Genomic DNA, 285976 nt, shown 5'->3' with positions numbered 1-285976 from the left:
AGGGGAGTGAGTCAATATTCACCAAGGGCTTCTACTGAGAAGGAGCCAGGGTACTTCCTCCCCAGAGTGAGGAACGGGAGCCCGGTGACAGCTCGTTCAGTAAATGAACAAGTAAATGATTCAGAAAAAAAAAAAAGTGAAGACCAAAGGAAGAATCTGAATCCAATTAGTGAGAAGGATGACTCATAGGTAGGGTGACCATACGTTCCAGTTTGCCGGGGACAGTCCCAGAGCGTGCCTGCTGTCCCTGTGTAATGATGAATCACACCCCCTTTCACTCTCAAAACATTTTGGTTGCATGCTCTAGCATTCGGCCACCCGTTTGCTACAGAGATGCTGCTCTGCTGTTCTTCAGACGGTGACCGTGGATACCGGCGACCACCACCCACTACAGGTGAGCTGGAGAGAGAGGTCTGCCGATGGCATCTCACGTTGAAGGTCTGGCGTAGGCACCCAAATCTGATCTTTGACTATGAACTCTGAAATATCCTGGGAGGATTCAGGCAAAATACTCACAAAATACTCATTCACAATGAATGGATCAAAACCCCAAGTCCTCCAATTATGTATTTTCGACAATGGGCATTACGTCTCACAAAACTCAAATGACTCACTCGATTTACTATTTTTTTGAGCTTCATATTCATTGTCTTTAAAATGCGGGTGACCTGGGGCACCTGGGTGGTTCAGTCGGTTAGGCGTCTGCCTTCAGCTCAAGTCATGATCCCAGGGTCCCAGGATCGAGCCCCGCCTGCTTCTCCCTCTCCCTCTGACTGCAGCTCCCTCTGCTTGTTCTCACTCTCTCTCTCTCTCCCTGTCAAATAAATACATAAAATATTTTTTAAAACATTTTAAAATTAAAATAAATAAATAAAATATGGGTAACCATACCTGTTTGACCTCCTTGCAGAACTGCTGGGGGGCTCACCCACGAATTAATGCATATGCTTTCTTAAGTGTGATGCGCTGAACCAATGCAAGGCGTTACTCGTTGGTATTAGTTAGACATCCTCACAGAGCCTGACCTATTCCGTGGTGTCAGGCCCGGCGAACACAGCTCACCCCTGCTGACATGCCCTCCGCCGTCCGTGCTCCTGCGGCAGACCCGAGAACTAGATCACATTCTTTCTCTGAACCTTCCTGGGCCCTGTTCCACTGTGACCTCCTTCAAGACAGGGACCTGTTCATGCTCCCTCCTTTCCCACAGGCAGAGCCTACCGCCTGGCACCTTATAGACACTCCATAATTTCTGCTGACAAATAAATAAAAGACACCCCAGCTCCCAAGCCACCTCTGAGAAGCCTGCCTCTGAGCCATCCTAGCTCTTTCTCTGTGTCCCTTGTCAAGCTGGACTCCAGGGTGGCTACTGTTGAACATTTCCTGAATCCTGCCCCTCCAGGGCTAGCTTCTCACCCAGGCCTCCGCCACTCCCCAGGCCTGACATTCCAAACAAGGCGCTTGGTAGTGGTTGTTGGGTGAATGCTTTTCATCTCTTCAGTGTGATGTGTTTTTGCACATGTTGCTCCCTCTCGGGGCAAACTCTTTGTCTCTCTCCTTCACCTGCTAACCTCCTATTATCCTTCAGATCCCAGGGATCACTTCCCCCAGGAGCCCTCTCTGCTCCCCAAGACTTAGGAAGCTTTCTCTTAACCCCTCTCAGAGCATCACGGACCCCCCCCCCGCCCCGTTCCTAGCACTGACCTCGGTAGGAGTGTTGCAGGGTGGGATTCATTTTTCTAAATGTGTGGCTCCTACATTGGGACTGTGAGCCAGAGTGGATCCAGAGCCCTTGCCTGCCTCGTGCACTGCTCTATTCCCAGAGCCTCACGCAGTCCCTAAAGGACAGTAAATAGTGATCAAACGAATGCATTCTAGTGACAGGAGGACACTCAAGTGGAAATGTCTGGGAGCTACGTGGAAGATCAGGGTGGGCATTCTGCTGAATTCTACAAAAATCATCATTGAGACCACGTCTTATCAAGCACTTCCAGTGACTCTGGCCCTGAGGCTAGTGCATGTATATAATATATATATATATATATACACTCATTTAATCCTCCCAACAACATACTGAGGAAAGATTCCGACATTACGGATGAGAACTACGAAGCCCAGCTTTCACATCTGAATTATATCCGGGAGACACTCAACTGGACAGTTTGACCAATCACATCACCCACAAGTCTCAGAAATCTATGAAGGAAGGTGTTTATTTGAGATTGTCCTGGAGGCCCTTATAGAAATTCCAAAAAATACAATTTATGACAACTTTCACTTTTGTGTGTCCTAGTTTTGGGTCTGAGTCCATGACGGTGTAGGAGGAGGGAATGCAAAGAGAGACCTAATTTTATTTTCCCACTTTCTCCTGGAACTGCAGTCTGGCAATGCGTGGGCAATCTGGAGCCCGGGCGGGTGGCACCTGCCGAGCACTTCCCCGAGCAAGTCACCTCTTCTCCCTAAGTCTTCTCACCTACTAAAGGCGGATAAATAATACTTAACACCATGAGAGGTTGGAGATTGAATTAACACTTGCAAAGCACTCTGAGGTGCAAGCGCCAGTAGAGGAGCTACCCCACCTGGGCCATCCTTTCCCCCATAGAAGCCACATCACCTTTCCTTGTCCCCTACACCTGGCCAAGAAGGACCACATTGCTCCCCATTCACTGCCCCATCTACAACACCCCTGTTCCTCTTCTCCACATAGTAAAGCCCTCCAGGAGCACTTTGGATCCCATCTGCTCTGTAGTCTTCCCTCATCATTTATTCATTCATTCGTTCGTTCGTTCGTTCATTCAACATGGCTTTGTGAAGTGCCAACAACCCAGGCTCTGTGCTAAGCACTGGTGACACCGAGTTGAATATTCTTGTCCCCATATAACATAAAAAGAGACTGAGGTTCAGACAGGTCATACAACTCATCCAAGGTCATACAGTGAATCAGCAGCTGAATCAGGACAGAATTGGGATGGAAAAGCACATTTCCCAGGCATCCAACCCCCCCCCCACAGTGTTGCCTCTGCTTGCACCACCTTCCACCCAAAGCACATCATCCAACAGGGAAAGAGTTCCAAGTCACTGATCATAATTCACAAGCTCGGTACGCCAGGTGACTCAATCTCACATATATGGGTTGTCCTTGAAATTCCTTTCCTCACTAGTTCCCTGTCCATACCGTCACCAAGTGGATGACTTGTGGCCGCAGTGAAAGGAAGGAAGAGCACTTCATTCTTTTTTTTTTCTGGAGTGTTTTCTTTTTTTTTTTTAATAATAAATTTATTTTTTATTGGTGTTCAATTTGCCAACATACAGAATAACACCCAGTGTTCACCCCATCAAGTGAGCACTTCATTCTAAAAAAGAAAAGCCTATGCTCACCCCCCTGGCCCACCTCCTTCCAGTCACATTGTCACTACCAAGGTCCTCTCAAACAAAAACTTACAGACCTCTCTTTTTTGATGCCAGGGAGGAAAATTCAGGAGAGCAAATAGTAAAGCGGGCTTTGAACAGACCCAGAAGAGATTCCTGCCCTGCCATTTACTGCCTGCAAGACCTTGGGCAAAACAGAAAAACTCCTTGGGACTCCGTTTACTCCTCTGTAAAATGGGCACAGTGGTGGCACCAATCTCCTCGGGCTGCTGTAAAAAACGAGCTCCCATTTGTACGACCTCATGCCTGACCCTTAAGGGCTGGATACACTCACTGGCTCTTCTTTCTAGGGTGTAGACACTTCCAGGCTACATAACAGTATATCAAAAAAGCCTACTAAATAGCCAGCTGTGGAGCCCACCTCTCAGCTTTGTGCTTCAGAAACACACACAAGGCTCCCTGTCCATGGTATTTCGCTACCTTGTGTTCTGTAATTTTGCCTCAACACCTCACCATAAGAGTATTAGCCTCAGACGGCTTTGCTGAGGTGCTCTGGAATTCTGCACATGGATTAGCACTGGCTTCCTCTTCTCCCACTGGAGCTCAGCGCAGCTAAGGTGTTGTTGGCCACCAGTTAGAAAACCATCAACACAGTTAATCATTGCACCAGTCCCACTGGACTCAGGCTAAGCAAGGGGCAAAGGACAAAGGTTTATGATCAGGCCTCAAGAGAAGCCAGGTTTCCCCCAGACTCACAAGGCGTTCTTGAACAAGAGGCTACAAATGAGGGATATTTGGCCACTGATAGGTTTGGGTTGGCTGCTTTTAAAAATGAGACTTTATATTAAAGTACAATTTCTGACTTCTCTTGACACATTGGAAGATCTGGCAAATTGGGACCTATAGTCTGGCCTGGATCTGCTTCCCCCCTGTGCATTACTTGCCAAGGCCTGGTAGGCATTTGAGTCTTCCATCCCTAATTGAGCAGGATCCAGGGAACTGTTCCCTTTACCTGGAAAGCCCTTACCACCCAACATCCCTTGTCTACCATGGACTCCTCATCCTTCAAGACCAGCTCAATGATCACCTCCTCCAGGAAGCCTTTCATGATTACTATCCCCTCCCTTCCCAGACTAGATTCTTGAGTGTTTCAGTTGTCTACTGCTGCATAACAAACACCTTGAAACAGCAATAAACACAGATCAGCCCTATTGGTATGAGAGAGAACTAACTAGATGGGGCATAAAATACAAGGACGTGAGGACCATTGGGGGGCCATCATGGAGCCTGGCTACCTCACACTTTCCTCCAGCCTATCAGGGCATTTTCCATGCTGTATTGAAGTTACTGCCTTTTATATCTCTCCCCATACTATTAGGACTTAATATGGGATCATCTTTGTAATCCTGGTATCTCCAAGGCTGACAAATAGTTCCTGTGAGCTTCCTGAGAGAAGTCTGTCTGTCCTGTTCTCGGATAAAGCTCTAGCACCTAGCACACAGGAGGTGCTCAAAAAAATAAATGTTATTATAAACAAATCAATGAGCCAACTCACTGATTGCTACTCCCTGGGCTGGATGTCAGGAAAGTTGTCGTATTATTTCAAATTGTGGATTTTAAAAACTCAAGATTCTCTTTGAAGGGAAAGTTCTAGAGATGCTCAGAGATATATCCTCCCATGAGCAATTGTTCAGGATGCAAAATGAGATCACATAAGCAAAGGGCTTTTCTCTGTGCTCAGCACACCGTGGGTGCCTGGCCAGGATTAGCTCCTGTCTCTTCCTGAACAGGGACTTCCCACCAGCTGCAGGGATCTCATTCAGTATAGTGTGGTGGCCAAGTGCACGGACTCACAAAGGACAACCTGGGGTCAATCCTAAGCTTTCCTGCTAATTAGCTGAAGGAACTTCAGCAAAATATTGAGCCTCTCTACTCCTGGAGGAGTAGAGAGGCTCAATATTAAAGAGGCTCAATATTACAGAGGCTCATCTGTAAAATGGGAGCTGACACAGGTGCCTTTTCACACTCTTGTGGTGAGGACTGAATAAGATCATGTGTGTCACTCAGACCAGGGCCTGCCTGGTACAAGTACAGGAAACAATGAATAAATGCTAAATATTATCACTATTCAGCACTTCCACTGCCAGGCTGCAACGGGATATATTTAAAATGTCAAAAAGATAATTTAATAAACAGCATTTTTAATGTCTCCATTAGTATGGATTAGAGGATTAAATCTATTCTAATTCCTGCTGTCTGGGTAATATGCCAGCTAGGACTCTCCAAATAGAAAACCACCTCACCTGCCTTCATTTAAGGAGGAGAAAAAAAAATCAATGCATTTTTGTTTTCCTCTCTTATCCTTTGCTTATTGGTATGACCATATAAGGTCACTGCGCAAAACACAATTGTGTGATCCATAAATAATGAACAGCCTCTCCATGTATATTCAGCAGCAGCACAGCAAGGTCTAAAGAGGTTTTTTTGCCTGAATATTTCCCTGCCCCAGATCTGGCCCTACATGTAAATATAGGCAGCCTGGCTGGCATATAAAAGCCCGATTGACCCGTTGACCCAGTTTACAGAGACAGCACCACGCAGAACCACTTTAGCAGCAGCTGTCGAGAAACCTTTGGCCACACAAGCCAAAAGCTGCTCACTGACTCACTGCAATTAAGTCCTTGAGCCCCTGCTGCATGCGAGCCCTGGACTCCAAGCCCCTTGGAAGCTGTGCCGACGCCCACGTTTGTCAAGGGCTGCCCAGAGCCCTTTATCTATTACGAGCAAGGAACAGCAAAGGCTTTTCTGATGTTCCTAGAAGTGGCCCGCGGTCATGGGGCCAGATGGCGTGGGCAAGCCCTCCTGAGCCTGCTCCTGGATGCAGCGCTTCCCAGGGCCACGGCACACGCTCCCTCTGCAGCCCGGTCGGTCTCCTCATCTGCCTGTTGCCCTGTCTGCCTCCCTCTCCTTGCCCCATAAGACAGAAAGGCAGAGCAATCCACCAGCCATGGTTCTCCTCCACAGGGCTAGGGGACTGAACATGGCCTGCCGCCTGAGGATCACCCCCAAAATAACATTTTACACAGACAGCCCCTTCTTTTGGAAGCTGGCCATCAGGTAATCCTAGTGCCTCTGTCTACCACTCCTGTTGGAACTCAGAGTCCCGTGGTCACTAAATACCACCCATTGGTCTTGCAGTGCCTGTGTGGCGCTGTTGATTGAACATCTGGCCCTTGGGTTTCTGCTCAGGTCATGATCTCAGGGTCTTGAGATCAAGTCCTGCATCAAGCTCTGTGCTCAGTGCAGAGCCTGCTTGAGATTCTCTCTCCCTTTTCTTCTGCCCTGTGCACAGGCTCACTCTCTCTTTCTTAAAAATAAATTTTATTTATTTATTTTTTGAGACAGAGAAGCAGATACCCCCGACCAGGGAGCCGGACACAGGGCTGGATCCCAGGACTCTGGGATCATGACCTGAGCCAAAGGCAGATGCTTAACTGACTGAGTCACTAGGTTGCCCCTAAATAAATAAATCTTAAAAAAAAAAAAATCAGTCTTCTTTGAAGCACTTTCCAATTGATACAGAGCTATCCGTGTATTTGGATATCCATGTATTTGTATGTATTTCATTTGATCATACAATCAGTCAAGTACCCATGTCCCATTTTACAAATAGGAACATTGAAACCTCTGGAAACAAAGTAGCTTGCCAAGGCCATGTGTTAGTACATAGCAAATCCATGAGTTTGAACCGGTTTCTCTACTCTGGACCCTGCAACACAGCAGAGTGGTTATGTGTGTGGTCCCTAGGGCTTGCCTGCCTGGGATCAAATCCGAGTTCCACCCTTGAGCCAACTCCTCTGTTCAATGGGCATGTCTCTCGTGGTGATTGTGAAAATAAAGATAATGAATACACGAGGCCAACACCTAGTGAGTGCTCATGAAGACTTCCTGGCTGGGACCACCACTGAAACCCCAGACTATCCACAGAGATGGGAACTGCTACTTTCCCTCCTTCTCCCAATAATAAAATCCCAGGTTTCTAGTCTCTCAGGCAAAAGTATGGATATACTCTAAGCTCTGCTCAAAGAGATAGGAGTGGAAGCAGATGTCTTCCAGGAACTGTCCTTACGGAGACAGGAGGACCATCTCTGAGCCCCTTCTCTTGGTTCCCAGGCAGGTCTCTTGGACCTTACAGGAGAAACCACATGTTGAGGATCACAGAGCATCAGGAGCCCCCAAATCAGGCCTGGGCAGCTACATTTTGAGAAGAAAAAAGTAAACCAAAGAACAAAAGAAGCTTAATCATGAAAGTTGCTTCTGCCTCAAAACCAAAGCTCATGCCTCCGCTCACCAATGCTCTTGTCACACCAATACTGAGGACCAGCCTCTCTGCACCTCCTGTCAGATTGGCCTCATGTAGGGAAGGAGCCACATGAATTCACCACCTGCTGAATGCCAGGCACAAGGGTAAATAATGCCCATTCTCATAAAACACTCGTGATAACACCACAAAGCAGCTGTGGTCCTATTTTGCAGGTGAAACATCTGAGAGCCGGGTAGAGGCCATCACACTGCCTCTAGGCATAGACTCGAGCCTAAAATCAGGCTTCCTGACTCCCACCCTGACTATTCCCACCAAGGTCACTGACTCGGAACCCAGGAGCGCCCCTGTCCTACACCCACACTCAGGGCACGCAGCTCTTGGAGCTGGGGAGAGGGGTACAGGGAGAGGGAAATGCAGACTCCCCCCAAGGAGTAGGGAGCCCGCTGCAGGGCTCGATCTCAGAATCCCGAGATCATGACCTAAACCAAAGGCAGACGCCTAACTAACTGAGCCACTCAGGTGCCCCAAGGGTTTTATAAGAATTAAATGAGCGATCACATGCAAAACTTGTAAGATCAAGTTCCTAGTAGCGGTACTGTGGTTGTTGCTATTGTTCTTTTGTCTCAAGACTGAATCCCTGGAAGCAGAGTCTAAGATGGGGGCTCCTACGTCAGTGGTTTCCTGGGGAAATGCTCTCGACCAACCTGCAGGGAGAAGGGAAGAGGAAGAGGCAGAAGAAAAGCAAGGCGATGACGTCAGCTGAAACCCAGTCTCCGCCCGATCCCACGGGGAGCCCTAGATGGTGGATGGCACCTCAGACCTGCCTCACCTTGAGACAAGGCACAGATCCCCCACTGGCCCTGAGACCCCCAGAGGTAGCCACCTGCAGGGAGGGGGCCTAACCTCCATGGGGAAGGGGGGTAGCCACCTGCAGGGAGGGAGCCTAACCTCCATGGGGAAGGGGGGTAGCCACCTGCAGGGAGGGAGCCTAACTTCCATGGAGAAGGGAGGTAGCCACCTGCAGGGAAGCAGCCTAACCTCCATGGGGAAGGGGGTAGCCACCTGCAAGGAGGGAGCCTAACCTCCCAAGCATCTCAGAGAGCATGGCTCTTACTGGCAGAAGGCAATTCTCCAGAAAAGGTGCGACTCTTGACCTTAGCAGCCAACCACTCCAGCAACCGGGAATTGGAGTGAAGTACACCAAAATATCGACAACTTTAGTGTGAATAATCAACTGTCATTTCCTTCCCTGGGTCTGCCATCCTCCCAGCTACTCCATCCTCCCCAGGTCTAGTCCTTCATCTCCAAGTCCCCATAGCACCTGTCTTCCCCTGTCTCACAGAATTTAACTCCCAATAGCCTCGTGTTACAGCCATTTAAGTACAATACTATATGTGTACCCTCCACCCCGTCCTCATCCCTACAAGAGTTCCATAAGAGTTACAATGAGGCTGAAGGTGAAGGTTATCCACAGTGCCCACCACTGTATCCCCAGGAGCTAGCACAGAGTTTGGCACATAACAGGCACTCAGCAAACTGCAGTGTTAGCACAGATATGTCAAGATGCTAATAATACCAGTGCTAGCCCCTGGAAATATGTGAAGGAAAGAATTAAAATTGAAGTCCAAGGGGCACCTGGGTGGCTCAGTGGTTGAGCATCTGCTTTTGGCTCAGGTCATGATCCCGGAGTCCTGGGATTGAGCCCCACATTAGGCTCCCCATAGGGAGCCTCCTTCTCCCTCTGCCTATGTCTCTGCCTCTCTGTCTGTGTCTCTCATGAATAAATAAATTAAATATTTTAAAAATAAAATAAAATAAAATTGAAGTCCAAGAGTTTAAAAGAAGTCAATAAATCTATCTTGCGCAATGAACTTAAATGGATATTTTCAATAACTCCAAGTGTCCAATAGAAGTGCCCTGGGAGGTAGCGCCTGCTTCAGGCTGAGACTGGCTGTGGGAGATTTTGCACCCTGTGTACATTGCTCGCTCACCCTAGTCCCAACCTTAATTCCTCCAATCATAAGGTTGGTAGCTGGTATGTGTACCAAGGGCAGCATTAAAAACACTTATTCGCCACCTCCTAACGAGAGGCAAGAATCAGGCACTAAAATCACCAGTACAAAAATCACAGTCATTTTCTCTCCTGGAAAATTTGGAAACACAGACATGAATACAGACAATTTCAGCACAAGGCTAGTAGGTGCCAAGATGGCAGGGTGTGCGGGTGACAGCCCTGCACTCTGCCATAGGTAGAAGTGATCACGGTGGGCTTCACAGAGGAGGTGATGCTCAGGTTACATCTTGAAGGTTGAAGAGAAATTTGACACAGAAGGAAAATCATTGTGCGTAGAAGATGGGAGAAGGGAAACATGGGTGGGAAGGGCGGAGTGATTCAGAATGGTGGAATCTTCTGCCATCGAAAATGGTTCTTCTCAGACTCCTGAAAGAAATGTTCATTGAAAAAAAAAAAAAGAAATGTTCATTGAGAAACGTCCAAGTTGGTGAACACGTGCAGTTACTGGAAGGATGGCATGCCTGGAGGGGACGTGGAAGCTCCACGCCACCAGTCCATACCTTACCCTAGGCATCTCTTTCATTTGGCTGTTCCCAAGTTGTATTCTTTATAATAAATCAGTAGATGCAAAAAAGGAGGAGGAAGAGAAAGAAAAATGTGTTCATTTAATAAATGAAGAGAGGAAGGAAGGAAGGAAGGAAGGAAGGAAAGAAGGGAGGAAGAGTCACAGAAAGAGAGAGAGGGAAAAAAGGAAGGGAAATTATTGCTAAGGTAAATAGTAACATTATAATATTATAAAATCATAATAATTTATTGCTAATCAGCCCTATTTCAAAACTTTTACACCCATTCATTATTTCATTTAATTTGTACTATGATCCCGTAAGATAAGAATTCGAACCCTCCATTTGACAGATGTAAATCACCACAAGTCAAGCAACAGCTGGAACCCTCTACTTAGCTGGAGACATTGCATGCGTGCTCACGTGGGTCTTTCTAACCCTTTTCAAAGAAAGATAGCAGCTACCCCTAGGTATTGACTTGGGTGTTTGAAATCCTGTCAATCTGTGCTTCAGACGGTTCATAAAAGTTCGGTTGAGCCCATCAAATTTCTGAACAGACTTCTTCCCAGTTGATTGTTAATTCCTTAAATGTTTCCCCTACTTTAAAAGGATGACAGGTCCGTTAAGCTGTGAGACAGTATCCACTCATTAGTGCGTGCTAAATTGCCATGGAATTTCTATAGAATTAAATTACATATTCACTGAATAAGCAAATAATTCATCAAGACTAATGTTACTTCCATGAATGCCAAAGTACGATTTGGGCCATTTACTTATCAAATGCTGATTTAAAAAAAAAAACTCACAATGAAATAATAAATAAATCATCAACTCAGGAGTTTAATTTGGTATTCTGGTTCAATCAGGAAAATATGCAGAGTACCAGGTACCCTTCTTGGTTTCCAAATAAGGCGGCACTCGGAAATATGAACCCACCCATTTTCATTCAGCTGTGTGATTACCTGCTAAGGCTAGGGGCTAAACCACACACGGCACCCTAACTCACACATGCATAGCCAAGCGTGGATTTCTATGCTACTCGATGGGGACCATATGCAAGCTCAGTAAAAAGAATTAAAGCAAAGTTAGTATTTTATAGGATCTGCCTAACTCTGAGCACCAGCAGACTGAGATAAGATAAAGGATCACTTTCCTGCTCGAGAGTTCCCAAAGTGTGGTTCCCTAAACCAGCAGCATCAGCATCACCTGGGAACTTGCTAGAAATATAAATCTCAGGTCCCACCCCAGACCTGCTGACTCAGAAACTCTGGGGGTGGGGTGATTCCTCTAGGTGTTTCTGATGCAGCTAAAGTCTGAACCACTCGTTTAGACGTATGAAATGCCAAAGGAACTTGAGATTTTGCCCTTTTATAGACCCACGTTTGAATCCTGATGGCTCAATATCTGTTGTTTGATCCTAGACCTCTGAACTTAACGTTTTTTCCCTTATTTTTAAATAAGGGTGAGGAAGGTAGAGGATGAATGTTAGCTCCTTCCTTCCTGGAGTTGCTGCTGGGTTCGCGGAGATGGTGAGGGTAGGGAACTGCACACACTGGGGAGTATCCTATGGTTAATTGGCTTCCCTCTTGTACCAGATGGTCTCTTTGGAAACCACATCATCCCCCCTTCCTTCTAAGTTCTGCTGCACATTGCACAAAAGAAGTAGGACTCCTTTCCCCCAAATACCCCTCCCTGAGTGGTTCCCAGGGGCAGCTGGCCAATGAGAGGGCCAGGCTAGATCTGAGGGGCCCCGGAGAGGAGGGGGGGGTCCTTTGCTTTGGAAGCATTAGCAGCCAGGCCTGGGACATTCACAGCAGCTTCCCAGAGGGTTCCTGAGAACCACCGCTTTCCTGCCATCATCTGAGGACTTGGGTGGGAGCTTCCCAGACATTCTTGAGCAGCGGAGTTCATGAGAACCCGTTTGGGTGCTTCGGGCTGAGACTGGCTGTGGTGGTGTCCCTGATGGTCTGTCCCCCAGCCATTCCAACAATCCTATATACCCCTCATTCCTTTCAGGGAAATGCTCTCCCTGGAATCTACAGAGCTTGTGTTCTACTAACCAAAACTCCACTCATTCACATCTATTCACCTCCCTCCCCCCGGAGAAAGCGCTAACCAGCAGGATCCCGCTACCTACAGAGTTGGGAGGATCTCCTAGTTACCTAAGGGCACCCAACCTAAATGTGCAGCTCCCCATGCATGGACCTCTCTTCAAAGAATCCAGCATGTTTACTGTCATGAGACATTCGTACTCCTGACCTCTATTTCATATCTTAAAACAACTGCTGAGGGATTTTCGACACTTCTCGGTGTGATTCTGCTTTGTTGCAAGCCCCCTGCCCCCATGGAAACCAATCATCATTCTTTATGCAAATCGAGGGGGAAATATGATTCAATTAACAGAAACTTGCTTAACAGTCATCATGCACTGGCTTGTTTCTTATTTGACTTTTAATGTTTTTATAATGTCATCTAAGCCATTTTTCTGCCCTCTTCCAGAAAACGGTTCTAAATATGAGACAAAATAATAATGAAACCTCAGAGAGGTAAAGCATTTACAGCACTTCAAAGCCCTATGATATTTTATCTCTGGTCAACAGATTTTTTCAGATTCACAGAGAGAAAAAGGCTGCGGCATGAGAGGTCATGTGTGTTACTCTGGGTCACACAGATTGTTAGAAGTATGATAACTGCTACTTTGGTTCCCTGACACCCTATCTTGGGTCCTCATTGTGTGGAAATAAGTTTGTGATTAGATGCTAAATAAATTATCTGGTCCTAGAACATGAGAGACTCCTAACTCTGGGAAATGAACAAGGGGTACTGGAAGGGGAGGTGGGCAAGGGAATGGGGTGACTGGGTGACAGGCACTGAGGGGGGCACTTGATGGGATGAGCACTGGCTGTTATACTATATGTTGGCAAATCGAACTCCAATAAAAAAAAATTTTAAAAATTATCTGGTCCTTAGTATTAAATTCCTTATTAGCAGGATGAGGTCAGAATTGCAGAAGTGACTCTCTCGCGCTCTCTCTTTCTCTCTCCGAGAAGAGGCTCTCTGGGAATTTTACTCATGCAAATCTGAACACAAGTTTGAGTTCTTTGGCTAAGAGATTTTTCCCAGAACATGGGCAGGTTTCCAGACTTCTGTTGTATAATGAATATTCCTACTGTTTTCGACTCTGGTTTTCCAAGGCCATGGCTACCCAATCTGACTGTGGTAGGGATAGCGTTACACGAAATCAATTAAGTTCTGTAAGGCAGAACTTTTCCCAAAACCAACTCAGGGAGATGGTATCCTTGAAGATAGGAAGGAGGAGAATATTCTAACCAAGACATTGGTCTCATTGATTTTCAAGTTGAGTACAGAAAATATAGCTGGAGGTTTAAAAGGGGGGTGGGCGGGGATTGAGGCATATTCTAGAATGAGATCTTTGAACAAGATGCAAAAAAAAATCAGAATAAGTGGCAAAGATTGCATATAAATTGTTTAAATCTCGGGATGCCTGGGTGGCTCAGTGGTTGAGTGTCTGCCTTCAGCTCAGGGCATGATCCCGGGGTCCTGGGATCGAGTCCCACATCAGGCTCCCCTCAGGGAGCCTGCTTCTCCCTCTGCCTATGTCCCTGCCTCTCTCTCTATGTTTTTCAGGAATAAATAAAGTCTTTAGAAAATAATAATAAATCTCTCATATGAAATTGAGTATATAAAAATGATAAGTGCCACCAGAAACTAGAGCTTTTCTGTTCTGTAAGGAGTTGGTACCTCCAGGTCACCCTACTGATCCAGATGTAAAATAATCCCACAGTCTCTCCAGAGAGAGCTATTCCCACACCAAACGGGAAGTTTGCTTTACTGCAGGAGTTACCCTTTGCTGCACTTCCTGCCACCCCAAAGTTTAGTGGCTCAAAATAGCAACAATGATTGGTGACTTCTCATGGTTCTGTGCATGAGGAATTCCGGAGAGCCTGGCAGGCCAGCCTGACCTGGGCTCTCAGACCCTGTAGTCAAATGTCATCCAGGGCTGCATCATCTGAGGTTTGGACTGGAGCCGGAGGGTCCCTTGCAAGTTGACTCCCTCACATGGCTGACAAGTTGATGCTGGCTTCCAAGCAATTCTTTTCTATGATGTCATCTCCAAAGGGCTCCTTGAGTCCCAGAGAGAGGAAATCAAAGGACCAAAGCCAAAGCTATAAAGTCCTTTATGACCTACTGTCAGAAGTCACAAACTGTCATTTCTGGGGTATTCTATTGGTCACAAGGGTCAATCCTAATTCTGTATGGGAGAGCATCAAAATCGAGAGGCTCAGATCATCAAGAGCCATCTTGAAGGCTGGTAGTATCATTTATTCAGCACACTGCATGTGACTTATGCTGAGAAATCTAAAGGGGAAAAGGCTTACTGAACCAGCAGAGTCAGCAAATGTGGGGCAAAGGATGTGGGTTTCCCATGGACCAGATGTGGCCTCTCTGTGAAAGAACCCTGCTGTGGAGTCATCTCAGATTGGAAGCATGGCAAATATAACAGGCCTGAGGCAGAGTCAGCTTCATGCAGTCAGGCAGGGTCTTGCTTCCTGAAGGGTACTACACTTGGGTTTAATGCTCTGCTACAGTCATCTTGAAATTCTTACTAGTTGTTGCACAAGGCGTCCCATGCTTTTATTTTGTACTAGGTCCTATGCAGCCAGTCCTGGCTACAGGCAAGGGAAGAAGATAGTCATCCATGGAAATGAAGATGCAGTTGTCCTGTCCAGAGGCAAAGGAAGAAGATAGTCACCATGGAAATAAAGTGTGGATGAGACATTCCCAGTGACAGGGCTCCCTGAAGAACCCAGAAAGCACCAGCAAAAGGGTCAGCTTTAAACCTCTGAGAAACCTGAAAAGGTATCTAATTGCTAGATTTCTATTTTAGCCTGCCTTCCTCCAAAAAGCATAGCTTAAGCAAAGGTCTTCAATGAAAGCAGTCTATTTTGGGGAATGGCCACTGCCTTTGGGGAAGAGGACAGCGCATCCAGGAATTGTCCAGGAGGGCAGGGGGGAAAGCTAGCCCCTGATGCACTATTGAGCTTGTTTTTCTGTGGGTGACCAAGGTTCCATCTCATTGGGGACCTTCTAGGAGCTTTGTAGCATGCTCCCCAGGATCAACCTTCTAAGACATGGGAAAAAGGAGCATTCGGCCTCCAATTTCCACCCTCCAATGATCAACTGTTACCCAAGGGGTTATCCTCCCCTAGGCATTCACCAGAAAGGCTAAGGGATTCCTCTAGCACTCTGCAGAATGACAGCAAGGAAGCTCTGGGGCAAAAAGCAAAGAATAAGAAGTTGCTCCTGCTTGAACTGCTCCTGCCTAAACTCTGCTGAAGCAAGAGATAGAGGGGGAAGTTGGGCTCATATGGCCGTGCAGTGTCCAGGCCAGTGTCACCTCTCTCCCCCCTTCCCTGAATATGCACTAGAGGCTCAGAAGCCTGGAGATGGGGGGCAAGATGGGATAGGAAGAACCAACAAAGGACAGAAGGAGCCAACTCTACCGCTTCCCATCTGCAGGCTTCCCTCCTGTGCCAGAGGAAGACAAAAACCTCAACCGTAATCAATTTAGAGTGATATTGGGTAAGACATTTTAATTCCTCCATTGAGACACTGCTCATAAAATGAAGAAGGACCAGAACAATCCTGGGGCTGCCCCCACGCTTTCTTTTAGGGCCAGGGGGATTAATAGGCCCTTGGAGAAGACTTAACAGGAAGGGGTGGCAGGCCAAATACAGCTCCTATATGATTACCTCCCACAGGTCTTTCTTCCTCACCCTAACAGAATATGTTAGAAATATCCAGAATGCACTTGGGTAGAACAAAAAGACCATATGAAGAGGGAAGCAATGTGTTGTTATATAAACCCCCTTCATACCACTGAAATGGAGCAAGAACCCATGTCCATTTTACAACTTTCTGCTTTCTCATGTATGGTTCATCTTGCTTGAAACCCTCTCCTCCGCCATCCTCTATCACCTATCAGCTCAGGGTTCCCTCCTCAGCTTGGGGGCAGTTTATTATAATCATCACATCAATCTTTTTTTTCTGCCTTATACCAGAAGGATCCATAGAAATTTAAAAATTAGAGCAAAAAATGACATAAATTAATTAGCATTAAGGAAGAAAGATGGAAATTTTAAAATGGATAGGAAATTACAAGACTCCAGAATCTAGGGATGCCTGGGTGGCTCAGCGGTTGAGCAGCTGCCTTCAGCTCAGGGCGTGATCCTGGAATCCCAGGATCGAGCCCCACATCGGGCTCCCTGCATGGAGCCTGCTTCTCCCTCTGCCTCTCTCTCTCTGTGTCTGTCATGAATAAATAAAGAAAATCTTAAAAAAAAAAAAAAAGACTCCAGAATCTGTATACTCTGCATACGTTGAGTCACTGACAGGCACTACGGTGAGTCCAACTTTGGTTCCCAAATTAGCAGCCATTGATAGGGAAAGGGGCCCCTGATCCCATCCCAGTCAAGGTGACAATGAACCACTTCTCAGGAAAAAGCAGACTTATCCCTGGTTCTGAAGCCAGATGAACACTTGTTCCAAGGGCATTCCTGAGGGGACACACCGTGTCCCCACATTGAGTAACATTTTCCAGATCCTTTCATTGGCATTTTTGTGATGCCCCTCCACTCTTGACAAAAGCATCATGACCAGAAAGAATCGTCAAGGCCCCAATTGGTCACAGACACCCTGAACCCTGGTTCTAAGCCCCCTTCCTAACACTTAGCATTTTATGTTATGATAGTTTCTACCTGTGTCTTTCTCCCCTGTTAGTTTCTGAGGGTATAGAGGGCTAAAAACTGTCTCTCACATGCCTGTGACATCACTGCCACACATTTTCCTCGGTGTATATCCCAGGAGCACACATTTTCTGCATCCATGAGATGCTTACAGATGAATGCTACTGTACTATGGGAGGCAACGTACAGGGCAGGAGACCAACGGATGGGTGTCAGCCTGGAGCTCTTGAGAAACACAAATCACACAGGAACCAGATTGGCCTCTGAGGTGCGAGGAGCCAGGTAGGACTAACTACTCTGTGTGAAGGAATCCGAACACATAGTGAGCGATCAAGTCTGCTGAATGTCTCAAAAATGTGTCAACACCCATGTTGGTTATTTCTCCTGCCCATTTCCCCATTGGGATGATTGATAAAATTCTTTCAAAATAAAAATATCCTTTGTGTTCATCTTGAGGCAACAGAGAAGGAAAAACTATCCCACAGTCTGCATCCCTCTTTATGTTGAGTGGATCTGTCTAACACGGCGTTTAGGATAGATGGTATCTGACCTCCTTTTCTTCAATGGTCATTAACTGAACGCTGCTGTGCTTGGTACAGAAGATGAAATGGTGAACAAGACCTAGTTTTTGTCCCCAAAGAACTTATTGTCTATTTGAATCTTTTCAGCAGTGAGCTGGGTTTCTTCAAATCCTAGTTATTTCCTTTATTAAAAAAAAAAAAAAAGAATACTATTTACTACATACATTTACTCCACACCAAGACTTATCACACCACTTTCTTACCAAAGGGACCTGTCTGAGTGAAAACCAGAGATGATATGAATTCTCATGAAGGGGACAAGCCCACCTGTAGCTTTGTTAACCCTGTGCAACCCTTGTATTTTCCGGAAACTCTGTGGGATAAGCCTGGAGTGCCACTCTTGGGTAATCATGTTCTGGGGACTCTTGAGATATGGAATGATAATGAGACCAGCAATAAGTGATAACAGATTCCTCATACTTGCCTTGAAATAGAGAAAAAACAAAGCCCTTGCTCTCTTTACTCAGAGGGACAGAATTCTTTTCCATGATGCCACGATGTGATTTCCTTACTCATCATCAGTCCAAAGGTGACATGCACACTTTTCACAGGGAAAGCTGGCAAATGTGCCCATTTCAACACAAATGTGTTTTATTAAATACACACTATGCAGAACCCCAAAACAAAGCTGAATGTTCTTTGAAAAAATTGCTGGACTGGTTTAAAATATTCTGAGAACCAAAGCAACTACGCCGTTCCAGAACACTGGAGAAAAGGCTGTTGGACAAGGTCTCATTTCTCACCAGTGGTATCCGAACAATATATCTTCTAGGAAAATAATTTGAGAAGAGTGGCTCCCTTCTAAACCACTATTTTTGGTTCGCTCAAAAAAAAATATTTCTTTCAGCCTTAAATTTCTCGGCCGTGGTCCCTAGTCTGAGGACCATATCCCTTCTGAAGATTTGGGCACTTCTCTGGAGCCATATTTAAATTGAGTGAATGAAAAAGTAACTCCCTTTAATAAAAGTGGCATTGTTTCTGCTGTCAGGTAATTCCAAGTGGGCTCACTTTTTACTTTCCATGGGAATAGTCCTTGAGGAAGAAAGAGGCTTTGTTGAGTTTTGTTTTGTTTTGAGAACAGTCAGTTGGTTCTTTCTACCCTTCTTTCTGGGCGCCAATCTCTCCAAGGAAAACCACAAAGTTCAAGCAGAAGTAATGAAAAAGTTAAGAAAAGAAAGAATCTGCACATAAACTCAATTTATCATCATATGGGGTCATTTTGTGTCATTCTTGTCTCCCCACTACCCCTTCCCATGGAGGACCCCCGCCCAAAACTCTTTCTTCTGTACCTGGCCCACTTCTGCATTGGAGGAGGGGCATGGTGAGACCTTGATATAAATGCCCTGTTCTCAAGGGATCCTGCCCTCTGCGTTTCTGCTTAAGTGACTTCTCACCTTCAAACCCACTGAAGTTGTCCTTGTTTGGCTTTTGATAAGTGACGGAGATTTTAATTGTTCTCAATTGGTCTGTTTATCAGTGTGACTGTTTCAGTTTTCTTCAAGACAAATGATTAGGTCCTCCAGGCTTTATCAGTGTATTTAAGTATGTTCTTCAGGTGTGGACTCAACTTTGCCCTCTGCTTCCAGCCGCCATTTCCTTTCCAGACTGGGGTGTAAATAATGTGAAAACACCATATACACACACAAATCTGCTCCACATTATTTCAGAAAGTTGATCCTTTCTCAGCAACACCAGATTGACCACAAAGGAGTCCAAGTTCTCTTCAAAAAGGAAGCAATATTCTATATCTGAGTAAGGATTGAGAAAGCAGGAGAAAAGAAATAAATGAATAAAGCAGAGTGATAGGGAAAAGTAAGGGATGTCAATGGATAAGAAATTAAAATACGAGAAGTGCTTTTGCTGGGCTTTTATATTTTCCACTGCACTCCTTAGGACAACTTTGGCAGACCTGGAACACTATTATCTCCTTCCTACAGAGAGGACATTGAAGCTGGGAAAGAGAAGTAGCCTGCTGCAAGTTATATAGGCAGTAAGTGATGGGCCTCCCAAAAGCCCAATCATTTTCAATTTTTTATTACTGAAGTAGATGAGGTTCAGAGAGGTAAGGCAACTTGCCCAGGGTCACCAGTAAATCAGTAGCAGAGCTGGGTTTCAAGTCAAGCCTGTTGCTTCAAAGTAATTTCAAGGCAAACCCTAAACATCAGGAATTGGAAAGTGGGTCAATATATACGACAAGACGGTCTTATTTCAATATATCTCAGGCAGCAACCATCCTACAAGTCTACTAGAGGAGAAATGCAGTCTTTTATTAGTTATAATAGGCTAACTTGTGCTGCAGTAATAAATAAACCCTGACATCTCAGCAGCTTAACATAAGAAACATTTGATTCTTTCTCAACGACCACTGCATATCAAGCAAGTCTTTGTAGCCTGCTTTGATGACTCCAGGATCCAAGCTTCTTCCATCCTGTGATTTCACTAACTTGATAAAGAGTTCATGATCACTCCCACAAGGAAGAGAAAGAAAGGAGGAAGGATAATGCTCCTATGCACACAAATCACTGTCTCTCACAGTCCATTAGCCAGACTCAATCACTGGCCCCAACCTTCCTGCAAGGGAAGAAGGGAGGCTGGGACACAATGGAAGCCCCTGGATATCATGAGCACTAATGATCTCTGCAACACATCACACCTTTCCTTTGCACCATATGTGAATGTTGTGTATTTCTGTAAAAAATGAACACAATTGAATTCCCTGACAAGTCTATTGAAATCATAATGGCAAAGTACTTTGTACAACAAAGTAGAGCATCTACAAGCTGAGCGATGATGGTGATCTCTAGAAGCTCTAGCTATTCTGAGAAATCTAGAGATCACATCACAGCCCTTATTGCATATGGTCAACGAAAGGCAGTGGGCCCCACCGCCTCTGCTTTTGAGAAGAGTTGATGTCACCTACCTTTTCAACCCCATTATGACTTGTTATTCTCAGACCAAAGGGATGTTCTAAAGTCAGCAGCTTTAAAACAAACTGTTTAACATGTAAGTAACTAATAACATTCCCTAATAAATAACCCTGAAATCTAAGTGGCTTAATGTAAGAGACATTTGATTCCCACAGAATCTTGATTCCCACAGGAAGAACTTTCAGGTGACCTTACACTGTTCAGCGAGCTCTCATTAGAAAGTCTGAACTGAACCGGAGCTCCCTGGGAAGCCATCAGTGAGAGGGACCCAAGGTACTAGGAGACTCAAATTCTTCATCCTCAGGATTTCTTTCTTTGTTCATCCTATGTATCTACACTATGCCATGCTCCAAAGAAGTAAAAGAGTATGAGTCAGCATCTTTTCTTTTTTGAAAGTGACAGTAACCCAGCTCAAACTGGCTTAAGGAAAAGAAGGAGATGTTTGGCTCATGTAACCAAAAACTGCCACATGGGGAGAGTCTGCCCAAGAATGAAGCCAACAGCAAAAAAAAAAACTGATCTAAGAGGAGATGTCAAGACACCTGGGTGGCTCAGTCAGTTAAGTGTTTGACTCTTGATTTTGCCTCAGGTTGTGATCTTAGTTGTGAGATCAAACCCCACACTGGGCTCTACACTCAGTGGTGAGTCTGCTTGAGACTCTCTCTCTCCCTCTCCCTCTGCCTCCCTCCACTCCTGCTCCCACTGGTGCTTTCTCCTTCTTTCTCAAAAAAATAAATAAATCTTTAAAACAACAATAATAAGAGGAGATACCAGTTTTGATGAGTCAACCAAAAACTCTTTGATCCAATTGCACCTTTAAAAAAAATATGTAGTTGGGTAAGCAATAAATATGTTGTATATTGTTTTGTTTGATTAGGCTTCTCCAATGTCAGTTTCTATTGTTTACAAGTGAAAGAGCTCCAGCCAATAAATCTTGAAGTATTGGGCTTGTTTTATAGGCCATGAGGAGTCATAGAAGGATAAGATTTTGGACAAGAGAAGAACACAGTCAAGTTTTCTTATGAAAAAAATCACTGACCTTGGTCTCATGGTCCTTCATGAACCAGTATTCACTCAGTTGTTCCATAGATATTTGTTAAATGCCTACCAAATATTAGGCTCTGGTTTATGTGTTTAATAAAGAAGTAAAAAGGACAAATGAGTCTCTGCCATTTTGAAGTTTATATTCTAATAGGGGAGGCAGACAACAAACGCATGGATAAGATGACTGATCTTCAGTCAAAGGGGAAAGTTTGATGAGGACTGCTTTAATTCTAGGGCAGTCACAATTCTGGAGAGATGAATTGGTCTCATATTCTGACCCTGGAGGAAGATCAGTTTCTAGTTAAATGACATTTCAATCTCCTGTCCCCAACCCTGAAATAGTGAATTTACTTTCACCTCTGGGATCTGCCAGCCATTCCTTTTCAATAGCCAAGAGAGCAATGGGACACAATGGAAAGATGCCAGAACTTCATGGACCTGGCTGGACAGGAGCCCCAGCTCTGCCCCAGTAAGCCATCCTTCTGTTGCCCTCATTTCATAGTTTAATGATAGAATGAATTAAGATTCCCTGGCCAGCTCAATCAGTGGAGCATGGGACTTGATTTAAGGGTCATGAATCTGAGCTCCCATGTGTGGCATAGAGTTTATGAAAACTTTTAAAAAATGATTTTTTAAAAAGTTAAATAAAATAAAAAAAATGGAATGAACTGGATGTGACAACATCTGCATTCTGTGACTCCAGTAGCAATGTGAGAGATTCCATTGTAGACGTCTATCACAATTCCTGGTTCATGGTATATGTACACTAAATATTTACTAAATTAGTTCTTGACTGACTGATTAAGATGCATAGGAAGATTACAATTTAATACCTCCAACATGAGAACATGGATATCAGAGAAAAACCAAAGTTATATACTTCTCTTTAAATTATTTGACTGCTGGGTTAATTGTGTATCTCCCTCCTGGCGAGTTCCCAGAGAGGTGTCTGTTTTGTAGGCCCAAAGCCTGAAAGACACTCTGGTATGCAGACAGTGCTCCATAAAATGAACAAATGAGTGAATTAATATGATAAGTGTTTACAGAGTGAGCCAGAGAAGGTTTTCAAAGGCAGCAGCATTTGACCAGAAACTTGAAAGAGTCATAGAATTTCAAAGGCGAAATTAGAACTTTGCTTAGGCAGATCAATGTCCGGTGCAACATTACAATAGATTGTCGACCACCAGACTAAAGTTGGAAAACAGTCCAGGAAATTACTTGGAAAAGCCAAATTCAGGGAGGCGTGAATGCAATGAGGAAGTAGTATATAACAGCTATCTACTGGGCAAACCACTCCAAAATGCAGTGTCTTTAAAAAAAAAAAAAAAAGTAATTTTACAATGGAGAAAACTGGAAAACACTGTTCTAACCAAGTGTCGAAGTTAACATCACCAAATGATGTCAAGTGGATCTCACATACCCCCTGGTATGATGTGATAAGAAGGACACTTCACTTCACATTTGCGGTATTTTTGTCCCAGATGTGAAAAATTCAGTCTAATCATGAAAAAAGTCAGACAAACCCAAATTGAAGGACATGCTACAAAATACCTAGCCAGTGATCCTAAAGCTGTCAAAGTCATGAAAACAAGGAAGACTGAGAGGCCCTCACAGATCAGAGGACACTAAGGAAAGACAATTGCTAAATGCATTGTGGCATCTTGGACTGGATCCTGGAATAGAAAAAGGGCATTATTCCAAATAATACCTTCAGGTTAGCTCAGAGTAATATACCAATGTTGGTTTATTAGTTTTGACAAAGAAACTTGTACCACAATCATATAAGATGATGACATTGAAGAAAATTGAAACTGGGTAGTGGACATACTGTCTTTCCAACTCTTTTACAAACTTTAAATTCTTCCCCCCAAATGGAGTGCCATACATTTAGCTCATAGCCATGTGGGGTAGGAGGTATGGGCTTGATTTTGCTAGGTGGTTCTAGTCTGGGCTGGACTCTTGCATGCATCCATTATCAACTGTAGTTCTGCCTCTAGGATATTGCTAGCTCTGGGCTGGGGCACATTGACTCTACTCCACCTCATATCTCATGCTCCAGCATTTCAGCCTGTTTGTCTTCATGGCAGCTGGGCAGGTTTCTAAGAAAGAGCAAAAAAAAAAGTACACAAAGCTTTTTGAGACCTAGTCTTGGAACGGGGATACCATTAACTCTGCCTCATTTTAATGGCCAAAGCAGGTCACCAAACCAGCCCAGACTCATGGGAGAAGAAACAGGCATCACCTCCGATGGAAGGGCTGCAGAGGCATGTTGTGGGAAGGTATGAATTCCTGCCATTTCTGCAGTCTTTCATTAATGAAGTGCTGTCATTAATCCTATTCTTCCTGAATCTTCCAACCATTTTGAATGGCCCAGAGCAGTTCAGTGAAACAGATTCTTGTCATTTGTTGGCAGCCACTGGCAGGTAGAGCTTGGGTGGGGAGATCGAGCCTCAGTAACTCTCATGAGTATTCCCAGGATCAGAAAAAGGTCACAGATATAAGTCTGAATCCCAGTTCCTCCACTCATTAGCTCAGTTGTCTTTGCCAAATTTTACCTCTCTGCACCTCAGTGTCTTCCTTTATAAATGGAGAGGACCAATAACATTAGAGCATTGTTATAAGGATAGGACATATGTAAGGCAGTGCCTGGGCTCCCCTTTCCAATGCCCAGCCTACACTTCACTGCAGGAGAATGAAAACACTAAGGTGCAACTCACACCCAAGAGTTTCAAGCTCGGTGAGACATCACAACTGTATTAGAAAAAGCAACCCGAGCAGCTTCCAGTCCCTTGCCAGACCATCTTCTGCAGAGTCTGAATTGGATGACGGCTAACTAAGCACCAGACTTCAGGCTGAACCTCTCTTTTCTTTCTTTTTTTTAAACTATTTATTTGGCAGGATGCAAGAAGGGACAGATGGGGAAGGAAAGGGACAAGCAGACTCACTGTGAGTGCAGACCTAGACACAGGGTTCCATCTCAGGACCCTGAGATCATGACCTGACCTGAAATAGAGTCGGATGCTTAACCAACTGCACCACCCCGGTACCCCTCTTTTCTTCCTTAAGACATCATTTTGGAGGGTGTTATCATTCTTGCTTTATGGAGAGCCAGGCACGGAGAGCTTGGTGTCACATAGCTATGGTGTGAGAGAAGAGAGATTAGAGCCAAACCCATGCTGGCAACTGCAGTGTATTGTCCCCACCACTGGCCTTTACCACCCAGCCCCCACTTAATAACGGGCTCAACTCCAAACACTTGATTGAGACCAGGGGGCCCCAGGGACAAACTGTGAGCAGCACTTGGTCACCAAGATTCTAAATTAAAAACTCCGAATACCCTTCACTCTCCCCAGTGGAACCATTTCCAACACGGTTGGTCCAAGCCTGTTTTCCCAAGAACTATAGCTGTTTAGAAGGAAAACATTAGGGAGTAAGATAATGAGACTTTAAAATTGCCAACATTATTCAACCCCAAAGTTCAAATAGAAGCATTTGCAGCTTCCCATCCTTCCCCCCAGTAGTCCATGTCTCCAATTCACCGCTGAGGAACCCAGAGAGATGTGAAGATGCAAAATCGCACACTTCCAGAAATGGAAAAGAATCCAAAGCTTTTAATTGCACAGATGTGACATGTGAAGCCCAGAAACACGGTAACTTGTCCACAGTGCTAACCGGAAATGTGAGAAATCCAAAGTGGTTTTCTGGCCAGGATTGCATTTGACAAGGAATGGTGAAGCAGGAAAATGCATATTAACCGTTTTACAGAAGAGAGGCTGAGGTAGCAGATCAAGAGCATCCAAAGTGTCTGGAAAAAACTGAGAATAAGACCGCCTTCTGACTCCTAGTTCATCACATCAGCAACAAAGACTGTCTTGTCTAGTCTGACTTTGATTCTTAATTGTGTGTCTTTAGGTAAATCATGACATTCTGAACCTCAGCTTTCTCATCTGTGAAATGTGGATAAGGATGATCATACCACAAAGCTGCTGAAAAACTTCAAATCAAATCATGGCCGTGGTGCTCCTTGATATGTAGCCAAAACAACTGAAAATGTATAAATCCATACAAAAGCCTACACAAAGAGGGACGCCTGGGTGGCTCAGTTATTCAATGTCTGTCTTTGGCTCAGGGCGTGATTCCAGGGTCAGGGATTGAGTCCCGCATGGGCTCCCTGTGAGGAGCCCGCTTCTCCCTCTGACTATGTCTTTGCCTCTCTTTCTGTGTGTCTCTCATGAATAAATAAAATCTTAAAAAAAAAAAAACCCTACACAAAGATTTTTATAGCAGGCTCTCTTCATAATTACCAAAAATGGGAAGCAACCAAAATGCCCTGTAGGTAAATGGACAAAGAGACTGCGCTCCATCCAAACAACGGAAATTACTTAGGGCTAAAACATAAATGAGCCAGCAAGCCATGAAAAGACACAGAGGAATCTTACATGCATGCCACCAAGTGAAGGACACTAATCGGAAAAGGCTACATGCTGTATGACTCCAACTATATGTATGACATTTTGGGTAAAGCAAATCTATGAAGACAGTAAAAATATCAATGTTTCTGGATAAGGATCAGGGGTAAGGAAAGGATGAATAGATGAAACAATTTCTAGAGCATTGGAAAAACTGGATAATACCATAATGATGGACACATGTCATTATACATTTGTCCAAACCTTAAAAACTAAATGCCAACAGTGAACTCTCAGGTAAATTGTGAACGTTGGGGGATCATGATGTGTCAATGTAGGTTCATCCTTCTGGAAAATGTACTCTGGTGAGTGTCGTAGATCCCGAGGGAGGCTGTGCGTGTGTGGGACAGGGGATATATGCGAAATACCATCCTCCCAGTGATGCTGTGAACATAAAATTGCCAAACTAAAAAATAAAGTCTTGGGGATCCCTGGGCGGCTCAGCGGTTTGGCGCCTGCCTTTGGCCCAGGGCGCGATCCTGGAGTCCCAGGATCGAGTCCCGCGTCGGGCTCCCGGCATGGAGCCTGCTTCTCCCTCCTCCTGTGTCTCTGCCTCTCTCTCTCTATGTCTATCATAAAATAAATAAATAAATAAATAAAATAAAATAAAATAAAATAAAAAATAAAGTCTTTAAAAATATTTCTTAATTAAAAAATGTTAATAAAATGAAATCGTGACACATCAAGCTTTTGATGTAGAATTTAGAATGTGGCCAGTGCTGCGGGAATTATTGTCACTTATGTGATGATTTCAGTTCCAAAGCCCAGGTTTTAAAAAATGCTACTTCATCAAATGCCTTACTTGGAGTTTCAAAGGACTGTGATTGTCTCCCTGGTCCCCATTCTACTCTTTTCCTTTTTTTTTTTTTTTTTTTAAATAAGAAAAGTGATTCAAAGTGTCAATGTAGAGACACAGAACTTTCTCTGGTTTGAGCTCTGATGTAATATTTAGATGATCTATTCGCAGCAGGTAATCTATGAATTCAGGCACCTTATCTTATGGCCTGAATTCTTTCCAACTCATTCAACTCAGCTTTAGCTGATTTTCCAGAGACAAGGTCTAAACATTGCTTTCTATGACAGAGATCTCTATTTTGGTTTTGGGTTTTGTTTTTTTAAGTAATCTCTACCAACGTGGGGCTTGAATTTACAACCCCAAAATCAAGAGTTGCAGGCTCTACCAAACACCCTACAGATGCTTTTTTTAATATAAATTTATTTTTTATTGTGTTCAATTTGTCAACATATAGAATAACACCCAGTGCTCATCCCATGCTTATTCTGACCCTAAGTAATGGAGGAGCTCTAATTTTTCCCCTTTGTTTTATTTTGCTCATCCTAGGCAGCTAAAAGGAGCACAGCCCACATCCCATGTCCAGAAGGCCTCACTTCTGGGTGCCTGGATGGTCAGGTGGTTAAGAAGCTGTCTTGGGTTATGTCTCAGGTTATGATCCCAGGGTCCTGGGATCCTTGCTCAGCTGGGAGTCACCTTCTCCCTCTACCTCTGCCCCTCCCCCTCCTTGTGTGTGTGGGCTCTCTCTCTCTCAAATAAGTAAATAAGATCTTAAAAGAAAAAAAAAGAAGGCCTCACTTCTGGGTGCTTCTCAGTCTGTTTTCTTGGTGGACCATGTGTCCACTCTCTTTGTCCTGATCCATCTCTATGCTTGGATCAGTTATGAAGTCCTGTCGTTCAACCATTCTTACTCATCAACAAACTTCAAGGGAAGGGACTTTTGTAGCTAAAACCTTTGGCCTCAGGACTTTGTCTTATCCCCTTCCTGCGTCATCCAAGACATTTCCACTAACCCAATCGAGTACAAGTGAGGCTAAGCAAACACTTGCTGAAAGAGAGAATAACCGCACATTAACAGTGAGCATTTATTGAGCACTTGTGATGTGCCAGGCAAAAGAAGCAGATTGTATGCATGGTCTCGTTTCTTCTCTCCAAGAACCTGGTGAAGTTGGTGTCATTACTGCCCATTTTAAAGATGAGAGGACTGAGGGTCAAAGAGCTATCTGGATTTATGGAGCATGGACAGCAGGATCTGAACCTAAGGGACTCTGTTCTCCATCGACTTTCTGCTTCAATTACAAATGTGGGAACAAACAAGTCAACGGACCATTAATAGGAATGTTACATTTATTTCTTCAGGTTCTGACCCTCAGATATCCACGTGAGGTTCTACTGACCTTCCCTGACATCCATGTCTTCTGCTTTCTTCAACTGCTCGACTTCATGTCCGGAAGCCAAGGTTGGCTAATCACATTTTCAATGAAAATTCAAGGTTTTTTTTAAAAGTCAGAATATCGGGGCACCTGGGTGGCTCAATCAGCTAAGCATCTGCCTTTGTCTCTGGTCATGGTCCCAGGTCCTGGGATTGAGCCCCCACATTAGGCAGGCTCCCCTCTGACTGAGGAACCCAATGCTCAGCAGGGAGCCTGATTCTTCCTCTCCCTCTGCCTGCCAATCTCCCTACTTATGCTCTCTCTCTCTGTCAAATAAATAAATAAAATCTTTAAAATGCATATAAAGGGCAGTCCGGGTGGCTCAGTGGTTTAGCGCCGCCTTTAGCCCAGGGCATGATCCTGGAGACCCAGGATCGAGTCCCACGTCAGGTTCCCTGTATGGAACCTGCTTCTCCCTCTGCCTGTGTCTCTGCCACTCTCTCTCTCTCTCTCTCTCTCTCTCTCATGAATAAATACAATCTTTAAAAAATGCATATATAAAAAGTCAAGGTATCTACCCCCTGGGGCACCTGCATGGCTCAGTGGGTTAAGTGTCTACCTTCAGCTCAGGTTGTGATCCTAGGGCCCTGGGATCAAGCTCCACATCAGGCTCTGTGGTCAGCAGGGAATCTGCTTGAGATTCTCTCTCTCTCTCTCTCTCTCTCTCTCTCTCTCTCTCTCTTTCTGCAGCTCCCACTCATGCTGTCTCTCTTTCTCACACAAATAAATGAGTAAATCTTTTTTAAAAAATCTGGATATCTCCCCCAATGGACAACATTTTCCCAGTGCCTATCCACTTAATCATAGGTTTGTACCCTCCAAATTCAGAGTCTCTATCCTGCCCTCTTCAGACTGCCTGGGTTTGAATCTCTTCTCTACCACTTAACTCACTCTTTGATTGTAGACAGATTATTTAACTTCCTTGTGCTGTGCTTACCTCCTCTGCAGGATGTAAACAAGAATGGTAACCGTCTGATTGGGTGCAGGGAGGACTCAGTGATTAGTAGGTGTTAAGTGCTTGTCGGAAAGACAAAAGACAGAAATCTCTCCATCCTGTAGCATTTGCACCTCACCTGGAGGCAAGGGCCAACATCTCAAGTCCCTTTATGAATGACAGGGTGAACCAAATGGTCCTCGTTCTTCCCTTTGCCACTCTCTCCCAGCTGGCTTCCATGTTGAGATGTCACACAGAAATGAAATATTCCACCGGACAATTAAACTAAAATAAAATGCTTGACAACGTTTCACCTCCTGGCGTTGGCTAAGCCTCCTCCAATCACTACATTCTGCAGCTTTAGTTCTATCCTCCATGCCAGGAGCTGTCTCGGGCAGCTCTTACTGTCCACCTGCAGTGAGCAAATCTTTTTATTGCGCTGCCAGGTGTAGCTCATTTGCAGGAGAGCAGGCCTCTACGCTGATAAGGCAAAAAAAAAAAAAAAAAAAAAAGAGCCACAGAGTAATAGTCCGGCCATATGTCCTTCTGTCTTATCTGCAAATCCCATTATCAGCAGTTTTATTGAGGCTGTTCGGACCACTTCATTCTCTTATCCTCACCAGCAAATGCTCTTGTTCACTCTTTTTTCGGGTCTCCTTCAGGAAACCACACCAATAATCTAGTATCTATTTTTTTTTAATTGACATATCAATTAAGATGTGCTTCCACTGTTTATGTAATTATTAGATTTGTCCCCACTGTTAATCAAAGAAATGCAGATTAAAGCAAAGTTGTCTTTTTTTTTTTTTTTTTTTTAGGAAGGTAATAAACCCAGTGCTAACACTGTTATACGTATTTGGGGAAGCCTAAATCACTGTAACATCTTTCTGCAAGGCCTTTAGCCATATATACATATATATATATCAAGGGCCTTACAAATGTTTCTGATTTAATAATCCCATCATTGAGACTCAACCCTAAGGAAACAATCCTATAGATAAAGGCTTAATGCCCCAAGATGTTCATATCAGTGTTCTTTACCATAGCAAAACAATGCTAAGAATTTAAACATTGTTAAAGGAAATGATCAAATGACTTATTTTCTAATCACTTAAGAGAATATTTTATAGCCACTTAAAATTATGCTTTCAATTATGCTGTTGATTTTGGTAATACAGAATTACATCTTTTAGGAGGGGGATACAAATGAACACAGACAACATAATTAGAAATGTGTAAAAACAAAAACCCTTTATTTTTTTTAAAGATTTTATTTATTTATTCATGAGAGAGAGAGGCAGAGACATAGGCAGAAGGAGAAGCAGGCTCCATGCAGGGAACCCGATGTGGGACTCAATCCCGGGACTCCAAAGTCACGCCCTGGGTCGAAGGCAGGCACTAAACCACTGAGCCACTCAGGAGTCCCCAAAAACCCTTTATTTAAGAGAAAGACAAGAAAATAGAGAGACGCTAATGAATGGATATGATCATGGTCAGTCCAGAGTACTGTGAGGGTAAACAAATGCCCAGAGTTGGACTGGAGGGTCAGGGAAGCCTCTCAGAGAATGTAGAAGATGAACAAAACAGCCAGGGAAAGACTGCTCAAGGCAGAGGAACAGCATGTGCAAAGGTCCTGAGAGAGAAATGCATGATAAATAGGAATTACTGAATTACAGACGGTCTTCTTTTGAGATTTACACTCCTATCCAGAACCAGGAATTAAAAGTCCCTTGTATATAATAAGGTTTAATTTCATCCTCTGAAAATAAAGCTTGCAACTGAACGGCAGAGCTTTGCACATGTTAGGGAGGCATGGTAATAATCACACTTATCTGTCAAGGTTGTTGCAGCACAAAGAATTAGTGCATGTAACCACTCACCCCAGGGCTGGCAAATGGCCAACATGCACATGAAAAGATCCTTGATATGATTAGCCATCAGGAAAACACAAAACAAAACCACAATAAGATACTTCTTCACACCCCTAGCAGGACTATAATAAAAAAAATATGGATAAGAACAGGTGTTGGTGAGACTGTGGGGAAACTGGAAACTCATGCACAACTGACGGGGATATAACATGGTGCTGCCACTTTGGAAGTTCCTTGGATGGTTAAACATAGAGTCATCATGTGATCCAGCGTTCCCATTCTCACATATACATTCTCACACGTGTACACCTGTGTGTATATATACACCTACCCAAAAGAAATTAAAACATACATCCACACAAAAAAATTGCACAGGAAGGGTCATAACAGCCTTAGTTATAATGGTAGAATGTGGAAACAACCTAAATGTCCCTCCACAAATAAAGATATAAATAAAATGTGATAGAGTCATACACTGGCATGTTACCCAGCAATAAAAAAATAAGGTACTGCTACATGCTGCATAAATGACCCTTGAACACAATATGCTAAGTGAAAGGGGCTGTCACACAGGGCCAGATATTGTGTGATTCCACTGATATGAGGTGGCCAAAATAAACAAATCCAGAGAGGCGGAAAGTAGAGTAGTGGTTGCCTAGGGCTGGGTGCTGAGGGGAGATAACGAGTAACTGCCAAGAGGTACAGGGTTTCTTCCGAAGTAATGGAAATGCTCCAAACGCTGGGGCACCTGGGTGGCTCAGTCAGTGAAGCATCCAACTTTTGGTTTCAGCTAAGGTCATGATCCCAGGGTCCTGAGATCGAGCCCCATGTCAGGCTCCGAGCTCAGCAGGGAGTCCGCTTGGCAATTCTCTCCCCCCTTGCTTCTCTTCCGTGCTTGCACGTCCTCCCTGCTTGCATGTGCTCTCTCTGTCTCAAATAAACAAATATCTCTTTTGTAAAAATTGTTCTTGGGGCACCTGGGTGGCTCAGTAGTTTGGGCATCTGCCCTCAGCCCAAGTCATGGTCCCTGGGTCCTGGGATCAAGCTCCATGTTTGGGCTCCCTACTCAGCAGGGAGTCTGCTTCTCCCTCTCCCTCTGCTGCTCCCCCTCCTCCAACGTGTGCATGCTCTCTGTCAAATAAATAAAATCTTTTTAAAATAATTAGTTGTTCTTAAGTGATTTACAGTGATAGTTGCACAACAACAGTGCACATATCTGAAAAGCCACTGGACAGTGTACTTTAAATAGTATGGTATGTGAGAGTTCCTGAGTGGCTCCATCAGTTAAGCAACTGACTCTTGGTTTTGGCTCAGGTCATGATCTCAGGGTCGTGAGACTGAGCCCCATGTTGGGCTCTGTGCTGGGCGTGGAGCCTGCTTGAGATTCTCTCTCTCCGTCTCCCTCTGTCACTCCCCACCCACATGCCCCCCCTCTCAAAAAATAAATAAATAGGGGCACCTGGGTGGCTCAGTGGTTGAGCATCTGCCTCAGGCTCAGGTCAAGATCCCAGAACCTGGGATCAAGTCCCGCATCGGGCCCCCCCACAAGGAGCCTGCTTCTCCCTCTGCCTATGTCTTTGCCCCTCTCTGTGTGTCTCTCATGAATAAACAAATAAAATCTTTAAAAAATAAATAAATAGTAGGGTATGTGAATTTTATTTCAATCAAAAAATAGGGACAAGGCACATGGGCACATAGTGTGTGTGCTTCCTATCAGCTAGTATCCTTATTATTCACTAAATGTTCCTTACATACCTCCTTTTTAAAGATGAATTATTTCCCTGTAATCAGAGCTATAGATAGACCAGGAAACTTTCTAAATCAGAGGTGACACACTCAAAGGCTGACGAGGCCCAGCAGGAGCCAGAGAGGGGCTGTGAGTAAACTGAATGCGCTCAGCCTCAGGAGTGGGAGAAACTGAAGCTGCAAAGCACAAGGCTCTTCTGAAGCAGTGACTGTTCCACGTGAGAAGGCAAGCTCAAGATTAGCAAGGCCGGCTTCTCAAGGGAAGCAGAAATTCAGACTTTTATGTGAAATCTATTGACTTTTGAGTGTTGGCACCTATTTTAAAATGTCATAAATGTGGAGAAGGTCAAAATCTGCATCTGAGCCAACATATCAGCAGGCACGTGTTGGTCCTCAAGCCGGTTTGGTCTCTCTGCTCGAAGCACGTTAGCATGATTCCCAAAATGATCCCTGAGCCTCCACCTCACCGCCTCCACCAGAATTCACTCATGTTGCAAAGAGAGACAGAGAATTCATACATACATCAGAGTTCCAAAACATTCTCGAAGATGCCAGAGTGAGGGTAGGATGGCATGGAGAGGGCTTGGGGCACACCGGTTTTGATTCCTAATCTAATTAGGGAACCCTATAACAGAGTCTTTGTTCCAAGACCAAATTTAATTTACCATTGAATGTCTCCAGTGAAGCCAGTTTTTATTAATTTCCAGCGCAACATTCAGATATACTGGCCAGAACTTCAATATGTTCTTATGTAGTGTTTAATCCCCTAATGCATTAAAATTAATTATTTCAGTTTTATGGCAAACTGTCTATAGACAGCATCCAAGCTGGGCACCCCATGCCTCTCCTCCCACCCAGTCAGCTGGAGAGGTGTCAATATGATTATTTAAGGGGTTGAAAGGTAAAGGGCATGGAAGGGAAGGGAAATGAGCCTGTGATTATGCACTAATGCTTTAACAGGGAAGCAGATGGCATTCCTTGCATAAATTATTATTTATTCACGGAATTCCCCTCTGTCTCTTACCAAATCAACCCTTTTAAGAAATTCTTTGTTGGGCCTGTGAAGTTCCCTGGCCAGTATCCAACGTCTGCTCCCTTCCCCCCACCCCTCCCTGCAGAGACAGAGTGAGGGTGATAATTCCAAGATGGGCCACGGACAGCAGGCAAGGATTGCCAAAGGCACGGAGGTTCCTGGTACGTATGGACCCAGGGGCACAGGGAGGAGCCCTGTAGACTGGCTTTACATCGCTTCACATCGTAGACTGGCAGCTGGGTGCAGCGACCACCTGGTTACAGGAGCAGAGGCACCAGCCTGGGCTTCACCCACACTCATAAGGCCTACCACACCTACATGCCCGCCAAGACGCCAGCTAAGGCACACAGCTTGGAACTTCACACGTGTTCCCTCACCCAATCCTTGAACAAGGCCCTGAGGTAGTCCATAGCATCGCAATCTGAGAAAATAAAGAAATGGGAAGCTCTGAGAAAAAATACTGCTCATCTTAACAACAGAGCAGCTATCATTTCTGAGAGTGCCCGATCCCATCGAACCTTCAGGATAATCCTAAGGGGCGGTTATCACCACTTTCTACACAAACTGGAGAAACTTAGGCTCATTTCGGTGAAGCAATTGTCCCAAGGCCCCGCATCCAAAGTCAGTGACAGAGTTTGAACCTAAACTAACAGGGACGCATAGGCCTTCCAGGGCTTAGAGGATTGCCAGGGTGCGTTCTCTCTCCTGTGCATCACCACTGCCCTTCCTCTGCCCTCATCCCCTCACCAACGCAAAAGTCTGCTGCACAAGCAAAAATGTTGCTAACCTGCCTTACAGAATTTTTGAGGCAGAGAGAGAAAGTGTGTGTGTGTGTGTGTGTGTGTGTGCACTTTACCAAGCTCTTTGGAGGGCAAGGACTCGTCCATTTATATGCCTTCATTGTCCTGACACTCATGTTCTCTCTGACCCTCAAATGTCTTTGCCATTATGCGCCAGGGAAGGGGTAGCAGTAAGAGGTAAAGTGCTCTATTTGACTCCTCCAGCATTTCCCACAGGAAACCTGCCCTGGTCAGCAGCAGCCGCCGAGAAATAACAAGTGCCTGGTCCCAGTGTCTCCTGAACCTGAAAGCAAAGCAGATTCGGCTGATGCTGTGGAATCAGAAGGACTTGGCGCTGGATCCCATCTCTACCACTTTCTGTGTGAATCTGAGCAAGTCTTTGTAACACCTCCCTTTTCCCATCTATAAAACGGAATACCAATCTACACCTCATAGTGTTACTGCGGAGATTTAAGGAGCGCTCACAGTGGCTGGCTAACGTTGTTAACTCACAGCTAGAGATGATGCAGCGTGCAGCGTGACCAAGTTCATAGACAGAGACACAGAGAAACTGAAGGAGAGAGAGGATTCGTGAAGCCACACTTAGTAATATTCTTCAGTGGCCTTGCTATTTTCTGTGCCGGCCCACCTCTGTGAAAAATGTTGATCACTGCCGGTTACGTTGATGTTATGACCCTGTAAAGGATCATCACTTTCCATAGGGACGCTCTGACACCGTGGGCTTCTCCTGGCCTGGCACTTATAGCCATGTTTCCATACCTCCCTCCTTTCTTCAATTCTGGTAGGATTTTCCTCTGGGTGGGTTTGTAAAATTGGGAGGAAAGAGAACTTACAAGGGGTGGTATTTAAAGCTGTTGTGAACATTGGTTTGGTTTTTATTGTATTGCTTTTGTGTTCTGGTTAGTGAGTCCAATCTACTTATCTGGGCTGGCTCCTGTCCTCATTTCCCTCCCTCCAACCATCTCGGGATCTCACAGGTCACATGCATACAAGGTGTGTCTGTCAGCAGAAATGAAGAGAGGAGGAATTCTCAAAGCTTTTCTCTCTCTTTGGAATAAAACTGGGTTGGACTGGGTAGGCTTCTCCTTGGAAGCTCCTTCTGTTTGCGGAGGGCCTATCACGCAACAGGCACTATGCTAGATAGACCCTGTAGACCACATGCTCTGTGAATGGCAGCCCCACAGTAGTGCAACATATTGGCTTTCTTAGCAGATACAAATGTGAACAAGGCACAATCTGCCCTGACCCCAGAAGGTTCTGGTCAAGGAGTCAGACATGAAAACCCACCAAAGCAGCAAACTGTTAATTCCCTATCACGAAAGAACAAGATGGTTAAGATCATCAAGGGAAGGGGGAAATCATCAGAAAAAAAAAAAAAAAAACCTCCTAGAAGAGGACACATCAGCTGGATTATCAGCTGGATTACTAAAACTTAAAAGCAAAGATCTCAGACTGGCAGCCAGAGGGCTGAATCTAGCTCACAGGCATGTTTTGTTTCTATGTATGATTCTTAAAATTAGTTGCCAACATTTTAAAACCTGCATTTCCACCTTCCCTGAGAAAGTAGAAGACCCATATTGATGGGGTTGACCAGAAGGTTGTTGAAAAGCAGCTGCCAGCCTCACACAGGCAGATGTTGTGCAGTTTGGCACAGTCCCCACCACTCCCTATTGTGTTCCTAATTTACATTCCCCGCTCGGCCCCTGTAAGCATTGGAGTTAGCAACCCTTAAACTAAAATCTGATAGGGAGAAACATGGGCTAGAAGTCAGAATTTCTAAATCTGGATGCTGCTCTATGCTTTGAAGGAAAAGTTTTTCCAGTGTTCAGTCCAGCTCACCAGGGTATGAAAGCAGATGCAGATCTCAGCACAAGCCTTAGTGAGCCAGGGACCCAGATACTCCTTTGTGCTCTGGGTCTCCCAGGACTAGTCCCTGGTGGTCAGCCCCTGGACTGTAGAGGAATTCAGTCGAAGGAGGGAACTGCTAACACAATGCCTTGGTTTGTATTAAATAGGAACAATGCATAATTCTGCCTTCCAGAGCTTCCAGAATTTTGCTCTTTCCGGATGAACAGGTCCATAAAATGGCACACGCTTGGACTAGCAGTCCTGTAGGAGCTGGAGACGGGAGACAGGTGGGCTAGGAATTAGTCACCAAACATCATAATCTCTTTGTGATGCCAGACCTCACTTTCTCCTCCGTCCAAAGATAAACTGATATTAGTCTGCCATTTTTCATGCCTGATGAAGCCATAGAGGATATAGATGTTATGCAGTCTGTGGAGCACCATGAAATAGTGATGCATTAAACTTAAAATGGCTCAATAAATAATTCTCTGCTAAGACAAGGATCCATACTAACAACTGTTAAAATTCACCAAGTACAGACCAGTCACAAGGCTCTGTACTCCATGCACTAGCTCGTTCAGTTCTTACAGCATTTCTAATAAGATAGGTGCTACGGTTAGGGTAGTCCCATTTTACAGATGAGCAGAATGAGGTTTGGGGAGGTCATGTGACTTGTCAGATTCAGCAAGGGCACAGAATAGGTCCCCAGGCAAGCTGATTCCCCAGCCTCTGCTCAGATACTAGATTCTTGTATAGCAAAAAAGTAATTGAAAAAGTCTACTTGGTAGATTTCTTACCCAGTGACACGTGAGTGTGCATCCATTCTCTCTAAAAGGATTAACTGGAAAAATAAAATAAATAGATAAATAAATAAATAAATAAATAAAATAAAAGGATTAACTGGGATGCCTGGGTGGCTCAGTGGTTGAGCGTCTCCCTCTGGCTCAGGTCATCATCCCGGGGTCTGGGATCAAGTCCCTCATCAGGCTCCCCGCGAGGAGCCTGCTTCTTCCTGTGCCTTTGCCTCTGCCTCAATCTCTGTGTCTCTCATGAACAAATAAAAATTTAAAAAAAAAATAAAATGAAAGGATTAACTGATCACTCACTTTGGGCCAGATTTGATTCCCAACTGGTGACATTTGTACCCTCATAGAGGAGAAAAAAATGGCCTTTCTCTGATTCTAGAAAAGGCCACATTGAGCCCCTTTTAGCCAGGCATCCCCTTCATCCCACTCTGAGAACAAACTTCCGCCTTTCCAAACAACTTAACTAGATGTTCTCCAAAACTGCTTCCAGCTCCAAACTTTGATGATTCTGTAAGGTGGTCATAGGCTGAGGTAATAAGAGGAGACGCCACAGAGAATACAGAGTTTTCTCTGGGTCCTCAAGGAAAGGTCATTCTTAGAAAAATCAAGAAGAGGCAGCAAGGCTGGAAAAACTGTCTGAACAAAGGTGTTGAGGTGGGCCCTTGCCTGTCATTCAGAATGACTATAAATAACCTGTTTCTCTGCGGTGCAGGGTTGGTGGGAAGAAGGGTAAGAGAAGGTGGGAGCAAGTGCAGGAGAGCCTGGAATGCCGAGCCCACGATGTGGAGCCCCGTTTGGGGCCATGGAAAGCCACTGAAGACTTTCAAATGCAGAAAAGAATAAGTCGGTGAGCAAGGATAAATAGAGTGTTAGGCTAGGAACTATTAGGAGTCCAGGCAAGATGATTCCAGCAGCTACATGTAGCTACATGTAGGAGGAAGAGCACCAGCAAGGGCAAAGGGAAGAACCAGGTGGCAAGGTGGAAATGACCTCAGCACAATGTGGAGTCATGCCAGGGATCCTCAACCTGACACACCGGCCCCCACACCTTTCTGTAATGGGCATCAGAAGACATTCAGAAGTGAGCCCCATCCCCTTGTTGAGCTGTAACAACTCAAAATGTCTCCAGACCTTGCCAAATATCCCCTCTGGGGGGCAAAATCACCTCCAGTGAAGAATCATCATTTTCTGAGAATCGAAAGAGTAATCATTTCCAAAAGTCATCAGTTTCCCTTTAGAGCAGCAAAGGTGAGAAGGAAAATGGGCGAGATCAGAGATTTGGTGATTAGAGGTTACTAGGTACCTTCAAGAAAGTTCCTTCAAATGGATGACAAATCAAAGGTGAGCTACCCACAGAAAGCCAGAAGCCTTGGTTTGGGACCTCTACGAGCCCATAAAAGGAACAGGTTCCTATTCCCTACTGACTTCCAAAGGAAGGTCAGAGATGAAAAACCCAAAATCTCCCCTGGGGTGAGTGTCCTTTGCAATCGCCTTCACCTCCAACCCAGTTACGGTCCATCCTGGGGCCAGATGTCGCCCAAAAGGACCACAGCAAAGGGGGGCCAAGTGAGCGACAAAGTGTAGAGACTTCTGAGATTGGCTCGGGGTTGGCACTTACGGAACAATAAACCGAGCCTTTGAAGAGGCTAAACAAAGGAACCATTTGTCTACTCCAGCAGCCTGACAAAGGGAGGCAAGTTCTCCGAGGACCAGGAATAAAAGAAAGCCAAGCTGGAGAGGAGACTCAGGTTTACTGGGTCCAGCCCAAGACCCTCCGCCAGGATCTGAAGTCTGTAGGTAAGAGAGCAACCAAATACACTCAATGTGACACAGGGAATGTAGCCTCTAGGGTTTTGAGTTAAAATCATCTGTTTTCTTTTTCCTCTTCTCGGTCGCTTTAAGTCCTGCAGCATAGGGGTGGGGCGAGGGAGACAACATTTTAAAAACATGCATTTTTAAAAATGCACCAAGATTTTCTTCACTGCCTTTTTTGTTATCATTCCTACGAATGAATGATTGGCCAGATTTCATCTGCTCGTCTGCTGAAGAGCTTCCCAGTGTTCCTCTCACTGGGACACATGGTTGGCACAGGAAATACTGGTGAGGCTTTCCCATCCTTTAACATTCTCTGGCCGCCGTGGGTTTGAATCTCATGGCCCTTCTTTCAAAATGATCTTTCTGCAGGAGATACAGATTGATCATTTCCCCCCCTCTCTGCTCCCTCCTTGACAGGTCCCACAAGACTTTGAGGGGTTTTGAAATTACAACCCAGCCTTCCTGGGGGGTTTTCTGTCTCACCCCCGAGTTGGAGCTGGTTGGATCACCGGGGTCCAGTTTCTATCTGTATTAGTCACTGCTCTTAACTGTCAAAGATCAACTCACTTGGTAGGAAACTTTTTGACGGGTAGGGGAAGATATATTCAAAGAAGAGGAGAGGTGGGCACTGGTGTTTTGTAAGTCACACATTCTGTATCTCTTGAAAGAGGGGAGAAAGTTGGATCAAATTGCTCATTCTTTCTGCACACCTTCCTTTTTTCCCTAAGCCTTAAAGTGGCACTGACAAAGTCATCGTGAGAATATGTGTTTGTGAGAATTAATGATTCTTATGTGTACCCTCCTGGAGGGAAGAATGTTCCCTGCAGTGACACAGTGTTCTCTCCCAGGAGGTAATCTCACTGGACTGTTTACCTGGAGTCCCAACCCGGGGCGGGGCGGCGGGGGGCGGGGTGGGGGGGCAGACAACAGAGCTGCCCTTCTGGAGACCTGCCTCTTCTTGAAACCCCAACAACACCCTAAAAAAGGAGAGACACAGCCTTAGAGTGTCCCTAGACCAGCATACCAGGGGTGCCTGGTCAACAGACACCTTCAACCGACTTCCAAAAGGAAGTAGAAAGACCAAAGTTGTCCCTTAAACAAGTGCCCTTAAAAATATAAATCCCAACAGCTATCTCTGGGTGACCAGGATTACAAACTCGTTCTGTTCTCTTACTCCCTTATTTTTATTTTTTGTTTTATTTATTTTCTTTTTATATTTATTTTCTCTCTTGCGATTTTTCTTTCACAATGAGCACGCACCCCTTTGGTCATCTGCAAAGATAGCATTCTTTTTAATCTCCCCAGCCATGTTCCACCCAGCAAATGTCTACTCTAGGTCAAGTGATTCTTAAGAATTACTAAAAGACGATGAAGTCCCTTAACCTGGTGGAGATTCGATTTTCTGTTTCCTTGGCCATAAAACGGGATGGCCCCTACTCGGTTTGGAGGCACAAAACAACTCCAAGCTGTTACTTGAAAGTAACACCCCAGGTGATGTCACCAGCCTGGGGGAGAGTGATGTTGAGTCCTGAACCCACAAACAGCCTATCTGCCTGGGGTTCACACATCCTCAACAGTCCCACAGCAGGCTGGCATAATTCAGTAGTCAGACAGTAAGACAGGGCATATCTGCCATCTTCCATAGCTTTCAAAAACTATCCTGTAGGTCAAGCTAAACCTACTTTTGCTGTTGTTGTTTGATTAGGTTGGGTGGTTTGGGGTTTTGTTGTTTTTGTTTTTGTGTGTCCTGGGGAGTGGAGTCAGTTAGCCTCCAGCAGAGCAAAGCCCAAAGTGCCAGATTCCTGGGAAACCACCCTAAGAGGCCTCTTGCAGGAAGGATCTCCTGTTGCCAAATTTCCTGAGGATACACTAGGTGATCAGACACTGCCAAGCATCCTTCTCAATGTAAAGAGACTACCTGAAATATTCACTCCCGCTAAACATGCAGTGTAAATCCCCTTCCCATTTACTTACCAGTTGCTTCAGTATGAAAACTTCTGAACACTGTTTTCCAGTGGAATCTCAAATGCCCTACGCCCCCCACCACCACCCTGTCACTATCAGAATATCTAGCTATTGTTCACCAGCCCTTTTTTCAGGGGTGGAGGGGGAGAATCTTTTTAATAATAACAAAACACAAATACCCCTCCCCTTCGACTGTGCCTCGCCTCCTCTCCTCCCCCCATCCCCACACACCCCCCCCCCCCCTATGAATCCAACGTCCTGCTCTACAACTTGGTGGTTAGGAGATGATGGGTTTCTAAGACGTGCGGACTAAAGCTTGTTTTGCTCCTTCACAGTGTTCGTGTCTTTGCTTGTTAATTATTCCGTGTTTTCTATAAATAGCATCAGTTCTCCATAGGGGGATATTCATTGTTAATAAGTGGTGATGGAATGGTTTTCACCCCTGCCTATGCGGTCCAATAGCCGCCTCCCAGCCACTTTTCTTTCCAGCAATTTCTCTTCCTTCCTCTCCTTTGCAGCCTGCCCGAAGGAGTCGGTAAAGGAGGGAGCTGGAAACTCGCTTTAAGGACCCGCCCCATCCTTCGCCCTGCAGGAAACCCTGCGCTCCGGACGCCCCAGCCCCCACCAACCTCCCTCCTTCCTTGGCATCCGGACGCGGCGACCTCGGCTGCCAGTAGAGGGCACACTTACTTTACTTTCGCAAACACCAGAGCGGGTGCAGCCCGGGGAGGGGGCGGGAGGGAAAGACGCTTTGCAGCAAAACCTTGACTAGGGATTGGCCGCTCTCCGCATTTGCGGCAGAGGCCTTGGAGGCCGGAGTAATTTGCAGCCCTTAGAGCCGAACTGCGCTGTGCGCTTGATTTGGAGGAAGTTACTACTCATTTAACAATTGAACGCTGAGCTGCAAACTCAACGGGTAATAATTTATCTCAAACACGCTATGCAAGCCCTCCTACCCACCCCTCTCCCCGAATTTTCTTCTGTTTGGGATTAGGGGGTTGGGGGGGGGGAGGCGTGCGGAGAGGAAAAGTTTACTTAAAATGCGTTGGGGTGAGGGACCAAGGTTGGGAAGATTGCCTTTGTTTTTAATGCCCCAGTGTAATGCTTAAGAGCAAATCCCGAGGGAATATGCATTCTACATTAAATATAGATTCAGTTAGGGAGCGAATAAATCCTACGTCGTGTTGAGCAACATTTTGGGTTGATGTGTACAAGAAATGTATGTAGATGTACGCGGATTATACATAAGCACTTTCACTATGGTGTTCAGGGAAAAAAAAATAGTGAACGGAGGAATTAGTGCTTGAAATTTGGCCAATGTTTAATGGGTAACAAGACCCCGCCAGGAAAAAAAAAGGGGGGGGGGCACGGAAGTCACATTTGGCTCCTCTAGTTTGATCAGAATCGATGCAATTCTTTTTGTGTGCATGATCTGGATTCCAATGATAAAGTGGAAAGAAGACCCGGAGAGGAAGTAAATGTCCCGGTTTGCCAGAGAAGGAAAGAGTTAACGGTCTCTTCTTCCCCGGGATCTCTGCAAACTCCCAGGGCCGGGTCCTCAAGCTCTCCTCTTCCTCCCACCCTTCCTGGAGACTCCAGCCCCGAGGCTTGCACCCCCTCCCCAAAATTCTCTCGTCTAGCGCCTCTGATTTCCCCTAAACCTGGGAACCCCAGACTGGTGCAAACCGGCGCCACGGGGCGCAAAGAGGATTTGTGTCTTTTCTGAAACCTGGCTGCGGAATTGGGAACTCCGAGGGAGAGGCGTGGGGGTGGGATGCGGGTGCAGAAAGTGGGCGGGGGAGGGTCCCCTGCCGCGCGCACCAGCCAACGCGCTCCTCCCCAACTCCAGTTCCGGAACACGCAGGAACGATCCCGGGGATTAGCGCGTCTTGGTGGGGTGGGGTGCGGTGGGGGGGTCGGGGTGGGGAGCAGCAGGCTCCAGCTGACCCCACTGTAGGTCTGCGTGGGAGGGGCGGGAGCGAGGGCGTCTGCGGCTTAGGCAGCAAATTGAGGCATTCATGGGGTGGAAGGTACCCAATCGCAATAGGTCGCGGTACGCAAATAAGGCATAACGCCGCCAACAAATGCAATGCGTGTTTATTCACAACGCGCTCTCCAAGCATACGTGGCAGTGGGTTGCTGAGTTATTTTAATATTCCCGGCGTCGGCTTCCTCCTAATGCCTCTTATCATGTATCCCCATCGCCACTAACACCCCACCCCGCACGCTCAGGGCGCGCGCCCACAAATACCCCCGGCTTCCCTCCCGTCTTCACTGGACTGATTTTTCCAAACGCCGCCCAGAGGTCCCCCAGCCCCGGGGAGGCGCGCGTCCGCCCGGGCCGTGCGGGGCGCGGGGCGCGTGGGTACACGGCGTGTCCCGCGGTGCCAGGCTCAGCTGTCCCGCCTGCGATGGTTTAAGCCCGCAGGGCGAGCGCCGCGCCCGAGGGGCCGCGGGGAGAGGGAGAGGGTTGGGGAGGGAGCAAAAAGGAACATGGGAGGCGCGCGCAGTTAATTCATGCCGCTGCGCTCTGACTGTTTACATGCGAGGGCTCGGCGCGCCCCAGTGCCAAGCAGCCAGGGCCGAGGCTCCTCCCCGCACCCCCTCCCCACTCCGCCCCCGGCCCCGGCCCCGGCCCCGGCCCTCCCTCCGCACGGCAGCCCCTCCTCGGTTCCCAAAGCGGAGGGCGGGCGCGGGGGGCGGGGGGCGGGGGGCGGGGGGCGGGTGGAGGGGCCGAGAAAAGAGATCCCCTCCGCGAATCCCCGCCCACCGGCCCTTTATAGGCGAGGGTCCGCGGGGCCGAGGACCCCCGAGCCGCGCGTCTCCGAGCTGCAGCCGCCGCGCCCCGGCCGCCGCCTGGCTCCCCGCCGGCCTCGGGAAGGGCAGGGCTATTCAGAGGCTTGGCGGGAAAAAAGAGAACAGAGGGGGAGGGATCGTGCTCAGCAATATAAACGCTGGTTTTCTGGGCTTCTCCGACTCGCTGTAATAATCCCTGCGAGAGACAGAGGGAGCGAGCGGGCGCGTCCGCCCGGGTGGAAGAGCAGAGCGAGCGGAGAGCGAGGCGAGGGGCGCTCCGGGCGCCCCGGGGAAGGGAGACCCGGAGCCACAGGGGGGCCTCTCCGCCTCCGAGCCCCCGCCCGCGGGGCGCGCGACCCCCCGCCGCTCCCACGGAACTTTGCCCGCCGCCGCGGGCGCACGCTGGGCTCCCCGCGGTCCTCCCCTTTTTGGAACTTACAACCACCCGAGAGCGAGGGGAACGCGACTCTCCGGACGCGCAGAGGCTCTACCCCTTCGCCTATTTGGGAAGACACTTCTCCCCGCCGCCGCCCGCGCCCGGCTGCCCTGAAAGGCGCTCCCCGCCGCGTTTTGGACGCTGGATCTCCTCCGGAGAGTGGAAAACCCGGTAAGCACCCCATCTGCCTTTTTCCTTTTTTTTTAATTTTTTTTTAATTTTTTTTATTTATTTTTTTTATTTTTATTTTTTTACCCTCCTCCCCTGCCCAGGCTTCATGCCATGCCGCGACGAGTCGAGGTCGACTGCCCCAACCGGGGTGTCGTGCCTGCCATTCCTGCGCTATTGACACTCTCCTCCTCTCGGAGTAGTTGGTGGGCGGCTCGGGGTGGGGTGAGGACGAAGCAGAACGGGATGGGGTGGTAGGGTGGCTTGTCAAGAGCGGAGGGGAGGAGGACGACGGGTGCGTTTTTAAAACTCGCCTTTTTTTTTTTTTTTTTTTTTTTTTGCTTATGGATTATTGAGGCTGCCCCCGGACCAGTTGGACATTCCTGCTTTATTGCACTAATTGCTTTTGCTGTGACTGGGGGGGGGGGGGGGGGGTGGCCGCGCTCCGCGGTGGGCAGACAGCCCTGTGCATCCTGAGCTCCTGGGAGTAAGAATTACAAATCGCTTGTGCGAGCCCGAGAGCTCCGCAGCCGCGGACTTTTCCGCGTCTCCGAAAGGGCATTTAAATTTCATCTTTACCGCATTTCTGACAGCCGGAGGCAGACACTGCGGCGCGTCCCGCCCGCCGGTCCCCGCGGCGTTTCCCATTCACCCCCTGCTCCTTTTAAAGAAGTTGGCATTTGGCTTTTTTTTTTTTTTCTCTCTCTAAAGAATCCTAAAATTAGGGATCTTGGGCTTCCGAGGCGCTGGTCGGGACTGGGTGTTGGGGAGGCGCAGGGACCCGGGAAGGGGACGCTGGGCGGGGATGTGTCCGATTCTCCTGGAATCAGGGGCTGGGGCGGGGAAGGGGAGGGGGGGACGGGGGCAAATCTCCGCACCCAGCCTTGGCTCCCCCGCCGCCCGCGGTGTCCCGGTGCCCCCCTGAGATGCGGAGTGACGGCGAGGAGCGGGGCTCAGGGCTTTTCCAGAACAGCTGCTACCCTCGGCGGGTGTAGGGAAGACGCCCGGCTCCGGGCGCGGATCGCAGCAGGGGCCCTGGCGCAGTTGCGTCGCCGGATTGGGTGCTGGAGGGAGGTGCCCCCGGTATTATCCAACACCCCCCTTTTATTTATGGGGGGAAGTGTTACGGCCGGCGGCTGGGCTCGCCCCACCAGCCGGCGAGAGACACCCAGGAGAGCCGGCAGAGGCGGGGAGGGGGGGCGCCGGCGAGGGCAGGGCAGGGGAGGGGCGGCGGCGCCCGCGGGGGGAAGGAGCGCGGCGAGGGCGCGAGTGGGAACGGGCGCGGCGCGGAGGGGCCCCGCACGGGAGGGGGCCGAGCGCAGCCGCTCCCGCCGCGGCGCCTCTCGCCTTCTCCTTCAGGTGGCGCAAAACTTTGCGCCTTTGGCTTTGGAGGATGGTGAGCCCCGGCGCCAGCCTCTCCGGGCCAAGCGCTTAGGGAGGCCGGAGCGGATCGCGAGGGCTCTGCAGCGGGGCGGGCTCCCGGGCAAGCGCTCCGGAGCCGCTGCACCGAGGGTGCGTCTTGGATAGTAGGGGGGGCCCCTGGGGGTGGGCGCGAGGGCCCCCCTCTGGAGCGGAGCGCCTGGGCAGCGGGGCGCGCGCCGCGCGGGGCTGCAGCCACCCCCCCCGGAGCCCCGTAACTCAAGATCGCCCCCTCCCTTTGTGTGCCCCCTCCTCCCCCCACCTCCGCAGGCTGCCGCGATGCCTCTCAACGTCAGCTTCGCCAATAGGAACTATGACCTCGACTACGACTCGGTGCAGCCCTATTTCTACTGCGACGAGGAGGAGAACTTCTACCAGCAGCAGCAGCAGAGCGAGCTGCAGCCGCCGGCGCCCAGCGAGGATATCTGGAAGAAATTCGAGCTGCTGCCCACCCCGCCGCTGTCCCCGAGCCGCCGCTCCGGGCTCTGCTCGCCCTCCTACGTTGCAGTCGCGTCCTTCTCCCCCCGGGGGGACGATGACGGCGGCGGCGGCAGCTTCTCCACCGCCGACCAGTTGGAGATGGTGACCGAGCTGCTGGGAGGAGACATGGTGAACCAGAGCTTCATCTGCGACCCGGACGACGAGACCTTCATCAAAAACATCATCATCCAGGACTGCATGTGGAGCGGCTTCTCGGCCGCCGCCAAGCTCGTCTCGGAGAAGCTGGCCTCCTACCAGGCTGCGCGCAAAGACAGCGGCAGCCCGAGCCCCGCCCGCGGGCCCGGCGGCTGCTCCACCTCCAGCCTGTACCTGCAGGACCTGAGCGCCGCCGCCTCCGAGTGCATCGACCCCTCCGTGGTCTTCCCCTACCCGCTCAATGACAGCAGCTCGCCCAAGCCCTGCGCCTCCCCCGACTCGGCCGCCTTCTCCCCGTCCTCGGACTCTCTGCTCTCCTCGGCCGAGTCCTCCCCGCGGGCCAGCCCCGAGCCCCTGGCGCTGCACGAGGAGACACCGCCCACCACCAGCAGCGACTCGGGTGAGCCGGACCCCTCGGGGCCTGTCAAAGGGGGCGGCTGGCTGGGTCTCTCTCCTGCAGCTGCTCAACGGGCCACCTCAGTTGACCCCAGCCTTTTCTCCCTTCTCAGCTTTAGGAAGGGAAACGTTAGGTCTGGAAGGGTCTAGGGAGCTCCTCGTCCCGGAACACTGGGCTTTTTTTAGGGTTCCCCTCTGCATCCCCTTCTAAGACAGCCGGCCCCCTCCTCTCCCTCCCTCCCCTTAGGAATTTCATTTGGTTTTTTTTTTTGTTTTTTTTTTGTTTTTTTTTTTTTGAATCTGCTGGCTTATCTTGCAACTCAATCCACTCCCTCTTACTTTTCTTAAAGCATTTTAATTGCCCCGGGGTGGGTGGTGAGGGTGTGTGTGTGTGAAGGAGGGCAGTGGGGAGGAGGCTAAGACAGGATTGATCTCTGGGAGAGTGAATCAATTGCCTCCCTCCTCCCTTCTGAGGAGCTGCTGTGATTTTGAGGAGTAGAGATCCCCAAAAGAATGAAACCGGGCAGTGGCCAGAGGCAGAGTAGTAGTCTCCCCTCCGGCTGCTGTGAACTAGTGAAAGTGTCCTAAGGGCGGATGGGCTGAGGAGCTGGGATCTGTTCAGCCTGTTTTGAACTCTTAAAAGTAAATCCTTGCCAAAATTGGACTTATTTCCTTCCCCCACCCCTAGAACTTTTGGCAAAACCACAAGAGTTTTTTTTTTTTCTTTTTGCACTTCCAGTAAAAGAGGGAGTTGCTAAAGTCATACCAAGAGATTTGGAGCTATCATTTGCAACACCTGAAGGGTTCTTGGTAAAGTCCCTTAAAAAATAGGAGGTGCTTGGGAATGTGCTTTACCTTGGGTGTGTCCAAAGCCTTATTAAGTCTTAGGTAAGAATTGGCATCAATGTCTTATCCTGGTGAATGGTAATTTTCTTGTCTGTGCCATAACCCAGCTGTCATTCTCCCTCTCTGGACTCTGCCTTCATGGCAAGAAGAAGAGCAGGGTCGATTGGCTAGCTTGTTCTCCAGGGGTAACTGTTCCCCGGGCTCTTTCGGGTGCAGCATTAATTTCATCTGGTCACTGGTGGCTTGAAGGACACTGTTGCTAACCGGGTGGCTTCTATTTTTTTCCTTTCTTAAAGAGGAAGAACAAGAGGACGAAGAAGAAATTGATGTTGTTTCTGTGGAAAAAAGGCAGCCCCCTGCCAAAAGGTCCGAATCGGGGTCCCCCTCTGCTGGAGGCCACAGCAAACCTCCTCACAGCCCGCTGGTCCTTAAGAGATGCCATGTGTCCACCCATCAGCACAACTACGCGGCACCCCCCTCCACCAGGAAGGACTATCCCGCCGCCAAGAGGGCGAGGTTGGACAGTGGTAGAGTCCTGAAACAGATCAGCAACAACCGCAAATGTGCCAGCCCCAGGTCTTCGGACACGGAGGAGAATGACAAGAGGCGAACACACAACGTCTTGGAGCGCCAGAGGAGGAACGAGCTGAAACGGAGCTTCTTTGCCCTGCGTGATCAGATCCCGGAGTTGGAAAACAATGAAAAGGCCCCCAAGGTAGTGATCCTTAAAAAAGCCACCGCGTACATCCTGTCCGTCCAAGCCGAGGAGCAAAAGCTCCTTTCCGAAAAGGACTTGTTGAGGAAGCGGCGAGAACAGTTGAAACACAAACTGGAACAGCTAAGGAACTCTGGTGCCTAAGTCCACCTATAGGAGGGAGGAACTGGAATCGGTCATGAATTCTCACTTGTTACTAAGGGAAAGTAAGGAAAAAGGTTCCTTCTGCCAGAACTGTAGGGGATCCTCATATCTGAACTTGTTTCAAATGCATGTTTAAGTGCAACCTCACAACCTTGGCTGAGCCTTAGGATTGAAAAGGTTTAGCCGCGATGTAAACTGCCTCAAATGGGACTTTGGGCATAAAAAGAACTTTTTTTTTATGCTTGCCATCTTTTTTTTTTTTTCTTTCTTTTAACAGATTTGTATTTAAGAATTGTTTTTAAAAAATCGTAAAGTTTACCCCATTTTCCTGTGTAAATATGGTCATGAAATGTAAATAACTTTAATAAAACGTTTATAGCAGTTATACAAAAAATTCAAACCATGTATTATAAACCATAATTTTTTTTATTTAAGTACATGTTCCTTTTTAAAGTTGATTTTTTCTATTGTTTTTAGAAAAAATAAAATACTTGGCAAATATATAATTGAGCCAAATCTGAAGTGGTGAGTGTTTTCTTTCCCTTTTTTTCTTTTTTTTTTTTTTCTCTTTTTTTATTATTATTCCCTTTTCATCAATTCCGATTCACAGAATTTGGCCCTCGAGGGAATGAGTTTACAAAGATGGGAAAAGAAGTTATTTAGGAAAGGGCAAGGGCTTTTCTTTGTTAAAATGGGTCTGGGGCCCATGAGGTCTTTATTTTCTCAGGGTTATAAGATGCTTCCTGGAGATTTGTGATAGGGCCAGAGTCACTACTTGAAAGAATGAACAGGCAGTAGACTGGTGAGAAGGCAAAGGGATGCCAGAGGTTAAAGATAAGTTAAGTATACAAAGGGGGTGAGGGCTGGGGGTGGGAGGAAGATGAAGAAACTCCACTTTTGTTAACCCATGCAACTCCCCTTGCTGCTTGCCTACAACCACCAGGTGCCAGGTCCTTTACGTGGGTTATCTCCTCTTAGGTCTCAAAGGTGCTTCAGGAGGCAAGTTACTAACCCTGGTTTGCAAACAATGAAATATGGAGGCTCAGAGGGGTTTTGTAACTTCTCTGGAGCCACAGAGTAAAAGGCTGAACCCAAGGTCCCCATTCCATTGAAAAACACTAACACTTCACTCTCATGCTTTGGTGGTTCATCCTGGGTCTAAAGTGCTTGAGGTCAAGACCGCTTTGGGCTTGGGGTCTGATGGGCTGACTCAAGTAATTTAAGCATATTAACTTATTTATGTGCCAGGCATTCTTACAAGCATTTTCCTTCTAATCATTCCACAACAGCCCTATGAAGGAAATGAGTGAGCCCAATGTTGATTTCACCAAAAGACTCAGCCATGTGCCCAAAGTCCACTGATCATGAACAGTAGTAGAGCTAGGATTCGAACCCAGGCAGTCCACCCGTAGCTCACCAACAAGCCAGTGGGAATAAACTGGCTGCTCCCAAGAACAGGAGTCACCGATCTAGCAGATTGTATGCCATAAATCTCAACATTTAGGCCCTGCAGGACATCAGTTCCCCATTTGTTTGTCTCATTTCATTTTGTTACTTTGTTATTCATTCTTCCATGTTTTCTTTATCTGAGAAAAACCCACAAGCCATTCACTCCTACCTTAGCCATTTGTTAAATAAGATTCACCCCTTGCTCCTGGGAGGCAGCCAGTTTGGAATGCTACTGCTCCAATCATAAAATAAAACATACTTACTCTTTGGCACATGAGTCATTATTTTGGAAACTACAAATTCCCCCTTCCTTCCAACCTCTTTGACACACAGACACTCATGACACATGGTCATCATTAGAACATGAAAAGGCATTTTTGAATGTAGACATTATTAATTATAAGCCTTTGCAAACCCGGGGCCTGAACGGCAAACTAGAACATTGCCTACATAGGCAAATGGAAGCTACTATCTCTGTTCTAATTATCTCATTGTTCCAGCCTCAGAGTGGCTCTTCAGATCCTGTACTCTTTTTTTTAGAACTTTAATCCACCACCAGGAGCACCAACCACCACCCACACATCAATAAGTAATTACTGTCTTTGGTTCTGAACTCTAGAATAGTTTACTCAAGTCCTCCATGTCTTTTTCTGGATCCTTTATTTTGGGTCCCAAGTCCCACCCTAATAGTTTCATGTAGTCACACCCTATACCCTAAATTCAAAGGGAGATACAATCCACAGAAGTTGAATAGTTCAAAGTGTTAAAAAGCGGGGGCGATCTTAAAAGATTCACTCTTTGCCCCTTTGTGGCTGGAGTGCAGCTCTGAGTGACTCACTTGAGAACAAGGAAGGTGTTAATTTGATCACTAAGTCCAGGCAAGCCAGCAGAAAAGGAGAGAGTGTTCTTCTCTGGGAAAACAACTCCCCATTCCAAATAATCAGGAAACAATATAGGGATCCAGAGCTTGGCTGTGGGGATGGAAGGGAGCCATTCCAACTACCCATTAGCCGTCCCCACCCCCACCCCCACCCCAGGTTTCTGAAGCAAGAGTAAGGTCGGAAAACAGCAGATGCCAACTTCTTTCCAGAAAGACAGGCTGATCTTGACCCCAACACAAATTGGCTCTCAGAGCTAACCCAGGGAGTCCCTCCCCAGTGTCTGTGCCATTGTTCGATCTACTTTGTAGATAACAGTAATCAAGAACCAGAGATGGAGGGAGGAGCTTGCAATTTGGTCAAGAATCTACAGGAAGGAATGAGCTCCTACTGACTATGCCTCTCAGCCGGGATGATGTCCAGGAATTAATGACTACTACTCCAGGGGATTCTGGGGGTGATTTTGTTTAAGGATGGAATGTATAAAGAGGAAGGAAGTGTTATTTCAATGCTGCCATTTGGAAGCAACAAAGGAGATCCACATTATAAAAACAACCAAATTTTTAAATGAACAAAGTTTTCAAAATCCCAGCCTGATACTCACAGCTAGGATGTGTAAGTAGAGTTCTCTGCTGGTCTTTAAGACAAACCCTGGCACAGAGCTTGGGAAAGAGGACAACAAGTGTTAGGGGGTTTTCTGTGGTTTATTTTAATAGCTTACGATTGGCTCAGTCAGTAATAATTTTTCAGCATACATGCTAGGGGCCCCTGAAGCATTTCTTCCCAACAATAAATAATCCTTAGGCTAGAAAATGTTGAAGGGTATCCCACAACACAATCTATAAATGCACTGGTAGCTTCACAAAAGGCTCCTCGTTTAAGGTTATAGACCATTACAGGCCTATTTCAAAGGAGAAGGAGGGTGAAAACAAGCTAATAGGATGGGAACAGAGACACATTAAAAAAAAAAAAAAAAAACTAAAAAGACTCTACGCCCACCACTAAGACCGTAGCAATAATCTTTCTCTCATCTAGCTCTTCCAGGAGAGAATTTAGACTAGTTCCAAATTTAGAAGAAACCCCCAAGAATGTTTGCTTTGCCTAATTGGCTGGAGGTGACTCTAAATGACTCTTAAGTTGATTTTGCATTTTGTTTTTAATTGTATTTCTTTCAATATTAGTCTACCTAAGAAGACACTGTTGAGGGGAACCAATGTTAATGGGATTGTAGATCCTCCGAGGTTGAAAGGAATGTTCTTTGTTCTTAAACAATGCCTGGGAGCTCAGCCACAAACCCCAACACTTTCTTCCCATTGTCACCCCATCAGCTGATCAAGAGATAAAACAACTCAGTACAGTCAGGGGTCTCTGGGGGTAGGGAAAGGGGGAGCTTGAAGAGAGAGAATTAACCTTTATTACACACCTACTATCTGCCAAACCCTCTATCTCAGACCCTCACAGCAACCCAGCTGGAGAGCGATTGTTGAATGTGACAATACTGAAGTTTAGACAAGTTCAATAGCTCTCCCAGAGTCACACAAGTACCAACAATAAATACAACAATAGTAAGTTAATGTTTACTACGTGTCAAACACTTCACATTCATTATCTTATGTCATCCCCAAAGCAACTCTTAGGAGATTAAATCTATTCCTAATCCCCATTTTATGTGTAAGAGATTGAAATTTTGAGAGATTAAATAATTTGTCTTCACTCACAGAACTGGCTAAATGGTGACAGCACGAATTGTTCATTTGTTCATAAATATTTATTAAGCACCTACTGTGTGCCCACACTGTGCTGCCTGGTGAGAAGAGATGCATAGATAAGGTCCTGGCCCTGAGTCACCTATGGACTAGTGGAGAACAAAGAAAACTGGTAATCTAGTAGACCAAATTATTTTACAAACACTTTTAGAATGGGATGGAGTTGAAGCTCTCTGCCCAAGACCCCACCCTGTGCCCCCAGGGAAAATGGAATCAAGGATGGAGCTCAAGAAATGCTGAAGGAGGGATGCTTAGAAGGCTTAGTGGTTGAGCATCTATGCTTTTGGCTCAGGGTGTGATCCCACAGTCCCAGGGTTGAGTTCCACATCGGGCTCCCTGCATGGAGCCTGCTTCTCCCTCTGCCTATTGTCTCTGCCTCTCTCTCTCTCCCTCTCTCTCTCTCTCTCTCTCTGTGTGTGACTCTCGTGAATAAATAAGTAAAATCAAGAAATGCTGGAAGAGGAACAAAGAGTCATTAGAGTCATTAGAGGGGTGGAGGGAAGGTAGAGGACATGGTGTCACTGAAGCCAGGAGGAAGCCCTTCTACAAAAGCAGAAAGAGGGGGATCCCTGGGTGGCTCAGCGGTTTAGGGTCTGCCTTCGGCCCAGGGCGTGATCCTGGAGTCCAGGGATCTAGTCCCGCATGGAGCCTGCTTCTCCCTCTGCCTGTGTCTCTGTCTCTCTCTCTCTCTCTCTCTCTCATGAGTAAATAAATTGAATCTTAAAAAAAAGGGGGGGGGGCAGAAAGAGATACAGCAGGATGTGCAGAGAATGGTCCATTAGACCTAGGATCTAGGATCCTCCCTAGGATCCTCCCTCTTCTTCATGCCCTTTGTTTAATCCATCACTTCCAACATCTGCCCACTCATTTCCCCTACATCCTGCCCTCCTGCAATGCCCTCTCCAGGAGTTCCCACAGTGTGATGCCTACACCATCAGGCATCATCACCACCCATGGATTTGTTAGAAATGGAAACACATAGTCTCCTGAATTAGCACCCCAGGAGATGGGCCCCAGGAAATTGTGTTCCAACAAGCCCTCTGGGGCTTGAGAAAGTTGGGAGAGCCACTGTCTTCTCCATCACTGCCACCCCAGTGATCTTTCCAAATCACAAATAGGAATATGCCCCTCCCATGCTTAAAACCCTTCAGAGGGTTTCTGCTACCGTTCAGAGAAAGTCTGAAGCTATTCTACACCAACAAGGTCCTCCACACCCTGCCTCCTGTCCACTTACAGATCTCGTCGTCGTCACTCTAGTGTCCCTGTGTCCTGTGAGATTTTTCAGACACTTTGCCCCCTCTGCTCAAAACACCGTTGACCCACCACCCATCCAATCCACCAAAATGGGGCCTATGGGTCTGACGAGTTTTTACTCACCTTCTAGTATCCTCTAAACCACTGAGACAAGGATACTTAGGAGACTAGGATTACGTATCCAAACACTTCTCACTCTTTTTGGACGTCATTCATCCTACATTGAGAAATGGAACCACATGGGTCCTGTTCACCAACAAATCCTCACTCATCACCAACATAGATGCCTGGCATCAAACAGGGACTTAACAATAACTTCACAAATGGCTGAAATGAAAAGCAATGTGGATTTGAAAAGGCAAAAAAAAAAATTAAAAATAAAGCAAAGTGGAAACATTTCTCACTGACCTTTTCAAGAAGGGTAGCTGTGAGGATAAGGAAAGAGATGGCTTTTTATTTTCATCTGATTGGCTTGAGAAAAATTTGATTTTATCTTATTAAGGATGGAAGAGATCATTCGTTTTTATGCTAACAGGGCAGAGCTGAAAGGGGAGAATTGAAGATGCAGCAGGAAAGGGGGATGAAGCAGGATGTGGCCACCCTGAAGGGCAGCTTCCCTCTTTTCCTGCCCGCTGCCAATCAGGCCGCCTGGAATTCCAAAGGCCCTCAGCTGTGTGTGGAATGCGTGTGAGCTAAGGTGAGGGCGATGCACTCCACACGTGACCACTCCTGCAGACAGGGACTCCTCCAGGTAGTGACGGCAGAGGCCAGCCCAGGCCTCCTCCGCCAGGCTCCCAGGGCTCCCTGCTCTTGTTCTATCATAGGCCATGCTCACCTGGGTGAGAAACCACCTGTTTCGTTCCCTTTCTTTCTTGCTAGACTCTGAACTCCGGGAGATCAAGGTCTCTGGTATTCTCCTTCACCATTGTACCCCGTAGGGCAGACACATGTCTAATGTATAAAATTGTGTTGAATGGGGATCCCTGGGTGGCTCAGTGGTTTGGCAACTGCCTTTGGCCCAGGCCGTGATCCTGGAGTCCCGGGATCGAGTCCCACATCGGGCTCCCTGTATGGAGCCTGCTTCTCCCTCTGCCTGTGTCTCTGCCTCTCTCTGTGTCTCTCACAGAATAAAAAATAAATAAATACGAATAAATATTCAATAAAATGAATAAATAAATAAAATCTTTTAAAAAAATAAAAATAAAAAATAAAATTGTGTTGAGTGAATGAATGAGCGTATCAACACATGAATGAATAAATGCACATATGTTTGCCATATATTTTACGTTTCTAGTGGGGCCGTCAGTCTTTCTCACTCTGTACAACCCTATGTTTTGTGTTTAGCTCGTACTAAATCTCTTCCCCCCTCTGGACAGCAGGAGCCTCAACGATAGCTTCTCTATCAGTCTACCTTACCAGCAACAGGAACTCAGCTTAAATTGACAAACGCAAAAAAAAAAAAAAAAAAAGCAAAGAAGAGGTACACATTAGCTTATGCAACTGAAAAGGCCCAGGGGTGCCTGGATCTAGGGGCTCACACTATAGCTTTAGGATTCTTTCCATACTCTCATCTAGGTCAGGAGCCCCCTACCCCACCTGGGGCAAAGATGGCATATAGTAGCTCTGGGCTGACACAGGCTCCTGGAAGGGATTCTGATTGGTCTCCTGGGATCGCATGCCCACCTGAGGCTGGTGGATCCTCCTGGTTCCCAGCCCCCTTCCTGTGCTAGAGCTTTGATTGACACCCCCATCCAGCAGGAGGAAAGGCGATCCCTAAAAGGTAAAGATGGGCCCACAAAAAGAGCTAGTTGACTCACGCGATGATTGTGGTGCTAAGCTCCTCAGAGCTGCATGGAAGAGCCCAGGTGTTTTAAAAGACCCTGACTGACTCTCAGAATTGCCTGAGGATCTTCTTTTTAAAATAAAGATTCCCGAATCCGCCTCAGAGCTACTAAACCAGAATGTCCAGAGAGTAGGGCCTCGGATCCTGTATTTTTTTCAAAGTTCCACAAGTGACGGGAAGGAACAAGCAGGTTTGGGAACTGAGGTCAGAGCTGAAGGCCCCTGGCTTCTGACCTGAGTTTCAGTCTGGCTGTACCACCGGCTGGCTGTGTGACCCAGGCCAAATGACTCTGCCTCTCTCAGCCTGTCTTTCCCAATTGGCAGGGGGGGAAGAAAAGAAAGGGGTGGCCAGGGCTCTGTGGAAATCACACCTCTCTGCCAGGGCTTCTGAGAGAATTAAATGAGGTACCATATGAGAAATGCTGTAGCACAGATTCATTAAAGGAGAATTTCCTCTCCCTCTTCCCCCTTCCCACTTCTCCATTTCAATGCATCACCAAGTCCTTCAGATTCTACTTCAGAAATACCTCTTGGCTTCCTGCCACTGCTACCACCTTTTTTTCACCCCCTATCATCTTTTGTCTGGGTGCCTAGTAGCTTCTCGCTGCCCCTACAAGTCTGGTCTCCTCAAAGGCCCAGGAATGGTCTTCAAAAGATGGCAGATTGGATCATTCTCCAACCCACAAGAATTTAGACGCTCTTCTTACTCAGACTATAAAGTACAAGTATCTTGATACCCGTTCCTCATCTGCCCCCCAGCTTACCTGTCTGGTCTCGAGCCACATCACTCCCTCCGGTATAGACTACAGCTTCCTTTAAGGCAATTGCATTTCTTCTGACTGCCAAGCATGTTCTCTCTTCCGGACCTCTGCTCTCCTTCCTCCCTTGGTCTGAATGATGTTCATCTCCACCATGTCTCATTTTGAACGTCACCTCTTCGGGGAAGCCCTCCCTGGTCTCTGCTCCCTTGGTTCCCTTTCCCATGCTTATCCTGTTCCCAGGAGCTACTAGCGGTTAAGCACAGTGACTCTCTTCTCGTTCACAGTGCTGTTCGCCTGTTCTATGTTATCTCACAACATCCCGAGGAGATGAAAACACTCACTTCCTCATCATACATATTAGCATACTGAGATTTAGTCATCAGGTAACTTCCTCAAGGCCAGTATAGCAAAGCGGTGTTACAGTAGCAGCTCAACCGTAGGTCATCTGATTCCATGTCACCAGGTTTGTCCACTTCCCACTGCTTCTAGTCTACCACACTACATTGAAATTGCCTATGTCCTTCTCTTGCCTCCCCCTTGGAATTGGAGCTGCTTACATATGTGTCTTGATATTACCAACGCTTAGCACTAACTAAGCCATAGAAGGGACTCGATTAATGTTGCCAAATAGTCAATGTACTCATGTGCTAAGATCTGTGGCCAGACAGAGACTGGTGACAAGTTTATATCCAAAGGAATCTGTTCCTGCCACGCTATTTGAGAGTCAGGTTAGGATCCAGGACACTGGTAGAGAGCTGGAGGCAATGTTAGCCTTTGCTCTCTAGATGAAGCTCCCAGAGAAGATGAAGTCTTCCCAAGGGCCTTCGACTACTTTTTGGCTGATTTGGTTCGAGATTTCGGGTCTTCTGAGCTAGAGGATTTGTTTCCTTGCTTTACCTGAATCCAGGATACCCTCCTAAGTTAGGGGCAACTTACCACGAGCCCAGTTCTCAAGCCCATGCCAGGTCTTAATTCCACCCCCAGACTTTCCCAGTCAACAAATACTTATTGGGTACTTCCTACATACAAAGCAGGCACCAGTGTGGAAGAAATCAATTTAACAAGGTAGTAAAGAAGCATGACATTGAACAAGTATTTATGCGAGTAATTAAATAAATAAATCCAAGTACCCAAAACAGTGAGAAGAACAGAGTGTTATGGGAGTGTCTAACAGCCTAAGGGTTCAGGGAACGTGTTCAGCTAAGACATAGAGGATGGAATGGATTAGTCAGGCTAAATATTCTGGGACCCTACTATGGGAGCGAAGAAGACATACTCAGGGAACCCAGAGCAAACTAGAATGGAAGGAGCAGATAGCACAAAGAGAAGAATATCGCTGGATGAAGCCCAAGGGGTTGGGCCCAAGCCAGATCACCCAGGAACCTGATAAAGATATTTGGATGGACTATTGTCTGAGGACAGACTGCAGTGGAGGCATGCATACCATTCCCACCATGTTTGTTGGATCCAACGGTCATGGCGACACCATTCCTACAGCCTTGGGTTGTGGTCAAGTCAAAAGTCATAGTGTTGACTTTCTGCACTGCCATTGTCTGTACCCATCATATTTTGTTCCTTTGTCTGTAATGTAGATCAGTAAGCCTAGACCAGGTAACCATAAATATTAAGTTCTTTCCAACAGAGACATAGCAATAATGATAACACCAACATATATCAGGTACTTTCTATGAGCCCAGTACTGTGCAAACACACAGTGCATGACTTTTCTCCTTGAATCTTTACAACAGCCATGTGAATAGGAACCTATGATTATTTCCATTTTACAAATGAGGGAAAATACTCCAAGAAAAACTAAATAAATCATTCAAGAGTCCCCAGGGACGAGGTGGAAGAGAAAGCACGTCAGCCCAGGTCAACTCTGCTCCCCAGCCCGATTCCTTACCTGCCATATCACACTGTCACAATCCTTCAGAAAGTCCTGAAGCCTCAAAAACCAGGATGGCCTGGGCCAGTCCATTTTTAGGGCTGTTTCGGGTGCTTTGAACTTTTAACAAAGTATGCCATATGGTGCTGGAAGACTCCCAGATGACTACTGTAGGAGCCTTCCCATGAGGTGTGGGAGCATCCCAAAGTCTGTGGCACCACAGTTGGACATGAACCACATCTTGGCACCTCAGCCCCTGACTGTCACCACATTAACACAGGCCAGATAGGCATCCTGAGGCTGTTTGTCCAGAAGTCCGCCACACCCCTCTCTCTCTTCTCAACATCACAAATCTCCCTCCCAAGCACCAAGACTGCTACCTCTTCCTAAGGAAATTTGAAAAATTGCTATGGAGTGCATCCCAGGCTATAGGCTTTAGCCCAATGTCCTCCTACCCGCAGTCAGCTCTTCGGAAACTGGTCTCTGACTTGAAGTCAGCCACTCGTGACCATCAGGGTAGGAGGTTTAAACATGAGAAGAAAGATGATCAGAGCAGTGGGAGCTGCTGTGGGTCAGAAAACATCCTGGAAGGATAAGCCCCCACATGTCACATGAGCTGATCATCTCATTTCGCAGATGAGAAAGTTGAGGTCCAGCCAGGAGAAGAGCTGTGGATAGAGCATCCAGACATTCAGAAGCAGGTGGAACAGAAGCCTGATTTTCTTAGAGCTGCTTTTTTTTTTTTTTTTTTTTGAGATTTTATTTATTTATTCATGAGAGACACACAGAGAGGCAGAGACACAGGCAGAGGGAGAAGCAGGCTCCATGCAGGGAGCCCAATGTGGGACTCAATCCCAGGACCCCAGGATCATGACTTGAGCCAAGCCAGACAGTGGCACCACTGAGCCACCCAGATGCCCCTCTCAGGCCCACTTTTAAAAGCCCCTGCGGCAATGGGGTTCCAGACATCTTTTCTTCTTCGAGTGATGCACCCCCACCTCTTTTTGGAATCTCCTCTTACCCAATGTGGGTCATCTTTGGAGTCCCAACGGAGAGCCACAGAGATATCCAGGGAGACCAACCACACTTTTTCTCCCTGGGCCCTGCCAGTCTTAGAGTCTTAAATGGAGTGACCCAGGAACAGAATTTAGAAGCGTGAGCCCATTCTTTCTGGTTGCTGTCCCTGGAGAGAACAAATTGTCTGGCTGTTTAGACGTTTGGCATTCCTTGGGACCAAGGCTGTGTCAACCCTGTAGTTCCAGGTCCCCAGCAGTCCTGGGAACTCTCCAACGTCCTTCTGGGAAATTTTGTTTAGGATTCAGTTCATCGTTAGAATTTTTTTTGTTTCTTGTAATTAAAAAGCTCTGAGTGATGGAGCATTCCTCAAATTTTCCCCACAATATCATGCTGCCTTGATCTGGGACAACACAACAACTTTCCAAAAAGAGAAAAAAAGAAAAAAAAAAAAAGGCAGCAAGCTGAAAACCATAATAAGGTAGAAATACAATCAAATCCTGAGCAGTAACATCTTCTATGTCGCGTCTCATTGTCTCATCGGCTGCATATTTTGTTCTCCGGTTATCTACAATTAGGGATAATTTGTACCGGACTTCAGGTCTACCAACATAGCTGATAGCAGGCCGTCTGGATATTGTGGCGTCTCCACTCTGACCGTCTAGAAGTTCTTCCTCCCATCAAACCCAAATAAACTGCTCAACTTAAGCACAATTCTTTGATTTAAGAAAAAAAAAAAAACCTCTCATTGAAAAAGAAAGAAAAAACAAAACAAAACAAAACCTCCCACTTAAGAAATCATTGTTTTGTGACAAGTATTGTGCTAAGGGTTTTACATGCACCATTTAATCAAACCAGCAATTCTATGGAGTATTGAGATTTATCGCACTATTATCAGTGCCTATTATTACTAATATGTGCAATCATTAATTAGGGCAAAATATTATTAATGTTTCTAATATTACACTATAATTAGCTCCATTGCATTAAGGAAAAAACTGGCCATCAGAGATGCGGGGTGTGGAGGTGTGGTGAATGCATTGCCAAGGTCACATAGCTAGCGGGTCAGAGGCCTGAGATATAAGCCCATGTTGATCTGGCTCCAGAGGTCTCGCTCTAAAACCATAGGTTGAATCATCTGGAAAGACTCAAAGACACTCACTCAAGTGGTTCTCAATCAGAGAACCCCCCCTGCATAAGCAAAGGTGAGTATCAGAATCTCCAGGGAAATTGTTGCTTGAAAAGCATATATAATGATATAATTTCATATTTTTTTAAAATTTTATTTATTTATTTATTTATGATAGTCACAGAGAGAGAGAGAGAGAGGCAGAGACACAGGCAGAGGGAGAAGCAGGCTCCATGCACTGGAAGCCCGATGTGGGATTCAATCCCGGGTCACCAGGATCGCGCCCTGGGCCAAAGGCAGGCGCCGAACCGCTGCGCCACCCAGGGATCCCTATAATTTCATATTTGAAAAATAGAAAATAAAACCTATCTCAGGGCCCCTTCTTTCTTTCTTTCTTTCTTTCTTTCTTTCTTTCTTTCTTCCTTCCTTCCTTCCTTCCTTCCTTCCTTCCTTCCTTCCTTCCTTCTTTCTTTCTTTCTAATACAAACCAGGACACATTTGAGAGTGGAAGGGGCTGGTGTGAATGATACAGTCTGGTGTCACAGGTACAGTGGGGGTGTAGGATCACAGGTGAGAAAACAGAGTCTCAGGGAGACTAAGACTTCAGAGCAAATAAGTGGTCCAGATGGAATTGGAACCCTGGAAGAAAGAACAGGGGCACCCATCATACCCCCCCTGTGACATTTCTGAGGGCTCATGTTCCTCCAATCCTTCAAAACTGTAGTGAACACGTGCTCATGCTGAGCAGCCCTTCCTAATTCCCTTCCTAATTAACCACAGTGGGTTCTGCAGCCTTGACGTCTTTTTTTCTTTTTTTAAGATTTTATTTATTTATTTATTCATGAGAGACACATGGAAAGAGAGGCAGAGACATAGACAGAGGGAGAAGCAGACTCTCTGCAGGGAGCCCGATGCAGGACTCCATCCCAGGACCTGGGATCATGCCCTGAGCCAAAGGCAGATGCTCAACCACTGAGCCACCCAGGTGTCCCAGCCTCGACGTCTTCTTTTACTCACTGGGTACTACGCTTTATTCATTTTCTCTTCGTTGTGAACTGCTTGTGCTTCTTGGGGTGTGTGTGTGTGCACGCAAGCATGCACCCATGCACCTGTATTTTGGGCAGTTCCATGTCAATTATAACTAAAGGTCGGTTATCACTGAACTGAAATGACACATGAGCTAGCACTGAACATACAAAATGAAGGCACAATCCTGATGTGCCCAAGTTTCTGTTAATATGGTGCTTTGATAATGCAGAGCACCTGCATTCTGATTTTCTCTTCCATGGTATATTATTTCCCAAGCTGCCATGGCCCCAAAGGGGTGGCTTACGACCACGGGAATTTTTTCTCACAGGTATCCACAGGGCCATGCTCCCTCTGAGGCTCTGTGGAGGATGCTTCTTACCTCTTCCTAGCTCCGCTGGACACCACCATTCCTTGGCATTCTTTGGCTCGTAGATTCATCACTCATCTCTGTCTCTGCATATGGGCTTCTTCCTTGTATTTATTTGTATGTATTTCTGGGTCTCTCCTCCTCTTACTATAAAGACACCAGTCATTAGATTTAGGGTCCACCCTAAACCAGTATGACTTCATCTCAACCAAGCCCATCTGCAAAGACATTATTCCCCTGAGCAAGGTCATGTCTGAAGTTCCCAGTGGATGTGAATTCCAGGGGGACTCTCTTCAGCCCCGTGCAGATGGGTAGGTCCCTCCAGGCCTGGGTTTGGGGCAAAGATCCACACTGCTGTCAGTGCCTAAACTGGGTAGTACACATCATAGGCCCTCATAACCCTGGTGGGTCGCAGGGCAGCCCCGAGCTCAGCCCAAAAGTGGTGATTTTTTCTCATCACTCCTGCCCTCTAAACAAAAAACCACTCCCTAGCTCCCTTCCTTCCCTTTTTCAGTGCTGTCTTCTCTGGTTCCCCACCCACCCTAGCCTCCCTTTCTCTTTCCTTCCTCCTGCCAGCCAGGAAGGGCTGATGGTGGGGGGTTGAGGAGGGGTTCGTATGCGTGTGTATATGTGTGTGTGCGTGCATAAGCATGTGTATTCCAGAGGGGAGGATCTCCAAGCCTCCTCACCCCACCCAAGCATTTCTGTACTCTGGCATTTAGGGTGCAACGCCATTAGCAGCTCCCAGAGAGCCAAACTATATTTTCAGCCTTTAGTCAAATAGCCTGTCTTGGCCACACACGCTTCTAATTTTTTTTCTCCAGAAGTTCCAAGTGAAAAGTTTCCCCATTGCAAGCTCAGCCTGTGTCTTCCTCTTTCTTTAGTTTCTGGATGCTAGTTCACTTTTTCTAATTAAAAATTAACAGCATGTTGTCATTCACTGAGCTTTTACTGTGTGCCAGGCAGTGTGTCACACACGGCACACACTTCAAGTCACTCATTCTTGACATGATACCCCTCAGAAAGAGGAGGATATTGAGGTCTTTGAGCAACCATGTTGTTTCCCCAGGGTGACACCGCCAGCTCAAAGGGGGGTCAGAATTTGAACCTATGTTCATCCAATTCCACGGCACTTTCTCTTCATCCACGAGGGTTATGAAAGTGACCCTTAGATATTTTATTCCTTCACACGGCCTCCCAGCCAAGCTTCCTGAAAATGTATGAGAGCACTGAGTATGATCTGTTGTTTTCTGGAAGGAGTTAAGCAGATTCTTCACATTTTCTGGCTCCTCTGAAATCACCAGGGGGGTGGGGTTGCTGTTAAAAGGGAACTATGTAGACAAAGTGACAGACTTAAAATTATTACCGAAGATTGTCTTAGAATCCATTTTTCTCATAGCAGCTGCTTTGGGCTTCTGAGTGCAATATCTTAAGCCCTAAAATGCAAACTTCTCACAGTTTCTAAAAGCTCCTTGTTGGCAGATTTCCACTGAACTTGATTCAGCATGCTCTGTGGGCTGGGGACAAGAAGGCGCAGTGCGTCTTCAAGTAAGAGTCAGCCAACAGCCTCACATTCTGGAGACTCCAATTCTACTCAGCTCCTTGCAGCTTCTTGGGTGAACTTGCTTTCTCTTGCCCCTGTGCACCTGCTGTCCCTCTGCTGAACACCTCGCCCTGAACACAACTGCTTCCCAGTGAATTTGTCCTTCAAGGCGCCATAGCACCCAGGAAGGCATTTCCCCACCCCACTCATCCTAGAAGGAGTCCTTGCCTGAACCCTAAAGCAGCTCCCAATGCTTTGCTCTCAGGGCTGCAGATAGAGGGGGTTTAACACCTGAGCTTTGCCTCAAATCTACTAAGTTGGGGTCTCTAAAGTGGAACCTGGGAAGTATGCATCTTAACAAGTTCTCCAGGCACTTGGGAAGATGTCCCAGGCCTAGCTTTCCAGCATTGAGTCATTACTTCATCTTCAAAATTTTTATCCTGTATTTTTAAAAAAAATTTAACAGTTACACATGGCCTATCATGGTCTACGCACTGTGTGCATGTCACTCTGTCAGTTCACGTGAGGGTCAGAACAATATTAGTGAGGAGGATACAATTTTTATCCCTATTTTTCAGATAAAGAAACTAAGGTACAGAAAGATTAAGGAACTGGTCTGAGGTTACTTACCCACTAAGTGGCAAAGCCGGCTTATCTATGGATTTCTTTCTTTAAACCTTCTCATTTGTTAAATTCAAATAATTTATTTGAATTTTATGCAAAATCTATGAAGGCAGGGATTTTTAGCTGTTTGTTCATTTCTGGACACTCAGAGGCTAGAAGAATGCCAGGTGAAGAATTACCATACCACACATTTGTTGAATGAATTAATGAAAACAGAAACACTTAATGTGGGGTTGAGGTGTTCTTTATATCTCCTTCTCATACAAAAAAAGTACATAGATATATTATCCCTGTTAAAAAGTGTGCCCTGCAAAAAAAAAAAAAAAAAAAAAAAGTGTGCTCTGCCTAAAACCATACTGTATTTCTGTCCTGGTATCTCTGCCCCAGGTAGGGAAGCCCTGGTCTGAGTGGACCTTTCTCTTTGCACTGACCACAGTCAATTAGAGTTTTTGCTTCCAGATTTCAAGCTCCTGCTAACAGGGACCGGATTTATTCATCTTTGCATCCCTACGCCTGGGGTAAAAGTCAACTCCCGCATTCCTCATTCCCGCCAGAGCACTGATTTTAGAGCTGTTGAAATCTAAACCCTTGGAAAATGCTTGGAGATCTGGCAGGAGGCAATAGTATTAAATGCATGGCGAAGAATAAAGAAGCTAGGGAGGCCTGGACTATTGGCCACCAAAGGAGTGTCAGAGCTATTAGGCATAAGGAAGTCTGAACTCTCCTTCTGGCTGATTCTTCATACCCCAGAAACAGTCTGCTTCTTTGAGATGGTGTCCTTTGTCAGGCTGCAAGCTCCTTGCAGATAAGAATCATGTCCTTTAAAAAAAAAAAAAAAAAAAAAAAGTATTTATTTATTTATTTATTTATTTATTTATTTATTTATTTAAGAGAGAGAGAGAGAGAGAGAGAGAGAAGAGGAGGAGCAGAAGGAGAAAGACAAGCAGAAGCTGTTGGGCTCTGTCTCAAAACTCTGAGATCACGATCTGAGCCAAAACCAAGAGTCAGATGCCCAACCAACTGAGCCACCCAGATGCCCCAAAGATCATGTCCTTGTTCTTCCTCACCATATCTTCAGAACCTGCTTAGTACCTGGCATATAGAAGAAGCTCAATAAAAGCCACGGGATGAATGAATGAAAGAGATTTTTTAACATGTCCTAATAAAAAAAGTATAACAGGCTTACCCACACATTTTCCTGTTTCCGCAGTCTCCTGTGGCTCTAATATTTCCATATAAAATGTGTCTGTGGGAGGTAGTTTGGTTGGAAAGGCTTACTGAGAAGAGTATTTTACATAAGCTGGAAAAATAATAATTAGCCACGTAAAAGGAAGGGCACGATGAGGACTGCCAAGGAGCAGATTCTATATCCATCCCCATCCTAAACCCTAGTAGGTACCTGAATTCCAGTCTCTCAGCTGTCAAGTTCTGGGGTTGGAGCAGTGACCTCACCAGCTGGCAGGAGCTCCAGCTCATTATTCAAGATATCGGTTCTGCTTCGGATGAAATGCCAACAAGAATATCGCGAGCTAATGGCAGGGAGGCAGGCAGGCAGGAAGTCAGTGGTAATTAAACTTTGCTTGGTACGCAGCAGCCAAGCCCAAAGCACACAGGAAAGATACGGGCAGAAGCTGCCAAGAGCTGAATAGGGAGCAAGGCATAAAGAAGCAAACTCAAGAAAGTTTGGGGGTCCTATTTTTGCCTGAAATACCTACTTTCAGAGACTATCCCAGTTGGTTGGTGAGAGAACCATATCAGTGGGACAGTGAAAAGGAAGCTGATGGTCACACATCAGAGCAGCAGATGAATATGATGATATGTTAAGTACTCCCCAGCCCAGGGATTCTCCATAAAATGGCAAGTGTCCCCAACAGCTTTATCTAATAGCTTGTCGATGTATTTGCATGAAAAAAAGAGAGTCATCCTCTCCTAATATAACAAAAGGCCTTCACAGGTCAAGGGAGGGGGAAGGAGTGGGCAGAGACAGCAAACAAGAAATGGAAGCTTAGGGGCACCTGGGTGGCTCAGTCGGTTAAGCATCTGCCTTCCACTCAGGTCATGATATTGGGGTCTTGGGATCAAGCCCTGAGTCAGGCTCCCTGCTTCTCGCTCTCCCTACTTGTCTCAAATAAATAAAATCTTTTTCTTTTTAAAGAAAGAAACAAAGAAAAGAAATGGAAGCTTAGAGAGTGTTTACGACCAGCCCAGCCAGAGATGTTCACATCTATGATGAAATATTAAATTGTATCCGCCCATTGGGGTATGTTCTCTTGCAATCAGCCTCTTTTATACGAAGACGTCCGGGCACATTGAATTGCATGTCCAAGGTCACCCAATAACTGGGTGGTAAACTTCTAGGATTTTAGAGTTGTTTGTGCCACAGCATTACCTACTCTGCTTTGACTGATACAACCCCTATTGTGTTCTTGACAAATGTAATTTAACTCCAGTTGTAACTCAACCTTCAGTTCATCGACAGGCCATGTGACCATTTTGTGCCCACCTGACTTATTAACAGCATTTACACCTAAACTAAAATTTGCCCCTGGCCAGGGTATGCCATAAAGGAGGGCTGTCAGTAAGATCACTGATTCACCGTAGTTGCCTTTGTAAGAACCCACAGGAGAAATTTCTGTCTCCATGCCGACAGCTCTTCCTTTTGGGGACTTAGTGATAACATTAATTTTAATATATTTCTTTTATTTTCAGCTCTGGGGGCACTAGGAAAAACTACCTGGTGCTATCCCTTTCCTTGCCTTGGCCACCAGGAAGCTCAGTGCCAAATGAATTTCAATCTGCAGCAGGTCTCTAGGATGTAAAGCACTTCTTTTCAGAACTAACCCTGTCCTTGGCTTCATTTTATTTTTCCTTTTTTTTCCTTATATTTCTTTTTAAAGATTTTATTTATTTTTTCATGAGAGACACAGAGAGAGAGGCAGAGACATAGGTAGAGAGAGAACCAAGCTCCATGCAGGGAGCCTGATGCGGGACTGGATCCTGGGAATCACGCCCTGGGTCGAAGGCAGGAGCTCAACTACCGAGCCACCCAGGCGTCCCTCTTTCTTATTTTTCCTAACCTGATTTCTTACTCACTCTTTCCCTTGGTGTAATATATACCCAGAAGGTACTTCACACCCACTGTGAAATGAAGGAGGAAAATCATGAAAACACACACAGGGTAATTTGTGAACGTCAGCAACAGAACAAGCTTCTGCTCTGGCATCAGAACAAAAACTCTGGGTTGCAGACCCAGTTTGACCACTTAATTGCTGTGTGACCTTACAAGACTTACTGTGCCCCATTTATTCTTTTTTTAGAAAGTTGGGGATGGGGGGCCCTAATTATATCTCCCTTGAAACTCTGTGTTGAGGATTATATTGAGAAAAGCACTTGACCTCTAATAAGTGCTCTTACCAAATTTTTGTTCCTTCCTTCCTCAACTCAAAACGCCTTCAGCAACTATGTGCTCTTGGACTTGCTCAATCATGTTCCTGGGTGACCTGGTGAGCTCTGAAATATCTGCTGCTGAGGAAATGCATTTTAGCTGCATCAGGAGAATGTTAGGTCAGAAGGAAGCTGGGGAGGAAATCATGTCCAGTGCTTGCTGAGGAACTCAACTCATGAGCTCATGGAATCACAGTGGGAAAGAGAGGTTGGAAATTCAGGGCTGGGAGACATCTCTGGACACATTGCAGTGACTAAGGGGATGTTCTGGTGGAGCCTTGACCTGAAACCAATGACCACGTCCCCACCTGGCCTCCAGCACCCCACCCCTGCCATTGTGATTCCTTTCATCAGCATTATTTCCTTCACAGCAATGAGTACAATTTGTGATATATTTTTTTGTTTCCTTGTGACTTTGTTTGTCTACCTCCTTCATCAGACTACAAACGCCATGAGAACAAGAACTGCTTCTGTCTTGACTACCCTGGAACTCCTGGTCCCTGGCACCAGATGGAGCGCCAGGCAGGGACACCGTAACTGTTTACAGGAGGAAAAAAAACCCAAAAAAACTAGAAAGCAAGGAAAGGAAGAGGAGAGAAAAACTAGAGATTGCCCGGGGCAGGAGGCAGTAGGGCAGGGGCAGATGGGGGGAGCATTCCAAGCAGGGAATAGTACGTGCAAAGGCCTAAAGGGGTCCAAAGGACTGGCTGCATAGTTCAGAGGACCCAGTACAAAATGAAAATGCGGGGCCCCTTGTTCAAACTTTGTTACACATTTCAGGACAGAGAGCGGATCATTAAACCCAATGTGGGCTCTTCTGTGTGCAGAGCCCTGTGTGGATGCACAAGCCCCTTGCCCACGAAGCGCATGCTAGGAGACAAACATCCTGAGCCATCGGTGTGCGGTGGGTAGGCCTTGTCTCCCTCAGCCCCCACGGTGGTCTGATAAGGGATCGGCTGGGGTCCAGCCACACCGGGTTTTCTAACAGCTGGAGCTGCTTTCCCAGGGGAGCAGGACAGAGCCTGTCTAAGTGTGTCCTCCAAACCCGGTGTTGATACTAAGAACTACTACAGAATGAGGTGGCTCAGCCCAGGTCCTGCAAAGCATAGCTTGGCAGAAAGCTCCCGAAAATCCTCAGCGAGCCCCAAACAAAGCAGCAGTGTGTAGAGTTTTGGACCGAAGCCTGCTGGCTGAGGGCGGAAGGTGGACTGTTTCTACTTAACGAGATCCATTCAGAGTCTAGTCTAGTCCTCCTCGACGCCGTGCCTGGTCAACGTGACAATTTGTCATCAGCCCACAGCGCAGGCAGCGAATAGATACTCTCCCATCCTGTTTTTGGGAAAACTTGTAATTTACAGGTTATCTTTGGGGTAACTTTAATTGAGACTTCCGTGTTATGTCTTACTTCCAGTTGTGATTACCTAAGTTGTTTGCTAGGATCCGCCTAACGGGCACTGGGCCCGGGACAGGTTATTGAGGGAAATCCTGGTGGGTGACTACTGTGTGTGTGGTGTGAGTGGGTATGAGTGCATGTGAGTGTGAGTGTGCATGTATGTGTGCATGCACACGCCCACCCTCTCACAACATGTACAAAAGTGAAAAGGCTAATTGTTTACTTTGTCTCTTCTTAGCTTAGAGAAAGCTAGTAATCCGAGAACCCTTGGAAACTACCTTTTCTCAGGGAATATAGATTATCACAAAGATCTCCCTCAGAAAGGGAAAGAAAGAGGAAATGAAAGTCTCTTTGACTAGGCACTTGTCCACCACGTGTCAGGCTCTTTCACATACATGATGTCATGGATTCTTCACCAGAATCTGAGAGATAGGAACTAACATACCCATTTTACAGATGAGCAAACTAAACTCAAGGGTTTCGCTGACATCCTCAATTGTGACACCGCATCAGGATTATAACCTGGGACTCTAAACACTGTGTTTGTTCTACGAAACCACACTGCCTCTCGCAAGAGGTGAAAAGGGATGGAAGAGAAGTAAAGAGTTAATTTCTTTTCCTTGAGGATGCAAAAAAAAAAAAAAAAAAAAAAAAAGCAGGTTTTAATATTGTCCCATGACTGAGGTCTTAGCCTAAACTCGACTCCCTACCTTGCCGGCACTAAATGCCCCATCTTTTTCTGCCTCTTCAACCTCAGAGAGTCGGTAAACACCATGGCTGATATGATCCAGAATAACGGGAAATCCAAAAGAATAACAATTTGGACTGTGTATGATTTCAGAAGGCATCTTTCACTACTTCCTGACATTAGAATTCCAGTTATTTCCACTATTTCCAGGCAACCATTGATTCCACGCTATCCTCCAATTCTTGAAACTCTAATAGCTCTGCTCCCTTCTGCTCTTTGATTTGCAAGGGATAAGAAGAAATGCCAGGTCCCTTGGCCCACAGCTCAGAGCAAGGAGTGAAGACACGAGGGATTCAGCTTGAGAGAATGGGAGAGTCATTTATTCCTCTTTGAGGCTCTTCTTATTTTTAAAGATTTATTTTAGAGAAAGATAGAGCATGAGCAGAGGGAGGGGCAGAAAGAGAGAGAGAGAGAGAGAAAATCTCAAGCAGACCCCCTGCTGAGCATAGAGCCCAACGTGGGGCTGATCCCAGGATCCTGAGATCATGACCTGAGTCGATATCAAGAGTCAGACACTCAACTGACTGAGCTCCCCAGACACCCCTTGAGGCTCTTCTTCTTATGAATATCCTGCATCCTACCCTGAGACTTTTACCAGAGCAGAGGAAGTAAAGAGATCTCAAGTCCTTGAAATATGGGTTGGAGTGTCCACTCTGTCATGCACCTGCAGTGAGTCTTGGGATAAGTCACTTAAAAACTTTCCAATCCTCAGTTTCCTGATCTATAAAATGAAGACGATAGTACCCAACATCACTCACAATACTGTTGCCGGAGGAATTTTAAAATGCATATACTGGGCAGCCCAGGTGGCTCAGCGGTTTAGTGCTGCCTTCAGCCCAGCGTGTGATCCTGGGATGTTGGGATCAAGTCCCACATCAGGCTCCCTGCATGGAGCCTGCTTCTCCCTCTACCTGTGTCTCTGCCTCTCTCTCTGTGTGTGTCTCTCATGAATAAATTAATAAAATCTTAAAAAAAATAAAATAAAATGCATATATCTTGGACCAGCTATTCCACCTATAGAAATTTATCCAAAGGAAATACCCTGACAAGTGCACAAAATGAGATATGTATAGAGATATTCCCTGAGATATTGTTTGCAATATATTGAAGGCTTTGAAGTAATCTAATGTCTGTCCACATGGAATTTGTTAAGTAATTATGACATATCCATATGTTGCAATGAGCGTAGGTATTTAAAGTGATACAGTAGACCTCTATTTGTTGAGTTAACAATTTATGCTATGGTTGATACTATTATATGTGGGAAGACTTGTAGACTATCCAAGAGCCTGAACATAGTGGTTGATTCTAAGGAGTGGAACTGAGGTTTTGTGAGAGATTATTGTTTCAGTGGATATTTTTCTTTGTATTGTTTGAGGTTCTTGCCTGTGCATGGTCTGCTTAAGAACTGCTTAATTAATTAAAATAAATAAAATGTCAAAAGTGTGTTTCTTTGGCAGCCCAGGTGGCTCAGCGGTTTAGCGCCGCCTTCAGTCCAGGGTGTGATCCTGGAGACCCGGGATCGAGTCCCATGTCAGGCTCCCTGCATGGAGCCTGCCTCTCCTTCTGCCTGTTTCTCTGCTTCTCTCTCTCTCTCTCTGTGTCTCTTATGAATAAGTAAATAAAATCTTTTTTTTAAAGTGTGTTTCTATGTACATTAAAATTATAAGGATATGTGTGTTGCCAATAACTGTCTCTGATTACAAGAAATTGTTTTTCCCCTCTGCTATACTTTTCTGAATTTTCCAAATTATTTGCAACCAGCAGGCATAAACTTACAATAATGAGAGAAGACCAAAATGAAACAATAAAATACTGTCTGTTTTAGAAAAGAAAAAGCCACCTACTAGTTCTGAATTCTTTAGCTTTTAGAAAGCTCAAAATAGTTACAAGATTATTGTATTAGTTAGCTATTGCTGTATAACAAATTACCCACATACTTAGTGGCTTAAAACATCAATAAATACTTACTACTTCAAAAAGTGTCCATGGGTCAAGAGTTCAGGGACAACTTAACTGAATGGTTTGGGCTCAGAATTTTTCAAGAATTCACTATTGTGGGTCACAGCTGAAAACATCTGAAGGCTTCACTACTACTGGCTATTAACAATGGCCTCTGTTCTCCATCATGCAGACCTCTCCACAGGGCTGCTTGAGTGTCCTCCAACATAATATCTGACTTCCCCCAGAGCAAGTATTCCAAGAGGGAGCAAGGCACAAACCACAATGTCTTTTCTGTCCTAGCCTCAGAAATCACATGCATCCTTTCTGAATATCCTAGGAGTTACAGAGGTCAACCCTATTCATTATGGAAGGGACCACGTAAAGGTGTGCATACAAGAAGGCAAAGATCACTATGGGGGCCATTCTGGAGGCTGGTTACCTTAATTATATACATAAAGAGTTCCAAAAACTGTTGAGCACTATCTAAATGAGAGGGAGTCTCTCATTTTGTCCTCACTCTTCCCCAGGGAGCATCCTGACAGTAATGTCTATGTTTTCCCTTATTTAATCACTCATTGTTTTAGCCCTGGATCTTTAAAGAACCCTTTCTCTGAAGAATTGTAAGTCACACGTAGGGCAAAGCAAGGAGAAGGGCCCTAAGAACGTACTGTCCGCTTCTTTGTGAACCATCCATTTTGCAAATGGTGTCAGAATATTGTTTACAATCACTGGTCTCCTCTCCCCCACATGTCCACCTGCCCATAGGTGTCCTGAGTGTCCCCAGAAATAAAGAATGGAGCCTGTGCCAGCCTCAGTTAGTCAGGGATTCCTTCAGGTTAGAATCAGTGTTGAATTTGTCTCTGTCCCCAAGGGCTTGGCTCAGTGTTGGCTCTGAAGCTGCTAAATAGTTCCTTGCTGATTTTAATGGATTTAAAACTATAATCTGAAAGCTAAGTCTTCTTCTACTGAAAGAAGGGAATGCAACCAATTGCAAAAAATAATCATTTGACCTCACCGAATCTCATTCCCGATGCTCTATCTGCTCTCATCTCCTCTGCCCTACCTTTGCTTATATATAATTTCCCATCCTCTGTTCTTTGGTCTGATCCCTGGCTCAGCCATGTAGTAGCTATTTGATTTTGTGCAAGTTACTTAAACTCTCTGAACTTCAGTTCTCAGATCTGTGAGACAAGGATAATACTTCCTCACAGAGTTCTTAGAAAGCTGAAATTAAAGAACAATATATACGGTGCCAGAAACTTAGGAGAATTTAAATGCATATGATTTTCCTCTCTGTTCTTTGTGTTGACATGAGCATAGTGTGCACATTTCACTTTATGTTTTGCTTTTGTTGTTTAATATGATTCGGTGATCATTTTTATAAGTTGCTGCCTCATGCTCATAGTGATAGATTTTTTTGGCTGCATATTTTATCAATCATTTCTGATTGTAAGATACTCAAAGCCTTGCAAAAATTTTTGTGGTTACCAAAAATGTCCTCTTAGATTCTTTTTTTTTGTCACAGGATAACATACCAAGATTGATTTTTATCTGTCCACAGGCAATTTGAGTTTGAATTTTTTTTTATTAATTCATAAAGTTTAGGTCCCATTTCCTCAACTGGAGTTTATATTGCTTGGTAGCAGGGATTATGTCTCATTCTCAATGGGCAGTAGTGTGTGGTAATTAAGGGCACAAGTGTTTGAAACAGACAGATCTGAGGCTGTATTCTGGTTTTACTGCTCTTTGAAATTCAGCATTCCCAACTTTGAAATAAAGATATCTAAACCTACACTTTGGCATAAGTATCAGTTATATGTTGCTGCATTACAAACCATCCTAAAGCTAAATGCCTTAAAACAGCAACAATCATTTATTTGGTTGATGTATCTACAATTGGGCAGCACTGAGCAAGAACAGTTCATTTCTCCTCTATGCAGTGTGAGTTGAAGTACTTTGGGGGATTCACAGTTTGGAATGGTTGGTTGGAGGATCCATCTATTTCAAGACAACACACTCACAGGGCTGGTATGTTGGTGCCTGCTGGGAACTCAGCTGGGGCTTTAGCCTGAGCTTCTTGGTTCTCCTTCACACGGATTTTGTTGTGGGTTTCTTGGGTTTCTTCAATATATGGTGGTTCGGTTCTAAGAGTGAGAGTCTCAAGAGCTCCAAGAGGAAGCTGTACTGCCTTTTGTGTCCTAGCCCCAGAGTCATATAGTGTCACTTCCATTGTAGTTACAAGCCCTCCTCAGTTCAAGCAAGCAGAGGGAACCTCGCAATAAAAGAACGCCAAATTGTACTGTAAGAAAAGCTGATGAGACGAGAGATCTTGCTGAAGCCATTTTTGGAAAGCAAATTTTGCCACCAACTAGTAAGATTTAAAAATTAGATAAATATCATATGTTTTTTTAAAATATTTTATTTATTTATTCATGAGACACACACAGAGAGAGAGAGAGAGAGAGAGAGAGAGAGAGGCAGGTAGAGGGAGAAGCAGGCTCCATGCAGGGAGCCTGACGTGGGACTTGATCCCAGGTCTCCAGGATCACACCCTGGGCTGAAGTCGGGGCTAAACCGCTGAGCCACCCAGCCTGCCCAATACTATATGTTTAAATGCTCAGTAGAGTACATGGCTCATAGCAGGTACTCAATTCATAGCGGCTAGTTGACATGGAACCACGGGCAGTTGTGATCTCCAGGTAGACCTTCAGCAGATATTCAGGGTTAAGTGATTTTCAGATTGTCTGGGTCACCTTTTCTCCCTTCATAAGAATAAGTGAAGTGTGTGTCTGTCCTGATATTTGGCTTTCCCCCATTGTTCTTCTCTTTTATAAGTTCATAACCCACTTATTTGGTCAATCATAAGACTCAATAGAAATAAGCAACACTATGTGGCATTGTTTAGCCACAGCCCATTTGTCTTGTGGTTGGGTCTTTCCAAACTGTCCTGTATGGGTTGGCCCCAAAATAGTTTGTCTGCAATGTGTGAAAGAGGATGTTAGTGATAAAGAGAGGATGTGAACCTGACCTACTGTCAGTCAAACAGGAGGCTTTGGCATGGAATATTCTTGAGCCATTCAGTCTCAGCTGTAGAGATGCCAGTAGTAAAGTAGAACTTGCCTCTGTCTAACAGGGTTGGGTGGGGCCAGAAAGAACCATCAAAAGGGGCCCAGAGACAGGATGGCACTTGCCCAAGGTCATAGAGCAAGTTGACGTCAGATTCATAGATTAGAGCAGGGTTTCTTAACCTCAGTAATATTGGCATTTTGAACTAAACAATTTTTTGTTGTGAGAGCCTCTCCTGTTCAATGTGATAAGTCTAGAAGCATCCCTGGCCTCCTCTCCCCAGATGCCAGTAGCATCCTCTTCCTCTAGACATTGCCAAATGTCTCCAAAGGGGCAAAATTGCTCCGAATAGAGAACCATTGGCCTAGAATCCAGGTCTCCCAGTAGCCTGTGAATCTACCTAACTAAATTATCATTTTGATAGGTAGTGAGTTGATTTACAAAGAATAAATTCAGGGCATTTGAATTAGTCTTTGTAGACTAGCACGGCTTTTGCTAAAGAAAGAACACCTTTTACAAATAAAGGCAAATCTAGAATATACGATATTCTGTGAGACAACTGGCCTGATCCCTTCAAGAAGCCAGAGTCATGAAAGAAGAAAAGAAGTGAGGATGATTGTTACAGATGAAGAGACTCATGACCTTATCTTTGATTGGATCTATTTTTTTTTAAGATTCTATCTATCTATCCATCCATGAAAGACACACAGAGAGAGAGAGAGACAGAGACACAGGCAGAGGGAGAAGCAGGCTCAGTGCAGGGAGATCGATGTGAGACTCGATCCCGGGACCCCAGGACCACATCCCCGGTGGAAGGCAGATGCCCACCGCTGAGCCACCCAGGCATCCCTCATTGGATCTATTAAACGCACACACACATACACAGAGTTGTAAAAGATCTTTTAGGGGCAGTTGGGAAAACCTGAATATGCAATTATTATTTATTTAGGTGTGGATATGGATATGGAGTGGATTAAGAAAATGTCCTTGTTTGGGGGAGATGCATGCTGAAACATTTAGCATTGGGGAAATTGGTCAACCATCAAAAGTAGGCAAATATGTCAAAATGTCAATAATTGATAACTCTATGATAGATCTTATGACTCTTTTTCATTTTTCTGTATGTTGGAACATTTTCTTAATTTAAAAATGGGGAAAATAAGTAAGCATAAAGGTGAAAAAGCAAAATAATTAAAAACTTTCCTAAAGAAACATTCACCCAAGTGCACAGAGACATTCACTGCCACATTGTATATAACGTGGGAAAAAAGGAAGCAACCTTCCTTTCATCCCTAAGCAGTAGTCAAACAAGTTGTGACATTCTAGTTGATATAGAATACCATGCAACAGTTACAAAGAGCAAAGTACAACCTCAAGTCTGCCCACAAAAGTGAAAACATTCTGAGTCAGTAATGACTGCCAAGAGTCCTGTATTCTGGGACATTAAGTCTCACAGTCGCGACCATGACTCATTGGCATGAACTCTTAGGTTGGTAATCAGGAGCCAAAGTGCAGCAACCATGCGGATGCTGGGCAATGCAGGATAGGACTCTATGCAGATATAAGTTTTAGTCCAATAATGATTCACTGCACAAAAAATACAATTTTCTTTATTTTTCTAAAAGTTACCTTGCAGGACAGCCCTGGTGGCCCAGAGGTTTAGCTCTGCCTTCAGCCCAGGGTGTGATCCTGGAGACCCAAGATCGAGTCCCACGTCAGTCTCCCGCGTGGAGCCTGCTTCTCCCTCTGCCTGTGTCTCTGCCTCTCTCTCTCTCTCTCTGTGTGTGTCTCTCATGAATAAATAAATAATAAAAATAAATAAATAAAAATTACCTTGCATTTTAAGCTCACGTTCCACTGGGATGTTGAGAATTCCACCTGGAGCAATTGAGCATTCTCCTGTTTTCTGGAATTGTGACTAACTCTTGGAGAAGGTTTGGGGTTGAATCATCTGAAATGGCTAATATTTTCAACCTTAAAAATATCAGCTTTGTGTAGTTCAACCTGAAGCACAAGACCACCTGTATTTGAATGGAATTAGGAAAGGGACCAGGAAGAGGGAAGAATGACACAGAGTTAGAAGTCCTTGTATGAATGGCTGAATGGCTTTCCAAGACCCATTTTGTGTGTGTGTGTGTGTGTGTGTGTGTGTGTGTGTGTGTGTGTGTTTTCTGCCTATGGAAAGTACTTCTAAGTACTTCTCACCACCTCCACCTGCACCCATCATGGTCCAAACTGCGTAATTCCTTCCACTTTTGGCCTCTGACATCCATTTATACAGCAACCAGAGGCATCTTTTTAAAAGCTAAGTCATAGCATATTACTCCTTACTCACAATTATGTAATGGTTTGTATCTTGTATCTTACAGAATATTGTCTTGTGTCTTACTCACCTTTGGCTGGGCCCCACACAATGAGGTGCTCCCTAACAACCCTGATTTCAGCTCCTGCTCTTCTCTTCTTGATTGTCTCTACCACTCACTCTAATATCTTTGTTGTTCCGCAAACACGCTAGGCAAGCTCTTATCTCAGGGCCTTTGCACTTGCTCTTCCTTCTGCCTGAATCATTCTTACCCCAGATAGTCACAGGACTCACTCCCTCACCACCTTCAAGACTTTAAATAATGTTACCTTCTCTGTGAGGTCTTCTTCTATCATCCTATTTAAACTTGCCATATCTCTGTGTTACTTTGCTAGGATCACTGTAACAAAGCACCATAAACTGAGTGGCTTACACAACAGAAATTTATTGTATCGCAGTTCTGGAGGCTAGAAGTCTGAGCTCAGGGTGTGGGCAGGGCCATGCTCTCTAGAAGGCTCTACAAGATACTGTGTTCCATGCCATTCTCTTTTCAGTTTCTGGCGTCACTGGTAATCCTTTGTGTTCCTTGGCTTGTAGATGCATCGCCCTGATCTCTTTGTGTACACATGACCTTCTCTGCTTCTATGTGTCTGTGGCCAAACTCCCCCTTTTGATAAGAATGCTAGTTATATTGAATTAAAGCATATCCTACTCCAGCATGAATTCCTCTTAGTTAATCACCTCTGCAATTACTCTATTTCTAAGTAAGGTCACATTTTAAGGTGTGAAAGATTAGGACTTGAACATGTGATTGGGGGGGGGGGCACAATTCAACCTATAACCTCTAGTTTGCTTTATTTTTTTCTCTGGTATTCATCACTTTCTAATGTACTCATTTACCATCTTTAGTGTCTGCCTCCCTCTATAGAATGTAAGCACCTTGAAGGCAGGTGTGTTTTCTTCACTTATGTATCCAGAGAACTGAGAGCCATGCTCTATACGTATTTGCTGAATGACTTCAAAGAAAGAAAGAAATGTCAACTTCTCATTTCTTTCCTTTTTTTTTAAAATTTTGTAATTGGAGTTGAATTTGCCAACATATAGCATAACACCCAGTGCTCATCCGACCAAGTGCCCCCCTCAGTGCCCATCACCCAGTCACCCCAATCCCCCGCCTGCCTCCCCTTCCTCTCATTTCTTTCTTTGCAGCTTTTGACATGCCGCTGAAGCTTGGTGCTAAATAAATCCACATATTCATGGGCTATTAAAACTTTTTAAATGTCTGATGATCACCGTGTGCGGTTCTCCCATTTCACTGGTAAGAAACAGACCTATAGGCAGCAAGTGTCTATACCAGTAACACAGCCAGAACAGGTTCCAGGTGTCCTCTTTCCTGGCACTTTCTAACCACAATTGCTGTCTTTATCATATGTAATTTTCCCAGTAGTCAGGAAATCTGTGATGATAATTGAAAAGCTATCACCTCTTTGTGTTTGACCAATGACAGATGGGCACATGGCTCTGTTTGCACTAGATAAACTGAGCTGATCAAGACATCAAAGACTCCACACCTTGATGGTCCAGTCCAACCAGCCTATAATATTTAAGGCTAATGCCAATTCATTAAAGAGGATGATAAACCAACCCCATTAATCTTGGCCATTTATCAGGAAATGTTTCTATTTAAGAGAATCTGTGCTCTGGTTCTAGACAAGACTTGCTCAATCGGGACCTCACAGTGAAACAAAAGCTCACAAAATCTTCCATCCGGCTTGGATTACCTACGACTCCAGAGGAAAGGGGTCATCAATCTCTAGTTGGAGCTAGAAACACCTAGCATGAGGCTTGGCACCTGGTAGGCCCTTCAAAGATATCAGCTGAATCTAAGTTAAAAAAAAGAAAAGACAACTAAAATATTCTAAAATGTTTTGCTTTGTTTTCTTGTAATCTGGCGGTTACCTTTTTGGACTCAAACTAGCTGAGTGATTCTGAACAAACCACTGAAGTTCTTGGTGTCTGAATTTCCTCTTCTATAAAAATGAGAGTAATAATAGTGTTTACCTTATACATTGTGAGACTTCATTGTGGTAACTCAGAAAAATCACTTAGAACAGTGTCTGGCACATACTAAGCTCTGGCACATAAGTTTGCTCTAGTTTCTCCCTTACTGCACCCACCCATTTATTCAATCACTTATTCACATGTATTAAGGACCTACTTGGAGTTCTAGGATCTATGCGAAGTGTCAGGGATAGCAAAGACATGGTCCCTATGCTCCTGTAGCCCACAGCCCATGGCAGAGATCTCTCACTGAGAATCCACAGACCCATGAGATTGTGAGCACCTGTTGCTGCATGTGTGCACAGGTGCATTTTTCCGAAGTGGAGGACTTGTGGGTCCCCATTATTTGCTCAGAGGGATGCCTGGCCACCCGCCCCCCCGTCCTGCCAAAAAAAAAAAGTTTAAAAAAAAACAGTTAAGGACTATTGTTGTTATAAATGGAAACAGAAAATTCACTAGACAAATCTGACGTAACGTGGTAGTTGCTAACTCGGAGATCTGTATGAGGCATAAGACAACTCAGAGGACCAAAGCCTGGCTTTGAATACCTGGCCCGGCTTCACATAGGAGGTGTTTATCTTAAACGTATGATGGCATCTTGGTGCATTCATTAAGGACTGGAGAATTGGGGCAGCCCGGGTGGCCCAGCGGTTTAGCGCCGCCTTCAGCCCAGGGCGTGATCCTGGAGGATCGAGTCCCACGTCAGGCTCCCTGCATAGAGCCAGCTTCTCCCTCTGCCTGTCTCTGCCTCTCTCTCTCTCTGTGTCTCCCATGAATAAATAAATAAAATCTTTAAAAAAAAAAAAAAAGGACTGGAGAATTGTAAACACACATAGGAAAGGTAGAAGAAGTGAGAGCAAGAATATAATGACTTGCAGGCATATTTTTGCTCTGGTTCCTAGGGGAAGAAATAATCTCACAAAGAAACTGAGCAAATCTTGGAATTCATCTCTATTAAGACAGCATTAAGGAAGAGGATATGTGTTTTGGAGTGAAACAGACTTTAAGTTAAGTTTTGACTGTTATTTATCATCTGTAGAGAAGTTGGGCAAATATGCACCTCTCTGAGGCCTAGTTTCTCAAATGCAAAATTGAGATTGTGAAATGCTGTTTATTATATCTTTGGTGCAGAGCATCTGGCTGTGATAGATTAATAGATTGTATTGTTTGCTCACCATTATTCACTTTCTCCCCATTCTTGCCCTGCTTCCTCCTGTATAGGTGGAATATAGTTTTGTGCCCATTGACTTTGGGCTTAGCCATGTTAATTGGACCAATGGACTGTGAGTGAGCGTGATGTATGTGAAATCGGAGCAGAATCTTAAACATACATACCAAGTTTGGAAATGCCTTCCCTCTGGTCATCCTTAGCTGTAAGAACAACTTGTCCTCTGCTTGAGCTTGTCTCTCAGCTCAGATGCAGGAATGAGCAGACACACGGAACCCAGGGGAGCACAGCCACAGTTAAACTGCACATCAGCAAGAAAATAAATAGTCAACCATGACATTGCGGGGGACATCTGTTGCTGCAGCAAGCTGACTAACACACTGTCTAAAAGATGAGCATGAATCTTTGTTATTCCCTCACTTGGGTTTGTTCCATTTGCAAATGAAACCCAAGAGATACTAATATAGCTGGGGTACAGGTGAAGGGTTTAAGTACTGATATTCTTAAAAAAAAAAAAAAGATTTTATTTATTTATCCATGAGAGACACACACACAGAGAGGTAGAGATGTAGGCAGAAGCAGGCTCCCTATGGGGAGCCCGATGTGGGACTCGATCCCACAATCCCAGGATCACGCCCTGAGCCAAAGGCAGACACTCAACCACTGAGCCACCCAGGTGCCCAAGTAACCATAATTCTTAACAAATATTTATTAAGAGCTTATGATGTGCCAATCACTATACCACAACCTATGCCAGTTAAGCCTCATCCAGCCCACTGTATAACTCTGTGAAATAGATATTATCACTCTCTTTTCTCAAATAAATAAATAAAGCAAGTTGAAGATCTACATGGTCAATAACTTATTTTTGATCATGCGCCTGGAGAGTGGCAGGAGCAGATTGAGTCCAGATCACTTTGGTGCCAAATTCAGTGTCATGACCACACAGCATTGATTTCTTGTGCTCAGTGAGTTTGGAAAGACATGGGTGCCACGTAACCCTTTTTGAGCTGAGACCCAAGTACAAGGACCTAGGCCACTGTAAAGAAAAGATTCTATTTCTTTAGGAATCTTTGGGCCTGAGAGACCATGTGTCTAGACATAGGGGTGGATAACATATGGAAGAGCCAGGAAAGACAGGAAGATAGTGTCCCCAAGAATCAGGGCTGGACAGACGGCCAACGAAGCTTGGTGGAAAGTGACAACATGTACCAAGAAGGGATTGGTTAATATTTAATCATGAATCAAGCAATAAGAGTTCACATGAAACCATTCATCTAATTGCCCTTAACTGTACACATTGGAGTACCACAAATTTCTCCCCAGAGAAATGATATCTATGCATTTAAATGGGTTGAGAGCCAGTGGACAGATAAAAGGCAGGGACCAGAAAAGTGAAGGATTCTGGAGACATAGACAGTAGAGAAAAGAAACATCGAGAGTTAAAAAAAAAAAAAAAAATCTAGTTCTACTCCTGGCTGCTCTTGTAGCCAGGGACATGAACGTGGGCAGGTCAGTCTCACCTCTCAGAGCCCATGCACAAACAAAAGGGTTGGGCTGGAAAATTTCTGAAGTCTCTCTCAGCCATGACTGTCTGCTCATTGGCTGTCGTTCATCTAGGTCAGGTTCCACAGAAGCAGATCTTTCTATTAGGTGTCCTCTCTCCTGTGTCAGGAAAAATAAGATAGTCGGTGTGGTCTTCCTTATGTAGAGAGGCTGCAACTCATTCAGAATCACAAAGCTGTTGACTGAGACAGCTAGAAGTGACCATCTCCTTCCCTCTCTCATCATACAGAAAAGAGAGGGCAAGTCATTTTACTAAAGTCACACAGTTAAAAAAAAATAAAAAATAAATAAAAAGTCACACAGTTATACACTGTCAAAGCTGAAACTGGAACCCTGCCTTTGAAGCTGAGTATGGGGGTTATTCCAGAACAGCCCATTGCATAGGGTATTGGAGAACGAGTAAAAGGGAACAAGCATATACTAGGCAGTTACTATGTGTGAGAAACTCACTTAGGCTCTGTACTCAGTCTACAAATGTTCAGCAAGTTGTACTGAGTACCCGCTGTGTGCTACATTCTGGGAATACAGAGATGAACAAGACAGACAAGGTCATATTCCAGTGAAGGGGAATGGGGATAGCCAATAAACATAAATAAACAAGTAAGAAAATATCAAACAGTACTATCAAGAAAATATCCTGATGTGCTATTAAGAAAATAAAAATGTGGGCAGCCCGGGTGGCTCAGCGGTTTAGTGCCGCCTTCAGCTCAGGGCCTGATCCTAGAAACCCAGGATCGAGTCCCACATCGGGCTCCCTGCGTGGAGCCTGCTTGTGTCTCTGCCTCTCTCTCTCTCTGTCTCTCATGAATAAATAAATAAAATTTAAAAAAAAGAAAAGAAAATGAAAATGCTACATACAGGCTGGACACCCATATTACATGAGGTGAATAGAGCCTACCTTCCAGAATTTATCTTATGTATCCCCACAAGTGTGCTGTGAAATTAGTATTTTCATTGTTCAAATGAGGAAACTGAGCCTCAGACTCACATAACTGGTGAAAGCTCATTGCAGATTCCAATTCAGCTTTCTCTGGCACAAAGCTTGTGCCTTGCACTGAAGGTCCTTTTTTTTTAATGAAAATATAGAAATAAAGTATATACATATATACTGTAGTTAATTGTGACTAGGTGCCTGATAAGTGGTAGCTGAATTCCAGTTCCTCAAACTCAGTGTCTTCTTTGAAAACCCTCTCCAGTGTGGAAGGCATCTGATTTGGTCCATGGGTAGAGGGCTGCAGCTTTAAAACAGAATTATCCCTATGCTTGGAATTTGCTAACTTGGGTGTGAGGGATTAGACCTTATAATTTAAGACTCAGAAACATTACACTCTGATCTAGGATGCCAAATCACCCAGTCCAGGGCAAAAATCAGCAACAGATCTCTCTGAGTTCTTTTGACCTGCTGGGTGAGACCAGGGACAGTTTTTCAGCAGACCTCTGGACAACAACATCCAGACTATCTTGTAAGATTTACGGTGTCTATGTATGTTTTCATATTCCAGGGTACTAGTGTGTTTCCTCTTCTCTCCTGCAAGGAACATCTCAGAATTCTAGAACCTAATCCAGTGAAATTTCAGATGAATTAAGGAGTGCAGGAATCAAAGGGAAACTGTTAAAGATTATTTATTTATTTCACAGAGAGAGAGACAGAAAGCACAAGCAGGGGGAACAGCAGAGGGAGAAGCAGGCTCCTCGCTGAGCAGGGAATTCGACATGAGGCTCAATCCCAGAACCAGGGGATCATGACCAAAGTTGAAGGCACGGGCTTAACCGACTGAGCCACCCAGCCCCCCCACCCCCCACCCCCGGGAAACTGTTAAAACAACTGGAAGGAAAAAAAAAATGTCAGGTGCTCTATTTAAGATGCTTTCCAAACAACAGAAACCTCAACTCAAACTGGCCGAGGCAAACACTGCTAGTTGGTTAACGCGACCCAATTCCTAATTCCTTCCTACTTGGCTGCCTTTGCTACAGAGGTTGGAAAAAACCAAATGATTGCTTTCACAACTTTACTTGCAGTTAGCAGAAGCCATGTGATAGTTCCAGCCAATGAGACTGCATGCCGAGCAGCAGCAGCTGGAAAGACATTTGCTTTTTCTGGTAAAAGGGCCAGATACAGCTGATGTTGCTCAGTTCACTTTGCTCTGCTTGAACCACGCATGTGATGCCAAAGGCTGCAACAGCCACCTGATAGCCACAAATGAGCCACTGCACCAATACCGAGTAGCCCCCAGACTACTGGTTAGTAGGAAGTATAAACCCTTATTTGTTTTAGCTACTTTTAGTGGATTTTCTGTTACCTGCAGCTGAAAGCACTTTTGCGGGTAACCACTGTCTCAAACCACAAAGAAATGCATCCTCTTTTTTTTTTTTCCCTAAGAAGAGAAATGGTATCTTCTTTCACCTCTTCAGATTCCTTCTTCCCTGCAGTTACTCAAAGCTTGCCTTTCACATGCTATTGTCTGGACTGAATCAGCCAATCCATTCCTGAATTGATCACCAGGAAAGGAAACAGAACGATGAGCTAGACTCCAGCCGGAATATCGGAGAGAACACATATTGAGGCCCTCAACTAAAACACACGCTCCAGTGAGAGATCACTGAGATAAGTAATGACTTTCTGAACATAAAAACAATAGGAACACACCACAAATTCAAGGACCAGTAGATATGAGCTTATTGAAACTAGAGACTATTTATAAAAAGAACCTGTTAGAAACCAAAAGAAAAGGCAAATAAGAGATCACAGAGAAATCTTTGTGGCAAATGAAGTGTTAATATCCCACAAATCACTTCTAAGAGTTGACCCTAAGGAAATCATTAAGGACACATGCAAAGATTTAGTCACAAGGATGTTTGTAGCATTACTGTGTTTAATAATGAAAAGTTGCAAGTGAGACGAATTTCCAACAATAAGGTACCAGTTAAGTAAAATATGATACAAACGTACAATGGAATGCTCCAGGATTATTAAAAAATAATGTTGCTGATGTGCTTGTACTATTGTGGAAAGTCAATTGTGATATGTTATTGAGCGACAAAAGTAGAATGCAAATAAGTTGTCCTTTGAGTCTATTTTCCTGAAGGAGAATGCAGATGTGTGTGAGTGTGTAGTGTGTGTGTGTACCTAAAAGGGTATGTACCCCAGAATTAGCCATGGGTACTTCTGTTGGGTGATATATTTTTTTATTTTATTTTTTTAATAGCGAGCTGCTTTTAGAAGAAAGGAAGGGAGGGAAGAAGGAAAGTAGGAGGGAGGGAGAAAAAGAACTTAATTTTGAAAACAAATCCCAAAAAGTAACAGAACACCTCAACAAAAACACGGGCAATGGATCTGAGTGAAATATGTTCTCAAAGACGTGCAATGAGCCAGCGAACATGTGTGAGTATTCATTCTGGGTAGTTATCCAATATGCAGTGAAGACGAAAATGTGACACAACTCTTTCTTTCCATTTCTTTCTGTTTATTTGTTTATTTTTCATTAAACTGGAATGTTTCTCCCCCAGGAAAGGAGGACGCCTTGGTTGGGAGTGCAAGGAAGGATGTGTGCAAGCTCAGAGGTAAAGCTTTTTGAAGAACAATTTCCCAGGGGGCAGAGTTTCCAAAACCCTCCTTCTCCCTGAACCTCACAAGTCCACATCAGTACACAGAACACAGCGAAGGGACTAGAGAGTCCTATCAAGACTCATGTTTCAGGATTTCAACATTTGTTCTCTACATAATGAAGAATGACTGGCTGGGAGTCTCACCATTCGGGGAGAGAGAAGCGGCGATACTTGTTATGCTGGTATAGGCACCTAGTCCCTTATGAAGCAAGGATTTAAATCATATTTAATAAAAAATATTGACTACCATAGGGAGATGTGCAGGATATGAAGGTGAGGTTTGGTTTTTTTTTTTTAAGATTTTATTTATTTATCTGACAGAGAGAGAGAGAGAGAGCACAAGAAGGGGGAGCCACAGGTAGAGAGGTAGGGAGAAGCAGTCTCCCCGCTGAGCAGGGAAGCTAGATGTGGGGTCCCATTCCAGGACCCCAGGATCATGACTCCAGCTGAGAGCAGATGCTTAATGGACTGAGCCACCCAGGTGCTCCTGAAGATGAGTTTAAGCAGGTTACAAAGAAGCATATATGACATAATAAATTTTGAAGAAATGAAACAAATTTGTATTTATCTGCTCAAATTTAGCATGTATTTAAGAAAGATTGAAATAATGTAAGTCAAAATGTTAGTAGGTACCTCAGGTAGTGAGATTACGGACAACTTTGATGTTGTTCTTCACATTTTTCTGTGCTTTCAAATTTTTTATAGTACATATTCATTTGTGCATTACTAACCAGAAAAAATTCATACACTATAATGATATTCAGTGAGCCCTATGTGACAACCCTTGTTGAGATCACAAGCACTAATATGTTTTAGGTACCTACAAAGTGGCTAATATGTTTTAGGTACCCACAAAGTGGCAGGCAGGCCGGTAGACCTACAAATTCATAGTGTACTGTATGTGAATTGCTTCATCCCATTTTCAAGCATTCTGTGATGTAGTACCCTTATTGGACCCATTTTACAGATGAGGAAATTGAAGTACTGAGAGATGAAGGGATTTTCTCAGCATCATCCAGCTAATAGGTCTAATCCCAGATTCATCTGACTCCAGAGCTTTTATTTTCTCTCTCTCTCTCTCTCTCTCTCTCTCTCTCTCCAGTTTTAAAATTTAAATTCAATTTGCCAACATATAGTATAACACCCAATGCTCATCCCATCAAGTGCCCTCCTCAGTGCCAGAGCTCTTATTCTCAACCCACTCCTAAGTATACTACTTTTCCAGAAGGAAAACAAAAGCCCATATTTCCTCTTCACTTTCATTGATTAGCTATTATCTCAAAATACAAAGAGTCTTCTGAGTGATTCAGTTCCTATAAAAACAAATCCTCCAGTGAAATTTAGGAAAGAGGAAATTTTTTCCCATTGTATATCTTAAATTGAGTTATAGTTTACATAAAACATGATGTAAGTGTAAGGTGTACAATGCATTGATTTGGTACTATATTGCAATATGGTTACCACCCTAGTGTTGCCTAACACCTCCATCAGGTCCAATAATTATCATTTCTTTTTTTGTGGTGAGAAAGTTTAAGACCTAGTCTCTTAGCAACTTTCAAGTATATAATACACTGTATTGTTAATTATAATCATAATGCTGTGCCTCAGAGCCTCAGAACTTATTCAGCTTCTAATCAGAAGTTTGTACCTTTTGGCCCAAATCCCCTCAATTCTTCCACTCCCAGCTCCTGGTAACCCCCATTCTACTCTTGGTTTCTGTGAGTTCAGCTTTTCCAATGCTACATGTAAGTGATATTATTCAGTATTTGTCTTTCTCTAACTTATCTCACTTAGAGTAATGCCCTCACAGTTCATCCATTATTGTTGCACATGGCAGGATTTCTTACTTCTCATGACTCAATAGTATTCCTGTGTGTGTGTGTGTGTGTGTGTGTGTGTGTGTGTGTGTGTGTGTGACATCTTTATCCATTTATCTATGGATAGACACTTGGGTTGTCTCTACATCTTGGCCATTGTAAATAATGCTGCAATGAACATGAGGGTACAGATATCTCTTCGGTATCCTGTTTTCATTTCCTTTGGATAGACACCCAAAAGTGGAATTACTGAATCATAGAGTGATTCTATTTTTAATTTTTCAAGAAACCTTTATACTGTTTTCCATAGAACCAATTTACATCCCTGCCAACAATGCACAAAGTCTCCCTATTCTCCACATCCTCACCAGCGTGTGTTATCTCACCTTTTGATGATAGCTATCCTGAGATCTCATTGCAGCATTGATTTGCATTTTTCTGATAAGAAGGGTTTTAAACTACTGAATTGAAAGGCAGTTAGGTGGGCTGTTTAATCAAAGTTCATAAGCTTCTTAAAAAATGGCTGGGTTTAGTGTAGCAGGAGATCCAGAGATCAATGTTGATGTGACATAGTCTTTAACTGCGATGGCTCTTTTCATTGCATATAACCTGTGGAGTTGTATGCTAGCCCTCATTTTACTGATGAAAAAAAAATGGAGACTTTGTTAATTATTAGGAAAACATCAGATAAATCAAAACAAAATTCTGGACCAATCAGAATTGCCAATCAACACTGGCAACGTCATGAATAACAAGACGCATCTAAGAAACTGTCATAGACAAAGACAAAAGAACAAATGCAGTGTGGCATTGTGGATGGGATACTTAAACTGGAAAAACATAGTAAAGGAAAAACTGTTGAAATTCACCAAAAATCTAGAGTTTGGTTAATAGGAAGGTCCCAATGTTGTTTTCTATTTTTTAAAGATTTATTTATTTATTTATTTATTTATTTATTTATTTATTTATTCATGGGAGACACAGAGAGAGAGAGAGGCAGAGACACAGGCAGAGGAAGAAGCAGGCTCCATGGCAGGGAGCCCGACATGGGACTCGATCCCTGGTCCCCAGGGTTACACCCTGGACTGAAGGCTGCGCTAAACTGCTGACCCACCCAGGCTGCCCCCCAATGTTGTTTTCTTACTTATCACAAATATACCATGGTAATGTAAAATGTTAATAATAATAGGGCATAGATGAGGGATAGACAAAAACGCTCTGTACTGTCTTATGACTTTTCTGAAAATCTAGAATTATTCCAAAATAACATTTTATTGAAAACATCTGAAAAGTATGGTGGCTCCTTAAAAAAAAAAAAAAAAAAAAAAAAAAAAAAAAAAAAAATCAGAACTACCATATGATCCAGAGCTTTTGGGGAGATACCTAAAGAATTGAAAGTGGGGTCTTAAGGAGCTATTTCCACACTCATGTTCATAGCTGCATTGTATGATTTCACTTATATGAGATACTTAGAGTCACCAAATTCACAGAGACAGAAAGTAGATGGGTGGTTGCCAGGGATGGAGGGAGCAGAGGATGGGGAATTAGCATTTAATGGCTACAGAGTTCCAGTTTTTCAAGAGTGAAAGAGTTCTGGAGATGCTGATGGTCTTACCACAATGTGAACATACTTAATGCCACCGAACTGTACACTTAAAAAATGATTAAAGGGTAAATATTATCTCATGTCTATTGTCTCACAATTTAAAAGATAAATTTAGGGGTGCCTAGGTGACTCAGTCAGTTGAGTATCCTACTCTTGATATTGGTTCAAGCCATGATCTCAGGGTCCTGGGATCAAGCCCTGTACGGACTCCGTGCTCAGTGCAGTCTGCTTGACCTTCCCCCCCCTCCTCTACTCCCTCCCTCAAGCATGTGCACTCTCGCTCTCTCAAATAAATAAGTAAATCCTAAAAAATTTTTTTTTTAATCTGAGACTTTATTAAATAAGTCATCCAGAGTCTCATAGAAGCTACTGGATTTAAACCAAGGTTTGTCTGACCTCAAATCACACATTCTTTCTAGTGCTCTACAAAGAGATGATCTGTTTAATAATGAAACATTATGTGGTTCTGGAGGTGTTCATTCACTGAGAGTCTACATCCTTTGTCTCTGCTGCCTAAAATACAATCAATCCTGGCCTCATTTTCCCCAGGGGGGCAAGTGAGCTGTAAGAGACCCAGGTAAGTCCATTCCATGTCAAGTCCTGGCTCTGCCACTCGCTGATTGTCTGAACTTAGGCAGGACGATGAGCTTTCTGGGTCTCAGCTTGCAGGTCTGACTTGATGAATAGGGTTATAACGATGGCTCTGCCTGAGGGCTGTTCAGAATCTGAAGAGGGAGGTGAGGCCTCCTCCCTAACTACTGGAGGTTGCCAGTCAGGGCTCGTGCCAACGTAAGCATGAGTCGTACAAGAAGATACAGCCTGGTGTATTCAGTGAACTGCCTCACAGAAGAGGATAGACAGGGGCTGAGCCACAAAAAGACTGTGCAGAGCTGAGCTTTAAAGGTGGATATTCTAGGAGGAAAGAAAAAGCTAAAGAGATGGAACAGTTAGATAGTAGGTGGCTGAGGCAGGGAAGGAGAAAACTGGTCTTCATAAGGTAAATCTGGAGACACTATTTTGAGCCTATCAGCACACAGAGATGTGAAGTCAGAAGGACCAGTCTGGTTGTTGTAGAATCCAGAAGGGAGGGAGAAAAGCCTGTTCCAGAGTGAAGGCTGTGAGCAAGAAGGATGATGGATGGATGAACCTATAGACCCTGATCACTGGACAGACGCTGAGAAGATAACTCAGAGGTCTGGCACCTCAATAAAGAGATGTGTTGGGATCCCTGGGTGGCGCAGCGGTTTGGCGCCTGCCTTTGGCCCAGGGCGCGATCCTGGAGACCCGGGATCGAATCCCACGTCGGGCTCCCGGTGCATGGAGCCTGCTTCTCCCTCTGCCTGTGTCTCTGCCTCTCTCTCTCTCTGTGACTATCATAAATAAATAAAAAATTAAAAAAAAAAAAAAAAAAAAAAAGAGATGTGTCTGTCCTAAGCACTGTTAGGGCAGAAAACAGGACTAAGCCTCATATCATAGATTTACAGAGAACCATCCGAAAAAAAGCAGCCTCTGCCTCTTTCTACCCCATAAATATTCATTCCTCAGAGTTTAGTTTGATCCCTCCCCCCACCCCACCACGTAAAATACACTTCCTGCCTGGGTGAGCTCGTTCCTGCCCACTACCTATATGTTGGTAACTGCTCGGTTTACATCTCCTACCGAGACTCCATGAACATGGGACACCTAGAGCCCCCTGCCTCCTGGACTCCACTTGGAAGGCCTGAAGTTTTGTTCAGCTAGTCCACAATCAGGGGCATCCCGTTCCCCACTCACATCAGCACCCTCTCTGTGTATGACCCATCTGAATCAAGAGTACCACCAATACCCTAGAACTAAACCCAGAAACCTTGCCCTCACCCTTGATTCTTCCTTCCCTCCATGCCCCACTCCTCAACTGATTGCCTTCTCTAGTGGGTTTATCTTCTTCCCAAACATTCTTTGTATTTATCTCTTTCTCTCCATTCCCAAGGCAACTGCTCCAATCTAGGATTTGCTTTGTCTCACCAGTATTTCTGCTGCCACCTCCTAATCGGTCTCTTGGTTTCTTGTCAGGTCCCCCTAAAATCCTCTCTCAGCATGACCACCAGTGTGGTATTTCCCGCCAGCAAGACAGCTTGTGCCTCAGCCCTGGTCACAAGTCCAGGTCCTCCGGGGCTTCCTCCTTTCTTCAGGGCACAGGCCAAACTGCTTGGAACACAAGGCCCTTCAGAATCTTGTCTACTGTTCTCTGTCCTCACTGCGTTTTCACAGTTTTCTAGCAATGATTTTTTTTTTTTTTTTTTTGAGAGAGAGAGAGAGAAGCCCAAGCAGACTTTGCCCTGGGCTCAGGGCCTACTGTAGGGCTCTATCTCATGACCCTGAGATCATGACCTGAGCCAAAATCAAGACCCTGGGCACTTAACTGACTGAGCCACCCAGGTGCCCCCTCCAACAGTGATTTTTTACTCCATCCAGAGCCAACCACTCACTGTCAAATCCGCAATTGTACATGTCGCTCCCTTTGCTCAAATACCCCCATTCTCTTCCTCATGGGACTGGCAAACTCTAAATCTGTTTTTCAAGCTTTGGCTCACTCTCCACTTCCCCTGGGGAGCCTTCTCAGCCTGTGGCAAATAGATGCCCTCTCTTGTGCTCCTGCTGCACCTGGCACTTTCCCCTCTAATACTATCAGGAGATCCAGGATGTTTGCTCATTCATTCACTCATCAACTGTCCATGTATTTACTGAGCCGGTGCTGGGGAGAGAACGGGGAGCTGAAGACACGTGATTCCTGACCCACTAGAAAAGGACGACGGCCACAGTTTGCCTGTCTGCCCTTGCGGAATGATTGATGATCCTGTTTCCCTGCGGCTCCAGGCCTTTGCTCTTGCTATTCCCTAGGCCAGGAGCATGCTCTCCAGTCGGCACATCTGGCTTCTCGGTCAGATTAGTATCTAGACTCAATTCCCCTCCTCTCCCTCCCTCTCTACCCTTCACCTAGATTTTCCATCTCAGCAGCATGTATCACTTGCTTATTCGCTTCTTTGCCCATCTCTTCTTACTGGAACCTAAGCCATTGGAGAACAGGGACCTTGCCATAGTCCTATTGCCCACAGAGCCTTAGGGACTCGTATGTGCCATTAGGGGCTCCCTAATGTGTGATGAATGAGTGGATGATTTTGTAGACAAGGAAGCTGACGTGGAAAGTGAAGGGCTGGATGTGAGCATGAAATTCTTTAACTATAACCCTTCACGGAATCACCGTTATAGAATGGAGGGTGGCAACTGGAAAACAGTGACACAGCCTCCAGATACAGGAGGCAAGTAAGGGGAGGTGAGAGGAAGTGTGCCGGTGTCCTGGCAAGGACATTCCTGCTCTATAAAATGGAGAGACTTCTATTCACTCTCTTCTTTTTCACCATCGCTTTTCTGAACCTTTGTAGAATTATTCAGGAAACAACATCTCTCATGGGGTAAAGAAACATTTAAAATTTATTACCAATCAGCTTCATGTCAGCTTCCCTTTCTTCTATTATAAGAGAAAGTAAAATACCATACATTTGAAAACAGCGACTTTAAGGTGTTAATATTTCAAAATACATTTATTGTTTGTCTATTCTTCTGTCAATCCCGCTTTTATCCATGTACACGGATATACACATACAAAAGATGAATGTCTGGGATTTATCTAATATTCATGAAAGTTATTTCTAGCTGAAAAAACTTTGGTTTCCCTTTATTTTCTGTATTTTTCTGCATTACTTTAAAATTTTTACTGTGTACATTTTTTGTATCACTTTTGCAAAAAAACAAATGATTTGTTTTTAAAAAAAAAACAATTGGGAGCAAATATACCAAAATGTAAAAGACAGCTAATTTTGTGGGTGTTATATGCAACTGATGAATCACTAAATTCTACCTCTGAAGCTAATAATACAGAATATGTGAATTCAATTTAATTTACATAATTTTTAAAAAAAGATAGTTGATTTTGCAAGGTAGAGGCCATTATGATATTTTGTATTTTTCAGGATTTTTTTTTTTTTTAATTTTAAAAAAGGAAAATTGTGAATCTAAGATTAGCGCAGTAGGGATCCAGAGAGGGCAAGCAGAGTCAAGGTCAAGGTTGAAGGAGTCCTAGGGCAGAGTGTCTTTTCAGCCAGGAGAGGCCCCAGTGCGGGCAGCTAACAGGAAGCATCTGGTAGCCAGGGTCACGACCCTGGAGAGGGAATTGAGGTTGGATTTGGAAGCAGGGCCTCCAGTGGCCTGAGGGCACCCCGCAGACAGATACCGGCTTTCCCCCAGGTGATAACCTTGGTTCCTGGGAGCGCGTTTGAGCAACCAGATCGCACAGCTCCTACAGCCTGCTGGATGGGCTGGATGGATGCAGGCGGTTGGCTACCAAAGCGCAGACGCGTCCAGCCCCGCCAAGGAGCCAGGCACCGAATAACCGTTCTGGAATTATGAAAAAAGCATCAGTTGAAGATTTTTTTTTTTTTTTCTTTTTCAAGAGAGGGGAACGATTCACCTCGGGAAGAGGCTGTGGCAATGGGAGAAACTGAATATGACCCAAGAGGGAGGGAGGAGTGGGAGGGTAGAAATGATAGGGGTGGGGGAGACGGGGGATGGGGGGAAGCCTCTGCTTCCGTAATACTGAAATCATCCACTTGCGTGTCCATCTTTTCACCAGACTGTGCCCTCCTTCCATGGTCTGTGCCCAGCTCGTCCTTGAGACCCTCCCCATCGCCTCGCAGGGCATCGGCTCCCCGTCGGTGCTCAATAAATGCTCAAGTGCGTCGGTCCAGTGCAGGGCTTACGGGGAGAAAGCAAGGAGGCCGGCGCTCCGGAGTTGCTTCCGAGGGGCTCTCGGGCGTTCAAGGAGGGGGTGCGGTGGGGGTGGGGGGACGGCCCTACTTTACAGCAGAGGGAGCGGTGCAGACAGCCGGTTGTCTACACGGGGCTTGCCATCCTCAGCCCTCGGGGACCCACAGGGATGCCAGAGGAGGTGGGGAGCTGCGTGCGCCCTTGTCACCAGGCCCGCGGATGCTGGGTGGTACCCACGGAGGCGCTCGGGTCACTAGGGACGGAGCTAAGCCTGGGGTCTTCCCTCCCATCTCGGGGCACCTCGCTCCTTCGGTTTCACCGACCTCGCCTTCCCCATCGGGCCGGCGGGAAGGCTCCCTGCCTCCAGGGCGCCGGGATGGGGGGAGGGCTGGGCTGGGCGAGGCAGCGCGCACAGCCCGGCGCTCGGCGTGCGGGCATCCCCGCAGGGTTCGCGGCGGCGGCACGCGGTGGGGCTGAGCTCCCGCCCGGTGCGCAGCGCTCCCCTCCCCTCCCCTCACCCCTGCTCCATCGGAGCCTCCGGGTCGCGGCGCCCCAGGCCCGCCCCGCCTCCCCCTGCAGCCCTGGGCGCCCCGCGCTGCCCCCGGCGGCGGGCGGAGGGGCGCGCGGGGCCCGAGGACGCACGCGGCCGGCCGGGCGGTGCGCTCCCCCCTCCCCTCCCCTCCCTCCCTCCCTCCCTCCCTCCCCTCCCCCGCCCTGACGTCACGGGCCGCCCGCCAGCCCCGCGCTCGGGCGGGCAGAGCGCGTGCGGCCGCCGAGCACATGGGCCCGCGGGCCGGGCGCGCTCGGGGCGGGCGGGGGGCCACGCGCAGCCTCGGGCCCCCGCGCCCCCCGCGCCCCCGGGCGCATTTCCACGCCGAGAGCGCGCCGGCAGCCCCGGCGACCTGCACACGCACGGCGGGACCCACCTTCCAGTAAGTTATAGGATTTTGCCCTCCGCGTTTCTGGGAACTCGCGAGCCCCGGCCTGGCGGGCTGGGCTGGGATGCGCCAGGAGCGGGGGGCACCTGGGCACCGGGGGGGACCCGGGGGCGGGGGTCGGATCCCCGCGTGTGCGCCTTCACCGTGCACCGGCCTCATCCCCAGATTCGAGAGTGGCAGTGAGTTTGGGCGTCGGTGGGGGCGGAGGGGGGGAGGCATCCCATGGCCCGTGCATGCCTAGAGAGAATTCGGGGTCCGTGCACTTGATGGAAGGCATGTTGCGCCCCAGCAGAGCTAAAAATAGCCCCTCCTCCGATCAGTACCGACTTGGGGTCGCAGCTGCGGTTGGGAGGACCCTCGGTAAGAAGCGGGAGGTCCGTGCGCCCCTGTGATGCTGCCTCCATCCCCGACCACCGGGGGATTTTCACAAGCCCACCGACTTGGTTTTGGAAACTTTCTCCGCCTTTGCATTGCATTCCCAGATTGCTGGTTGCCCCCCACACCCCACCCTTACCATGGCAGGCCTTTCTGGATGGCTTGTCGGCTTAACTGTTTCACCCTCCCTGGACTACCGAGCTCTTAGTTTTGCCAGTGTTGGGGGTGGGTATTGACTTTCAGGAAGGGCAGCCATGAGGCTGCATGTGTCCGGTGCCCGGATACACTGTGAATTTTTCCTGATACTTTGTAAGCGTGGAATATTCTTCTGCTCCCTGGAGCCCCTGACTTCAGGCTCTTCTAGGAGATGAGAGGCGAGGTGGGGGGGGGGGGGGGGGAGGGCGCGGGAAATCACTTGTGGGGGTTTTTAGGGAGAGGAGGGTGAAGTTTTGGTTTTCCTTTCTGGTCTTGTGTTTTCCAAAGAAAGGCTGGCAACCCCCTCTGGCCCACTTCACCACCGTGAGTCCTGCCTCCTGGAGCTGTTTCGCTGCCGGGAGGAAGCAAACCCTGGAGAAACGTGTGTTTGTGTGTGGTGGGTGGGCGGGGGCCCCAGGACGTAGGGGCTGTATCTGCTCTGCTCTTAGTCATAGGATGTTGCAGACCTATTTTGCATACTGGCGTTGACAAGTTGAGGCTTGTTCATTTGACACAGTCCTGTGGTCACAGCAAATCTCTCTAAAACTCCAGCCAGTGGAAAAGGTGGTTATATGGATCCCCTGAACCCTGAGCGTGGAACTTCCTGAAAGGTTTATTAGGAGAAAAACCTTCCTGGAGGCAGCAGAAGGACAAACAGAACGGCTGGCCCGGCCGAGCCTCGTGGCCTGGTCTCCACGACTTGAGGGGACTTACATCTGAGAGGTGAGGACAGCCTCGTGGCTGAGGCCACCGTGGGCAGACAGCCTGGCCCGAATTCCTCGTGTGGGTCTGGCGATGGAAAGGCTGGGTGGGTCCGGTGCCCACCCTACTGCTGTACCCGCTGAACTCCCAGAGGGGATTTATTATGTGGTCACGTTGCTGTTTGGCCTGCTCAAGTGTGCTGCTTATTGTTGTTGCTGCTTCACCTACTTTGTGGGCAGAGAGCTGCATAAACCGGGCTTCTCTTGAAAAGTAGACGGAATCAGCTTCTTTTTCGGATTTTCCTCTCTCTTCCTGCCCTTCCCATGCTGTCCGGTGTGCTCTTTCTGTCCGTGGCTGGAGCATTTTTTAGGCCTGGAAGGAGGGAGTTCTTTTTTCTCACTTCTGAGCTATCTGACCCGCACTGGTGGTGTCTGTGATTGCTGGTCTGAAAACCCGGATGAATTCTCACCGGCCACATCCAGTCTGTCCCTTGTTCCTCAGCTTTTTTTTTTTTTTTTTTTTTTTTTCTTTTCTTTCTTGGATGGCAGGCAGGCAGGCTGGCCGGGCTCGGGGCCTTCTGCCGGCTTGCGATGGACACTTTTCTGGGACAGCTCAGCTCAAGAGGCTCCTGGAGGATGAGACACCCCTACTTTCGTCTTTATCTTCTTTGTGCCCCTGGATTTGGTCAGCTCAATGACAAATCAGCCCTCTCCTGAAGAAGCCAAGGACCCTGGATGGTTGCCCGGTCCATATTGCCTGGCGAGGTGGCCATGGGTCTGCTGCAGGCTGCTTCCACGGTGCTTGTGTGAAGTCACATGCCCTCCTGGATGGATGCTTGGGCTTTTTATTTTGTGTTCCTTTTCACCATTGGCCGTAGACACATCACTCTCCTTGTTTTTGTTTTTCTCCTTCCCTCCTATCGCTTGGTTTATAATGTCTTTAAGAGACTAGGACTCCCTTGTTCTACATCTCGCCTTTGTAGGGAGACCCGGGTCCAAGGTGGGACCAGAGCATCACTTGATGAGCCCTGTTGATGGGGTGACTTCCATACTCTGCTTAGGAAACCTCAGAAATTCTGGGCTTTACTGGAGGATGCTGCTCAAGATGGTCCTTTGGTAGGTGACTCCTTGGTCTCTTCTGTTTTTCTAAGTAATCTAAGCAACTAATAACTGTAGTAATAATAATTGTAATAATAAAATGATAGTGGTTCCTGTAATAACAGGAAGTTGTATATCATGCCAAGTATGTTCTTTGCATTTTTTATGCCCCTTACAACCTCACCAAGCAATTATTATAAAATGTCTAGCAATGATGAGGTTCTTACCATGGGCCAGTGTCAGTTTTAAATGCTTTAAATGCATTATCTTATTTAATCTCCCAATAATCATATAAAATAGGATTATTATTATTATTATTACTAATATTATCTTATTTAATCTCCCAATAATCATATAAAATAGGATTATTATTATTATTATTATTATTATTACTACCAGTATTTTGCAGATGAAGAACCCACAGCTCAGAGGGTTTGAAAATATCCCCTCAGGTCACACAGTTGGGGAGCAACACAACCATCACGATTTGGCCCAGGGCCTGCCCTCAGAAGTCAGAGGGCAGTGAAATTAAAAATAAGCAAGGGATGCTTGTTGGCCTGGAACAGGAGGACTCAGGCAGGATAGAAACCCTAACATCATGTACAAAGGCACCACTTGCTCGGGCTGCCTGCCTCTTCCGCCCTGGGGAAGCAGGCTGTACCTAGTGGGGCCAAGGAGTCTCAGAAAGACCTTCAGTGTCTGGAAAGCTCCGGCCCCAGGGTCCGGGGAACAAAGCCCCTGGGGTCCGGGCAGGAGCCTCAGACATGGTTCAGAAACTCTCAGCATTTGTTAGGTGCCACATCCAGGCACCCTGCCTGACTTTGTGACCAGCATTTAATTACTATCAACTCCACAGCAGATGGGAGATGGAGCTCTTTTAGCAAATGATCACATCTTCCCTTCCCTCACATTATTGCAACTACTCAGAGTCCCTGCCTTTATCCTGAGTGCGTGTAGCTCCTGTAGCTACTGAACCTACCCATAGAAGATTGTGGTGGCCCCTCTCTGAACCCCACCAGTAAAAACAGTAACAGTATGGGTCATAGAACACAAGCCTTACATTCACGAGGCCAAAATGGTCTCAGTCATTTTTATTGGACGAATTCTGAGTTGTCTTTCCCTTGTTTTCTCTTCCTCTTTTTGGGGGAGTAAAGGTAGAGTGTGTTGTTTTGCTGGCGTCTGGCGGGTCATCTGAGCCCCAGGATTACTTGTTTACCTGCCTCTTTTTCCCTTGCTGACCATGGGCTGCTTGAGAGCAGTGGAGAGCGGGGTGGGGAGGGGCAGGTGGGCATCTTCACCTGTCTGCTGGCTAACACAGCCCTGGTGCTTAGTTGAATCAGGCGGCTATTCAAGGAAACAAGCAGCCCCCAGTCTACAGTCGCTGTCCTAGAGGTGATACACTCCAACGTGGTGGGAAGTGGAGGGTTTGCCCTGCTGGACACTGAAGAAAGAGAAGGAAACCAGCTAGCAGCAGGAGGCATCTGGGGACAGTTAAGACGTAGTACAGATCAGGGTTATTTTGGGGCAAGTTACTTCACCTCTGTAAGCCTCAGTTTTGTTATCTATAAAATGGGGATGATACAGCACCAGCTTCACAAGTTGCTGTGAGGAGGAAGTAGGGGATGAAGAGCAGGCATTCAGCAGAGTGCCCGGGCTCATAGTAAACCCTCAAAAAAAGTTAGCTAATATTACTGCTACAATTACTGGGTTTTATTACTTCCTGTGGCTGCTTGGAGTAGTGGTTTCTGAATACATTTTAATGTATTTAATGTTACAAAGAGGATAAGATGGCAGTGACTTCACTAGAGGTCTTTGCAAGCCTCTGAGAGACAGGCTGGCTGTTACAAAAAAGAGATCAGCCATCAGGGAAGCTGCAGGCACAGGTCTGTGAAAGGACAGGGATGGGAGGTGCCCCTCAGGCCTCAGCCTGTCTTTGCAGGTTACTTAAACTCTCAGCTTGCTATGCAGGGAGAATGGTTTTTCCCTCTCAGGGATGGTGCAGAGCACTTAGCACAGAGGAAGTAAGCTCTTGAAGACAGAAGAGCAGTTGTCATTATTTATTATTCTTTAGGACACCCTTTTCCTGGTAGCTTTGCTACTCTGCGCAAGATTGATTGATCCCATCCATTCATTCATTTGCTGAGCAGTGTGCCAGGCACTGTTCTAGCTGCCAGAGATCCAGCAGGGAAAGAAAGAGACAAAAATCTCTGCCCTTCTGTAGTGTCCTTTCTAGTCCAAGCCATGCAGCGGGGGCAGGGTGGTCCTCAGAGGGCGATGTGGAATGGATGGAGGCAGTGCAGGCCGACACTGCACCCCCTCTGTGTGGAGTGGTCCTGGCCCCGCCGTGCCATTGGGCACAAGGTGCTTAGCACCAGGCCTGGCATGTGGTAGTTGTTATATAAGTCGTAGTTGCTATATTTGTATTATCCCATTTACCCTCCTGAGATTTTTCTCTGTGGCACTGGTTATGGGTTGAATGTGTCCTTCCAAAATTCATATGTTGAGATTCTGACCCCCAGTGTCATGGTGCTTGGAGGTAGGGCCTTTGGGAGGTGATTAGGGATAGATGAGGTAGGGTAGAGGGCCGGTCCTCATGATGGGGTTACTACATTCATAAGAAGCTACGCCAGAGAACTTTCTTCCTCTCTCTGTGTGAGGACACAGCAAGAGGGTGACTTTGTAAGCCAAGAAAAGAGCTCTCAGCAGAAGCCAGTTGTGTCAGAACCACGATCTTGGACTTCCTAGCTTCCAGAACTGTGAGAAATGAATTTCTATTGTTTAAGCTGCTCAGTCAGTGTTTTGTTATGGCAGACCAAGCAAACAAAGACAGTACCTCTCATTGCCGAATATACCCTATAGGTGTCCTCTCAATAAATCATAAATTCTGTAAGGTTGAGGGCTTGTAGCCATTCATTTTTGTTAATCGAGCAAATAGTGACTGCATGCCTACTCTGTGCCAAGCAACTAGGTGGCAGAGATGCAGAAAGGGACAAAAAGAGGATTTCTGTGCATATATGGTGCTTGCATTATGGCTGAGAGAGACAGAGAAAGAACAGTAGGTAGATGTAAGAACCAAGGATATTACTAGTGTTTTAGAGGGTAACACGTTCTATAGGAGCTGGTCGAGCAGCTGAGGGTCTGGAGGGCTGGGATGGGCTGCGGGGTTAAGTTGGCTGGTCAGGGCTGCTTCTGTTGAGAGGCAGACATTGGAGCAGCCTTGAAGGAAGTGAAGGAGGTTAGTCTAGAGGAGGCTGTTCCCGGCTTTGGGGAGAGCCAGGATAGAGGCTGGGAGCAGTGGTGAGTCTGTGAGATGGAGGAGCAGCATGAAGAATGAACTGGAGCAGTGGTGTGAGTGAGGCGGACAGAGGCAGGAGATGCCAGGGCAGCCTGCAGCGGATGTTTACATTCACAGGCCTTTCCGAAGACTGTGTGTGGGTTTTTTTTTTTAAATTATTATTTATTTATTTTTTAATTTAGGGGTAATTGACCTACAGCGTCCTTAGTTTCAGGTGTATATCACCCTGGGTTCTGTATTTGTAGGCACAGTGAGCTGAGCCCTGCAGCAAGTCGAGTTCACCTCTGTCACCTTACATAGTGATTTGTCTTCTACTCTGTAAAATGCGGAACTATTCGTTTTTTTTTTTTTTTTAAGATTTTATTTATTTATTCATGAGAGACACAGAGAGAAAGAGAGGCGGAGACACAGGCAGAGGGAGAAGCAGGCTCCATGCAGGGAGCCCGGTGTGGGACTTGATCCTGGGTCTCCAGGATCAGGCCCTGGGCTGAAGGCGGTGCTAAACCGCAGAGCCACCTATTCAGGGTTTTAGATAGAAAACTGATTGGGTGTGATTTAGCGTTTGAAACGATCCGTCTGGCTGCTGTGGTGAAAAGGGCCTAAATCAGAGTCAGAAGCCAGGGCACCAGGTGCAAATGAGCAAGTATCACAGGCCCTTGGTCCAGGCTGCTGGTGATGGACATGCGTACAAGTGATGAGCTTCTGGACTGTTCACTGCTCTGTCCCAAGCACCTAAAACTGTACTGGCCCACGTGGTGGCCACCAGCCCTTACTTATACGGCCACTGAACACTTGAAAGTGGGGAGTCTGAATGGAGATGTCATGCATGTGGAAAATACACATCGATTTTAAAGACTTAGTACAAAAAAAGAATGTAAAGTATCTCACTAAGGAATTCTTGAAAGTTGACTGTATATTGAAATGATATTTTGGATATATTGGCTTAAATACATTATCGAAGTTAATTCCCTCTGTTTCTTTAAACTTTTTAAAAACGTGGCTACTAGAAAATCTGAAAGTACACGTGGCTCGTGTTCTGTTCTGTTTGTGTGCAACAAGGCAGCTCTAAAACGGTGCCTGGGACGTGGTAGGCATTCAGGAATGGAATGAGCGAGTGGGTGAGTGAGCGAGCGCAGGCACAGGGGGTAGTGAATAAGAAACCACCCAGTCTGGAAGAAGCTCTCCGTGTAGGAGAGAGGCAGATTGCTGATGATCCTGCTAGGAGGTTGGGGGACACGTATTGAAATGGAGGCAGCTGGGTATGTGGCAGCTGGATCCTCCAGTCCCTACCTGAGCGGGAAGAGGGGTGAGGGGTCTCTGGTCTCAGCAAGGGCCTGGAAGACAGGGACCTGAGAGGGTAGGCTCCTGTGTGTCAGGAGGAATGATGGCAAGAAGCTGGGGCACTCTCAAAAGCCTTAAATGACCAGGCACAAGTGGATGTAAATGGGTCCTGCAAACTCTGGGTGCTTTCCAAGGATTGCAACCGAGGAGTAGTTTTCCAGACTCCACATTTAAAGTGGTGACAAATGCACTTGGAGGGGGCGGTCTTAGAACAGAAGTACCTGAGTTGGAGATTACAGGCCCTTGGTGGACGGAACTGTGATGGGAAATTTAGCTTTCTTCATGTGAAAGGAATGGGAGCTTATCTTTGAAAATCTGGGAAAAAATCCATAAAAGTTAAATATGATTTCTTGAGTTACATATGGTCACTGTTTTGTCTTTATTGCTGAGGTTGTCATTTGGTGTCTGTGGTCGCATCCTGACTTGTCTTGGTTACCATTAGGTAGTGGGCATTCCTGAATGTTCTTGTGTACTTTATTTTTATTGCATAGATAACATTTCTATTCAGTGACTGTTTCATTGCTCACTGAATCATTTGTCTCATTTGGATGCGCAGCTCTACAATAGACTTTTTTGTATATATCAAGTTTTTTATTTTTCAGTTAAAACTTTTTTTTTTTTTTTTTTTTTTTTGTAAATCCTCGGATTTAGGATTGTTACCTCATAGTGTCTCAATATTTAAAAATATTTGAGTAACTTTCAGGGCTCATGAATTGGCCCTGAAGCCACATTTGCCGTTTTCTGGTGAGAGGTGTGATGTGTGTTGCTGCCAGTGGTGCAGTGATACCTGATAGGTCATTAACATTTATGCATAATGTGTATTACATGCTAGACACATGTTTATATGCATCATAGACACTTTAAAAAAAAAGATTTTATTTATTTATTCATGAGAGACAGACAGAGATGCAGAGACACAGGCAGAGGGAGAAGCAGGCTCCCTGTAGGGAGCCCGATGCGGGACTCGATCCCAGGACTCCATCTCAGGATCATGACCTGAGCCAAAGGCAGACGCTCAACCACTGAGCCACCCAGATGCCCTTGCATCGTAGGCACTTGTATTAGATTTTTCTTTACTTTCATTTATTCAGCAGATGTTTGTGGAATGCCTTTTGTGTAGTGAGCATTGTTCTAGGCCTTGGGTATTCAGTAGTGATCAACAGATATGGTGCCAGTTTTCACAGAGTTTATTATGTCATGGGGAGACACAGAAAGAAGCAAACGTACAAAAAAAGCCCATTATTGTAAGGAATATGAAAGACTATGAATAGAATAATGGGAGAAGATAGTTTATGCAGGATGAAAGGGTCAATACTGAAATCCTGCATTGCAGTGAGACATGAACACCCCGGACAAGTTCACCAGAGAAGGAGCAGAGCACATGTGAAAAGGGAAAAATTGACAAATGTGACTAGATATTAAAGAAGAAAGCACATCTGAGCACAAGAAGCTGTTATAATGAGGATAGAGAGTTCCCCCAAGTCAATAGCTAAAAGCCAAACAACCTCATAGTAAAGTAGGTAAAGGATAGGAACAAGCAGCTCTTAAAGGAAGAAAGAGTGAAGAGGGGGATCCCTGAGTGGCTCAGTGGTTTAGCACCTGTCTTTGGCCCAGGGCGCAATCCTGTGGCCCTGGGATCAAGTCCCACATCGGGCACCCGGCACGGAGCCTATTTCTCCCTCTGCCTGTGTCTTTGCCTCTCTCTCTATTTATGTCTATCATAAATAAATAAAATATTAAAAAAAAAAAAGAAAGAAAGAGTGAAGAGAACGTGTGAAAGGTCCTGAAGCTCCCTGATAAGGTTGAGCCCTCCTCTCATTGAGGTCTGATGTCTATACAGCAGATTCCCTCTTTTTTCGGTGTACAACCCGAGGCATTTTCGTCAACACACAACAGCTGTGTAACACTGCTGTGTAAGCCTCACCATCAAGATACAGACCATTGCCATCGCCCCCAGACTTCCCTCCTGTCCCTTGTAGTCGGCCGGCTTCCCCAGGCCCCAGCTGCTGACAACCAGTCATTTGTTCCCTGACCTTACAGTTTTGCCTTTTTCATGTAAAGGGCATTATCTAGCATGTAGCCCTCGAGTCTGGTTTTTTTCTCACTTAGCCGAATGCATGGGAGATTGGTCCGTGATGCTTTGTGGATCAGCGGTTCGGTTGAGATTGCTGTTCTGTTCCACGGATATGCCACTGGTTCAGTTCACATCCTCCAGTTGAAGTGCATTTGTGTTGTGTCCAGGGGGTACATTTTTCATGTTTTTTTAAAAATATTCTATTTATTTATTCATGACAGACGCACAGAAAAAGAGGCAGAGACACAGGCAGAGGGAGAAGCAGGCCCTATGCAGGGAGCCCGATGTGGGACTCGATCCTGGGTCTCCAGGATCACGCGCTGGGCTGAATGCAGGCGCCAAACCGCTGAGCCACCCGGGGATCCCATTTTTCATGTTTTAAAATGTGCCCAAGATAGGAAGTCCGACTCAGATCTTGGCGGGACAGTGTGGCACAGGATCCCCCCGACTCGGCTAGCGACCGTGTGAGACCTGTTGGCAGCGTGCGGTAAAATCGAAAACGTGGGATCCCTGGGTGGCGCAGCGGTTTGGCGCCTGCCTTTGGCCCAGGGCGCGATCCTGGAGACCCGGGATCGAATCCCACATCAGGCTCCCGGTGCATGGAGCCTGCTTCTCCCTCCACCTGTGTCTCTGCCTCTCTCTCTCTCTGTGACTATCATAAATAAATAAAAAATTAAAAAAAAATAAATCTAGTTTTAAAAAAAAAAAAAAATCGAAAACGTGTGCAGCCCCACTCCTCCATCAGTCTGAGAATTCACAGCTCATGCTCTCTGTTACTCAAGGATACTTTTATTTTATTTTTTTAAGATTTTTATTTATTCATGAGACAGAGAGAGAGAGAGGTGGAGAGAGAGAGAGAGAGGCATAGAGACACAGGCAGAGGGAGAAGCAGGCCTCATGCAGGGAGCCTGACATGGGACTCTGATCCTGGGTCTCCAGGATCAGGCCCTGGGCTGAAGGCAGCTGCTGAGCCACCTGGGCTGCCCTCAAGGATACTTTTAGAGATGGATGCTGAGTGTCTAAAGAATGGGTTAGAAGGATTTAGATCAAAGTCACTATTGTCATCTTAGGAGGAAGGAGGGGAGGGGGCTTTTGGTGAGGGTCAAAAGGCTACCTTAACTATTTTTAGTGCTTTCTGAAAGCATAAATAATAATAGACTTGCAAAATGCTTCCTGGAGGAGGTGACCTCTAAAGCTGAGACATAAAGCGTTAAGTAGGAGTTAGTTCGGAGAGGAAGTGGGGAAAGGGAGTGATACCCGTCCCACGTCCCCAGCTGGCTGCTTCTCTCCCTGTTTGTGAGCTGTGACTGTTAGAAATGAATCTGCAGACGCCAATCCTCTGGAAGAATCCAATCATCGCTAACCCTTCGGGATCTCTCAAGCCCCGTATCTACTAGCTGCCTCTGACTGGACAAGCCATGCTTCTGACCCATACCCCTGGCGTCCTATGGAACAGATAGCATCAGCCTGTAGACTGGGGTTGGTGGGGGCTGCGTTCTGGCCCGGCCCCACCGTTCACGTCCTCTGGGCTGTTGAGCGGCTACTCACTGCAGGCCTTTTATGCAGCAGGTACTCCAACCAAAAATGAGAAGGCATTATTATGAACTTTCAGTCTTGGAGTTGCAGGATCTGGTTTGCCCGCTGAAATGCACGCTCTGGCCAGGGCAGGGAGGAAGCTCCCAGACAGGTAGGACAGGCTGCAGGCGGTGGGAGCTCCCAGGAGGCCGTTCTGGCGCTGTGATGTCAGCTGTTAGCGCTGGACCAGAGGCGAGATGGTTGCATAACCAGGGTCAAGGATTCAGGAATCCTTCGGGTATAAAACCTCATTGTACCGTCTGAGTTGTGTCTGCCCAGACACTCTCCGTGTGCTACAGTTACTGAAGGAGTGATTTCCCCTTTCCTTCGTCATCCCTTGCTTGTTTAAAAACCCTTTGCTTTTCCTTTTCAACAAATGACTATGCAGGGAATGCCCTTCTGATTGAGAAAGCATGTATGGAATGTCCAGAGAGATGATAGGGAGAGGATAGTGCCTTTGGCTCTGGGAGAATGGAGGCGGCTCAGGCCAGGGGGCAGCCTCCAAGCTGCTCCTCCCAGGTGCTCTGGGGGAGAAAGTGGCCCTGTAATGGGGCAGGGGCCGCGGGGACAACGGGAAACACAGCCTGTGGGGGTGAGGCCCCAGGTCCCCACGCTGCTGTCCTCTGAGTCCAAACCTGGCCAAGACAGACTGGCCTTTGCCTCGCGGGTTTTTTATGGACCAGATGCACTGATGTGTTTTATAAGAAGCGATGCTCCACAAGGATAGGAGATCTCTTTGTCTCTAAGTGGGAAGATCCGCTGAAGTGATCCCAAGACTGCCTCCAGCCCTGGTTGGATGAATCATTACTTAAGTGGGACTATGGAATCACCCCCATCAGAGTGAATGCCGCAAGGGGCCTCCATCTGCTCCAGCTGCTGTCCCATAAATTACTGGGGACTTTGCACACAGAGGACCTTTTGTTTTTTTCCTATTACCTTTTAAAAAATGGGAAAAGCCAATCATCCTGCAAGAGGGCACAGTCTCAGCTACATTAGCTGGAACGTTCTTCAGAGACTCTGCGCCCAGGACACCACGTGTGGACAGATCCCTCCGAAATGGCACTCTGATCTCATCCCTGCCCCTGTTCGAGACCGTCCATAGCTCCTTATCGCTGCGTGATAAAGTCCAAGTGCCTCAGCTTGTTTGGAAGGCCGCTGGCTGCCTCTTCAGTCCCACATGGAACCCTTCCAGCTCTGCTCTCCATGCAGAAGTCCTTTCTGTCTCCAAAATAAACACACACGTGGGGCAGATGTGGCCGGCAGTTTGCATTGGCCGCGGTGGCTCTCCCGTCGCACCAGCAGATGTGCTGTGCTTTCCTGTGCCCCTAGCGCCCAACGGGGACCTGGCTGTGCCACCGTGGGTGCTTCCTGCTTAAATCCTTATGGACTCAAATGCCATAAAGTGGGCCAGCCCTTTCCTGAAGATAAGGCATTCCCATTTCTTCCCTCAAACAGTTTGCCCGGGGTGTTCTGAATTGCTTCTTCAGACCCTTACGTACTTTTGTGATGGGCTGCGTGTGCCTGGAAAAGTAATTGCTCCTTAGATTCTAGACTGTGCCTTTCCTTTTCCTGTTCCCTCTCTGCCTCAACACATGTTGGCTTTGCTCCCCCCCCCCCCCCCCCCCCCCGAGGAAGCCAGTCCTTTTGTATCCTGTTGGATGGGAACTTGCGGTGGTGTTGTTGGGCTGTTCCTGGGCAGTGGTGTTGGTGGTTTCCCGGCAGCTCCCGTGGGTGAGTCACCGCTGGTGGCCGTCAGTGGAACACGCGTGATTTTTGGATTCCTCTGCATTTGCAGTGAGCAATCATAGCAGAGTTGCTCAGAGAAACAAACAGCCACCACGGGGAGAAAAGCCCACCCCACTTTGTACAGCTTTCCCTGTCTTACCTTCATGAGCTTGGTGCAGGAAAAATTCATTAAGGACCTGGTTGGAAACTACGCACACCTCCAGGAGGGGTCACAGAAGAAGAACCATGGATTTTACAGTGTGAAAGAGCCAGTCCTTGTCTTTGAGAGATCTCGACAGAGTGAGAGCAAAAGCACTGTCACTATGATGCAGCATTAATTCGTTACGATGCAGCATCATGGTATTTATTTAGTATTATCCATCGCTCTATGGAAATGCCACGCAGCACATAGCTCCTAAGCCCTGACTGGGTACCAGTGTTAACTTTTCAGGGCACCTGGGTGGCTCAGTCGGTTAAGCATCTGACTTTGGCTCAGGTCATGATCCCAGAGTCCTGGGATCGAGCCCCGTGTCCGGCTGGGCTCCCAGCTCAGCAGGCAGTCTGCTTCTCCCTCCCCCTCTGCCTCTCCCCCCTGCTCATTTGCTCTCACTCACTCTCTCTTGCTCACTCTCTGAAATAAATAATTGAAATCTTAAAAAAAGAAAAAGGCACTTTTCCCACATGAATTCGTGGGAATTCATGTAGTAAGTGTAGTAAGTGTGAACTAATTCCGCGTGTAAATTGTACTTGAACAGCTGCACTCAGGCCCCCAGCGTTTGCCACGTCTCACGTGCAGGTGCTGCGCTGGGTTTGCAGCTCTGCCATTGAGAAGGGCTTAGGGATCCCTCTGAGACCCTCCCCACGGAGTGAGTCCAGTGCAGGAAGACACACACATAGGATTTCGCACGTCGGCAGCACCGTGGTGAGATAGTGGTTCTCAGGGGTGAAAATGAGGATGCTGGAGTCCAGGAAGCCAGGCACCTGAGCACAAAGGAAGGCTTAGGAGAGCAGGTGATTGATGTAGGTGGGTCTCCAGGGATAGGATGGCCGAGATCTGGTTGGTTGGGAAGGCTGGGGTCAGGGACAGGGCTGGTGGGGTGGAGTGGAGTAGGTGGAGATGGGTTTGCCTGCGATAGGAGGGCCATGAAGAGTCTTTGTTTCTTATCTCTGAGTGGGAACACGAATTCCTTCCTCTGGCTGATGGTGAGGATCTGTAGTAATCATAGTATGTTACCCACAAGAGCCGAGCCCACTGTGTGAAGGGCACAGCGCCACCTACTTCACTTGCATGACCCCATGTATTATTCAGCATTACCTTGTATATGGTAACCATTATCAACCCATTTTCCGGATGGGACAAACTGAGGCTTAGAGGAGTTAGCTGACTTGCCCAGGTTCACACAACTCTTAAAAGGTGGAATGGAACCCAGGTCAGAGTGTGGACGCTGGGTTTGGAACCAACTCGATAACTCCAGATTGCCAGGAAATTAAAAGAAAAATGAATCTTTTTCTCTAGATGGAAGTGTCTCGTTATTCCCATCCTTGTTTTCTGATCCCCTGTCTTCTGCAGTATTGTAAAAGGGCAGGACAGTTTTGGTTTCGGCAACATATTTTAGTTATCAGGACCCCAGGTCTCTGGTTCTGAATGAGACAATCTCTAGATAAAGATTGAGAGAGAAAAGGGAAGAATTGAAGTTGTAGCTGTGCTAGGTGATGTGGATTGCGGGCACAGGGCTTCCAGGTATTGTTTTTTCTGTGTCATAAACCTGTTTTAATTATTTATAAATAAGACTTGGTGGCAGTGAGGGAGGGGGCTTGATGGGCACATTGATAAAGCACCAACGGTGAGGAAACACTTGAGTGTCTGGCTCAGCCCTCTCCTCCCTCCCTCTCCCTCTGATTTCTGAGCAAGAAAACAGGGTGCAACCTCCATTTGCCCTCCTGGTGACACTTGTAAGTGCCGCTCCGTACCCAGCTCGGCTTTGGGCAGCACGGGGCAGCAGTGACAACATCCAGTGGGCCTTCCGTTTATGTCCCTGGCCTCGTGTCTGCCTCTGTTTCCCCAGATCCTAACGCTAGACTGTCTGGTTTGAACCTCAGCTCTGCCTCGAAGTAGCTGCGTGACCTTCACATCTCTGGGCTGAGTTTCTTTCTCTGTAAAAGGTGACACAAGAGGAAACTGAGTTCTGTTGAACAGATTTAGGGCGTGCCTCTTACCTCCCAGGCACCACATCTGAAGCCCTGGGAACTCACAGGCTCTCCCAGAGGTGGTGGGGGACCTGCCCTCCAGCTGGCACATCTGGGGGGTGGAGGGGGGAGGCAGAGAGGAAGTGGATGCAGGCCTGCTGCATATCTTACTTCTCACTCCTTAAACCCAATGTGAACAGGATGGGGAACGGACAGCAGGATTCTGAGCCCTGCAAAGAGGAAATGATTTTTGCACTGTCTCTTCTCCTGCGTTGCTAGTTTTCCTGGTGGGAAGGGGACCTAGTAGTTGAGGGGAAGCTCTCTTGCTGATAAGGCCTCCATGCCACCCTCCCCCCCCCCCCCCCCAAAAAAAAAGAGTTTCTGGTGTTTGATTGAGTTTCTGCTCAGTCGGGGCTGAGCAGGTGAGGACGCCTGGGCCACCTCTGCACCTGTCTGGAATCCAGGAGCCTGCCCAGTTGTGTCAGCGGTGGTGGCGGCGGCTGTGGTGGTGGTGGGGTGTTTTCTGTGTCGAGGTCACAGTGAGTGAGCCATTCACGTCTCCCGTCTCTGTTTCTTCCCCTTTTTGTGAGGGGCTGGATTGAGTCTTGAACATCTTTTGCAATGTGCTGGGCCCTCACTCTACTGTTTTGAGCTCCTGCTGCATGATGTACTCTGCTCCACCTGTGAGCTTGGAGTTACTCAATCTTTGTAAGCAGACCCTCCGGGGAAGCTGGGGTGATCATCATCCTTGCTGACAAATGTGCGGGGGTATTGAGGCGTAGTTTAATTTTAGGCTTTTAATTATTAAATTAATTTTTTTTTTATTGAGGTGAAATACTCATGATGAAATTTACCATTTTAACCATTTTTAAGAGTCCAATTCGGTGGCATTAAGCACTTTTGCTTTGTTTTGCAGCCGTGAATCTCCGGAGCTGCTTCATCTTCCCAAACTGAAGCTCTGTCCCCATTAAACACTAACTCCCTGATTGCTCCTCCCTCCAGCCCCTGGCAACCACTTTCTATCTCTGCAAATTGGACTAGTCCAGGTACCTCCCATCAGTGGAATCAGACAGTAGTTGCCCTTCGGTGACTGGCTTATCTCACTTCACGTAATGTCCTCCGTGTCCATCCCTATTGGAGCACTGTTGGAATTCCCTTCTTTCTTTTTTTTTTTATTTTTTATTTTTTTATTTATTTTATTTTTATTTTTTGGAATTCCCTTCTTTCTGAAGGCTGAATGATTTTCTGTTTTACGTGTGCACTATGTTTTGTTTTTCTGTTCGTCTGTTGATGGACATTTGGGTTGCTTCCACTGTTTGGAATATTTTCCAATATTACAAATATTACAATATTTCCACTGTTTGGAATATTCCACTGTTTGGCTATTGTGAATTATGCTTCTGTGGACGTGGATGTAGAGGTATTGCTGGGTCATGTGATGATTTCTGTGTTTAATTTACGGGGGAGACTGCTATGCTGTTTTCCATAGCTGCTCCATATCCTCACCAACAGATATTATATAAATACATATATGTACATACATGTATATACCATGTATATGTATACATAGTAGCCATCCTAGTCAGTATGAAATGATAGCTCACAGTGAGTTTGATTTGCATTTCACTAAATGACTGGTGGTGTTGAGCATCTTCTCATGTGCTTATTGACCACTTCTAGATCTGAGGAGAAATGTTTGTTGTTGCTGTTGAATTGTAGGAGTTCTTTTTAAAAAAAAATATTTTATTTATTTATTCATGAGAGACAGAGAGAGAGAGAGAGAGAGAGGCAGAGACACAGGCAGAGGGAGAAGCAGGCTCCATGCAGGGAGCCCGACGTGGGACTCGATCCTGGGACTCCAGGATCATGCCCTGAGCTGAAGGCAGACGCTAAACTGCTGAGCCACCCAGGTGTCCCGAATTATAGGAGTTCTTTATATATTCTGGATATTAATCCCTTTTCAGGCATACCATTTACAAATATTTTCTCCCATTCTGTGAGTTGTTTCTTTACTCCCCTGAAAGCATCCTTGGATGCATAAGTGTTTTTAATTTTGACAAAGTCCAACTTAGCGAGTTTTTTTTTTTTTTTTTTTTTTTTGTTCTTTTGTTCCCTATGGTTTTGGCATGAAATACAGAAATTGCACGAAATTCAGCCATGGTCATCCAACCAGAAATGACAGAGTGCACATTTGCAGGTCAGGTCTTGTGCAGACAGGTCTTGCATATTTGCAGCACTGCCCTGAGTCTTCATCCTTTGGATTCCAGTGGTCAGTGTTTACCTCGTCGGGTGTCTCAGTTCAGCTTTCTTGTGCGTTATCTCGGTCATGCCCTCAGAGTTCTAGCAGGTGGATGTTCTTACTGCGCTTCCCAGAGTTGAGGGAAGCACCCAGATTTCTGGTGAAGATTGGGTGAGGGCAGGTGCTTGCTAATGTAGCAGTAATGGCCTAGCAGCGGTCACGGTGCATCTACCCTGGACATCCAGACATATCGAAGTCCTGTCCAAGAGTTGTCTTTCTTGCAGAATAAATGACTAGCAAATGTTTTTTGGTAACAAACAGTTTTGGTGACAGAGTGGGTGAGCAGATTTCATGTAGCTTCAATAGTCTGTTTTACTCTTTTGATGTCTCCAAAAGAAATGGGGGTCATTTATAGGCCAGTCATGGGACATGGAAGTAACTGGACACCTGTGAACCGGCACCTTGCTTAGGAGCAGAATATGACCAGTGAGCACTGACTCTACCCGTGTCTTATTTCTGGTCTCTTCTACCCCTACCCTTCAGTGTTCTCCTCTAGAAAGAACCATGATCTTGGATTTGGGAGTTTGTTATACCTTTCCTGAAGCTGTTTTCACCGAATACATGAGTATGCCTAAATACTATTTTCTTTCTTTTGAATTTAAATTCAATTAGCCAACATATAGTATATCCTTAGTTTCAGATGTAGAGTTGGGTGATTCATCAATTGCATATATCACACCCAGTGCTCATCACATCATGTGCCCTCCTTGATGCCCATCACCCAGTTAACCCATCTCCCACCTCCTCCCCTCCAGCAACCCTCAGTTCGTTTCCTATGACTAAGAGTCCTCGTGGTTTTTCTCCCTCTCTGATGACTTCCTACACTATTTTCTTTTCTTCCTTTTGAGCTTTACAGAAGTTCCATGCTCTAGGCAGTGTACTTGGCCACCCAGTTTCACAGTGATAAGTCCATGTTGGTGCATATCATCGTCGGGGACTATTTCTCACTGTGGTAATCTCCTCCACTCTGTGAACAGACCACAGTTTATCTATTCATTCTCCAAGGGCATGTGAATTGTTGACATTTGTTTTGTTTTGTTGCTTTTTCCCCACACACAAACTGTGCTGCTGGGTATCCTCTTGTATGCCTGCTTACGTAAGTCACAGGGTCAGAGTTTGTGTTTAGGGTGCTGGGACCCCAGAGCTGCTTTGGGATTGTCCCAGGATCATACACTCTCGAAGTTGGAAGGGACTTCTTTGGCCAAGTAGTTCACCTTCACTGGTAATCTAAAAGGAAGTGTTCTTGGTGTGGTGGTTAAAGAGTTCAGTTCCTGGAATTGGGTGGCCACCGCTCCTCCCCTGCCTTTGCCTCGTTCTGTTACTTCATCCATTGTGCAGTGGCCTTAACTTTTCCCTGCCTCAGTTTCCTTCGCTGTGAACCGAGGGTCAAAGTCTGGGTCATGGCGAGGTTGAAATGTGATAATGCGGGATCCCTGGGTGGCGTAGCAGTTTAGCGCCTGCCTTTGGCTCAGGGCGCGATCCTGGAGACCCGGGATCGAATCCCACGTCGGGCTCCCGGTGCATGGAGCCTGCTTCTCCCTCTGCCTATGTCTCTGCCTCTCTCTTTCTCTCTGTGTGACTATCATAAATAAATAAAAATTAAAAAAAAAAAAAAAAAGAAATGTGATAATGCACGACGAACTCGGGGCTAGAGTGATAATAAGCACCGAGCAAGTGCGCCCACGGTTGCCGTTGGCTTTCATTGGTGCGTAAAGATCCCTTGCAGCTGTCCCAGACTGACGTTGAGGCAGAAGCGGATGCCCAGAGAGAGATGGTGACTCAGACAAGGTCACACAGCGGTGGGATTGGCGTTCTGGAAACAGCCTCTGACCTGTATAATTTTGCTTCATCGTGGGTACGGGACTCCAGGCCCATCCACAGTGCTGCTGGACTGCTGCTCTCTGCCAGGTCATCTTGACCTGCCCACGTGGGACTTTCCCTCTTTCCAGACTTCCTGCGACCTCTGTGCATGGAATGCAGAAATGCAGCAATGCAGCGCGCCTCCTGCAGTGAAGCTGTGGTTCTGATGGCCCCAGGGGCTTCCATACCCCCAGCCAGGATAAGCCTTTCAGAAACTGATACACTGATTGCAGTCTAATAGAATGGGCTCCCCAGAGGCCCCACCCCACCCTGGATGCCTCCCTGAAGAACAAATAGCCTCCTAATTCCTCTGCTCCTCCCTGCCTCACATTCCAGCCTTGAGGCCCAAATCCGGGGTGGAGGGCAGGAAGATCCCTCTTCTAGGAGAAGGAACCCGGTTGATCAGCAAGATTGATTCATTCATTTATCCTGTCAGACCCAGAGCCTGGGCTTCTTACTACCGGGGATTGGCCTGGCATTTTGAATTATCCTGTTACCTGGTGGCAGAAAAGGAAAAGCCATAATTGTTTCTATGTATTAGGACCATGGAAAAGCGTACAAAGCATAATGGATCAGAATGAGGACTTCTGTTGGCTCAGTGGAGGTGTGAGCCCTGCCTCTGCCTTGGGAGGTCTCGGATCTCCTGGGGGAGGTTACCCTCTTGAGTCTGTTTTTTCATCTGTAAAATCGGAAAGTAAATAGTACCTACTAGATACATTGTTGTGAAGATTGAATGAGATTTTGTGCTTGAAGAGCTTCCCCCAGAGCCAGCGTGTAGTAGGTGCTCAATATGCGCTGGTTATTACTATCCAGCCAGCCTGCGAGCCCCACATATGCTGGAAGTTGGGGGTGGCTGTCTGGCACAATGGGTGGTCACTAAACACGTGATGAATGAGCGAGGGTGTTCAGTACTTCCATTTTGAAAAACCTTTCTAAGTGGTGTTTCATTTTTTAAATTCCTAGTTTTGGAGTCTTGGGATCCATGCTTAAGCCCTGTCTCTGCAAAATGACATTAATTGCTGCCCTCGTTTTGGGCCTTGATTTTTCTCAGCTGTGGGCTCATCTTAGCGAACATGTTAGTCCCTCCGACTGTACACCAGCCTCCGTTCTGAGCACTCTGCGTTTACATTTAATCTATATGTGCAGGCCTCACAAGAGTCTCTGTGGTCTGTCTTAATTTCAGGTTCACCATTGGGAAAACTGAGACAGTAAGTGACATTTCAGGGTCACCGTGAATAAGTCGTAGGGCCAGAGCTAAGATTTGAAGCCAAGCAGCCTAATTTTAGGATCTTTGTGTCTTAACTGATAGGCTTTCCTGTCTTGAACTTATCTCTACTTCGAGGGGTACAGGTAGTCGGTTGATGTTCAATGTGGAAGAACTTAGGGGCACTTGAGAGAAGTTTATATCAGTGGCACCCACTGCCCAGCTCTCAGGAGCACAGGGTGGGCCGGGACAGCTGACATGGGGGCAGGGGTGGGATCAGAACCCAAATGTCCCTTTGTTCTTGTACCACACACAGATCATCTTTCCCATCTGGCAGCTCCAAGGATCATCCACATTCTTTTGTTCTTCGGGAATGTCAGTGGATGGAGTTTGGTTCTAAGGGTTTGGCCAAGCATTGGGAGCTTAGAACCCTTTGCCTTTTTCAGAGATGATTGTGGGTGGTAGTTCCCTTGGATTTTGCCCCAGTGCTCCCAGTTCAACCCGTTTGGGGATGAATCCCAGTGTAGACAATAAATGCAGGTTTGAGGCCAGTTACTCACCCCCCCTGCAGACCTGATTCACGCTGGGACTTAATCAGTGAGAGTGGATTAGTGGCAGGCCGGCTCCTTCCATTTGTTCTAGTAGCTCATGGGGCTCAGGGCACACACCTCCCTTCTGGCAAGAAACTGAGAGCTGCCCCGTTGTTCCCCCTTCTCCCCAAATCGACAATGTGGTTTTCATTGTGGGAGTAACAAATGATGCTTTTTAAGGATATCTCCCAGCTGTTGAGTGGTTTAAACTTCCAGATGATCCTTTGCAGAGGAAGCAGAGAAGGGTGCATGATTGGATCTCTTTAAAAGTTGATGCAAAAATTTCAGTACACCCCCCACCCCCAGGGGCAGTGTAGTATTGCCTTCTAGGGAAAGGGGCACCCATTTGCTCGATTGGCCTGGGTGAAGCATTTAACAAGTTGTAAGTGAAGACAAATGACCTGGATTTGTAGGCAGGAGGCCTGAGGCATGGTTCATACTGGCTGTGTGACTCTGGCCTGGAACAGATGACCTCTCTAACCCACAGTTTCTGAAGCTTTCAGCTGGGGACACTTTTTAAGAACTACAGGAAGCATTGTCGGGTGTAAGACAAAAAATTCTGTGCAAATGTTAGCTCTTACAATCAAAGGTTGTATTGTACCTGACAGAAAGGAGACAAAGTCTGTCCCGACCTTTGGGGGTGGGGTGAGGTGGGGGGCCCCCGAGAGGCCCAGAGAAGTTGGGTTTTTTAAGCTGTAGCTGGATCTGTGCTGTCCAGTGTGGTGGTTAGTATGGGGCTACTGAGAACTTGAAAGGTAGAAAAAGTCTGGGTTGAAATGTGCTAGAAGTATAAAATGTCCACTGGATTTCTAAGTCTTAGTACAAAAAAGAGAATGTAAAATATCTTTAGTAGTTGTTCGTGCTGATGATGCGTTGAAATGATAAGATTTAGATAGTAATTTAAATAAAATACATATGGGAATGAATTTCGCTTGTTTCTTATTATTTTTAATGTGGCTGCTAGAAAATTTTATTTTAGTTTTTTTAAAAAGATTTTATTTATTTATTCATGATAGAGAGAGAGAGAGAGGCAGAGACACAGGCAGAGGGAGAAGCAGGCTCCATGCAGGGAACCCCACGTGGGACTCGATCCCGGGACTCCAGGATCACGCCCTGGGCCAAAGGCAGGCGCTAAACCGCTGAGCCACCCAGGAATCCCTAGAAAAATTTAAATCATATATGTGTCTGGCATCGTATTTTTGTTGGACTCTGCCGAGCTACACTGTGACAAGAACAGTGGGCTTCAGAGTTGTGTAGTGTGGCCTGGGCCAACCGCGGTGTGGTACCTAGCAAAGAGACCAGCTCCTGGAGATTCTCCAGGAAGAGCCAAGGAAGAATTTGGGGCCAAAGAGCGACTTGATGGGACTTGGGCATTAGACTGCTCCAGCTGCTCGGAGGAGGTGATATTGGAAGTGGGCATGGAGCCTGTGGGCAGAGACCAAGAGAAGGAAGTGTACTATCTCGAAAGCCCACGTAGTGTGCCTTTTTTGTTAAGTGTCTTTACATTCCAGGTGGCATGTATAATATGATCCCATGTGTGTCATCCCTTCCCAGTTCATCTGCAAGAGAGAGATATTTGGGGCGGTGCGCATCTAAAAGTGCCTTCAGCTTGTGGGGATTTGGGTTATTGTGCCAGGTTGTTGAGGGAGCTTATTACCAGGCTACTGGCCTGCCCCATGGACAGCTGCTTCATACAGATGCAGAGCTCTTTGACCACATGCAAGCAGGAAAGAGGGATGGGAGCATTTAGGCAGGAAGCTCCTGCTCATAGTATGTTTGAACTCAGAGTTAAACACCTTTTTAAAATAATTTTTTTTTAAAGGTTTTATTTGAGGGAGACAGTATGCATGAGTGGGGAGGTAGGGGCAGAGGGAGAGGGAGAGGTGAACTCCTAACTGAGCAGGGATCCTAGGACTCTGGGATCATGACCTGGGCTGAAGGCAGACACTTAACTGACTGAGCCACCCAGGCGCCCCAGGAGTTTTTTTTTTTTTTTTTTTTTTTAAGATTTATTTATTCATGAGAGACAGAGAGAGAGAGAGAGGCAGAGACACAGGCAGAGGGAGAAGCAAGCTCCATGCAGGGAGCTCGACGTGGAACTCGATCCCGGGTCTCCAGGATTACACCCTGGGCCGAAGGCAGGCGCCAAACCGCTGAGCCACCCAGGGATGCCCAAGAGTTGGGTTTTTAATCAAAATATTACATGCATGTATTTAAAGTCAAATGGGAAAGGCTGATGTGGAAAAGGACAGAATCCCTGTTTTCCTGTCTTCTTGTCTGCCCTTAGTCCTTTTCCTAAGTGAATGGAGTGAATGGGGGTGTGGGGTGGGGGTGGGTCAGTATCTCTAAATAATAGGCTTAAATTGCCTATCTCCACCACCTCCCACCCTCCCCACCCCCTACTTATACCTTCTTTCCTCAGCCTCCCTGCTATCCCATGACTCACACGTGCTGAGCCTGTGCTATCAGCAGGCCTTGCCCTTCCTTCTTCCACCTTCCTTCTTCTGACCTCTCTATTTCTTGTTAGCGAGGCAAGTAACATTCATATTCTCTCCCACATCCATAATTAAGACTTCTGTGTGTTATCCGCAGGATTAATTCTCAAAGTTGAAACGTTGGTAAACAGCGTTTATGAGATTATGCTCTAAATGATGTTCCCTGCATGTCCAAGCTGTGGATGCTGATCACGTGTCCTTTCTGGACGGCTCTCTGTTTGTCCTGGGATTTCTAGTCGCCCCTTCCTCTTTGAACTGTGTAGCTTTTTATCCTGAAAGTAGCTGCTTTTTGGACTCCGCTCCATCAGATCCTAGTTCTTAGATCACTCACCCGGGGAGGCCCCTGTTCCCCAGGGGACCTGCTGTGGTGTAGACTGTTCTTGGGGCTTCCCTTCTCTGGTCTCCATGGTCCTTCTGGGCCTGAGCCACTTTTTACTCGGTCTCTTTCTAAATCCATTCCCTTATTTTGCAGGATCATGTAGCTTGTTGGAAGCATACTCTGGAAACGAATTAAATTCTTCTCGGTCTCATATTACACCTGTTGCTCACTTGATCCAGGAACATGGGTCATAATATCTTTCAAATAATGTTTTTTCTTATTGTCCCTGTGGAAAACTTGGGAAACATTCAGAGCATAAACGAAGAAAATAGTGTTAATGTCTTTCTCGGCATATCCTTTCTTTTTTCTTTGCTTATTATTATTATTTTTTAATTTGAGTCACCTAATATCAATAATCTCATTGGATTTTGCTCTGAATGTAGTGGAAGTATTTCCACATGGAGTTAAAAGCTGGCTTTTAAGTATGATTTTTAATGCAACATAATGTTGTAATATCCCGTCAATGATAATTTTGTCATTTTCCCAATTTTGTCTGTAATTTTGAGTATTAAGAATATATTTTGTGTTTGTCTCTCATAACTCGTGCTTGGATAGATGACTGTCTGTGCATGCATATGTGCACAGTGTGCAAATAAACCTGTTTCTATCTTTCAAATTAGCCTTAGGTAAATTTTTGGTTGTAGAATGACCAAGTCAAAGGTTCTAGAGTTTTTTAAGGCTCTTGATGCATATTGTTAAGTGTCTTCCCCATTTGGTTTTGCCAGATTTGCAGCCACAAGATGCTGTCACACATTTGCCCTGCATGGAGTTGCTTTCATGTTCAGTTGAATTTCTGAGGCCAGGTTTTTCGGTGTTTGCCCCTGTTTCCCACAATGACTTGGGATTTCATTTATACACCACACTGGGGATAAATATCTGTGTCATATGGCTTGCAGTTCTTCCCTGTTACATTGTGTCACCCAAAATGATGAACATGAGAGAAATGCATTTGCATCCTAGTGACCTTCCACTTACCAGCTATGTGACCTCAGGCAGGTTGCTTGCTTCTGGGACCGTGGTTTCCTTTCCTATAAAATGGGGAGAATGAGACCAGGCCTTAGCTCCTTAGGTGTTTAGGAAGGTTGGACGAGTAGGTGCCTCTGACTTGCTTGGCCAGGAGCCTGGTCCTGGGGAGCGCTCAGCAAAGGTCAGCTGTTTAGCACTGGTACACTCCAGCAGACCCGACAGGTCCCCAGAGTGGAGTCAAACCAATGTGCAGGATAGCTTCTCAAGCTGCTTGCCTCTGGCTTTTGGCAGGTGGGTCCATACTTTGGACTCTTCAAAGTCAGAAGGGACCTATCAGAGCTTGTCATTTGACAGATGACAAAATCAGGCTCCAGATGGTGAGTAGTTCTTTTGGAATTCTCTCACTGTTCGCATTTGCGTGTCAAGGAAAGAACACACGTGTGCACGTGTGCGCGCACACGCACACACACACGCACACGACTAGCTCTGGAAGGGTGCACAAACAAGACTGTATTAGTGGCTGCTGCACAGGGGGCCCACAGGGCCTTCTGGAAGCAGGAGGGAAGCTCAGCATTGATTCTGGGACTCTATTCTACTGGAAATCTTTACCATCTGGATATAGTTGTTCTTCAATCAATCAATAGAAAGCAAGTTCTTAAAAATCCACCAGGTAGTAAAGGGCCTTTGAATGCCATCATGCTTGCCTCCTGTTGCTCTAGGAGTATTCAGAAATCTGTTTGTTTCATAGCTGTTCACCTGAACCCACGTACCCGAGCCCCAGACTGGAGGGCTTTCTTCTAGTCCTGCAGACTGCTACCCCCCTCTCAGGCCTTCCTTCCTGCCTTCCAGAGTCTGCCAAGCCGCGTTCTGAGCCTTAGACACCCACCCCTGTGTGCCATCCTCTGGGGTGGTCTGTGTGGGGGAGCCCTGGGCCTGGGGTTGGAGGCCTTGGCCTCCTCCCACCCAGCCCCCGTCCAGCCCAGGTGCCTCCCAGCTGCTGAAAGAAGAATCTCTGCAGCCTGTTCCCTATCCTCCTGTGAACCAAGCCTCGTTCCAAGAATTTCAGGGCCGCTCTGCTTGTATGGCAAGGCTGAGCTTCTCCCCCAGGCCCCATGCGTGGAGTTGGCAGCTCCCGGAAAAATTTCTGCTCCCCCCCTTTTTTATTTTGGCACGAAGGGTGGATTTCCTGCCTCACCCCAGACTGTGCATCTCAGGGGTCATTTGAGTTGAGTCCTGAAGGAGCATCTTGCTCTGTAGCCTTGGGGCGTGGGGGGTGGGGGAAGGAGCAGAGGCCTGAAACCCCTCTGCCTCCCTCCCAGACACCTTTGATCTTCACCCTGCCCTGAAGCCCCCTCATCTCCCCCAGGCCATTGTCACAGCTCCCCGGCTCCCCGATGTTAGTGCTGAGTTAGCCCTCTTTGGAGGTCTCTTTCAACGGTGAATGATTTTTTTTCTACCCAGTGACCAATTTAGGACACCTGAAGGTGTTCATAGGCCCGCTTTTTGCGTACCTGTGCAAAATGAAAATAGCCATAGTGATCCCACGGTGGGGGTTGGTGTATCTTCTCACTGCTGGGACTGGGTGTTAAGAGGAGCCTGTGCTTTCTGGCCATTAAACCCCCAGGCACATTTCAGGAGAGCAGAGCCAACTTTCTCCCCTTTTCATTCGGAAAGTAGACCTCGGGCCGGAGAGGCGTCTTACCGTTTCTAGTTCCTTCTTGTACACATGAGGGAAACTGAGTCCCAGAGCAGCTGTGCCATTTCCGAGGGAGAGACCGTAAGGTTCTGGGCAGGTGAGACGTTATTTTTGGTGACAGGAGCAACCACCACAACAACCATAAGGATAACCAGAGTAAGGAGTGGCAACAGCAGCCCCGGAGTGTGGGCCTTTGATTTTAGGCCCCGATGATGAAGCCTGGTGGCTTCTCTCCTGAGCGCAGGCAGCACCAGCCCTGCGGTGTTTGTATTGCTCCTTGGCCAGGGATGGGTTTTGAAATTTAAATGATAAAGCAAACAAGCCCTGTTTTCATTGAAGCTTTAGAAAACTTGCGGGAAACCTCGCCTGGGTCTTGGGAGCCAAGATAGGCCAAGTTTCCCTTTCAACGTGGGCAGAGAGGGACATTGAGGACGGTCCATCCGTAGAGAGTGAATGACCGCATTCATCTTGATTAAGCCCAGTGAATTAAAGAAAGGATGATGTATGTTCTAGCAAACTCACCCTTTTATGTATGTGCTTGTGGCCAATTTGTCTTTGCTGGAAATGGAAAGCTGACAAGATGGGCTATTTTTTCCTGTTAAAAATAATTACACGCCAGATGCCGTTCCAAGTTCTGCGCCTCAACCAGTTAAAGATTTTTGAATCTTTTGCCCAGAATGCCTCTTCAGAAGGTAAGCTTGTTAGCGTCTGAGCCAAGTATAATAATAATGATTCAGGTCAGGAACTACAAAGGACTCTGTGATGAGCAAAAAAAAAAAAAAAAAATTATTGCATATAATGAAATCTTTTAAATATATATAGAGAGGAGATGGGGTGGTCTTTGCAACAAAAATTTGTGTTATAGTCGTGGGGTTAAGCTTCCACCCGCCTTGGAGTTTGTTCTTAGAAGCAGTTCATAGCCAGTTCCTCACTCCCTGGTAACCAGAGCTTCCCAGAAACCCTCGCTGATAGAACAGCTGCCAGAGGGCTTTAAAGGAGCAGGTCTTCAGGTATTGCTTCCAAGGCTCTTTATTTTTTTTTTTTTTTTTTTTTTTCCCCTTTGCCTGCATTGCCAAAAGAGGTTGGCTCTCAGCTCGGTATGAAGAACCTGTTTTCTGGAGTCTAAGTTTGGATCTCAGCTCTGCCACTTACTTACTAGCTGTGTGAACCTCAGCAAGGGTCATCTCTTTTCCCACCTGTAGAGTGAGAACCAGAATTCTATCTTGGCAGGGTTGGGGCACGGACTGGAGAAAGTATTTGTGAGGTGCTGCATTGGTCTCCTAGGGCTGCTGTAACCAGTTAACCACAAACAAGGTGGTTTATGACAGCAGATATTTATCCTCCCATGGTTTTGGAGGCTAGAAGTCCAAAGTCAAGGTGCCAGCAGGGCCATGCTCTCATGCAAGGCTCTGGGGAAGAACCTTGTCTTTTTCCTTTTCTAGCATCTGGACTGGTGGGTGCTGGTAATTCATGGCATTCCCTGCCTTGTGGTACCATGATTCCAGTTCTGGCTTTCATCGTCCGTGGCCTGCCCCTGCCCACCCCCCCACCCCGTGTGTGTGTGTGTGTGTGTGTGTGTGTGTGTGTGTGTCTGCATGCCTCTTTATAAGGACACCAGTTAGTGGAGGAGGTAAGGCCAATCCCAACCTGGTGTGACCTCATCTTAGCAAATGACTCTACAAAGACCCTATTTCCAAATAAGATCATGTTCTAAGGTCCTGGGGACACATGAATCTTGGGGAGACATTATTCAGCCCAGGAGACACGGCTAGTATATTACTGCAGATATATCCAGGCAGATGACAGCATTTGGTATTTTTATGATTGTCACATATCAGAGGTATGGATAGATATTTCTCAAATAAGAGGGGAGCAAGCCTGGTTATTTGAGGAACAGAAGGAGGGCCAGATGGCAGAAGCTGAGTGAGGGGGGTGGCTGGACCGACGGGTGGAGGGGTGGCCGTGGAGCTGGGGAAGCCGTATTGCTTTATTCCACACAAGAAGCGCTGGTCAGCTGGTCGGGTGGTGGCCAAGCAAGTGGACAGAGGGTGCCTTCTAGATTCTGATCCCTTGTTTGTTCTCTTGCCACTGTGGGCTTTGGTCTCTGCCTTGCTGTGTCACCCTGGGTGACGCGTGTCACTTGGGTTGAGAGGAATGAGAAGGTAAAATGCTTCGGAGTCTGAGAGCAAGTCTGAGCCCAAGGCCTGTGGAGTGAATTGTTTTTATGGCCTCTGTGCGTGAGTCTTGGCTCTTGTTACCTGCTGGTCGCACCAAATCCCCTGGGCCCTGCTGAGCCCCAGGGAGTCCTTGGGCCGGTACTGCAAGGGTTGTTGAGGGATTCGGGTCAGATTCCATAGGGCAGTTTTGGTCAATAAGCAGGCATTCCATAATCCTCTCTGCTTTCGGACAATCCTGCCTGAGGACTCAGAGGGATTGCCTGCATTCTTGTCCTGAAACTGGAATGCAGTGCAGTGACAGTGGCCCCAGGGGAGTGTGAGCCTCTGGCCATCCTGCTCCCTGCTGCAGCCCCACCTACCGGGAACTGCCAGTGCCCTTCTGCTTGCTGGGCCTGGTTCCCTCTCACAGTCTCTAGCCTGGCCTGGGCTGGCCCCAGCTGGGGTAACTGGATGTCAGTGCCACCCATGGATGGAGCATATTCTAGAAGCTGTCTGTGGATCTGGGATCACGTAGTTGCTAGGGCAGCAAGGGTTAGGGTTCAATCCACCCAGCCCCGGAGGGATACAAAGACACTCCCTGGGGGGCTGCACCCGTGTGTTGTCAATATTATCGGTCATTTAGTCCAGTGCTTCCCAGACACGAGTGGCTTTCGGAACCGTGTGGCGGGCTTGTTAAACTCCAGATGGCTGGGCCCCACACCTGGGGGATCAGAATGAGGCTTGAGAATTGGGTCTCTAACAAGCTCACAGGTGGCACCCAGGTGGAACCTCTGTCTCATTCTGAGTACCATAGTCTAGTCCAGTCTCCCTCCAGTGTCCCCTCCTCTCTGCTTCTGTGTCATTGCCGCCCTTACCTTTCACTGTCCATAGGCAGTATCTGCCTCCCTGGGGCCCTGCTTCCACTGTGACCCCTACCCAGAACCAGAGGAGCCCTGTCACATGGCCTGGGTAGGCCCTCCCCAGGCTCCCCAGACCAACTCCCCACTCCTACGAGGGCCTGCCTGCCTCCCAGCCTCTTCTGGGTGCCCCCCAACCCAGCACACTGGGCTTTGTTAGTTCCCTTTCACCCTACTCTGTGTGCCACAGGACCTTTGTGTGCTTGCTGGTCTCTCCTCCTCCTAGAACATTCCTCCCCCAGCTCTTTGCAGGGCTGGCTTCTGCTTATTCCAACTCTGGTCACCCCAACCTCTGTTATTCTCAGCCACGGAGTGCTGCTGACTTCTGCTGTGGCGTCGATCATAGTCTGGAAAAAAATATTTCTTTTCTTTTCTTTTTTTTTTTTTTTTAGCTCTTGAGTCTTTTTTTTTTTTTTGCACCCCAATTATGTATTAGTTTTTATTTTTTTATTTTTTAATAAATTTATTTATTTATTTATTTATTTATTTATTTATTTATTTAATTTATGATAGTCACAGAGAGAGAGAGAGAGGCAGAGACACAGGCAGAGGGAGAAGCAGGCTCCATGCAGGGAGCCCGATGTGGGATTCGATCCCGGGTCTCCAGGATCGCGCCCTGGGCCAAAGGCAGGCGCCAAACCGCTGCGCCACTCAGGGATCCCATAAATTTATTTTTTATTGGTGTTCAATTTACCAACATACAGAATAACACCCAGTGGAAAAAAAAAATTTCTTTGATGTATTTCACTTCTGGGTTTTGGTATGGCTCCTCCACGAGAGAATGGGAGCTGTGACTTTGTCCTTGTTCTCTGGGCTGTTGGACACTTTGTGAATGAAAGTGAGTGAGGGCTTGGATGCGGGCTATAGGGGGGTCTGAGCAAGGCCGAACCACATAGATGGGACTTCTGACTGATTTCATTGTGGAGGAAAGTGGAATATCCCTGTTGGAGCTGACCAGAGCTCCATAGTTCCGGAGGCTGGATATGAAGGTAATATTGCTAACTGCCAGTAATGAAATAACAGCTTATGGAGCTCTTGCTTTATGTGCATTAAGTCTCCATCTTACAGAGGAGGTGACCTCTTACTCCAGAGAGCTTAAGAGACTGCAAACAATGAGCAGGGTCTGGATTTGAACCCGGGCCCCCACATCAACAAGCTGAACTCCTGCACTACATTGAGGGAGGAGGCATTGTGGGGAAGGTCCCCTCACTTGCTCCCTTTCACAGAGTCTTCCATGTGGATGGGCAGTAGTCTTGGGTGGTTCTAGTTAGGATTAGTCTTCACTGGCCCGTCTCACACCAGAGAATGTGGACTCAAGTCCGTGGGCCAGAAGCCAGGCCTCCTGAGGTGAGTTATTTGACCAGAGCTCGTTGGAGTCTTGTTCCATTTCACAGCTGACAGAGGCGGCCATCTGGTGCCCACAGAAGGGCCATGGATGGGCAATTGGTGGCTGGTTGGGGCCACCAGGTGGGGAAAGAAGAGGCTGGAGGCCCGAGCCTTGCTGGCAAAGGACCGTGGGCTTCAAGCAACACCTCTCCACCTTGGAAGAATAAAAAAACGGTTCAAGTGGACCTCAGCTGCCACATTCTGTCATTGAAACATAGATTATTTTGAATACTGGAGATTAGGGGGACATTTAGAAACTTCCACGTGGCTTCGTGAACCGTGGCTCTTGGAAAACAGACTTTCGAAAAATTCTTTTGATGTATTGTTTTTAGGAGGCTGTGAATAACTTTAATGCGTGTTATTTCTGCATAATTTCCTTGGGTTTTCTGTGTCATTTGTTGTGTTTTATTGAAGAGGAAAAGAGAGCTGATACTGATTGAGCCCCTCCCGAGTGTGGACAGAATCCTGTTCCTTTAACTTTCGTCAGTCTGTGACCCAGTGATCCTACGGAGGCGGGGCAGGGGTGGTGGTGGAGGGGGTGTCCCTTCTTTACATGTGCGGGAGGCCTCTGGGAGGGGCCTGCTTGCCCACAGCCGGGACTGAGACGTCCCAGCATTCAAAACCTCAGGGCTGCCAGATGTGACGGGTCCGCGGACTGCTTCCTTGACTTCATTTGCTCTTTGGGTGGAGTCACGGAGATCAGATGTAATTCGAAAGGGGTGCGACCGTTCGTGAATGTAAAAAACATGTACGTGCATACGACCCGTATATAATTACATACACTGTCACAGTTTGCATGGAGAGTAAGGGTGGTCGTCTGCAAAGCAGTTGTCCTGGGAGGCGGTAGACGGATGCCAACTATGTGGCCTGTGCTCAGCAAGTGTTGGGAACAATGCAGCCTGAAGACGTGTCAACTGGAAGACTGTTGAGGAATTAAGGCAAGTGACGCAGGTCACACCACAGGGAGGCAGAAACAGGGTCTGACTCCAATGATAGTAATAATAACAGCTTCTGTTAGTGAGCACTCATTACCTACCAGGCACTGTTCTAGGCACTTTCTTCTGCCCATTAGCTGATTTCATCTTCATAACAGCTCAATGTTCCAAATGCTGTTAGCACTATTCCCGTTTTTCAGACAAAAATGCTGAGGCACAGAGAGGTTGATTAACCTGGCCCACAGTCACCCAGGTAACAAAAGGCGGAGCTGGGATTTGAACCCAAGCAATGAGGCTCCACCAGCAAGGGGCTTACCTGCTAGGTTAATAGACCAAGGATGGGCCTGTTTTTCTTGAAGGTCTTATAAACAGGCTCTGAAGGTCAAGCGCAAAGCAGGGTTTGTTCATTTATTTAAGGAACATTCCTGAGTGTCTTGATGGTTTGTCCGACACTGTGCTGGGTGAGAGTGTTAGAAAGAAAAGAAAAAGGGATCATGGGCAGCATCTCTGTGCAATATGCCCTCCCCTCCTGTGCGAGGGGATGCTTTCCTCCTCCTTGAGGTGGGGCCAGACCATGTGATGTGCTCCAGCCAATGACATGTGAGCAGAAGTGTGTGGCTTCCAGGTGGCAGCATTAAGAGCCATGCATCCGACAGGCAGGGGGTTGCAGATGTCCGCTGCTCTGGCGTCCTGGCCTCAGGATGAGGAGAACCTTACTGAGCGGAGCCCCCAGTGGCCCTGGGATGGACGAGCGTGTAGCGCAAGTCAGACCTTACCCTGGAACCTTGAGGCCACTGTGACCTTGGCTTGATGCAGTCCATTTCCTCTCTCAGAAATCACAGGCAAGTGAGGCGCTCCTTGCATGTTTTTATAGTGGGACCACAATTGGGACAAATGTTTAGCTTCCTGAAGTGATGGCATTTATTTAAAACCACATGCACGTGCACACGCCTCGCTCGCCACCTTCACGTCCTACTCAGATTCCCTCCATCGTCATGCCCCCTCTGGACATAGTTGGGTGACACCTCCCAGTAGGGAAAAGTCATCTTTCCCTTAAAAGGCCAGTTTCTCAAACTCGTGAACTATCTGCCCAAAAGATTACAGAAATAGGTCCTTGGGAGTGACTAAATATATTTAGTGTTTTTCTAGCTTGGAACTTGATTCCCCCACTCCACCCCACATATGCATGCCATTAAAAATAATGCATTGGAAACTCACCCCAGCATTTACCCTTCAGAGACATAATGACAGCTTCCATTTTTTTCTCTGTGTCTTTTTGCTTTGTGCCAGGCCTTCCGCAAGCAGGGTATTGAATTTTCAAGGTAATCCTGGGAAAATTAAAGATGGTTCTCCCCATTTTAAGGGTGAGGAAACTGAGTCCTCAGAGATGGGAAGTACCTTGCCTAAAGGTCATGCAGCTGGTGAGTGGCTTAGCAGGGATTTGAAAACATCATGCCTGATTCTAGTCCTCCTGTCAGGGCTCTGGTAGTCATTCAAAACCAGCACAAGGCCCAGAAGATTCTAAGCACCCACTTCAAATCAGATGGACACCCAGGCTCCCTGCAAGTCCTGCCAAGGTTGGCAGACATCTGAATTCCACTGGCTGGTGCTGATGATCTGTGGGAGTAGTTTTGCGTATTCAGACCCCAGGAGGGATTTTACAGTCAGGCAGGCTGGAGTAGTTGTGGACAGCTAGCTGATTTACAAGGACATTCAGGGTCCTGAGTCCAAAGGCAAGGTCTAGGGTCTGTCTGAGCAGGCCAGAATTGGAAGGTGCATTTTTTTTTTTAAGATTTGTTTATTTATTTGACAGAGATAGGTAGATAGATTGCAGATAGATGATAGATAGGGAGCACCAAGTAGGTAGAGCTGCAGGCAGAGGGAGAGAGAGCAGAGCAGACTCCCCACTGAGAAGAGAGCCCGATGCACGCTCAATCCCAGGACCCTGAGATCATGGCCCAGGCCGAAGGCAGACACTCAACTGACTGAGCCACCCGGGTGCCCCAGACGATGTATTTTTGCGTGTGGGGACTGGAGTGTTGTTGTGTTGGCCAGCATCTAGAGCCCCAGCACCTAGGGCTGAACCTGGCATGCAGCACACACCCTGTAAATACGTGTTGATCCTCCGATGGTCGTAGCTAATGAGCTTTGCCTTATACATGTCTGTTAACAAATCCATTCAGCAGGTATTCAGCACTCCTGTGGCTCTGCTATAGGCACTGGGGAACATAAGAGCGAGCAAGACCAAGTTCCTGCTCTGAATGGAGCTTACATCTAGAGGGGGAAGGAATTAGAGTATATTAGGAAGTAATCTGCTAGGAGAAAAATAAAGCCAAGAGAGAGGGCTTATGGGGGCAGGTGTTCAGAGACATGGATGCAGATGACCTGGGAAGCGGCTGGGGGGAGAGAGCAGATAGAGAGCGCTGGAAACACCCAGATCAGTCTTGAGGTGGTTGGATAAGTCAAGGTCCCAGTGGCTCCACCGAGGAGGGTTTAATGAAGAGGCTGTAGACAGGGCTATAGGAGGCATCATGCAGGTCCAGCCCTGGACGGCAGGGAGAGATTAGTATTGCCAGAGCTAAGTTGGAGGGACCGACCTCTCGGCAGACCACAGGCTGCAGTGTGGAGGGCTCCAGCCCCTGCTGCATGGAGGGAGTCCCACAGTGCCCAAACTTACCCTTCTTCCGCCCTCTGACCCCTTGCTCGTGCCTCCCCTTGACTGAACTCAGCTGATAGCCAAGTGCATCTGGGTGTTGTTGACGGCCCTGGGCATCCACTCCTTGGGCGCAGGGTTGAGTGCACAAGGGCAGACCCTGGATTGGAGTCGGGGGAGAGGACCACAGGACAGTAACCCAGGGGGTGAGGAGGTTCTGTGGCTGGAGGGGAGCGAGCAGATGAGGGGAGCATAGGGCGGAGGTCAGGGAGGCAAGGAGTCCATGCCGCATGGGGCTTTGGGGCTGTATTTGCAGGGAGGTGGGAAGGCAGCGGGGGTTAGAGCAGATGCATTTAGTATCACTGATGTTGCCATGAGGATAACATTTCTCTCTACCGTGCGTGTGGACAGGGGCCCCTTAGGATAAGAGCCAGGACCCCAGAACCAAACCCCGGGGGAGGAAAAGCTTCCCCCCCCACCTCCCCTGGATGAGGCATTTGCCTGGTCTACGTGCTGCGTGCCTGCCAGCCCATAAACCACAGGAAAGACAAAGGAGCAGTGAGTCTCAAAAGAGGATATTCTGGAACTCTTGATAATCAGATCCCATTGTAAAGTCACGCTTTGAGTTACAGCGTTGTAATCTTTGTTCCAGTGGAAAACTTTTACAGACTGTCCCCGGCGAGCCCTGAATCCTGTTTGGTTCTCAGAAGGCCTTAAAATAGTGTGGAATGCTGGGAGACGGGCCCTGAGGGGGCAGAGGTCATGCTCACTGCGCTGGCCACACCTTGGGGGGACAGCCCTGGCCGCGGGGCATTTCTCCTAGCGGGCGTTGCAGGGCAGGGCAGGGCAGACGAAGGATTTTTGGTGTGCTTGAGTTCCCCCAAAGAGGCTTGTGTGGCGGGAGGCATCACCTGGCACTTCAGACTAGGCCACACTGCGCTGGGTCCCCCATGCTGAGCTGGTTCTTGAAGGATCCCCGGGGGGTGGGAGGGCGCACCCGGGGGTCCTGGGTCCATCTCTGGTGGGATCATGAGTAAGGAGAGAGGCTTAGGGCTCCAACTGCTTCTGGTTCTGTCCCCTTCTACCCCTGCCACCGAGCAGACCAGGACCCCTCTGCTGCCTGGAACCCTTCCCCCAGAGCTTGCTCTGGAATTGGATGGTTTGGGGCAATAAGTTTGAGCCTTAGTCTCCATCCCAGGAAAATGGGGACAATAAACATCAGAGGGCTGTTGGGAAGGTTCCTGGCACATAGTGCAGGCTCCGTAAATTCCCTTCCAGGTGAGAATTCAATCTTTATCTGACTCTCATTGCCTAGGAGGAGACGAAGGCTGATACTACCGGCCCCATTTGATAGGCTTTCAGGTGTCTGATGTGGGATCTACGTGGAATCCTGGGTTTGGCCTCACACCCTGTGTCACTCTGTATAATTTCATGCCCTATCATCTTTTTTTTTTTTAAGATTTTATTGATTTATTTGAGAGATAGCAAGAGAAAGCACAAGCTGGTGGGATGGGGGAGTGTATGGAGAGGGAGAAGTAGACCCCCCACCAAGCAGGGAGCCCGATTTGGGGCTCAATTCCAGCACCCCAGGATCATAACCTGAGCCGAAGACAGACGCTCAACCGACTGAGCCACCAAGGTGCCCCTTTCCATTTTAGATGTTTAAGACAAAGACTGGAATACGGTTTTGCCTTTTGATGGGACTCTGCACTGTATTTGTTAATGCTCCACTCTGGGGCAACAATTCTGGAGTCTTTATGAACAAGCTGTGTCTCTCAGGCAGAGTGTTGCTTCCGGGCCCAGCCCCAGCCCCTCTGAAGGTCATCGGTTCCCTCCTTCCGGAGAGGGCCAGACTTGGCATGGAGGCACGGGTGAGCACGAGCCATCTCTTTTGCTTTGGAAACGACCTGGTTTGTTCCCCAAGCTAAAATCTTAGAACACAGACATCTTGATCCAGCTTGGTCACTATAGAAGGTCACAGAACTCCCCCAATCTTCTCTGGATACCAGGAGAAGTTGGAGGAGGTGGCATCCAGTGGTCTGCCCAGTTCCAGACCTTCTAGGACTCACATGGAGGAGAACAGGTGTCCCAGGGCGAGAAGACCAGGTCGGAATCCTCTCTCTGGAACCTTCTGTGATAGGCCCCAGCAGGTCCCCTCTCCTCAGGGTGAGAGCCCAGCTTCCTGTGCAGAAGCAACAGGTGGGACCCTGTGAGGACAGAAGAGGTGGGGAAATTGGAAGGAGTTTGTCGCGGGCCAGGTGTTTATAAATCAAACACTTTGTGAGCGGCACTCGCTTTTTTTTATAAGAAGTTGGAATCCCTTGTCTTCTTGGGCAGACTAGATGTGCTCACATGGTACTTGGTACAGATTCCCTGAGAGAAGCCCCTTTCCTTCCAAAGCATGGCCTCAAAGGACTCTGCTTCTGAAGCTGCTAAATCCAGGGCAGGGGATTCTTGATACGCCTCATCGTTCCTTTGGGGAGCCTCCTGGTTTCTGAATTATTGATGCACGTCTACATTATTAAAAGGCTCTATTTGCATTAATTAGCTGAATTTGGTGCTATTGTGAGTGGGAAAGCTGCTTGGGGAGGGCAGTCCTGATGCAGCCTCATGAAAAGTCTGAAATAGTAAGTGTGAAGCCCTCGGCAGAGCTGAGGCTATCATTATTCAAGTGTACTTTTTGGTACCCATGCTGCACACACAGCTCATTTCTCCCGCTTTCCCTTGCCCATGAGGCCTTCCGAACACAGCTCTCTTCCGCCCATGTTTCTACAAGCCACGCAACACTCCTGCAACCCGTAATCCTCTTTGGTTCTTAGAGATGTTATCAGGTGCCACTTCCCCCAGGAAGTCCTCCCTGACTTCCAGGTTTAGGACAGGCTGCCCCAGCCGCCTATGTTATTAACCCATGAACAGAGCTCTTCTCATGCATTAGCATCAGCATGTCTGTCTCATCCACTAGACTGAACTTCTCAGGGATGAACCTCTGTGCCTGGGACAGTGCCTGCAACCTACCTAGCACGTACTCAGTGCGGGAGAAGGTTTCTTAAAGGAGATGGAATTGGAGTTGAGTCCTTTGGAGGGATGATGAGAGCAGGGGAGACAGTGTGTGTTGCAAGGAAGGTCTCTGGAGGCTGAAGCAAAGGTGCTTCATTGTGGATCCTGATCTGGTTCCTTCCTTAGAGCTGATGGTCAGAGGGAGGGCTGGTGGACCTTACCTAAGCTTGGAGAGGGAGTTAGGCTGGCTTGCTGATGCTCTCATAGCCTGAGTGGGGAGTGGTTTTGGGTCATCAGGGAGGAGGACTCCCAGGGCTATTCATTCCCCCAAAATACTAAGATTGTGTCTTTGCTGCAATGGCTGGGTTGGAGGGGAGAGAATGAAGGCGGGATGGGAGGAGGCTTAGAAGCCCTTGAGTGCCCAAGCCAGGAGCCAGGTGCATGCTGGAGGGAGAAGAAATGGATGGACAAAGATCTTATGGAGTATAGAAATTTAAGAGCACCAGCCCTTGACCCTAAGCATATAAATATATATATATATATATATATATATATAGCTGACTCAACACCCTTTCTACTCACAGGATGAGGTTATGCAAGTGATATGACCCAGTGCACTCTAGAAGCTGCCAGGGACATAAATAATTCATCACATATGCAAATGAGCTGCCCAGGGTATCTCTGGTCTTGGGGAGAATTTTTAGCCGACCTGAGATATTTACAGAACAGAGTGTTCGTTTCCCAATCCTCAGCCTCCAGGCCTGGCGCAGATTTATGCGTGAGAGCAATTTCCAAAGTGGATGTTTCTCTGGCACCCGTGGTTTTCTCCCTTGAACAAAACTCGTAGAAAGGTCACTCCTGTTTATTGAAACTTCACCTCTCTACTCAACTTGAGTTTCTGAGAGCCCTGCCACCCCCAGGGGCCCAGGCAGGGCTGCTCTGGCGCCTGTGGACCTTGGGGCCCCAGGGGTGGTCCTTTATCAGAGATGCCCAGGAGACTCACCCAGCGGGGAGCTCTTTCCAAGTGCACACCCCGGACTCCACTCAGGACTGGGGAACGTGCATTGTTAAGGTTCTTCAGGTGATGGTGGCGTTAAGCTACTGAGCTAAATGGTCTAAAAACAGAGTACCTGGTCTCAAGGCCAGCGGAATGTAAAGAAAGAAAACGAGGTTGGGCCGTTCACCTCCACTTGCACTGTAAGAGCCAGCTCTGTGGCTTGGTTGGCGCTCATGCTGCCTTTGGTCCTGCCCACAGGTTCTTCAGGTCTCCTAGAGTCTCCTCTTGCATAAGGCTTCTTCCTGGCAAGGTCCTTCTTTCCTTTCTGCACGCCTCTGCAAGTAACACGTACATAATTCTTGGAGGTCTCGGCTGAGTTCCACCTTCCCTCCGGCCCTCGCCACAACCGAGCCCTGGTTCTTACCCCAGCATGCGTGCTGCTGGCTCCCTGGTCACAGCTGGAGCCCAGGCCACGTGTGTCCACGTAGCACCCACGGGTGCTGGTCACGGTTAAGGGGACAGTTGGTATGTGTGAGACACATAGCTCTTCGGGATGAAGACAGTTTCTGGAGGAGGGAGTCTTGAATGGCACTTACCCAGAAGATCTCCTCAGTCATAGAAAGCAAAATGGATACCCAAAATACCACTTTCCCCTCTTAAAATCCTATTAACACACGAGGCGATGATGTACTCTGTTGTTGACAGAACCAGGAAGAAATGCACATTACTCGAGAGAATGCAAGATCTCGCATTGAGATACAGTGGTCCCCGCTTATCTGCTGGGGACACATTCTAAGATCCCCAGTGGATGCCTGAAACCTTAGTGCCAAACCTTCGTGGACTGTTTTTTTTTTTTTTTCCCCTACACATACTTACCTGTGATACAGTTTAACTTATAAATTAGGTGCAGCTTGAGATTAACATCAGTAACTAGTAACACAGTGGAACGGTCACGGTAATAATACTGTAATAAGAGCGATGTGAATGGGATCTCTCTCTCTCTCTCTCAGAACATCGCGTTGCCCAGAACTCATCATTCTCCTTGCGACCATGTGGGATGATAAGACGCCTGTGTGTTGAGATGGAGTGAGGGGAACAGTGCAGGCATTCTGACATAGTGTGAGGCTACTTGACCTTGCGACGGTCCGTCAGCAGCAGGATCATCTGCTTCTGGACCTCGGTTGACAGTGGGTCCCTGAAGCCCTGGGAGGCGAGGCCGTGAATAAGGAGGACTACCCTATTTGCCCCGGAGATCCACCTAGAGATGTTGATGTGAAAGGAGCCATGCTCAGGAGTCTTCGTGTTTCTTCTGTAACAGCTTTAGAGTAGCAAGAGATAGAGCAGCTCAGATATGCATGAATTGGAGGCTGTTGCAGTAAATGATGGCTGGTCGTACGGTGGACTGGATGTGGGAAAGAGTAAAGAATGGCTTTGGACAGGACGTGGGCAGATCTTCAGGTATGTTGTTGCAAAAAACCCCCCCAAAAAATCCCCCAAAAAACAACCAAAGTGCAGAATAGTGAGGACAGCTAGCCACCTTTTGGGAAGAAGTGTATGTGTGCAGAAGGGATGTGTAAGGATTTATATGTGCCCAAATTCTGTAAGGATACAGAAACCAACCTGCAGGTGGCAGGCAGTCTGGACGTGTGGGGGAAGGGGTATGGGGTGGGGGGGGGGGAACTTTCGATTATGTATCTTTGGGTGTTATTTGAGTTTTGAACCATGTCAAATGTATTAGCTATTATACATTTAATTTAAAAAATCCATGACTTTCTGGTGGTTAGGCTGGGATTGTCGGTTTGGGGGAGGAGAACCACTGGCAGAGTGCCATTTCTTATCACATCGTTAGCATCAACAAGCCTTCTACCAATCCCAGTGGAGGGACATTTACAAAATACTTTGATCAGTAAGTACTCCTCAAAACTGGCAAGATCACCAAGAACAAGGAAAATCTGAGAAACTGCCACAGCCCAAGGAGAGCCTAAGGAGACATGAGGACTCAGTGTAATGTGAGATCCTGGGTGAGCTCCTGGAACAGAAGGGGGACATTAGGAAAAGACTCCGAAAATCTGAATCATGTATAGACTTCAGCTCATAATAATATGTCAATATTGGTTCCTTATTTGGTAAGAAATCCTCATATTAAAGGATAATAGTAAGGGAAACGGGGAGCAGAATATACGGGAACTTTCTGTACTAACAATTTCTCTGTAAAATCTTAAACTATTCTAAAAATTTGTTTAAAAGTAAGTGGTGGAGGAGCTCCTGGGTGGCTCAGTCAGTTAAGCAAGCGACTGCCTTCAGCTCAGGTCATGATCCTAGGGTCCTGGGATTGAGCCCCATGTGTTGGGCTCCCTGCTCAGGGAGGAGTCTGCTTCTCCCTCTGTTCCTCTCCTTGCTCATGCTCTCTCTCCCTCTCAAATGTGTGAATAAAATCTTAAAAGTAAGTCACTGGCTTGCTCAGTGGGTAGAGCATGTGACTGGTGATCTCAGGGTCTCGAGCCCCACATTGGGCATAGAGATTATTTAATAAAAAAGTAAAAGGAAGTGGGAAAAAATTTATGGCCTCATTTGATTGTCTCAATAGCCTATGAGTTACTTCTGTCTACAGATGAGAGGCTTGAGGGTCAGAGAGGTTAGAGCTGTGCCCAGGTGCCCGCAGCTGGTACATGGTAGGACCCCACACGTGGCACAGCCCACAGGCAGGGGTGGTGCTGCACAGGCGTGGGAAGGATCTCTGGGATGTTGCTGGGCGCAAATGGAGTGAAGTCCTAGCTCCATTTGTGTGGACATGGGCTTTGAGGCGCTGGGGTTGGAGACACAGCTGGAGGTCAGATGCCAGGGCACCCCCCTGCTCCCCCCGTGGATTCTGAGTTGCCAGGAAAGGGATGGCAAATGGTCTCATTCCATGGGCCGATCCTGATTGGCTGCGGAGAGCTGCCCTGGCTCAGCAGGAAGCATGTGTGATCATTTATGAGGTTGTCAAGGACAAGGGAAGGGGGATGGAGAGCAGACATTGGTAACTGCTGAGCCCGGGGCAGGGGGCGGGGGGGGGGGACCCTGGAGGGGTTCCCCCTGGCCCAGTAGGGCCAGTGCTGCAGCCAGACTACTTTCTGTTCCTTTCCTTAGACCTCTTCAGGGTCTCTGCGTGGTGGGGTCAGGGTGGTTTGGGGGATGGAGCTAGGCTAAGCCAGGGGTGGGAAATCTTCTGGGTTCCTCCTCCTAGGCTTGAATCCTTTGAGTCTCTGAGGGTAAGAGAACCAACCTGCAGCCTGGCCACCTTTCGGAACAAGGTGTTCCCCAGGAGGTGGAAAGACTGGTTTTCAATCAGATTAAAGGTAGGATCCTGCGGAAGCTCTTGGGGCCCTATCCCAGGGCTCCGTTGTCATCGTCCCCAAGAGGTATCTGTTGTCACACTCCTGGCTGGCTGGCAAGGTAAAAGGGGGTGGAAGAAGAACCAGGGACACTGAAAAATAAGAAAGGACTAAGACTATGTGTGCTTGTGTGTGCCTTCGCGTGGGTGCTTGTGTGTGTGCGCACGCGTGTATGTGGGAGTGTGGGCAAGAGGCTCGCGTGGCTGTGCGCAGGCCGTTGGGGACTAGAAACTTCTTTAAGGGGCAGTGAGGCAAAGGTGAGCCTCTCTTGTAGGCAGCTGCTGGTCAGACATCCAGTTTACAAAATAGGTCATTGAGGAACAGCTCTTTGGCCATTCACAAGGAACCTTTACTTTGTAAAAGATTTTTGTAAAAGATTTTGTAAGATTGTAAAAGATTTTTGATCTCTGGTTTCCCTGATACAGTGTTTGAGGCTTGACCTGGAACGCAGGCAGGCCCAACGTACCTGTTGGGGCACACCTCTGTGCTTTTGTTGATGATGTCTTATTCCTGGTCAGGGACCCTAGAAAAGATATCTAGGGGCGCCTGGGCGGGCTTAGTCAGGAGAGCATGCGACTCTTGATCTTGTCATTGTAAGTTTGAGCCCCGCAGTGGGTACAGAGTTTACGTAAAACTAAAACCCTAAAGGAAAACGAAAAAAAGGATACCTGGTAATAAAAATAGCCGATGTTTATATAGATTACCAAGCACTGTGGCTTGGCTCATAACCCAGCGCAGCAATCATGTGGACCGGTGCAGAGTAGCCTTTGCAGATGTTAAGAATGGTCACTTTGCTTGATCTTTGCTGGAGCCCATGGCAGTTTTCAGAGGAGTCTCTGCACATGGGATTGAGCAGTGTAGGACTGGTTCATATATGAATGTTTGTCCTTTAGTCTCTTGGGCAGACTCCCTGATGGGTCAGAGTCCCTTTGTCTTAAGAAAAGACTGTTACAGAAAAATTTCTAAACATTTTATTTTGAAACAAGACTACAGAAGGAGAAAAAAAGCCCCCAAACTGAGGTAGGTGGGTGGAGAATCTCTCCTAAATTTTACTTTTATTTTTATTTTTATTTATTCATTTTTTTAAAATAAAGGGATTTTTTAAAAGATTTTATTTATTTATTCATGAGAAACACAGAGAGGAGAGAGAGAGAGAGAGAGAGGCAGAGACACAGGCAGAGGGAGAAGCAGGCTCCATGCAGGGAGCCGGACGTGGGACTCGATCCCGATTCTCCAGGATCACGCTCTGGGCTGAAGGCGGCGCTAAACTGTTGAGCCACCTGGGCTGCCCTATTTATTTATTTTTAAATATTTATTTATTTATTCATGAGAGACATAGAGAGAGAGAGAGAGAGAGAGAGAGAGAGAGAGGGAGGCAGAGACACAGGCAGAGGGAGAAGCAAGCTCCCGCAGGGAGCCCGATGTGGGACTCGATCCCGGATCCCGGGACCACAACCTGAGCTGAAGGCAGATAATCAACTGCTGAGCTACCCAGGCATCCCTCTCTCCTAAATTATTTTATTTTATTTTATTTTATTTACACAAAAAGGGTTTTATTTGCCAGTGGGTGGGCTAAATTTTAAATATAAAACTTTTACTGGGGGGTGAATAGGGTGTCTCGAATAACTTACTAACTTTTTAGAAGATTTTATTTATTTATTTTTTTGGGGGGAGAGCATGTGTGTGAGCGTGGGGAGGGGGTAGGCAGAGGGAGAAAGAGAAACTCCAGCAGACTCCTGGCTGAGCGTGGGGTCCCGACGCAGGGTTTGATCTCAAGACCCCGAGATCACAACCTGAGCTGAAACCTCAGGTCAGATGCCCAACCTGGGCCTTCCAGGCGCCCCTGACTTATTTTTCCATAGTAACCTCTTCTGTAAAGTGTTGGTCTAGGAGATACATTTGGGGGTGAATCCCCTTTCCTGGTGGTTTTTTTCTTTGGGACTCACTGTAGTTTTGTGGGAAGAGAGGGCCATGTCTTTCGGCTACTCCTGAGTTCCTTTTTTTTTTTTTTTTTTAAAGTCTTACCACTTTTTAAAAAAATTTTTTATTTATTTATGACAGAGAGAGAGAGACAGAGAGGCAGAGACATAGGCAGAGGGAAAAGCAGGCTCCATGCACCGGGAGCCCGACGTGGGATTCGATCCCGGGTCTCCAGGATCGCGCCCTGGGCCAAAGACAGGCGCTAAACCGCTGCGCCACCCAGGGATCCCTACTCCTGAGTTCCTAATCTGAAATCCGTCCCATGCCGAGAGACCTGGTTACTTGACCTGAGAGGACCTCCTCGTGGTCCTCATCTGCCCTCATCTGCCCACTGCGGGTGATAGTATGCACCTTGCAGGCTTCTGGTCAGAAGGAAGATCCTTGGCCCAGGCATGTGATTGGTGTGCAGTCAGTCCCTGGGGCTCTAATCAGGAGCAGAGGGATTTCCTGGATGTGGCACTTTCGCCTCCAGTGGAGGGATGCAGGCCAGGTGTGGGTGAGAGTCTCGGGACTCAGTAGCAGGAGTTGCTCAGTCTCAGCCTTTTGGCGGGTGAATTTGGGCCAGGGGTCCGGAGTCACAGGCGAGACTTGATTCACTAGGAGGGAGGTTAGGAGGCTCCCACCAGGTAAGCAGACCCTGGTTCTCCATGCAGAGGTGAGACTGGGATGAGGAGTCCCTGAGCTCTTCATGTTCTGCCCCTGTTTTTCAGTGCGACTGGCTTCAGGGCAGGGACTGATCATTTCTCTGGCCCGGGTCTCTCAGGCTGTGACACGGTCTCTGCTCCTGCACTGAGATTGGTGAAGTCATTTAGGTGAAGGCTCCTCGAGATTTCCTGGTGCTTAGAGCTCACTTTGTGCCTGACAAGGACGACCCAGAGCCAGGCTTCTTGTGGGCCAACTCTTTGTGATTTGGGGTAACTGTACCTCCCAGGCTCAGAGGCACTGGGGAAGCTGCCTCGATCTCTGGTTTTAGGCTTCTTGGGGCTGAGTTGTAGTCGCAGGAATTGCCGTGATGAATTGTGTTGACAAGTGAAGCAGTAGTAACTGCAGCTGGAACCGAGCAGGTCTGCAGGAACTAGGCAACTGGGAGGTGTCATGGAACCACCTGGCGCTGACTCTGTGGTCCGCTGCAAGGGGCTGTGAGCCCAGTGGGATGTTTGTGTGACACCTGGGCACTTGGGTGGGTCATCTAAATTAGGCTCAGCACCTTCCCCCCTGCTTGGAAGCTTTGGAGCAAGAGGCAGTGAGGTGTTAGTGCACGGACCCTGGTGCTAGCCTGCCTCGGTTCGAATCTGGCTGTGTGATCTTCAGTATGACATTAACCTCTTTAGGCCTCAGCTTTCTCATCTGTGACATAGCAGGATGTCTCCTAAAAGGGTTGGGGTTTTAAATGAATTAACAAAGTAGACAGTATGGTGCCTGAGGGTTAAGGGAGGTAAAGCCCTTGGCACAAACTAAGGGCTCAGTAAATGGGAGCTGCTGTTGTCGGACCTTTATTCCTATTAGCGGAGCCTTGCCCTGCCCTTCTTTCTTCCCATCCCCATAGCAGGCTGGTGCCAGCCCTGTTCACAGCTCTTCCCACGGGGAACCTGGCTGCTCCCCTGTGGCAGTGGGGCCTCCTGAGGGCAGGGCCCCTGGGTCTGGGTCCTTTCTGTTTCCATAGCGTCTAGTGCAGTGTCCAGCTGGCTGTGTGGAAGAGGTGCGTAGTAGACAGCAACTGAGTGTGACTTTGGCAGGTTAGGGTAGCTGGGAAAACACAGGGTTCTCTCTCATGCTGTCTAGACTTCAGATTAGAAAGAGTGGGTGGCACAAGGTTTTGAGCATCTACCGTGCACAAGACCTTGTGTCGGTCAGCGCCGAGAAGTGGACGTGGTGCATGGGCAGCAGGTCCTCCAGAACCTGGGCTCCGGGTGAGGAGGCAAGATACAATCTCTGGCAGCATCAATAGCAATAGAAACCCAGAGCAAGAGTGAAAGTGTGAGTAGGTGAGTCAGTGCCCCAGAAGGAGGCCAGGCAGGGGAAAGTGAGGGGCTGCCCTCAGGGTTCCTCGAGGGCTTCTTGGAAGAGGTGGCTGGTGAATGACAGGAATTTTGAGAGGGGAAGTGGAGCAAGGGGTGGGGGTGGAGTGGGGGTGTTGGTTGGGGTGGAGGTGGAGTTGTGCTGGTAGAGGCTCAGGTTTTCTTAAGGGCGCTGCCTGCTGGTAGGGGCAGAGGCTTTCTGTAGGCGTGCTGCGTGACCTCAAATGCTGGGGAAGCAGTTGTGGCTGAACTCTGTAAAAGTGCATTGGGGCGGGGGAAGGGAAGAAGGGAGGGAGAGATTGTAGAGGAGGAGGAAGAGAGGGATCCAGGGAGGGAGGGAGGTCGCCCCATGCTATTTGAGCCTCTGAATGCTACCTAGAATCATCTACCCCACTGATTGTCACGGTCTCTCAGGGGCATGCTCCAGCGCTGCCCTTCATGGTCCTGCAAGCCTGTCATTTCTCTGCCTGGCTCTTGTCTGCCCAGCCCCACAGCCAGTGTGCCGGCATCCTGGCATCCCAGCCATTTCCTGCCCCGCGCTGCCCACCCTCCATCCTGGTCACCCTGTGCAGGCATGACCTCACCCCGCGGCCAGGAAGCCGGGCTCCTGTGCCCGCCTGTTTACCCTGGCATTGGGACAGGTGGATCACGTGCCGCCCCGGGATGCCAGCCTCGTGAGTCGACAGCAGTGGGCACAGGCGGGTGGGAGGAGAGGGCATTCCTCTGGGCTGACTTGCACCCCGCTGGGCTGGCATGGGACCCCTGCTTTGGAGGCAGCTCCGGGCTGCTGGGCCGGCCCAGCTCTGCACTGGGGTGCTGAGTCACTGCCCGGCAGTGTGGCCTCTGAGTCACGGGGGCAGCAACCCTGTCCGCAACAGCAAGTCCTTTGTGGGACCCTCCTGGGCCAAATGGGTGTTTGACCCTTTCTGCCTTGGCCACCCTCAAGGTCTCTTGCATCCTGATCCCTTTACAGACCCCGCCCCCGTCAGCTGTGCTCCTTTGAGATCCAGAATCCAAGAGCTTGACTCAAGTCAGCAGCTGAGTTACGGGAAAGGGCAAGCCGTGGGCAGATGAAGCAAGCTCGGGCGGGAGCAGACCGGCGAGATCCGGCGAGATCGGGGCGATGGGTGGCAGGTCTCACGCCCTGGCAGGCTCGGGAGGTGCACACAGGTCTCCCGTGTCTTGTGTATTTTGTGGGCCTCTTGGCAGTGACCTTGAAAACCCACCCCACTCTGTGGGAGCAGATACAATAATAACATCTGTGTGTTGACAACCTGCTGCCCATTATTAATTCTGCTCTTGACCCATAGACGTCAGACACTGGCCTTCTACCTGTTTCATGGTTCATGAAACTGAGGGTTTAGGGGAGCAGACACTGGCTCAGAGTCACAGATCCACGGGCTGGCGTGTTAGGGATTGGAGCCCAGACCTCCGTTCCCTGTGAGACTGTCTGAGTTTGTTTCTCTCTCTCTCTCTCCCCCTCTCTCTCCTTCCCTCTTTTTTCTTTGCCTCTTTGCCTCTTGGCTGCTGGGGTCTTTCCCGGGGAAGGCAGCTGTCAACCTTGCAGGAAGCCTACTATTAAAAGGAAACAGAAGTGTCATTAGGAGCCCTGCTGTCACTGTGGATTGAGCAGGCATGCTGAGCCCTGAGGGCAGACTGGGGAGGGGGCTGGACCTCATCCATGGACTGAGAAAGCAGCAGCGGAGACCCTGACCAAGGCCCTGACCAAGGCCCTGACCAGGAGGCCTCCGAGGGTGCCTCTGAGGGTGCCAGCTGGGAGCTGGGGTGGGGATGGGGCTTGCTCAGGAGAAACTGGGCAGCTCTCTGACCCAGAGGGGAAGTCTGTGTTGAGGCTGTAGGGTGCTGGGGAGGTATCTTGGGCCTAAGCTTCAGGTTTCAGAGGTACCCTCCTCTAGTCCAAGACTTTGGTGGGGGAGGGGGACACTTACTTTCTGCTGGTCTCTTTTGTCTCTTACAGAAGGGGAGAGGTGGTTGTCCTGGATCAGGGTTTCTAAAGCACAGCCCCACGTCTCCTGGGGGCAGGGACACACGCTGGGAGCTGAGGGCTTAGAACCTGCATTTGGAGTGAGCTTCCCAGGTGAGGCTGCAGAACCCCTTTGAGGTCAGACCCTGACTCTGTGGGTAAGGCCTCCAGGTGTTCCCACCCTCTGCCTCTGTGCTCTGAGCTGAGACCCTTACAGCTGCTGGCCTCAGCCTGAAATGCGGCTTAGGGCCAAATGGGCTCCACAGATAGGGTTTTGGTGGGCCTGGGGGTGAAATCCCTAAGGATACTCTCCATCCACTTCATGTAGAGAGTGGGATTTCTGACCTGACTTGGGATGGGGAGGGGTCCCATTGGCACGGCCGCCACCCTGCCACCCTGCCACCCTGGCTGCAGCTGAACAAGCTGCCTCTGTCCAGCCCCCACCATCCGGCCCTTTCCTGGGCCTCCCCCATGGGAGCCACATGCCAGTTGTCACTTAGAACCTTGCTCATCCTGTGAAATATTTTTTTTTTCTTTCTGTGAAATATTTCTTAGGCCCACATCTCTATCCAACGTAGTAGAGGCGAACAATGACTTCATGTTTCTAGAAAGATGAGAGTAGGCACCTCTCTTCATGGAGGAATTTCTTGTATCTGCTGTCCACTCTGGACACAGGCCGGAGGACCAGGGAGGGCGTTGGTGGAGAAGGGGAGTGTGCAGGTCCCGGCTGGCGTGTCAGATTGACTTGGAAACACGGCAGGTGTCCTATAGTAGCCATCAGTCGGGGTTTTCTACGTGCCGGGCCTGTGCCAAAGTACCTTTCTTTATTAACTTATCTAATTCTTAACAAAAAGCTAACGGGGAGGGATCCCTGGGTGGCGCAGCGGTTTGGCGCCTGCCTTTGGCCCAGGGCGCGATCCTGGAGACCCGGGATCGAATCCCACGTCGGGCTCCCGGTGCATGGAGCCTGCTTCTTCCTCTGCCTGTGTCTCTGCTTCTCTCTCTCTCTCTCTCACTGTGTGCCTATCATAAATAAAGAAAAATTTAAAAAAAAAAAAAGTATCTTTAAAAAAAAAAAAAAAAGCTAACGGGGAGGTGTACTGTCCTCATCCCTTTCGGCCAGATGAAGAAGCTCGTAAGGGGCAGGGCCAGCCTGCAGTTAGGCCTGGAGGGTGGAGCCCAGGCCTGGTGCTCCTCACTGTGCCTTGGCCCCATGTCATAGGCCTCAGATAATCCACCAAGCTCTTGCTAAGAAGTTCCTACATGTACTGCCCCATATTTCATTTCATGCAGACCTCCTGCCCTCGTGTTACCCCATTCAGTTGAGCACACACGGGGTTAGTGCTGAACTTCGATCCGGGAATCACTGCAAAGTCACACCTGGGGTTGATCTTGGCCAGGGTGTTTATCTATCCTGCCGTAGCCTCAGTTTCCTTACCCGTAAAATGGGTGTGATACAACCAGGTCAAAGGTTGTCGAATGAGACTCTCATGTATGAAGTGCCTGGTACACGGGAGGCCCTCAGCAACGATCTGTTTCTTTGTCCCTACAAGTAGAGAAGCTGAGTCACGAGTCCTGAGGGGAGATCCCTTTTTCTTCTCTCCTTGAATGTGTCATCTCCCCATTCCTTAAGCTTGCGTTCCCTGGGTGTGGTGAGCCCCAGGCATGATGGCTGGTGACATTCAAGCCCGTGGACACCTCCGTTCACCCGGGGCCCCGTGGGTGACTTGCTGCTGCCAGCAGTGCCGAGAACAGCAGCGCCCCGGGGACTGTGGAGAGTGGTCTGCGGGGAATCCGGGCGGGTGACCTCCCAGAGCCCCCGGCAGCTGGTTGCCCGGCGACCAGGAGAGGAGCAGGTTTTGGTGGTGGCTGGTGGTGCTGCGGGAAGCAGGGCTCCTGGCAACACGGGTTCCCAGTTGTGGGCGCTGGGGTGCGGTATGGGGCCGGGAACGGGCTGCTCCCCAAGGTGCCTTCTGAAGCCAGGGAGAGGGCGGGGAGGTGGGAACATTTAGAGAAAGGATTCCGGGGAGCTTAGGAGCTAGAGGAGCACCAGCGGGGGACCCTCCGGGGAGACTGCCTGCCGGCAGGTAGTCTGCTCAACAAGAGGAATTGAGAGCCAGGTTCTAGCTCTGGAGCACTCGCCCTCCTGTGGGGTTGATCACTTTGCCATGTGGCTGTTTCTCCCCCTCCTGCTGCGTGACCTTCCGAAGGGCAGGGAAGCCTCCTTGCCCAGCGCCCTCCGCACTTTAACGTCAAGACGTGAACTCTGGGATGTCACTGTGGATCTGTCACCAGCCTGCCTTCTCTTTGGTCTGCTGCTGTCATGTTGGTGAGGCGCCCCCTCCTCACCTCTTCCCCAGGGATTTCGCCTAGCGGTTCCTTTCTCCTCCATGCTTCCATCCGTACTTCTCTGCTTCCTTCCACCCTTCTGTGTGCTTTTTCTTCCAGCCATCCCTCTCTATTTCATCCCACACAACTACCCTTTGACCCTGCTGAGCTGCCCCTCCACCCATATGACAGCCATCGACTCCCTACTGGGTACCAGGCCTGGGCCTGGCTCTGGAGGTGCATGGATGGGTAAGAGCCAGCAAGGTCGCTGCTCTGAAGTAGTTCGTATTCTGGGAGGAAGCTCAGCGTGTCATTAAGTCCTTTTCGCACACACAGCATAGGAGGCACTAATGGAAGTATTAACTGGAGCACACTGGACCGTGGAGGGGAGAGCGGGTTCAGCTTGGGGGGCCTCAGGCAGGTTCCACCGGAGAACTGTTTGAATTGACTCTTGGAGGGTGAATGACTTCTTGAGGCTGGCTGGAGCCTTCAGATCCACCATCACTCAGGCCTCTGCCACAGAAGTGGGGGGAACTTAACAGCCCCCCCCCCCAGCATGCTTATGCTTATGTGTAAATACAGGCAGACGATAAAAACAGAAAAAAAAAAAAAAGCCAAAAGGCAGATCACCTATACTCCTCCTGATGCTGGGCAGTAGCCACTCCTGGCATCTCGCTTCCTGTTTCCCTATGGTTCCGTGTTTTGACTTGGCTCACTTAGCATTCTCTCATGACCATTTCCCCACGCCTTTCAAAGTTTTAAAAACTTGTTTTGAGGGATCCCTGGGTGGCGCAGCGGTTTGGCACCTGCCTTTGGCCCAGGGCGCGATCCTGGAGACCCGGGATCGAATCCCACGTTGGGCTCCCGGTGCATGGAGCCTGCCTCTCCCTCTGCCTGTGTCTCTGCCTCTCTCTCTCTCTCTGTGTGACTATCATTAAAAAAAAAAAAAAAAAAAAATTAAAAACTTGTTTTGAGCAGCTTTCCCCTTTGTGATCATGCACCTGTGCAAGAAAGATCCTCTGTAAGTTGTGTGTCCTTTCTCGTGGGGTCAAGCTTTCTCTGTGAGGGTGAAGTGAGGACAGTCTGTCAGGATGCCTCCCACCCCCTAGGGGCGCCTGGGTGGCTCAGTTGCTTAAGCAGCTGCCTTCTGCTTAGGTCATGATCTCCAAGTCCTGGGATCGAGCCCCATGAGCCCCATGTCAGGCTCCCTGCCCAGCAGGGAACCTGCTTCTCCCTCTCCCTTTCCCTCCTGCTCATGCGCACTCTCTCTCTCTCAAATAAAATAAATACAATCTTAAAAAAAAAAAAAGTGCCTTGCCCACTATGACAGCGCAGAGCCCATGTGCGCGGGCTGTGGGGACATGACTGACGTCACGCTCACTAGCCAGGTCAGCACTGCCAGGCACTCACGTTTTCCTCTGTTTGCTTGTTACAACACACACACCTTTTCATGCATCTCTGGCTGTTTCCTTGGCACAGCTGCCTGCCCCCTGCAAGGTATGAGGAGTTTTATGGAGTCTTCTTTTTTTAAGGTTTATTATTTTTAAAAAATGTTTTATTTATCTGACAGAGAGAGAGAGAGAGAGAGCAAGCGCACAAGCAAGGGGTGCGAGAGGGAGAGGGAGAAGCTGGCTCCCCACTGAGCAGGGAGCCCGATATGGGGCTTGATCCCAAAAACCTGGGATCCTCACCTGAGCTGGGGGCAGATGCTTAATCCACTGAGCCACCCAGGCGCCCCCATGGAGTCTTGATGTATTGTGTCAGTTTTCCTTTGAGGAATATTTCACTGGCCATCACTCCACAGACAGTGCTCAGAAGGGCTAGCGAGACTGTGCCCTAAGATTGGAACATCTCTGATGAATGCGACAAACCCTACCGTGGGAGTGAAGGGTGAAGGCCTGCGACGGGCACAAGCCTCCAAACAAAGAAAACGACGTCCTTGTAGATCTTCTTTGACCTCCCGGTGTGACTGACCAGCTTTTCATGTGTATTACCTGTTTGTGTTTTGTCAACTGGTCATTTCCTTTGGGGTGTTAGCAGTTTTTTTCTCATTGATTTGTAAGATCTGTTTTGAATAACTCGTGAATTTTGCAGATGGGAATGGGGAGCCCCACTAGACTCTTTGTTAGGCATGCCCTTCCAGGAAGGGGCTCCTCCATTTCCATGGGGTGCATTTCTTTACAAATCTGCATCTGATTGTGGTAGCAAAATCATGTTTTGCAAGTGAATGCAGGACCTATCTCATTAATCTGGGCAGTTGCCAATTTTAAAAGTTCTCAGGTAAGTGGTATTTCCCAAGGGAGCTTCTCTCTTCCTTTCTTTCTTCACAAACAAATTATAAATCCTGCTAATTTCCCAGGTCCGTGTGTCACCTCTTCAGGACCTCCACCTGGAAGGGGAGGCGGGCGGGAAGGGGGTGGGCGGACTTCTCCAATCACAGCGTCTGCAGCAGTTTTTATTTTTAACTCCATGGATATTTGTGCCAACATTTGTTTGCTGTCTGCTTCTCAGTTCTTCTCAAAGGACGTGGATCTTCTTGAGGGCAGGAACCCTGCATCATAGGTGTTACGTAAGACCCTTTGTAGTGCTTGGAAATGAATACCCAGAGTTGTAAAGTGACTTGCCTAAGGCCACCTAGTGTGGACCTGGTGTGGGTGCGGCTGGTTTGATTCTCCAGGAGGCTTTGCACCTATAGTCAGGGTTTGCTTTGGTGTCTGGGTGAGCAGAGCAAAGGTTGGCTGGCCTGACAGGCCTTGTCCCCATGCCCCACTGGCATCGGTTATTCTGGGTTACTCTGGCCCAGTGAGGACAGAGCGAGATCTAGGGGAAAGGTTGGGACTGGTTTCTAGGTGAGTGCCAAGTGACAGCCAGCTGCGACCTCTGCTTGGCTGTACCCGTGCTGCACCCAGAATGGTGTCCCCCAGGACTGCTGTAGAAGGAGAAAGAAGCTTTCTTTGTCACAAGCTGGGGCATGAAACTCTCTGGGAATTCTGGTTGCATCATTCCAAGGCGCATCCTGCTGGCAGCAGAAGCCACAGGTGGGGTGTGGGGTTTGCACTGGGGGTGGGGAGAGAGAGAAAGTCTCTCCATGGTGGTCAGGTAACTTCCATGTGGGTTGAGATGCTTGGTTCCTGGGTGGGCAGGGATGGGGGAGGCCTCATAGGGGAGGGGAGAGAGTCCGCCTGCTGGAATTGGGTGTTCCCATTCCCTCTTGAGTGGGGGATGGATGGGTGGTTGGGACCATCCCAGAGCCTCTGGGATCAGATCAGGTTCAGACACGCTTTTTCAGGGGGGTGGAGTGGTAGGTACTAATCTGGGGGTCTTCCTTCCTGGGGGCTTTGTGGGTCTTGAGCAGCAAGCACCCTGGGCTTTGGCACCAGCATATGGGTGTGGCCAGTGGGATAACACCCACCTACCCCGCCCCCAGATGTTTGCATCCTAATCCCTACACCTGTGAATATGTGGTCAAGGGGAATTCAGGTTGTAGGTGGAATGAAGGCTGACCTTATATTAGGGAGATTATCTTGGCTTTTCTGATGGGTCTGAAGTCATCACAAGAGTCCCTAAAAGTGGAAGAGGAAGGCAGAAGAGGTCAGAGCGATATAAGAAGTAACACTGCCAGCGCTCTCTCTCGAGATGGCTCATTGCTGGCCATGAGCCAGGGTATACGAGCAGACTCTAGAAATTGAAAAGGCAAGGAATCCGGAACCCCTCCAGAGCCTCCAGAAAGGAAATGTAGCTCTGCTGACCCTCAGCGAGACCCCCTTGGGACGTTTTCCCTCCAGAACTGTAAGATAGTCAATTTGTGTGCATTGAAGGCATGAGCTTGTGGTGGTTTGTTCTGGCAACCCGGAGAAGCTAATGCAGTGGGCACAGCATTTGATGGCCACAGTTGGTGTCCTGCACCATGAGGGAGTGGCAGCTGGAGACTGTCAGAAGGAAGTGTCCTTTCCGGTGTGGCACTGGCTGGCAACCTTGTATTTGTGTGTGATCGCTGTTGACTGAGACCCAAGGCCTCCCTGGTGGCCTGGCAGGGACGGCTTGAGTAACCAGGTGGTCTGAGGTCCGTATGATAGAAGATATTGTGTAAATGCCAAGCGCCCATTACCTCTCCCTCTGAAAGCCCAACCTTTGGCTCAGGGCAGCTTAAAGGTGCATTAGATGTTGGGACCTCTTCCCCTCTCACTCTGCTCTTTTAAGTTTTAATTTCTGGTCTGTTGGAGTTTGGTATTTCTTTAAGGTGCTTGGAAACCATGGCTCTGCACCTGCTCAGGGCCCAGCACCTTCTCAGTCTTTCCTGGACACACGTCCAAGGTCTGCTGATAAGGCCCTTGGAAGCTGCATGTGCAGGGAAACCCCCATCCTCTTTTGTGCTCCGGCCCCAGGGATAAGATATCAGCCAGGAGGCTGGATAGAGGTGACCCCGGTCCCAACCTGAGGCCCACTGCTTACCTGCTCAGGTCTTGGCCAGGCTGATCCACGCTTGGAAAGCAGGCACTGCCCACCCCTGCAGCCTGGTAGGAGCCTGCTAGGAGCCTGGAGATGAACAGGGGCGTGAAGTAGGCAGCTGCCTGGAGGAGGAGGCTGGCCTAATACAGAGAGGGTGGACCAGGAGAACCCTGCAGGGTCTGGGCGAACTTGCACTGAGAGCATGGAGCTAGGAGCCTGCTGTTGCTGAGGGGCTGGGTGCAGTGTCCTTAGAGACCTTAGCTTGTGCCGGAAGTTTGGCTATCTGCTTGTGAGCACAGGCATTTATGGAGGGCATTGGCATTGTTATATTCTATATGGACAGTCCCCTGTACTGTCACCAGCAAGGAGACCCAGGCCCAAAGAGGCAAGCGTCTTGCCTCCTGTCTGGAGTCCTGTACGGGTGTTTCACACTGTTCGAGGGACATGGGGAGCCTTGAAGTTTATCTTTTAGAAGTCTGGGCCATTTTAGCAGAAGGTACACTGTGTCTGTAAGGGTGTGTGTGTGTGTGAGTGTGAGTGTGTGAGGTTTGAGTTCACTGTGTAGGATGACTTGCCTCCTTAAACCCAACCTTGGACAGCTCCCGTCTTCTTCATCACCTGGGCCGAGTGTGGGCTGCTCGCCTGGATGGTGAGGCTCCGAGCAATAACTTGTGTGCAGGGCCTGGCTCCTCTGGCCTCAGATGCCCTGCGCCATCCTCCTAGGGCTCCATCACACAAAATGTGAAGAATGGCTGGGGATGCTGCCTGGGCTTGCGTTTGGCCCCTGTCGGGGTCTCGTTGTCAGAAAGTATGCAGAGGCAGAGGGAGAAGCAGGCTCCATGCAGGGAGCCCGACATGGGATTCGATCCCGGGTCTCCAGGATCAGGCCCTGGGCCGAAGGCAGACGCTAAACCGCTGAGCCACCCGGGGATTCCCCCTGCCAGCTCTTTTATGTGCAAACCCGACCATCCGTTCCTACGCCTGGAACACCCCCAAGCACTCCCTCCTCCAGCGAGAGGGGTGAGAGGTGAGGAATTTCGTGGGGAGCATTATCTGATCTTGAGGTGCACATTCCACTGAACTGTCCTGGGGTCCAGGCTGGAATAACAATGAGGGATGCTGGCAGATGTCTGCCTCCTAGTGCTCCTGGAGGATGCTCTGTTCTGGCAGGGCTCTGCTGAACCAGCTCTTGTTTTCCTGCATTTCCGCTGCTCTCCTTCTTCCTCTGACAAAGGAGAGCCATTGGGATGGTAATGCTCTTCCTGCTGGCCTTGGCTCCAGGTGAAAAATGGATTTGGAGGACAGGGGGAGGCTGTGCAGTCTCGCTTTTTGTGGAGGTGTGCTGGGGGCCCCCCACGGGCCGATGGGGGTGATGAGATGGGACCTGATAGAAACCCAAGTCTTCTGAGTCGTCACCCCTTAAGGGGCATCTCTTTTAATATAGATATGCCAGAGGCTCTAGGTCACCCATCCCCTAATAAAATGTGCTGCTCCTGGTGAATCTAAACTGCATCTTCACGGGGGGTGGGAAGCCCCCCAGAAATCATTATGAAAGGAACAGATAAGAAAAGGGAACCACTTAGCCATGGGGGCATTATAACTGGACTTTGTGATCTGCCTTCTGTCCTCATCCACTAGTAGTTTTAACTTGACTTTCTCAATAATTCGTTTTTTCTTACTATAAAATAAATATTTTGTTTTGCAAAAAATTACGGCGCACTTCTTATGAACTAGGCAGCTGTTCTAAGTCCTTTGCAAATAGTTATTCATTTAATTTGATCCGAGAGCCGTCCTATGAGGTGGTGCTAGGGCAGAGGTTAGGTGCCGGGGACACAGAGTGTGGGTTGTAAGTTAAAGACCTGGCGGTGTGGCCGGAGGGCCTGAGGCCTTCTCCACTCTGAAAAGGAGAAAATGAAAAATGTTAGTTGTACTACCCAGAAATAAACACCCTGAGTACATCTCTAACATGGGGCATAGTTACGGGGTTTTATAGAACACTTCATTGTACAGAAGCATCAAAAAGTTCGTTGAACCAGTTTCCCATCGTTTGAATTAGTAACATGTTTTTTAATGGTCCTGCATATGTATTTCTGCACTCTGAGCCTCTATCCTCTACACATATTTCTGATTTTTAGTGTCATCTCTTTACTTTTAAAAAGTTTACGAGGCTTTAAGAATGACTTAAAATTCCCCTAGACGCACCCATGGGCACCGCTCTGCCCTCAGTGCCTACTTCGGGGTTAGGGAGTTGCTTCTGGTGGGCTGAGGTCAGTAGTTAGCAGCTTAGGGCAGTGTTGGTGGCAGAGATGCCAGTGACCAGAGGTCTAGGGGCCAGGTTCAGGATGGGGTCCAGGGAAGGAGCCAACAGTGTGCCTATTACGTATTACAATCAATTATTTAAGCTGTCATTAGTAAGTCATGAAGCTGACATTATTCTTTATTATTAAACAACAGAATGATGCTAATGCTACCATGTATTAATTATTTAAGTTTCATTACTTAGTATTAAGCTTTGTAGTGTTTGACTAACATCGAAAGTCAGAGGACCAAAGATGTTAGTGCCAACTGTTTTCCATCACGATTTTCTTCTTCCTGTTTTCCTGAGAGCTTGAGGATCTGTTTGTGGGTACCATTCCCTGCAACTCTGCAACCTGACGTTTGAGAATGTCTGTCAAGCTTTCCTTTGTAATAGAAGGCCACAGTGGACAGCCGTGGTGGGCGGAATAACCTCTCCTCCTCCCCCATTCTGTGTTGCTGGGACCTCAGAATGTGGCTTTGTTTGGACATAGGGTCTTTGCAGATGCAGTTGGTTCTCCTGAGTGGGATGTGCTTAGAGGAGAGGCAGGAGCACAGAGGGAAATGCTCTGGAGAGACACAGAGAGGAGGCCGTGTGACATGGGGGCAGAGGCTCCAGAGGTGCAGCTGCGAGCCAAGGAAGGCCAGGCGTGGCGGGGAGCCTCTGGGGCCAGGGCGATGCAAAGTAGGATTCCTGAGATGGTCACCCATGCAGAGCCATCCTCCCTCGGAAGGGAGAAGGTGGGCAGGAGAAGGAGCCCCCTCCCTCGCCCTTTACAAAGTGCCAGGTGAAGGAAGGTGACGTGTGCTGTGAACCCGGCCCAGGCAAGCATCCTCCTCAGCCGGAGGAACCTCTCTCCCTTATGAGCTGTGCAACCTTGAGAAAGCAGCGTAAAGTCCCTGGACCTCAGTGATGTCCTTACTTGGAACAGGTGAACCCGTCTTGGGGTGGTGGCCAGGATTAAAGGTGATAGTGCGTGCAGCACCCCAGTGCGTGTTGCTGCCCCAGAATGTTAGCAACTTACTGTGTGCAGAAGAGAGAACTAGTGTTGCTGAATATTTGCCGTTTCTATTAACCCACATCACACATCTCCCCCTGGACCACCTCCGTCCAGTGACAGGGAAGGGCGAGAACCCCACAGGGTGAAGCTGAATCCATTCCTGTCCTCTTGGACTCTCTCCACATCCCCATGTAGGTGGGTTGAGTAACCAGGCTTGGCCTACCCCCCTCCACAGGGGTAAAAAGGTCAGGGAAAGAATGGAGAAATATGACATGCTGAGGAGTGGTGGTGGTTGCTGGATGGGGGCTTGTCCAGGCCACACTAGGAGGTGTGTGTTGGAGATTGACACTTGGAGCAGGTGACACACATCTACATTGCAGCCTAGTGTTAATGGCTAATCCGATGCCCAGGAACATTCCCGAAGATGGAAGACCTCAGGAGGAGCCTGGGGTTCGCTCATGGGGGGTGGGAGCAGCGATATGAAAACCTGTTATGATGAAATAAACATCAAGGCGGAACGGGAACCCCACTCCCAGTGTCACACCACCCCCTGGGTTTGGTCATGCAGATCATGGGAGTGGAAGGGTTTTGAGGAAGCATTGAATTTTAGCCTTTGCCATCTGCACATATGTTTTCACAGCTTAGGAAATTTGGTGTCAGAGAGGTTATTTGGGTTCCATGGCCCTTTCCCAGAACTGGGTAAGTGTGCATTTTCCCGTGTCCCTATGTGTGTGTCGCCTCCCAGCCCTGGCTCTTGAGTTCCCAGGGGCAGGGGCAGGGGCAGGGCCAGGGCCAGGTACATTGGGGTGAGCAGTGCCCAGGCTGCCTGTTTGGGGTTTTGCAAGTCCTGTTGCAGCAGCTGGATGTGCGGGACTCCTGGTGCCCAGGGTCCCCGACCTTATCTGGACCTAGGCAGGAGTCTGTTAGAAACAGGTGCCGTGTGTGACTGCAGTGTGGGCAGGATATCTTTCATGCAAAGAGATGATTAGGATATAGCTCTTTGGTGCTTTCGGACCTACAGCCAGGAACCGTTCTGGCACCTGGAGAAGAATATCCACGAATTCTAGGGCCAGATGCAGATTCAAAACCAAGCAAAATACCTGTATTTTTTTCCTGTTAATATGCTTATTGGAAAAAAAAAAAACTCAACCACAGCAGAAATGTAAAAGTAGGAAGTGACCTTTTCGTAGAATGTCATCACTGTCCTTTGGCAGTGAATGTGAATGCACGGAGTCAGAAAACCCTGGCTTGGAATCCCAGCTTGACTCTTGCAGTTTCTAAAGGTCTCCCGTGAGGGAACAGTCCTGCCTCCCCTGAGCACCATCGGAGGAGCTTGCGGAGATGTTCGATGAAATTACGTCCGGGGCTGTCCCTGGTCCTACGTGGCTTGTTACATTCTTTGTCGCCACCCCTTTGCTTCTGATCTTCTAGGAATCCGGATCCGGGAGAGCAAGAGTGGCTAGGAAAGCCCTGTGCATTCTCCATTCTGTGCTGGCTGCACGGGCGAGCTGCTGTCTCCGCCCCAGCTCTGCTCTCTTCTTCCCTTGCTGGTGTTGGGCCAGCTCCGGGCTCTCTTGGCCCGGCTGGGCAAGCACATGGAGCAGCAGACACCCAGCTGGAAGCATCTGTCCTGCGACCTGGGCCTGCCTCTGGCCTTGGGAGTGTCCTCCCAGGGGTCCTAGGCAGGCGAGTTGAGACGGAGTTCATGTTCCTCCTTGCAGACTCTCGAAATGCCCGTGACACACGTCGTGTTTCCCCTTCCATTCATTTTCCTGCACTACCTGGGTGTGCTTGGCGCACTGAACTATATGAAGAACGACATTGTCATCCTTAACTAATTTGGAAAATGAATAGAAAAGGAGACCCCTTTTAATTTCTGGAAGCATAGGGACCATGTTCATCATTCCGGAACATTCTTGGCTGCTAAGAAATGATGGTGGTTAATGTTCACGCACTGAGCTGCCGGGGAGGCATTGGGGGGGTGGGGTGGGGGAGTAGTAATATTGGCTAATATTTGTTGAGTGAGGGACCTCTGTGCACTTTGCACGGATTATCTCATTTTATCCTCCCCAGCAGTCCTGAGAAGTGAGGGCAGTTTTTAGTTTCTGAGGAGGAAGGCAGACCATCCGAATGCTAAATACGCCTCCTGGGGTACACAGTGAATAGTGGAAGCTGAATGCAAACCAAGCCTGGGTCTCCAGAGGGGATATTTCCCTCCCAGAATCTTCGTGCATCTCTCTGCTCTGCTGCCTGTGGGATGCGGTGGTTCGGCACCGTCCACTTTTCTTTTGGAATCTTTTTGCCGACTCTCCATTAGAAACAGACTCATTCTGGCCAGGCACTGTCACTGACACAGCGACTGATTAGCCAGTGTGAACGTTAGTTGAGCATCTGCAGTGTTAGGTTCTGGGAGACACAGAATTTAAGGATGGTTACAGTTGCTGTCCTCGGGCTGCTTACTTGCAGATTGTAATGGAGGAAGCTCAGGCCGCATATAAATGTTGGCAGTTCAGTGTGGGGCCAGGGATATGGAGAGAGTAAGGCCTACGTGCTTTTCGAACATACTAGTGCCGGTTATTGGGTTGCCAGGTAGAGCCATTGGAGCAGAGGAGATGACAGGTCTGGAATTTAAAATCCCTGTGGTGTCTGTCACTATGCTGTGGGAGCTCTGGGGGAGGGACAGCGGCAGATCCAGCTGTGAGTCACAAAGGGATGATGAGAGAATTGGGAAGGCTGCAGAGAGGAGGGCTTTGCAGGATGAGTAGGAGTTCACCTAGAGGGCTGACCAGTTGGAGGCACAGCAGGAGCAGAGGCCCAGAGGAAGGTCAGCAAAGGGCATGCCCAGTGTGGCCCGAGTGCAGAGGTGGCTGTAGCTGAGGCTGAAAGTTTAAGAGCTCGGACCATGGGATCTTAGACCCAGTTCATCTTTTTACCCCTGTCTTACTGGTACTGTGGTTTTGTCACCCTCATGCCAGTATGGTACTGGTACCTGTAGGGGCACCAAGCGATTGAGGTGCATGCTGCCTCTGACCTAGAAGGTGCTCCTACTGCTAGCTGTGGGCATCAAGTCAGGCCTGATTGTGAAGCTGTTGACTAATCTGCAGATCTGAGAGAGGGAAGTGAGGTGATTTGATGCGTCAGGTGACCCCCTTCCTCCCAAAAGGAAGGCGGCCGCCGTCGTCTTCTTCTTCTTCTTCTTCTTCTTCTTCTTCTTCAAAGATTTTATTTATTTATTTGACAGAGAGTGAGAGAGAGCACAAGCAAGGGAGCAAGGAGGTAGAGGGAGAAGCAGACCCCCCGCTGAGCCTCAATCCCAGGACCCTGAGGTCATAACCTGGGCCTAAGGCAGATGCTTATTAACTGACTGAGCCATCCAGGCGCCCCTGGAAAGGAAGGGCTTCTGCTCCCAGTATGTGCCCAGATGCTGGGGTGCCCTCAGCGCGAGGGTCTCTTTGGATATGAACCTCCCAGTGCCTGTGTCCCTGCAGGAGAGGGAGAGGGAGCGGGAGCGTGGAGCTGTGCCAAGTCCGTCGAGTGCCCTGTGGTGACAGTGAAGTCAGAGTAGTGGGTTCTGGTCAAGTCTTTGATCAGTTGCCCTGTGACTGTGGATAGTCCTTGTGGTCCCCTCGTCTGCATCTGAATCTGTTTCTCCTCCAGGGGTATATTTATGGCAGCCGAGGCTGCGTGCTCCCTGGAGCTGGTCTGAAGGGGTACAAGAAGTGTGGCCAAGCGTGGCAAGGCATGAGTGCTCAGGACTCTGTTCCTTTCTGGTCTCCAATTCCATTTCCTTTTTTTTTTAAAGATTTTATTTATTTATTCATGAGAGAGAGACACACACACACACAGAGGCGGAGGCACAGGCAGAGGGGGAAGCAGGCTCCATGCAGGACTCCATCCCGGTACCCCAGGATCATGCCCTGGGCCGAAGGCAGGTGCTAAACTGCTGAGCCACCCAGGCGTCCCCTTTTCCTTCCTGTCCTTTAAACCTCCCTATATTCTCAGGATTTAGAATGCATGTTTTCCTCTTCTTTTTTCTACTTCTCTGATAAAAAGGAAGTTCAGGATTCTGCTGGTCTTAGTTCAGTGACCTTGGACGAGCCCCCCTGGTGGGCCCTAATTGCTCATCTGCAAAATACACCCTGGAACATCTTCTGAGGGCTGGGTGGCGACAGCCTGAGACCCTGGGCGTCAGGAGCCCTGCCTGGGCTGGGCTGGCACAGAGGGTGTCAGTGAGGACGGGTCCCCGCCCCCCACCCAGCAGCAGGTGCACACACCCTCACTCATCTCTGGCTGCAGGCTCAGTCCTGGAACGGGACTTCTCCAGTGAGTTCTGCAGCCCCCCTGTGTCCCTACCACCCAGGGGACCTGTGGAGTGGACCCCAGCCCAGGCCTCCTGACCAGCATTGCTGTGCATGGATCCCGGGGGTCCGTACTGGAACAAACCCCCAGGTGATCATTAGGGCCACTCAGGTGTGAGGCCCAAGGCCCAGAGGAGCCTTTGGTGTGCCTGCTGCCCTGAAGGCACTCGGTAGGTATGAGTGATTCACATGCACACACACACACCACCATGAATGCTGTAATGCCACCCAGTTCCCACGGAGCTCTGGACACCTGTGCTCCCCGACAGGCTTCTTTTCTGGACTACTATTCCAACATGTTTTTTTTTTTTTAAAGATTTTATTTATTTATTCATGAGAGATAAACAAAGAGAGAGGCAGACACAGGCAGAGGGAGGAGCAGGCTCCAGGCAGGGAGCCCGACATGGGACTCGATCCCAGGTCTCCAGGATTATTCCCTGGGCCCAAGGTGGCACGCTAAACCGCTGAGCCACCTGGGCTGCCCTCCAACATGTTTTTGGTGAATTTTTATTTCTGCTGCTTATTTATTGCATTTGTTCCCTTTCTTCCCTACCCTTCCTCTTCTCCTGTTTTTCCTTAGTGTTTCCTGGACACTCTTGGCAGCTCCTGTCCCCCTAATGCTGGTGAGATGGGACCTAGTGGGGCACATGTTCTGCATCAGGGGCGGGAAGAGGGGGCGAGAGTGAACCCCTAAGGTTCCCCACAGGGCTCACTGGCGGACAGACACAGCTCCCTTCCTGCCTGGCGCCCTAGGGTGACAGCACGGCAGCCTGGACTTCCTCTGCCTCGCTCCCAGCCTGTGGGATTTCTGGGATTTCAGTTCTGTTGTCTCTTCCTCCTGCCCTGCTCTTTGGGTTTCATCCACGTCCTGGGGGCGAGGTAGATGGCCCGAGTTTACTTAGTGACATGTGCCTGTGTGGCTTGAAGGAAGACCGGTTTCCGTGAAAGTCAGAAGTGCATTCCAGAGGCACAGCGTGACCTCTCCGGAAGCCCAGCTAATCCAGGTTTAAAGAGGAGTTGGAACAAAGGTGGTGATTATGAGATGTGTGAGCTTTGGGGTGTGGGAAAGGGCAGGTGGAGCAGGGGCGCCCGGTGGGAAGCTCTGTGTCTAGGAATCAAGAGTATGGCCCCAGAATGTGATCCAGATGCTGAAGGGAGGCGGGGGCTTGGTGCAGTGAAGGCCCCGGGGGACGCGTGTGGCAGATGGTGCCGGGCTCCATTCCACCCCTGGCCAGCTGTGTGACATTGGGCCAGGGCCTGCTCTCCCCACGCTGCCATTTCTGTGATTTTGAGAAAGGAGTCTTGTCCCTTGGCTTGTGATCATTACTGGGGGTTAAGTGGGGGAATTAAAAAAGGATTGCTTTTTTTCTTTTTTAAGATTTTTATGTATTCATGAGAGACAGAGAAGCAGAGACACAGGCAGAGGGAGAAGCAGGCTCCCTGCAGGCAGTCCGATGTGGGACTCGATCCTGGAACCCCAGGATCACGACCTGAGCCAAAGGCAGGTGCTCAATCGCTGAGCCACCCAGGCATCCCATGGGATTGCTTTTGTGATTGGCAATTAGTAAGTGCTCTTTTCTCATTTCATCCTTGTTTTTGAGCATTATCCCCTTGGTCCTACCTGAGCATCTTTTTTCTTCTTCCCAACTGACAGGCCTCTCAGGACCCATGTGCTCGGCCATTCAAACAGCAGCAGTCCTGTATGGAGCTCCCTGAGGCTCCAGAGCATGTGGACGACCATATGTTGGTGTAGGCCTTAAGTGGATGGGTCCTCATTGACCTGTTTCTTTAATGAGATATGAAGCTCTTTGTAGGCAGGGGCCCACGTGAGATCTTGAGCCTCCTTCGAAGTTACTTTCGTGGAGAACCTGCACGCCCTAGAACTTCTGTGCTCTGAGTCTTCAAGGGTCGGTCCTGCTGTTCTGTGAAGCGCTGCCTCCTTGAGTCATTGTTTTTGAGTCATTGTTTGGTGGCTCTGTGCCAGGGTACTTCACCCCCTTTGTTCATGGGGATCTGATGAACATTTAGGTCTTTTTTTTTAAAAATTTATTTATTTATTTATTTATTTATTTATTTATTTATTTATTTATTTATGATAGTCACACACACACAGAGAGAGAGGCAGAGACATAGGCAGAGGGAGAAGCAGGCTCCATGCACCGGGAGCCCGACGTGGGATTCGATCCCGGGTCTCCAGGATCACGCCCTGGGCCAAAGGCAGGCGCCAAACCGCTGCGCCACCCAGGGATCCCGAACATTTAGGTCTTTGCTGATCTTTCCCGGAGGGATTTTGTGGGTAAAGGCAAACAAAAGGAAGTGGGGGAAAAAAATACTCCTAAACCTTGAAGGTTTGTCATTTGTTAAAGGAAAGCATTCATGACTATTTGCAGCCCATTTCAGTATCTGAATCATCTTCAAGCTCTAGAGGAGATGGAGGGGAGCTGAGTAGGCTCAGCTTTCTTTTACTGAGGACCTACTATGTGAAAGGCCTTTGCACAGGACAACTCTGATTCTCGCCCCGAACCCCCCAACTCTGGGAGGCAAGATCCATTCTGCAGATACGGATGGGGGTTCATGAAGGGAAGCTCCAGGTTTCACAGCTGCATAGTGAGCATTAGGTCTGTGTGTCCAGAGAGCGCTGGTCCTCGCTTGGCATAGCCTCCCTTCCCTGCCACCTGCCTGTCAGCCTGTCTCCCTGTCTGCTTGTCTGCCTCTTTCTCTCTTAAAGTTGCTGTTGTTACTCGTCTCTGGTCTGTTCTAGCTAATGACGCAGAAGTTACTGTGAGGGAACCCAGGCACCTGTTATCAGGATTAGGACAGTGCGTATCCTGAACCTGTTGGGGGCCCCAGACCTCGTGGGCCTGTAGGACACTTCGTGAGAAGTGCCATGTCACCCTGGTGGCCCCGCTCACAGGTTGCAGGAGTGTTTTCCTCTCATCTGCAGGTGGGGAGAGGCAGGCAGTCAGGGCTCAGCTGATTTTCGGGGAGATTACCTCCCCATTGCTGTCACAGCAACCCTGAGGTTTGTGGGGACGGTGTCATGACTCCAGGCCACAGCTGGACCCTGCACTCGGACGAGGAGCCACCAGGGGAGGTGTGTCGTAGGCAATGTGAGGCACTTCCTGCCAGAAAAATAGCAAGAACTGGAGCCTACCGACAGGTCACGGGCTTGGGGTCTTGCTGGTCAGACTCTGGCCGTGAATGTTGTTGATGCCTGGGGCGTCTCTGTTCATTGACCTTCCAAGCGTCTAGCTCTTGCTTCCCCATCTCTGTCTTCTGGAACCTTCTTATCCTGTCACCCTGCCCCCAAGTCTTTTCCGGCACATAACCCTTCTATGGCAGGACAGCCTAGTGGTTAAGCAAAAAGGCTCTGGAGGCAGAGTGTGTGGGCTCATATCTCAGCCTTATCTCTGACACTCGTCCTCATTTGAAAATGGGTTCATACCTCACAGCGTTGCTGAGGTTACGTGACTTACTACAGCCAGTGCTCTTGAACGAGCACTCGGGAGCTGTGGTTCTTACCTGCTCTGCCAAGCCTCTGGTCCTGCTGCCTTCTGCTGACAGCACCCTGCATCTGCCCAGTTCAGGAGGGACTCCTCTCCCCGGCACTGTGTGTCCAGCCCACCTTCTCACTTGAGATTTGCTTCTCATTCTGCATCCCACAGATCCAGGCTGGGTGGCCCTGGGCAAATCCCGTCACCTCTCTGAGCCTCATGTCGCAGCCACTCAGTGGGGGACTTGAACCAGATTATTCCAAGGTTACTTGTGCTCTGACGTGCGGGGACCTCTCACATTCAGTGTGTTGCAGCCTCTTCTCCATGCCCTGGCCTGGCTCCTGCCACGCCACCATCACAGCCTGGACACTGCCCGGTGCGTTCAATTATGGACATGCATTGTCCGCATGTTCACATCCCTGCATCTCTTGGTATAGCCTGGAAGCTCCCTGAAGGCAGGAGTCCTGTCTGTCTTGATTGACTTGATTTCCAGCTCCCAGCATGATTCCAGCCAACACTTCCCTGAGCATGTATTGAGTTCCCAAGTGCTATACAAGACTTCTGGAGCCTGGCTGAACCCGAATGCCAGTATTTTTTTTTTTAATTTTTATTTATTTATTTATTTATTTATTTATTTATTTATTTATTTATTATAGTCACAGAGAGAGAGAAAGAGGCAGAGACACAGGCAGAGGGAGAAGCAGGCTCCATGCACCGGGAGCCCGACGTGGGATTCGATCCCAGGTCTCCAGGATCCCGCCCTGAGCCAAAGGCAGGCGCTAAACCGCTGCGCCACCCAGGGATCCCCCTGAATGCCAGTATTTTTAAAGACTGGCTCCAACCAGTGTCCGTCAGAGCTGTGAGCAGAGGGCTCCCTTACATAATGCAGGTGATGCTACCTGGCCATAGAAGGGCTCATGCTGTGCGGGCTCCCTTGGCCCTCCTGTATAAGCCCACCGTGTCGGCAGAGCCCAGAGGACCATCCTCAGACTCTTACTGACATTAGTGAGTGGGACTGGGTTCACTTTGCATCTCTCAAGCCTAAGTGGTGGGGGATAGCAGTAATACTGGTGGATCGAGCCATCGAGGGTAGAGCTGATGCTCCATGTGAGTTGTGAGCCCACTTCGGGCAGGCGTATTTGCTGAGTGCCTCGTAGAACAATCTCTCATCCATGTATGAACCCCAGAGGACATGCATTTTAATTATTTATTTTTTAGAGGATTTTAATTTATTCATGAGAGACACACAGAGAGAGGCAGAGAGGCACAGGCAGGGGGAGAAGCAGGGATGATGCGGAGACTCCATCCCAGGACCACAGGATCACGCCCCGTGCCAAAGGCAGACGCTCAACCACTGAGCCACCCAGGCGTCCCTAATTCTTTATTTTTATTAAATAGATGAGCAAACACTTTCACAGAGCTTAAGGGGAGTGCCCACGGCTAGTGACTGACCTGGGCGTTGCCATTCACACCAGGTTTATTTTGCCTCCAAGCCCCACCTCATCCCCTCCCCTGTCCATCCCCTGATTGATGAATCGGAAGAGTGCAAGGGGGGAGCGTGTGCGGGAAGGCTTGGGAATTCCAGGGCAGCTGATCCGTGTCTTCCCAGCACACGTTGGGGAGAAACTGAAATGAAGCAAAAATAGAGTCTGTCAGCGGGAGGACAGCTGCCGCTTTCTCTGGGAACAAATCTCCTTGATTTATCTTCCCAGGTTAGACAGGCCCCAGCTCTCGGGGTACCACAGAGAAATAATGTGAATTCGGCCAGAGGAACCGCTGCTGCCTCTCCCTTCATCAGAAAAAGATAAAGCAGACACCTCTTCTGTGGCATCAGCGTCGAGACCAGACCCAGGGGGAGCAAGCGGGGCACACACAGAGCGGGAGGGCCTTCTCGCCTGGGCCCCCCCACCCGAGAACAGCTCTGTCCCCCCGATGGCCCGGGCCGTGCCCTGCGGCCAGTGTCCAGGTGCACTGTGCTCACCATGTGCTGACACTTGTCCACAGTGAAATTAACAGTGGGACTGATCACTGTGGCAAGAGCAGAAGGGCGGGGGGGGGGGGGCGGGGAGAGCACCCCCGCAGAGTCCAGGACACCTAGCAGCAGAGAAGGGACACAGCCAGGCACACCGGGGAGATGCTCACCCTGGCTCCCTCTGCGAACCCTGCTTTTCTCACACGTGGGTGCCAGGGCCTACCCGACCCGGCTCTGCGCAGTACGTGCCCTGTACCTCCGTTCACCAGTCTGGGCCATCCCAGGACGCCTGGAATCTTCCAGTTACCAGAGCATCCCTCCGCGCATCCCGTATTTAAGGGTTGCTGCTGTACCAACGTGCTGTCTCAGTGTTGGGTAGGAATTAGAGGCTGGCCTGTGTTCTGTTTTTCTTCAAAATGCCCACTCCACGGGGCCAGCTGGTGGACCTAGGGAGGGTCAAGAAAGAAATGACCTATTTGGGCCAGACAGCCCGGGAGGCCAAGAAGGAAGAGAGACTCAGCCAAGAGAATGGGGCTGGGGACTGGATTTTCTTGCAGGGCCATTCCCAGCGGGATTCCTTGCCACCAGGCCAGAACACGTTTATTTGCAGAGTGTTTCCCTCTGTGCCTTCTGGGGGCAGGGTCAGCTGGGAGGCGGCAGGCCGTGAAGGTACGGAGGAGAAGGGAAAGCTGGCAGGTGCCGATTCCCAGGCCTTGAGGGGTGTTCCCGAGGCAGCAGCGTGCCAGCGGCATACTTTCACAGGAGTGATTAAAAAAGGTTAACCAAACTTCCATTGAGGTGTGACAGGAACTCAGGACAGAAAATCCTTATATTCTTTTTTTTTTTTTTTTTTTAAGATTTTATTTATTTATTAGAGACAGAGAGAGAGAGAGAGAGAGGCAGAGACACAGGCAGAGGGAGAAGCAGGCTCCATGCAGGGAGCCCGACATGGGACTCGATCCCAGGACTCCAGGATCACGGCCTGGGCTGATGGCGGCGCTAAACCGCTGAGCCACCCGGGCTGCCCGAAAATCCGTATATTCTATGTACATGGACAGCTTGGTAAGACTTCACAAACAGCACATGGGTGTGTAGCCAGCACCTGGATGAACGGAAGGTCACGCACATCTCACGGGCCGCACCTGATGCCTTCAGGTCACTAACTGTCCCTTCCCCCTCACTCAAATCACCTTGTCCTGACTCCTCACAGCATAGTTTAACCTTCTTATGTGTTTGCTTTTTTTAAGAAGGTTTTATTTTATTTATTTATTCATGAGAGACAGAGAGAGAGAGAGAGAGAGAGAGGCAGAGACACAGGCAGAGGGAGAAGCAGGCTCCATGCAGGGACCCCGATGTGGGACTCGATCCCGGGTCTCCAGGATCACTCCCTGGGCTGAAGGCAGAACTAAACTACTGAGTCACCCGGGCTGCCCCTACTTTTTATTTTTTTAAGATTTATTTATTTATTTGAGGGAGAAAGTGTGAGCAGAGGGAGAGAGGTAGAGAGGCAAATTCCCTGCTGACTGGGGCTCCATCCCAGAGCCCCGAGATCATGACCTGAGCCTAAGTCAGGAGTCAGATGCCCAACTGACTGAGCCACCAGGTGCCCCTTTATGTGTTTAATATAAATAACACCATCATGTGCTCCCTCGTGTCTGGCTTCTTTCAGTCAAACTTATGATCGTGAGTCGTGTTCCTGTGTTGTGTCTGGTTGTGGCTTGTTTTCATCCCTTTGTACTGTTCCGCTGCATGTGTGCGCGCTTTAAGGTTTTCTTTCTTTCTTTCTTTCTTTCTTTCTTTCTTTCTTTCTTTCTTTCTTTCTTTCTTTCTTCTTCTTTTTTCCTTTCTTTCTTTCCTTTCTTTCCTTTCTTTTCCTTCCTTCCTTCCTTCCTTCCTTCCTTCCTTCCTTCCTTCCTTCCTTCCTTCTTCCTTTCCTTTCCTTTCCTTTCCTTTCCCCTTTCCTTTCCCCTTTCCTTTCCCCTTTCCTTTCCCCTTTCCTTTCCCCTTTCCTTTCCCCTTTCCTTTCCCCTTTCCTTTCCCCTTTCCTTTCCCCTTTCCTTTCCCCTTTCCTTTCCTTTCATTTCCTTTCCTTTCCTTTCTTCTTTCTTTCTTCTTCTTCTTCTTCTTCTTCTTCTTCTTCTTCTTCTTCTTCTTCTTCTTCTTCCTTCCTTCCTTCCTTCCTTCCTTCCTTCCTTCCTTCTGAGCACAGGTATGGGCAGAGGCAGAGGGACAGGGGGAGAATCTCCAGCCGACACTTTGCTGAGCACAGAGCCCGACGCGTGGCTCCATCCCAGGATCCAGAGATCATGACCTGGGCCGAAACCAAGAGTCGGGTGCTCAACTGACTGAACCACGTAGGCGCCTCTGTACGTGTGTTTTTAAAGTCCCTTCTACTGTCGATGGGCATTTCAGTCGTTTGCGGTGCTGGGTTGTTCTGGATAGGGCTGCCGTGCACATCCCAAGACCCACCTTTTGGTGAACAGGTAACACATTTCTGGGGAGCTTATATGTAGGCGTGGAACCACTGGGTCCCAGGGTGCATATCTATTTACTGTTAGTGGATAACGCTAAACTATTTCTCAGAGTGGTCGCTGGTGTTTCTTCAGATCGTCCATCCACCAGCTTGGAGGAGAATTCTGGTGCCACTGGATGGTATTGACCATCTTTTTCATTTTGGCCAATTTGTTAGGAAAAACACATGCCTAGAAAGGGAATCACATAGCAGAGAAAGTGAAGATGATCCCCAAGAGGGAGTGTTACTGTGGGATGACAGGACAGGTGTGCGTGCTGCTCCTGGAGTTCTTTTCTTTTTCCTTTCTTTTCTTTTCTTTTCTTTTCTTTTCTTTTCTTTTCTTTTCTTTTCTTTTCTTTTCTTCTTTTCTTTTCTTTTCTTTCTTTTTTTAAGATTTTATTTATTTATTCATGTGAGACCGAGAGGCAGAGACACAGACAGAGGGAGAAGCAGGCTCCCTGCAGGGAGCCCAATGCAGAACTCCATCCCAGGACCCTGGCATCACGCCCCGAGCCAAACCATACCTTGAGTTCTTGCAGGTGAAGCCCACGGTGGGGCCGTTGCCTTGGGGCGAGTCTGCGGCTCGGCTGCAGTGACACCCAGCAGACCGAGGAATAATTCTTCCTCGGGTGACAGAGCTTTAATGTACCTGACCCCAACAAAACAGACTTGGCTTCAGCCTTGCCCGTGGGCCTCTGTGAATATTTAACAGACCGCGGCCTTCCTCCTCTCCCCTACCATCGAGTGGGGCTGGCACCCCAAGTCCCCACCCCCTCCTGCTGCTGGAAGCAGCCCCTCTCAGTGCCTGGGACTCAGGGCCTGGCCTCCTGGTGCCCTGCTGCTCCTGGCTGCTGCCCTGGGCCATCAGCTCTCCGTGGCTATTGCTGTCAGAGCTGAGGAGCGTGAGGAACCCCAGGATGGGCTGTGCTTGACTGACGAGGGGCCTCCTCCATTTGCTGCATGAAATACTGGCTTCCTGAGCTCTGAATAGGCGCCCAGTGACATGTGGAGGGCTTTTTCTGGTGATCACTTCACACCAGCCTCCTAGTTCTAAGAAGTAGGTGGGAGTGATTCATCCCCATTTTACAGATGAGAAAAGCAAGAGTGAAAACCACTTTTTCCCAAGTAACATAGTGAATTTGTTCGTTTGACTTTATTTTATTTTTAAAAAATATTTATTCATGAGAGACACAGAGAGAGAGGGAGAGGCAGAGACACAGGCAGAGGGAGAAGCAGGCTCCATGCAGGGAGCCTGATGTGGGACTTGGTCCCGGGTCTCCAGGATCACGCCCTGGGCCGAAGGCAGGTACTAAACCTCTGAGCCATCCAGGCACCCCTGTTAGTTTGACTTTAAACATTGATGCTTTCACCACTATCTTGCCTTTCTCTCTCAGGGGCTGATATTTAGATACTTAAATTTCCTTTTTAATCCACCTTTCTCTTGGACCTAAAAGCTATGTCAAGTGGGTTTAAATGAGACAAGGGAAGCTCACCCTGTGACCCGTGGCCACTGAGGGATGCTTAAAGCAGAGGATGGATGCCTGTTGGCGTGGTTGCTCTGAATAATGGCCCTCCAAAAGATGTCCATGCCCTGCTCCCCAGGACCTGTGAATATGTTACCTTACATGTCAAGAGGGACTTTGTAGATAGGATTGAAGTTCAGGACCATGATTGGAACATAAGATGATGAATTTGTGTTGTTTTATGCCACTAAGTATTTGAAAATTTGTTCCTGCAGGAGCAGAACACTTGATGTTGATGGCCGTTGCTATAATGGTCAAGCTCATGGGCTTCGGAGCCAGGCTATCTAATTTCAAATCTCTGTTGTGTGGTTTTCCATCTGTGTGACCATGGGCAAGTTGCTTAACCTTTCTGGGCCTCAGATTTCTCATCTCTCAAATTGGATAAGAATAGTCTATTACGTGTAAGGTTGTTAGAGGATTAAATGGGGGATTTTATGCCCATGAAATGCCCGGTAGTAAGTTTTAGGTACAGTCACTCCAGGTCGTCATCCTTGCTGGTCACACAGAGCAGAGCAGTGGATCAGGGCACAGAATTGGGAGACACGCTGGCTGCAGATTCAGGCTCTACTCTCACTGGTTTGGAGCAAGGTAGTTGTCTGTGCCTCGTTTCCTTATCTGGAAAATAGAGGCAGGAGTCCCAAAGTGGTTGGGGGCCTGTATCCGGTGGTGGGCCAGAGGTTTCAGCCAGAGGTTTCAGCAGGGTGAGCGATAGGCACTCCATACGGGGCCGTCCTTGTTATCTTTGGGTGGGTGGTGACTGTTGGGCCTCAGGCCCTCCGCATCGTGGGACCATGCGTTCTCTGTTATCTGGAGAACAATTGAAGAACGCTTTGCTGGGGAGGCCGAAGGATCCCCATCTAGCTAGAACAGTACTGGGTACCTAGCAGGTGCTCCGCAACTCCTGCATGCATGAATCCGAAAAGGAAAGAGCCCCAGGCCCTGCCCTGAAGAAGCTCGCTGTGCAGGATGAGCCCTGGAGTGATGCCAGAGCTTTGTGGTTGTCTTTAAAAAGAAACAAAAAAACCCCAAAGAACTACTTCCTACCAGCTGACCCCAAACCCCCTCAGCTCACTGCAGGGGAGCTCAGGGCTGTGTGCCAGGCCTGGCCCAGCTACAGACTCCCGAAGCTAGCCACCTACCCCTTCTTGAACCTTTCCCCCTCCTCTTTATGACGGATATCGCTCTCAGGGTAGTTGTAAGAACCCCCAAGGAGTAGAAAGTTCGCAATTGGAGAGGTCTCTGGTGCCTGTGCAAGGTGACACTCCCCTGAAGGCCTCCTGACCTCCTGCCTCACCTGTTTGGGTTATCAGAGCTACAGGGCATTATTTTTAGTGAGTTCCTCAAGAAGTGTATTGGGGTCCAATATAAGGAAGGAATAATAACGTGATTACTCCTCTAGGTCCATGGTTCTAACAAGATTGATTTTATTTTTCTTCTTTCCATCCTCAGGCCTGATCTTTTGACCAGAAAGGGATTAAAAAGTTGCCCATCGTGATGGCTGTGCCTGCCGGTTGCATGGAGCCTCATTCAGGATTTCCTGAGCCTCTTGGATTTACAGTGATACTCAGCTGCGGGGAGTGGAGGAAGCATTCTCTGGAATCACAGACCCCCGGCACACGTCTGGATGCTAATGATGGTTTTACGGATGGCCCCGGCTGAGTGCTTGGCGGATCCCTGCAGCCTGGATGCCTGTGGGGTCAGAGGACCGTGGCTTCCTGGGACGGCGGAGGTCTCTGCCCTTATCTTCATGCAAATGTTCAGTTGGGTCGCTGCTAGCCTCACTGAGGGCGCCCCGTGAAACGTAAGGCCCGTCCCTTTCGTGTGCACGCAGCTCCGGCATGTTCTGTTGGGTGCTCGCTCGCTTGGGCTTTCGGGGATCCTCGCCCAGCCGGTGGGAGAGAAGTCACTGTGACGGAGCCGGGTCTCAATGGGAAGAGGCATTTACTGTGCTCACTCTGTGTGTCTGCTTGGGTGCTGGGCGCGTGGAGGTTTCAGGTGGCATTTGGAAGTTGCTCCCCAGGAGCCACCACGGTCCCCTGTGCTGATGCGTGTCGTCATGCCGGTCCGGTGTCCCTGATTCCGTGGTTGGCGTGTCTGTCTCCATCCAGCAGACCCCAAGTGCCCTGAAGGCCGGCGCCTCTTCCTCGTGGAGTGTGCTGTGAGGACATAGCACAGTGTCTGACACACAGTGTCTCCTGCTGCAGAAAGGGCTTTAAGGCCTGCGAATGAATGAAGATATCCAGAGTAAATAGGGAAAGTACGTGTGACTCTGTGCTTAGAGCCATTGTTGCAAGTTCGTAGGATGCCTGTGGAGCCGGAAGGGCCTGGGTTGGCGTCTCTGACCAGTGGATGCATGCCTTTCCCTTTCTGTGTTCAACAGAGGGGATGTGTCATCATCCTTCGCAGGGTCGGTGCCAAGGATCACGGAATAAATGCTCATGCTTGGTCACTGGGTTGGGGGAAGGCTTCTGGGGAGGGTGCGTGTGGTTTGGGCTTTGAACCCGAGCCAGGTGGGCTGTGCTGGGCTTCAAACCCGGTACTGCTTGGTTGGCACGGACAGTTGATCGGGGATCACAGTCCCCGGGGTCCGTGGGAAGGCCGAGTGGCAAAGAGCTAGCAGGCAAAGGAAAGGAGCCTTGTGTCTGCATGAGGGAGGGAACAGTCAGACTTGGACTTGGCACGAAGGCCGGTGGCACTTCTGCGGTTGACAAGCAGAAGGACTGGCCTCCCCACGTCCTGATAGGCAGCTCTGACTTTGGTGACTCTGGGGAGGGATGTTGCCTTGGTGTTCGGTTCCTGGTTGCACTGGGGCCGCTTGGCTCTTGGACACCAAGACTGCAGTGAGGTAGGGCCTGGGGTTTGATTTTGATTGAGTCCCTGGTTCCACTCAGGCCCAGTGGCACCTCTCAGCGAGGCTTTCCCTGACCTCCTAATGGAAACGATGTCCCTCTGGTCATCCCCCACCGTCCTCAGTCAGAGTGCCTAGATGTGTTGTAATTCGGTGTTCACTTACACAGGTCCTCCGGCCCTGGAAAGCGTTCTCTCTGAGGTCAGGAGACAGGTTTGTCTTGCACTGTGGGCATCTTATTTATTCTGTCTCACCTCATCAGATCACATGGTGACTCTTGGTGGTTGTATTTCGGTGTTCCCGGAAAGGACAGACAAAAGGGAAGTGCTCTCTTTCTGAGCATCTATATGACTTAAGCAGCCCACGGTCCCAGGAGGTGGGCAGCGGCGTGCCCATTGTACAGCTGAGAACTGCGAGGTTTCGCGGGGTCACATGACTCACCTGAGGTTCCTTATCCGAGAGGACACTAAGCGGGAAGCCAGGAGCTGCCTGGTGTTTTATGCTGAATCAAGCCAATTCAAGCTGAAGGGTAAAGGCTTCCTTTGAGGTCTTTAGAAGAGTGTGTGTGTGTGTGTGTGTGTGTGTGTGTGTAAAACACTGCCTGCTGTGGAATGCTCTTGGGCTCCTCAGAACTGGGTGCCCTCTTTGACCTCTGGGAGAGACAGACTTTCAGTAAGAACTCCCTCCCGTGTGGAGGAAGCAGGTGCCACGCTGGGTCCCAGGATGAAGTGAGGCTAGGATCGCGGTCCAGCTCCTGGAGGCTCACGGCCTGCAGGGAACCTGTGCCCTTGGGTAAGTGGGGATTTGCAGCCCCGTGATGGGTGTCGTGCTTCCGAACCTCCCAGGCAGGGCAGGGAGAGGAGTCATCTGGGGAGGAGGTTTTTGTGCTTCTGGGAGGACTCTGAGGACGGGAAGGTTTGGCTGGGCTGGCAGTGGTCGGCAGAACTGTCCTGGGGGCCCGAGGTGGGAAGGCCGAGGCGCAGCACTGCCCCCAGGCCTCCTGCACCTCTTCTTGCTATTTTTCCCTCCCCTCCTGCCGTGGCAGCTGTGCTCCCACTTATCACCTGACCCAGAGCCCCGGCTTCTCTTTTTATCGGTCGTTCCCTAGAACAAACCCATTGTGGTGGTCTGGGTTATCTCCTGCTCCTCCCTGGGGGACAGGGGTGGGCTCTGCATCAGAAGACATGGGATGGTCGTGGTGAGAGAGAGGGCTCCGCTGGGCCCCTCCTCTCTGGCCGCCGAGTCCCTGCCCCACATCTGCAAGGTCGGTGCCCTGTGGACGCTGACGGAGAAATGACCACCATTGCTGAAGGCACGCTCTGTGCAGGGCACTCGGCACATCCTATTCCATTCCAACCCCAGAGCAGACCGGTGGGGGAAGCGCGGTTCGTATGAGGTTTTTGCTTGTGGAGTAACTGGAGCACAGAAAGGCAAAGCGTGTTTCCCCAGAGCGCAGGGCCAGGGTTTGAACAGTTCGCTCTGAAGCCAAAGCCGCTGGGCCTGGAGCTGAGGGGGACCCATTTCTGCTTCCTTCCTGGCCCCTGGTGACTGTGATCTGGGGCAGGTTACCTCGCTTCTCTTGGCCGTCAGACCCCTCACTGGCAGGGAAACTGTCTACTTTCTCTTCTAAACCCAGACACTTGAGAGTGAAAGCAGCACACTAACACTTGTTCTGGGATGACAGTTGGAAACCAGGTTGTTGCTGGGCAGACTTGACCCAGGGACCCCTGGACTTATCCATTGGATGGTGTAAGGTGCTGCTGGTGAGGCCTGTCCTGCTGCTGGAACTGCTGGGGGCCTCTCCAGGGGCCCCTCCAGGTCCCCCCCCACCCCGCACCCCGTGCAGCCGTGTGGGCAGTTTGCGTGTCTGCGTATCGCACGTGTGCTTGGCCTCCTCTCCTTATCTCACAAGTCCATCTTTAGCTGCTTGGAGGAACCCGTTTCTCTTTGAACCCTGGTACCCCAGACTGCTGCTAGACCAGGTCTGACCCTCTAGCTATTTATTTATTCATGTGTTTTCACTGGGGCCCTGTGGTGATGGACAACACATACACTCATCCTGGAGCTTGGGGTGCAGTGCTGCCCTCCGACCTACACAGACACCCCTAAGCCAGCGCTGCTAGAGATGGCTTATTGCCCTGGACCTGTTCCCCAGCAGGGGTGCCTGGCCTGGGTCCCCCCGGGTGTACACAGGCTCAGCGAAGGCAAGGGCTGAGGTCTGGAGTCCAGGCTTCTCAATGAACAGCCATGAAACTACTTAATGGCTGGTGTTTTTTAATGCCTGGAATATGCCTGGTTAACCTTCCAATCCGGTGAGGTGGGTGTGGTGGTGCCCCTTTTATCTATAAACTGAGGCTCAGAGAGATCCACAAAGCTTCCAGACTTATCACTTATCTCTGGAGAGAGCAGAGGAGCTGGTACTTGGACTCCAGTCTATCAGCCTTCGGCCTCCCCTCTGCTGGGCCGGTGGTTCTCAGCGTATGTGGTGAGGTGTGCACAATGACTTTAGGTTATCGAGGGGCAGGCTGACTTTTTAAAAAAAAATACTCTTTTTATATTTACCTTCTCTTGAAATAGGAAAAGATCACAGTTGACACGGGAGACCTGTTATTTTGCAGCTTAGGGCGTAGATATTTGAGTTTAAAAAAAAAAAAGCCAATTTTGCAAAAACTACTAAGGTAACAGCAAGTAAACACAGCCGCCTTGAATAGGGCCGAATCTGGAATGCAGTCCTCTCTGCAGTTTGTGCTCTTTTGGAGGCACAGCTCTGACCACAACCCGGGAGAGACAGTGTCTCTCTACTCCGCAGCTGAGCAGGTCTGTGTTCTGCTTCATGTCAGCTGCGCCGGCTGGTTCACTGATCCTCCCTAAATCCAGAAGATTCATGATGAAGGGACTGCACAGCTCAGTCTGAAGCGAGATTGAAAACTGAAAGAATCCCAGACCGATTGCACTTTATAATCCTGTGATTCTGCTCGGATCGACTGCGGCCACTGCTCTCGGCACGGCCAACTCATTATGTGTATTGAGCACCCAAAGTTTTCCAATCAGGTCCTCTATTACCGTCTGAGGTTGAATTATGAAATAGTAAATATCCCGCCTGTGAAGTCAATTGATGACTCATTCACTCGTTTTTTTTTTTTTTTAATTCATTTCTCAGTAAATAGGGGGTAATATTATCTACCTCACGGGCTTGTCGTGAGAGTTACATAAGAGAACAGATTGAAGGGCTTCATTCGGTGCCTGACGTATAATAAACGCTTAGGGAATACCAGCTATTTTTAAGTAAAATGTTGAAATGGAATTAGAAGAATCAAAACCTGTAGGCACGTGGAAATAAAGAGCATTGAGGATGAGTGATTAGATTTTGCTCTGACTTCCAAGTTAGCACAACACACAGGGTAGATTATATTTGTCTACGTACGTCAAGGGTTGGCAGACTTTTCTATCAAGGGCTGGGTAGTAGTAAATGTTTTTGGCTTTGTAGGACACACAGTTTTGTCACCAGTCATCAGTGCTGCCTCTGTGTCCGGGAAGCAGACATAGCCAGTATTGTCTATGCATGGGCATGGCTGAGTTCCAATAAAACTTTATTTGTAAGAACTGGCTGGAGGCCCGTAGGCTGTAGTTTGCTCCTTGGTCTAAATGAGGGAGAGAGACCTGTTTGTCATTGAAGAAGAAAAACTTCTGGATTATAAATTATAAACACTGAGAAAATTTGTTACAAGGTATCTTTTTTTTTTTTTTTAAGATTTTATTTTTAAGCGATCTCTACGCTTAACTCCGTGGGACTTACAGCCTCGAGATCAAGAGTTGCATGCTCTACCGACTGAGCCAGCCAGACGCCCCAAGACATGGTCTTTATTTATTTATTTATTTATTTTTAATTTTTTTTTTTAATTTTTATTTATTTAGGATAGTCACAGAGAGAGAGAGAGAGGCAGAGACACAGGCAGAGGGAGAAACAGGCTCCATGCACCGGGAGCCTGACGTGGGATTCGATCCCGGGTCTCCAGGATCGCGCCCTGGGCCAAAGGCAGGCGCCAAACCGCTGCGCCACCCAGGGATCCCAAGACATGGTCTTTAGATGAAGCTTGTTAAGCAGTGTACGGACAGTGCTTTTGTTGGGATTTTATGGAAGATTCGGAAGACCTTGACTCTGCTAGTTCTTTTACCATGTATCTAGGAAACGTTTATTGAGGCCTTGCTATGTCTCGGCCTGTGTTGTTGGCCCGTAACGGAACCTAAAGGCACGTGCATTTTGGCAGGTGATTCCCAAGGAGTCACTCAGCAACAGTGTAGGGAGGTGAGCTTAGGGTGTTTTCTGTGTCGGATGCACTGCTCAGTTCCCGAATTACACACAGGCCTTCATGCTAACTTAAGCAGCAGGCCTGGGCTCCAGGCATCGCCCCGCGGCATCCTACCTCGCAGGATGGGTGGGAGTGTCACATGAGATCCTGTCTCTTAGAGTGATAGCTGCAATTATTGGAACATTGTGGTCCTTGGGGCAGAACACAACCAGGTTTTGAAGCTTTGCTGTTCCACGGCTGTGTGACCTTGCTGTAGTCCTAAGCCTCTCTGAACCTCACTGTCTTTATCTGCAAAGTTGGAACCTAGACGCTGGTGAATCTCCGGTTCTTACCTCAGTGTGGTCAGCTGGTATTTACTCTCTAAATGTGAGTTCCTCCCCCTGGGAAGGGGCGGGGGGAGCTCACCTCTCCTTTATCCCAGGAAACCGGGTCCTGACTTTTCCAGTTGGAGCCTGTGGTTGTGAGGATTTCAGCCCCCTTCTCCCTGGTGAATGCTCGGGGTAAGAAGGCTTGAGAAAACACTAGCTTGCGGAATTCCGAAGTTAATGAAGGGAGCAGATTCCAGAAGGGTCTCTGCTTGACCTCCCACCCTTTTTCCAGCCCCCCGTCATCCCTGAGTGAGTTTGAAGCCAATCAAAGGATTATAGTCACTGCATAGAACAAGCCTCACACAGTGGGGCAGGACCATAGCCTTGGCCCCTGAAATCTGGGCCAGGGTGAGTGACTTTGAGTCTCTTTCTGTGGTCCCTGGTTAACCTGAGAAGGGCACTGGGAGCAACCAGGGCAGGCAGGGCAGGCCCTCCTGGGATAGGGAGAGCGTATTTGAAAAATGGGGGGATAATTGTCAGCTATAAAGGTGGGAGGGGGCTAAGGAACTGTGTGAGAAATTTGAAAGAAGACCCAGGTGCCTTAAAAAAAAATAATAAAGGAAACTTTTTCCCATTATTCTGACTTGAGGACCCAAGAGGTGTATTCAGTTAGGACTCGTGGGGTAGGATAAAGAGGACAGGCTCGCGTTGACTGATGCAGTTTCCAGATGTGTTCTATGCTTTTGGCTAATGGAAATTTCGGGAAAAAGTCTTTGGAGCCTGGAGCTGGGCACTGAAGTGCCAGCGCCGGGCAGGGAAATTGCTGTCATCGTTGTTGTTGGCGTCGATGAGCCACATTGGCCTGGGCTCATCCCGGGGGAGATGTGCCGATCGCTGTCTGTGTCCGTAGCCCTGGGACTGGACTGGGGTGCCCGGGGTGGACCTGCCAGGCACTGCGTGGCGTTGGCTGCGAGCCGGTGCTCTAGTGTGCTCTGGTTGCTCTCTGGGAAGTGGATTATTTCTTCTGGTAGGTGGGGGCTGGGAGGCTTTGTCCCCTTTCTTTGTCTCGTCAAATTTCTGGCCATGCTGATAGCTGGTTCTGCAGGACATTGCTGGGGGTGGGGGGTCTTTCCCTCCCATCCATCTATCTGCCAACGGGATCTATGACTCCACATGGGGTGGGGGTTCTGGGGAAGAGAGGGGATACCTGATTACCAGGAACTGCCCTGACCCTTCCCTCCCCCATGGAGGCTTATCTGGCTCCAACCAGAGCAGCTGCTCTGGTGAGCTCTCTGAGTCACTCCGAAGTAGGGACTGGGGTTTAGAAGGACACATAAACAAATAAACATTAGCCAGGACAAGCTCCCAGCTTTCTGCTCACCCAGGGGCCCCGGAAAGTCCGTTGTTGCATTTTCAGAGAAGGTGATGATGCTCATCATAAAGAGTTTCCTGATGGAGAAATGCTCATGGGAGGTTGTCAGGGAACGTTAGGAGATGAGGGTGAGGGGCCATGTATATCCAGGGGTTTGCTGGCTCTGTGACCTTGGGTAGGACACTCTTCCTGGACCTTAGTCTCCTCCTATAGGGAGCTGGTTATTGTACAAATTACATGACCTGAGCTGTAAAGTCTGGCCAGTTAAGAGTCCCCGCCTCTGAGGCTGACACATGGTAAACACTGAACTTAAGTCAGGTTTGGGAGTTAGGTTTGTGACTGTCCTGTCTTCCATTTGTTGAGTCAGCGCAGGCACTTCCTGGGGCTTCTCTGGGGCTCCAGCTCCTCATCTTTTGATGAGGTGGTGGTCCAGGCCTCCTGTCCCTCATGTGCTTGTTGAAAGGACCAAAGGAGACACCTCTGGGAAAGTACCTGAGAGCCAGACAGCATGGCTCTGTTGGATTGTGTGATGGCTGAGCCTGACCTCTTGGCAGTGGGGTCTGGAGGTGGCCCAGCTGTGGGTTCAGGCACATTCCTCAAGGTGAAGGCCAGGCAGCTCTAGGGGTGTGTTCAAGGGCTGGGTAGCCCTGCCTCCCTCCGAAGTCACGCTGGGTGCTGGCCACACCGTGACGGCCACCAGCTCTCGGCTTTCTTCTCCCTCCCGCATCCTTCACACTGACTTGCCAGGCTCTCAAACCTGCTCAGTTTTGGGGTGGTTTCTTTGCTTGATGTCCAGATCCAGGACACACAAACCAGAAGCCACAGAAGGTCGTTTAACAACCCCCCCCCCCCAATACCTGTCACAGGATGAACAGGTGTTCACTGACGAGGCAGATGTGCTTTGGATCACTGCTTCTGCAGAAATAGTGGCCTAGAGATACACTGGAAGTCTGGGGGTTCTCTTCTCCTGTTCCATTTCCCTCACATCCCAGCGGTAACCCCCTCCTGAACGTACGCTGCAGCAGGTCTCGGCTTACCCTTTCCTTACAAATCTATTTGGATACCTTTTCTAGCACCGTTTCATGCGTTTACAGATTCATATGGTGGTGGCATCACGTAGGTATGTGTGGACTGCAGTTTGCTCTTTTCACTTTGTTCTGCTTGGAAGCTGCTGCTGCTTGTTCCTTCATGCTCCTTCTGGTGGATTTTGAGTCATTTCCAGGTTTTTGCTACTGTAAACAGCACTGGGGGAAGCTTCCTTGCACACACCTTCAGGTGCACGTGTGGGTGTCCCCAGGGGCATGATGCTCGGGGATGCACACCATCCACCTTGTTGGGGGTAGCCATGCTGCTGTCCACTTGGAGCCCTCTGTTTGCTGGGGGTCTCCCCGCGAGCCTGGTACTGGCACCAGCCCATTTCTTGTTGAATGGGGTGAATCCTGGAAGGAGATGAGGCCAGCATGGAGGGCAGGACCAGAGGCAGGGCGTAGAAGAAGCAGTGCCACGGCTGCCCCCTGCCGAAGCTTGGGCAGCAGAGAGAAAAGAAATGGGGATGGGGGGGGGGGGTGGGAATTGGCCCTGAGCCAGGTAGAGGTGGCTGAGCCAGGATAGATGTCGCCAGGAAGGATGTCACCAGGCTGGGAACCCCTGGCGGCTGGCTCATGGGGGGCTGGACAAGGCCACGTCTTTGCAAGAGTGGACAGCTGAGGATGAGCTGGGATCCCCATCGTGGGGAACAGGGTGTCACCATGACCACTGTGGGATCCACTCTCAGCCAGGAATGGGGTTGCCAGCAACGTGTGCATCTCAGGAGCGGTAAAGGAGAGTAGGAGGCCAGGCTGCAGCAGGGCCATTTGTGGATGGTGTCGAGAAGAAATTGCTAGAAGGCAGATCCATGCTGTGGGAAAGCTGAGACAAACGAAGAGAGTGAGAAAGGATTAAACACAAAGTTTGAGAGCTTCCTGCCCTTCCTCCCCCTTTTTTGCATCATTAGAAATGGAAAGTTTGAGTTTGGTAATGGGTAAATAATGTGTATGACTATGAAATAACCTGCTTTGTAGTTGGGTGCCCACGCCTCCTGCCTGCAGACCTCGCTGGTGTGCCCAGCATCACTGTGTCTGCTGGGGACGGGTTGGTTTCAGGGTACAGGGCTCTATGTGATACTGGGTAGGGGGGATGTCCAGGGGGAGCCTCACCTGGAGGAGAGAGCTCCTCCAGGGTATGCGTTACTTAAGTGTCTGGAGGGCTGGCGGTTCTTAACAGCCCTGTACGGCCTTCAGGTTCCATTCTTTGTCGAGCACCTACTACGTGCCAGGCCCCGTGCTGAGAAAGCCAGGCCCTGTGGCTTTGCTGGGTATGCATTTGCTTTCTTCTGGCATTTTTCATGGCTTCACCTTACTTAATCACTGTAGCAACAACCTCCCTGTCATGGAGATGAGGAGCCCAAGGGCAGGTTAGGCTCCCACCCTGCGTTTACGATAGTCTGAGTCTTTAGTGTCACTTTTGTGCAGTGGAGTGTGGTGGCTTCAGGGGGCCTGGCGCTAGTCTAGGCCTTTTCATTTGCTAGATGAGTGGCCTTGGGCAAATTCCTTAACTTCTTTTGGCCTCAGCTTTCCCATCTGTTAAGTAGGGTCATGATAGTTCTTCTGTTGAGGTTGAGTGTTTGTGTCTTCCCCACATTTTTATGTTGAAGCCCTAAGCCCCAGTGACCGTATTCCATGGTATTTTTTTTTTTTCGGGAGTTCAGCTTTTTATTGAGCAGCTTATAAAAGTTTAGTCAAAGAGACCAAAGCGTGTCATCATCAGACTCCTCAGATTCTTCTTTCTTTGTTTCCACTTTTTTGTCCTCAGCTGGGGCAGCAGTGGTGGAAGGAGCAGGACCTCCCGCTGGCACAGCGCCAGCTGCTGGGGCAGGTCCACCAGCTCCTACATTGCAGATGAGGCTCCCAATATTCACGTTGACCAGGGCCTTTGCAAACAAACCCGGCCAGAAAGGCTCAACATTCACACCCACTGCTTTTATGAGAGCGTTGATCTTATCCTCCGTGACCGTCACCTCGTCGTCGTGCAAGATGAGGGCTGAGTAGATGCAGTAGACAGGGCGCGTGCCAAGCACGGTGCTAGTCGCCGGCTGAAGTGAGGGCCTCACCCCAACGCGGCCTTAGCTTCCTTGGAAAGACTGAGCACCTTAGCAGCAGCTGGGGAAAGGAGTTGTTTTTTTTTTTTTTTTTTTTTCTTTTTTTAAATGATTCCACCCCTTTACTCTGCCTTGTAGGTATGACCCCATGCAGGCCACGCATGGGGCTGCAGGGGGCTACAGTTGCCCAGGAGAAGCTTCCTCTACGTGACACTTTTTAGACTTTTTTTTTTTTTTAATTTTTATTTATTTATGATAGTCACAGAGAGAGAGAGAGAGAGAGAGAGTGAGAGAGGCAGAGGCAGAGGGAGAAGCAGGCTCCATGCACCGGGAGCCCGATGTGGGATTCGATCCCGGGTCTCCAGGATCGCGCCCTGGGCCAAAGGCAGGCACCAAACCGCTGCGCCACCCAGGGATTCCCCACTTTTTAGACTTTTTAAAACATGTGGCCCAACCGTTTGCCATTTGAGAATTACAGCAAATGATTCTATTTGTAATTTTTAACCCTCCCACTGCCTCCCCCCCAAAAAACTGTACATGAGTTTACATATTAACATATAAATAATGAGAAGGGATGGTATTCTGGGGCCTTTGGGAGGTGCTAAGCCTCAGATGAGGTCCTGAGGGTGTCCCCCACCCTCCTGCCCACAGCGAGACGAGTGTCTTTGTAAAGAGGAAGACAGAGGGATCTGTGTCTCTCCTTGTATGCTTACACACCAAGGGGAGCCCCCTTGAGCAGTAAGAGGGTGGCTTTCCACAAGCCAAGAAGCAGGCCCCCACCAAGGATAGAACCTGCTGGTGCTCCAAGCCTCCAGAACTGTGAGAAATAAGTGTTGGTTGTTGAAGCCACTGTCTGTGGCATTTCGTTGCAGCAGCCTCACCGATTTAAGACAGCCTCCATGTGAGAAGGGTTCCAGGTTTAAATGAGATACTACGTGAAGGCTTTAGCACAGCACCCAACACATGCTCAGTGTTAGATGAAGCCTGGCAGGCATTCTCACTATTTTATTTACAAGTGACCCCCACGGTGGTTCAGAGCCAGTCACATAGTCACTTTGTGGCAGCTCCTGGGATGAGCTGGGTCCTTCTCCCTCCGCCAGGGAGTGCCTTTCTTGTCCTGCCTTCGTGGACAGGCCATGTGTTACCAGCATTCTTACAAAAAGCCTTGAGAGCCAGAGCAAGGCAGGGAAAAAAACTGCCTGGATGCTGCCTGCGGGCTGAATGAAGCCATTCCTGGGGTTTTGTTAGCTTTCTGGTTAGCACCAAAATAAACACCTCCAAATGGCTTTGAGGTTCCCAGTTGACATTGCATTTTGGATTCAGGCAGCCCTGGCATTTTGCATCTTACTGAGAATGTAAAATGTTTAGAGAGCAACAAAAGTAATGGTGAAAGGGGGAAATTCAGGCTTGGGCAGGGCAGGCTGTACCCCCGTTGGTGTGATGAATGGGTGAGAAATGGCTTAGGGACGCTTGTGACGTCCTGTGTTCCCAGGTGTTGGGATGAGAGGGGCATAAGCAGGTAAGGAGAAACTGCTTTGCTGTCTAGAGAAGCCAGCGCTCTCCTGATGCTTCCGTGGTATAACGTTGAGTCTCATTCCCGTCCGCTCTGTCCGATGTTGAGGTGTTGGGTGTAGTGTCGTGGAGGGTGTGGTGTGGGTAGGCATTGGTGGCACCTTGCTTGTATGTTAGTTACCCTTTAATGAATGGCTCTGACCTGCCAAGATTTGAATAAACCTTTCAGCAACCCCAAGAGGTGGATGCCGTGTGACTCTGATCTCACTGGTGTGAAAACAGAGGCGCAGACTGGTCCAGATACCCAGCTGGTGAGGCTGAAGCCGGGGTCCCAAGCTTCCCTGGGGCTCCTGGCCACGTTCCCCAGGCTGCCTGCACCCTATCCCAGACGTGTTACAACCTATCACAGGAGATGCCAGGACTCTGGTCCCAGGCGGACAGAGGGGACCCTATGGAGGCTGGGTCTTCGCACCTGTTGGAATGGACACTAGCCTGCTATATTTGCAGTCTCCCCTGAAGTGACAACCCTTGTTGGGGTGGTGGGTGGTGGTGACAGGGGGTTACACCCCAGCTCTGTTTGTTTACTCGGTGGACATGGGCCTGGTGGCCATCAGGGAGAAAGGGGGGCAGGGCTGGCAGGCAGGAAGAAACCTGCAGACCATCCACGCCCCACTGTGGATGGACTCCTGGATTATAACTCGGAGGCTCCAGTGACCAGACTTGGGTCAGTAAGCCCGGGCTGCAGAGAGAGATGCGAAGTCTTTTTGTTTCCCACGAAGTTCTCACCATTTTAAAGGGCCCTGTTTCCTTAGTTACCTCTCTAGGGATGGTGGATGTGGGGTCTTCCCAGCCCGAGATCTGTGGGGGATGCGAGGAGGGGGTGGCGGGGCCTGGGGGGGGAGGGAAAGGAAGAGCAGGACAGGGGTGCGCGTTCCACACCCGGCTTCTTCCTCGTTTAACTTTAGCTTCTTCCTCGTTTAACTTTCTCCCCCACGGAGAACAAGGGGCCGATTCACGGGCATGAGAGGCCTCCCTCGCCTGGAGTCGGGTTCCTGCGCCTTCCAGTGACTAAGGAGGAAATTCCATCACGCATCATTCATGCCGTTCTCTATCTTCATCTTGTGGCTGCCTCATCTTTCTGGAATTTGCCTTTTTCCTTTCTTTTTTTTCTGGGTAGTACGTGGAGGCGACATGTGGTATGGCCCCGGAAAACACAGCCCGGCTTCGGTCTTGACACGCGGTCGTCTGCAGGCGTCACGTGCTGGGGACGGTGGGCATTCGGAGCGCCGGTGGTTCCTCTGATCTTTGGGGCTTCGCACCCACTTCTCAGCCCCCGGTGGGACCTCTGGTTAACACTCACATTGCCTGGGACCTTGAGGTTGAATCTCTCAGGACTGCCAGCTTTCCGGTGTGCTTCCCTAGATGGAAGGGTCACCCCAGGTGTCTGGACCGGCGTGGCACTGGGGCCACGGTCACGAGGAGGTGAAGCACGCTTCCATCACCGGTGGGGACAGGGGACAGGGGACATACTGCACGTTCTGATGGGCGCTTTCCACCTCTCCCGGGCCCCACCAACCTTGGCTTTAGAACCTGCCTCCTCTGGCTCCTGCGCAGGGCTGGTTGTCCTGTGCCCCTTGCTCATAGGCACTTACCTGCTGTTGGCTCCCGCCGTGTGGGTCTGTCTCTCCTATGAGCCTGGGAGCTTGTCCAGTGGGAGGAACAGGTTTGGGCTCACAGTGTATTTCAAAGCCCCTTTTTTTAAAAAATATTTTGTTTATTTATTCATGAGAGACGGGGGGGAGGGGGGCAGAGACACAGGCAGAGGGAGAAGCAGGCTCCATGCAGGGAGCCCGATGTGGGACTCAATCTGGGGACCCCAGGACCACACCCTGGGCCAAAGGCAGGCGTTAATCCGCTGAGCCACCCAGGGATCCCCTGAAAGCCCTTTTTATGGGGCCAGCTCATGTTTGCTGCTGGATGAACTCTCAGGACACTGGTTGAGATGCTTCTGAATTAAAGGGGGTGGGGTCACACGGGCCACTTTCCCCCTTTATGGATCAGCTGCTATTTATCATTCAGATAATCAATGAGTATATGTGTCTGCTGGGTTCTCAGGGTGGTTACTAGAAAGACAACACTTGCCCCTCCCCGAGTGGGGAAAACAGCAGGAAAACAGTACAACCGGGTGTTCGAAGTGACGTGTCTCCGAGTGAGAAAGCCTGAGTTTGAATCTTGGCTTTGTTACTTATTAGCATGTGACCCTGGACCACACACTTCCTTCAGCCTCAGTTTCCCTAGCTGCAGAATGGGAGCAATGCTGGTGTTCATGCCTGGAGATTATTTTAATGAACTAGTACATGCATAATGTTTAGTATATGTGGGAAGCTTCCTGGAGAGAGACCCAGGGGCAACCGTTTTTTTAATTAAAAGGTAAGCGGACAGGACACACCTTTACTTTTTTTACTTTTTATTTTTTTAATAAGATTTTTATTTATTTATTCATGAGAGACACAGAGACACAGGCAGAAGGAGAAGCAGACTCCTTGCAGGGGGCCTGATGCAGGACTTGATCCCAGGACCCCGGGATCACCACCTGAGCCAAAGGTGGATGCTCAACCACTGAACCACCCAGATGCCCCAGGATGCACCTTTAAGAACTGGTAACAGCTCTGCTGGGGGTGGCCAGTGTGGTCCTGAGTGGGCATGGTGGTGCAGGGCAGCGTGTGGGGTCCTGGAATGCCGAGGCCTGCGGGTTGGGAAGCTGGGCCGTGGCAGCCCCCGCAGAGACACTGGGACTGGAGTGGGAACCAGAACTCCCTCTGGGAGGCAGTGACCAGCCTCCAGGAGCCGAGGGTCAGGAGGAAAATGTTGGGCCAAAGGCTTTTGGAACCAGAGGGAAGCAGGGCCCTCATGCTCTTGTTCTTTTAGGACTGTGTGTACGATAGACCTGTAGGTCCCACAACGATCACTGTGGCTAAGATTTGGCAAGTGGGAGGTAGTTTTTCTGATGAGGCCAGGTGGAGAGGCTGTGCATGTAAGGGGTAAGCCCCAGGGAGTGGGGTGCAGGGGAGAGCCCCAGCACATCATGTTGACCCTCACCCTTGCCACATTAGGGCTGGAGGGACAGTTGCTTAATTAGGCCAGTCCACCTTCGACTCAGGAGAGGACGATTGGAGGGGGTGGGGTGGACTTGGGGTGCGGTGATGAAAATATGCATCAGGAGGGGATGCTTGAAGCTTGTTTTTTGTTCCTGAAAGAATTTACTCACCCTCTGTTTCCTGGGCAACTGAGCTTTGGTGTCCACGTCTGTAGACTGGGGGTAAGAAAGAACCTCTGTTCCGTGGGGCAGGTGTGATACCCCGAGCTGACATGGCCAAGCTTGTAGGAATCTGACCGAGAACGCTCATGCCTCCCTCTTAACTGTCTTCATTTGCTGGGAAATCTCTTATCAGATGGACAACTGCAAAGCCCACTCTAGTTGGATCAGTGCAATTAAATGACTTCCTGATGGTAATAATTAAATGAGTAGCTAATTATCAGAGCCCACGTTCATCTCGTTCATCTCGTGGTTAAGTCCTGGCCATCTGTTACCTAACTTAGTCCCTGCAGTCATCCTAGGAGAGGTAGTGCTGTCGCTAGCCCCATTTCTACAAACAAAGAAAACCGAGGATCAGAGAGGTTGAGTATAATGTCTCATGTCACAGAGCTAAACGTGGCTGCTCTGGTGTCCCAGCCCCAGCAGTCTGACTCCAGAGCCTGTGCTGTTAAGCACTGAGGATTTGGGGGAGGAGTAGGAATGCAGACTTTTTCCTTCCCAGCCTCCCACAGATAGTCACTCTGACGGGCTTGTGCTCAGTCTGAGATCGGCCGAACCCCAGACACCCATCTCTTCGTCCACCTGCTCTGAACCATCGGTGGCATAAGGGAGGCTGAACAGAAAGGACTCCCTTTTACTTCCAGCCTCTTCCTAGCTCCTCTTGGAAACTTTTCCACTTGCTGACAGCTGTGTCCCTTTGTTCTGGACATTGCTTTCTTGGTCTGTGTCATTTGAGTAGATGCAGGCACGTCTGTGTCTGGAGCTGTCACCAGGAATGCTGCAGCCAGGAGTGCTCCCGAGCGTGGTTTCTGTGACCCACGCAACAGAGCCCGGTGGCCGTGGGTCCCCACTCCCAGCACTTAACATGCTGGCTTTGCAGAGGCTCCATAGGGGTTCATGCTGGGCCATGTGTGACTGTGGCCAGTCCCACCTCTTTGGTGAAGATGGTGTTTCACTGAGGGATGGCAGCTGTTAAGTATGAGGTCCCATCGAGGCATTGCTTGCCATGGGGGTGGGGTGCCCCCTTCCCCCCCCCCCAGTAGCCCTGGAGCAGGAGTTAGCAAGAGCGATCACTCCAGCAGCTATAAAGTGTGGGACTGGGGTCTGTAAAGAGACTGAGTGCCAGGCGCCCTCTGGGGCTCCTTACTTCTTACCATCACCACAACCCTGTGTATTCCCTCATTTGCAGGTGAGGAAACTGGACCCATGGAGTAAAGACACAGCGCGCAGACCTAGAGCTTAACACCGGCTGTGTCTGAGAGCATGCTTGGCCTCCTCTGCCATGCTCGGGGACGCTGACACTGCCTCTAGGGACCAGGAGTCAGTGCTGCAGGTGACATTGTGGCTCCTTTCCGGTCTCTGACTACTCTTATCTTAGGCAAAGACAGAAGGAGCAGTCTTCCTTTCCATAAACTGTTTTAACCGAACCTCACCACAGGTTTATGGGTGGTGCTTGTCTCATAATGGATAAAGGATGGGCGAGGCTCCGTGTGGGCAGTCGGGGGATGGGGCTGGGGGCAGGGGTGGAACTGGCTTTTAGAGGAGACCTGGCTCTGAGTGCCCCTCGTTAGATGAGCCTTCGGGCTGTCTCTCCACTTCCTCAAGAGGAGTGAGCAGATCCCCCTATTTAAAAATTCTGTGATCCTGGGACACCTGGGTGGTTCAGCAGTTGAGCGGCTGCTCAGGGTGATCCTGGGGTCTGGGATCGAGGTCCACGTCAGGCTCCCTGCATGGAGTCTGCTTCTCCCTCTGCCTGTGTCTCTGCCTCTCCCTCCCACCCCCCCCCCCGTCTCTCTCATGAATGAATAAATTAAAAAAATATATCTTAAAAAGAAATTCTGTGATCCTGCAGCTGGAGCATTTGGAGCTGGCATTGGGTTCACTGCAGTATCTGTACTCACACATGGATCAGTTGAGGGGGAAGGACTTCTTGGTTTTCCTGAAGGTTGTCTTATCATGCTAGCTGGCTAAATTTTGGAGGTACTTCCTGGGCATCTTGAATGGTTGACATGTGTTAACTCATGTAACCCATACGATTGCCCTACGTGATAGGTACTGTTATCACCACTCTGATTTTAAAGATGAACAAACTCGGACTCAAAGGAGTCGAGTGACCTGCCAAAGATCTCTCCGTGGGTAAGTGGCCATGAAGGGATTTGAACAAGGAGAGGCTGCCGAGGTCACGTGGGTGGGCCCTCTGCAGGGTGACGGCTCCGTGAGGCTGGAGCCCACTCTTCCCCCATGTGATCCCACAACCATCCTAGTGGAGAAGTTTGATGCTTTGTGATGCACGAAGGAGGAAAGGCTTGTGTGTGGTTAAGGAATTTGCCTGAATGCTGCAGGTTGTACATGGTGGCATTAGGATTGAACTCAGGTCTGCCGACTCCAAATATAGGGTCACTGTTCCATCTTCTCCTCCCTTTCTTGCTAACTTCCCCCTGTCCAGCTGGCCTTTCTATGCAGGTGTCCTCATCGTGCCTGTGCTTTCTTCTGGTTTGGAGAGCCGGCCTTACTCCTCAGCATCTGCATGGCTTCCTCTTCACATCTGCTCCCAGTACCTGACATTCAAACCAGGATTCCCTCTGTAGCTCGGTGATCAGAAGATTCATCCACTGAGCCTGACCTGGCATGTGCCCTTTCGCACTGGGAAGCCATGGACCACCACGGTTCATGCTGGGCCATGTGTGACTGTGGCCAGTCCCACCTCTTTGGTGAAGATGGTGTTTCACTGAGGGATGGCAGCTGTTAAGTATGAGGCCCCATCGAGGCATTGCTCGCCATGGGGGTGGGGTTCCCCCCCCCCCCCAGTAGTCTGTGCTCCGTCCAGCTGTTGGGAGTTTCAGCCAGGTTCAGGGCCTCTGGAAGCTCTCCAGGCTGGAAGCGCTTCCTTCCGCTCACCCACTGTGCATGCTTCCTCCCCTCTCTGCTGTGGGAATGGAAGCCAGGTGACCACTGACTCCCCAGATCACCCGCTCAGCCACTCCAGGCCAGTGGAAGGTGTTGTCTTCCTGGGTGTTTCCCTCTTTTCAGTCTCCCTCAGACTTCTGCTCAGCTCCCACTTCCCAGCCCAGTTGAGTTGTATCTTTGTTTTCTCTAGAGCCTCGGCCGGCCTGTCCCAGTGAAGGGCTGGGCCTTGCCCACAGGGCTGCCCTGCTCTGTCTGTGTGAGGTGCCTGTCTGACCACCAGATCGTTCACCTTCAGGCAGCAGGGCAGTTTGCCACATAACCTTGCCCCCAGATCCCCCAATACTCGACAACAAAAAGACAAACAATCCGATACAAAAATGAGCAAAAGACCTCAATATCCCTTTCTCCAGAGGAAATATGCAAATGGCCCGCGAATGAAAAGATGCCTAACTTCATTAGTCATTAGGGAAATGTAAATCAAAGCCATGAGATATCCCTTTATACCTGCTAGGATGGTTATAATCATAATTACAAAAGAGCAGAAAATAACAAGTGTTGGCTCAGGTGTAGGGAAATTGGAGCCCTTGTGCCCCACTGATGGGAATGTAACAGGGTTAAGCCCCTGGGGAATACAGCTTGGTGGTTTCTCACAGTTAGGTATAGAATCCTTCTATGACCTAGCGATTGCACTCTATAGAAGCATTGATTTGATCAAATACTGATTTTATTTATAAAAAGGAAGTATTGATAATCTGCTACAACATGGATGAACCTCAAGAACATTGAAAAAAGCTAGGCACGAAAGGTCATTTTGTAGGATTCCTACATTTTGTAGGATTCCATTTTTAGGAAATGTTCACAATTAAGCCAGAATGCAGATCCTTGGTTGCTGGGGGTGGGAGGCAATGGGGCATAACTGCTTAATGGGGATGAGGTGTTATTTTGGGATGATGGAAATGGTTTGGAAGTAGAAGTGTTGCACTCATTGCAGATGTACTAAATGCTGCTGAATTGTGTATATTAAAATTGTTACTTTTAGTTTTTGTGAGTTTCACTTCAACTAAAACACACATGCACAGCAGGTCCCCCTGAGGTAAAAAGAGGAAATGTGGGGCACATGCTTTACACACTTTACGTCTGACTCTTGACCCCAGTGAATGCTATAGATGGAATGGGCCCCATTATGTCCATTTTACAGGTGAGAAAGTAGAGGCTCAGTTAGGGCACACAGTTTAGAGAGGCACCCACAGATGTGGAACATGGGCTTATGTGAGCCTGACATGGTCACTTTACTCTTCTTCGTGGGCAACACAAAAGGCTTTTGTTTTGCTTTGCTTTGCATCAGAGTGAACTCAACACTGTGCAGGCAAGAACTGTGCTCAGCTCATGGATGCATGGCCTTGACTCCAAGCAGCTCAGCCTCGTATCCTTTCGTGAGACACCTGCCCCTTACCTTCCACGCATCCAAGTCCTTTGAAACCTGATGCACTTCGGCCGCCCGCCTACGGGATCTGTTTCCAACACACACCACCGCTCACCTCCTTCCCGAGGAGGCCAAGATCTATAGCTGAAAGAAAACAGAAGATGAAGGTTTGAGTCCCTGTCCTGCTGCGTGATCGTGGATGAATCTCATAAACCCACAGCACCTCAGTTTTCCCTAAATGTGTAGTGGGGGAGCAGGAGAACACTCAGGCATCTTCCCTGGGGTGGTTATGAGGACCGACTGTATCTCTGTCTGGGCTTTAAAGACGGAAAAGCACCATCTGGACATGAAGGATGGGCAGGATCACTCCTTGAATCAAGGTCAACTTTCTTGCATACTCAGCATAGAACAGACCCAAGCGACAAAATCTAGCCCAGGGGCATGTGACTGGTGCTTAGTCTTGATTTGCTGCCTGGACAAGAGCATGAAAGAGCAGGAGGCAGTCCGTGACCCGAATTGTGCACTTGGTCTAGGATTTAGACTTCTCGTTGTCCTTCGTGTGTGCTCAGCCCTGGACCAAACATATTGTGGGCGGTCAGGAAGCACTTGTGGGTTGACTTGCCTCTCTTCTCCATGACCAAGCTGGAGATGGACAATTTCATTCTGATCTTTGGCTTTTGGCTGCTTTTTTTCTTTCATCATGGGAATTCTTGCAGGAAGACACGGGGAAGGAAGATGCAGATGCTCTGCTTTGTTCCCCCCTTCACCCTGCAGAAGTGTGTGATCTAGGGAGAGACAGGAGAACTGGCTTTCCCAGTGGGAAGTTGTTTGGCTGTTGCCTTCACCTGGCCTTGTCAAGGTGGAAGACCTGCATTCCTTCTTCCCTGTGTCCTCTTCTTCTTGATTCTGTCACTTTTTTAGGAGCACTTAACTGAAGCTTTACAAGTGGGAGGTAAGAGGCGGTGCCTCTCTGTACAGGTCACCCTTGTGAGTATCATTTTGGTTCTGACAGCAGGTTGGATTGCCTTTTATTCTTCTGATTGAGGTGGCCAACAGCCGTAGGTGTTGCTATGGATTCCTTCACTCTCAGTCAGTAACCTTGGACTAGGCAACCTGTGTTAGGAGTCTCAGTTTTTACATCTGCAAAATGAGGGGAGAATGACACTTGGGGTCCCTCAAGTTCCTCTTGGCCCCAAGATTCTGACAGTCTACAGTGGGTGTGTTTGATAGCCACTAATTGCAAACATCTTTTGTCTTTCCTTTTTCTGCCTGAACTTTCATCCTGTGGGTACTCACCTATGTACCCACCCAGCCACCCAGCCACCCATCTGCCTACCCACCCATCCATTGACCCACCCACCCATCCATCTACCCACCCCATCCACCCACCCACTCACTCACCCACCCACTCACTCATCTACCTACCCACCCATCCATTGACCCACCCACTCACCCCTCTACCCACCTACCCACCCACCCATCCATTGACCCACCTACCCACCTGCCCATGCACAAGCCACATTTACTGGATAGCTCCTCTGGATCAGGCGGTATGCTAAGTCCTGAGGACACAGGGAGGTCTTAAGAGCTCACAGCCATAAGTGAGACATGGATGTTGGAATAAAATAGGAAAATCAAATGTTATGGGTGCTATGATGCAGAAGGGCACAGACCGTGCTCGTAGCAACAAGGCAGGCCAGCAACCTCTCCTTAAGATGCCTTTAATGAGGACTATGGCTTGCCTTCTGCGACAGCTTCAGGACAGGCTTGTCTTGATGTGGGCAAGCGGTGTTGATGACCTCAAGAGGCCCCTTGTAGCCACAGGAATCTGTGATGTGGAGTTCTCAATTGCCGGCTTTGCTGGAGAAGAGAGAGAAAAGGAAAGAGGGAAGAAATAGTGGGGCCGGTCAGTCCTCCTGAACATTTATGTTTGTGGTCCCAAACCTCCGTTTCCTGGGGCTGCAGGCTGTGTGTGTGGGAGGCACAGAGCAGCGGCCTGGCGGGCACCGCGCTCCTGCAGCCGCTCTGGGGACGCTGTCTGTCGGCAGTGCCCTCCCCCTGCAGCGGTGGCGCCCGGCCGGGACAGGACTGCTCTGTGTCGGGTCAGTCAGCGTCCTGCGGCAAAGGGCAGAGCGGGGCCCGGGTTTCCGACAGCCCCGCCGCCCCTCGGAGCCCGCCAGTGCGGCAGTTCCGAGGGGGACGCTGGCATTTGCCCCACAAGGGAGATTGTGGACAAGGCAGCTTTTCTAATGAGCAGCCTCCGCTTGCCCTGTCGGAGATGAAAGGCTGTGTCTAAGAGCGGGTAATTTGGGGTTTTCCTGATGAAAGCAGTTGATGTGTGTTCGGACCTCATGCACACTGCAGCGCTGCCTTTCATCTCTGCTATCAGAGCATGGCCCGTCTTTGGCCTGCATCCGGGGCGGGCAGTGCCACCGGAATTGGATCGGGCCAGTGGTAAAGCATAAAGGAAGCCGTAGAATGACCTTGAGGGTGAAGGGTGGAGGAGTGGAGACAGCAGAGGCCGGTTCTGACTTTCCCGGTGGAGGAGGCTTCCCGTTGGTACCAGAATATGCATCATTGCACCTGGCAGTGCCGTGGAAAGAGGGTGCCCTTTGCAGCTGGACGGGGCTGGCTGAATGTGAAGGCGGGCTCTCCGCTCACTGAGTGGACACAGGGAGCCATTTACCCTCTCTGGCCTATGTCCTCCTTTGTCAGTGGGCCTGATATTACCATAACTCTTGTGGCCTCCAGAAACGCTCTAATGCACCGTCCGGAATCCACAAGGCCCTCAGGAATGTTCATCTGTTTCTGCTATCCTTGATGGACTTGACCCAGCGCGCTGTAGGCCCTAGAAGACAGGAACTGGAGACTTGCATTGTTCATCCACATTTCCCACACAGCACCTGGCACATAGTAGATCCTCCGTAAAGGGCTGGATGATGGCTCAGTGGAGAAAGGAGACTTTGCTGATGCCACCCATATGGGTCATCCATCTTTTCGGGGGGGGGGGGAGGTTGCAGGGATGAACAAAGGTTAAATAACTTGAATCTAAAACGTGCTAGTTATATAAACTTTGTTGTGTGCGCGCATAACACAGCAAGCAAATGCTTAAGACTTGATTCATTCATGGAATCCCTGCCCAGTCCAAGCTATACGCCCAAGAGATAAGTTGATTGTCCACTTGTAGCAACCCGGCCACTTGTCTGTCCAGTGTGGCCCTGAGTACCTCCACTGATGCGGCACTTACTACCACCAGAAAGGTGGCATTGATGGTTCTAATGTACTTCCTTCCGCCGAGGCGTGAGCTGTCTCTTCCAGCCGTGTGGGTTCTGATCCTTGGGACCTTCCCGATGAAACAAACTCTTCCAGGTGACAGCTTCCTGGTTGATGGAGGCAGATGCCATGTCACTTCTGAGTTGTCATCTCCTTGGGTTAACCACTTACCTAGCTGGGTGGCATTGGTTATGCCTCTTAATAATCTCCCTTAGCCTGTTTCCCCAGCTCTGGAGCAGCATTTGAGGGTGAAGTTAAAGGAATAATGTGCAGGACCTCTTGAGTGTGTATAGGCATCCACAGCCTCACGATATGATTGCATGTGAGGATCAGGAATGTGACCAACTCCCCATATAAACGGGAGCAGTAAAGTCTAAGGTAGTATTTTTGTGTGTGCTTTTTTTTTTTTTTTTTTTTTTTTAAGATCTATTTCTTCTAGAGATAGGAGAGTGTGGGGGCTGAGCAGAGGGAGAGAGAGAGAGAATCCTCAAGCGGACTCCATGCTGAGCACTAAGCCTGGCACCGGGCTTGATCTCACCATCCCGAGATCATGACCTGAGCCTAAACCAAGAGTCCGACGCCTAACCAACGGTGCCTGCCAGCCAGGCGCCCCCCCGCCCCCGTGTGCTTATATTTTAAAGCCACCTGCTACCACACTTCAGGTAGCACTTGGGCCGCTGTAGAGTGTGCATTTTCTAGTGTGGCACCCCTTCAATGCTGAGAAACTGAGTTCCTTGAGCTCCTCTTTGACGCTTTTTATTTCAAGAAATAGTGAGGTGACCTCTTCTACCCCATGGAAGTGATTCAGGTAGCAAATCCATTTCCTTTTCTAGTCTGGAGAGTTATTTAATTAGTGACCCGGTTCTCAGTGTGTCTGGGTTTCAGGAGAGGGGGGCCTTTGGAGACTATTTGTTCCTCCTTCTGTGAAATGGGAGGGAGTTGCCCCCACTCCACCAAGCAAGTACCACCCACGGGGACTGAGGATCAGGAGTGAATGAGACACGATACTGAGAGGCCGTGTCAGGTGCTTCACCTCTCTGCCTGGCTTCTGCCCATCTGGTTAAGGTGTAGGTGGGTTTGTCCAGGCCAAGCAGTGTGGGCATTGTGGGCGTCTCTACACAGATCAGAGAGTGTAAGGAAAGTCTTCACCTGTAAACCCTCCATCTCATCCTCAGGCCTCCCTGCTCCTGCACTGCCATGCACACCAGCAGGCGAGGGGTTCAGCATCTCATGCCGCCCACTGGGAGAAGCAGCAGGCTGATAGCACTGCTGGCCTGATGCTGGACATGGAGCACCCTGTGTAGGCAGTGCTACCTCCAGACCCCCTGGCCCCATACATCCGCCCAGAACTTGGCTCAGCTCTGAAGCCACCTCATTTCTTGGTGTGCCCCCAACTAGTAGTTCATGCCTTAGCCACATAGGAATTGAGGGAGTCCTCTGTGTCTGTGTTCCTACAGACAGCTTGCGCAGGGAGACGGAAGTCATGTAACATGAAAATATGCACTAATTAACTCACTGGTAGCGTCCAGCCCACCCACATCTGACGATGATCAGTCATTTGCTGATGGCCAGACGTTGTGAATATTTGTCAGTCCAGGGCAAGAATAGCAGAAACTCTTCACTGACCTCTGTTTGGTTCCCTCGCCCATTTTTTGTGCAGCAAACTGCATGAAGCCCCAGGCTCACTGGAGGCGCAGGGCTGATGGGCTACTCACAAGTCCATTTGTCCAGATGAAGACGTCTGTTCTGCTCCTGACTGGCTGTTGACCTTGCACAGGTTAAGTAACCTCTCTGTGCCTGGTTGCTTCATCTGCAAAACCGGACTAAGAGGACTCCCCTACCTTCTAGGGTGTTTATGAGCATCAAATGAGTTAATATATGTAAGGCTTAGAACAGTGCTTCCTGGCATGTGGCAAACACCCGTTAAATGTCCGCTGTTGGTACTGGTGTGCCAAAAGGCTTTTACCACTCTTTGCTTTCTCTGCCAGCCAAAAGTTAGTTGTGTCGGTAATTAAATATTGCATAACCTGAAGAAATTTGAGTATAAAGAGAGTCGCTGCATGAAAACCAAGTTTGGGATTTTGGAAAGAACGGATAACCTTGATTTGCTAAAAAGTTGTCACCGAACCACTTAGGGGGCAGAACAGCTGTAAAATAATAGAGGGGAAAGAACATAGTCAAACTATAAGAAGTCTGTATTCCATGTGCTTTGCAGAGGACGAGCTTTTGCACTATTTTAAAGCAGTAGAAATCAGAAATCGTAGATACTGCACAGCGAGTGTGTATTTTTGCAAGAAAGACGAGTTGCATCTCCAGTCGTGGCCCAAAGACAGACCCTGCCTTTTGATTGGCGGATACACGTGCGACTATAGTATGTATGTATCTGTCCTGTTCACGGTTGCCTCCCTGGTAGCGAGGTGACTTTGGGGGGAGTTGGGTAACGGGGCTTTTTCTCCCTAAGGCAGAGCAGTGGCCAGAAACGGCACGTTTGCCTAGACTGCAGGGTCTGCCAGTGCAAGTACAGGTACTGTGGGCAGGCTCCTGGAGTTGCTCACACTGGCCTAGCACCTTCTGTGTGCCAGGCCCTGGTGCAGTGCCTGATACTCTAGGGCTAATACAGCTAACAGCCTGAGAAATGGACGCAGATCCCTGCCGTCCGGGGCCTCCCTGGCCGGGGAAGCAACTACAAAGGGAACCAGAGGGTCAATGTAGGGTACTGGTACTTACCACACTGTGGAGAGAGAGAAGCGGGTAGGGGTCCTGAGTACTGTGGTCTGGGAGGCCTGGGGGCTCTGGGGGAATCAGACCAGTTAACATGGAGGAAATAACAAAAAAAAGATTACATGCAAATCAAAACAAAGTGATTTAGAAATAAAAGAATATAAAAAGGGACGGCTGGGTGGGTCAGTGGTTAAGCGCCTGCCTTTGGCTCAGGGTGTCATCCTGGAGTCCTGGGATCGAATCCCACATTGGGCTCCCTGCATGGAGCTGCTTGTGTGTCTGCCTCTTTCTCTGTGTCTCTCATGAATAAATAAATAAAATCTTTTTTAAAAATTTAAAAGAATTAAGAGGCCTTCAGAAGATTAAGAAAGAAGTCCGGGAAGGTCTTATGTAAAATGATCTTTTAATGATGAGGAGTGAAGGGAGCTTATATTTTGTGACAAAATATGTGGTAAGAAAAGCTTTGGCATTGGATTCGTTTTTTTGTGTGACTAATACTTAGGGCAAGGGTTTTTTTTTTAAATTTTTATTTATTTTTAAATATTTTATCTTTTTTTTTTTTTTTTTTTACTTTTTAAAACCAGAACGTTTATTTTGACTAATCGTTGAAATCCTTAAGATGAACTGGATGCTGCAACAGCTGCCCTCTTGGGCTTAGGTGTCGTTCCTTCACGGAATATTTTATCTTTTTATTCATGAGAGACACAGAGGCAGAGACACAGGCAGAGGGAGAAGCAGGCTCCATGCAGGGAGCCCGACATGGGAGTTGATCTTGGGTCTCCAGGATCACACCCTGGGCTGAAGGCTGCGCTAAACCGCTGAGCCACCTGGGCTGCCCTTTATTTTTATTTTTAAAAAAGATTTCATATATTTATTTGACAGCATAAGCAGGGGGAGCAGGAGAGGGAGGAGCAGGGAGCCCGATGTGAGGCTCCCAGGACCCCAGGATCATGACCTAAGCCAAAGGCAGACACTTAACCTACTGAGCCACCCAGGTGCCCCTAGAGCAGAGTTTAAAGTGACAACTTCGACGTGAGGTATAAGACAGACCTTATTTGTATTTATGATCATTTGTAATTAATGCATTAGGCATTTGTAATATATAAATGCTAAATCATTAAGTTCTGAATGTAAAATGTTTGATATTTATAGTTCTTTGTTTCTTGTAAAGTACCCACCCCCAGGAAAGGGGCTGGGACAAGTGACATGAGTGGCCCAAGATCACAGCCAAATGAGAGGTAGAGCTGAGGATCAAAAGCAGGTGCTGGCAGTTTGTCTTTTCAGGAGAAAGTCCCTCCTTCTCCAGGACACAGACCTGCCCCACTTACTGTAAATATCTGGACCTTATTTTAAGTGGCTTCGGGTCAAGTAGCTCTTCTGTGGGTCCTCTTCTCCACACCGTTCCTTTGGCTCAGGTCTTGCCCCTGCTCTTCCCTCTTCCCTGCCTGGCCTGCGTCTCCCTGAGCCCTCTTACTCCCTCCGTGCCTGTGCTTATCTTAGTCCTTTATGCATCTGGCTCCTGGAACAAGGGACAATCCCTGCAGAAAGGGACCTTGCCTGTTGATATGGTCCCCCCCCCCCCCCCCCCCCCCGGCTCAGCGCTACCTGCACAGGAAGAGGGAGGAGGCCAGTGGGCTTCTACAAGGCCTCCCCTCTCTCCTTCCCTCAAGACCTGGGGATAGAGCCAGTGGGATTCCAAGGGTGGATGGGGGCAGGCCAGGTGCACATGTTGGCAGAGCTGTTCCCCAGTGCAGCAGACAATCCAGCCCCCGTGCGTTAGCCACGGAGTGCCCAGACCTCAAAAGTAGTTGTAGGAGTGACAGGGATAGCAGACGCGGACACCTCCCCACCTTGCAGTTTATCAGCAACACGGATGGCCCCTAATGTGTGTGGGAAGCTGTGGAGAGCAGGGACAGGCAACCAGAATGGCCCAAGGTCACAGCCGAGTGAGGATGGAGCCGGGAAGGAGAAGCAGGTAGTGGTGGTCACTGACCTTCATGTCACAAGAAAAATAGCTACATCTGCTCCATGCCTCTAAGTTCCATCTTATTTCATGCTCCCAGAAGTGACTGTAAATCAGCTGGGCCTTCCAGGCCGCTTTTACAGCTGGGGAAACTGAGGCAGGAAAGATTGAAGCTGGGATGTGAGGCCTGGGAGTTGGTTTTGGTGTTCACTTTCCGTGCCGTGTTCAGACTGGGGCCTGCCACGGAGGATGGTTTTCGGGAGTCCTCAGAGGGCAATCCCGGTCCACGCCTGTGCCTCTGGCCGCCCCGGTTTGCAGGCCCTCCCGATCTGTGCGCTGCTTCCCTGCAGGAAGACCTCGCCCCCACAGCACTCCACTTACTCAGGAACCGCTCAGAGCAACTCATCAGGAGCCCTGAGACCTGCAGCTTTTGGCCCAAAGGGCTATTTCCTCTGGTTCGATGGGCGGGAGGGAGGAGGGGGGGAGGAGGAGGAGGAGGAGGAGGAGGAGGAGGAGGAGGAGGAGGAGGACGAGGGTAGCATTGGAGGGCTCCCTGAGGAGGAAGACAGCTCTGCTGGAAACAACAGGCGGGAAGGTGAGGCCAGAGTCCTGGGGACTGTCAGGCGCCCCGGCGCGCGGGCTTCCCCTGGGTTGTATAATCAGCTGTCACTTCAGCATTTCCCTGCGTCAGGCTTCGCAAGTACAGATGGAACATTAAACAGTGACTTCTTTATAAATATTTAACTCCCACTGTTTAGGAACTGCTCGGGGCGGGAGACAAAATAAGATCTGCAGGCCGTCCGCTGCGTGGCCCTTGTGCCGTGGCATTGGATCGCGAGGGTCAGAGTTGCGGGGGGCGGGCGGCAGCAGCTCTTCTGAAAGCCCTTTGGCTCTCAGCTGGCAGGGTCGTGCCCTCTGTTGAGGGGTGCATTCGGGGACACACGTCTGCGTGTTCATGGAGTTGTTCAGACCTAGCGCATACTGTTCTGGAAGCCACAGCTAACATGTCAGCACAGTGGCTGGGATTGGCATTGGTGGTATTACTGGCACGGCTCCATATAAAAGCCTTATTGAGGTATAATTCACATACCCTACAAGTCACTGGCTTAAAGTGTACAATTCAGTGGTTTTAATAGGTCGGTGGAGTTGTGCAACCGTCCCACAATCTATTTTAGAACATTTTTATTACCCCAAAAAGAAACCCCGTATCCGTTAGCAGTCATCCCCCCCCCCGCCCCATTCCTGCCAGTGTCTCTATGGATTTGTCTGTCTCATGTATGTATTCTTGTTTTATATATGGGTCTTTTGTGCTGGCTTATTTCACTTGGCATAATATTTCCAAGTTTCTTCCATGAAACTTCTTGCATATATCAATGCTTCATTCTTTTTTTTTTTTTTTTTTTTTTTAACAGCCAAATACTATGTCGCTGTATGAATCCACCGCACTTTGTGTCTCCATTCATTTGTTGACTCGGAGGCGGCCGACTCATTCAGAAACGAGTCTCTGCTGTTCTGGGAAGAGGTCTGGGAGGTTAACGTGAAGCCGGTGGTGGAGGTGGAGGTTGACATGTGCTCAGCTGGCGAGCCGCTCAGCTTTGACTTAGCACTGAATGTACATGCCAGACACCGTAGGAGGCTTATCTGGTAGTTCCGACCGACAGTATCAGATTGTGGTATAATCTCTCCAAGAGATCTACACACGTCTCCTAGGCCGTCCTGCTGGGGGTTTTCTGGACAGGAGGACAGAAGGCTGAGTTTGTGTCCTAGGTCCGTTTCATGTGACATCACGGGGTGACTGTCCTTAGGAGAGAGAAGCAGGGAAGAGACGCACGCTCGGGCGATACGCCCTTTCTGCTGTCCCGCGTCTCTGCAGACACCTGTCCCCGGTGGCACCCCTCCGCGTTCCTCGTCCCTGGCCGTCCCCGCTGCTTCAGCACTCATCTCAGCGGCTGACTCAGCGCGGGCCCGGTATCTGGCTTAGGCAGGAAACGTTAAAAAATGGGCACTCTTATCATTGCTGGTCATTTCCCGGTCATCCAGGGATGACTAATTGTAGTGGATGCTGCTGGTGTTCTTTCCCCGGTCCCCTTGACGGGACGGCACACTCACCTTCCAGCTGCTGAAGTTCACGCTGCCCCCTTCTCTGGAGATTTGTTGCCTTATCCAGGAAGTTGCTCACCCCCCAGACACCCCACCCCGTTCCCCAGCTGCTGCTGACTTGGGTACAGCAGGCCAGCCACCCCCCCCATGCTTCCAGGTGGGGTGAACTTGGTGGTGCCGTTCATGCTCCAGAACTCCCGTGGGATCGGGCTGAGGCTGGTGTCCCACTGAGACCCCCTCCTTGCCGAGCCCCCTCTCAAGCTGGCCTGCGCCCCCCACTCCCTTTGTCCCGTGCACTCTCTCCAGCAGACAGGCCAACAAGAGTTCGCATCTCAAGGTCCTCTTTCTGGGGAGTGCACCCTCAGACCCTATCTGGTAACAGTGTCCCTTCCTGGGTCCCCTCTGATGACGCCGAATCTTGGAGATTGTCTGCTTGAGCTTCCTTCCTGGCTTGGCCCACTAAGTGTTGTGTTTTGTTGGATTTGGTTTCAAAGTCTTTTCAAACTAATCAGACCCTAGAAAAGGTCTGCACTGAATCACAGTCCTGGCACTGTCCCTCCTTTCCTCCCTTCCTCCCTCCCTCCTTCCTCTCTCTCCTCCTCCCTCCCCCCAATCCCATTCCCCTTCAGCGGCATCCTTTCCTGTGTCAGCAGTGACCTCAGCAGAAAAAGGCCTTGGGAAGGCACATGGGAGGTGCAGCAGGCTTGGTGCCGGACAGCCCAGCATCAAGGGCAAGCCCTACCACCAGCAACCGGGTGGTCAGTAGTATTCCTTCTCCAGGCCTTGCACTTTCTCATCTGAACCCTGGCCTGGTAATTTCTCTTACCTGCCACGGTTGTGAGGACTCAGATGACGTGATTGGGTGTCCCGGGATAGTGACTGGTCTCAAGTCAGTGCTTGGTTCACAGGAGCTGCAAAAGTGTCCCAAAGGACCTCATGCATTTGGGTCTTCAGCTTGCCAGCCCGCTGTCACCCATCCAGGCCCTATTCGGGTCTCATCACTTTTGCTCACATTGTACCTTCTTCCTGGGTTCCTCTTCCTTTTCTCTCTGAGCCCACTAAAGGCAGCCCCACAGATGCCATCTCCTGTAAAGCACCCTCGAGTACCTGGCAGGTGGGATCATTCTTCCCAGCATGGCCATCCTTGCCAGGTAGTGGAGGATCTATAGGATTTCTCTGCTTCACGACATCACTGCCTTCACGAGCGTGGTAGGCGTGTGGAGGGCGTGTGTGTTCTAGCCGCATCCCTCACCAGCTGGGCGGCTGGGGCTGGGAAGCTGTGCCAGCTGCTTACCCATAGGACTCGGAACACGTTTTAGGTGCACGATCAGCGATGGTTTCCTGATAACCTGGCAGTTCTGAATTGGCCAGCAGTTGGAAGAATAAACAAGTACCAAACAAGCAGAGGAAATTCCACAAATGCAGAGCTGTTTGAGTTAACATCAAGCTAAGGGCTAGGGCGCCTGGGTGGCTCAGTGGTTGAGTGCCTGCCTTCGGCTCAGGGTGTGATCCCAGGGCTGGGGATCGATTCCCACATCAGGCTCCCTTGCAGGGGGGCTGCTTCTCTCTCTGCCTGTGTCTATGCCTCTTTCTCTGTGTCTCTCATGAAAAAAAAAAAATAAAAATTTTTTAAAATAAAAAAGCTAAGGGCCAAGCACTTTTAAGAGATTTTACATGTGGTCAGTGGGTGAACTAGGCTGTTGCCCCTCTGGTCAACTTTCAAAGGGGGTCCAGGGGCCATCGGCTCCTGCCAGAGCTCGGGCCCACAGAGCTGAGTTACAAGGGGGACATGAGGACCATCAAATCCCAGAAAATTGGGACTCGGCTTGATTCTGAGTTGTAGTTGTTGCTTGCAAGGATCCGCTGTGACGGAGTTCGCTCTATTACGTCCAGCACCGATGACTGCCACCGCCCCTTGGAGGCGACCCATCACTGCATCTCCCTTGTCTCCCTGGCCCTGCCTCCGACTCCGGCACTCCGTCCCCTCCCTTTGAAGGGACACAGTGCTACTCACAGCCTGGCCCTCTGCGGTGGCTGCGGACAGGGGCTGAGAATAAGCTTGTGCCCGCGGCTGCCCTCCAAATACAGCAGGGCTGGGTTGACCTTTAAATAGACGGGCCCTGGGCCACTCAGTTCCTGGAAGTTTGAAGAAAGTCAGCCTTTCAAGTGATGTGACTTCCAACCTCAGGAAAGATCCCTGTGTTTGCGAAAGCCATAATTGACTGCTGCTTTTGCACTTCATTATAGTATGTGGCTGTGCAGCCAGTCGGAGCCAGCATGCCAGGGTTAGGAGGGGAACATCCTCAAGTATTTTAATATACCCCTTCTTAGAAGCAAGATAAACATATGTATTGTACTTTGCAACAGAGGCGGGGAGGGGGGGAAGGGGGAGGCCTGGCACCGCATGAAAGGTCTTTTTAAACTCAATTCTGAGGTTTTTCTTTTTCTTTTTCCTTTTCTTTTTAAATTTTTATTTGTAAGCAAAGCTGGCATGAGAGAACGATGCCAGCATCTTTTGAGCTGCGTGGAAACCGAGTCCCTCCCCAGACTACAGTCTGCTCCCTCCTGTGAGTCATAAACTACCACTGCCTTCGTGCGCCTGATGAAAAAGGCCTGGCTGAAGGTTGTCATCACAGTTGACTTAGATGATTTACTCTTGTCCAGGAAGCCTTTCCTCCAGCTCTGGCTTTGCAATTATGCAAAAAAAAAAAAAAAAAAAAAAAGGAAAAGTTAATGAAGATGCATAATGTGAATCTAATCATGAGAAAATATTACACACATCCAAACTGTGGGACCTGGTTCAAAATAATTGCCCTATAACCTTGAGAAGCAACAAGGTCATTCGAGTTAAGGAAAGCCAGAGGACCTGTTCCCAGAGGGGAGAAGAGTGACGAGATGTGACAACTCGGTGTAGCACTGATTGTGGACGCTCTGCTGATGTGCATGGGCTAGGATGTGATGTTACTACGTGTCTGTGTCACCTGCCTGCTGGTGCTGGTGGGCTATAGATTTGGGGAGAAGGTCCTAGCTTTTGGAAGTACCCCCACAGAGTATTCTGGGGCTCTGGGCTGGCCACTTGCTCCAACATGTTGTAAGGAAAAAGAATTTGCACTGTGCTCTCAGCTTTTGTCAAAGTTGGTGATCATTAAAAAAACAAAAAACAAAACAAAACAAAAAAAACAGGGGCGCCTGGCTGGCTCAGTCGGTAGAGCACATGGCTCTTGATTGCAGGGTCATGAGTTTGAGCCCTGCATTGGGTGTAGAGCTTACTTTAAAAAGTAGAGAAAGAAATAAAAATTCAGATAACCAATGGAAGGGGAGAAATCCCTTTTGTGGAAAGTAAAACAGATCTAGGGTTTTAAATTCTGACCCAAGGGGGCACCTGGGTGGCTCAGGTCATGATCCCGCGGTCCTGGAATCGAGTTCCACATCGGGCTCCCTACAGGGAGCCTGCTTCTCCTTCTGCCTATGTCTCTTTCTCTGTGTGTCTCTCATGAATAAATAAATAAAATCTTAAAAAAAAAAACATAAATTCTGACCCAACGTTTCACATTAACCGGAGAACTTAACCTCTCTGTGCCTATTTTCTTGGCTTTTAAAACAAAGGATGTGCATCTGTACGTGTGTCAGTGCACGTGTGTACATGTGTGTGATAATTTCTTTCCGTGTGGGTTGTTCTTGAGTAGGAAGTGACAACAGTGAATGTAGGGCCCTAGCAGGCTGCCCCAAGGGACCAGATTGGAGCATCGTGGGTTTTTCTTGCCCTCGTACCCGGACTCTGTACCTTCATGCGAGCAGCGGGTGGATTTGCAGACTGCTGAGAACTGAGTCCTTGGTGGCATTATCTCTCTGCCTTGCTGATGGCACTGTGATCCATGACTCTGTCACTTGAGCTGACGTGCATTTTAAGATTTTGTTAAACTCCGCCAGCATCCTCCTACGACTCCAGCAAGAACTTGACGTTCCTCATTTCCATGCCCCTCTCCTCTGCTGGCTGCCTCCGGGGAGGGCTTTGTCCATTTTCACTACACGGTGTTGGGGATCGGGGTGTGTGTAGGGGGTGGAGGCTGGCACTTGGCCCCCCAATACCCGGAGCCCGGCTTAACCACTGAGCCGCCCGGCCGCCCAGCGGGTGCACGCTGCCTAAGGAGGGCCCCAGAGACGCTGAGTCAGATTCGCAGTGGGCCCGAGCCAAGCAGGCCTGCGAGCCAGACCTCTCTCTACCACCCTAATAAAGCCAGTGTTTACACAGGGTAGAGGTGCTCATCAGATGTTTTTGCCAATCCCCAAATACGGCCATGGCCAGAATGCGGGGGGGCGGGGGGGGGGTGCTTGTTATGTAAGGCCCGCGGCCGGTCCCCAGACAATGCCACTTCCTCGCTTGGCGAGGCGTCACTGCCTGACAACGGGTTACTCATTTCCTCTGGAAAACTTGGCAGGTCGCTCTGCCCCGCTTCCTCCTCCTGCCACATCCCTGGGCTTCCTCTACTGAATGTTCTCCAGGTTCCCAGGAACACCACCACCCGGGGCCCGGCCTTCGGCGGTGGATGGGAAGAGCTGTTGGGCCCAGGGTCCATGTCACAGCCGGGAATGGCCTGCATCTACAGCCCACCTGCCGAAAACCCAGTGCTTGCAGCAGAAAGGGGTCCCAGTCACAGGTGTGGGGAGGCCCTGGGGTGCAGGTGGGGCTCAGGTGGGCAGCTCAGGCCGTCAGGTCACACTTGGCTCCTTCCCCATTCGTGGCAGGTGTCTACCAGAGTTGCCTCTCCTGTGTAGCTTTTAGCTCCTGCTTTTCTGACCCTTCTCCTGGCAGAGGGAATGGATGAAGGGATGATAAAGGGAAGTCCGAGATGGATTTCCCTAAGTGGGCGTGAATAGTGTGTGGCATGCAGAATTTGGGGGATGCACGAGCTTTCTTTCTTTCCTGCCTACAATACTTGGACCGTGAACACTTGGAAACCAGCCCTGTTTACTCCCTTCCAAGCACCAGCTTTATCATACTCCCCCCAGACGTGGCGGAGTCCCAGCCTTCTATGGGCACATCACTGGACTCCAGTTAACTGGGCAGGCTTGCTCTTTGTGAGCATTTTACCTGATGGATCCAAGCTACAGCCTCACAAGCTGCTCTCAAGGCCGATTCTCCATTGCCAATTCAAAGATAACCGCATACACACATTTCTGTCTTGGTAAGTGCACAAACACATGTGCACACACATAAACACACATGCACATACACACATGTATGGATGTATATGCGCCCCCAGTGCATGTGGGTCATCGTGCAAAGTTACTGGCACATTTTTTCTATTTACCAACTGTAAAAGTTTAGGAATTAGGGATACATTTATCAGAACCCAAACCCTAGTTCTGTGGGTTATCGTACCCTCCCAACAGCCCTGGAGGTTGACAGTTTTATTCCTGTTTTATAGATGGGAATTGATCCACGGTGCAACTCAATGGCACTGATACTCATTAAGTGCCTTTGTGTGCTGGATTTAGACAGAAGACTGAGCCCTGCTCCCCACTTTCCCATGGAGAGAGGCACTGACCCCACGAGCGTGGTTCCCTTGGAGGTACACTCTGGTGGAGCAGAGACCCTGTGTGTATGCAGGTGGATTGGACAGAGAGGCAAGTGGCGGGGCAGAGAGAGGTCTTCTTGGATTTGGCAGGGACAGACCCTCGAGACATTTGCTTAGTGTGTGGCCACCCTGAGACGGAAGGGGTTCTGTTTTGATTTGCTTCCTGCATTCTCTGGGCCTGACCATGCTTAAGAGCCTGGGAGATTGACAGAGCTGAGTGCAAATCCTGCCGCTGCTGCCGCTTTCTAGATGAGTGACCCCTAGCCACGTTTGCTTGGTATCTTGAGTCCTGGGTTCTTCATCCATGAAATATGAATGGTCGTCACCTGTGTCTCATAAAGCAAGAGGGTCAGGTGAGATGCACATGTGATGCCTGGAGAAAGCTGTCGGCTGTGGGTGTTAATGGAGCTGTGTGCTGCCTGTAAGTCGGCATTTGTCATCACAAGACTGAGATCCAGCTGCAGGCTGCGGCACCCAGCCCCTCTCTGCGCATCGTGGCAGGTCTCCTTTGCCCCACGTTGGCTGTCTGCTGAACGTAACTGAGAAGGTGACCTTCATATTTGCAGGGGGGCAGGAGCTTCAGTCTCTCGTTGAGCATTTCACTGAATGGTGGTGACTGCATGAAATTCTTTTGCAGGGCACGATCCTGCTCATTCAGTCCTTGGAGAAAAATTTATCGAATACCTCCTTTGCCCCAGGTCCCTGTCCCAGCAAAGGGCAGTGAACGAGACCGCCCTGCGGTCTTCATCTCCGTCAAGCCACCAGCCTGGTGGTGGTGTGGGGGTGGCGCCCACAAGGAGTTTGGGCTGCTTGAACCCTTCACTCTGTGCTTTCTCTTCCCCAGAAAAGTCTGGGCTCTGGAGGATTCCAGACCACTTCCTTCATTTAGCACAGCTTCCCTTATGCCTGCAGTGTTTGTTTACAAGTTCCCTCGATAGCTTCCAACGGGACTGAGACTCTGTTCCTGGGATACAGAGCCACGTGGAGGTGTTTGGGAAGGTGATGGAGTTACGTTCTTCATGTTGGCTTGTCAGCGATTTACCGGAGCACCTGGAGCCGGGGCAGGATTGACATGCTGGTGATTGCTCATCTGTTCTCCGCTTTGGTCGCCCTGGGGCCGGGTGAGCTTGGGCGAAAACTGACACGGGGCGGTTTTGTTTTGTCATCATTGCTGCCCGTGGGTGCTCCGGTGTCCACCCAGGCCCTCTTAGGTTTTCTCTTCTTTCTTAAGATCCCCCTTCCCTCAGGAAGGAGGTAAAAGGCAACATCTGTGTGCTGGCTGGTGTCTTCCCTTGTCTCTGGTTTGCTGTTTATTTCTGGAGGTTACTTTATTGCTTTCTTTTTTTTTTTTTAAGATTTATTTATTTATTTATGATAGTCATACAGAGAGAGAGAGAGAGGCAGAGACACAGGCAGAGGGAGAAGCAGGCTCCATGCACCGGGAGCCCGATGTGGGACTCGATCCCGGGTCTCCAGGATCGCGCCCTGGGCCAAAGGCAGGCGCCAAACTGCTGCACCACCTAGGGATCCCCTCTTTATTGCTTTTTTAGAGAATTTGAGTCAGTCTGTTTCTTGTGCATGTGTGTGCATGTGTGTACGTGTCAGTGTGTGCATGAGCGTGTGTGTGTTTGTGTGTGCACGTCTGCATGCGTGTGTGTCTTCTCTATGTGCCCCTGGAGCAGTTGCCGTATCTAGTACCTGCTGTGTGTTGGGCCATGGGGTGGGGGTTGTCGTTCACCAACACTGAGACAGCCACTGGGAGGACAGGTGTTGTTAACATCCCCTGTTGCAGAGGAGGAAGTGAAGCTTCAGAGCCAGGAGATCCAGGGCCTCACCCGAGGTAAATGTCACTAATGTCAGAGTCACATCTGAACCCAGGGTTCTGAGTGCACAGAGTAGGGGAAGGTGAGGTGTGCATGGCCTGGTGGCACAGAAGATGGGCTCTGGGTGCACAGCAAGGGGGAGCTTACTTAACATTGCTGAACCTTTGTTTTCTCACCTGTAGAATGAGGTAGTAATAGTACTTACGCCTAAGAGCCACTGAGAATATCTAACAAAGTCAAATCTTCCATAGGGGACACAGAGCAGGGTCCAGCGTGCAGAATGCACTCTGACACCCTTGGGTTGTTGGGATCCTCCTGGTTCAGGTGGATTTGACAAGAGCTGGCGACTCACCTGAAGACGAATGATTCTGGAAGGTGTTGGTGGGAACTGTGGGCTCAGGAGGAGACTCTTGGCAGGGCTGGACACATGGCTCCGTGATGGTAGAGAGGGGGGTCCGAGCGAGCAGTGGTCTTGGGATGAACGTTGCTGGGCAGGCAGTGCTTTCTCTAAGCAGGACGGAAGCCCCGAAGTGGCCAGGCTGGAACACTTGTTTGTGATGAGGAGTTCCCCACCCTGTCAGCCACCTTTGTTTTGCTTTGATGGTCTTTCTCAGAAAGGAGGAAGGCTGTGTTGGGTGTGGCCGCTGACTTCCTATGGCTGCCCTGATGCTGGCTGTGCTCTGAGCTTGGCGGGCTGTTAGATCCGCACCTCCTTCCGTCCTTTGGCACGGGCCAGGCCTCCGGGCTCCAGCCTTGGGGACATTCCTCCACCACCCCCCCACCCCCTGCAAGTGTCCATCCTCAAAGGCTGCAGGGGGCAGTGAGCACTGCTGAGTGCTGGCGGCCTGCAGGCCAAGACCGCTTCCTCTCCTGCTCCCGTGTGAGTGGGGGGCTTTTGGGCGCCTCACCTTGAAGGTAGCCTGGGCTGCTCTGCTCCACAGCCTTGCCTGGGGACATGCCCTTCTTAGTGACCCAGCCCAGCTCCCCCTCTGCAGACCACATACCCCACAGAGTAGCGCCTTCCTCCTAGACGCCCTGCTCGCCCTTGTTTGGATTCTCCGTGTGCTTTCTTTCGTACGCCTTGGCAGAGTTTTGCACGGGAAAGAATTTGCAGATCAGGAAAATGACCACTGTTGTCCCACTTCCTGTCCTCGTTTTCAGTCCAGACTGAGTCACCAGCCCACGTGGGCTTGCAGTCTGCATCGCTCGCTTGGTGGTAATCTTATCTGGTTCAGTGACTTTGTTACGGGCACCCACTTGGCCTCTACAAGTAAACGGTAAGCACGGTGACAGCAAGGACAAGGAGCTGAAAGGTCTTGAGCGCACGTCTTGAGATGTTTAGCGGCCTTATCCCGTGTAATCTTTCTGAGCATCACCCAAGCATGCTATTACTTAGGGTTCAAATCTGAAGCTCAGAAAGGTAAGACATTTCTAAGTATCACTAGCTGTGAAAGGGACAGAACTGGAATTTGACCCCCGCTGTCTCTGTCGCCCCAAATCATGACCTTTTATGTGCTCTGTCCTCATCAAAGCCTGTTTGGGGATGGATGCTGTGATGCCAGCCTCTCTCTGTTCTTCCCCTCCTGGCACTTATCTGGGATCCTCCAAGACCTGCCTTTTTTTACAGCAGACTGAAGCCGCTAGAAATCCCTGGCTTTGCAGCCTCTTCAGGCAACCTGGGGGGGTGGGGTGGGGGTTGTTTACAAGGAGCAGAGCCATTCAGCGAATGAGGTGTCTTTGCACAGCGAGTGTGGGCTCCCGCGTTCTGATTGCCCCCCAGACCCCTCCCGTTCCAGAATTGGTGCCCCCCTTGGGCTGTCTGCAGAGGCCAAGAGGAGTCGACAGTGCTCAAATGTGAGTGAAGTTAAAAATCCCAGCACTCTCCAGGAGAAGCCTGTGACTATGCACAGCTTCAGGCCCCTGAGCGGGTCCCATTCTGGGACGGAGAAGCCCAGCGCATCCAGTTTCTTCTTGGCCAAAGATGAGACTTTGACTCCTGTCAAACGCTGTATCCATGGCACTCTGCTCCAGGTGAACAAGAGATGCCCCAGAGTCTTGAAGGCTTGTGACAGGAGCTCAAGGCCTTACCCTGTGCTTATGCAGATCGCATAGACAGGTCACCTGTAAGATTCCTTCGGGGGTTCCGACATATTTTCTTTCCCCCTTAAAGTATTTAAAGAAAAATGACACCTTGAATCAGCAAGGCCATTTGTTCTCAAAGCTGCAAAACGAGAAAAGGTGTCAGCTTCCCTGGAAATGAATGAAAATCGCAGGCCCTTTTTACAAATAGGTGATACCTTGGGTTGCACTTTGTTATTTCCTCTTGGAGTCTGTGTATGGCGGCAGCGTGGGCTCTGTTAGCGCTGCTGTCGTCACGCAGCACAATGCACCACATGCTCTCAGAGAACGTTCCCATTGCCTGTCTCCCTTGAGCAGTGCTCCTTGCGGTGAGGTGGACAGAACAGACCTCACACCCATGTGACAGGTGAAGAGACAGAGGGCTGGGTCGGTGGAAGGATGTGGGACTGTGAGCTGTCCTAGAAGCCCCTTCCCTTTTCTGATGTTTGGTTTCTCCGTCGGTTGGTGAGAATTGGCCATGGGGCTTGTACTAGGGGGTCTTCCTGCTTCATCTTTGTCTCTGCTGTGCTTCGTGGTTATCGAGGAGGAGAGAGCTGGGTCTGTTTCAGATGCTCAGTGTGATTTTTCCTCCGACCTTATTCTGTTGTGGGGGTTCGGCTCTTGCCCTTCCCTGCCAGTACCATGGCCGCACACCCTGATCTGGGAAGGGGACATATCCCAGCAGAAGGCACCTGTGCATTGTGGACAGAGGAGACTGGATGGGGTGGTCTGGCGGGGTAAGTCGACTAGAGAAAGACCGCGTTGGGAGACATCAGGCTGAGCCAAGTGGGGGTTTCTTGAAGCCCCCAGGTCCCTGGGAATGCCATGCTCTGAAGAGCCTCCCTTTGGTTCCCAGGGCACTTACAGTCCCAGCTGACCACACTCCACCGGGCCTTGCTCCGAGGTACCTGGGTGTCCTTGGCACACACTAGTCATCATGATGGTTCTTGGTAAGGGGGGCATTGGGCTCCCAGGTTCTCTCCTTTGAGGGGCCAGTTGGCAGCCCTCTTGGTGTTTGCAGTTTGCCATGAGGGACACTGAGAGTTGAAGATATAAAGTGGCTTGCTTAAGGCCACGGGCTGGGAAGAGATGACAGACACACGGACTTAAGGCCAGGAAGGGTCTGTGGATTTCCTGTGTCATGCCCAGAGCTGCAGAACCTGGAGGAAGGAAAGCTTTTCCTTTCCTCTAGGTAAGTCCATGGTCAACTACCTGCTGGAATCCCTGTTTTTCATCTTTCCCTGGGTCTCCGCACCGGGGGGATACTGCTTGAGTAATTGAGGTACATGGTGCCAAGGTCTGGGATCTTGCTGCTGTGCCGGGCCTGAACTCTCTCCATTTTGTGAGGTCTCAGGGGGGGCCAGGGGCAGGCCCAAACAGTGGGACAAGAAACATCCGCTGGGGAAAAAGCAGCTCCTCAGGAACTGCTCTGGAGGCATTTCAGTATTGTAACACTGTGGCAGATGGGTGGGCGCCTGCTGAGCACGGGCCTGGTCTCTCCACCATCCAGGCCCTGGCTGGATGGAACTTTCCCCTTAGTTTTTCTGAGACAAGTTGGTACTATCTTATATTTTTATTCTTTTTCTCAATTTCAGTTTAAAATAACTGCATGAAAAGAGAAACTCCAGTTAGAGTAAGTCCACATGTAACCTCTGCTTTGTCCTCTAGAAACTTGATTTGGGGAAACCATTCTTCCAAGAGGCTGTAGCGCAAAGTGGCAGGGCCAGGGGTCCCTGCAGTCGTCCTGCTGCCGCCAGGTCCTGGTCGGTCCCCTTGCTGGCTCTGTGGCTTGGGGTATCCTGATTTGTCTTCTCCTGTGTATCTTCCATGTGGCTGTGAATGCTTTTTACCTAGTATATTTGTTTTTTCTATGGCTGCTGTAACAGCCCAGGGTTAATGCCCATTCAGCCTCATTTATTACGTACTTCTATGGATTAGAAGTCCGACAGGGGTCTCACTGGGCTAGGACCAGGGGATAAGGGTGTCCTCGGGCTGCATCCACTTCTGCAGACTCTAGGGGAGGGTCCATCTCCCTGCTCATGCCAGTTGTTGGCACAGTTCTGGTTCTGGCACATGTAGGATGGAGATCCCTGTTTTCTTGTTGGCTGTCAGCTGGGAGCTGTATCCGACTTCCATAGGTGGCCCACATCGTTGACTTGTGGCTTCCTCCCTCCATGGTCAAATCCAGCAACCGTGCTTCTCACGCTTCCGCTTCCTCCTTCTCATCTCTTTGATCCCAGGGCACAAAAGTCCCCTGATTTCAAGGATGCATATGATTAGATTAGCACACACTCATAATCCAGAATAATCCCCAGCTCAAGACCCTTCTTAACCTGAATCATATCTGCAAAGTTCCCTGCAGGGGGGTAATATAACATAGTCACGGGCTCTGGCAATTAGGATGCAGACGTGTCTTTTTGGGGTTGGGGGATTCTTCTGCTCACTGTGCCATAGGGGAGGTTAACTGATATATGCAAAGTGCTTACAATGATAGGTTGAAGCCCCTCAAGTTGCCAGCATTCCACTGTTGACCTACAAAAAAGGCAACCTGATTATATCTGGTCTGTAGTAAATCCTCCATTAAATTTTGCTTTTGTAATTACAGTGGTGGGAACTTCATGCCTTATTTAGCGGGTTTGCTATTGTTCTAGTTTCCTATTACTGGGTATTACTTTTTTAAAGTTGTTATTACTATTATTTTCCTATTTTAATGCTGACGGTGAACATCCCGATACACTTTGCAATCATCGAGTCTTCAACAAACTGTGGACTGCTGGTTAGGGGGCCTGTGTTTTCCCTCTTTACTTTCTATCTTCCCGCACCCAGCCTCTGGCAGTCCTAGAAGTGCCCCCCTTCTGTTGTCAGCCCCCTTTTGGAAGGTACGTGTGGAGTGGGACTTTAATTAACCCTTTGGGACATGGCAGTCCCTCTCTGTCTTCCAAGGAGTGTCTTGATTTTCTTGGGCCTCTTGTTCTTTGAAGCAAGCATGGAAGGCGCTGTCCCCTTGGGCCCCTGCTCGGGGGTCAGTGACACTACAACGCCCTCCCCCCGGGCAGCCTGAGCTCCAGGCCCCTGCAGCTGCAGACTTGAGGCTGACCTCGGAGTGTGGTTCTGTGTGCCCAGCTGCGAACCACTCGCTGCGTATGGTTCTTCATATGGCTGCGTGTTGGCTGGATACTCACACTGGTCAGCTCCTACCAATCTCCACTCATGGAAGTGGGTGGGCTCTCTGAGAATTTGCTCGACTTGCTTCAAATCGGTGAGCTGACCTCTCAGCCCGGGTTTGTCTGCCTGTGACCCCAGGAGAGGACTTAGACCCAGGTCTCTGTGTATTACCCCACAGCCTTTCTCAGGAACACTTCTTGGTTGTGTGTGACCACTCAGCAAGCAGGGAAGGTGCCTAATTTATATCTTCGTGCATGGACACTGATGTCACCCACCTTCTCCCCTTTGACCCAATAGCAGCCCTCATCCATTCTACAGGTAGTGAAACTGAGGCCCAGGAAGGTACAGGGCTTTCTTGCAGTCACACCATGTACCAGTTGACCAGAATTAGCAATAGTAACTTGGTGAGGTGGAGCAGAGTGAGCTGGGTTCAAATTCTGACTTGGCTTACCAGGTAAAGTAACAGTTCAGTTCAAATACTGCAGCCTCGAGCTTTGCTGACTTTCAGTGGAGAGAAGGGCCATTGGGGTCAAATCCTGCTTTGAAGTTGGGCATTGGTTCTCCCCACCCGGCTGCTGGTTGGGGTGGCCCTTGGGGTGGCCCTTGAGGAGCCCAGCAGGGAGGTTCCACAAGCTATTCTTGGGACTCTGAGGGATAAAGCACAGGCCAGGAGCCGGCCCTGACTCAAGGCCTCCTTGGCAAGCTCAATGACCTGTCTTTCCAGCTCTCTTTTTATTATGTCTGGAGCCTTTCTCCTGAGGTCCTAAAAGAAGAGAAAGTGCTATTGTGGGGACTTTGGGCCTCAGGGCCTGGAAATGTCCCCGGAATAAAAGGTAATGTAATGGCCTTACGAGCCCATCTGGTGGCTCTGTGAGATGACCCACGTCTCCCTGGGGAGAAGACACTCAAGTCCTATATTTCACAGTGTTCTTGCCCATTGGCACCACCCCCAGATCCAGCCCAGGGTCTGACACACAATAGGCTCTCAGCAGCAGCATTCAGGGAGAGGGTGGCTTTCTCGGGAGGTGCTGGCATCATTACTCCTGCTTTGAATCAGCTCAGGTCGCATTTCTGGCCGAACCATTCTAAGGCTTCTGTGGGTATGTTAGTCCCAAGAATGATTTGTGTTAACATTTCATTTTTTTTTAAATTTTTATTTATTTATGATAGTCACAGAGAGAGAGAGAGAGAGAGAGAGAGAGAGAGAGAGGCAGAGACATAGGCAGAGGGAGAAGCAGGCTCCATGCACCGGGAGCCCGACGTGGGATTCGATCCCGGGTCCCCAGGATCGTGCCCTGGGCCAAAGGCAGGCGCCAAACCGCTGCGCCACCCAGGGATCCCTGTGTTAACATTTCAATGCAAAATAATAAGTACTGTTTTGTTGTATTAAGAAATACAGAAGCTCTCCTTGTAGGACATCCAGACCATGAAGATGCTGAAGACGTGTGGGAGGTCTAGAGTACCCTCGACACTCTTGACATTTTGAACCAGAGTACTCCTTGTAGGGCTGACCTGTGCATTGTGAGATGTTGAGCAACATCCCTGGTCTCTATTCACTAGATGCCAGTAGGTAGGACTGTCTTCTCACAGCCCAGCCCCCCAGTTGTGATAATCCAAAATGTTTTCAGACATTGCTAAACATTCCCTTGGGGAATGGGGCCAAAAATCACATTTTGTTGAGAACCAGTGGTCTGGATGTGTCGTGTCTCCCCAGCTGGTAGAGTTGACATAGACTCTTCCACAGAGCCTGAAGACAGGCTGACAGGTAGCCTGATCCAGGGAAAAGAACCCTGAGTTAGGTGTTTAAAGTGAATTTCAGGGGCGCTTGGGTGGCTCAGTCGGTTAAGCATCTGCCTTCGCCTCAGGTCATGATCCCAGGGTCCTGGGATCGAGTCCGTGTCGGGCTTCACACTTGGGGGGGGTCTGCTTCCACCTCCCCCTGCTCACGTGCACCCGCGCTCTCTCTCTCTCTCTCTCTCTCTCTCAAATAAGTAAATAAAATCTTAATAAAGTGAATTTCATGTTAAACACATAGGATAGGCGTCCTTCTTTTTCGTAGCTGTGTCACATCGAGCGTATCACTCAACATCTCAGAGCTGCTTGCTCTCCTCATCTGTAAGAGAAGAATAATCCCGTGCCCTTAAGGACTCTTTGTGTGATTAAAGATAAGGTGGTCAAGGACTTCACATTCCATGAGCGCTCAAGAAAAAGTAGGTGCTGATTTAGGATTAGTAATGGAAGGCATCTTGGGGAAAGCATATTTGGCTCTTGCGCAAGCTTCGTTGGACTATTTTTATGTTTAATTACAGAGATGGGAATGTGAGTGATCAAGATCTCCACTCTGAAGCCGGTGTGACCGAGGGGCTGAACACGGACTGCGTTTGAAGAGGCCGCTGCGGGTTGGGTCGCTGCTGCAGCCACGTGCTGGCCGCGTGACCCTGCGCCGATTCCGTAATCTCAGTTTCTTCGGTCTGTGAAATGGGTGGGGGCTGGGGGGGGCAATAAGACTCCTGACCTCCCAGGGCACTGTGAGGCTTCAGCGAGATCACAGATAGCATCGGCCTGCCACTGTCCTTGTGTGGGGATGACCTCCGAGGTGCTGTTGTCCGGTGCTCTGCAGGACGCCGGGCTGGGCCCGTCACCAGCTCAGGGCGGCTTGTTTGGGAACCTTCCCAGGGAGCTGGGTGCAGTCGAGTGTGGGGATTTCTTCTTTCTCCTCTGCCTTTGGGTCCTCCTTGAGTTCGAATCTCTCTGCCACAACTGTGTCCTGTTTTTCTGTGGTGCCCCGGGTTCCACCCCAGGGGATCAGGCTTTGGAGGGAGGGGGCGGGGCGCCCCGAAACACAGACAAAGGCGCCAGCTAGCTCCCCCCTGCCACCGGTGCTGAGCCAGGATGCCCCCGGCAGGAACCGTGGCCATATGGCCAGCAGGATGCCTCGTTGGGAACAGTCAGCCTGGCCCCTTTGAAGCAGTTTTAAGACCAATTTGGTAACTTGATTTGGAAAGTGGTATCGATGACTCCGAGGGTGCAGGCTGCTCATTAGCTGCCTTCTGGGCCCGGCAAATTGGGTTAAGTGGAATGAAATCGCTTCTCCCCTCCCTGGGCTCATGGCTGAGGTCCAGGCCCCATTGTAATGAGAACCTCTCCTGGGCAAAGGACATTGAAAAGCTTTCCGGGGAGTCTGGCACTCTGTTTTCATCTGTGAATTCTGCTTTCCCCTGGAGGGCAAGGCAGGAGGCTGATAAGACTTAAAAATGAAGTGGGTGAGCGAGTGCAGAGTGAGGGGACGTCGGGTCAGAGGAGAACGAACAATGAACAGTTGTGAAGTGTTTTTCAAGGGCTGGCTCTCCTTCCCCTCTTGAGACCTACTGTGCTTGATGCCTTTCCTTTCTTCCTTCCGTCCTCCCCCCCCCACAGCCCCCCCATATTACAAACAGTGCTTCGAGGAACATCCTCCTGCCCTCGTGGGCACACGTGTGAGCGCTCCTCTGGGGTTTATCCCCCAAGGTGACATTGCCGCCTCCTGATGAACATTCTCCGTTTTATAGATGCTACTGAAACTCTTTCCAGAACAACGGCACTGACTCACACTCCCACCCTCTGTACGCAGGAGCCCCGGTTTCCCCACCGGGTCACCCACATTCCACACGCGCAGATTTTCACTGTTGCTAATCCGTCCAGTGAGATGCAGTTTCTGGTCGTTTCCCTGATGGCGAGGGAGAGAAGGCTGAGGCCCCTGTCTGTGTGCACGCACCTGTCCTGGGAGGAAGGACCCTGAAGGCGGCCCCATGATCCTCCTGGCCCCCTGCACCTGTCCTGGGAGGAAGACCCTCGAAGGTAGCCTGAAATCCTCCTGGCCCCCTGCACCTGTCCTGGGAGGAAGGACCCAAAAGGTAGCCTGAAATCCTCCCGGCCCCCTGCACCTGTCCTGGGAGGAAGGACCCTGAAGGCAGCCTGAAATCACCACGGCCTCCTGCTCTTCCTCGACTCCCAGGAAGACTGATGGATCCATCCATCCTTACCTGAGCACACGAGGTGTGCACCTGAGGTGATTCCCTGCCCAGTTCACGTTTGGTGCTGAGGGGAATCTGTTTTAAATCCTTCACCAAGCTGTTTTCTCTACCATTTAACTGCAGAGGGTTCTGAGTTCTTTGGGAAACAATCCCACCATTGAGCCCATTTGTACATCTCCACCCCCCCACCCCCCACCCCCTGCATTTCAACTAACCAACATGTACTGAGCATATTATTCAGCACAGGATGTAGAAGTGAAAGTCTTAGGGCCTGGGCTGGCTGCTAGAATTGTTGCTGCCTTGCCCTTGATCAGCCCCATAGCCCGGGGAGAGACCCATGAGCTTTCTGGGCCTTGGAACTAAATGACCGAAGCTGCCATCCTCACAAGTTGATTGTGTGCAAGGGTGTTTAGAGACAAGCCAGGCACTGCCTGGAAGCCACGCTGGCTGGGATGCCCGTGCAGACCCCCGTGGACTGAACTGCTGCTGGTCTGTCTGGGTGCAGTCCACCCTTGCTTGACTTTGGAGGCCAGATGGATATGGATGGAGCTTATGGTGGGTGGCCTTCATGCTCATGGTTATTCATTCAGAGCTGCCAAGCGATTATTATGCACCAGCCATTCCATCAATTCTATGGAGTGCTCTGTATTGCTAGGGATGGGATGATAAGCAAAAACAGAGACACATTCTGCCCTTGGGTGGCCTCTAGTCTAGTAGTGGGGGAAAGAGCAAAGCATTAAGGCTTTGTAGGAAGGAGAATTCAGTGCTAAGAAAGCATCTTCACATCTCCCAGATGTTTCCAGGTGGCCTTGTCACTCACAATAGGAAGGAAGCAATACTGATCTTTATTGCTTTGGTAAGTGTGGTTTGCCTCTGAGACAGTGCTGATCCCCAAGGAGAGGAAAGAGAAGAGACCATGGCAATAATATTAACTGGGAATCAAAAGGATGGCTCACGTTTATGAAGCATTTACTGGGTGTGTCAGACCTTCCTGTAAGTGCTTGGCACAAATAAGGCAGGGAATATTATTATTATTATTTTTTATTTTTTATTTATGATAGTCATACAGAGAGAAAGAGAGAGAGGCAGAGACACAGGCAGAGGGAGAAGCAGGCTCCATGCACCGGGAGCCTGATGTGGGATTCGATCCCGGGTCTCCAGGATCGCGCCCTGGGCCAAAGGCAGGCGCCAAACCGCTGCGCCACCCAGGGATCCCAGGCAGGGAATATTATTATCCCACTTTGACGGATAAGCAAACTGAGCGCACAGTGGCTGTCTGTCCACAGAGCCGACGCGCAGGGGTCAAAGTTTGGGAACAGTAAGTACCTCTTATCTGAAAGTGTCTGGAGTGTCTTTCCCCCATTTTCTCCCAAGTAGCAAGCTCTAGGAATGACATTATTATTAATTAAAATGAAGATTTCGTTTCCGTTAAAACCCATGGTTAAAAGGTTAAGGTTAAAACCCATGGTCACCCTTTCATGATGTGCCTCTTATTTATGACAAGGGGTGATCCGTTGTTGAAGGCCTGTCACCTGGCCATCTTGTCTCACCTTATAATGACTAGATGGATGTGTTACTCAATTTGCACGACAAGACGGAGGCTCAGAGAGGTTCCGTAGCTCACCGGAAATCACATAGCTGGGTTGAATGGATGGGAGACCACAGATGTCTGCCTTTTGATGTCCGTATTTTTATTCTCTTACTGGATGGCAAATGAGGTTGGTCGATATGAAGAGACAGTTCCTGTTCCCCCGAAAGCTGATCGAGACAGTCTGGGTAAACTACAACTATGAACAAGCCCTTTCAAAAGTTATTTTGTCCTGGAAGCCTATACTGCTTTCTGATCTCTCTTTCTGCTACGTCTCCTCAGTCTCCCCTGCTCAGGCCACGGCCAGGCAGGCACAGCGAGCCTGCGGGTCTGTGGGTCTCAGTTTGCCTACCTCTGAGGTGGGCACAGCTGTGGCCACCTGTTTTACATTTGGGAGAACGGGGAAGTTTGGTAGAGTCTCACCCAGCCTTACTTCTTAGTAGGTTTGATACCTGGGGCAGGTTTTTGGATCAATGTGGACCTCATCATGTGTGTAATTGAGTGGCTACCAGATGCTGAGTCTGGTGGCAGAAATCAGAAAAGAAACTTTCATAGTCAGTGATTTTTAATTTTTTTCCCAAGTGCCAAAGTGACCTCTCCCTGATGGTTTCTCATCCCTAGCAAAGTACCTGTGCTTTGTTTGTTCGTTTATTTATTTATTTATTCGTTCACTCATTTTTTTAATTTTAATTTTTAAATATTTTATTTGAGAGAGAGAGCATGAGCAGTGGGGAGGGGTAGAGGGAGAGGGAGAAGCAGACTCCCTGCTGAGCAAGGGAGCCTGTCACGGGCCTGGGTTCATGACCTGAGCAGAAGGAGGACACTTAATCATACTGAGCCTCCCAGGTGCCCTGAGCCTGTGCTTTAAATGGTGGTGGACATGCATTTGGTAGCGATTGCATTCTCTGGGGCAGCAGAGAGTGATGATGCTCTTTCTCTCAAGCTAGAAAACGTGCAGATCTCTTCCTTGTGCCCCAGTTCCTTCAGATTTTGATCTTTGTTCATTCTGGTTTCTTCATCCCCTCCCCGGAGAGCTTGATGGCCAGTGTGAGCTATGAATTGTGTCCCCTCTAAAATCTATATTTTGAAGTCCCAACCTCCCCCCCCCACCCCCCAGGCCTCAGAATATGACTGTTTCAGACACAGGGTCTTAAAAGAAGTAACGGAGTTAAATGAGATCATTAGGGTGCATCCTAATCCAGGGTGACTGCTGTCGTCACAAGAAGAGGAGAATAGGACCCAGACACACACACCCAGGGAAGGCACGGGGAGAGACGGCCGTCTGCAAACCCCAGCCTCCCCAGAGCCTTGGTCGCCCAGCCTCTAGAATTGTGAGAAAGGAAATTTCTAGCGAACAAGCTACCCATCCAGTGGTGACTTGCTGTGGTCGCCTGAGCTGAGCAGCCTGCACGACCACGAGTGGCTCGCCCGCTCTGAGCCCCGTTTGCCTCGGCCGTAAGAAGGGGGGGGGGTTCAGATTTCCACCTGATGGGCTAGGTCGGGGTGAGACAGAGTAGCTTACAGGCATTGAGAGCTCATGGTTGGTCAGGCCCTGACAACACACGTCGTGCTCACGGGTCCCCTCTTGGTGGGGGGTATTACTGTTCCATGGCACAGATGAAGGAAGTGGGGTGCAGGACTGTTCCCTAACTTCCCTGATGTGACTCAGACAGCAGAGGGGAGCCAGCCTTGGGCTCCTGTGCTTGGCCTCTGGAGCCTGCGTAGGGGATCACTCTGTCGTCCTGGCTCTTCCTGCAAGGAGACGGTGTGTGTCATGGACTCAACACGACAGCGCCTGGCCCAGCTGCCGCGTGGAAGGTAGACCCCCTGTGACTGGAACTTCTGTTTTCTGTGTTGAGTTTAGGATGTATGGATCCCACGAGCTGTGTGTCCACTGCGTGTGTCTGTCTGTCTTCTCCTCTCCCTTTTTGGGTCCCAGCACTTCCTTTCCTGTTACCCCATGAGCCTCCTCTCACTCTATTTGTCCTCCTCCCTCATCATCCCCGATCTTAATTGACTCTGGCTCCTGTCCCAGAACAGCTGGGCCCCCGGACCTGCCGTGCTTCGGTAACACCTCAGATGGTTAAGCAGAGGGTGGCTTTTATTAAACAACACGTGCCCGTGAATCTGTCCTTTCCTCCCCGGCCTCGTCCCCGTCTTTGTCATCATTCGTAGTTTTGAGGGCTTTGGAGTCTCTGCCTCCTTTACAGAGCATCTCTCCTGGCTCATCAGTGAGTGTCAGGCCCCCGGGGCCTGGGAGGCCAGTGCTGGCCTCAGAGTTACTCAGGCCTTACGGTAACAACACATCACCCTGAACGCGGTCCAGCCGGGGCGCCGACCCAAGCCTGCCCTGCCCGCGCCGCTGGGTCTTGTAGCCAGGCCTTAGTCACTGGCCAGAGACTCTTCTTGTTCAGGCTCAGGCCAACCCCTCCTTGGACGGCCCTGGTTCCTGGCAGACTTTTGTGCTGTAGGACCTGGATTCCTCCTCCTATTTAATGCCAATGGAGCGCTCGTTTGTTGAGCACGTACTTGGTGTCAGATGCTGCGCCGAACACTTTACAAACATCTTCTCATTCACTTCTCTCAGTAAACTTCTGGGGCAGGTGCTCTTCTAACCTCCCTTTCACGGAAGAGGATGCTGGCTCAGCTGCGTGAAGGCTAACAAGAGAAAGTAGCTCACCTGGCTCGGGTGACGCTGGGTGCCTTGAACCCTGCATACACCTGCTGCTGTCGTGATGCCTGGTTCACGGCTGGAGAGATGAGCCCCGGGTGTCTCTGGGTCCCCTCGCTCGCGCAGGCTTGTGGTCTGCCTGTCTAGCCTGAGCCACAGAGCTGTGCTGTAAGGCAAGGAAGCATCAGCAGAGGTTTCTAGGTGGGCGTCAGTGGCCCCCAGACTCTAGAGCATGAACTTTCCCCCTGCTCCATGGGGCTTGTGTGGGATGGGCGGGTGGAGCTTCCACTTTCTCCAGCGGGCACCAGGGAGAGGGCTATACCGTCACCAAGCACAGGTGGCCAATTTGCTTAAGGGACTCTGAGAAGAAGAGGTGGCCAAAGGGTAAGGAGACAGCGGGGAGTCACATATGGGAGAGATGGGCCTGGCAGGACTGACTTGTACTCCGAGGGCCCGGGCCCCTCTTTCCTGGCCCTTGGCACCTGCCCCAGGCCCAGGCTGCAGTCCCGAGACCAGGCCCCTCAGCGTGCACCCTGGATCCACAGTCCCTCCTCCCCACCTGTCCTCCACAGCCACCAAGAGGCCCCTCCCCTCTCGAAGAGGTGGGGGCGACAGTGGAACACAGCACCGGCCTCCTCAGCACTTTCACACTTTAGGAAACATTTCACAGACATGATCTCATTCCACTGAGCCATCACATGGGGATTCAGGCCCCCGTTTCAGTGAAGGGGGAGGTATCTGGCTGGGAGCTGGCCCCCACTCTCCCGGAGCTCCGTCATACAGAAGCCGAGGGCTCCTTATACAGAGAAGTGTCCAGGCTCCTATCCATCCTTCTACTCGAGCCGCAGCTGTGCGGGAAAGCTCCGGCTTGGCCCCCGGATGCAGGACTTAGAATCATCAAGAGGAAGAGAGCCTCACAGTGTGGCTCTGAGTAAGCTCAGGAGATCACGGAATGGTCTGGAGATGAGAGCGGAAGGGAGCTCCTGGCAGGAGAGATGACAAGCGTGTACCAGAGGGGAGCGGGGACAGCAACAGCAACCATCCCTGGGAAGTCTTGTGCCTCGATGGCACCGGAACCTCACCATCCTCAGGGTGCTGGTCCTTGGCACAGCCCTTGGAGGAGAAAGGCGTTTGCCCCATTTTGCAGACCGAGCACCACATCCGGGATTCAGCCCGCGGCTGACCCCAGACCTCCCTTCTCCCCTCCTTGCTCCTGCTCCTTACAGAAACAAAGCCAGAATCTTTTGAATGTTGCTCTAGGAAAGTTTTATTTTTTAAAAAAATTAATTTCCTCCTGCGACGCCTGGCTTGTGACAGATTGTAGGTCGAGAGCCAGATCTTGGGGCTTTGCCGTGCAGGTAGGCCCAGAAAGGCTGCTCCCCTGGCAGGAGAGGCCGGGGCGGCCTGCAGTTTCACTGTCTCAGCGGGGATGGGGGAACCTGTTAACCTGCCTGAGAAGCTAATAAAACAATCCCAATGAGATCATGTCTGTTAAAGCCCTTTGAGCTCCCTGAGCGCCGAGGCTGTAGTAACACGCACCCTTATTACTGCTTACTCGGCAAAAATGTCCCCAGGGCTGCAAAGCCCGTTCCCTCCTTCCAGCCCCCTCGGTTCCTTAGGCGTTTTATATGATGCTTCCTTTGCATCTTGAATATCGGCCAATTTTTTGGTAACCTGCTATCCTAGAAGGCACGAGCATATGTTGGCACTTATGTTGTGCTGAGCTTTGTGTATCCGTTGACTCCTTTAGACCTTACAGCCACCCTGGGAAGCGAGATGCCTGTACGTCCCCTTTTCAGGCGAGGCATCTGAGGCCCAGGCTGGGAAGGTCAGCAAGGTCACACCTCAGAACAGTGGGCAGGCCTGCTTCCGAGGTGTGTTTACAGGTCATGCCTTGCCACGATCATGTCTGCGTTTTCCAGATCATTCTCTCCAGCAAACAGAAGCTGCTCTGCCCTTCTTTACCTGGAGGAGGGGAATTTGGCCCCTGAGATGAAGGCGATAGTGTGTTGTTACTCATTTTGCTGCAAAGCCAGGGCTGGGCCATCTCTGTCCTTTGGAGTAGTTCTGGATAATCGGTGGCCCCGATCTGCAAGGGGGCGTGTCACCCTACCACAGCCTCCCTGTGCAGGAGGGCCTCTCCTTGGCTCTTTGCATGTGGTGCCTGGGCAGGTGGGCTCTGAGGTTGCCCTGAGGACCTGACCCGATGCCAGCACTGTCGCCTTCATTGATAAAATCCGGTTCTTCGGAATCCCTTTATCAGGAGGGCTGTAGAGAAAGATGGAGGAATAGTTCATCATAGCTAACATCTTTTGAGTGTTTATTATGAGCCAGCCACTTTTCTGGAAGCATCTAGTGTTGGGTCTGGCAGGAACAACACTGCCCATGCTCCTTTCAGGCTCACCATGGGATCAGTTGAGCAGATAATTTGCTCCCATTTTACAGACAAAGAAGCTGAGGCTGAAGCTCAGAGTTAACCGACTTGGCACTGAACCCAGATCTCCTGACTCAGAGGATTAAATATTCCCCTTCTAATACTTAAAAAAAAAAAAAAAATCTGTTGTGAGCCCATTTCCATGTGGATTTCCTAGATGACTGGCTTTTTTTTGACTGGAGCCCAGTTAGATGGGTCAGAAGCAAGCTTGACACACCCTTTCCCCTTCCCAATGGAATTCCAGCTGCAGAAGACACACACAGAAAACCAGTGTGTGGCCAAGGGACGTGGCTGCAGGACTTTGGAGAAAACCCCCACCAAACTTCAAATAGAACAATCTCAAATACTTCTTAGTTTGTTACTAGAAAACAGACCACGAACAGAGGCCGAAATGAAAACAGACACTGGGCTTTGTCATTCCTTGGCAAGGGCCCCGAAGAAGACTTGCCCTTGGAGGGCACGCTGGCCCCGTAGCCAGCTCTGCCTGCCGTGTAGGTCTCGGCATATTGAGAATCGTTCTTGGAGGTGAGAGAGGCCTGGCAAAGCCTGTGTGGTAACCGGTAGAGGCGTTTCTCGAAGAAGCAGTATCTAGTGTGGTTGCACGTCCTCTACCTAGACCCACCCCGCAAGCGCTGCTTGTGACCATGTCATGTCCTCGTGTCCCACGGAGACCCTCCCGGTGGGAAGTGCAGGGCGTGGGCCAGTGCTTTATGCGTGTCTGTGCATGCACTCCCCCGCGTGACCCCTGGAGACTATTCCCCAGCACCTCCGAAGGGGACTCTTTGGAGGTAGGGCCTAAAGAGGCGGTTCCGTTAAATAAGGCTATTGGGTTGGGGGGCGGGGGCGGTTCTCATCTCAAGTACCCCGGGAAATCTGGACCTGCAAAGAGGGACACTGGGGATGTGAGCGCCCGCAGGAAAGACCACGTGAGGACATAGCAAGGAAGGTGACCCGTGTGCAGGCAAGGAGAGAGAGAGCTGAGGAGGAACCAAACCTGCTAACACCTTCGTCTTGGACTCTGAGGCCCCAGAATTAGGAGAAAATAAACTTCTGTTATTAAAGCTTCTCCGTCTGTGGCATTTTGGTACAGTAGCCCTAGCAGAGTAATAGACCGTGTGTCTGGGGGCAGTGCCATCAACTAAGCTCTGTGGGGAAAATATTAATTTTCACACCAAGTGGGACAAATAAAACCAACAGGTAGCCTCATGTTAGTTGAAGTCAAGCTTGAAAATTACCAAAAATAGTTGACCTGGCGAGCTGCTTAGATTTTGGAATTGTGCGCAACAGTGTTAATCGTTTCCGTCTTGTACGTGAAAATCCAAGCGCAAGGAAACTTAGTAACGTGCCCAAGGGGCTGTTAGTCTGGGCGGGGGGCTGAATTCGAACTCAGGACTCAAACCTGGGCTCCTGAGCGGTGAATTTACACACCGCCCTGCACCACCATTTCTTGACAGAGATTGCCTGGGACAGTGTCTTCAAACACCTCTGGTGTCGTAGACACACAGGTCGACGACTACAGTATGTTGACCTGGAATACGAGAAGGATGTGTGGGACCCACACTCAAGTGGGGAGCACCCTGGCTCTGGCGGCAGTGCTCAGCTGCTCCAGGGAGAGCCCGAGCGCTCCTCCTCCAGGAAGGACGGAGCTGAGCCAGGCTGGCGGGGCCGGGACGGTGGCTGTGGCCTCGAGTGGGCCGCCCTCCCCTGTCCAGCACCATCAAAGGCGGTCTCCTGGCCGGCGGGCTGGGAGCAGCAGGCCACCGTGTTTGCTCCGGGACAGAGCCTGGTCTGTCTTTCCAGACGGTGCAGGGACAGGCAGGGAGCTATGGCGAGGGCGGGGGCTGGAGGCCGGGGACTGCTGCCTCTTTTCCATCTTGCCTGGCAAAGGAAAGACACAGTCCTCAGTTTAATTTTTTTCATGAAGTCTCACAAACCCCTGCTAACGCTGAAAACAGGGTCTGCTTTGAACCTGAGCTGGAACGTGCCTTTTTTTGTCGCAGCTCCGTGGTGTTATTCCGTTGGCTTTTTAAGAGAATAGTCATAGGCTACATTCTCATGATAGAATCTTTTTTTTAAAAGATTATTTATTTATTTTTATTTTTTAAAGATTTATTTATTTATTTATGATAGAGAAAGAGAGAGAGAGAGAGAGGCAGAGACACAGGAGGAGGGAGAAGCAGGCTCCATGCTGGGAGCCCGACATGGGACTCGATCCCGGGACTCTAGGATCACGCCCTGGGCCAAAGGCAGGCGCCAAACCGCTGAGCCACTCAGGGATCCCAGATTCTTCATTTATTTATTCTTGAGAGACACAGAGAGAGAGAGAGAGGCAGAGACACAGGCAGAGGGAGAAGCAGGCTCCAAGCAGGGAGCCTGACGTGGGACTCGATCCCAGGACTCCAGGATCACGCCCTGGGCTGAAGGCAGGCACTAAACCACTGAGCCGCCCAGGCATCCGTCATCACCAACATTATTTTTTATCCCTCTCTGTAGAAGTTAACCAGTATTACGGGCCTTGGTGTTTTACTCGTATTACTTGCATGATGTTTCAGTGCTTTTCCAACCACTGTTCCCTTGATCTTAGCTATTGTTACTCCGTTTTGCACGTATGGAAGCTCAGGTTCAGAGACGTCTAGTAACTTGCCCGATGTTGCGCAGCCCGTGGAGTGGCAGGATCCGCACTCTGCTCCTGAGTTCCAGGCGTTGAGTGGCCTACGGTGGCGATTTGTCACACGAACCTCTCCCCACACTCAAGTTTTAAGCGGAGCTTCTGCAGGAAGGGGGGGGGCACAGGGTCCATGTTATAGGCAGAAGGCCCCACACTCTACAACAGTGACTTCTCAAGGGTCACACAGCTCATTTCTTCACAGCCCCCTTGCCCTGTCAGAGGACAGAGTGCTTGGGGCAAGTTGTTCAGCCCCCGGGAGCCTCATCTACAAAACGGAGTCAATAAGCTGTCCTATTTTTATAGTGGGGTCATGCTGGGAGCGATGCCCATGACAGAGGCCTTGTGAGTCTGCCTTCCCTCCTCTTCCTCTGCCTGGTGTCTCCGCTGCTTCTCCCCGGTGAGACCCCACAGCTCCCTTTCCAGAGCTGGAGACCTGGGGAATGACGGCGCCCTGGGAACACCGAGCCACATAGCACTGTTTCCTCCGCTTTCCCCACCACAGATGCTCCTCTTCATCTGAGTGTGCGCGTAGCTCACTGTCAAAACAGCTCAGCTGCCCCCTGCGTGGCCCTCGCTGACTGCCAGTGCTGCCCACAAATGGACCAACTTTCACAGCAGTGGTCAGAGGCAAGGGCGATTTCGGATCCCCCTGCTATAGCTAAGGAGGCACAGAGAGGTCGATCCGTTTGCCCGAGGTCACACAGCTCTTACACGGCAGCGCCAGGATTCAAATCCAGGCAGCCTAGCTTCGTCGCCCGAGCTCTGGTCGGTAGGCAGGTAAGCCGAGGGTGGCAGCATACGTTGTACAGCTCATGCCACTGTGATTCCCCAGAACTGCACACAGGCAGGCGGTGTGGCGGGCAGCAAGGGAAATGTGAGCTGTGGGGTGTAGTTTCCAGTGTTGCTCTTGTTCCACCAGGTGAAGCCGCTGGGTGGGTGCGGGAGCTGCTGTGCGATCCGTGGGTGCTGGCATTCTGCACAGCGTGGCTGCAGTTCCTAATTCCCCCAGTCCCCGAGAGCCCAGCTGGGCGGTCACAGCAGAGGGCACCTTACAGGAGAGGGGGTGGGGAACCAATGGAAAGACCTGCGGAGGGCATGGGCGAGGAATCCCACAGAAATGTGCAGAGTGTTGGTGGACCGGTGGACCTAAGGGTGGGAGACCGTGTAATTCGTTCATTCAAATAAATCTAATTATTCAGCACCTCTGGTACCCACTGCGGAAAGCCTTCTGCTCCTGCTGTTGGATCTTCCCCTCGGGGAAGACAGAGCAGGCTTGGAGATCTGTTTCTCAGGAGGCCACTTGCGGGAGAGCCGCCAGGATTTGTCTGAAGGATTTAGGATTCCAGGTCCAAAGGTCAAGTGTGTCTTGACCTCTGTGATCTGGAATTGGGGATGTACATCTCCCGCTCTGAGTAGCCGTGATGAGAATGGTGATCCCATGGCTCCGGGCTTGGGTACCAAGGTGCCAGACACACCTGAGCACCTTCGACCTCTTCGCTCACGGAGTCCTCATGACTCCCTACGAGGCAGGTGCTACGGAAACAGGGCTGGTGAGGGCTCAGGAGGTGGTTTGTGCTCACACAGCTTGTCCTTGGTGGCACGAAGGTTGGGGCCTGTAGTTGGTCTGGGTCCTTCCGTGTTGTCATCGCCCTGCACTGCTCTCGGTGGGGTGGGGTGGGGTGGGGTGGGCACCTCCGCAGCTCTCAGGGAGGATTCCTCCAGGGGGCCATGGGGGGCAGCTCCCGAGTGCTCAGGCGTTTTAGTGCGTTTCACATCCATCTGTCCTCAGATGGCTTCCTGCCTTAGGTTTTCATCTGCATCCTGCATTTGCTGAACATTTACTAAGCAACTACCTTCTTCCAAGTCTTGCTAGATTCTGGAGATACAGAAGCAAAAAGCTCCAGGGTCGTGGCTGAGCGTTGCTCAGCTCATGGCAGACTCCCTAAGGAGAGGAGGCAGGAAGGGGACATCCGTTCTGTGCCAGGCGCTGCCGCGGACTGTTGCAGGCGTTCTCTGTGAAGCTGCTCAGTGTCTGAGGTTCAAGGAAGCTGAGGGCCAGCCAGGTGTGCAATGCCAGGAGCCGATTAGGACTGAGGTGGCCAGCCCCTCAGGAGGCCCAGACGCCTGCTTCTCTTCCAGGCTTTCACCCCTCCCCTGTTGCCCCCAAACCAACACAGAAGAGGCCCCAACAGAATTCTTACTAGCGTAACCTTAGTTCCTGGAAGCAGGCAACTGGCATTCACTTAACTGTCCCTAATGTTCTCTTTCTTGGGTGTGTCTCCTCCCTCTCTGGTCTTCCCCAGATGCAGAAGCCATTCTGGGAAGAGCTCTCCGGCACACGGCAATTTTGTCATCTGCAGCAAAAGCCGGATAACAGAATTACTGGAAATATCCCTGATTTCTTTCTGCTTACCAGTTCCCTTTGTTTGCCAGAAGGGATTAACACAGGCAGTCATGGTATCAATTCTGCTTATCTGGCCCAGCCCCTGAAACTATTATTGTTACTGCATTTTCCAAGCTGGAGGAGCCTTGAGCCTCTCATCCTCTCCTTATACGGGGGGTGGGGGGGGTGGGAAGAGCCCCCAAGAAGAGATGGGCTGCCTGGTCCCAGGTCACCCAGCTAGAAGGTGGAAGGCCTGCAGCATGAACCAGGATTGGGCCTTGGTGGCTCTCACTTCCGTTCACCTCCTGGAGGTCTGTTGATAGGAGACACCCTTCCTGGAAAGACAACAGCTTTGGGGTGTTGCTGATAAAGCTAGATGGGTGTGCCCGGCAGGCCTAGAATAAAAGGATTACCAAGAGGAGCTAGGAATCAACCTTCCTTGAGGTGGGTTCTACAGATAAAGATGCTTTTGAAGTTCAGTTGGTGGGAGATAGGATCTCTGTGGCAGAGCCTGTCACCCCTGAGCCTTCTGGATGGATGCATTCTGATAGGGAAATCAGCAAGCTGAAGATAGGAAAAGAGAAGACTTATCACTGGAGGCCTCTGTGGGGCTTGCTTTGAGTACTTCCTTCCTGTCCACCCTGTTCTGGAGCCTGTCTCCACTTTGCAGATACAATAACTGAGGCATAGATAATCCTTTTCTGTTTTCATTTTTTTTTAAATCCCGATACGCATATTTTCTTTCAACTTCCTGGGATACTTCAAAATGCAGGACATACCTCACTATGCAACAGTTTTAATTGAGCATGTACTGTAGTCCAGGTGTGGTGCTGGCTCCTGGGAGCACCGAACTAAGCAGGATGCTCTCTTCCCTTGGAGAGCTGTTGGCCTCCAGTCAGGGGAGACTGGGAGGAAAGATTGGGTATCACAGTAGTGGGTCTGAATGCTGTGCTGGAGACACAGGTTGCCGTTAGCACACACAACGTCCCACAGCGTGGACTTGACTAGGAAGGAAGAAGTTGGCGTGGAGAAGAGGCAGGCAGGGGTGCTGTGTGTTGGAGGAGGGTGGGGAGGGGGAAGCCGAGGCCAGACCCTTGGAAAGACCATGTGACTTTGTCCTGAGGACAGTGGAGAATTGCGGGAATCTTAAGCAAAGGTGTGAGAGCATGAGGTTAGCACTTCAGATAGCTTGCCCTTGCCGCATTTACAGACAGAAGATAAGGAAAGTGGCAGAGAGGTGACAGGGCCTGACCTGGGAGTGGGGTTCTGCTGGAGAAACTCCTGAACAAGGTGTGTGATATGCTTGAGGGTTAATAGGCGGTTAAGGACCCGACATGCTGTTGGCATCTGTAGGCCCCTGTATGGATTTGGTGCCTTGCACTGTGCTAGGAAATACGGGGGTGCGTGTGTGTGTGTGTGTGTGTGTGCAAAGGTCGTGGGGGGATGATCTGGTGGCTCCGGAGCTGGGGCAGGGGTGAGTCTGGGCTGGAGCTCCTCCACTGTAGCCGTGGGCGAGACCTGCGTCCAGGGCCCCGTAGCACCGACAATTCCAGGTTGTCCCTCTGGGCAGCTGCCTTGAGGGCTCCCAAGATTGACGACCACAGCCCTGTCTGTACCGCCGTGGCGGAGCCTCGTGCCCCTGACACCCTGCACGCATTTCTCTTCTCAAAACCATCCAGTGGCACGGGTTGTGTTTGCAAAACTAAAAAGCGAAGAATATTCGTTCCTCTTTCTTTGCATGCCCTTAGGATTCACCTTCCAGTCCTTGTAGGACGAGTGGTAGTGATCTGTGGGTCTCTGGGGTCCCTCCTCCTGGGTCTGACTCCTGGCTTCAACAGTGGCTGACAGTATATCACTTATTTCAGTCTGTGAAATGGGTATAATGGGAGCACGTCTGTGTATTACCCGTTTGTTGTGAGACCAGGAGGCGATGGGCGTAGAACTCTGAGCAGGGAGCTGGACGCATTGGGAGAGTCTCATCTGTTTAGGAGGCTGTTGCTCTACACATTATCCTCCTGTGCACTGCTTTACAGGTTGGAGGGGTTTTGATACGTATGTTGCTTCTTCATCTGAAGACCAGAACCTTGAGATGGGTGTCATCTACTCACTGAGTTTATTTTAGTTTAGTTGCAACATGAATGATGGTTTGGTTTAGCTGTGATCTTATTTTGTAGGCGGAGGGGCTCCGAGTGGTTAGGACCTGGGTCTCGTCTCCTAAATTCCAGGCTTGGGCTTTTTTTTGCAGGGGGGGTCTGATGGGTTTCTTCTCCATTTTATTTTATTTTTAAAGATTTATTTATTTATTCATGAGAGACAGACAGACAGACAGAGAGAGAGAGAGAGGGAGGGAGAGAGAGAGAGGCAGAGACACAGACAGAGGGAGAAGCAGGCTCCATGCAGGAAGCCCGATGCGGGACTCAATCCCAGAACCCTGGGATCATGCCCTGAGCCAAAGGCAGGTGCTCAAGCGCTGAGCCACCCAGGTGCCCCGGTTCTTCTCCATTTTAATGTTCCCTCTAACAGAGGAGCAGACTGAGACCTACATCTGTGTGATTGTTGTTAGGCCCCCACTGAGGTGGTGGCCTGGCCTGGCTTGTGGCTCCTCTCTTTCCCCTGCAGAATCGGGGACTCATCTGGCCCAGCAATCTCTTCCTCCTGGAAGTGTCCACGGGGTGTGTTTCAAGTTCTAGGGTCTGTCACTCCCCTTCCCCCCCAGGCAGCCTTCCTGCCCCTGCCCCTGCCCCAGGCTGACCACAGCCTCCCCCTCTCCCACCCCACCGCCCCCTGCTGTCTGGGTTGGGCTGGAAGCAGAGGCCCAGCGGGGTCTTTGGTCTGGGCGCCTGGGGATCTGTCCTGGCAGCTCACCCCACTCCTGGGGCCAGGACTTTGCACGTTGGTCGACTGAGCAGTTGGGCTCTTTTTCCAGGTCTGGGATTATTTCTTCTTCCTGGGACCCTTGTGAAGGGCCCGGTGGCCAGAGGGGAAGGGATGTGTCCCGCTGTTGAGGGCTCACAGCCAGAAGAGGGAGGGGGTGATGACCCGCCCGGATGCACACAGGCAGCCCGCAGTGTGAGGATGAGGAGGGGTGTGCTGAGCAGGGTGCATCCAGGGCAGCTCTGGGGGGGCCGTGTCTGTCAGGAGCCTTCTCCTGGCCCACGGCGGGCCTGCTCCTCCTCTCAGAGCAGGAGGCCAGGAGTTCATCCATCCATCAGAAATATTTTTTGGTCCTTCCTCCACGTGCTGGCCCCTTTCTCAGCTCACGGGAAACAGCAGCCCACAGCTCAAGGGCCCTATGGGACCAGTAGCTGATGGGTAGAGGCCCTCAGGGGGCACCCTGATGTTAATGCAGAGGTCGGGCTAGAAAACTAGTCAAAGATAATTTCATAATAAATTGACTAATTGCAATTCCAGTTCTAAAAGTTTTGAAGGGGGCGTGCTGAGAGGGTCATTTTCTTGTTTGCATTAAGTTATGCTTCATTACTAAGCGGCCCGTTAAATTCTGGTGGATCAGTATAGCTGGTGTTTGCATAACGAGAAGAGAAAGGTACTAATAACATCTCACAGATCCCAAACTTTAGCAGTAGCATTATTTTCAGTATTACCACCTTACGGTGTGGGGCCCAGTGAGGCCTTGGAGTCACTCAGCAGTCTGAAAAGCTATAGGAAGGGGCCTAAGGGGCCGGGGAGCTTATCTCTACTCCCATTATATGGATGGGGCAACTGAGGTGCTCACAGGTGACCCTGGTTGCTTGGGGTCGCTCACCTGGTAAGTGGCAGAGCTGTAGGCAGGACTCAAGTTCTGGGCCTGTGACTTGCTGTTGTTCATTTCTGAGCCATGACCCACTTCCTCTCCCTGTGACCAGGTGGAAAGGGGGGCGCAGAGTGGTGCTGGGTCTTGTTCCTCTTTCAGGCAGCCAGAGGAAACCTCTGGAGCAGTGAGAAGAAGCCTCGTGTGGCATGGAAGTGTCCTGTGGCTGGCACTGGCTGATACGGGAGCCCCTGGCCATGTGTGGCTGTTGAGCACTTGAAATGGGGCCGTGGGGTCTGACAAACAGTTTTAATGTGGATTCACTTTTTTTTAAAAAAATATTGTATTGATTTATTCATGAGAGACACACAGAGAGAGGCAGGGACAGACATAGACGGAAGGAGAAGCAGGCTCCCTGTGGGAAGCCCGATGCAGGACTCGATCCCAGGACCCTGGGATCATAACCTGAGCCAAAGGCAGACACTCAACCACTGAGCCACCCGGGTGCCCCTGGATTCACTTTTTTGGGGGGCAGTGCAGGTTCAGAGTCCTGGGGGGCACCTGACTCCTTTGGTTCTCTCGAGTTTCCTGATTGTCAGCTCAGTGCTCCTACTTAAGGGCTGGCTGGCGACGCAGTCCCCAGGTGGAGCTCCGGATAGTCCCTGGTTGTGGTCCCGTCCTGGGCTCTGGCCTCTGGTTCAGCTAGGATGTGAGAGCCAAGTTCGGGCCACAGAGGGGCGTGGGAAAGACTTTGTGCAAGCCCCACGTGCACTGGGTCGGACCTTGCCTCTTTTAGGTTCACAGCAAGGAGTGTCTGCTGGCGGAGACATCAGAATGTCTTCCTCCTTCCCCTCCAGCCCCTGCACCCCCAGCAGGGGAACCCCGTAGGCTGCTGCCCCCAGCTCGGGAAGACTGATTGGAGGGTGGGTCCCCTGACAGCTCCTCCAGTAATGAGTGTTTGCTTCTGGAGGCTCCTGAGATGTCACCCCAGGCTGATTGTAGGTTGCATGCTTTGGGCAGGAATGAGTATCCACCCGCCGGGACAGAGAGAGGTCAGGAGGAGGGCAGGGCCTTTCTTTGAATGGAAAACTAGACTAGGGGGCCTCTTGTGGACGATGAGGGGTGAGTGAATCCAGAAGAGGGGAGCCACACCTGGGGGGCTTGGAGGAGGGGGAGTGGGAGGAGGGGCGACCTAGGATTCGTCCCATGAAGTCTGGGTCTTTGTCCCTTGGCTTATCACCTTATCCCCCAGATCCCAGTATGTGGCAGAGAGTAGGATTGCAATATAATATTGGGGGAAAGGAAGATAAATGGCAGGCATTGGGGCTGACACCGGGGCCACCTTCAGAAGGGGGGATGTTCTTCATCCGGGATGTGTTCTGGGCAGGACCACGGGGTGTGCACCTGCCGGGGCCAGCCCCCAGCACAAGGCACAGTCCAGCTGGGCCCAGGGTACACGCGGTGGCCCTGCGAGAATGAGGCCACTTCAGGGAAGTCCACACTGTGTTTCCACGGGCTGCTTTGAGACCTCTCTGGAGAAGGGACCGCACACCTGGTCAGTCCTCCTGCCATAAAGACAGAAAGGAAAAGTATGCCAAGTACTCCAAGACTCCTTTTAATCTCAGAGTCATACATCTAGATAAGGAGCTGAGCTCACTCATGGGGTTCTGTAACTGGCCCAAGGTCACACAGCAGGTCACTGAAAAATATTTGCACACACACAGGCCTCATTTATGGGCTGGAAAAGTCTGTCTGGTCAGTTCACCGCAACTAACGTTTGTTGATGCCTGTGGTATGCTTGGGTGCTTCCTTGGGAGGGCACTTTGGGGTTCGAAGGCCCTGGAATCCTGTGACCTGGGAGTGCCAATTCCTGTTCTTTGCCATCCTTTTCTGTTGGTGGGTGTGCCCAGCTAACGATCTTGGGCCGCAGAGTGAAGCCGGAGGAATGTTTGTGGAAGGACCTCCTGGCTGATTGGACAGATAGATTGCACAGGGTTTTCCACATGGCAGTGAGGGAGAAGCTCGGGATCTATCCAAATGGTGTGGAGGGACCTGCTGCACCCAGGAGTGCATATGCCCCCTTTTCAGTGACTCCCACCTGCCTGGCTTTTTAGGGAGCAGGATCTGTGCTCTGCGTCCCTTCTAACAGGTACAGCTCTGGGAACCCCTGTTGTCCAGACACCCTGGACCTGGGTGCCTCTTGAGCATAGAGCTCTGGGTCAGTTGTGGGGTGGGGTGGGGGTGGCCCCCTTTCAAAAACACCACTAGGAAGAAGCCAAGGTGGTACCGATGTGAACGCAGCAGCTAGGAGTTCCTGAGGATGTTCCAACCCCGAGGGCCAGGTGGGCAGGTGCAGCCTCTCTGCTCTGACACCCATGCTGTGCCCGGACCCTGCCAGGGATTTGTGGAAGGGGCCCTGTGAGCCCCGCTACCTGAAGATGCTGAGAGGGCACAGCTGACCTGGACACTGGCTTAGGTGAAAGCTGGCCAGAACAGCATATCTGAGAGGTGGTGGTAAGAGTGGCAGGGCGGGCAGGGGGTAGTGGGTTGAATCGTGTACCCTGAAAAGGTATTTTTGTCTAAGTCTTAATCCTTGATACCTGTGAATGGGATCTTATCTGGAAGTAGAGTCTGTGCAGATGTCCTGGGGTTACGATGAGGTCACATTGGAGTAGGCCAGGCTCTAAATCCAGTGGCTGGTGTTTTTGCAAGAGGATGGATGGACAGAGGTGCGCACACGGGGACAAAGGCCATGTAGAGATGGGGCAGAGATTAGACCCCTGCATCTGCAAGCCAAGGGGTGCCAGGGACGGCCGGCAGCCAGAAGCCAGGAGAGAGGCAAGCAAGGATTCTTTCTAGGGCCTTCCACGAGAGCAGGGCCCTGTGACCCCTTCATTTTGGACTCCCAGCCTCCAGGACCGTGTGAGAATAGCTTTCTGCTGTTCAGGCCAGGTGGTTTGTGGTCATTTGTGCGTACGGCAGCCCTGAGAGACCAGCGCAGAGGAGAATCCCATCCGGTCCCCAGGTGAGGGCTTTCCTGACTCCATTTAGAGCCTAGAATTGCGAGTTTATAAATGCATTTTGCTATTTGCCTCTGCTGATAGGATTTGGCAGTCTCTCCCTCCTTCGTTCATTCACCGTTGGCATTTATAATGTCTTAGGATCTGTCATTAGCTCTGCTGAAATCTGTCTTCCCTGTCCTGGTCACCTCGGACGCCAGCCCGGGGTTCACTTCAACCCCTAGTAACCCCACCCTGTGGCTATCCTGTCTCCTTTCTTCCTGGCCCAGGAGCATCTCTGACCTACCTAAAACCTACCCAGTCCATCTCAGACCCTGCACCTTCTAGGATACTTCTGGGGACCCCTCCCGGGCTCCTCACCCCTGCTCATTCCCAGTTGCATATTATGAGTGTTCTGGAAACAATTTCTTGTTTGCATCCAGGGCACCTCTGAGAGGGCTCCTGTTACCTCTGCTGTATGGGGGGAGGGGGGCAGAACGGGCATCCCTACGTCGCCCAGCATGTCCGTGGGCAGCTGGCATTCACACCCAGGTCTGCCCAACCCCGAGGTCTGTACCCTGGAGCCCGGTGCCTCACTGCTCCCACCCCATGCCCAGCCTCTGCAGGAGGTGGCTGAGGTCCCTGCTGCTTAGAGGGCTTTTCACAAGTGCTTGATCTGTCCGGGATTGCCTGTGAGGGCCTCAGGAATATCGGGGTTGGGCAGCCCTGGTGGTGCAGAGGTTTAGCGCTGCCTGCAGCCCAGGGCCTGATCCTGGAGACCCAGGATCGAGTCCCATGTCAGGCTCCCTGCATGGAGCCTGCTTCTCCCTCTACCTGTGTCTCTGCCTCTCTCTCTCTCTCTCTCTCTGTGTCTCTGTGAATTAAAAAAAAAAAAAAAAAAAAAGGAATATCAGGGTTAGGAAGTTCTTGAGAGGACTGATTGTGTCTCCAGGCCCTGGTCCTGGGCTGGCATACAGCAGGAGCCTAATAATGTGTTTCTGCCAAAGGGAGGAATCAGAGAAGCCCAGCCCCTGAGCCAGGGCACTGTGGGGCAGCAGTGGGGGGGAGAGCTCGCCCTTTGGAACCCACCGGGCTCCAAGATCCAGCCTTGCTGTGTGGCCTTGGCCAGGTGGCGGACCTCCGTGCCTCACTCTCCTTATCTGTAAAATGGGGATAAGAAATAGCATTGACCTCCAAAAGCTTACCGTGAGGGTTTCTGGAGTTCGTGTGGGTGATGTGCCTGGAGGTTCTTGGCCACTTGTCAATGTGACAGAAATGTGGCCTCTGGCTTTAGAGGTCCAGGAAGCGTTTGTCATGGTTTTTTTGGGAGTGGGGAAGGGAAGAGCAGAGTCCTGGCCTTTGAGCAGCCCCTTCTACTCTGCTGGAGGCGGCTGGGTTGGTCGCTTCACGGGGGCAATGGGGGACAGCCTGCTCCTGGGAAGAAGCCAGCACTGCTGTTGCTGCAACCCCAGGGTTGAGGGTTAACCTTCACCCACGTCTCCCTTCAGCGGCACTTCACACCAAGGCAGCTCCTGCCACCACACTTCAGCGACTTTTCTGGGCCTGGCACAGGACGGGGCACATGGCATCTCGCCCCCACCCCCGCCCCCAGCAGCGCGCAGGGAAGGTTATGCCCACTTGACAGATGAGGGATCTTCCTGCACTTTCCACCTGCCCCCTCCAGAGGTGCTGGGCTGGCTGCCTATGACAACAGTGCACCCAGGAGGCCTGCCCATGCCCATGTGTGCCAGGGACTCACGGGGTCTGCCCGGGATGGGCCCCAGGAACTTGTGTTCACCCCTGGCTGGTCGCTGCCCGTGCTGGTCAGGTGCTTCCCAGTGGCCTCCGCGAGCCAGGTGGCTCCAGCTGGCCCACTCTGCGGCTTTGCAGGAAATCCCTGGGCTGAGCAGGAGGCAGGGAGCGGGGAACCCCTTGCCATGTGCCAGCCCCTCAGAGTGTTCCAAAAGGAGCTGTTGAACCGTGGCCTACATAAATTAAGAAAGACTCCCTCCTCGTGCCGGCGTGGGCTTGGGCCTTTGGAGGAGAAGTCACTGGTGGCTCTCGTCTGCATTAGGTGCGCCCTAGCCCCGTGGCACCAAGGGCTCAGCTCTCAGCAGCCGAGCCGGGGCCCCACCTCCTAGACTCTGATGTCGTTGTGCTGGGAGGGCCCAGAGCATCTGTGCTTTCTGAAGCCACCAGGTGACCCTGCTGGCAGCCAGGGCTGAGCCGCACTTGGTCATTTGCATGTGTGCCCTCCCTCCCCACACGTGGCACATGCAGTCCTGGGAGACCAATCAGTCAGACGAGGAAATGAGAGTGATGCCGCGAGCCACCAGTTCGTGAGCACCCGCCGCTGCCAGGCACCGGGCACAGTGTACGCGGCTCCCCTACTCCTCATCCCACCCCCCTGAGGAAGGTTCTCAAAGATGCCCGCAGGATGGAGGCAGATCTGAGGTCACAGGGTGAGAGAACAGATCCAGCGGCGGAGGCCTGGAGGGGTCGGCGTCGGGGCTGGGTTCAGGTCACCTGTGACTCCCTAGCTCTGTCCCCCCGACTTGAGCGCCCCTGCCCGGCCCTCCGGTGGGGACAGCTGTCCGTTGAGATTGCTGTTCACCCCAGACATCCCACCGGTGTCCTCTGCTATAGAAAATTAAAGTCCCGCACGACCTCGAGCTCCATGTGTAGAAAACGGTGCCTTCTTGTAAAAGACTGGTTTTGGGAAATGTGGTATATAAATTATTTTTAGGCCTCTCAGCAGAGTTTCGTTTTAGGAGGATGGGGCATTTAAATATATACAGATCTGGGCTCTTCTATTCCTGTTTGAGCACCGTGGGCGGGGTAGAGAGGAGGAAGACTGATCTCATAGAAGCTGAGATGATCAGATACTGCCGGAAGCACCACGGGGCCTGGGAGACTCCCGTTGCTAATATGTGACCCCTCCCTTAGGTGCCTACATTTTCCATTCTCTGATTAGAGATCATGTTTCTTTGCCTTGATCCTCAGATGCCTCCTGAGGCCTCTGATCTCCTGAATTCTGTTTCTAGTGCCCCTGTGTTCCACCCATTTCTTTCCTATACATTATTGAAATCCCCCCTCCCCCCCAAAAAAATCATCAGGGGCACCTGAGTAGCTCGGTTGGTTGGGTGTCTGACTCTTAATTTCAGCTCAGGACATGATCTCAGGGTGCTGAGACGAGCCCCACGTCAGGCTCCATGGTGGCTGTAGAGCCTGCTTAAGATTCTCTCTCTGTACCTCCTTCTGCCTCTCCACCCCCCTCTTCCTCTTTCTCTCTCTTAAAAAAAAATCAACATCAATGTCGTTGTCTTTTATTACACACAGAATGGAAGTGCATGGGTGGCTCAGTTGGTTGAGCATCCAACTCTTGATTTCAGCCTGGGTTGTGATCTTGGGGTCCTTGGATTGAGCCTTGCGCTGGGTTCCGTGCTCAGCAGGGAGTCTGCTTGTCTCCCTCTGCCTCTCTTCCTGGCTCATGCTCTCTCTCTCTCTCTCTCTCTCTCTCTCTCAAATAAATAAATAAATCTCAAAAAAAAAAAAAAAAGAATGGAAATGGATGAGAAACAAAATCGGTAACACTACCCCCTTCCCCCCAATCAGATTGCTTTCAGATGTGTGGTATGTCTGTCCATACTTTTTTCTTTTCTAAAAGATCTTATCCATTTATTTAAGAGAGCGAGAAGAGAGAGAGAGAGAGAACAAGCAGGGAGAGGGACAGAGGGAGGAGAAGCGACTCCCTACTGTGCAGGGAGCTCCACAGGAGGCTCAATCCCAGGACCCTGGGATCATGACCTGAGCCAGAGGCAGATGCTTAACTGACTGAGCCACCCAGGCGCCCACGTCTGTCCACATGTTAACGTACAATTTCACTTGGGCATAGGGGTAGGAAATATTTCATCATGTTTTTTATCTGACATTAGATCATAGGTATTGTTCCATTTTGTTGAAGCGCCTTGCGAACGATCATTTTCAAAGAGCGTGTAATGGCTCATCAAGTCAATAAATTATATTCTAACCCAGTTCTCTGCTGTTGAAAATTAAAGTTCCCAGTGGTTTGCTGTACTACTTAAGGGTGCGGTGAAGAGCTTTGTACATGGAACTCTTCCCTTCTTGGAAAATCCTTTGGGCACATTCTCAGCAGGAGGATTATTGAGTCAGAAGGCACAGTTTTATGGCTCTCGACCCGTATTGCCAAATTACTTTCAAATAAGGTTGTTGGCGTTGCTACCATCAACATGTGGATATGCCAGTTCCACCACAACCTCATCAACACCGGGTATTATTAGCTTAAAAAATGATAATTCAATAGATGCAAAACGGTTTCTTGTTAAATTTGTACTTTCTTATCCTTAATGAGGCCAACTTTTTTTTTCCCCCTCTGCTTGTTTACCAACTCTCTTTGGGAATGCTGATTTTGGCCGTTCCTCCTGCCAACTTCGTTACTTTCCATGCGGACGCCTTCAAGTAGAGCCAGTTGCAGCGCAGCCTTTGCTTAAAATGAGCGAGCTTCAAAATTGAGCCTTTGTGTGAAGTGCTGATCAGCACACTGGCTCCTGCGTGTGAAGGCTGGGGTTGAGACTCGCATCGTGGGGTTCTGTTTGCAACCTCAGCTGGCCCTTGTAGTCTTCCTGACTCCAGACTCCACACTTGTGCCCCTAGATTCGTCTTAGGAACAAGACGTGGCTTTTCTTCAGAAAGCTTTGAGACACAACTCTTTCAACTATTTTGGGCTTCCTAGCTTAAAAAAAAAAAAAAAGAAGAAGAAGAAGAAGAAGAAGAAGAAGAAAAGCCCCTGTTAAAGCTCATTCCTGTTAAAGCTCTGTATAGGCTGTTTGTATTTCTCGATAGCTTTCTCTGATTTTTGTCTCACTGCTTTACCTCACCACATCCTGTGGGGTCAGGAGGCTCCTCTAGTCCTGTTTATCTCTGCCTGGCTGTCATGCTCGCCTGGCTCCCCAGCTGAAACCTCCTTCCCCAGGAAGGCTGGGGCTAAGCCTTGGGAGAAGCCAGGATGGATTTCAAAGAGCCTTGTTGTCCATAAGAAGAGTGAGGTTTACATCTCTGGACTTGAAAAAAAAAAATGCCTGCATTCAGCTCAGGGGGAGTAATTGCATAGGAATGGAAATTTCAGTTTGAAAACTCACAGACTCTCAGGGTATAAAGAACTCTCAGGGGTCATCTCTCCCAATCTTTGTCTGGAACAGGAGTCCCCTCTATAGCATGTGTGATGTTGGCCTCACTGTTGCTAGCATCCCTCCTGTGCTGTGCAATCTGCATCTTGTTGAATAAAATCAGCCTCATATAGATTTAATGCCCTTAAAACAAGGACTTCCAATGGGAAAGGTGGGAGGAGAAGCAACAGGACTTGAGAAAGGGCTTTATGACACAGGTCTTGTTATTAGCACAGGTCACTGGGCACAGTATGCCTTCGAATCTGGCTGTGTCTTGAGGAAGCTCTTTGAGCCTCGTTTTACCCATCTATGACTTGAGGACAATATGCCTGGCTTTCAGTGTTAAGGATCACCTGGGAAGCCCATTAGGACCCAGCACTGGGGAGGCTGGAGATGAGTGGCATTACCCATGATTGCTGTAGGAATTGATGGATTCTTCCACACCAAGCTGATTCTTGGGTTGACAGTTGACTTGTGGCCACTTGAAATCATTTTCACTTATGAGAAGTCTTGTTCTGTCCTCCCTGCCCAGGGAGAAGTTGCATAGCCCCTTGGGTGGGTCTGCATTATGGGCCGATAGAGACCATACACGACTGGGTAAGACTTGTCAAGAGTATCTGGGAATAGTGGTTTCTTAACAAGGAAGGAACTGGTTTCTCCTCCTTAGTCCCTTACTTCTCTCATTCCTCCCATTTATGAACTGAGTCCCCTTGGTCCTGTCCCCGCTCAGCTCTGGGGAGGGATCTAGGGTTGACCGTCCCTCTTTTGAGAAGTAGAGGGAGATATCTCTCTCTCTGCCTCGAATTTCATTCTCCACTTGCTTCTCCTTCAGCTCTTTTCACCTGGCTGTGAGAGTGGGGGCTGTGGACTTGCTCTTGAGGTGCCTAGACACCCGGGCCCCTTGCACAGTTGACCTTGGGGGTGCGCATCCAGGTTCCCCAGCCTTTGAACCAGCTGCCTGAGAGTCAGGGTCTCCAGCTGCACCATTTCTTCCCCACCGCTGATTTGCTCTGTATGTTTAGATGAGACCCTTGGCTCTGTGAAGCCTCATTTCTTTCTGTAGGAAAGTTAAGCGGATGCTTTCTCAAAGCCCTCAAACCCCTTTTCCAACTTAAATCTATGTGTTTGGGTTAAATCGGGTTGTGGTCCCTGTGCTGTCCTCCCCTCCCCCCCCTCAATCAAGCCCCTTGGAGGGGCCTCACAGGAGACTCTGGAACCCCTTGGGATTTGCCAAGTACTATTGGAAGGGGTGTGGCGCAGGATGGTTCCTAGATAGGCCTGTGATCTGTTATCGGGCCTCCACTTGTGTCGCCTCCACTTGTGTCGCCTCCACTTGTGTCGTGCTTTGCATAGGCGCGGTTCAGGTCTGCAGGCCCCCTGCTAGGTTGTAACACAGATAAGGTCAGGGAGGTGGGCCCTACGGGAGCCAGGTCTTGCAGGAAGGAAGTGGTGGAGCCTCACCTCCAGCCCAGGTCGCTCGGCAGCAGAGCGTCTGCTTCAGCGGTGAGCTTTACTGCCTCCCTGTGACTTTCCCCTTCAACTTGACACTGGCTGGTACTGAGGTCAGTTCTCTGAATTGTCACCCCTGCCTGCCACCTCTGATGGCCTCAGCAGTTTTAGCCTTTGAGATGCTCCCAGCTTAGGAACGCATAGCAATGGGCCAAAAGCTTCTGAGTGCTACTAGTCTGTTACGTCACTTGTTTCACAATTTCCCCAGGTAAACTTTCTCCCTTCCTGCTGTCCTCATCACAGACTCTTGCTCGCACGGACACCAGGCTCCTAGTTACTCCCCTCTGTCCCAGCGCTGCTGTCTGTTTCCCGGAGATCACCCTCAGAAGTGAGGACACTTCAGTGGGTTGGGGTGGGTGCCTGACGAGGATGGTCCTAGGGTCCATACGCTTCTCAGGGGGACTGAGCCTGGGGCCTGGGGCTCTTCTGTGTTGATTCTACCCCGAGGAGGCTGCCTTCTCAGAATGGAGGCTCCGGGCACCCCACGTCCCCATCTGCCCCAGGAGCACGGCAGACGAGGGGTTCGAGTCACCTGCCAGCCACCTGAGGGATGGATGATACAAGAAAGCTTGCATCATCAGTTCTGTCGCCTAGCGCCTCTGTTCCTCAACCTCAATGGCTTCCCATCTCTGTAGGATTAAGTTTCCAAACCACACACTATTTTCAAGTCCCCCATCAGTGCTGCCTCCACTAGTGATGGGGACGTCCGAGCCCACGTTCATAGTGATGGATGTTATCGTTGTGGAAGGAGTCCCCCACTTTCCATCGCTGGGAGGTCACGGCGACTCTGTGAAGGGTGTTGTTTTTTAGTAGGTGTCTGGTGAGCAGTGTCGGGACTCAGTTTGCTAATAATGCTAACGTCTCATTTACTTCATTTACCTTCCTCTCTTCTCTCACTTTCAGGCTGCTCATCACAGGTCACCACCTCCAGGAAGGTCTCCATGAGTGGCTTGGTTGTCATCTTCATCATTAGTGCTTCTTGAGAACTGTGATACACACTTTACGTGAATCGCATGATTTAACCTAATGAAGTCATCGTTACCTTTCATTTGGTGTTGAGCTGCTCAAGGCATGACTTCCTAGTTCAACAAGCTCTGTCCCTCCATCCATCCATTTTTGCCCATCTGGTCATCATCTAACCATTCAAATAGACATTTTACCAAGCTTCTTTCCTGCACTGGGTACCAAGGGGAAGAAGGACCAAGAAAATGAGTCTCCACCTGAAGGACATGGGACTCATCCACACGTTACAGCCACTACAGGTGTTCACCCCCAAACAGCTCTCTCACTGCTTGGAGCCACTTGCTTAGCCTTCAGCATTCTGGCCAATAGGGCCCTCAGGAAGCAGCTCCCATCTGCTGACTGGGATGTTTGTTTATCCTACTCCTGGAGGCTTCCTCCTGATGCCAAAGGGCCTGAGCATCTATCCTCAGAATCTTCTTGATGCAGGTTGGGTTCCTTGGAAAGCAGATGCTAAGCTGATAGTTAGTAAGCTGGATATTTATTCTGGCCCGCCTTTGGGAACAACAGCTATGCAGCCGAGGGAGACGAACTCAAGATTGGGCAGAGGGAGAAGTCAAGCTGTACCAGTGTCCCAACAAAGACTTCAGTTGACCCCACCGGAGCCCTAGAGGTGGAATGGCCCTTTGGAATGGTCTGGAATTGAAATGAGGGGTCGACCAGTCATTGTATGTGGGCTCTGTTGAGGAAGGGTACACAACCTTGGGCAAGGTCATCGTCTTCGGCCAAGGCAGTCGCCAAAGAGGGCTGACAGCTGGAGGTCATCTTGTGCCAGCACTTGTCAACAGCTGCTTTGGATGAGGGCTGCGTGGGTAAATGTCTGCTTTGTTCACCGTTTCATCCCCAGTGCGTCGCACACAACAGGCACCCAGTATTTTGGGGCATAGAATGACCTCAGCTTTATGGAAGCCGTGGGATTAATTCATTCAGGAAGTATTTACTAATTTGGCAGCGATCTTTGGAGGTCCTGCATGTCAGGCACCATTGCTGCTCTTATGGAGTTTATAATCAGGGGGTTAAGGGTGGGTGGTGGTTCCACATTGGCTTCCTGGAAGAGATAGTCTGCACGCTGGGGGTGCGACTTCCTGGACGGTGGGCCCCAGGCCAGCATTAAGCCCGGCGTTTCCTTGCCCCCCTAAGGAATATAGACTTACTAAGATGGAGAATGAATGGGTAAGGGGTGTTTTACTCGAGGAGGGGACTCTCCTGCCAGCCCACCTGTCAGCGCACCTGTCGGCGCACCTGTCAGCCATGGGAAATTCCCTGCTTAACTTCGGCTCACTGACGTTTGAGCTCCCAATAGCCTGGAACTTCCCCGGGGTCCCATTGGCCCAGGACTTACATCATCTGAGCAGTGGGAGAAAGGAGGGACCACTCTTTTGAGCAGAGTGGAAAAATGTATTTTCTCCTCTGAGTCACCAAAAACTACAGCTCAGGTTATAAGCAACTACGTAGTCTTTTTTCCCCCCCTGTATGTAAATGAGCTGTCACTACAGTTCAGGAAGTACACACTGAGCAGGGAGGGCAGGGAGGATTAGATGAAATCAGTGAATTTTAGATCTGAGAGACCTCAAGGTTGCTCAGCTCCCCCGCCAAACTCTGCGAGAGGCCTGGAGCAGGGAAGGGACTTGGGCAAGGTCACCGGGCAGACGGGGACTGGGGCAGAGGGGCCCGCGTTTGGCTCCTTGCAGTTCTGTTTCTCCCCAGCCCACTCACCGCCCCATGGGTGGGGGGGCCCAACCTGGCATGTGGTGGGTTGTTTTTATCTGCACGCGTCACCTGATGATCCGAGAGGCTTTTACCGAAAGCAATGTCTTTGATGTTCTGGGTGACAAGACCTGAGCGCATTGGCAGGAAGGGAGGTTTTTGGGGTTGGAGAAATGAAAACTATTCACCTTTGGGGTTGATTGAATAGCTTGACACCTCTGGGGTCGGGGGGAGAGCGGGGAGGGTGTTTGTGAGGGAAAGTTGAGTGTGAGCGTGCATCCACAGAGGACCGTCGGGGTGGGAGTCGTCCACAGTTCCTGGGAGGCTGCCCTGCAGATGCCTTCCTCCTCCCGCCACCGCCGTCGCCCCCTCTGGTTCCAGGGGATGATGTGTGCACGCTTTACACCTTCAGCGCCCTGGTCCCCTTCCAGCCTCACGTGAGGCTGGCTGCCCGATGCCGTGACTCCTGCAGGCGTGCAGCCTGTGGGCTCTGGCCCCAGGTCCTTTTCTCCCAGGGACAGCCGTGGGTCCTCACCCCCCTCTGCGGGGAAATGGAAGGGCTGAGAGCCCAGTTTCTGGAGCAAGACTTCTGTGTCCTCCCTGAAGAGCTTGGGCACCTTCGCTCACTGTTTCGTGCCTCTCTTTTTTTGAGCTGTAAGGCAGGGAAGGTGTGAGTCGCACCCACCCCCTGGGTTGCTGTGCCAGGGGCACGGCACGGTTGGACAGGTGCGATAGGGTTAGGTGTTAGGTGGCTTTCCCACATTGCCTTAACAGCACCTCTGGGCTTTTAGCACCCCTGGGCTGGTCCTCTTGGCGAGCAGATCTACTTATGTCACGTATAATGCTGTTGTGTCTCCTGGGTCCCCAATCGTGGCTGTCCCTGGCCTCTGAAAGCAGGGGTGGGTATGGTGAGTGACAGCTGGGCACCAGGGACTCGGCGGGGTGCGGCCCGGAATGGCTCCCTGCTTCGTCTTCACAGCAAGCTCATGCAGTAACCGGGTCAATTTCTTTTTCCTCCTTTGTATTCATTCACACCATAACAATCCCAGACCTTGAGTAAGTAAAACATTCACAAGGTAAAACTGAGAAGGAATAAAAAGATTTTCAATGAAGCCCCAGACCCATCCAGTGTCCTCTTGGAGGACACCCAGGTCCCCAGCTTGTTGGGTCTTCTCCCAGAGATCCTGTGCGCATTGTTGGACTCCGTAAGAGAAGATGTATGTCGGTGAGTCTATCTTGCAAGCCGGTGCTGGGCTCTTACCGGGTACAGTGCTGGGGCAGCACCAGGGTCTCCACCCCATGCATCTTCCCACTGCCTTGAGACCCCAGCATTGCCAGGCAGGAGGCTTCGGCTGCAGGGGAAAGGCAGGGCTTGGTGCTGGTTGCTGCTTGGCCCATGGGGCCTGCCTCCCTGCTGCCTGTGGAAATCCTGTGAAGGCGGCGGGGGCTCAAATCCCAGCTCCCCGGATGCTCCAGATTAAACCCTGTGGGAGCCTCCTTCCAATCTCATTTTCCTGCAGCATGAGATAGGAATAATGATAGCATTTGCCTCAAGGGGTCTGGGGAGGATCAGGGTGCAGAGAGCTCTCATAAGACCGCCTGGCACCCAGTGAACACCAGCCTCGGCCTCCCTGCCCCCCTCCAGGGGCACTTGCAGCCCCCCTGGCGCCCCGCTTGATGGCTCAGATGCTGGCCGCAGAGCCGGGCCCTGGGGCGTAGTTATACAGGAGGCACCCATTTGTCTTTCTTTTCCTTGGCAGGAGGGGGTGGTGGTGCAAATTGAATTTCAGCTTTATCCTTTGTAGTTTTCTGCACAATCCATCATAACATTTATCCCGCAGGTGACATGGTTTTTGTGGGAACGGCCTGTGCTTTACCCGCCTGGATGGCTGAGGCCAGCCGGTCAGGTCTGTTTTTTCTGTTGTCCCGCGCCTGGGCTCTCAGTCATCTTTCATTTGGACACCATTTCAAACTGGCAGAAAACATTGCAAGGGTGATACAAAGAACTGGCGTAGACACGGAATCACTCACTGTTAGTTCACTGTCACCCCAACCCCTTCACACATGCACACGCACGGGTGCGTGCACACACACAATTTTTTTTCTGAACCATCTGCAAGTTAAGTTGTAGACGTGCCCTTTTATCCCGAAATACTCGGCGTGCGTTTCCTAAGAACGAGGACATTGTCTTATATAAGCACCATGTACCGATCAACCTCAGGAAATTCAGCGTGGCTGCAATTGTGTCATCTCATGCACAGGCCGCATGCAATTTTGTGAGTGGCCCCAATAACCTCCTTTGGGACTATTTTTTCCTGATTCCAGATCACTCCTGCATTTAGTGGCCATGTCTCCTTAGCGGCGCCCCCCCCCCCCCCCCCCCCCCTTTATCATACACTATTTCCTTGGCTGTTCTTGACCTTGATGTTTTTGAAGAGTCCTTGCCAAGTTTTGCTTTGTAGAACGTCCTTCAGTTTGGGCCGGGGCCCTCATTCCGGAAAGTTCATGCCGTACCGCCTGCTTTACTTCGTGCTCTGTAGTCCTTGGTGGTCCCGCATGGCTCGTTGGTAATGAGCAAACTAAGGTATAGGGAGGTCAAGTGAGTGGTCCATGGTCACGTTCCTAGGAAGTGGCAGCCCCAGGATTGAAATCAGAGACTTTGTGACCTGCTGGCCCAGCAACGTGGATTATAACAGCATGTAAGACCCTGGAAATAACCCAGTGTTATTCAAGCACTTACCCAGAGCCGGGCATCATACTCAGCCCTCTGTGCACCCTGCATGCATCCTTGCCCCTGGTCCAGGAAAGTAACTGTTCTTAGGAGCCCTGATGTGCACCTGATGATCAGAGAGGTTAAGTAGACTGCCCAGGCTGCACAGCTCTTAGCTGGTAGGGACTAGCTCTGACCCCAGCAGCCCGTGACCTGGGCGCACTCCCTGCCTCTGGGTTCAGCCCTGCTGGATCTCATTGCATTGAGGGCAGTACTGACAGTACTTGCATGAGGTCACTTGGGATCACTGCAGGGGTCCAGCGCTGAGCCAGGCTGGAGGTTTTCACCAGCTTTGCTGACCTGACCGGCTTTGCGGACGTACCTGTGTTTATGCCCTTCCTCCAGGTCTTCTCCAAAGGGAGCAAACACGTCCCAAGGCCAGGGCCTGCTCTCAGCGGCTTCTTGCGGCGGGGGCGGGGGGGTGCAGCTGTCCTGTCCTCTGCTCCTGTAGGTGCCATAATCCATCTCTGTGGTCTCTTTGCAGTGAATGGATGGCGTTTTGATGATTTCCAGGTCAGGAATCCCTGTGTAGTCTCTCATTTCATGGCCTACTCACTCTCCTGCCGAGTGGCCCCGGTCCCCCACCTAGAAGGCGGCTGGTCCTGGCTGCCATCAGTGTGCCCACTTGGCCCCACTGCCCAGGCAGCGCCCAGGTGGCGTTCAAGGCCAGCTGCCCCAGTGGTGTGGGGGCCACGTTCACAGGAGAGCTGGTGATTAAAGTATTCAGGGATGTATGTCACACTCCTGCCCCTCACCTTCGTGCTGGAGACAGGAAGGTGATATGGCCCTGCCTTTGGGTTGTACAGAGGACACTTGGGGACAGGACACACTTGGAATTCCACTGGCAGAGCAAGGGCAGGGGGTCCCTAAGCACAACAGCAGAGGGCCCGTCTCTGGGTCCCAGTCTGCCTCTTACCTCCTAGGGACCTCGGGGTCCCGAGTCTGCCTGTCACGGGCCGTCCGATCCCTTATTCATCTGAATATAGCACAGGGCCTCAGCAGTGATCCTGAGCAACATCAGGGAAGCATTGTCAGCATCCTGAGAATGTCTGTGGCCACCTAGTTCAGGTGCAGGGTATCTCTGGCAACTGCAGAGCAGGTGAAATCTGTCCTTGGGGCAGAGTCATGCAGGAGGTTCTGGGAGTAGCAGCCACCTCAGCCTTTAGGCCTAGGCTCCAAGCATCTGCTACATGTCGGGCCTCCCTCTGCACCCAGCTCCCTCCTCTGCTGGGATTGATGGATTCCTGAGGAGTGGCCAAGAGAGTCCTGTCACCCTGTGCTAGGCCGGTCTCCTTTATCCCTGGCTCACCTCCGTGGGTAGGAAGTGACCGTACTGCCTGCCAGGCTCCATGCATTGAGGCAGGGCTGTGACCTTCCCGCTCTGACCATCCCGGCCGGCCCAGGGCTCCTCCTCCCATGCCCTGGCAGCGACCACCTGGCTGGACTGGCTCCTGGCAGAAACTTGGAAGTTGTAGTTCCTCATCTTCCATGGAACATTGCTCCGTGTGTGTGTGGTTGAAAACATTAATTAAAAACATTAATCAATTTGGCTGCCTTGGAAAGAGGTTCTTTTTCTGCAGGAGCTGATGTTGTGTGTTACTGCTGTCCCCGTTTCAAGGAGAGGGAGTGAGCTTGCAAGCCAGTGATTCAGCTGCATATTCCTTGTTTGGTGCCAGCAGCCTCCTTAGCGCCTCTGAGCTTTAGTTTCCATGTCTGTAAAATGGGGATGAGGTTCATGCTGTGACCTGACCTCCTGGGGTCACTGTGGGTGCTCAGTGTGGTCCCATGGGGATGTGCCTCAGCAAAGTGCCCTGTACAGACGGTGCATGTTAATTTGATTCATTACGGTTCTCCAGTACCTTGTCATTCATAGAGCACCTCTTGTGTGCACTATTTTGTTTAATGCCGTGGCACAGCTGGGAGGTGGGTGAGTGTTGTGATCCACTGCATGGGTTCTGATGGGCTTCGCTTGTTCACTGGGCCCCAAGTACCGAGCCCTTATGTCGAATAAGCTGTCACACTGAGATAGGAAGAGGGGAGGCCTGTTCTCCCTTATTGGGAGGAGACTAAGGAGTTAGGCCTGAGCATTCATTTAAGTGGTATTACTAATAGCTGACATTTCTAAGCATTCACAACCTGCCAGACCCAGTGCTAAGCTCTGCAAAGATTCTCACTTAACACTGAGAACAATCCTTTAAGACGAGAAACTGAGGTTTGGAGAGTAACTTGCGCAAGACTCTTGTAGACCTGGAATGCCGATCCAGGCTCTTTAACGACCAGAGAGCGGGGCTGCTGACTTTTTCAGGCAATAAGGCAAATGCATTTTGACAACAAGGCAAAAAAAAGTACCTCTAAAAATGCCTGAGAAGTATGGGAGGCTGCCCATGGCTGGAGTGTGGATGTGCCGAGGAGGACAGACATCCTTCTGCGCTCATGGCCAGTCAAGGGACTTCCCTGAGTGAGCCTCTTCTGCTGGGAACTGGGGCAAGGCGAAGCTGTGCGACTGGTGCCTGGTAGGAGGAGACAGGCACTCCCAGGCTTGCAGAGCTGCTGTGGGTCCGTCCGTGATGCTAACACCTCCCGGGGAGGCGTGTGATAACCAGAGGGCCTCCAAGAAGCTAGTTGTGACCACATTCTTCCTGGAGGAGGGCGAAGGAATTGGTGGTGGGAAATCCAAGCCACCTGGCCTCTGCTCTTGGCTGTGGGATGAGGGTATTTCTCCAGCTGTTCCTACACTTGAGAACGAGAACAGATTGCTCCTCAGAATTCGTCAGTCTTATGGATTCTGAGTCCATGTTCAACGAGCTCCATCTTCTTGATGATTTGATGGCTAAGATGCTGGGGATTTTGAGGGGGTGCAAGAGGGAGGCCTGGAATGGTGAGGATCACCCCCATTGTCAGTGTAACAGTGTGGCTCGCTTTCTCGTTCACGAGTGAGGGTTGGGGGCATGGAGGGATGGTGGAAGGAGAGGGAAAAACAGACTCCTCGCCAAGCAGGGAGCCCAACGCAGGGCTCGATCCCAGGACCCCAAGATCATGACCTGAGCCAAAGGCAGGTGCTTCACCGACTGACCACCCCGGCGCCCCAATAGTGTGGCTTTTTTGGTACCATACCACTCCTTGAAGGAGAAGAGTCGGTGTCCGGGCCCACCCAGCTGAGCATTCGGCTCTGTTCCAAGTATCCTAGAAGGTCCTCCCAGAGCTGGGAAGACCAGCAGCGGCCCCTTGCTCCCTTTCCCCCCACCTCCCTTTTGGCCACCTCATGTAGCCATCTTGATTATCAGTGAGGATAACAATCCTGGCGAAGCAACATTTTTTTGTTCCCTGAGTAATGCCTGATGTCCACCGATCACATGTTACCAGATGACAATGTGGAGCTCAGATAAAAGCTTACAACCTAGTTAATCTGACACAGCATCCGTGGCTCACATTATCCCCACTGGCTGTGGAGTGGGTTGGGCATCCAGGGACAGCACATTCTCAAAATGCAGTTAGTTACTGAGTATGTTTCTCGTTTCCCTCTACCTGGAGTTCCTGGGCTCAGATGAATGAAAAAGCTTTAGTGCAGAAGGAGAACGTACATGATCGGTGTGCAGGGGCTTGGGAGGCAGGAAGACGTGATTCTCAGGTCTGGCTTGGCCTTTTAATTTTTTTTTTTTTTTTTTTTTTTTTTTTATTTATGATAGTCATACAGAGAGAGAGAGAGAGAGAGGCAGAGACACAGGCAGAGGGAGAAGCAGGCTCCATGCACCGGGAGCCCGACGTGGGATTCGATCCGGGGTCTCCAGGATCGCGCCCTGGGCCAAAGGCAGGCGCCAAACCGCTGCGCCACCCAGGGATCCCTGGCTTGGCCTTTTATGTGACTTCTGAAATGTGTTGCCCTCAAAACCGGTCTCAGAGGATTAAATGGCTTAACACAGGGCTTGACCCCATAATAATTGCTCAGTAAATAAATGCCTACTCTTCTGAGGCTTCTCCTCTAGCATATAGTAAATAGGCACTTTGTATTTTTCAAACGGATGGAAGGTCTCATCAAATTCGCTTAGTGTGAGTGTTGATACTAATACTTCTCTGTCCTTTTCTGGCATATTTACAGAATCCTGTCATACCTCGGATTTTGGTGCCTTCAGTCTGAAAAATACACACATCCATTTGGTACCCTAGAGGAACTGGAGAATTGTCTTCCCCTGAATGAAGCTGGACCATTCTGGGATTTGGAGAAAGGTAAGAGATTTCTCCTCTTGAACTTTATGGAGCAAAACATAGCCTTTGGAATCGGTGATCTCCTGCAACGCAAGTAGGGTCGTGGTTCTTGACTTTTTGGCCTGACTTCCTGTGCTGGTTTGAGAAGCTGGCTTCCCGTAACCTCACCCTGACACCTGGGACCTGGTTCCTGGCATTCAGTGGACTCAGTCTTGTGCTTTGGGAGCTCTCCCTCTGAGCCTAGCCAAGTATGGAGCCCACCACCTCCAGTGTGGACACCCCGCAACTTTCCTCCTGGCAGAGGTAGCAGATGCTCCAGCTGTCCTGCCGAGACGTGTGGGGACTGCCCTGGGGGAAGATGAGAAGGTGCATTGGGAGCAGAACACCTTTTTAGGGTATATAGACTGGGATCCCCTGTCTCCCTCCCACCCCCTTGCACTGCATGGTCAGTCCCACCAAGTTAGAGGCTGCTTGGGGTAAAGGAAGAGGTAAAAACCCGGGGTTTTGGACAGACCTGGGTTTTCCTAGTTTTGCCACCTTGGGTGGCTCACTCAACTGTTCCAAGCCTCGGTTTCCTCATTTGTAAGATAGGGATCATATTAGCTCTTGCCTCAAGAGGATGTCGTGGGTATTGAATGAGATAGTGGAGATAGTTTAGCATGCTGCCTGACATGAAGGAGGAAATGCTCCAAAACAGGAGGGTTTGTGTGTGTGGTTTTTTTTTTTTTTTAAAGATTTATTTATTTATTTGAGAGAGAGAGAGAGAGCGCGTGCACATGAGTGGGAGGGGTGGAGGGAGAGAGAACATCTCAAGCAGACTCTGCTGAGTGCAGAGCCAGACGTGAGGCTCGATCTCACGACCCTGAGATCACGATCTGAGCTGAAACCACGAGTGAGACACTTAACTAACAGCACCACGCAGACACCCTGGGGTTTCATTTTTTTTTAACTTCTTAACAACACCATGTTCAGTTCCTTTCATGCAGCAGGCTCTTTCCATGTCTTTGGTCTGCTCTTTTGTTTGACTTTCAGCTACCACCAGGTCTTTCTGGGAAACGATGTGTGCGTGGTGCACAGACCTCCCTACCCCTAGCAGAGTGCATTACTTCCTCCGGCGGACTACAGCCGGCGATCTAGGGCATGCCTCCCTCAGACTGTCAGGTGTCTCCCCCACCCACTCCTATGCCCCCAGTCACTTATGAGCTTGTTTAGAGCAAAAGACTGTCCTCCACATCCTGACACCCCACCCGACACGCCACCTGACACTACTGTGGATATTGCAAGAACAAAGGAATGAACAATTAAAAAGGAGGAAGCAGAAAGTGAGAGAGAAAGAGAGAGAGAGAACCAAAAGAAGAAAGTCTTTAAAGACTTAGAGCAAAGAATGAGGTCGGTTGCAATTTTTGTTTTTTCTTAAAAAAAAAAAAAAAAACAAGACATTGAAAAGAATCAATCACAGTGGAATAAGGAAACATGGTTCACATGGGGACCAGTGAGCAGACAGGAGAGGAAGAGTGAGGGGGCAGCAGAGAATGGAATTCATGTGCCCCTTTGCCTTTTCCCTTGTGCCTTAAATGTGTCCGAGTGCATTTCTGAGTTTCATCTCCTGTGTCCCCAGCAGTCCCGTGACACACGTAGGGTTCTCCAGACCCCCCCCCCCGGCAGGGGAGGGCTGCAGGGGCTTTGTGGGGCGGGGGGAAGGCTCTTGGGAGTTGCATGTGAGTGAGACGTAGTAGGAGCTGAGCTGATTTGCAGCTGGTGGGGGGCGGGGGCTTGGGCACCCTATGCTCAGCGGCCCGGAGCCCTTGTGTCCCCCCACTGCCATGTCAGGACCAATTTCCCACCTCAGGGTCACAACTCGTCTACGCTGAGTGCAGCTGCCAGGCCCGCTGTGGATGTTGCCATGAGCCTATTGGCTCCCAGGCACTCGGCCAGGGCTCACGTTTTGTTTCGGGAGCCCGCGCTCCTGGTCCAGGTAGGTGACTTGGGAAACAGGAGTCCAGCAGGAGGGCCGCAGCCTCTTCTGTGATCCCCCTTTTCCCTGAAGCTCCCTTTTCGCTGGAATTAGGGCTGGACCAAGCTGTTCCCGTTGCAGAGGGGTGCGAGGGCAGATGGGACCCTGGAGGCACTGGGTCGAGGAGCTCCGCAGCAGGGAGCCCTTGCTGCTGGCTTCTCCTCCACCTCCTACCTGTCTAGCCGCTGACAGGTGATTCTCTCATCCCCACCCCTCCTTGGGCAGGCACACAGGCTTGCCGTCTTCCCTTTGCCCCTCACCTTGCTCGTTTGGGCTCTCCTGGCACCATCTCCCCCTAGGAGCATCTCTCGGCTCCTGCCTGATATTCTCAAGCTGCCCCCAGCCCTGACCTTTGGGGGCAGGGCATCCGAGAGCTCCTGCCTGCCCGCCTGTGGACAGGAGCCAGCCCTGGTCCTTAGCCACAGCTGTGCGGTTGCCTCCTATACTCACCGTCTGTGGCACCGAAAGAACTCCCTGCCCACTCGGGACTCGAGGCTTGAAACAGAAAAAGCTTTTCCACCAACACACCTCTGCTATTAGGCCCATTTTGCTATTTACTCTATTTCTTGTGGTTTCATGTTGAGGTTTTTGGCTCGTTGCATTTGACCTGGAGTTTATTTTTAGTAGTAAAGACAGAGTTCAATTAATGTCAGAATTGAGGGCAAATGCAGAAGAGGGAATCGTAAGTCTAGGGGAAAATGCGCCTACTTTTGTGTTTTTCTGATCATATCTGCCATGCCAGCAGACGCCGAGCTTCCTCAGCAGTGGCACCGTGGGCTTACGCGGAGGCAGGGCACCGTGTCCCGGCCAGTCCCAGAAAACAAAAGTGTTTTCTGGGGCTCTGTTGGTCCCAGTGATCCAGCAGCTGGCCACACAGATGGACAGCCACTGCAGTTGTCATTATGCATGATAATTATTATAATTATTATTAGGGTAAAGTCCAGGCTTTGTCACTTTGGCTCTTATTATGTCCCCAGGGGGCTTTGTCGTCTCCAGAAGCAGCATACGACTTTCTGAAATATCAGCTCTTTCCCCTGCACTGTAAATATTTTGAGAGAAGGCTGTGGGTCTTGCTGTCTCTCCAGTCCTGGCTTTTGGCATCATGACAGGCGCACAGGACACGCTTGGGGAATGTTTTCTTGGACTGACCGACTTTGAGGACACTGAGTTTGGACTAAAAAGTTGGAAACAAAGCAGAAAGTACTCCTCTTTCAAGGGCTCCCCAGTCTCCTTGAGGAAACAACATAAGCACTGCCGTCTGCTTAAGGACTTTCATTTTATAAAGTTCTCCACCCTCCTTTCTCCTGTCTTTTCGTCCACGAGCATTTACTGAGACCTGCAGTGAAGGAGGGAAGGGCCACCGTTCTTGCTCCGAAAGCAACCTGGAAATGGAGACTGGCTTTATGCATCCCTGTGGTCGCGGGCTGCATGTTTGTGCCGCTCGAAAATGAGTACGTTCAAACCCCAATCTGGAATGCAGATGGTCTGGGGAGGCCGGGCCTCTGGAGGTGATGAGGTCATGAAGGCGGAGCCCTCAGTATGGGATTAATGATCTTATAAAAGGGACAGGAGAGAGCCTCTCTGCTCTCCACAGTGTGAGGACAAACCCAGAAGACTAGTGTCTTTTGCAAACCAGGACCTGAAATCTGCCAGCATCTAGGTCTGGGATGTCCAGCCTCCAGGACCGAGAGAGATGAATATCTGCCATTTAAGCCACTCCGTTGGTGGCATCTTGTGGCATCTATAGGGAGGATGGATTGCTTTGGCCCTGAGACTCCTCTTTAGATGTTGGGTCCTGACTGGCACCTGAACCGTCACAGCCCCATCTCTAAAATGAGGTGCCTGCTGGAGTGACCGTGCGAGCGACTCTTGCTGTTGTGTCTGTGTCCTGTGCTGCAGGCGTTCCCGGAGCCGGGCCCAGCTCGTGTTGCCTCTCTTCCTCAATTCCTTGCTCACACAGAATCCGGTATTTACTGAATGCTCCCGTGGTCATGGCATCAGGCTCCTGGACGTAGAGGCGGCTCTGGACCTCAGGCCTGGCTCTCGGTGACCCACTGGGCTGCCTTTCTTCTCAGAGGCACTCCTCGTGTCCCGGGGAGCTGCACAGTTTGGTCGTGTGTGCTTTCTCTCAGCCAGCCAGCCCATTTCCTCCTGAAGTGGCTGAGCACTGGGAGGGCTAGCAGCCGCGTGAGTCACCACTAACAAGACGCTGCCTTTATGGGGGTAGAAGTGGAATTGGGGCACAGTACTCGTGTGATCGTGAAAAGAGCAATACCAATACTACCAATAATATGAATCCTGCATTTAATAATTTCCATAAATACTTTTTAGAAAGCGCAATACTTTCCATATATATGTATCTCTTTGTTAAGGTTTTTTTTAAAAGATTTTATTTATTCATTCATTCATTCATTCATTCATTCATAAGAGACACAGAGAGGGAGGCAGAGACATATGCAGAGGGAGAAGCAGGCTCCTTGCCGGGAGCCCGATGCAGGACTTGATCCTAAGTCCAGGGGCCCCGGGATCGTGACTTGAGTCAAAGGCAGATGCTCAACCACTGAGCAACCCCAAAGATTTAGGTGCCCCTAAAGATTTTATTTATTTTAGAGAGAAATATGTGAGAAAAGAGTGTGCACGAGCAGAGGAAGAGGCAGAGGAAGACGGAGACTCTCTAGCAGGCTCCAGGCCCAGCGCACAGCCCAACGTGGGGCTTGATCCCATAACCCCATGATCACGGCCTGAGTTGACATCAAGAGTCAGACGCTTCACCGACCCAGCCACCCAGGCGCCCCCAACACTTTCCATTTCCATTTCCATCATCTCGTTTCTTTCTAGAACGTGTGAGGGGTTGGAGGTTAAGTAACACAGCCAAGGTGGTAAATGAAGGCGTCTTCCCGTGGAACGTGCGTGACACACAGATTAGTACTGTGTGCTTTTGCATAATTTCATGTTCCTTTTATTTTGTAACCTGAGGCTGACATTTAGAAGCTTTTACTAACGAGAGAACCATTTGCTAAATTGAAGTAAGTGCTCCGTATCCTGGGTCAGTCCCTCCCAGGGTGTCTCTTGGTACCTCTTACCCCAGGCGCCCCCAAGTCCCCTGCAAGCAGCTTCCCAGCTTGGGCACCAAAGTCTCTCCAGTGAAAAACCCTTCCCTTCCTGCCCCTCTGGGATCTAGGTTCGTCTGGGTTGCTGGCTCCAGTGGGTTTTATCCTTGGTTTATAATGAGCTAAGTGACAGAGCCCCATGTGGCTCCTCTGGGACGTGGGCAGCTTCCAGAAGCCCTGTGCTGCTGCATTCTCGGTCCCCATTGTCACTCTGAGTAATGACCAGCTTGCTGGGAATTCACATTCTTCTGCTCCACGCCATTTTCTCTCTAGTTTAGTCACTCTGGCCGAGCTAGATATGGTGGGTGCTTTGGGAAGAAAACACCCATCAGTGGGATGGATGCAAGCTGGCCTGTGGGTTTTGTTTTTGTTTCTGGTTTGTGTTTTTAAAATTTTTTTTTAACCTCCCTGCAAAGATGAAACCTTTATTAAAACTAAGGAATTGACCTGTTCCAGCATCGTACAGGGTTCAGCCTCAAGGACCCATGGCCGTCTTTCTGCTGTTGTGTACCAGAGGCACTCTGGTGTAAGGCCTGTGAGAAATCAGGTGGGGAAGGGGACCTTTAAAAATGTTGGACTAGGGAAAAGTTTCATAAAAATAAGAGGAAATGAGGGGCAGCCCCGGGGGCTCAGCGATTTAGCGCTGCCTTCAGCCCAGGGTGTGATCCCAGAGACCCGGGATCGAGTCCCACGTCAGGCTCCCTGCATGGAGCCTGTTTCTCCCTCTCCTTCTGTCTCTGCCTCTCTTTCTGTGTCTCTCATAAGTAAATAAAATCTTAAAAAAAAAAAAAAATAAGAGGAAAAAGAAAACAGAAAAACCCATTGAGGGGCCATCCTCCCAGAGCTTGCCCCTGCCCTGATCTCAGCCCCTGCCTCTGCTGGAGTGGGAGGGAATTGGGATGGTGACTGGCCATGGCAGGGGAGGTGCACTGAAAGGGACCCCGAAGGGAGACCTGAGCCCTGGCCTCTGCTTTGCCGCCTGCCAGCTCTCGGCTGGGAGGAAGGTGCTTGGTGCTTCTGAGCCTCCGCTGTTCTGGGGACCAAATGACATTGTTGTCCAACTCCTCAGGAGACCCCTCAGAGTGGCCGCTGAGCTGATGTGTTCATTGGCCATTTGCTTTGGGTCTTTGAACCCGACTATCTGCAGTGATGACTCTAGGCAGAGGCTGAATCGCTGCCAGGGTTTCCCCCAACTCACACATTTCACAGTCACACTGCTTTCTTTTCAGCCTATTAATGCTTTTAGGAATTTAATGGGACCATGTCAGTCATCACAGGTGCAGAAATCGAAACAAATGTTCCAGGTGGCATAATTTTTATGTGAACGCCCTGTGCTTCCGCTTATATATGTATATATATATATGGCATCATGGATATTAATTATATGCTTTGGATCAAAGTCCAGTGTGACTTTATTTATTGGCGCATGTTTTTCCAGCTTTGGCCATTGGGAGCCCTTTCCATTGGCTCCTATGCCCTTTGGAGATAACCTTCTCTCCCTACCCCCATTATTTTGACATACCTTCCACTACTGTGAGAGTTTTTGTGTGCTTGCTTGTTTTTGAGCATTTCCTTACTTTCTGGCACTACTTGTGTATTTCCTACCCCAGACCTAGAATCGGCCATTTCCCAAGGAGCCCAGTTTTGTTTTATCAGAGACTGATATTAGAAACCAAGCTGCGGGTCCTAGATGTGCTCACTGCTCCTGGGATGTCATTGCTCCTAGGCCTTCTCAGTGACGGTGATGAAGTATATGTGTGTGTATATACTAACCCCCAGAGCCCCACACGTGTATAAATATTTGCATAGATATCCATCCGGGCCTATATTAAGCTCACTGTGAATTTAGACTGATGTCCCAGCTGTAACCCATTACCACACTCACACTATTGAACAGACTTGTTTTTTTCAGCCACATTGATTGGCAAGAGGAGGGGATGAATGACAAGGTCCAAAAGTCCATGTCGGTAGAGAGCTGTGGGTTGAGAACACTGGACTTTTCCATGTGGGCAGTGTGGTCTCACGAGCCAAAGTGATGTGAGGTGGACACAGGTGGACAGAGACTCAGAGATGTGGACTACCCAGAGTGCTTGTGGACCATGACGCTGTCACATGCATGTCAGCCTTTGCCCATCTCTCCCTGGGCCTATGTGTCCTTCCTGGTCTCTTGGCTTCCCTGTCCTCCTACAGGAAGCTTTTCCCATGTCCCCCCTACTGTGTGCCTTTTCCTCCCACACTCCTGAGCCCCCTGGGTTTATCACATCAGAACGTGCCCACCTCTTCCTTCCTTCCTTCCTTCCTTCCTTCCTTCCTTCCTTCCTTCCTTCCTCTCTCTCTCTCTCTCTCTTTCTTTCTTTCTTTCTTTCAAATTTAACTCTTGCTTGTCTGCCCCTCCTAAGTAGACCAAACCCTTGAGGGAAGTCCCATGTCACCTCAACAGTGACTCACACAGCCCCCGAAACCAAAGAAGGGTTACGTCCATTCAGTTTCTGAGTTTGTCGGGAAAAATCAAGCGGTGGGCAAGACACATGCCCTGCTTTCTTAGAATTTGACGCACGCTGAATGGGAACGAAGGTGTTCACATACAGTGTGGGGGACCCTGCTGGCTTTCCTTTTCTGCAGGAAAACTCATTTGTGTCTCAAACTCATTTGTCTCCAGGGCCAGGCAGGCAACTCGTGAGTGAGTGACGTGGATCTGGTGGGCAGACCGCGGAGGTTGGTGGGGAACTCGAAGGAACCAGGACGCCCGCTGTGATGCACTGGCCTGGGTGCCCCGCTCAGGTCGGTGTCCTATCTGATTGCCCAGGGTCCATGCCTGACTCATTGTTCTAAACGTTTGGTTCTTGCCCCTGTGTAGGCCGAGTATAAAGGCAGCAGTGGTCAGTCCACGGCTTCTGATTCTAGCGCCAAAGGACTGCAAGCACATCATGGCCAGATCTGATTGCTCCAAGGGAGACTGGAAGCCTGGGGGTGAGGGGGAGGAGGGTCTTTTCCCTTGCCATCGGCCCCCTGTTCCTGACATTGTCACTGTGGCAACACTTCCTCCCCTGGCAGCAGCGCTTGGTCCCAGGAGCAACGGTGGCTTCCAGCTTGCACTGGCTATTCTCAGAAGTGACACCCCCAGCCAAGACCCCACAGGGCCCACCTGGCTTCCCATAATCCCACTCTTACCCCCCATCCCTAAGGGGGAGAATGTGCTGCTCTGAGCAGCCACTACTTCTCGGAGGCCTCAGGACCCCCTTTTGCCCTTTCAGTAAATGGTTCTTTATCTGAAATTCTGCTTATTGAAATCACTGATATGCTTCCTCTTCCCAGGTTGAACCCTAAAGAATACACAGGGGTGTATTTTTGTATTTCCCACCCCTGTCTCCTTCGCTCAAGTGAGCTCGAAGCAGGTTTCCAAACTTGTGACTCGGAGGCCCAGAGCGGGCCGCCCCACCGCCCACCTGCGACCCTGTGCCCGGAAGGGCCGCCGGCCTGCATCTGACACTCGCTGCTGGCTTGTCTTCACCTCCTCCTGCCGCCGCCCACAACCATGGGCACCCCGGGGGGCTCGCCGGCAGCCCATTTCCACAGCCTGCTGAGCAGGAGGGGGTGACGCTTTGGGTTTTCCGCCGGTCCCCAGGGTGTGCTGGGCTCCTCTGTGTCTGCAGGGGCGTGTGCCTGTGTGGGGTGGAAACAGCCTTGTCAAAATAGACGGGGAAGTGAGGCTAGCCTGGGGAGAAAACATGGGCCGGGGCTTCTTGGGGGGTTTCCTCTGTGCCATTACCCCACAGGAGCCACGTTTGGCATGCTTCCTGCGACCCTTCACACTCCCCCCTTCCTGGCCATTCGCTGTTTTGCCCTTTGCCACAGTATCAATGTCTAAAATTCACCTTCCTGACAGGGCGTGGTGACAGTCCTTTTGTCACTCCCATTGCAGAACCTGTATGTGTCTTCGGGTGCAAAGTGATTGATTATAAATTGTGACAGTCCATCATGCTTATTTTTTTTTTTATAATACAATATGATATATTCTTTTTTTTTAAATTTTTTTTTTAATTTTTATTTATTCATGATAGTCACAGAGAGAGAGAGAGGCAGAGATACAGGCAGAGGGAGAAGCAGGCTCCATGCACCGGGAGCCTGACGTGGGATTCGATCCCGGGTCTCCAGGATTGCACCCTGGGCCAAAGGCAGGCGCCAAACCGCTGTGCCACCCAGGGATCCCCCATCATGCTTATTGAATATGGTCATTATGATGGTGAGCTGTACCCAATAAATGGATTTATTGGGGGTGTGTATTAGTTCGTCAGGGCTGCTGTAACAAAAGACCACCGACTAAGTGGCTACAGACCAGAAATTCATTCTCTCACAGTTCTTCAGGTTGGAAGCCTGAAATCAAGGGGTCAGCAGGACCAAGTTCCCTCTGAAGGTTCTAGGGAAGAGTCCTTCTTCTTCTCCCAGCCTCTGGTGGCATCTGGCAGTCCTTGGCTTATGTTGGCTTGTGGCTGTAGCTCTCCCGTCTCCACCTCCAGCCTCACATGGGCTTCTCTCTGGTGTGTCTATGTTCAGACTTCCCTTTTCTTACAAGGATTAGGTCTATCCTAGTCAGGATGACTTCATCTTAACTTGACTCCTGCAAAGACCCCATTACCAAATACAGTCACGTTCACAGGTACTGGGGGCGGTTAGGGCTGCAATGTACCTGAACTGGGGACACGGTTCAACTTAAAACGGGATGTAAGAAGAAAATGTTCCAGCTTCAATGTTTTGTTTATTTTATTCCCTTCTGAGAAAATGGGTTCGTTTATGAAGGTTTTATAGGAATGCAGGCATTTATGGGTATACATTTTTTTTTATAAGATCTTATTTATTTATTTATTTGGGAGAGGGAGAGAGAGAGATAGTGACAGAAATCATGAGCAGGGTGAGGAGCAGAGGGAGAAGCAGAGTCCCTGCCACGCTGGGACCCTCACATGGGGCTCGATCCCCAGACCCTGGGATCATGATCTGAGCCGAAGGCAGATAGATGCCCAACCTACTGAGCCACCCAGGCGCCCTACACACAGGATTTAAATATTTAAGCAAAATTTGGGGGCTATGCTCAAACACAAGTGATGAGGGCATACTCCAAGAACACAGTCATCAGGCCACTGGTCTGATTTATAGACTGGCCAAGTTGCAGTCACCTTGGGCGGCCATAACAAAACACCACAGGTGGGGTGGTGTAAACAGCAAGAAATTCGTTTTCTCATGGTTCCAAAATGGGAGAGTCTAAGATCGACGTGTAGCTGATTCAATGTCTGGTGTAGAATCTGTTCCTGTCATGCAGATGGGCCCCTTCTTCCTCACAGAGCGAGAGTGAGAGAGACAATACCCAGGCTCTGTGGTGTCTCTCTTGTAAGTATACTAGGCCTCTGGGCTCCAGGCTCCACCTTTATGACCTCTCTTATCCCTCATTTCCTCCACAAAGGCCTTGTATCCAAATACAATCCCACTGGGGACTGGGACTTCAGCACAGCATTTCTGGGGAGACACAATTCAGTCCTTATCAGGTTCCATCTTCTGGATTTTATTATACAGTCCGATGCCCTTGGCTCTCGTGAATTGCAGCAAAAACCTGGTGCCCGGTAGGGGGGATTCATGGACCCTGACTTCAGTTCCAGCTACAGCTGGTTTTTATCCTGGTATTTTTATCACTTTGTATTTCATTCTGTTTTATCCTCGGTACTTGGGTGCCTTAGGCAAGTTAACTACCCTCTCTGAGCCGTACTTTCCAAATACCAGACGCCTCTCTCATTTCTTGCTGTCCACGTGGGGATAACGCCTACCATGGGGGTTGTTAGAGAAAGGTAAGTGAGGTCACTAAGTAGGTGCTTAGTAGCTGCTGGCAGTTTTCCCTTCTGCCCTCATCTTCCTCCCCTCTGCCCTCGACGGCTCCTTCGCCCCTGCCTCAGTGGCAGGGTTGCTGTGAGGGGCAGATACTTAGTTCTGACAGTCACTGTCTTTCTCAGCCCCGTTATTTATCGTCCAGCTGTGTGTCTTGTCTCACCATCGCTGACATCATCGTCGGGTATTGAGCTATCACTTTGGTTTTTATTCATGGATTGTCTTGCTCCAAACCAGCTCATAAAGCAGGTCTATAGGGTCTAGCCAGCTTGTATACAGTAGGTGATCGTGACTGAGAATTTATTGGGTTGATCGTGTAGGGGAGAAGGGAGGGCTTTGGCCCTGGTGCCAGTGCTTCACCTTTCTTCATCTCAGAGGAGGCAGCAGGCAGCATGAACAAGCTAGCTCTCTTCCCCCTCCTCCCTGCCCACTGCCCAGGGCATAGTCAGCATGAAACAAGGTCTTTATGGTCATAGATAAGAGCCCCAACGGTACCGTCACAAGGGCATGGGCCTAGAAGTCACATAAACCAGTGGGAGTCCTTAGCCTGGCCCTTAACTGCTGGCAAGGACTTTGGTGGCAAAATCCCAGTGTTTTTTGTTTTTTTTGTTTTTTTTCAAAATGAAACTAATATTGGTACCAGTCTCAGCAGGTAGCTGTGGAGAGGAAATGAGGGAATGCCTCTGTGCCCCTAGTTTTATGATAGCCCAGGTCTGGAGAACCGCTGCTCTCCAGATGAACTCTGACCTAGGCTTCCAAACCCCAGATGCCTCTCTCATTGCCTAGTTGTTGGACCCTGGCCGAGTTACGTCCTCTCGTTGAGTGTCTGCTCTTTGTTACCTGTAAAGGGTAGTAATGCTTTTCTCACAGTTGTTACGAAATGTCCATAAAGTGATGCGAAGCTGGTTATAAAACACAACACAAAGGTTGGGAGTTATCATTAGCAAGTTTGATTGGGAAACTTTCATTACTACGTGACTATTGTTTTAGGCTTGTTATTTTGAAGTCTGGAGCTGAGGCCCAGTGGGGATTGGTGCAAATTCAAACTCTTGACTCATTCCCAAATAGCAAATGAGTATGGCATCCTGCAGATACGGTAGAGTCGTTTCTCTGGTATTTTTTGTACATGTGCATGCATTTGGGTCCTTTTTGGCCCAGAGCCCTGCCCTTGTTAAGCCTCAGAAAATACCTCCATGTCCAGATGTCGCTGTGTCCCTTGTTCTCCTGGATCCTGCTCACAGTACCTTGCCCCTGTGCTGGCACAGCCATAGCTGCTTTCCTTTGCTCGTGCATTATGTATTCTAGCAAGTTGTAGCAATGAACTTGGCAAGGGAAAATGGGTATTCTCCTGCACTGCTGGGGGGCCAGGGTGGTGATGAATCAGACCAACTTTGTTGAAGGAGGGTTTGGCAGGACTTCTAAAAGTTGATAGTGTGTGCGCTCCTGATGAGTCTTTCCTCGAGAAACCATAAAACAAGTTGCAAAAGACACTCGCTGTACAACGTTGATGTAATAGCAGGACCTGGAAGATAGCCTCGCTGCTGGACAACCTCCCGCTCAGCAGTCACTAGAAAGGGTGCATCAGATCAGGAGGTCCATGGCTTTGGTTTGTCCCATAACTGGTGATAATGACCTTGATCACTCGATGAAGGTCAACCTGGTGTTCTCATCAACTTAGTGTTCGCCAGGTCTCTCCACTGTAAAGTTACTGTTTTTCCCTTTATTATTAATCAGTATCTTGTCGGGAGGTATTTTGAAACTATGTAAATACTGGGTTTCTCATCTTACTTGTACCTGACTAATTTTAGCACCATCCTTGATTATTGGCTTGAAACTGTTTAACTCTTGGTGCTTGCGCAACAGTGGTTGTCCATCTCATCATTATTTCTATATTTATCAGTTGGAATCCAAATGGAAAGAAGAGCTTTCCTTTCTTTTCCATTAAAAAAATAATGTAATTATTCACATTGGTATAAACGCAGGCGTTTTTATTATATGTAGATCAATAACTACAATTATTATTATTATTTTTGCTCAGTTTTGTCTGGATTTGGCCACTGGGGTGTCCTTCATGTTGAGCTCTATGTCCTTTCAACATTTACTCATCATTTTTTGAGCATTGCCTTACCTCTTGGCACGACGGGATGTTCTCATCGTGTGCTATCTCTGCCCCAACCCTGGAGTCATCCACTGCTTCAATGGAGTTCTTGCCAGAAGCCCATACACTGAAATTAATAATGAGAAAATAGCAGACAGAACCAAATTGAGGCACCTTCTACAAAAGAACTGGTCAGTACTCTTCAAAAATGAAAGACAAAGCAAGACTGAGGAATGATTCCAGATTGCAGAAGACAAAGGGACATGGCAGGTGATTGCCATATGTGGCATATCCGATCCTGGATTGGATTCTGAATTGGATAGAATCTGAATAAAGTCTCTGGATTAAGCAATAGTATTGTGTTATTTTCCTGACACAACTTGGTGATTGTACTGTGGTTACACAAGACATCAATCCTGAGAAATTGCAACGCTGTGCAAATTCATTGTACTTGTAAACTCTTTTTGGAAGTATGGAATTATTTTACAGTGAAAAGTTAAAAAATCCAATTTAAATACAAAAAAAGATAAATTCACATATACCAATATGAAAAGCTGTCCACAATTGGTCCGTTGAAGAATAATCATCGTACTCTTGGTATAGAGTTAGCCCGCTTCTGTAAAACAAGACAACAATATGGTACCTACAGATATTTATCAACACATGGGAGAAATTCTGAGAAGGATACATACTTCTTGTTAACAGACATTTCTGGGAAATGTAATTGGAAGGTATGAGAAAGTAGGAGCTTTTACTTTTTTTTTTTTAATAAAGAACATGTTTTAATATGAGTGGAAAGGTATTAAGCACATGAGTTGGGTGTGGATGTACTTCTTCTGCACATGTGTGTTCAGTTTTCATGACCTCCATCCAACTAAGTCTCCATGGCATGTTCCTGCGCACAGGTGGTGCCGCCCAAAACAGTCTTACCCAGTGAACACTTACCCATTTTTTTAAATCTACTCTTGGCTTTCCAACGTCTGACCCTTAACAAAGCTATTGGTTGGAGATGCATAGGGGCGCCTGCAGTCCATGCCGGCTAACAGTGAAACCAGCTGACTCATCTTCCCTTTATCCAAGGAAGCTGGTAATTGTTCATCCTTGGAAACTTTAGGGAGAACGTGATTCCTGAGTGTGCATTTCTTCTGATCTTCCCAGAGGAGTATAAATTAGAAATTTGCCAAGTGACAGTCATCATATTTGCTCCTCTAAGGAGCAATGATTAGTTAAGTGGTGCTTGATCTCTGTAAACCCAATTAATTAGCAAACCACGATCAGTTCCTCCCAGGGACTTTTAATGATCACTAGGCTTTTGTAGTTGATGTAAAATTTCATGTGCTTGGACTTATGTTTATGTATAGGTTAGTTTTCCCATTTTAGAGCCAATGCTCCTTGATTCAAGAAGGGAGAAGCAAGAACAAAACTAACATCTCTGGAAGCTCTGCTGTGTGCTACTGGCTATTAGAAGTTGATTAGTGTAATCACCCACTACCAGGTAACATTGTTCCAATTTATCAGGGAGGAAGCTGATGCAAAAAAGGGGTGCCCTGGAATCTCCAGTGTGTTCACTGGTTTAGCTCCTGCAAAAACTGTCCCATGCCCCTTGCCTGCCTCTTACTCCTCTTGGGTTTATTCTCCAGAATGGTTTTCTGTTTGTTTCCTTCTGCTCACTGGGCTGTCCCATGACTTCTTGCAGCTTTTAAATGTGAGCCTCACTTTTGTGCTCCAGGTTCTTTGCTTTGTTCTGACATAGCGTTTCCGTGGATGGTTCTCTCGGTAATTATTATAATGATGGTGATATTAGTAAATATAGAATATATAGGTGCCTTATCCAGCCCTCACTGTGCTGGGCAAAATGCTGAGCACTCTCTCACACTTTATGCTGTTGCTCCTTCTAGCTACCCAGTGAAGTTTAGGAGCTCACTGTGGGATGGGGGCGTGAAACCCACAGGTTTGTCTAGAAGCCAGAAGCTAAGTCCACTCTGTGTGTTCTTTTCATTTCAATATGCACTTAGATAGTTACGCTCTTGCACTAGGTTTTTGCAAGCAAGTGAACACTGCCAAATAATTTCTCCCACAGCCATTATAGCCACATATTCCCAGACATTATAAATATATGGTTGAACTAATATTCATACACATCACCACTTTATCAATGACATAAGCTAATAATGAAGTATCCCAATATTAAATTACACAGCTGAAAAGCATATAAAATATTAGAGGTCTGCTTACTTCATTAGTAGAAACTTTTTTTTTTTTCAACCAGAAGCTATGGAAAAGAAGGGGAAAAGTTCAGTCTTTCAACAAAAAGAAGAATCCTCTTCCAGCAAATATGGTAAAAAAAAAAAAAAAAAAAAGACAATCTTCAGAAATTCTGTGATCAGAAATGGTTTTAGTTACAATAAAACCATCACATAACAAAGTATCTCAGTCTTTTAAAACGTGTGTGTGTGTGTGTGTGTGTGTATAAGTCCAGGGTAAGATACAGGTACCATTCTCCCAGAAATTCTTAATAGTCCCCTTTAATTGTTTTTTTAGGTCCTCCCTATCACATTGTACTCAAAGGGCAAATGTTAATTGAACTGTGAGACATTTTTTGTCTGAAGACATTAAGACTTTAACCAGAGCTCTGGGATGTTTTCAAAATAGATGTGTGTATGTGTGTATACAGCTCTGTCTCGACTTAGGTTTGGGTTATATCTGCATAAAACTATCATTAAGTTGAGGGTGCATGGGTGGTTCAGTTGGTTAAGTAGCTGCCTTCAGCTCAGGTCATGATCTCAGGTTCTAGGATCGAGTCCCACATCGGGCTCCCTGCTCAGTGGGGAGTCTGCTTCTCCCTCTACCTATCCCCTCCCCGCTTGTGATGTCTCTCTCACGCTCAGATAAATAAAATATTAAATAAAATGATTGTTAAATTGAAATACCTTAAGTCAAAAATGTGTGCAAATATACCCAACCTACCTCCTGAATACCGTAGCTTAGGCTAGTCTGCCTTAAACGTCCTCAGAACGCTTCCATTATTAGCCTCTAGTTGGGCAAAATCATCTGATGGACAGCCTGTTTGATAATAAAGTGTTGGATATCTCATGTAATTTATTGACTGCTCTACTGAAAGTGACACACGGAATGGTTGTCAGTGTATCAGTTGTTGACCGTTGACCTTTGTGATTGCTAGCTGACTGGGAGCCGTGGCTGCTGCCCAACACCACAAGAGAGGCTCATGCCGTATGTCCCTAGCCTGGGAAAAGATCCAAGTGCAAAATTGCAAGTACGCTTTCTAGTCTACGCATTTCACTTTCACACCATCCGTAAAGTTGAAAAATCGTTGTCAAACCATCGTTAAGTTGGGGACTGCCTCCGTGTGTGTGTGTGTGTGTGTGTGTGTGTGTGTGTGTGTGTTTAAAACAATATAAGATGATGTTTTAAGAAATACGTTTTAAAAAATCTAACACTTGGCAAATCTGACAAAAGCAATGGTTGTGCCAATTCTGATGAATTGTGTATGGATGTGAGCAGCGTAAGCATAAATATGCAGACAAATGTCTTCGGTGTTTGAAATGACCAAGGGGAAGCCACACTATGGCATCCTACTTTTTTTTTTAAGAGGATGTATGCATGTATTTATTTATTTATTTATTTATGAGAGACACAGAGGCAGAGGCATAAGGAGAAGCAGGCTGAGCCTGATGTGGGACTTGATCCCGGGACCCCAGGATCACGACTTGAGCCAAAGGCAGACGCTCAACCACTGAGCCACCCAGGTGCCCCAGCATCCTACTTTTATGTGAACTAAAAATATGCAATATTTTAGTATAAAATATTTTATTATTAAATTCATGTTAGGATAAATATTAGTATAAAATGTTTTAGGTTGCTGAAAATAAAAACAAGTGTTGCGCTGCGTATTTTGGCACCCAGTTCCTTTTAAATTTCTTGTCAATAAGATTCTGGCACAGGAAGTAGAGTTGGGTAAGAACCATAGCTCAGTAAGGCGTGATTTCAGGAAAGTCCACTGAAAAGGGGAAAGTGCTTTCAAGGCTGAATAGCAGCAATCTCTCACTAAATGTTGAGAGAGATTGACAGGAACCCAGAAGTAGATGTTACACTTTGTTCAAGCTGGCGCCCTGCACAACTGCTTTTCTGGACTCTGGTGGAAGTTTCTTTGGATATTCTGCTCATCAAGGATCCACAGAGCAGAGACGTACCTTAAACTGTGTCCTGACTCAATTCTCACTTGAGGTAGCTGAGGGCAGCCTCCTTTTACTGAATGCAACAGCTGTTTCTATGACCTTGCATTGTTGCCTTGGCCTTGTCAGCTATGAGAGGTCTTCCACCATGGCACTCACAATTGATGGGGGGTGGCAGTCACCAGCCCTCCCCCAAGACCTGGAGCGCCGTGGGCAGCAACACAGCTTCTTCACCAGATTCAATTTTTACAGGATTGAACCTGTCATCAAGACCTGGGATTTGGGTGATGAGTCGTCATCAAAAGGCCAGTCCAGTCCTGTTTGCCCTCTGTTGGCACAAGAACGGCATCATGGTGGCTTCGATGGCTCAGGTCTCTGGGACCCCTGGGGCCCCTGGCTCTCCTTAATCGCCCGTGAGTGAGCCTCTGGCTTTTAGAGAGACACCATCCTGGCCATCCTTTAGGGAATACAAATTAATTAATTCTGTTGATAAAAGCTGACTTTGGAGAGGTCTTTTTTGCTTGTTATTTGACAAGCTATGTCATTAAGCCTCTACTTAATGTCCTCGGGATGAGGGGTGCTGAGAAGTGTGGCATGATCCGTCCACCTTGAAGGATCCCACACCTATAGCAGGAACCAAAATTCAGTTCCGTAGAGGCTGCTGGTTTATCTGTTCCATTCCTGGCTACATCTGCAGCTTATAGCCTGGAGCCTTGTAAGCAAGAGAAGGTGGTCACTCAGTGGTGAATGGAAGAGAGTCTTCTGAGTTCAGCTCAGGCATCACCTCCTCTATAATAAAAGCTAATCAAAGGGCACAGCTGTGTTTTCTTGTTGTGACCTCTTTGACTCTCTTGTGAACTTCCTGTCCCTTGCTTATGGCCCATTCTTTCTTATGGTGCAGGGGCCTCTTATGTGTAGAGACCTTCCTCAGACCAGAAGTGCCTTGAGAGCAGGTAACTCTTATTTGTTTTCTCCACATAAAAAACTAATGCTTTGTAGGCATTGGAGGTACTCAGTGTCTGGATAAGATTTGCTTCTGCTTAGCAAGAGAACCTTTTGGAGGGTTGTCTTATGGACTGAATTGTGTCCCCCTCCCCCAAAATTCATACAGTGAAGCCCTAACCCCCAAAGTGACAGCATTGGAGATGGGCTCTTTGGGAGGTGTCTTGGTTTAGATGGGGTCGTGAGTGCGGGGCCCCATGATACGATTAGAGTCCTGTATAAGGAGAGAGATCAGAGTACTTAATCTCTCTCTCCCTCCTGCTAATCAGAGGACGTGGCAGGGAGGTAGCCACATGCAACCTAAAGAAAGAGGCCTCAACAGAGCTTAAGCCTGTCAACACCTTGATCTTGGACTTCTGTTTCCAGAACACACAGGAAGGATTGACAGTAGATCCGATGTGTCTTATAAGGATGGCCCCAAGGATCAGAACAAGATGGAGAAGTGAGGAGAACAGGGAGACAGTGGAGTGCAAGGAAATGGAGCCCTTATGGGTGACTGAGTGGGTCTCAGACAGTGGCCGGGGTCTCATGGCTGGAGAGACCCATGTAGAGGTCACACTGGACAGAGAGGGAATGGGGTGGGAGGAATTGGAGCATCACACTGTGATGCGCCCCTGTGAGGTCCCTGTAGACCCTGGAAGCCCGTGGTTAATCATTACATGCACAAGAACAATAGTCTCTCCTTTCTAGAGCATGTTACAATTTCCAAAGCATGTTCATATGTATTATGTCACCTGATTGAGCCAACAACCTCGTGGTGGACACCCAGTGCAAGCTTGATGAAGGAGAGGATGAGTACACGAGCCGTTGCTCTGCTGTGGACCACAGAAAAGAACCTGTACGTCAAGTGGTTTCTTGACTCCATAATAAAGGCCAAGCCAGACTTGAACCCAGATCCCTGCCCTACCCACCACTCTGCCCGACATCCTCCAAGTTGGCAGCGGTAACACCTTCTCTTTAAGGCTTCCATGTCCCCTCTCATCCTCACAACATGGTTATTCTCATTTTGCAGATGAGAAAACAAGCTCAGAGAGTCGAGTGACTTACAAGGTCCCCAGCTCCTGCAGGACAGAGCGTTAGGTTTGCAGGCGGTGGGCATCCGCCCTAAGCAGCTGTGAGCCTACCGCTTTGGCGCTGGTGGGCACGCAGTTCTTGGCCACGGGCAGAGTTGACAGGGACCCTGTTTCAGGATACATTCGCAACTCATCCAGGCTAACAGTGGTCCAACAGTCAAGCCATTCTTTCTTGTACTCCCATTGGATTTCCAGCAACCTCTTGGCTGGTCTGGGAAGGTAGCAGGTTTGCAGACATCTCACCCAGAGGTCCTCAGCCCCATCTGCATCCCATTGTCACCCAGGAGCTTGCAAAGATTATGAGTATCCCAATTCCTGCGTTCCCCACTCCTCCATCTTCTCAACTAGATTTTAGGGGTGCCTGGGTAGCTCAGTTGGTTAAGCGTCTGCCTTTTGCTCAGGTCATGATCACAGGGCTTGGGGTCGAGCCGCACAGCGGGCTCCCTGCTCAGCAGGGAGTCTGCTTCTCCATTTCCTCTGCCCTTGCTCATGTGCTCTCTCAATCTTCTGTCTCAAATACATAGATAAAATCTTAAAAAAAAAAAACAAACAAACTAGGCTTTGGCTGGGGAGGGATCTAGGCTTCGGTGAAGTATCTTCAGGTGGTTTAGCATCACCCAACTAGTGTTGCTGTGGGGCTCCTTTGATGAGACAGGTTCACAGGTAATTGTGATGAGCATGAAGGCTGGGGTCTGCTCTGTTCCCAGGGCCTGCCTAGCCCCGTGCTGGTGTCTGGCTGCTTTGCCAGAGTGATTCCATTCCTCCTTCCCTTGGACTCTCCTGATTTGAGGCCACGCTCCAGCAAGACACCTTGTGTCTTGTGAAGTCACACAACCCAGGTCTTTACCAGCTCTGTGAGCTTGGGCCTGCCACTTTCACTTCTCTGTGCCTCTACCTCTCTCTCTCCTCTGTGAGATAATGATGCTGACTTCCTCATGAGGCCTTGTGCGCATTCACTCTGGGGACCACAACTGGTGAATAGCCAGGGCTCCATGGGACGGGTTGCTATCATTGTGGTAGCTGCGAGTTGTGTGTGTGTGTGTGTGTATCACGTTCTTGCTGTTTCCTTCATGGCAGTTGGCCGCTTTGTCCTGTGTGTAAGCCTAGCACCACGTAGCTATATCTGTATCTATTATGGGATTAGAACCTGTATGTGGCTCCGATCTGATCTGTCTGAAATGATTATGGAGCACTTCTGGGTGCTGGGCAATGGACAAGAGAAAAGCAGTCTCTGCTCCTTGGGGAATTTTGTCTTTGAAGGGGACAGATGATGGACAAAGGTTATAATAATGTGCAGGGGGTGCTATGGTGAGGCGGGCCAGGTTGCTGTGGAATGTGTAATGAATCAGATGGTCCGGATTCATGCCTACTCGTTGCGGGGAGACTGCTCCTGCCAGAGCTAATGGCTTCTCCGTTATTTCTTTATTTTACACATCTGATGTCCTCAGACTCACTGTGATTACTTATCTGTCCACCCTTAATATTAATCTACAATCATGGCCTTGGGCTTTTAGGAAAAGCATTTTGTTCATTTTTGTATTCCAGTATCCTACCTTCCTTCCTTCCTTCACTTGGTTCAATTCAGTTCAAGCAACACATCCTGAGAACCTGTGCAAAATCTGGGGTCACACAAATTGAAAGACCTTTACCTTCTTGTGGGAAAGACGACATACAGACGCACATGGTTTGGACTATCACAGCTGCTCTGAAGAATGGGAACTAGCAGGATGGTGGGCCCTTGAAAATGTGTGGGTTGGAAGTATATGTGTGTCACTACCGCCTGATGCACATAGTAGGTACACCTCGAATGCAAGGGGAGTAGCTGGACAGACTAGGTTTCTTTTCTCTGGGAATTGTCCTCAGCTCTGAGCAGAAGGTTAGCTAGTGTTTTGAATCCATGAGCACCTTGTAGGGTTCTGTGCTAGTGCAGAAGCAGCCCTTCCTCATTGGAGCTGCCAGAGAAGGTCCCTAGTCTGTGATAGCCTCAGCTTCTCATCTCTGCTAGAAGTTGACTAATTGTGAGCAGGGAAATGAGGACCTTGAAATGCCCCTGTCTGCACATCTGGCTTCCCTGTCACATCTAGTACTCATTTCTGATAATTGCTTTGGCTTCTGTGAAGCACCACTTCTGGCCATGGGCTCATAATAAACTGAACCCAGGACATGGGGGTGGAGAGGTACGGACCGGGTGGGTGGAAGGGATAGACTTTTTTCTTTTTTTTCTTTTTTTTAGCCCATTTCAAAGTTATAAGGCTTTGAGAGTCATTAGCTGTGTCTGTGACCACGTTTGCTTTCTCTGCTTCCACTGGAAATGAAATTCTAGAAGGACTGAACCTGGCTAGGCAAAGGCAATGTGGACAGGGAAGCTGATGACAAATGCAACTTGGTTATTTCTAGAGTGCTTTGTGTTTTTCAGAGTATTTTCCTTGAACCCTTCTTCATCCGGACTCTCAGAGCACTTAGAGAGCTCTTAGCATGTCAGCATCCGGGTCTTAGGCTTCAGAAACTTTCTAAGCACCTAGTGGGAATAACACCTTACTAGCAGTGTAGCCTTGTCAAGGTTTTTTCTTTAAAAAAAAAAAAAAAAAAGGTGAGACTGTTCCTTTCAAGTAAATCTAGATCCTGTAACAAATCTAGATCCTTAGGATTTTAGTAGCTCAGTGCAAAAGATGCCTATTTCTTATTCACAGAACAGCCCCCGGGGGATGTTCCTGGTCAGTGGGTGGCATCTCCTCTGCAGCGATTGGAAGACTCAAGTGTGTTCCATGCTCGTCGTCTGCCATCCTTTCAACGACCTTGAAATCTACCCAGCTGGCAGAGGAGGGACAAGGAGGTACAGAGGGACACCTTCCTAAACACCTCGTCCTGGAAGTGGCATACAGTCACTCCCCTTGCATGCTTTTGATGAGAACTGAGCACATTGTCCCTCCTCGGAAGCGAACAGGTGCGAGATGTGGTCCCTGTCTGGGTGACCGCTCCCCAGGTGTACGTGAGCTCTAGAAGGGGCACCATAAACTTGGTGAGCCCTTCTGCCATAAATACCTTGCTTTAGTGTTGCATAAGGGTAAGTTTGGGTTTATGAACACACTGTAGAATTATATTTCCCCCTACTCTTTTCTAAGTAGCTTCACCTTACAGGGTAATGGATCTTTTCTGTATATTTGTCTTCAAAGGCTACATGTTTGATATTTGGGGGTGGGATTAGGGAGAGGTCTGTCTCTTTCTGTGTCTGTCGCAGTGCTTTGCCCAAAAGTGTTGATGGATTGACAAGTTCATGATGGTTCCTACTGGACTGTGTGGCTACTTGCTTTTCCTTTTTAGAGGTTTCTACTGAGAACTCAGCAGAATCTACAAGAAGGCTTGGGTTCAATGTGTGGAAAGGGGTTTTTCGGTAGAATGTGGTCAAGCATAGTGACAGTTTCCTGAGAAAGAAAAAGGGACCCCTGAAGTTTCTCCAGTAATAAGAGCTCACTGGCTGCTCACAGGGGCCCAGGAGCCAAGTGCTCACGTGTGCTGGCTCACTGAGTCCCCTCAACAAACCAAGGCAGGTGCCGTACGATCCCCATTCTCTAAAAGAGGATTGTGAGGTTCAACAGCCACTCTGTGCTATCACCTGGTGGAGGGGAGGCTGGAGACGTGGGGAGCATGCAGGGGAGCATAAGTCCTTTCTATTCTGCACTGCTCCTGGCCTCACCATGGGGTAGGTGAAAGGGTGCCTGGCATATCCTATCATGGTGTCCCAGGTACACATAGGAGCAAGTCACAGTCCCTGGCCCCAAGGAACTCATAGTTTGGTGGGAATAAGGTGGTGGTGATAGGATGAATTGTGAAAGCAAGTATAATTGATTCTCATTAGTTGCCATAGTTATGTTGCATAAAGTGGAGGCAGACACTGAATTATTGAATTCTGAATCATCGCCCCAGGGGGAAGTAGAGGGTTAGGGTCTGGGGGCCTCTGGCCACAACATTTTCACTGACCAATCAATATATAACATTGTGGGGTTTTTTGTTTTTGTTTTTGTTTATAGATTTTATTTATTTATTCATGAATGACACGGGGAGGGGGGGTACGGGGCGGGGCGCAGAGACACAGGCAGAGGGAGAAGCAGGCTCCATGCAGGGAGCCTGACGTGGGACTCGATCCCGGGTCTCCAGGATGATGCCCTGGGCTGAAGGCAGCGTTAAACCGCTGAGCCACCTGGGCTGCCCCATTTACTGTTTTATGTGCATTTCTGATCAAAGGCACTGTCTTTGATACATATTGTTGATTCGTGAGCATTGAACTAACTCACGGCCAAAAGCAGTGTAAGTCATAGTCTGAATGAAGCTTATCTCACACACATCTTTCCTCCAGGAGGCACATCATTGTGTCTCTGCTCAGGAACACAGTAGTAAGGCCCTGGGCTTAGAGGCCCTTTTCAACAGCGAAACCACCCAGAAAAGAAGCGAAAATGAGGAAAACGTGGCACCACATCGACCTCAGAAAACAGACTTCTTTATATTACGAGAGCTGAGACAGGAGTAGAGTGTCACCTTGTCCAACCTCAGGGGAGAGCATGCAAGTCGGACAGCTCAATTTTTTTTTTTTTTTTTTGCCACCCTGGGAATATCTGAAAATGACTAGGAAAGGGCCATGTACTTAGGGTTACAGATAAATTTTAGCAAGTAGGCAAATTCACAATTCAGAATCCTGACAGTAGTGAGGATTGACTCTGTATGGCAGTCAAGTGTGAGCCACAGAAACCTGGGGAGCTGCCATTCTGGGGCAGGGTTCTTGCACAGGGTTCCAGAGCTGGTGAGGTCTTACACCAGGGTCTCCAGATTGTTTGCGTGAAGGGCCAGAGAGCAAATATTTAAGGCCATGGGGCCTGTGTGGTCTCTGTGGCAGCCGCGCTGTGCCATTATAACACACATACAGCCATGGACAATACATAGCAACTGGTCATGACTGTGCTTCAATAAAGCCTCATTTTTACACACTGAAATCTTCAGATTTTTTTTTCCCCCCAGCCACTAAAAAATCTCCAAAGCATTCTTAGTTCATGGGCCCAACAAACGCGGGTAGTGGGGAGATTTGGCCCAAAGGCTGTGGTTTGCCATTCCCTACCTTAGATACTACTAGGTAGGAATGCTTATTGATAATAATGGAAAAAAAAAAAAAAACCTAAGTAAGTCAGAAAAGGACAAAGGGTAAAGTTTAAAAGTTCACCTAAATTCCCAAGACCCAGAGGTTTCCAAAGACAGCACGTATATACTCCTCATGGGCATGCTTGGCCACACACATCCATCCGTGTGGTCCTGTAATTAATTTACCCCGGGAGAATATGTGGTGGACACCTCTCTATGTTATTAAGGACAGCTCTCGGTCATAAGCATAATGGCTCACTGTCACTTTTCATAGCTGGATCATGATTTATGTTAACTTGCCCTTTGCTGGTATCTTTTAGATCACATTCAGTTTTGTTTGTTTGTTTGCTGTCACAAAGGATACAGAATGAATTCTCCTACCTAACTCACCACATCACTGGTGTTGTAAGGGAGATGAAGAGGAGTCCTACCATGCCCTGCCCTCAGGACACTTATAATTCAACAAGCCACACACGTGACACGAAGCCCTGTCCTGGCCCAGACCATGGTAGCTTCCAGAATCAGAGCTCCAGTGCTATGGGGCCTTGCATCCAAAGGGTCCAGCTTCCTGGTCCAGGTGAGACCACCAGGCTCCTGCCTTTCCTGGGTTGGCAGCTCCCTTCTGCTTGGGTTCTAGAGCCTCAGAGAACATCAGAAAGGGGACCCCAGAGATCTTCTGGTCATCACCCTACTGCCTCTAGGTGGAAAAACAGAGACTCAGACAGGTCGAAGGAATTTTGGAGAGTCCAAAACAAACTTGGCAAATCTCAAATCCAGATGTCCCTGTCCTGAGTTAAGGCCTCTTGACCCTATTTCAAGCTCTCAGAGTGCTGTTTTTCCAAACTTCGTGTGTGGATTTCTCCCGGGCCATGCCAAAGAGACCTTTCAGTGTTCTGGGGCGGTGGTGATGGTGGTGGGTAGGAGAGGTGGTGGGAAGGTTCACGAGACCCCTGAATTCCAGCCGTCTCATTCATAATATAGTAAGAATGTGTCAGCCGCCTTCTCCTTCACTTTTTAGCATGAGTGGCTAAAACCTGGACCCCGACTCCCTCATTTATGTTGGCAGCCAGCCTTGGCCTGTCACCTGGCAGACAGGAGCTGGGTCACGAGTGTTCTCATTTCTCCATGTGTCAGGGATGATGCCACACCTGACCAAGCTGCGGGTTAACTGTTGTATGAGATTAACGTAACGATGAAAAATAGGTAGATTTTTTTTTTCAGTTACTTTTCAGAATCCCGTTGTGCTTATGCACAAAGATGTTGGCCGTCGTGGTATTTGTAAGAGCAAAAAACCAAAAATGGCTTTAATGTCGCAGAGTGTGGGAGTGGCTGGAGGAACTGTAGCACGTGCAGAGAATTCATGAGCCCGCTGCTTGAGCATCCCAGCGATGTGGAGAAAGGGCTACCTTCTGGGAAACAGGAGCAGGTTGGAGATTGTTTCCAGGGCAGGGGGCTATGATAAGGAAAGATATAAGTGCCGTAAACATTCAGATAAAATGGCCCACGGATCTGCAGTCACATCACGATCAGCTGCTCTATGCCAGGCACCTGGCAGGGGGTGGGCAGAGGCTCTCCCGTGGAAAGGAGCAGCTGTCCATCTGTGCTTCTGTCTCCACCATAGGCTCCCCGAAGCCCCCAGGAACCCCCGCAGCCTGGCTCTCAGCCGACCCTCTTTGGGACACCGTGTCATGTTGCGTTCACTGATCCGTATGATGGCATGTCCGGCCCCACCAGTGACAGCAGGTTCGCTGCTCCGTGTGATGACGCCTTCCCCGCTCCACGGAGTGCTAGCCTGCGTGTTCGTCGTGCTGAGGTCACAGAGGGAAAGGGAGCCTTGGAGCAATGCCCCGGGGGATAGAGGCCAGAATGTTCCAGGTGGAAAAAATCTGTGCTCCAGGTGGTGACAGCAGTGAAATCCGGCCACACCACGGAGTGTCTGCTGCGGGGAGCCTCGGCCAGGCCACCGTCGGGCCTCCGGCCAGCCTGCTGGGCAGTGGCCCCCCTTCCCACGTCCACGCTCCGTGGGCCGTGGTGAGTGTGTTAGCCAGGACGTTACACATGAGAAAGCTTGACGTCGGTCGGCTGGGCGACGAGTTGGTGTTGCTGCCTGCAGTTCGGCCCCCTACCCCCACCCCTCCGCCCCCTGAACATTCTCTGGCTGTGACGGCACAGGGGGAAGGGCCGGCGGGCCCCGGAGACGCTCTCCTAGTTGCCTGACATTCCGAGTATGATTCATAATGATTGTAGCAGATGGGGCATGAGGGCCGAGGCTCAGACTGCAGCTGATGGAGGTCTTCTCCCAAGGAAGCGTGCCCAGCCTCCCCGGGGGCCTCCGCTGTCTGGCTGGCCTGAGCCGCCCGGTGCCCAGCAGCGTCGTCAGTGATGAGCGGCCCGTTATCGGGGGGCCACTGTGCGCAGGGGATGATGCTGCAGCCGCGAGAGAGCCCTGAGAATGGGGATCCCAGCAAGCTGGGGTGCATTTTACATTCATTACTTTTTAAATATCTGGAAAATAATGAAGAACTATGAAAAAGGCTGTAATCGCACCAATTTTAAAAATTAACAAACGGGGGAGTAAAAAGTGGCCAACCCCACTGTGAAACACCTCCCACCTCTTCCTGAGATAATCCTTATTATCAGTTCGGTCATTTATGCAAACCCAGTGGTGGGCTGTTCAGACTCTTAGGAAGGAAAGAAAGCCCCGGATTGTAGGTTTGCCGACGTCTGAGGTGAGATCCCACCATGGCGATTAAAGGTTTAAAATCCAGTTTGCACAATTCTTGAATATTTACCAGTTGGCTTCTGTTAAACCCCTGCACTGTCACAAGCAATCACTTTCTTTTTGGGGGCACGAGGGGCGGAAATTGGAAACCCATTACGCATAGTGGTCCGCTTGTCATTTTCATTTCCTGTGTCGCTTACCTCTTCCTCAACCAGCGCATGCAGATTCACTTAGCTCATTTCCCTTGCATGGTGGGGTTTCTTCCCTGAAGGTGCACTTTGTTGCTCTTGGAAGGTTCTTGCAGAATCGTCCCACCGGGGGAAGGGAGGGTGACAGCGGATCTTCGCGTTCAGGGAGGCTGGCTCCTGCTGCCCACCTCTTAGACCAACTTCGCTGGAGTTCATTGTAGCTTCTGGCCTCTCCCGAACGTGTCATTCTGAGTCTGGAGGCTAAGCACCTCTGATGGTGACACTTGCGTTCACTTTCACTCATCTTTAGGTTCCACTGGATAATCTCATTTTTCTTCTGGAGAGTCTTTCCTGATATTCCTCTCTTTCCCCACACCTGCTCTCTGAGGCTGGGGCAGTGGGCCTCTTCCCGGTTTCTTAGAACCCAGGGCTCCCATTTATGATGATGGTCCCCACACCTTATTATTTATTTTACAGGTTTCCTGTAGGGAAGTAGAGAAGCTCTGCCAGCCAGAACAGTACACCCCCCACCCCTCAATGCGCATACCCAAATCTCTGGGGCTGTGCCTATGAAATTCTTACTTTACCTGACAGAGGGGCCTTTGCAAATGGCATTAAGGTGACTAAGCAGTGGGCCCATGTAGAGATTATTCTGGATGATGCAGACAACTTTCTTTATTGGGATCAGAGAGATCGGCTCCCCCCTTCCCCCAAGAGGAATCAGCCTCCAGTGTGAGGAGGGTTTAGTGTGCTGCTGGTTCCCGCATGTAGGGACCCAGGCGTGAGGACTGGAGGCAGAAAGGTGGCCCCTGCTGACTGCCAGCAAGGAAAAGGACCCTCAATCCTCAACCACAGGAGACCAAATTCATCCAAGGGCGTGGATGAGTGAGCTTGGAAGATGGTCCTCCCCACAGCCTCCCAGTTAAGAGCCAACACCTTGAATCCAGCCCACAGAAGCTGGGATGGAGGCCCCAACTGTGGCACGTCTGACCTGGAGACTGAGACAGTGCATGTGTTGCTACTTGAAGCCACCGTGTTGGGGCATCTGGGTGGCTCAGTGGTTGAGCGTCTGCCCTCCGCTCAGGGCGTGATCCCGGGGTCCTGGGATCAAACCCCACATCGGGTTGCCCACGGGAAGGCTGCTTCTCCCTCTGCCTATGTCTCTGCCTCTCTCTGTGTGTCTCTCATGAATAAATAAATAAAATCTTTTTTTAAAAAAAATGAAGCCACCGTGTCTGTAGTGATTTGTTTGTACAGTTGTAGAAAGCTCATGCAGACACAGTGCTTGGGGAGCACAGGTTCCAGACCCTTCTGTTCTGACTTCCAGAATGTGGGCTTCTCCCCCGGAAACCCTCAAGTCTCAGATGTGTGTCTTTCTCCAGCTCAGCTCCCCTGGACTCTGCCCAGTGAGGCAGTTCCAGCACCTGACAAACCGTTCACCTCTCCTGTGGCCGCTCCACGAGTCGCCACTTGGTGGATTTTCCACCACAATGTGTGGTTTGGCTCCCGATGTCAGACCCCATGATGCTGTTTCTAAACCTCCTAGGGGGTCTCCCCAACTCCAGGCCTGCCGCCGCCCACCCGTCCTCCCGTCCTCCACAGTGCTGTCCAATGTACCTTCTGGAGCTCGGCTTCGTCTGTGTCACCCACTTCCCGGTGACAGGCCTCTCTGGGGGTCCTGTTCCCACCGAGTCAGAGGCAGACTCCTCAGCCAGGAACGCCCATGTGTCTCCAGGCTGTGCACCTGCCTCCTGCTCTTGCCCCTTGCGTGCCCCAGCTGTCCCAGTGCTGCAGGGAGGGCTGGGCTCACGTGCAGCCTCGATGGAATCCCCGGAGGCCCCACCGCTGAGCACTGTGTTGCACAGGGCCTGCCCCCCACCAGACCGTAAGTCTCACCTTTCCCCCTGCTCCTCATGAGGGGCCGTGGACACGACACCCAGCACCCATGCTTGCAATCTAGTCATGGGACGTCCAGAAGGGAGGAGGAGGGTGACAGGGCATGAGGGCCTGCCCACCATATTAGGCATGGTGCCTGCGGTGCTCATTAAAATACCTCTTCAGTGAGTATTCAGTGGACTCGCTTTTGCACTATTTTAAAATGAATGTCTCTAAGATTGTAAAGCATCTCGAAAGTATTTTTACCACACTTTTTCCAAATATAAAACAGCATTTATATTTGCAAGAGCTACACAGAGTGAGTTTGAAGATGGCCCAAACACTGATGAATAATATTTTACTATTTATAACGTAGTATCGCCGTCGCTAATTTTATAATAGCTAACACATACGGGCTGTGTTTTGATCATCACAGAGCAGATTATTTAATAATCGCAACAAGGCTTGGAGTTGGAAGTATGAGTATTCTCATATTTTATGGGTGAAGGGACAGGCACAGACACAGCAAGTGACTTGCCCAAGGTCACAAGCTAGTTAGTAGCAGAGCCCGATTTCCCACTCCCGCAGTTGGGTGCTGGAGCCCACAGCATCGTGTCCCCTAAGCTGTGCCCCCTCTCTCTAGAATTGCCATTATGCTCCACTCATCAAAGGGAGAACAGCCCTTTGTCGCTGGGTGAAGATCCATTAACATTATCACAGGAGTTCGCAGTGACTACTTTTAACATTTCACACGTGCAGCAGGACTTTACCGTGTTCAAGGCTTTCCTCCTCATTCTCACGCTGAATAATCACAGGGACATGGGGCTGGTGGCCGTGGTAAGAGCGACGTCCCAGGTGAAATGACCAGGGGTGGTGTCGTCATCGCAGGGAACCCCGCTGCATGCCCTTGGGCGCAGATTCCCCAGGACTCCTCATCCTCAGTCCGGTATCCCTTCCCGCACAAGGAGGACCCCTCTAATTTTAATTTTTTTTTTTAAATTTTTCTTATTTATTTATGATAGTCACAGAGAGAGAGAGAGAGGCAGAGACACAGGCGGAGGGAGAAGCAGGCTCCATGCACCGGGAGCCTGATGTGGGATTCGATCCCGGGTCTCCAGGATCGCGCCCTGGGCCAAAGGCAGGCGCCAAACCGCTGCGCCACCCAGGGATCCCAAGGAGGACCCCTCTAAATGCTGCCGTCCCCACACCAGGTGGGCAGTTGTTCTATGCCACTGGAGGTCCTTGCGCAGGCCCGGATGGGAAATGATATTTTCTTTAGAATTTCATTTTCAGTCTGTTAGGTTTTCCACTTGTAAGTTCTTTGCGAGGAGAAGGAGGCTCAGTTTGTCTTTTCTTCGATTTTTTCCCCCAAGCTGAAGAAACATGGAGTAGGAAGGAAAAAAAAAAAAAAAAAAAAAAAAACGAAAAACAAAACTTCCTTATCCCATCCTGGGGAAGCTTGCCAGAGAGTGTGTCCTGTCAGCTGCTGGCAGGACGCCCATCCTCATCCTCAAAAGCCACGTCCGCAGAGAACATTCTGTAGAGGCAGAACCAGAGCCAGCACGCAGCCCGGAGGCCTCCCTAGCAGCCCCAGGCACGGACTGCAGGCAGCCGACCCCTCCTTGGAACGTGCCTTCCAAACAGCATCTCCTTGGCTCCAGAATGCCCCTCTGCTGGGAAGCAGCATATTTCCTATTCCCACTTCGAACACCCCCTCCACCCCCCGCATTAAGTTCCTTTCCCTTCAGTAAAGATGGTCATCACGTTTTTCACACTGGGTGTTGACATTTTGTTCAGTCCCCAAAGGCCTTGACACAGGCACGTGAATCACGCTTCGGAGAAGGTGAGAGATCAAGCTCTAGACTAGGCAAGACTGACGTTCAAATACAGCTGGCCCTCGGGCTGGCTGGGGGGACATGGGCCAGTTGCCTAACCTCTCTGAGGCTCCTTCAGTTCTTTGTCTGCAAAAATGGGGTGGGGGGCATGCGTAGCCCTAGCAAGGCTGTGGAGACCGAAGGCTGGCATGTTCCTTGCCTGGTGCACACCGTAGGTCCCGGGGTAGCCGCCTTCTGCATGGCACCCCGTGTTAGGTGGGAAGCTGGCACGGGGAGGTGGGCGGAAAAATGGGAGTTGATGTGATGAAGCCATTTCCCGGCACAAAGGCATCCGAGAGAGGACTTAATGATCTTAATGGTTTTTCTCTAAGGTGCTGGGGCCACAGGGCAAGTTCAGGAACTTTGCTCCCGTCTTCCCTTACAAGGGCGCTCACAGGGTGGGCTGGAGCATCTGGTGGCAAGCAGCACCTCCAGGCAGGATTAATGCTGCTGCCGGTCCGCATCCGGTGGGCGAGAACATGGGCCCTGGAGTCGCGGTGTCTGCTGACACATCTGGACTCCGCAGCGTGCTAGCCCTGGGACTTGGACACTTCAACGTCTCTGGGCCTTATTTTTCTCACCTGAGAAAGATAAGCGATAAAAATACCCCCTGCCTGGGATTATGGGGAGGCGGAGATGCGGTGCTGTCTGTGCGCAGAGCCCGGAGACAGTGCTAGCTGTGTGGGGTATGAAGCACTGTCAGGTGCTCTAACTCCGGACCCACCCACCCCCACTCTTGCTCGGGCTCACGTGCATGTGATGAGTACATGGGGGGGTGTATATATGTGCGTGCACACGTGTTGCACATAACCCTATGTCTCCCCACTGTAGCCTGAGTGCCCTGTAGCCTGGGGCGCACGTGGGCTCCGAAGGGCATGGGGAGATTTGACAGCCACACTCCTTCATCTGTCTTGGGGAGAAGGGGTTCGAAGTGTGATCCAAGGAGTAACCGTATCAGAGTCTCCTGGGGGCGTTTATGACAAATCTCAGCTCCAGAGCCCCCCCCCCAGAACCACTGAACCTGATGTTGGATACCCACTTCGATCCCTGTTTGGCCTTTTCTTTCTGGTCTCAACCCAGCAGGGACAGCAGAGCTGCAGACCCTGTGCAGGGGTTGGTTTATTGTTGCATGTCCTCATCCCCAGTAAAATGAGGACGTTTTGGGGTGGGGAGCGGGGGAGGACAATTATTTTTTTAGTATATGTGCTGCCGAAACGAGCACGAGGACAACTAATATGGAACCTTTGCTTGACCTTTATCCCGGGTTTAGGGAGCTCGGAAGATTGCGTTCCTTTCTGTGCGACTGTGTAATTCACTCTTTCCCCCAAATAGAGCTGCCAGTTGATTACAGCTCTTTTAACTCCTTGCTGTTTTTTTTTTTTTTTTTTTTAATATTTATTTATTCATGAGAAACACAAAAAGAGAGAGAGAGAAGCAGAGACACAGGCAGAGGGAGAAGCAGGCTCCATCCAAGGAGCCCCATGTGGGATTCGATCCCAGGACTCCAGGATCACGCCCTGGGCTGAAGGCAGTGCTAAATCGCTGAGCCACCCAGGGATCCCCCTAACTCCTTGCTGTTTGCCCTCATTCTGTATTGGGTAAAGAAGAGTTTGGTCACCAGACCTGTGTTAGTTCTCGGCCTGTGAGTCTGTTCTTGGGCAAGGTAGGTGTTCTGTGCACTCACCAGGGCCATCCATATCTAAGACCCACTGACGTATCCCTGCCAGGGCTCAGTTGTGGCATCAGGGTCGCTCTCTTGGTGTTGCAAATGGTCCCTGCCTTGCTTCTGTGTCTGTGCTCTAGTGGCAGTGGTGTGGGGCTTAGCACAATCCCAAGTGACCTGAGTTCAAATCCCGACTGGGGCACTTCACTCAGTAACTGTATAAGTGATGTAATTGTATGTCTCCTCCTTTTAATGATGTGGTGAATTGACTGCATGAATGGCCCCAGCTCTTCACCCATCCCCTATATCTCTGATGCCGGGCTCGATTTTGTGACTTGCCTTACCCAACGCAAGCAGAGGCAGATATACTGCAGAGAAAGCTCTGAAGGAGAGTTTCCGTTTACACTGTTGGACCTCCGTCCCCACCAAGGAAAAACATTTCTGGGCCATCTTTCTGGTTCCAGGGGGAGGAAGAGAGACACAGAGAACATAACCAAGGTGCTCTGGAGCAACTCTTAGACGACTGGCGAACTCCCAGATCCCTGAGTGAGCCCCACCAAGACCATCAGAGCCACCTGCCTGGCCACCCAGATGCACAGATACTTCGTGTCTATGCCACTGAACTTTTGTTGTTACACAGCATATTTTTGGTGGTAGATACAGTGAGAATATCACTAATAACTGTTAGGTGACTTGCAACCTGCTAGAGCAGGGGTTGCCATAGTATTGCTTACATTCCTTGGCACATCTCATCCTTGTTGAGTGTCTGTACAGTCTGATAGGGAGAAACCATTAGGAAAGCCCTCTGTGAACCTCCAGCTTACTGCTAGCTCTTCCCAGAATCTGTGTGATGGACTGGGATCAATACTATTCCCCCATTTGTTTGGTTTCCTATAGGAGCAGAGGTGCTTTTAGCTGGATATGCATAGAGAGATCGAGACAGTGAATCAGAGAGAGAGAGAATATGAGTGTGTTGGGGGTGGAGTAGCTAAGGTCCTAGTTTTATGTAAGAAGATGAGGAATCAGTGAGTCTCTGTTGACCCAGGGAGTCTTTTGGGTCCCAAGCCCCAAAGCCAGCCTATTGTATTCCTCAGAAGGAAAACGATTTAACACAGATTATAGAACTTACCTTTTAAGGTAAGTTCTTACCTTTTAAGGACTTACCGTGGGTGAGAAGCCTCTTGCAGCCCCACTGTTTGGGCTGCTTGCTCCGCACTTGGCACTTCTTGGCCATTCTCACTTGATTCTCACTGCTAGGCTCTGCAAGGAAAAATTGCCCTCCCCACCTTGAAGATGAAGAAACTGCTCAAAGAGTTACCAGGACCCCACAGCCAAGAAGGTAGCAGCACGAATGGCAATATCCAAGGCCGTCTGACAGCAAAGACCGCCTTTCAACCCCATCACAGTCCGCAGGGATCTCAACAGGCCCCCGGCCCAAGCCCTTCACCCAGTCCATGAGGAAATCTGGCCCCCGGGTCCCCCAAGACCAGAGGCCTGGCTCACACATTGTGAGCAGGTTATCGGACACCCCCTCTAGGGCCTGTGGTGTGTCTGGATGAGACCTTATGGGTCAGTGGCCTCCCTGGAATGTCTTGATGGGTTTACACTGAAGGCGTTAGCTGTTTGCAGGTATCCACCTCAGCTCCCCGAAATATGTACAAAGACCTGCAGGTTGCCAGAGCCGCTGGGCGTGTGGGGTTTTCACCCCACAAGGAGGCCAAAGAGGGAAGCCCCCACTCCCGGCCTACGGTGCCCGTCCCCTGCCCACCGCTCGGGCAGTGAGAGCGGGACCAGGGCCAGGCTGGCCCGGCAGGAGGAGGAGGGGGCGGCGGCGGGCAGAAGCACGGCTTGGCCAGCCGCCCCGGGCACCTGCTACCCTCCTGTGTTTGCTCAGCAAGTCAGGAGAGGAAGCAGGATGCTTTCCGTTGGGCCCTGGGCGTTCCGGACCTCGGGGGCCAGCTGCTGGGGCTGGCAGCTTCTCCGGGGACCTGTCTCTTGGCCTCTCTGTACCTCCCGCTCTCAGCTACCTGACAGGCAGGTAATAATCCCACCACCACCTAACGTGACCCTGGGAGGAGGCAGGAGGCCCTGCTGGTGTGCGCAGAACAAACACTGGCAAGGGGCCCAGGAGCCTGCATCAGGTACCTTCAGCCCCCGGAGGGGGCCGGGCCCCCGCTGGCAGCATCCCAGCACCTGCAAACGTCCTGCCTCGCACCATCCCGGCCCCTTTGCCGCGTCAAAAAGTATTTGCTGGAGCTCTGGCAAGGAAAGCACCTCCGGTGGCACACTGGCTGCCTTGGATTAGACATTCGCGATGATTTAAATTCATCCGGGGTTTCAGGACAGCTCCCTTCCTGTCAGGACCATGTGAGAAACTGGTTCTGAGGCCATTTCTTACGCAGCGTCGCCGTACGCAGCACGTGGAGAGCTTTCTGGTTCGCAGAGACCCGCGTGTCCAGTCTCCCACGCCCCGGGAAGGAAGCATTGCCAGCCCCGCCTTACAGGTGAGGTGTCAGAGGCCCGGAGACCGTGTACCTCGCCCTGCCCTTACAGGTAGAAAAGGGTCAGAAGACCAGGTCTTCCCCGTGCAAGATCCAGACTTCTTTCGTATTCACTCTTTGGTATTTGGGGTACATTTAAAGAACCCGTGGGTTTTCTCTCCAGGAGGTTTGCACTCCAGTAAGACCAGAGTAGAAAGAAAGGAAAGAAGATTTCTCTGGGCTACTTCTTGTCTAGACTCTACTGTTTGGTGTTTCATTTACTTTACTCACAGGCTTTGTTCGCCCCCATAACACTCCCAAGACAGTGGAGCTTCCAGAGGTGAAATGTCTTTCCCCACAGTAAGTAGAGGCAGAAGGTGGAGGCTGACCTCTCTGCCTCCAGAGGCTCTCCTTATCTCCCAGTGTGCCTTGTTGCCTCCTGCAGAGAGCCGGGGTGCTAGTGCTGGCTGGGGGTGGGGTGGGGTGGGGGTGATGAGGAAGCTGGTACACCTGGGAAGGCTGAGCAGCAGCCAGAGCTGTGCATGCTCTGCTGGCTCCTTCTCCCTTGAAAGGACTTCTGGGGATCCCTGGGTGGCTCAGCAGTTTAGCGCCTGCCTTTGGCCTAGGGCATGATCCTTGGAGTCTTGGGATCGAGTCCTACATCGGGCTCCCTGCATGGAGCCTGCTTCTCCCTCTGCCTGTGTCTCTGCCTCTCTTTCTCTGTGTGTCTCTCATGAATAAATAAATAAAATCTTAAAAAAAAAAAAAGAAAGAAAGAAAGAAAGGACTTCTTCCAGCCTCTCCACTCCCCAGTCCAGAATCCGGGGTCTGTGGTATGGAAGGATAGACCTGGTGGTTCCTCGGTTCTAGTACCCTCGCTTACCGACCGCGGAGATGCCCGAGGGGAATGCAACAGGCCCCTCCCGTGGAAGGGGCAGTGGAACCTGGGGTAGGCTCCAGGCCCCTGCCTCCACTCTTGTCCTGTCAGGCCACTCCTGGTCTCTCCCTCCGTTTCCCTTGATCACCCTGAGCCCTCCTCCACGCCGCGGTGGGCCACCTCTGGTGACACCATTGAGCACAAGCTGCTGTGCATGGTACCCCCAGGCCCCTTTACGTGTGGCCGTCCTCTCCGGGAAGAACATGAGGACCTCTCCGGCGGGGACCAGCTGTGACCGTGTCTTTGGAACCGGCTGGAAGCCGGGGCTGTGAAGTGGCGGGATCCCAGTTCCCTGCCTGTGGCCGAAGGCAAGCTGTGCCTCGTTTCCCTAGTTACATGACCACTTCCTTGCCCCCGTGACCTCTTGGGACAGTCACGGTGGATCCAGGAGTTGGGGCGCTCCGACTATGCCAGCCTTTCTCACTCCACAGGGCACTGGCGCCCTGGGAGCTGGAGAGATGCAGCTGGAAGAGCCTGTGCCCAGGGCACGAGGGGTCCCATACCATGTCACGGGCTTGTCCCCAGCCGCCACCGTGCTGATGGCTTGGCCGCCACTGATGCTTACTGAGCACACCCGCGTGGGCCCTCACTGCTGTGCCTTCCGTCGAGGCTCCGGCTCTCTCATCCCTGAGAGACCCCGGCATCCCACCTACCCAGGCTCACCGAGACAGGGCCCATCCTCGGTCCTCCGCACTCCTGAGTGTCGCACAGAGCAGGGGTCAGGCCACCTTGGGTAAGTAAGGAGACGAGTGAATGAATTCTCCAGGTGCAGAGACGCCGCCCTGAGTCCTGTGGATTCCTAACAGGTGCAAGCGGCTGCTCCGAGCTGGCCACCACCTGCCACGGCCCAGCTTCCCCATCCTTAGGTTCCTCCTTGCACAGGGGCCACACCTGGGACGCTCTGGAGACAGCGCAGTGCTCACTGCAGGCCTCC

At 49.5% G+C, this 285976-nt stretch overlaps 1 protein-coding gene, 1 long non-coding RNA gene and 1 pseudogene across 5 annotated transcripts; 2 read left to right on the top strand and 1 right to left on the bottom strand.

Annotated features, from left to right (window-relative positions):
* The first annotated feature begins 44151 nt into the window (after nt 1-44151).
* On the top strand, nt 44152-49171 carry MYC (MYC proto-oncogene, bHLH transcription factor). Of its 2 annotated transcripts, none has more exons than XM_025993448.2 (3): nt 44152-44502; nt 46189-46954; nt 48093-49171. In XM_025993448.2, the coding sequence occupies exons 2-3, from the start codon at nt 46198-46200 to the stop codon at nt 48653-48655; spliced, it is 1320 nt and encodes a 439-aa protein (XP_025849233.1). In that variant the 5' UTR covers nt 44152-44502; nt 46189-46197; the 3' UTR covers nt 48656-49171. The 2 variants fall into 2 exon arrangements, with proteins under 2 accessions (XP_025849233.1, XP_025849234.2); XM_025993449.2 differs by lacking the exon at nt 44152-44502 and adding an exon at nt 45502-46011.
* A 45347-nt stretch (nt 49172-94518) lies between these two features.
* LOC112915980 (uncharacterized) lies at nt 94519-277434 on the top strand. 3 transcript variants are annotated; one of them, XR_011996504.1, is made up of 8 exons: nt 94519-94652; nt 167492-167843; nt 248709-248836; nt 256599-256720; nt 270867-271120; nt 273663-273880; nt 274525-274729; nt 274925-277434. It is a non-coding gene; the product is annotated as an uncharacterized lncRNA (long non-coding RNA). The 3 variants fall into 3 exon arrangements; XR_011996505.1 differs by lacking the exon at nt 274525-274729 and having other exon boundaries at nt 270867-271009; XR_003234224.2 differs by lacking the exons at nt 94519-94652; nt 256599-256720; nt 274525-274729.
* Nucleotides 177615-199161, bottom strand: LOC140595000 (large ribosomal subunit protein P1 pseudogene; annotated as a pseudogene).
* Nucleotides 277435-285976: the final 8542 nt, after the last annotated feature.

The sequence above is a fragment of the Vulpes vulpes genome, chromosome 13 (genome assembly GCF_048418805.1).
Source record: "Vulpes vulpes isolate BD-2025 chromosome 13, VulVul3, whole genome shotgun sequence".
Lineage (NCBI taxonomy): Eukaryota > Metazoa > Chordata > Mammalia > Carnivora > Canidae > Vulpes > Vulpes vulpes.
This window is presented reverse-complemented; position numbering and strand designations above follow the sequence as displayed.

Excerpts from the sequence above, each read along its gene's own strand:
- MYC (XM_025993449.2), top strand. The coding sequence starts at position 45,610 with ATGGGGGGAAGTGTTACGGCCGGCGGCTGGGCTCGCCCCACCAGCCGG. Across the intron at positions 46,012-46,188 it reads CCGGAGCCGCTGCACCGAGG|GCTGCCGCGATGCCTCTCAA; the intron begins GTGCGTCTTGGA and ends CCACCTCCGCAG. Across the intron at positions 46,955-48,092 it reads CACCACCAGCAGCGACTCGG|AGGAAGAACAAGAGGACGAA; the intron begins GTGAGCCGGACC and ends CCTTTCTTAAAG.